The following is a 239,014-nucleotide window of genomic DNA, read 5'->3' as shown; positions in this document are numbered from 1 at the left end:
AGAGGAAGAAGCAGGCTCCCAGCAGAAGTGCCTGATGTGGGGCTCGATCCCAGAACGCTGGGATCACGCCCTGAGCCGAAAGCAGACGCTTAACGACTGCGCCACCCAGGCGCCCCTGAAATTTACCATCTTAACCACTTAGAGCCGTCCAGTTGAGTGGCGTTAATGAAATACATTCGTGCTGTTGTGCAACCAACGCCACCATCTATCTCCAGAACTTGTTCATCCTCCCAAACTGAAATTCTACCCATCAAACGCGAACTCCCCATTCTTCCCCCTCTCCCAACCCCAGGTAACCACCGGTTATTATATTCTTCTTTTCTTTTTTTTTTTTAGGTGGGGAGGGGCAGAGGGAGAAAAAGACAGAGAATCTCCAGCAGTCTCCACACCCAGCATGAAGCCTGGCACGGGGCTTGATCTCAAGACCCTGAGATCATGACCTGAGCCGAAATCAAGAGTTGGATGCTTACCCGACTGAGCTACCCAGGTGCCCCCGATTCTATGTTTTCTAATGTCAGGAGTTTAAAATCAACCTGGTAATTTTTTTTTTTTTTCTAGAATGAAGCTAAATGAAGGTTTACGTTTAAGGTTTTGTTTTCTTTTCATAGGGTGGGAATGTGGAGGGAGAGCCTACAGAAAGAGTTAGCAGAGAAATCAGAGTGGTGGCTTCCTCTGCAGGCCTGGAAAGGGCACAGAGGAGCCACGTGGGCAGCAGCAATTGTTCTCTATCTTGATCTGGTGGTAGTTACAAGGGTGTGGACGTATGTGAAATTCACTGAGCTATTCAACCACGAGTTATGCACTTTGCTGTGTGTTTATTCTACCCTGAATAGCATGGTTTTAAAAAGGGAGTAAGCCGTGAGTTCAAATGGCTACAAAGAACATCACAGGCAGGGGAGAGCTGCATCTTTGCCCTGGCCAGGTTGTTGGGTGAGTGTACACCTTGCTTGTACAAACAGGGCAGGATCTGTTCCATCCTGAAGTCAGGCAGGGTAATGGATCATTTGTTTATTCATTTGTGAGAGAAAAACCGTGCCTGCTTTGAGCCAGGCCCGGTAGAAGACCCTGGAGATGCAGAGAGGGTCCCTGACCCCCTGGAGCTGCATCAGCCATCACCGTCCCCCTCGCCCCCTACCATGTATACGGCCAGGCTCTGTGCCGCCCCACCCGAAACCTCCTGCCTGCTCAACCTCAGCCCCTGCCTCTCCGACTCCCTCAGCGGAAGTCATCTGAAAGACTCTGAGGGTGCATTGGGAAGCTCTGGCCAGATGCTCATTAGGAGGGAGTAATCCTCTTTGTCAGGCAAAACAACCTCCACTCCTTGTGCTCCTCTTCAAACCCTCCGATCAAAGCACCTTGGTTTAACGCTAACTGGGTGGTGTTGCAGTTTCTCTGTTTCTGTTTCTTTGACCGGGAACTTCTGGAAGACGGGGACTTGCTACAGTCATCGTTGTGTCGACTGTATTTATCGAGTGCAGCTATGTGCGTAGTGTAGTCTGACACGCAGCAGGGGCTCACGAGCTTGACTGTACGGGTAGGTGAGTTTACAAGTGGACAGACAGACGGGTAGAGGAGCAGCAAGACCACAGTGGCTACACGGCAGGCTGAGGTCACACAGCCGTGGCTGGACTGCGGGAGACGCCTGGACCCAGAAGGGCCCACCCTTCTTCTCTTGGCAGGCGACAGCCACCCCATAAAACTCTGTCTACCCCTTTCAAGAGGTGGGTTTGATTTACATCAGCCATCAGGCAGCAAAAATACAGGCCTTCAAACTTTTACTGCCTTTTTATGATTCCTGGTGACGCACAGAAATATCATCCAAAACATTAGCAATTACTTTGAAGGTGAGTGTTCCAGAGGTGTGGCGACGGGGTGTTTTCTAATTTGATAAGTCAGGGTGTTCCTGCCAGGCAGGCCCAGGAGCATCAGCAAGCCTGGAGCTGATTCAAAAGCAGAAATGATCTTTCCAGCCTCATTTTCATCTCCATCAGCACCCTATCAGACACCTTACGCCCGAGCCAGTTCCCATCCATGTATAATTTATACATTTGATTTCAATAGACTAATCTCTGCCTCATTCACAGGGGGTGGAGCAGGGAGAGCTCCCTCTTTTATTTTTCATGGTGAGCGATCATGTATATTTCCATGGATTTCTTTCTGCTTCCGCCTGGAGAATTATTTTTTTAAGACTAATTCCAAACTCACTCTCATATTTATTAAGTTTTTAGGAATAGGTGGAATGGTGGCCATGTATATGGTGATTTCGATTTCTGCCGGAGGTGGGCTCGTCGCAGGGGTATCAGAGAGGAGACCAGCCTGTCACCTCCTGATGCTTAGGAATGGCCATCTACTTTGGGGCTGGAACAGGGATGCCAGGAAAAGGCTGAAACCACGCCCACCTGGCACCCAGGAGCCCACTGACCTCTGACCCGAGTGTAGTTCCCCATCCCCTAAGCTCCCACGGCCCTCCTCAAGTAGCTTAAATAGGTCTCCTGGAGGAAGACCAGAGCATCCCCAGAGAAATACTAAACGCTATTTCCGAAGCCTCACAAATTCCCCCAATGCCAGATTCTGTAGTTCTTCCCTTTCTCTCCGTTTTTCTGCCCCATTGCCCCCTGTGAGAACTAAATCCAATTTTGGAGTCCCAGAGTTTCCAGAACGACCTTGGCAGTGACAGAACCCCTCTCCCCCACCTCATATCCCAAACCTCTTCTCAAGGGATTGTGCTTCTCTGTGCACTAGCAAATTCATACCTGGCAGGCCAGCCACAGCCTTCCTTCTGGAAATTCTTCCTGGGGGGCCAGTGTGGCAGATGGCATTTTCCAAGACGGCTGCAACAAGGTCTCCCAACCCATGTGTCCACCAATGATTCTCCCATCAAGAGATGAGGTCTAAGTTTCCTCCATGCAGATCTAGGCAGACTGGTGACAACAGCAGAAGTGATGGTTTTGCTTCCACTCCATTCTCTTGGAACTCTCACTCTTGGGACCCAGCTGCCATGCTGTGAGGAAGCACAGACCACACGGAGAGGTCTGTGCAGGTGGCTGGGGGACAGTCCCTGCTGAGATCTTAGCCGACGGCCAGCACCATGGCCAGTCATGTGGGCAAGGGCGCCTTTGAGGTGACTCCAGCTCCAGCTCCTGTCTGATTGCAACGGCCCAAGGGATCCTGAGCAAGAATGCATAGCCGAGGCCATGTAGTCTACTGCACCACAAGAGATGATAATAAAATGATTGTTGTTGTGTTAAGCCACCACTTACGGAGATGAATCATTTCAAAGCAATAGATAACTGAAACAGGCCTGGTGAACAGCGCAAGGAAAGACAAAGTGGGCCTCTGGCAGCTTTACCACCTCCCCAGCTAAAAAGATACCCCGCATTTGTACAAAATCACATGCCCCTGAGTGCTGGCAGCCTCTGATCCTCCCTTAGCAGACATCTAGAAAGGAGGACAAGGTAGGGAAGAAAGAGAAACAATATCCATTTCGTGCCTGCCATATATGAGGAAAGTGACTTCTTGCCCAATCTACAGATGGAGAAACGGATGTCCAGAGAAGTCAAGCGACTTCAGTGAGGTCACACGGCCAACAGGTGTGCTGTTTGTGAAGCGAGGTCTGCATAAGTAGCCTGTGGTCTAGAACACATGTGGAGGAAAGAGGTGCTCTTACATATCAGTAGAATGAATGAATGAATGAATGCACTCCACTTGCCTTCTCTCTGGGCTTTTTCTTTTCTGGGGGCTCAGAGGGCAAGCTGAACAGCTGATGAGACAACCCACCTGATTTGCTTTTCCTTGGAAGGGGAAGAGAAGAGAGAGAACGGCTGTGAGCTGAACCCAGGACCCCACTGTGGCTGGCTTTCCTGCCAGGCAAGAGTCACCATCCTGTCCTCCTTCTCTGGCCTGGGCCTTGGGGCTACCTCCTCCGGTCTCAGCTCTCTTGAAGGTTCAGCTCCCTGCCTGGGTTCTGGGTTGCTCCTTCAGGGCCATCTCAGCCCCATCCTGGCTGTGTAGGCAGTCTCCGGTGTCGATTCCTAAGGGCACACCAACGACGTGGTGATCTCGACCACAGAGAAGCAGGGCCAGCAGGCTTCTCTGCGCACCCTTGTCTCCTCTAAGCACAGCTGGAATCAGAAATAGATTTCTCCATCGCCACAGGCATTTGAGGAAGGCTGCAGGCCCTGCGGCTGCACTGCCTTTCCCTTGCTCATTTTTTTATTCACCCCAGATGATCATATTTTTTCCAGGAAAGAAGGAGAAGGCAAACACGCAGAGGAAGCTACACTGACCGAGCCCTACCTCGCCCAAGCACTGTAGAATGCACACGTATCATCACATTTGATTCTCATACTAATGCTATGAGGTACCTATCACTACCGCTATTTTACAGATGAAGAAAGTGAGGCTCAGAGAGGTTGAGTAAGTTTCCCAAAGTCACACAGTTACTGCGATCTGGATTTCAAGCCCTGCCAAGCCTATATCTAAAGCTCTTTTCCTCTTTCCCAGGACTGACAATCCTCTTGCCCCCGAAGCCGATGGGACCATTGCAGAACCAGGAGATAACCCCATCTCTGCCACCCAAATATGGAGCTGGGGCCATAAACACTGGCAAAGATCACAAGCACCAAACCCAGTAAAATGGATCTGAGCCGCCCCTGAGGTTCTCTGATTCTGTCTGTAAGACAGTCAAAACTCCAGGTATTCAATTCTGGCCTGAATTCATTCCTGAGCCAACCACCTCCCACAACCCTGCCTCCCAGAGCTCAGACCAAGCCACACGCCTCCCCCATGTAGCTGACCTACCCCACCACTGAATTCCATTTCCCCTGACTCCCGTGACAGCACACCGGTTCAGCATCTAGGCTCAGGAGCTGTACAGCCTGGGTTCAAATCCTGGTTCTTAATACTAATATGACCTCTAGCAAGTCACTCAACCCGTCCTTGGCTCCGTTTCCCCATTTGCAAGATGGGGCTAATGAGAAAACTCACCACCTGGGGTTGTGAGGACTGTGAGTTAGCATGTGAAAAGGTTTATAACATAGCAGTTGGCTACCGATGCTATTTCTGGTTTGATTGAAACACGGCCTGCATACACCCTCCACATCCAGAAAGAGCCCTTTCCAGGGCCTGCGGCGTGCCCTTCCAAAGACTGTCCGAAACAGCCCTGCCAGCCCCCTCACATCACCTATCACCCCTTCCGCAGAACCAGGAAGGGACCGGCCGGGAGGCCTCTCCACACAAAGGAGGATGCTCTTTGAAACCGGCCAGGTGTGGCCTTAATAGCTTACAAGCCAGCTGCACCCCTGTTTCCCTTCACGTGGTTCCGACTGCTTCACCACATCCAGACCTCACCTTGAACCCTCAGATCCTTTCCTCCATTGCCTGTGCCTGGCCTGGAGGCAGTGCCCTACACAGAGAGCAGCGGAGACAGCTGCTCGGTGTTCTGCCCTGTCCCCTCCATTAGGATATGAATCACTTCACGAGGGGAGACTCGACAGCCGGAGGGTGATTTGGTGACCTCACTGCTCAGTTCACTAGGTTCCAGGCATCCCAAAACGCCAGTGACCTTTTCTTTCCCTTTCATGCCTTGATGCCAGGCTTCAGTGGCAGAGCTCCCCAACCCACCCTCCCCCTCCCACTCTCCCCATCCAGGTGCAGAACCACTCCGGCACATCAAGGAATTCTAGACTCTAAATGGCACAGGTTGGAGTTTACTGCGTGTGTTTGTGGTTTTTCCCCTGGCCGGTAATAGCAAAGCCAAGTTCAAGCCAGCTCAGCCCAGGATGCAGAAGGAGAACCCTAATTCTGTATCAGGCCTCTTTCAACTCAGCCATCCTGATGTGCCAAGGTAACTCCATGCCTCCTCTCATTCATGCCGCCCCTGTCCACCTGCCTAGTGGGTAGAGCAGGGCACCTTCACTCCCTGGTCCCTTCTGTCAGCTGACATGTATTTTCTCCCATATCAGAACCTTTAAAAGAGAGATACTCAGGAGCTCCTGATTTGTAGCAGGTCACGTGCTAAGTGATCGACAGGTACTGTCTCATTTATTCACACAAATACCCTACCAGGTAGGTCACGTTATTAACCCCATTTTGTTGATGTGGACACGGCTGCTCAGCACGGTTAAGAAACTTGCCTGGATTTCACATCCAATGAACAAACGGCCGAGCCAGGACTTGGATGAAGTCTCTCCAACTCGAGAATGCACTTTGTTACTGCCGCACCAACCCTGCGATGTTGCCTTATCCTGCCTGCAGGGGTGTCTTCACACTACTTCTGCGCCCTATGTGATTCAGGGCAGGGGTTATTCACCACGAGCACCCACCGCTGCTACAGACAGGCACCTCTCAGCCACTTCTCCTGCACCGCTGCCTCAAGTCGCTTGTGTGATTCCCAGCAAAGCAGCTTAAGATTCTCAGTCTTCTTTTATTTAATATCAGGTCTGAGTTCCTAGACCTGTGATATAGTCATTGACTGGCATTGCAAGAAATACCAAAATTAAAAGTGAATGGGGAAAGGGGCACCTGGGGGGCTCAGTCGGTTAAGCGTCTGCCTTCAGCTCAGGTCATGATCTCAGGGTCCTGGGACCGAGCCCTGGGCCAGGCTCCCTGCTGGGGGGGGGTAGTCTGCTTGTCTTTCTGCCCCTCCCCCTGCTCGTGCTCTCTCTCTCTCTCTCTCACTCACTGTCTCTCTCAAGTAGGTAAATAAAATCTTTTTAAAAAAACGAATGGGAAAAAAATAATTTAAGATGCTGAAATTTAGGGGCCCTTGGGTGGCTCATTCGTTAAGCGTCTGCCTCCGGCTCAGGGCGTGATCCCGGCGTTCTGGGATCGAGCCCCATGTCGGGCTCCTCGCTTGGAGCCTGCTTCTTCCTCTCCCACTCCCCCTGCTTGTGTTCCCTCTCTCGCTGGCTGTCTCTATCTCTGTCAAATAAATAAATAAAATCTTTTAAAAAAAAAAAGATGCTGAAATCTTGTAATGGATACCTAGGTGGGTATTATAGAATCATCCCTATTATTGTTAACATTTTAAATTTTCATCATATTTTAAATAAAGAATTTAATAATTTAAAGAAAAAAAAGAAAAGAAAAGAAAAGAAAAGAAAAGAAAAGAAAAGAAAGAAAAGAGAAATGCCAAAGTTAAAAACCTAGAGTAGCCCCACCAATAGCTGGATTCAAAATCTACCATCCCGGGACCAGGATCTGAGCACCCCAGCACGGTCACCTAGACCCAGTGTGTGAAGAAAGCGTAAGCCGTGTTTCCCAAAGTCTGTCCTAGGGAACACTTACCCCAAGAGATGCTACACCAAAAAAGGTTTCCATAGTTAAACAGGTTTGAGAGACACTGTGTTTGCTAGTTCCTGTCCAAGAGTTTACTACGCTCCTTAGCAAATTGTAGGTTTGAGAAGTTTTTCGGTAAAGAGATCTGGCTCCCTTTATTTAATGCAGTGCCTCTACAATTTATGTAATCCCAGAGCCCCTTCATCCTTTTTAGGTGCCGTGGAATCAGTGTGCAGCGGAACAGACTTTGGGAAATGCAGTTCTGGCGTCTCCACCCTCGCCTGACTCAGACGGGTTCATCTGCAGATCGCCAGGCTGCCAGCTATAACCACCCACTGTGCAGTCAGTGCCGGCAAGGCCAGCAGCACGTGGTTGGGGCCCGTGGAGCAGAGCTCACACTCCCGTTCCCAGCAGGGCCCTCGGGCTGCCTCTCTGAGCCCTGGACTCTGGAGTCCGCAGCCAGCCCAGCCCACAGCTGACCTCCCTTGACTTGATCCCCCGACTCCTGATGCCCCAGCAGTGTGCGTGCCTGCTCCCTGCCAGAGAGGACACGGAGAGCAAGCCTGGGGGACAAGCCTGGCCGCAAGGGAGGGACCCCCAGAGGCTGCACTTGAGCAGAGCCGTGTGCTGGGGAATCGGCCTGTGTCTGAGCAGAGGCATCCGACAGCTTGCAGGACCAAGACACAAACAGCTCCCAAGCTCCAAACGCCTTCACAAACTTCCAGCGTGTGAAAGAACCCACCTGTCTCTCTAGCACCCCACCCACCAGGTGACACCCGCAGCAGCCGCCTCCGCCCCCAACAGCCAAAGTCATGAGAATGCTACCAGCCTTTGCCCGTAAGCTCATAAGGACGGGGCCAGCATCACGGGTACATTCTGTCCAGCTCAAAACCCAGGACATAGGTCGAGAAATAGTAACAACTGCCAAGAGTCCCAGGACGGGGTGGGCTGGGGATATGGGGTGTGTGAAATCAGGGTAGCCATCTACTTCCTCATGAAATTCGTTTCTCCAAGCCAAGCGTCTTTTTAAAGAACCAGGATTAATAATATTCACGACTAAGGACCCTGTGTGCCTACGGGTATCAAAAACAATGCTTTTGGGTCCACGTGAGTCTGTGTGAGTAGGGGAAGGAACTCAAGAACGCAGGAAGAAGCCAAAAGGGAAGGGTTCTGTTAGACAGCACTGCCTTTAAAAGGTCCATGTTTCCCATGATTGATAATTAACTTCGGCATCAATAAACGGCTCGCCTTTCCCGCCTCCACCGCCCCCTGCATGGGTCCCCCCACCATGAAATTTATAGCCCCTCTCTTGGATTACTCCAGTCTACAGCAAGCGTAGGACCAAAACAACAACTAGAGGGCAAAGCAATTAACCATTTCCCCAGGCTGAAGTTCTAGCCTCTTATTGCCTTGATAATTTACTCTGTAAAGTGGCAGGCACCTTGGCTCAGAGTCACTTTCCAAATCTATTTAAAAGTCCCTGAATTCTGCTGAGTCTGATTTCACTCTATGAACAGGACAAAAAACAATGAGGTCTTCAACACTTCATTGTTCGGTGCTAAATATCACCCGTGATACTTATTTAAAAGCCTGTAATTATAATACAACTTGGTTTTCCTGCAAAGCTTCCATTTCCTGGTATACCAGGAGACAGAATTAGTGGTTTTATTGTTTTAGTGCGTATCTGGAGCAGTGGACCAAAGATTATATCACTGCGTGTCATCCCTTCTCCACCACATCTTCCTATTTCCACAGAGATCCTGCAGCCCTCAGACCCAGCCTCACGGTTCTCGTGGAAAAGTTGTACAGGTTCTGAGCTTTCAGGGAAAATTCAAGAAATGGGAATGCCAAGATCAGAAGGAGCCAAAATTGTATCACAATCTGTCCAATTCTGAACCAATGATGTCTACTCTGACCTCTCCTCCACTCCCCCCCACAGCTGCATTTTCTCCTGCTTCCTATTCAGGGAATGGCTCCACCATCCACCCCTGGTTCAAGTCACCAACATGGCAATCCTCTGGGACTTACCCATTTCCCTCAGCACTATCCCCGTGCCAGATCCACCCAGTCTCCTAAGTCCTTTCAGGGCTATTCTTTCTTCTCCAGCCTACCACCACCGCCTTTGCTCAGACCATCTCTTCCCCTGGTTTAACAACAGGTTCCTACGCAGTCTCCCTGCCTCCAGGCTTGCTCCCTTCTCTCTATTCTCTGCACTAGAGCCTGGATGATCTAGATCAGAAACAAAATATATTATGTCACTCCTCTGCTTAAAACCCCCCAGAAACTCAGGGCGTCTGCGTGGCTCAGTAGGTTAAGTTTCTGCCTTCGGCTCAGGTCATGATCCCAGGGATCAAGCTGGCATTAAGCTCCTTGCTCAGCTGGGAGTCTGCTTCTCCCTCTTTCTCTCCCCAGCCCCACCTCTTGGGCTTGTGCCCTCTCTCTCGATCACACTCTCTCTCAAATAAATAAATAAAATCTTTAAAAAAAAAACAAACTCAGAAACTACTTGCGTTCACCAGGACAAAATTCAAACCCTGATCTTGGTACCTAAAACCCTTCACGTTTGTGTCCAGACCCCCTCTCCAGCTTCCCTTCTTGTACCCCTTCTCTTAACAAATATTAAACTATTGGGGTTCTCAGAACACACCATGCCTTTCCATGCCTCTAGCCTTTGCACGTACTGTTTCCACATTCTGGACCAAGTTCCCACCTTTCTCCTGGCTAAGTCCATTCCATTCTCTAAGACTCAACTCATGCATAACATCTTCTGGAAAACTTGCTAGAGAGGTAAAAAGCCCATCTTGCCTCCCTAGTCTTCCCAACGGTTCACATAAAATCACGCTGTTTTGTGTTGTTCTTATCCCTCTGGTGTGCGGCACAAAGTGAGGCAGATCTCTGAGCAACTCCTGACCCATGGCACTCGTCTTTCCTTTCCTCTTCCCTAATAGAGACCCGCTCTGTTCTGTACTCACTCCTCTAAGAAGCTCTAAGCCTGAGGAAAGCTGACTGCATCTGATTGGTCCAAGAGTAAATGCACTTCCTTTCACAAGAACTGACTCAAGAATGTCATGTGACCCAGTTCTGGCCAATGAGATATGATGTTTCTTGAAAGAAACAAGAGGTGCGAGATGTCCTTGCTTCTTCCTCCACGTTGGATATATATTTGGTGTCAGGGTCCCTTTGGCAGGGGGGTGAATTCTATGGACCCCTTCTTAGAATATTTTTAGGGGCACCTGGGTGGCTCAGTCATTGAGTGTCTGCCTTCGGCTCAGGCCGTGGTCCTGGCGCTCTGGGATCAAGCCCCACATCGAGCTCCTCCGCTGGGAGCCTGCTTCTTCCTCTCCCACTCCCCCCACTCGTGTTCCCTCTCTTGCTGGCTGTCTCTCTGTCAAATAAATAAATAAAATCTTAAAAAAAAAAAGAATGATATTTTTAAATACATCAAATAAACTACATGCAAATTATAATGTAACCCAACTACTGAAATATTAAAACCACATATTTATGATATAATAATTTATACTTTATTTACCCATTCAATATCAAGATCTAGTGGTGGGTCTAATAACTGCTATAATTTCAAAGTGGAACCAAGCATAAAGTATATTCACGATATATTTACAATTATAACGTTACTTAAAAATACATGTGATTTCTATTGGTGGCAAACTGACGTTGCCCTACTACTGTAGTTTGTTACCCACATTCGTACTCGAAGGAAATAAAAAATTTTAGTTAGATGTTGGTGATGTGATTCTTTTTCCCACTCAGGTTCATGGGTCCCTGAGTTTATCCATGGAGCTCAGAAAAGAACCCCTGCTTTGGACTCTGTACTCTCTGGTTGTGATGGCTGGATCCACTGCAGCCATTTTGCTAACAACCTAAGGATGAACCAGTATGGAGGCTAGCATAGCAAAAAGATGAAAAGAAAGGTCTTTGATGCTGATGCTGAGTCTCTAAACCGACCACCCCTGGAGCCCATGGACTTCAGTTATGAAAAATAATAAAATTATTGTTCAAGCCCATTTAAGCCAGGATTTCTGTTTGAGCTAATTTACAGGAAACAAAAAATGTTTAACTTTATATCAGAGTCATAGGACAGAACAAATGCAACATCTACATTGAGCTCCCAATCAAAGCAGGAAGCCCCTCTCCTGACTAAAAGCCATGTATTTAATTTTTTTATTTTAATTTCAGTATAGTTAACATAGATTAAAAGCAATTTAAACTACCCTGCTGTGTTCATCGTGCAGGACAATACCGATCCCCAGAGATCATGTCAGCACTGAGCCCTGGGCCACAGAGGCTAGAGAAGCACCTGTCCCACAGCACCATTTTGCAAAGCATATTGGATGGAGGTGAACCCTTGCATGGGAACCAACCAATGAGAACTCATTTCCTAACCACTGCATGTTGAGCACGCCTGAAAGTGCTAACAACGATTCTGAATTTAAAAGCTGACACACCAAAGACTATACTTTTGGGGATCATTTCTATAGTTCATTACTAGAGCAGTTTCTCTGAACGTGTAGAGTACCCAAAACCAGGAAGAGGAGACGCAGTGCCCCCTCCTGAGTGTGAAGCTGGCTCTGGGCGTGGCTTCTGCCTTTGTCATTGATGATTGTTCTTCTCCTCCCTCCTTCAGGGGAGTAGGACGGAAGGGACACCATCTGAGTGGTTTTCAGTTGGGGGAAAAAAAGGCTGACACTCCATCACCTACAGCAAGGGGTGAGAACCATGTGGGACACCCAAAAGAGCAGTGCAATTCAAACTATTAGTCCCTAGAGAAGACGGAACTTGAGCACATGTCAGAAACACCTTGAATACACATTAGAAACATGGGAGAGAGATTTCAGGGCTCTGATTCAATAGGTTGGCAATGGACCCCAAAATTTGCATTTCAAAAATGTTTGGGGTTATGCTGATGCTGGGGACCACACTTTGAGAAGCATTAGCCTAGAAGTTGTGCAGCGGCCCAGAATTATTTCCTCACCTGCATGGCTAATGATATCACTTAGGGAAAAGGAACTGGCCTTAAAAATCCATCAGGTATTAATATTCTGAGCCACTCATCTAGTTTTCTTTACCAAATGTGGTTTGAGCCAGAGTTGTGGTTTGATACCATCTTTGGCTGTGGAGTGCTGGATAAGTATAAGTATATATAAGTATATTATATAAATAATGAAATAAATTATGTTAAAAACAAAGGTAATAAATACTCAGAGCTCCTCATTTTCCAATTATTTTACTACATTTTATTATTACCTATGCTCTTGGGGTTATTTGTGTCTAGTCTGTATGGTAGAAATGCTACAAATAATATTGTGCTATCTTGCATCTCCTTCCAAATCCACATTCTGTGACTTCCAGGAGGCAGACTGAAATCAGCCATGGTGGGAGTATTTACATCACGGAAATTGTGGATTGCATGGACTTAAGAAAATGATGGAGAAATGTCAATGATGCAGATTTGATTTAAATGCATGTTGTATCTATAATTCTTATATTGTGACTGGCACAGAAAATTCAGGAAATATTCTCCCAGAGCTCAGAAACTACTACCTGATTCAGCGAAGAAGTCACTATGTCATTAGTGAACAAAAGAAGGTCCAATAGACATCTTTGTTGTTTCTCTTCTGACTCCTTAATAGAAATGAAAATATCAATCCATACTCACATTGGAATTATACTCACTTATTTAGTGATGTGAGCACCTTCTTTGCTGAATAGGATAGTAATCGAGCATTTATTCATAGTCTGATTGTGTCAAATCATGGTTGAATTGCAACCATAGTTTGGCTATGGACGCAGGAGTTCAACAAAAACCGAGCATCGTGAGAATCAATGGCATATTTGAAACTGACAATACTGCATTGTATATCTTGTTATTAGAAAATGGTGTGCTACATTCCTTTTCTATCTATAAAATTAATAAAATTTTATAATAAACATATATAAATTATGTAAAGTTGATAATAAACATATTTTTTCCTGGAGAGCTGGTTTTTTAACATTTACCAGCACCATCTTTTAATCATCTTTGAAACCTGAAAGGGGTGGGCCCTCGCTGATCATTAAGGTCATGATTCTGGTGCCCAGAGTAAGCAAAATGGGATGAGCAGCTCCCTTATAGAATCGTATCACCAGGCTTATTTCTTTTGAATGTGCTGCCTGTAACAATAGTATCTTTCATCTTTGTTGAAATTGTCCTTGCGTGGGGACCCCAGTGCTTTCATCCTTATACGCATAGCTTGGTGCACTTCCCGTCACAGGCAGATGCCCTAAAAGTAACAAAACTCACAGAACCAGGGCCACACCCAGCCTTCCAGTAGTTGTCTTTCCCTACAAGTTTACCATGACACAGGCAGACAGCTCCTTGGAGAGTCTTTCAGGGAGAACAGGACTGGGGAAGGGAGCTTCCTTCCTCCCAGGTCCGGGGCTGCATGGCAGCATGCTAAGGGGGGAGTCCAGAGGCGGGCAGTGCCACAGAAACAGGGCATTCTGGGCAGTGGGGACTATTGTGCAACATAAGGCCTTGAGCTCTGCCGGGAGCAGAGGGTCTTTCCAGAGCTGTGCAGATGATGTCAGACTGGATGGACTTGTTCCCCCACGCCCTCGAGGACTCTCAGATATGCTAGAGAAGGGAGGCCTAGTCCTACAGTTACTCAGGTGGGACGACCCAGCAGCAATCTTCCAGTGCCACGACTTAAGGGATCTCATTTGTACCTCATTTGTCAAGCTTCATTTTGCAGACAAGAAAGCCCGTCTCATGAGAGAGATGACTCAACCGAAGGAGTCACATTGTGAGTCAGAGTCCAGTGTTGTGGATGTGTCTGTTTCACCCAGTCTCTGCTCGAGGCAAGAATTCTCCTTTAAATAAGCAGGGGAAGCAGCAGCTCCTTGCATAGAAACACGCAGAGCCAGCTGGCATGTCTGTGAATCAGCGTTTGTGCTTCTCCCAGACCATTTACAGATTCTGGGAAGGAGAGTGCAGGGTAAGGGTGCTCCAGAAGCACGATGCCCACAGCTTTTACACAAAGGCCAAGCCCTCCCCATCTTGGCTCATCACCCCGTTTCGTTTGGGTTGGTCCGGCACCCCAATACAATGCAAGTTCCTATAAGCAGGGAACATGATGTACGTGAGCTTTGGGGTCAGAACTGGGTGCAAATATTGCTGTTGCCACTTATTAGCTGTGACACTGGACAAGGCATCAAATGGAGAAAAAGTAAAAAAACAAAAATTTACTGAAGGACTGTATAAATAGGATCTTTATAGTTTCAACTGGTGGAATCCCAACTTAAACAGGATTAAGCAAAAGAGGTAATTTACTGGCGATCCCACTAATCCTGGAACAGGTCTTGCTCGCTTCAGACGTGGCTGGACCCAGGGGAGTATCTTCTGGACCCACATTCACTCTCTCCGTCTCTGGAGTCCGCATTCTCTTGTGGGCTCCATTATCGAATAGGCTCTTTACTCAGAGGAGGAAAATGACTGCCCAACCTCCAGTTCACACATACCATACGGTCGGGCTTACGCCCAGCAGAAACAAGAATACATCTCTTCTCCATAACGCCCACAGGAATCCGCGGAGTCACTTGAATTGGGCCCATGGCACATGCTGTACCTCTGAGCCAATGACTGTGGGGAGGTAAACTCAGAGCACTGATTGGCCATGATTGGGTCACATGCTCCTTGCTGAGCCGATGACTGTGGGGAGGTAAACTCAGAGCACTGATTGGCCATGCTTGGGTCACATGCTCCTTGCTGAGCCAATGACTGTGGGGAGGTAAACTCAGAGCACTGATTGGCCATGCTTGGGTTACATGCTCTTCCCCAGGAGGGATGAAGCCCGGCCCAGAGCACAGGAACTACAAATGCAGTAGGGAGTAAGAGTGTTGAAAAAAGAAATAGAGGAATTCTCCCTGAAAGCAAGGGGAGTGGATTTGGGATGGTGGAAAAGATGTCGTCAAATGCTTGCTCTGCCTACCCTCTGCCAGGCCCTTGGTTCATTATTTTCATCAAACTCTCACAACAATGAATTTAACCTTTCAGCTCTACAGTTTCCTCTTTTGAAATGAGAATAATGATATCTAATAAGAGAATAGCTACCACTTATTTAGTACTTACTGTACCAGGCACTGGGCTAAGTGCTTTATATATTCCAACTCAATTATTTATGTCTTCAGATTGTTGTTAGATGTAAATTAAAATAGACGACATAAAAGGCATTGTACCTGGATATAAAAAATGCCTAAGTGTATTTTATTTGTATCACCCACTCACCTACTATGGTATCAAGCATCTAACTGGTACGTATTGCAAAAGTTGCATTAATGAAAGTGTGGCTTATTTCTGCATTTAATTATTTATATTCTACCTAGTTGTACAAAGGATGTGATATAACACACGGGACATACATTCAGCAATATAGTGCAATATATAGAGGAAAACAAAATCAGAACCAACAGACTATGTAAATCAGAATAGAATAACAAGATAAGTGGAAAAGTAAAATGCATTCATGGAGACCATGCAATTAGTTTTTTGGAACTTGGCTCTGAGTTTTGTGGTGAACAAAGAGAAAAGGGAAACCCCATTAATTGCAGTTCTGCAGTTCAAGAGTGTAGTGGTGGGGGGATGGAATATCATTGCTCAGGGAAAAGAATTTAATGCACTGCATTTTAAGACAAAGGAATTATGGTCGGGGTGGGGCAGGTACAGGGACAGTTACCCATAGATCTGTTCAGGGACAATGATGGCAACCCTAGCACAGAGCGTAATCCGCAAGGCAGTTTTTCACCTTCTGTGGGGCAAATGCCTGAGGGTACTTTTGATAACTGGATGAGATGCCACTTTTGGTCTCTGATAAGAACCTGGTCTCTTGAGGCACAGTGCTTCCCACAGCCTTGGAAGGACTTCCCTCTGACAAGAGTCCACATTTAGAGAGGAAGTAGAAGCCTTGTATCCAGGAAGAGGGTGAACCCCGAGGGCCTGAGCCTCCTCCTCCGGAAGAGGCTCCGGAAGAAGCCTCGGGAGGAGAAATCAAGGGGTTCTCACCTAGCATCTCTCTTAGGGCACCTCCTTTTGACTCCAAGGCTCTGGCCTGCAGCTGGGAGAGAGTTAATCGTGGTGACCCAAATCTGCAGTCCCATTTTCAGCATGCTGAAAATTACTTTTTAATCCTGGCTTTCGAGGCTTGCCTGGGGAGCCATCTGCTACACCCTCCCCCCCCTCGGGCCCATGGGATTACTCCCACCTGCCCCGCCTCACTTGCTTTTGTGGGGCCTGATTCTGCTCCTGCCCATCCAGATAATAATAATTTGGAGGATGACAGTTTCATTTGTGGGGTGGGAAGAGAGCCTAGATTTTAAAACAACAAAAATCAAGGTCTTCCAGCCCAGATTAAATAGAAAGCAATTTGCAAGGTCAGAATCCGTAAACAATGTGCAGGTCTAGGGTAATCAGACCTCCCAGCCTCAGTGATGCGGTGCCATCTGCTGCAGGCTTCTGGGGCTGGGCAACATGGAGCTTGGGGCTTTGCTGGGCTCCAATACCTGGGCACCAGTGGGTGACAAAAGTAGGTGATGCACCCACGACTCTGGGTTTGTTCCATCCAAGGAAACAGAAGAAATTCCTGAACTCCCATCGGGCAGGACCCAGAGATTACGGACCAATTTGTGTAGACCACCTACTGTGTGCCTCGGGCTACACCCATAAGGACTTCACCAAGCAGCAGAGGACAGAGATGAGTAGCAAAGAGGACCCGGGGGAAGGGTGATGTGTGCTATGAAAAGGGTCTCTGGGAGCGCTGAGAGAGCACCAACCCAAAATCTGGCTTGGGTGGGGTTTAAACTGAGCCTGAAAGAATAGGAGTTCACCAGATGGACGAGGTGAGACAGGACATTCCAGGGAAAGGGAATAGCATGGTCAGAGGGCTGAGAGGGGATGGTGCTTCTGAGGAGGGTGCCAGGAGAGAGTTCTCATCCGCATGGCAGATGGAAGCGTTGATTACTTGGGTACCACATCTGTGAAGGATAATCCAGCAATAATTTTTTGAAATTTCAGATACACATATCCTTTCCCACAGAAATTCCACATTTGCAAAGTGACATACTCAACAAGGTTATTCAATAGTGCAAGGTTTGGAATGACCTAAATGCCCACCAACAGGAGCCTAACAATACTTAAGTCATTTTTTCAGTGATATTTGTGTAATTATTTATAGATGAAATTATAGGATGCCTGGGATTGGCTTTAAAATAATCAGGGGTGGGGGTGGGGACCTGGGTGGCTCAGTCAGTTAAGCAGCTGACTCTTGGTTTCAGCTCAGGTCATGGTCTCAGTGTCCTGGGATCAAGCCCTGAGTCCACTCAGTGCTCAGCGGGGAGTCTGCTCAAGGATTCTCTCTCTCCCTCTGTCCCTTGCCCTGCTCATGCTCATGCTCACTCTCTCTCTAAAGTAAATAAATAAATCTTTTAAAAAATAATCGGGGGTAGGGCTGGGGTTGTCAATAAAATAAGACTGGCCATGTGTGGTAACTGTGAAACGGGGCTGAGGGCTATATGGGGGTTCACACTATTTTCTCTACTTTTGCACATGTGTGATTTTTTCTATAATAAAAAGGTTTTAGGGCAGCTGGGTGGCTCAGTGGGTTAAGCGTCTGCCTTCAGCTCAGGTCATGATCCCAGGGTCCTGGGATCGAGTTCTGCATCGGGCTTCCTGCTCAGCAAGAAGCCTGCTTCTCCCTTTCCCTTTGCCTGCCTCTTTGCCTGCTTGTGCCCTCTCTCTCTCTTTTTCTGTCAAATAAATAAATAAAATCTTTTAAAAAAAGTTTTTAGAAAGCAAGAAGCAGAGTAGTATATTTAATATAGCTGCCACTAAAGTAAAAAGAGCAGACCCTCACAAAAAATTATATATATATATACACACACACACAGATGTGTATTTATTGAATGAATGAATATCTCCTTGGGAACTATCAGACTATTTGGTAATAAAATCAGCTTAAAAATAATTACAGTATATTGGGGCACCTGGGTGGCACAGCGGTTAATCGTCTGCCTTCGGCTCAGGGCGTGATCCCGGCGTTATGGGATCGAGCCCCACAGCAGGCTCCTCTGCTATGAGCCTGCTTCTTCCTCTCCCACTCCCCCTGCTTGTGTTCCCTCTCTCGCTGGCTGTCTCTATCTCTGTCAAATAAATAAATAAAATCTTTAAAAAATAATAATAATTACAGTATAGTCTGAAAAATGTGAGGCTATGAAGAAGGAAATGAATAACCGTAAGCCGGGGGTGGGGGTAGTTGAGGAAGATTTCTCAAGAGGAGAAGACATCTGTGCTACAGCCCAAAAGATGCCCAGCAGCTTGCCAGATGAGGGGTGCGAGGACTCACACATTTTGAATTGAAGGAAAAGCAGGAGCAAAGGCAGGAAACTTGAAAGAATATAGCATGTTTAACTAAAAATACTACTTTTGTATAAAAATTGCCAAAATCAATACTGTACTCTTGCCTTATATATAGAAATTCAACAATAACTCTTCAATTAAAAACGATGCAGCAAAAAAAAAAAAAAAAAAGCAGAAACAATAGACTTGCCTCTTTGCTTTTATGTGTGTAACAAGTCTCTGGAAGAAACACACACAGCTGGTAAAATCAGTTGCTTCCAGGAAGGTCGACTCTGGCTGGAAGACCAGGCAGGAAGGAGACTTTTCAGTTTTCTTTTCCGCATCTTTTGAATTTTTTTTTAAACATAAGACTATTTTTAATTAATTAATTAATTAATTAATTAATTAATTTAAGTGAGCTCTACCCACAATGTAGGGCTTCAACTCATGACCCCAAGATCAAGAGTCACGTGCTCTACCAAATGAACCAGCCAGGCACCTTGCTTCTGTTGAGTTTTGAGTCAAGTGAATGCATTACCTATACTTTTAAGTTAAATTTTTTTTGAAAAATATAAGATTTGGAATCAGAATTACCTGTCTAGCTCGAGCAAGTTATTCAGCCTCTAACTCTATGAACCTGTCTTCCGTCGATGGGATGGGGACGATAACATTAGAATCTTCGTCATGGCAGTGTTGTGGGGTTAAAGGAAATAATATCCTAAATTAAATAATGCAACAAATGAAATTCCGCCCAGAGAGCACGTTCTGAACTTCAGCTGACATAAATGGCAAGGCTAGGACTCAACCCATGCCGATTTGATTCCACAGTCCATGTACTCTCCAAGCCAAAAGTTAATCACGTTCAGTCAAGTTCAAGAGGGTCCCAGGTTGAAGATGGGAATGGGATCAGTCTGAAGCTTGGATGCTACGGCCTCATGGATCTTTATTATCCATGATCGACTTTGCCAGGAAGACCGTGCAGGCATTCATCATCTGCACTCCGATCCTTTCAATGTCCTTGTGATCACTGAAGGTCAAATGGATGAAAGGTGTAGTCTTGTCTATACGACCAGGACCAAGTCTTACTCTCCGAGAGAAGTGGTTCTTCCCAGAGCCGCTCGCAGACCACGGGTTCCAATGGCAGAGAACCCTGGCCTGGACGTCACAAGGTTTGAGACCCAGGGTTGGGAGTTGGGGTTTGTCTTTATTGACAAAACATATAACCTAAATCATATACCTTAACCTCACTGGGCCTCAGTTTTCTCATCTGCAAAATGGGAATAGAAATGCCTGCCCTAGCTACCTCTCAGGGTTGATGTGAATAGTTAATGCAAAGATACGTGTGATATTACAACTTCTAGCTCAGACTTGAGACTATTAGGGCCTTTTCCAATCCACTTTACCCACGCATATTCTTTGGTCCACAGAGATATATTTTCTACATAAGTTAAAAATGTGATCAAAGGTAACTTGAAAATGCTGACCCTCCATGAGCAAGTCGAAGCTGTCACTTCGAATTTCCCTAAACTGTCCTCCTCTCCTCTGTCAAAGAGATTACAACACACACAGGTGGGTGGGAAGGATCCTCTGCCCCATAAATACATGTAGGCGATATCCAACTATTTCAAATGTCTGTCCTTGGTGAGAGCTCCAGCTGTCTTGATGTGGCTAAATGAAGTAGGGAAAAATCAGAAAAATGCAAATGAGATTCTTATTTTAGGCAAATCAATCTCAGCAATGCTCATATCTGATCAAGCTTATCTTTAGGACGATTATTAAGATAATGGATTAATGCAAAAGTTTATTTTTGCCCTGTCTGTTCTCAGCTCTTGAGATCCTTCAAATCACATCTTGACTCTGCCAGACCACCACCCCCCAACAAAAAAACTCCTTACAAGTCAGTTTGGCGACAGCATCCCCAGCATTAATGCTGGAGGGGACCCTGGCAATCACAGGGTCCAGCTCACCCCAAGGTCACTGGCATCTCACTGCTCCCACCTCTCCTCACATGACATGAGCCAGCTGCAGCCACTCTTGGACTATAGGGTTTCCCATGGGGAGCCCCGGAAAGAGGATGAGGAAGCCATTTGGGACTTTTTTTCATGAGGAGGCCTTTGAGGGGCAGTGCAGTGAGGAGGTTAAGGGCATGAGCTTGGAAATCAGGCAGTCCTGGGTGAATCCCAGCTCTCTCATCTACCTGCTGAGTGACCCTAGGATCCGTGAGCCCCAGTTTCCTTATCTGCAAAATGGGGATAATAATGACATCCATTTCATAGGGTTGCAGCATGATCAAAATGAGAATCACGTGTGTAAAGTGCTTTGTGAAGGGTCTGACATGGGGTAAAAATGAGAGCTCTGAGCACTTCGCATGTATCAGCACCGTCCCCGATCCTTTACTCTCATTTGTTTAACTCCAGCAACAGCCTTACAGCATAGGTGTTCTTCGACCCCTCTTAAAAAAAAAAAAAAAAAAAAAAAAGGAGGAAGCTGAAGACCCTGAGAGGTCGAGGTACACAGCAAAGTGGCCGAGCTAAGACTTGAACCCTTGGCTCTAGAGCCCAAGCTCTCGCTCCTCCCTTTCAGCTAACTGCCAGCTCGCTTTTTGAGCTGGCAAAGATGGAGAAGGGGTCTCCCTGCCTGGCACAGAAGCTGGGCTTGTCGTGAACCTTTCCAGAAGTCTGTATAATGAGAAAAAGAGGGCACCTGGTCAAGAAGGGAGAGGCAGGTAAAAGAGAAGGCAGAGAGGACACAGTGCTTTCACAAGGCAATATGAGAGAGAGGCAGTGGCATCCCATCAGCGGGAGGCCGGGTGTGGAAAGGCTATCACCCGGCCAAGCCCCCAACATCCCTGTTCTGAGCCTGTAGCTTTGGCTAAGGTTCTCTCTCCCCTGAGTGGTGGGAAGGGGGCTGGAGAAACATCCAAGGTCTTTGTGGAAATGAAAGTCAAGGCACATTCCCAACGCCTTTTTCATTTCAAGCATTAGATCACTTTGAACCAGAGCCACAGTGGGACTGGAAGGTGGGAGTCAGACCGGGGAAAATGGTATTTGGAAATATCCTCCCTCTGAGTCCAAAAATGTCTGGCTATGGAAAAGCCCAGATTCTTAGGAACAGCATAATGATTGAGACTAAGGACTCAGAACCCAGGCCTATTTCAGCTCCAACACGTACATAGATCCATGACCTTGGGAGATGATCTTAACCTGGGGTCTTGGCTTTCTCATCTGTAAAGTGGGGCTAACAATACCTTCCCATAGGGTTTTGAGGATTAAACAAGAGAATTTGTACGGAGCCTAGATAGGGTCTGGCACAGAGCAGGTGGTTAATAAGTAGTAACTAGTTTTTGTTATATGTGGTGGTTTTAAATTTCTGAAACACAACAATACTGAAATAAAACAAATGAACATGGGGTGGGGGGAAGAGATGTAAACCACGAAACAGACTCTTAACTATAGGGAACAAACTGAGGGTTGCTGGATGGGAGGTGGGCAGGGGTGGGGGGGATGGGGGAAATACATGATGGGGATTAATCACAAGGGCACTTGTGATGAGCTCCGGGTGTTGTATGTAAGGGATGAATCACTACATTCTTTTTTTTTTTTTTTAAGATTTTATTTATTTATCTGACAGAGGGAGAGAGACAGTGAGAGAGGCAACACAAGCAGGGGGAGTGGGAGAGGAGAAGCAGGCTTCCTGCTGAGCAGGGAGCCCGATGCGGGGCTCAATTCCAGGACCCTGGGATCACGACCTGAGCCGAAGGCAGACGCTTAACGGCTGAGCCACCCAGGTGCCCCTGAATCACTAAATTCTACACCTAAAACTAACATTACACGTGTATGTTAACTAGCTGGAATTTAAATAAAAATCTGGAGTACAGGAAATAAATAAAAACCAAAAATACATACTCAGTTGTCGGGGGTGTGTACGTACTAATAAACATGCATTTATACGTGGTTCCCCAGATATGTCACTGAAAAACCAGCACAGGCTTGAATCAAAATGGGGCATATTATACCTACTCCCCGGTTCCAGTGGGGTGTGCAACACAGCGATTATTACCCCATTTTAGAGGTCAGGAATCTAAGGGACTCAGCAGGACCTAAGAAGCTTGCTCAAGGATTCAAGGCTAATCCAATGTCCCTTCCTACCCTTTTCTTAGCCTCAGAATTTATGCCCACCCTCCCCTCCCACGCAAATTCTTTTTCAAACAAAAGGATTATGGATTCCCCCAAACACGGTCTGGTTATGGGGAGGAGACACGTAAGAAGAGGGGAGAGGAAAAGGAAAGCAGAGGATAACAGAAGAGGGTGAGGTGAAGGGACCGGCAGCAGTCTTTGTTACTGAGACCCAGTCCCCTCCTCAAGGCCAAGAGCAGTACCCCCCACCCTGCCTGCCCCGCCCCCAGCCTTGTGTCTCCCTGCCTTGTCCTCCCAAGGCTTACGGAGATGCCCCAAACGTCCTCCCTCCCCCAGCGGGGTCCCTGTGAGGGACTCTGAGCTCCTGGGACCCTGAAGTGCCTTCCAGGGCCTCTGTCCCACCCCGCTGCTGGCTCCATGCGTGCACCTGCCTCCGGGGTGTGAAGGGCCTGTGGCACGGCTGAGATTCCAAAAAGGAAGGAGCTGCCCTCTGACGCTGAAAAGAAAAGGTGAAGGTTCTGCAGAAAAGAGACCAGAGTGAGGATTATATGAAGTAGGGTGCGCAAAGGGCCCGGCGCAGAGCCTGGCACACAGTAGGACTTGCGGACAGAGGACGGTCCCCCCTGCCCCCTAGGGAGCTGTCGGAGGCCCCCCACCTGCCAAAGCTGCGTTTCATTTTGTCTCATACACTCAGGCTTCACTCCATTACACATGGAAATTTGGCTTCATTGATATGAAGGGGCTAATTACTACATGAAACATAATTACAAGACAGGAAATGGATTTATAGACACTGTCAATGGGAGGGAGAGCTGCCGCGGCAGCTTCTGCATTCCTACCGGGCTGAGAGCTGCCCAGAGCCCCGCTCCGCTTCTGGCCCTGAGTTCTCGCTCTAACAGAGAAATGTGCTTGTAGAGGGGTCGGCGGTACCACAGATTCCTGGAAATCAAATCCAGTCTTTCGTCTGCATTTGTTACACAGTTGGCGGTATGTTCCTGCAGGACCCCGTGAGCTAATAAACATCATACTTAGGAATGGAGTTAGTCTTAAAGGAATCACTTAAAGAGAAAAATGACAGGAAATGATAGACCTTAAAACTAGCAAAAAGGAGGAGGCCGTGTAGAAAACATAGGGCAGTAGTGGCTCCTTTTCTCTGGGCGACATGAGCCCCAAGAGAGAGCCGTCTGTGCAGTGGGTTGCCTGAGAAATATACTCTTTGCAAGTCCTTTATGGTTTAGTTTTTTGGGCTTTAAAATAATATATCTTAATTTATACACACATACGCATGCACATGCGAAATATAAACAGACGATAAACAGAAGTCAAAAGGTCCATCCTTGTTGATAATCAGATAGACAAATTAATCGCAGCTGACATTTATGGAGCACACTCTTTGCCAGGCACTGAGCTGTGCGTGTATTGATTGTCCGTCTTCACAACAGCCCCATATGGAGGATTCAATCACCCCTAATTTACACCTAAGAAACTCAGACTTATGGGAAAGCTCGGCCAAGGTGCCCAAGGTCATACAGGTAAGTGCCTGAGCAAGGGTTTGCATACAGTGTGTCTGAATCCAGAGCCTGGGTTCTCAAGAAAAATGAGAGAATCCCCCAAATTAGCAATGACATATTTTCAAGAGTCTCAAGAAATATCCTTCTCGGAGATCAAGCCTTTGACCCTTGATCACCTATCTATGGGAAAGAATCCTAAATATGAAACAGGTTTAATGCACAAAGATCTTCTTTGCAGAATTACTTACCTATAATAGGGAAGAAATTGGAAGTTAAATGATAAACAAGAGGGGAAAGGTTCAATAAATATGGCACATCCATAAACTGGAGTATTATTCAACCACTAAGTCTGATATTTACAAAGAGTTTATAACAACATAGGGAAATGTTTATGCTATATAGAATTTTAAAAAGTAAGATTCAAAACATATGCATTACAATCTCTACGAGAAAGAGACATGCAAAGGAAGACACACCAAATGTTAGTTGGGGGTTTTTAAAGCATAATCATGACCACAAGAAACAATTTTCTGTCTTTTGTGATAGCCTTTCATTGTTTGTATTCTTAACAGCCTTTCCCAGGCTCTACCCACAATTGTAAGGCCTTTATGGTGAGATCTTGCTTATCTTTCCTCACAGATGTCTGTTTAAAAGACCCACCATCATCATAATTTATTATTCCCATAACTGTAAGTTTTCACACAATGGGCTTTCCTTAAGCAGAAGACATCTGTGCCAAAGTTACCTCCGTTGTCCTGGCTAATGACATCAGGTACAGAGTAAGGGACTTTATTAAGACCAGAAAGGGGGATGCCTCAGGGGGCAGAGCTGCAGGTGCCTATGAGTCTCCCCCACAACCTGGATGGTCACTGATTCATTCATTCACGCAGTCAGCAAACCTTCGCTGGATGCCGACCCTGCGCTCCAGGCACCACACGAGGTTCTGGGAACATGGAAATAAAAAACATGTCAAAAAGTTTAAGTCATGTTTGTTCGAGGAGCATCTCTGCTCCATGCATAGGAAAAGAGAAGGAAGTCAAGGCCAAAATAAGTAACCGAGACTATAGCAAGTCATTGGCTGGAGACAGAACTGAAACCAAGTCATCCAATACTTTGCATGCACTCCTTTCTTGGTAGAAGGAGAAGGGGAGCTGGGGAATGTGAAGTCCTCTGGCTGATCTGGGATGGCAGCTTCTTTGTAATCAGTTCAATCAGAAGTTTCTGGAGCCTGCAGTGGGATGAGGAAGACAGTGGCGTGGGTGGCTTGTCTTCCTCAGGCCAGGCCTGGGCCTAGGTACTCACAGACTGGAACACCTTAGCCCCAGTCTTCCTAACACAGATGCCTGTGGCCTACCCAGGGTGGTCCAGAGGCTTGGTCTTTCCAGAAGCTCCATGCTTTTTCAATCTAGGAGGACACTGCATTCCCCCACTGTGCGGGGGTTTTCATGCTAAAGTAGAGCAAGAATCAGGCAGACTTGGGTTCTTCCCCCAGCTCCACCACTTGCTAGCTGCGTGACCTTGGGCAGGCTGTTTTGTCTGCAATCCAGGGTCTTCAGGATTGGGGTTGTGGCCGGAAGCCACAGCATCATTCGAGGAATGCTTAGCCTGCCTATTAGTTCAGGGCTTTTCCCCAGGCCTACTGAATTGGATTTCCAGAGAGGGCTCAGAATCTGTATGTTTAATGAGCTTCCCAAGTGGTCCTTATGATCTCATCGTAAGTGTTCAATAAATAGTAGCTTTATAGGGTTGTAATTCACTTATCAATATCTACCATCGGTTTAACAATGATGTCACTATTTCCTTCAAGAACAATGAGTGAGTACAGTGTTTTACATAATTAAAGGGCTATTCTGAGATTTTTCTTAAAAAGCAATCTTCCCCAAAGTTGAATTAAGGTCTCTAAATCCAGATACGGAAAATGATGATTTGTAACTTGCAAATGAGCACTTTTTGCTGCTCCTAACTACTAATGCTTCAAACACTTCAGAGCCTGATCATATATGGACGTTGTTATGTCAAGCACTCTGTAGGGCCTTGTATACAATATTTCATCTTCAGAATTACATTAAATTCACATATGCAACTTCAACACTTGTCTAATTTTCAAAATGTAGCAGACTCACAAACATGACCCTTGTGCACTTTGGGGAGTGGTCACATGTGTTCTTATCACTCAGTTTACTCATCCTTTTAAATCTTTACGCCCAGGCATGATCCATCATGTCTATCCTTTATTATTATGGATTTTCTGCCATCTTTTCTACAAATACTTTAGCATCCTTTCTGAAACACCACATCTCTTCTAATATTATCTGGTTTTCCAACTCATTAGACTGATACTTTTTTCTCCGTGTAAAATTGCTGACATCAATGAGGTGTGATTTCACTCTCCTGGGTTTTGTTCCTGTATGAATTCTCTGGAGAACCATGAGTCATGACTTCTAGATGAAAACCTCTGCCTATTTTTGCTCATTGATTTCTTAGAATAAGCTGTCTATATGAGCTTCTTAGGTCATGTGAGGGTTGAGCTATACCTGGAAACTTATCCCATGTTCAATAGACCACAGGGCTTTTTCATATGAATTATCTTTAAGTATCAATTCCCTTTTGAGGTAGTCTCTTGGTATCTCCAGTGACCTTTTACTCATGCCTTTGTTCTTCAGGGAGAAGCTCATCAAATTGCCCTCCACAACCCTGCTTTGGAAGACCTGCTGGTCCCTACCACTTGCCTAGACCCCAGCATAAGCACTCGAGACAGGACCTCCAGTTTGGTCTCCTTCCAGGAACGATAGTAATATCAACTATTCATGTGCATTCTGCTCAAAGTTTACCTACATTATCCCATTTAATCTTCAAAATAAAACTTCAAAGTGGATACCATTATAATATCTATATTAAATATTTAGTTCAGAGTGGTTAAATAACTTGTTCAAGGTCACACAGCTAGTAAGTAACAGAGCCTGGTCCTTTGAACGTTAATGGCAGTGCTTCCAATCTCTGTAGTGCTGCCTAAAATCCCTCTCATTTTTGATCCTGTCCCTTGTGACCTGCTGGGAGCCCCAGCCTTGCCAAGGGGAAGTCCACAGTCTTTAAAACTTGCAGCCCAGGCTTGGCCCTAAGGCCTTGCCCAGCCCAGCTGGACTTGTACCACAGAGAGGCTTTATTCTCCAGCCTCTGGGCTCCACAGCCAATCTTTGAGGGATGAGATCATGATGAAATTACTTCCTGCTGCTCCAGGCACTCTCTTGCAACTCCGGTGCCCTCAACACACTCCAGTCTCCCAGTTCTAATTATCACCAGGCTGAGTGGATCCTTGGAGAAGCCTCAAGGCAGAAGAGAACTCTATTAAAAGCCCAGGTGGCAAAGATGCTATATTATCTATCTTTATAACAAATTATCCCCAAAGTTTAGCAGTTTAAAACATTTGTTATCTCACAGTCCCCATTGGCTAGGAATCTGCATGTCTCTTAGCTGGGTGCCTCTGGTTCAAGTTCTCTTGTGAGGTTACTTACTCCCAAGCTGTTGGCCAGGGGTGTGGCCTCATCTGAAGGCTCAACTGGAACCAAAGGATTCAATTCCAAGCTCACTCACATGCTTGTTGGACTGAGGATGTTAATTCCTTGCCATGCTACATGGATCTCTCCATAGGACTATTTACACATGGCAGCTTGCGTCCTCCAACACAAGTAAGCTAAGAGAGAGAGCGGGAGAAGGTCCATCTAAGGTGCAAGCCACAGTCTTTTTATATCCTAATCTCAAAGTGCTCCATCACTGCTGCTGAATTTTATTTGCTAGAAGCATGTCACTAGTCACTCAAGGGGAGGGGATTACACAAAGGTATGGATACCAGGAGATGGGTATCACCGGGGGCCATCTTAGAGGTGTACTAGACAGCATTAGTGGAACTAATTCTTTACCACTATCAGCCCCCGCCCCCCAAACATACACACTAACTTTGTTCCTCTCTTCCTGAAGTTTATTTCCTTCTCCAGACAATAGCTTTTTGCATCCAGCCATGTGGTTATCCCAGGGTGCATTCAGGGATTCGGCTTGACTTTTGGAGTCCCCTACCAACAGGATAGTATAATAGTTGACACCTGTCAATGTTTAGTGCCTTCTAGATGCTGGGTCAAGCATCTCAAACTTGAAAGATGCAGAAACTGAGGCTTTGAGAGGTGAAGTAATTTGCTGAAGATCACATTGCTAGTAAAGGGCATTTAAAAATGATTTAAAAACAAAACCATCTGACTCCAGAATCTTGTTCTCTTTACTATGCTGGTCCATGCACATCCCTTATTTTTGTTTCTGCTGACTCTCACTTTACAGTGACTATGACTCCTACAATTTGGGACAGATGGAAGATACTTTAGGCAAAAGGAAGATATGTTTCATTTTAGGGATCTTCCGAACCTGCCTGTGAAAGCTAGGGGGGACACATTTGCGGGAACTAGATAAGTGAGTGCTTAGACTTGCAGGAAGTCCTACAGAAGTTTTAAGCATAGTAATAAAACTGAATATGGAAGAGAAGATTATCCGTTGGAATCCCTTGCTCCTTCACTCCATTCCTAGCCAGATGTTGTCAGGCTAACTTCTCTTCCAGGCTCCTGAACTGTACTCCCACAAGCTTAGTTCCACTTGAGATCCCAGGGTCAACACTAAACAAATTGCTAATTGATTGTTCCCTGTATCTCAGACACCATGCAAAGAGTTTTACTTACATTGGGTGGTTTAACTCCTACAAATATTTCTGCTGATGTGCGCACATCGTCTTGGAGTGGCTCAGCTGGAAATGACCATTGTAACAAGGGCAATGTGGCTCTAGGAGTGACCATAGTATAAGCTAGATGGTTTCATTCTGCTCCCTCGGAGAACACATATGCACTTGATCACAAGGCAAAAGAGGATGAATGGGTCAGGGAAAATCCATCTTGGATCTCATTCAGGCAGGCTCAGCCATACAGTGAGCTGGGACTACAGCCACATGCCTGGTGAGGAGCAGGCCGAAGTGTGAAAAGGCAGGGACCACCCGGGGAAGCTGAATCCCTGAATGCGCCCTGGCATAACCACATGGCAGGATGCAGAATGAGCAGTCCACACTCACCTGTGGTTTAGCTAGCACAGGCACCAAGGTTTCCCATTCTGTAGATTAGGTTGCAGCAGAAGGAATCCAAGTGAAATCAGGCTTCCTGGCTTCAGATAATTTGTCTTATTACAACAAAAGTCAGGTCAGAAGGACTTAGTATCCTTTCTCCCCATCCTGGAAAAAGAACTTCCAAGAATGAAGTAAGGTGTTAAGACCCCAACCAAATAAGCTGAAATTAGGGCAGTGCTTGAACTCCCACAGAGAACTAGAGTCCTCTGCAGGTCCCCCAGGCAGAAGCCCAGTCATCCAAATAGTACCAGCATGGCAGGGTTGAGGGTGGAAGGGTAGAAAAAGAAAAGGAAGGGAAGGCAATGGGAAGCTCATTTTGATGAGAATTCAGGAAGCTAAGGTTCCAAGCATGTCATATCCGGGTCTTCAGAAGTAAGACTAATTCCAGACCCCATTGGCCAATGGGCTGAGACTGCAGATGGAGGAAAACCCTTGACCTGAATGATAGGTTTAAAAGTTTGGAAGAATTGGAACTTCACATAGAAAGCACCAGTGACTCTAATTCAGAGGAGTGAGGGTTGAAGGGGGGCAGGGGTCAGGATCTCATGACTCTGTTGCAGGAAAAGCCATTCAAAAAGCCCTTGTCTCTGTACTTGCATCTCAAGATATCAAGATAAGAAACCATGATCTCAGTAACTAAGAAAGTAACCCAGAAAAAGAGAGAAAAAAGAATGGGGGTCTTGGCTTCCAGTTGTGACTTTGCCACTACTTGTTTTGCAACTCTGGTCAGGTCACTAATCTTCCCTTATCTTTGATTTTCCTGTAAGAAATGATCCCCTAGACTGCAGGCTCCAGGGGGACAAGGATCTTGTCTGATGTAATCGCTTTTGTACATATCAAAGACTTAGCAGAGTACTTGGCACACAGTCATAGCTTAATGAATATTTGCAAATTGATTAATTAATTACACTATGTCAAATGTTGTGAGAATCAAACATGATAGTCGAGTATTATAAGTCACAGAGACCTAATGCTACAGAATTGTAATGACATAAAGGTCTGAACGTCAAACAGAGATGGACTAAAGCATGCTAACAGGCAGAATACTACCATTCTCCCTTCCTTCTGTGTCTAAAGCAAGGATCTCACCTTCAAGATGAAATGGCCTTGAATTACCTCTTATTTACATGGTGACTTTCTTATCTTATGTGTTTCATACCAAATCTACTACAACTTAACTTTCCTTCATCTTGAGTATACTGTGGCCTTGCGAGAATCCAAGCTGTCCTATCTGATGTATAGCATGTAGGTAACTTGAGGGTCTTTGAAGCATAGTGGTAGTATTTAGAGTGGTAAAAACCTCTGGAATTGAAGGCACGGTTAGTGATGCTATCCATTATGAGGAATCTGAAAGAACACAAGGGCCAGAAAGGAAACCAACAGATCTTTTTCTCTTACTCTTCACTGTGGGATTGGGGTTTGTATGGGATACAGGAGACTGAAGAGGGAAGAAGTGGAAAAGATTGTGGCAAAATCTTCTCTATAGAATCTTTGTAAAGTCTCTTCATCAATGAACTTGAGATGTCATATCACTTATTCTTCTGTGGCCTCTTGGCTTCACGGAGTTAATAAATTTCCCAAATCTCTGCAAGCTGAATTACTTCCTTTGTATGACCTAAAAGTCCTTGTCTAAAGAGAAAATATTCCTTATACAAATATTGGAGATAAGGAACAGAAGGTTCATGGAAGCTGTGAAGCAGTGTGCCTGAATGCATGATCCATAGACTACCTACGCCAGATAACCTAAGATACTTCTGAAAACTTAGATGCTATGTCTTCACCCCAGCCCTACTGAATCAGACTTTCTGGGGAAGAAGGAGGAAGAATAGAAAAGCTATCCAGTATCCCCTTGGTAGGAAGGTGGGAAGAGGGTCAGGAAATACCTGTACGTGATGAAGTTCCAGCTAGGTAGGGTGTTATCCAAGGCAGACTAACTGGAGATGCAGGACCAGCCTTGAGACCACTAACGGTCAAAGTAGAGATGCTGCATTTCATCTTTAAATCGCAAAAAACAAACAAACAACAAAAACAGGAGCAGGGCTGAAAGCAAAAGACTCAGCTAAAGGATCAGGAACTTAAAAGATTCTTTCATTAATCAAGAACAGGAACAGGTTCGAGGCCTGGATAAACACTGATAACAGAAAGGGGCTTTTACATTTTTTTCCAGAAAGGGGCTTCTTATCTGCCATGTTGGTGTGGTTTGTGGGTGGGTCTGCCCAGCCTAAAGGTTTTTCTTCAATTGTTGCACACCCAGGAGAAACGCTGTCCGGGTCCACCATTTCCCCTGCTGTCACCTTCCATGACTCTAACTCAAATGTGCTGAGATTGACAGAGCTGCCGGAGGAGACAGCCCGGCTGTCTGGTATGTGTAGTTAAAAATAATCTTTAGAGTTTTCTAAGCTGGCTTCTGAATATCTATGGCTCTAATTGATGGGTGATCTTCATGCTGTTATATGAATTTGAAAACTATTGTTTCCAGAATGCATTGTTGCCCTGACTGCTGTCTGCCAAGCCTCCCCATATTGTCCCGGTCACGTGCTGGCCCCAGCCCCACATAATCTGTCACCTCCAGGGGCTACAACCTATGCTTTGATCCACTGGCTTCCAAGTCTTCTCTTGCTTACCAAAAGATACCTAAAAAACAGCTTGAACTTAGAAGAATAACGAAGGGGCTTTACCATGGCTTCTTGTTTTATTTATTTCTTCTCTGGGATTTCTCTGCTTCAGCCACCTCAGGGGGCAGGTACAACAAAATGACAGAAATGAAAACACTGAGCCACATTAAAATGCTTTACCAGCAACTGCCAAATCCTGAGCATTTGGAGAATAAGCTGATGGAAAGTACAGCTGTCCCTCTACTAGCAACAGGGTGTGTAGGCTCAGATTGATGGTTTTGGACTTAAGCCCAGGAGTTTAATGATAATGATAATGATGATGATAATAATTATTATAATAATAACTAACATTTATTGAGTGCTTTCTACGTGCCAGACACAGTACTACACATTGTGTGTACATATCTGTATCTGTATCTATCTGTATCAAAAAATCTCCTTTAATTCTTACTAGAGTCCTATGACATAGGTAATATTACCTCCATTTTACAGAGGAGGAAACTGAGACGCTGAAAGTTGCAATAGCTTGAAGAGAAACCCAACTCAAAATAGCTTAATCCAAGAAGGAGATTTATGGGCTCACATATAACTCAGAAGGATGGGGTAGAATGGAGTGGGGTTAGAGATAGCTTCAGGCATATCTGGATTCAGGGGCTCAAATGATGTTTCTGAGGGACTTTGTCACTTGCTCTTTGCCAATCTCTCTGCTCTGCTTCCCTGTCTATATTGACCTTATTCTTTGCTGCTACAGTTGGGCTTCCAGATGACCACAGGCAATCCCAGGCTTACCTACATCCAGAACCCATGAGGCTATGCTTGTGAGTAGACAAAGAACTGATGAACTTAGGAGGACTTGCCCCCTTTGATTTTTCTTCTCATCGCTGCCAGACCCACAAATCCAACCATGTCATTTCCTTCCTTAACACTCATCCTTGCCCCTCCATTGTCACCTACAGGATTAGATCATATCTCCTTAGCATAGCCCTAGGGCCCTCCGTGATCTGCTTCTTGTGTTTCACCTCCCATGACCCTCCCACAGACACCCTGTTTTCCTGGTAGGCCACAGAACTGACACCTCCTGGATGCTCTTTCACACCTTTATGCCTTTGTTCCTTCTGTTTCCTTGGTCTGCAGTACCCTATCCTCACATCTGAGTCCTCCTGGAAAAGACTTATTCATCCTTAAAGATTCAATAGCCTGGCTCCAAACAGTGGACTCTATGATTGGGCAGGGACTCCCACTCCTGGTTCAGGCTCCTCCCCTTAGCATCACCCACCAGGACTTCAGGCAGACCACAATAGATTCACCACCAAGAGAAGCCACTCCATGAATTCAGCCATGCCCAGGTTACTGACAATGACTGTCAGGGTGACTGGTAGGCCCAGCAATAGTGGGGGAGGAAGAGCAAGTGTTGGGGCCAGGATAATAATAACCATAAGGACCACAAAAACTATGGTTCCGAATTCCCATGGTAAAATCCCAAGTTCCCCCACCTTCTTTCTGTTTCTAAAAGCCTTCCTCTTCCTCTTTTCCTCCACCACCATCTTGCCCCAGCCCCAACCCCAGCCCCAGGCCCAGGAGAGTCCCTGAAGGCCTTACTGGCTATCTTCACTACAGAGATGTGAGGACTTGTGCAGAGGACGCTGGCTGAGACACAAAGGTCAGAGACTGAGTTCCAAGAGCCCGGGAACTGGGTCACCCAGCCCAGAGTCAGTTGTTCTTTTTCTTTCACGGAATTGGTCAGTATTTTCAGGACAGTGTAAGAATAATAATAATCCTTTGCACTTTCAAAGTGCTTTTACATCCGGGGGTGCCTGGGTGGCTCAGCCAGTTAAGCGTCTGCTCAGCTCAGCTCATGATCTCAGGGTCCCGGGATCAAACCCCACCTGGGGCTCCCTGCTCTGTAGGGAGCCTGCTTCTCCTTCTCCCTCTCCCCCTGCTTCCCCTGCTTGTGTACATTCTCTCTCTCTCTCAAATAAATAAATAAAATATTTTCTAAAAAGTGCTTTTACATCCATTATTCCAAGAGTATGTGGGGTATACCCATCTTATAGATGAAGAATCTGCATCTCAAGAGGGTAAGGGATTGCCCAAGGGCCACCCAGCTAATTGTAAAGGATCCAAGACCAGAAGTTGGTCTCCCCCTTTGGGATCTGGGCACCCCTGTTAGTCGCCATCACCAATGGTTTCCCAGCAAGGGTGATTCCCAGTCTTTCAGTGGAGGGCAGGGGAGCTCAGATTCAGAATACAGAGAGTTTCCCAAATGTCAACATTTTAGCTTTAACAAATTTATTTGAAAACACATTTCTTCAAAATGATTTATTCCTAAACAAACAGTTAAAGCAGGGTGGGGGGTGAGGCAGTTGTCAAAGAATGAATTGAACAGATGGGATAACAGACAGGTTAAGGGGAATAATTAGAGGTTTTTTTCTTGTTATTCAACAGCTTCTTTTTCAGGCCTGTCAATCACTGTTTATCACACTTGAACCAAAACAATGATTTTTTTTTCTTCTCTGAGGCCAGGAGGACCTACTGGGGAGATAGTCACTAACACTGAAGTAAGACCAGCATGATGTACAGGCTGGAGCTAGGGTGGCTGAAAAGTCTTTACGGTAGCATGGAAACCAAAATGCCCTTGCCAATGGGAATAGTCCCATACCAATAGCTAATGATACACCTGGCAAGAAGGGGTAGCAGACGTTTTCCAAGCTCTTATTATGGGCTGGCATTCTTTATTTTAACTTATCAACAACCCTGCCAGACACTCTTATCCACATTTCACAGATGAAGATGCTGAGGCTCCGAGTTGTTAAAAAGCACACATGAAAAATAAAATGCACAGGCTAAATGCAACAAAATTCAATGTTAAGCAGAACGGCATCATGGTTCCAGAAGAAATGTCCATTTTTGCAACCAAGATGAGTGTCAAGATCCCAGTGCAGTCTGTGGTTCAAGGAAGTTCCTGTCCTCCTGGGACCCTGGGGACTAAGGCAGAGCAATCAACCTGATTCTAGATAAGGCATGTAACAGAGGAAGAGAAATGACTTAACTCAGGGGGCAGAGGGTCGGAGAGGGGGCTGACTTCTGGCAGAATAGATACTTAACCTGGTTAGCGGCACAACCACATTCCAAACCACACCCGATGAAGTCTTGGGCCTTTGGATGGAGTTCAGACATAGACCCACCTTGGAAAGACTAAGCATGATAGGGAAAGAGAATGGAAAGTATCAAGGGAACACAGAGGTGAGAATCTGACCCAGGAGGAGCAGAGAAGACTTCCTAGAGGAAGGGAAAATTCAGTTGAGTGGTAGCCATGTAAATGAAAGCGGGAGAGAGGAAAAGAGAAGAAAATTCCCAACTTCCCAGTAGAAAGGCAACAAACAAAGACACACATGCCAGAAACTCAAGAAGTGGGGAGAAAACCAAGGTTGGATGTAATGTGAGTGTTAAACTCAAAGCGAGAAGTGGCCATTAATAAGGCAATAGCTGATAAGAGCTAACTTCTATTGAATGCTTACCCACATGCCAGATACTTCTAAGAGCTTTACATATATTATTCATTCATTCACTCCACAAATATTTATTGAGCACTATGGGGCTGGCTACATGATGTGTGAGGCTCAGTACGGTGTGAAATTGTGGAAGACCTTGTTCAAAAGCAAGAAAAAACTTTTTACTTTCTTCTGCTGTCTCTCTCTCCCCTAGTCACAGTACTTTTTTATTTGCCATTTAATGCTGCATTCCTGGAGAACAGAGATACTGGCAGGGCAAGTAGAAAGCATCACAGGTGCCCAGTGCCCTGCCCTGCGACTTGGACCATGGGCATACATACGCCTGACTCTGATCTTCCCTGTGCCCATACTGAAGTCTCCTCTAGGACCTAGCGTGGGAGTGGTTGCAGGGTAAGGGCAGAGGAGCAGGTAGGCAAGAACCCATCCCAAAGAGGTGGGGAGCAATAAGGCAGGATCACATGTGAACTGAGGCTCCAAACCCCGGGGTGTGCTCCACTGTTCCATCATACTTCTCTTTTAAACACAGATTCAAAGATAAAATTATTACGAATTTCAAGATGGTGACCACAGAATATTAACCTACAAAAATGGGGGTCCCCATTCTGAGAGTGAATCCTGTGCAAGTGCTACAGTTGTGTACCCGGGAAGCTGTTCCTGGGGTACTGCCATGTGTGAGGTTCTGTTCTTGAGTGTAGGAAAACAGTTGAATGAAGCAAAGAGATAACAATCCCACCGTCTGCCAGCTTACATTCAAGTGGGGGCAGCAAGCCAACAAAATAAATGAGGCACATAGGTGGGGATAAATAAAATGGAGGAAAGCGATGTAGGAAGAGGGCATAATCGTGCCAGGAAAAGTGCAGTTTTTTAAAGGGAAGTCAGGCACAGGCTCATTAAGAAGGTAACTTTTGAGCAAAAATTTGAAGGAAGTAAGAGAGTGAGGTAAGAGCTTACGAAGAAGACTTGCAAGCCAACAAAACAGCAAATACAAAGGGCTTAAAGCATGAGCGTTCTTGGCTTATTCAAGGAAGCCAGTGTGGTTAGAACTGGGCAGGTGAGGGGAAGCTAGTAGGAGATGAGATCAGAGAAGAAGTAAGGAGTGCAGACCATGCAGGTCCTTATAGACCATTGTAAGGAGTTGGCTTTGACTTTGAGTATGATGAGAACTTTTGGAGGGTTTTAAAGAGAGAAGTGATATGATCTAATGTATTCTAAAAGGATCGCTGTGGCTTATATGCGAAGAAGAGACGACCAAATTGAATTGAGTCTCAAATATTGAGTGGTTGCAACACAAGTGAAAGTGAATGATAAGGATTAGGAAGACAGCTTGAACCAGAGACTATTGCAATAATCCAGGCGAGAGATGATGGTGTCTTGGGCCAGAGGGATAGCACTGAAGGGCATGAGAAATGATGGCATCCTCAGTGTTAAATACTGTTGATGGATCATTATGAGGAATGAGAAATAACCTTTGAATTTATCAACAGAGTTCACTGGTGACCTCAACAATAGCAGATTCAAAGGTGTGTATAGCGGGGTGTGAAATCCTTATTAGAGTAGGTTTAGAAGGAAATGGGAGTGGACCAACTCATTATTTTGAAAATTAGTTTTAAAAAAGGGGGAAATCAAATATTTATCTTCCTTTTCCTCAGGATGACCAAATAGTTGATGAGAAGAAGTTTCTTCTTATAGAAATATTCAGCTAGCAAATAAGGACAAAATAATAGACTATTACTATTTTTCAGATTCTGATGAATAAATGGATCTTAACAATGCTCACCATTGGCATTATAAAAAGACATGTACTCCTGAATAAAAAGGAACCTGAATGTGATTAAGCCTCTAGATCTATCAATTTACAAAAACCATAGGAAGAGAGGAACCCATTTAGCAACACCACAGGAAAGCAATCAGGGAAATCCAGTCTATGGAAAACTCTACAGGAAAAATGGCTAGTTTCTTTAAAAAAATCATTTTAAAAATGAAAAAAAAAAGAGATGGAGGGAGAAACTTATACATTAAGAGAGATTTGAGGGTAAATCAACAAATTACAGTGAATGACCCTTATTTAGATCTTAACTCAAACAAACTGGGAGAAAAAATCTTGACATTTCAAATAATTGAACATTTGAATAGGGGTTGGATATTTGATTATATTAAGTAATTGCTGTTATTTTTTGGGATGTGATACAGTATTGGAGTTTTTGGTAAAGAGTTTCTATCTTTTAGAGGTACATAATGAAATATCTACAGATGAAATTATACGTCTAGGATTTGCTGCAAAGTAATCTACGAGAAGGGGTGGGAGATAAAACAACACTTATCATAAATTAATAATTATTCAAAATTGGGTGACGAACACATGGGAATATATTAAACCATTTTCTTTTCTGTGTATGTTTGAAATTTTGTACAAAAAATGTTTGTAAAAAATAGAAATGTAAAGGAAAGAAAGAAATTGGAGGCTGTGGGTATAGACACTTCTTTCGAGCAGTTTTGCTATAAAGGAGACTAGAGAAATAAGGCAATGACTGGTACTGTTTTATTGAACCCCCAATAACAACTTTTTGAAGTAAGTGCCATTATCATCATTCCCATTTTACAGAGACAGAAACTAAAGTATGGGAAAGTTAAGTAACTTGTGCAGGGACACATAGTAAATGGCAGAGCGGGGATTCAAACCCCAGCAGTCTGGCTCCAGAGCTGTCACTCTTAAACACTATGCTCGCTACACTAAATGTAGGGGAATAACATAGTCAGCTTTGCATTTTTTATTATTTTGAGAGATTAGTGGGGGGCAAAATTGGAGGCAAGGAGACCAGTTCAGAAGTTCCCACAATAGTCTAGGCAGGAGATGATAACGACCTGAACCAGGGCACTGGCAGTAGAAATGAGAGAAATGGAAGAATTGCAAAGATATATGGAGTAATGCCCACCAGTAGATTTTGGTAAGGTTAGGAGAACAAGTGTGAAGAAGGCGTATATATGGATCTCAGATTTGCGGCTTGGTTCAGTGAAACAGCTGAGACCGAAACGTTGAGGAAAAGTAGAGTGAGGTGAGGAGTTAGTTCATTTCAGACATATTAAATGCCCCAGTGCTCTCTATGCAGGGAAGGATATCAGAATTGAGATCACCTCCATTTATTGGCAGAGTTGTTCTTACTGATAAACATCTTGTTAGTAACTACAACTGATGGGTTTCTAGTTGAGAAAGAAGATGAGCATTATTTTCACCAAATGTATCTATCAGAAAGAAAAGAGGCAATGGAGTTAACATGCTGCCTTCAGATTCTGGCCTCAATCCCTGCCTCCTGAGTTTGATTTCTCAGGGCCACCCTCCTTTCCATGTAATAGGCATGGTTCCTCTTATGTCTTGACGTCAGCCCTAGGTAAATGTCAGCTGGAAAAGGATACAAGCTTGGAAGTGAAACAAATTTCATATGCAGAGGCTGTATTTCAAGGAGGGGGACACACCACTTATTAGCTGTGTGACACTGAGTAAATTTACTTAACCTTTCTGAGTCTGGTTTCCCCAGTTGAAAATGAGAGTAATGATAATTATGTCTTAAAGGTAAAATGAGTGATTGGAAGTAAAGAACCTACCAGAGGCAATTAGGTGCTCAACAAATATCAGTTCCATTCCCCTTCCCCTTTTGAGATTCTTGGGATGTGATAACCCCCAAGCCCTTTGTGGTCATTTGTGGGTCAATTTCTACATTTGGGCAGAGCAAAGGCATCAGGCTTCAACAGCCTTACCTGATCCAGTTGCATTCCATCCTGATCTAGAAATACCCCCACCCCTATCTGGGGTGCATAAATTCACTAAGTAAGGCTCTCCTAGGACTGCAAGATTGTCCCATACACTGCTTCTGCCTATAGCTTCGCAGTGGGTTCCCTGCTGGGGGTATCAGCACTAAAGGCGTGGACAGCTCCTTCCCCAGGATTTCCTTACTCTAATTTCGGAACCTGGCCTCTGCCCATGGTTCTGATCAGGGTTTCCCTGTCTTCTTGCCCTCTTGACAAAGCTTGCACTCAGACTCTAACTTGCACTCAAGTTAGAGTCCATAGGTTTGGCATTTAGTAATACCAGAAAGTACCTGGTTCCAAACAAACCAGATTAAACAACATCTTTTTAAAAATGATCAGATAGCGGCCCTGGGTGGCTTGGTCATTAAGCACCTGCCTTCAGCTTGGGTCATAATCCCAGGGCCCTGGGATCGAGCCCCCACATGGGAGCTCAGCAGGGAGCCTGCTTCTCCCTCTCCCGCTTCCCCCCCTTGTGTTCTCTCTCTCGCTGTCTCTCTCTGTCAAATACATAAAAAAATCTTTTTAAAAAATGATCAGATAGATAAACTTTCTAAATCCGTACCACTGTCCAGCTGTTCAGGAAATGTTGCATAGTTATCTATTGAAGCTGATTCTGACATAAAGCTTATGTTTTGCAAACAGTATAACTTTTAAAAGTTTTTTAATGAGCCCCTATTGGCTTGAAATTAATGTCTTTTAGAGTTGCATTTTCTGTGGCTTTGTTTTCCATGTTTTAAGAAAATAGTGTATAGCTGCCTTAGCTTTTCACAAATTATCAAGGGATTAAGGGCACATCTGGGGGGATTTGGTATTCTAGACTTACAGTGAGAGTATACAGTTTAAATAATTCTTTTCTCTCTTCTTCCCCAGAGACAAGCATGGATTACAAAAGGAAAAAAATAGTAACTGTTGCCATAGGGAATAGTTTTGTTTTGTTTAAGGGAACTAAACTGAATGATACATACATTAACAAAGCGAGTAGATACTTCAATGTTGACATATAAAGCTAAAATGTTAAATGCTGCATGTTGTCTTCAGGCCTCCTTATGTTGAAGTCTTTCATATCTTCACCTGAGTCCTGGGCTGATATCAGCACTCTGGTATTAGGGTGCCCGGAGGAAGAAGCCTGATAAAGACTTCTTAAGAGTACTCAGATGATTCCTTCTGGAAGGTGAGCCAGCATTTAGTGCATAACTACCGTGGACCCAAGTCTCAGTCAGATGCTGTATGCATGTTATCTCAGCAAGTCCTTAGAGCAGCTCTTGGAGATAAGTGGTAGTATCCCCATCTCACAGATGTGGATGGAACTTAAGGGTTGAGGATGGCTCATAACTTTCTCAAGACCACACTGTTTGCAAATGGCAGAGGCAAGATTCAAACAGTTCAGTCTTAACACCAGACTATACTACCTACCTGTGGCTTCAGAGACTCCAATAAGACAAAAGGCTCTGTTAGCATAATAGGGGCTGAGTAAGGGGCACAGAGCTGATGGTTCCAGGATGAATGTGGGAGGTCCAGGGGCATTTTTCACATCTGTGAGACAGTGCATTTCAAAAGTTTATCTTAGAAGCACAAGCTGGTGCTAGGATGGCTGTATCAGAGTCACTTCTTGGGCATGTTAGGAAGCCAAATACATAGACCCCATTTCCGAAGATTCTAATTCAGTAGGTGCAGAATAGAGCCCAGGAATCTGAGTTTTTAAAAATTTCTAGAGGATTGTGATGCACAGACAGATTCAGGAACCACTTCTCTTGGCAACCTTTAAAGCCTCAGGCTTTCCCCTTCTGCCTTTAGTTTTAAAACACTATTTAGGAGACTCAGAGACAAGGCACTACAAAGAGCTACAATTCCCATGGAAATGGTCACGCAGTATTAAAGACTGGTTAGGACAGTGGTTCTCAATCATAAGGCAATGTATCAAAACCAGGGACATGTTCTTAACCCCAACATACTCCATTTGAGAGCTACTGCATATCCAATGAGCCTAGAAATGAGCTTATTGGAAGGAAGATATAACCGTTTCCTTGGGGATTAATGTTAACCTCTTCTGCACTATTACAGAGCAGCCACTGCATTCTTCACCATCTGGTATGTCTTCCAGGAGGATTTCTAATTAATCTCTGGGGAATTTCCCATGTGTTTGCCCCATTACAACTTGGGGGGGTACACTTGGAGGTTCTCTTTAGGCTTTTCTACATAGGGGACTGATGCTTCCTCTTTTCATTTTTAAGTGTTCTGGGACACATTGGCTGCTGCCTGCACACTGAAGGAGGTCTGAATTCAAATAAGTATATTAGCACATCTATGTGCTATGTGAGTAGTGGGGACTAAGGTGAACAGTCTAAAGGGAGATGTTGCTTCTGAGTACCAGTCAACCCTTGCTATACAAAAATGCAAACTCAGTATTACCAGAGGTTCTGATTTTTTTAAAAACAAGGCCAGAAATAGGGATTTCTAAATGTTGGTTCAAACTAAAATTTAAAAATATCATGTGCACAAACAAAAGATTTCTGTAGACCACATCTGGCCAATTTACAAACCAAACTCAGCAGAAGACAACCACTTTTTGATTTTTGGTTAGCTTGAGAGCAGCCTGCCACGCATGGCCATGTCTGCCAAAGGAATCAATTCCATTTTGGAAGCTGCAATTCTAAAGCACTTAGTCACTGCCGTGTGGATTTGGCCACCTGTCAGGATGAAACTCTTAGTGTGGCCTTTGGTTTTAAGGAGAGAAATTCAGGGAGAAGGGCTGGGACGGAGTCACTTCTTATTATCACCAAACATGCTCTGGTAGATTGTGCTAAATCATCTTACTGACATGCTGATAGACTTAAAATCCCACTGTTAAAAACCACTCATATCTTACTGTTGTCCAGACCCAAAAAATCAAATGGCCAGCTCAAAGCTGTTAGAATTCCAGCAGGTATACTGGTTCCTTTTCCTCTTGCACATACTCCAAATCTCCCATGGAAAAGAATCACCTCCACTGACAAACACCACCCCTGGAACTGGAATAATTTGAAGCTGGCATTACACTCTGCTTATCTTGCCAACCCAAATGCCAAGTGAGTTGGGGTATTTGACCATTTGTAAAGAATACTTAACTTGCTTCTTTACCTTCTACCATCACAAAATGACTGTGAATTCATTCATTTTCCTTCACTTTCTAAAACCCTTTAGTCAATCTTTTCTGTCACAAAGAAGTAGTGGTGGTGGGGAATCAGTCATCAGAGGAAAAATATTCCTCTAGCCTTGCAACTCCCACTTCCACCAGTCCTCTTCTTTCCCACTCTCTGGTGGGTGAGAACTCTGGTGGATAAATGCTTTTCCTGAGAAAGAAAGCCTCAACTAGGTGGGTGGTTCTGAAACAAAAATAGTGGCAAAGACCTGGCTGATGGAGAAGTATCCAAGGAAGTTTTGTAGGATCTTCCTGTCTCTTCAAAAGCAGCTGGGCTCTGGAATCACAGCCTAAAGGTGTAGTTCCTTTGATAAAAGGGTCTGTGTGTCTCAAGTTCCCAGCCACAATCAGTGGCTCCCCTGAAATATATGAGAGTTCTCACAAAGATGGGGAAGAAAGAAAGAGACTTTTCAGAATCACCGCTGGAGGTTATCCAAAATACTCATTCTTGTCCTCTCAATCCACCCCAACCCTCTGGTCTACCAGAGTTGTCAATAGGTAGAATGTCAATCATGTAAAGTTCAGAAAATCTCCCTAAGTGATTTGATTCACTTCCCTTTCCACAGTATCCTCACTTCTAGACTTAATTGAAAACCATTAAACTGAGAATTACCCAGCCACTTGGGTTACTTTGACACTATTGTGGCTATACAGAGTCTATAAATGAGGTACCCATTAACGCATGCACACACACACACACACACACACACACACACACACACACATCTTGGACCCTCAATTAGATAATGGATGGGATTACACATATGCATAATCACCTGAAAGAGACAGGGGTAGCTCCTTTGCATAACTAAAGATATTAACAAGACTAAAGAATGTGTCAAAGTGAACAGGTGGGTAGTGCAGAGGTAAAAGAAAGTTGGGCAGTCAAGAGAACATAGACAAAAGAAAGTTGCTGAAGCAAGGGTTTGGTAGTGACCACCTCCAAGGGAGTCTCAAAAATCAGACTTGGAGCATCATGGACCATTGGCAAAACCACCTCTGCCATGAAAAGAATAGATCAGGCCACCCAAGGCTGGTATCAGTAGGCATCCATCAATCTATTACCCCTGGGGCGAATTCCTTGTGCCTTCAAGCAACTTTCTGACCTCCTCTCTTATAGGGAGAGAAAGTGCTGGTCTATATTTCTGGTCCCTGAGATAGTGGTCTTTCGTGGTAAATGGCTTTTGGTGGATCATGATTTGGCATCCCATGGAGCTTGAGCCTAAGGTCCTGCCTGACATGGCTCAAACTGCCTCTTCAACCTAATTTAAAACAACTAAAGGTGGCACAATATGATTTCCTTTTTAAAAGGAATATTCTCTTTAAAAAAAATGCAATTCGCATAACACAAAATGAACTATTTAAAGTGAACAACTGAGTGTCATGTAGTACATTTGTAATGTTGTCCAACCACCACTTCTATCTTCCAAAACATTTTTATCACCCCAAAAAGAAACCCCGTACCCATTAAGCAGCTGTTCCCTATTCTCCCTTCCCTCCACCCCTGGCAACCACAATCTTCATTCAGTTTCTGTGTTTTACCTATTCTGAATATTTTATATAAATAAAATCATGTGGGGCACCCAATTGGCTCAGTGGGTACAGGACGCCATGCTTAATCTTAGGGTTATGAGTTCAAGCCCCACAATGGGCATGCAGCCTACTTAAAATAAATACACAAATAAGTGAAATTGTGCAATATATGATCTCAATGTCTGGCTTCTTTCGTTTGGCAAAATGTTTTCAAGGTTTATTCACATTACAGCATATATCAGTACTTCATGCATTTTTAAGGCTGAATAATATTACATTACACATATGAGCCACAATTTGTTTATCCACTCGCTCACTGATGGACATGTGGGCTGTTTCCACCTTTTGGCTACCGTGAATACACCCTTATGTACATTTATGTATGTGTATTTATTTGAGTACAAGTGTTCAATTTGTTTGTGTATATACCTAGGAGTGGAATTTCTGGGTCAAATAATTCTACGTTTAACTTTTTGAGGAACTACCAAACTGCTTGCAACAGTGGCTGAACCATTTTACATTTCCATCAGCAATGTAAGAGGGTTCCAATTTCTCTACATCCTTGTAACACTTATTGTCAGCTTTTTTATTATAGTCATCCTAGCAGGTATGAAATGGTACCTATTGTGGTTTTGATTTGCGTTTCCCTAGTGACTGATGCTGTTGAGCATTTTCTTTTTTTTTTTTTTTAAGATTTTATTATTTATTTGACAGAGAGAGAGAGAGAGACAGCCACCGAGAGAGCAGACACAAGCGGGGGGAGTGGGAGAGGAAGAAGCAGGCTCCCAGAAGAGGAGCCTGATGCGGGGCTCGATCCCAGAATGCCGGGATCACGCCCTGAGCCAAAGGCAGACACTTAATGACTGCGCCACCCAGGTGCCCCTGTTGAGCATCTTCTCATGTGTTTGCTGGCCACTCATATGTCTTCTTTGGAGAAATGTCAACCTATTGCATAACTTAACAAATACCAAGAAAGATAATAAAAAGAAAGCCCTAGTACTTCTCAATAACAATAGCTAATATTTATTGAGTGCAAACTATGCACCTGGTACTGGATAAAAGGCTGTACATCACCTCATTTAATGCTCACAACCACATGTAACATCATAAGACCTGAAGCATTGTTTTTTCAGTGCTAGGGTCACATGCTTTGGAATGTAAGCTTGTGCATATAGCCAAAGGGAACCGCTGAGATGGGTACATTAATTTATTTAAGTGAATATATCTCAACGTCATTTTTTTTAAAAAAGGGTGCTGACTTGTGCCAGCATAAATAAAGCCTTGGGGAATCATGCAGTTGGGTAAATGAGTACCTACAAGTTAAAAAGTCCACCAGGCAGTAAAATGTACTGAGCTCTACCATACACATATTGGTGAGGGTGAAACACAAGGCAGAGGATACGGGCTTAGCTGGGGAGAGTTGGAACTAAAATGGGAATGCGGCATCGGCAAGCCCTGGAAATCTGCCCATTGGTAGCCTCTCTCTCCCACTATTAATCTCAGGGGTTCACACAAGGACCTGTACAACTGAGTATGATTTGTAAAGTCTTCTAAATAGCACCCTTCTAAAAAATTCCAAGAGCCAACCCACAGTGACCTGTCTTAAAGTAGAGGTCCCAAAGTGGGTGCTGTTCTGAGGTGAAGGGCCTTCCTAAGGAAGGCAAGAAGCTGTGTCAAAAGGACACCCTGAATTTGGGCTATGCTTGGTGACTTGCTCTCAAGAGTCTGGTGTGGAAGGAGGGTGCAGGGGGTAACTTTACAATGGGGAAACCTGGCAATCACTACCTCAGCCAGGTGACTGGTCAACATCAACAGTGATGCGCCCTTTATATGATATGATGAGAATGGCACTTTACCTCAATGGTATGTGTTTCCTACCCAAACCCCATAGCCCCAGTTTAACACTGAGAAAAATACCAGACAAACACAAACTGAAGGACATTCCACAAAATAACTTACCAGTACCCCTCAAAACATCCAAGGTCCTCGAGAACAAGAAACATCTTAGAAACTGTCTCAGACTAGAGGAGGCTAATGAGATATGACACCTGAACATTTTCTTTTAGAGGCAATTGATCTGTTTCATGTCTTCAGCGAGAGGTACTGTAATGTGGTGGTTAAGAGTAAGAGTTGTAGCATTAGCTGGGCCTGGGTCTGAATACCAGTGCCCTCTAAACTATAAGAACTTGGTCAACTTAAACTCTTTGAGCCTCAGTTTACTCATCTGAAAACAGAAATAAAAGAATAATATCAACCTCTTGGAATTGTCATGATGCTCAAATTAATAAAGGCTTGTGACATGCTTGGTATCAGGTCTGATATATAGTAAACAATAATATGAGTTATTGAATTCATCTTTATTTATTTCAGTAAATGGTATGATATAGGGATTTAACTTTTTTTCACCTCACATTTTTTATATTAAAAAAAGAATTTTAATGACTATATAAAGTTCCATTGAATAGATGTGCTATAACCTTCCTCACTACGCAATCCCCCACTCCTATTTTTTTTATTATGTTATGTTAGTCACCATACAGTACATCATTAGCTTTTGATGTAGCGTTCCATGATTCATTGTTTGCCTATAACACCCAGTGCTCCATGCAATACGTGCCCTCATTAATATTCATCACCGGCCTAACCCATCCCCCAACCTCGTTCCCTCTGAAACCCTCAGTTTGTTTCCTGGAGTCCATAGTCTCTCATGGTTTATCTCCCCCTCTGTTCCCCCCCCCCTTCATTTTTCCCTTCCTTCTCCTAATGTCCTCCATGCTATTCCTTATGTTCCACATGTAAGAGAAACCATATGATAATTGTCTTTCTCTGCTTGCCTTATTTCACTTAGCATAATCCCCTTCAGTTTCATCCATGTTGATGCAAATAGTGGGTATTCATCCTTTCTGATGGCTGAGTAATATTCCATTGTATATATATACCATATCTTCTTTATCCATTCATCTGTTGAAGGTCATCTCGGTTCCTCCCACAATTTGGCTATTGTGGACATTGCTGCTATGAATATTGGGGTGCATGTGCACCTTCTTTTCACTACATCTGTATCTTTGGGGTAAATACCTAGTAGTGCAATTGCTTCACCCCACATTTTTAATCTGTCCCAGCATCTTCTGAATGATCCACCACTTCCTAATTGATCAGAAAATGCCACCTTCACTAAATAGTACTTAAACATACTTTGATTTGTTAGGGGCTTTCTATTCTGTTTCCTTGATTTGCCTGTTTATTCTTGCACAATTAGCACACTACTTTGTAGCTTTGTATAGGTTTGTAACATGTTTGGCAAATACAGGTAGTACAAGTACTCACATGGTATCATTCTCCATAATTTTTTGTTCATTTTTATTCAAAATTTATTGAACAATTTCCATGTGGAGCACTTTCATAAACTTAGTGAAAGGAGTTCTGGAACTAGAGCAGAGTCCCTGCAATGAGTGTGTGTGCGTGTGTGTGTGTGTCTGTGTGTGTGTGTGGAGAGAGAGAGAGAGAAATTGATTTTCCATTAACTATTCAAAAACATTTCATGAGTGTTATTCTCATGCTAGGCACTGTGTTTGGTTTTAGAAATACAGGCTGAATAAGACATAGACTCAGCTCTCAAGGAGCCTTCAGTGGAGGGTCAGAGACAAGCACACCTATGATTCTGGGTACTGAATGGCTTTAGAGAGTGCTACGGGAGCACAGAAGCGTGTCATCTTAATGAAGAAGCAACAACTGATAGGACTTTTGAAGGATTAAACTGTGATGGTAAAGCAGAGAGAAAGTGAGGGTGGGGAGGGGGCACCGGGGGAGGGCCATCTAGTGAAGGGGAACAGAATGAGTGAATGTATGTCAGTTTGTGGAAAAGGACAACCGGCTCAACATGGCTGGAGGGGATAAAGAATGTGTGTGTGTGGGGGATGATGGACTGGAATGCACATGTACATACACATAAAATAACTCCGGGATATTTAAAGGGCAGCTTCACTGCCTAAGTTCTGGCTGATGTCCTTTCTTCTCCCTGAAGCTTTTCAACACGTTCCATTCTACCAAGATCTTGTCAATTCAGATCACTGAGGAAGAATTATGTGATATTTTGTGACATCTCTGTTCGTTTTTATTTAATTTCCACTCCTGTGCCTTGAAGGCAGCTTCTAAATATATTTACTTATCAGGCATTCTTCTAGAAATTGGGATATAGCAGTGAACAAAACAAAAACCCTGCCTTCATGGAGTTTATAATTTTAGTAGAGGGAGACAGGTAATAAATAAACAAGTAAATATGTAGTTTGTTCAATGACAATAAAGGATGCTTTAGAGGAAAATAAATCAGGACAAGGGGGATAAGCATGTCTATTGTGGTACTTACTACATTGTATTATAATTATCTGTGCCTACCTCTTCCCCACTAGATAGAGAATTTTTTTGAAAGATTTATTTATTTATTTATTTATTTACTTATTTAAGGGGTAGGAGGGGCAGAGGGAGAGGGAGAGAGAGTCTTAAGCAGACTCTGCACTGAGCATAGAGCCCTACAGGGGGCTCAATCTCATGACCCTGGGATCACAACCTGAGCCAAAACCAAGAGTTGGCCACTCAAACGACTGCACCACCCAGACTCCCCTAGATAGAGAATTTTTTGAGGGCATATATGTGATTTTATTAATCCCTGTAACTTACTGGTCCAGCACCGGGAATAGAGCGTGTGTTTAATTAAAATAGAGGAGCAGTGTACTAACCTACACTGGGTGACACTGCCTTGTTCAAATCCAGTCTCTGGCACGTATGATGACTTTGGGTAAGATACTTAGTTCTCTGTGTTTGAGTTTCTTTGCCTTAAAAATGGAGATAATGGTAGCAGCATCCTCATAGGGCTGTCAGGAGGATTAAGTAAAGTAATACATTAAAACACTTAAAATAGTTCTCCTGCATAGGTAGCCTGAATAAGTAATCGTTATTATTAAAGAACGGACTATGATCTGAATGTATTCTAACAGTATGGACTTCAGGGCAATTAAAATAATTTGCTGGTTGAAAAATCTGCTCATGCTAGGATAGATCTTCAGGTGAACCTTCTGAATTTACCCCGACATATCCTTGCAGTCCAAATATGATCTGAGAAGTTTGCCCAGAATATGGAGGTATGAGCAGCTGACTCAGACCCTGGCTGTCCTTTTGAGAACCTCAGACCCCACTTTGCATCCAGCATCTGGCCAGAGCTGAGCCTTTCTGCCTAGTTACTAGGTTTGGGAACATGGCATTAAAAATACGATTATCCAGATTTATTTGGTGATAACGTGTTCTGACAGTATTTAGCCTACAGGCCATGTACATTTCCATCATCTCTTCTCAGTAAAGAGATTGCCTGGAGCTATATCATGTGTCTAGAAATATTGCCTTCTCGATTGTCAACAAAGTAAAAGGGAGTCATTTCTTAAATTTGTCTGGGACGCTGTAGTTTGCAAAGCACTCTCCTATCCATTATCATTCAATCCACAGGCAAACACTCCAGAGAGACAAGGCAGGGTGATCATTTCCACTTAGCAGCTATGGAAACGGAGGCTTATAAGGTTAAGCCTCAGCCAAGTTGGCTGAGCTTCTTCTCACTCATGATTCAGTCTCTAATGCCCTACATCAGGCTTCCCACAAATCCTGGGTCCCTCCCAATATTCAACATGTGGATACGGGTCCTTTCTCTTGCTGTTTATCCATTTTTATATTTGTTTCAACTTGTCCTATATATCCCTCTGTCTAGAGCCACAATATTGACAATTAGTACTTTTTTTCAGGTCAGGTGAAGTTGACCTCAATCCACTAGGACATCCCAGGCCCTCTGGATCCAGTCCCTTGCACTTCTGTCACTGGGGCTGACACTCTCTAGTTGGAGGATGGAGGCTAGAATTCTGAAATGTCTCTAAGCAGGTCGATAGTTGCCCCAAGAAATAATGACAATAGACAATCTATTATCATAGCACAAATCTAAGCATACTGAGGTTATATATTCTCTAATTCTCATATCGGTAACATTTTTTTTATTGGTACTATGTGGTAGATTAAGATAATCTTGCTAACTTATTTTACCGAATAATGATAATGAATAACCATCATCATAAAATAACAATATAGGGACATTTTCACACCAAAAAGATAGGAGAGATAAAACTGCAGAATAAGGGACAATACATTTCGTTTCGTGAAGAACTCACAAATCATACTTATATTTCTTGTTCTACAGAGGTCTGTGTGAGACACTCCATCAGGCTCTTGCTCTGGGGCTGGCATTTGGAATCACAGCTCTGAGAGTTATAACATCATTTTTACACTTTTTGTCCTAGTATCCTTAACTCCTGCTGTGTTCAGAACTGGAGAACTCCAGGCCTAAGAAGATGTGTGTATGAACTAACAATAAAGTTTCTCTGTACATCTGAACTGGAGCCAAGACTTATGAATCATTCTTTCTGGATATACTATTAAAAGCATTGAACATGATATAATTAGGTATCATTTGGAGCAGTGCATTTGCTTTTGTACTGGTTGGGATAACATGTTAATCCCAGGAAGTCTTAGTCTGGGAATAATTATGGAATCTGCAGTCAGCAGAGGGAAGTGCCTGATTGGATGTCACATGCTATTGTGACCCACGGAGTTGTCATCCACTGATGAGATCTTGACCTTCTTATATGGCCAGTACCTATTTAAAAAAAAAAAGCCTATTGTGAGATTTGGGCAGACATTATAACTGTCATTATAAAGTCAAAAGCATATTATAAATAGAAAGCAAGGGATGGAAGGAGGGTAATAATGTTTTTTGAGTGTCTAGTATGTGTCCAATACATACAAACCAAATATCATTCACAATAAACTTGAAAATCTACTTAGATATCCTTATTTAATAAGTGAGGAAATTGAGGTGGAAGATAGAGAACTTGAATAAGGTCATATAACTGTAAACTCCAAAACTATACTTTCTCTATCATGATGCTAAAGAAAACAGAACCAAGACCTAGAGTCTCAATACCTTTTAGCATAGTAAAATGTAAACACAAATACTTGGAACTTAAAATACTTGCAGGTTAAAACTAGAGGATAATGTCTCAAACTTGGCAAAAATTATCTGTGAAAAACCAACCAATAACACAATCCTTAATGCTGAAAGACTGAATGGTAGAACACTATTTCCTAAGATTGGGAACAAGGCAAAGAAGTTTACTCTCATCATTTTTATTCAACAGTTCATTGGAGGTCCTAGCCAGTGCAATAAGGCAAGAAAAAGAAGTAAAAGGCTTAAATATTGGAAAACAAGAAATAAAACTTTTTATTTATAGGGGTACCTGGGTGGCTCAGTCATTAAGCGTCTGCCTTCGGCTCAGGGCATGATCCTGGCGTTATGGGATCGAGCCCCACATCAGGCTCCTCTGCTGGAAGCCTGCTTCTTTCCTCTCCCACTCCCCCTGCTTGTGCTCCCTCTCTCGCTGGCTGTCTCTCTCTCTGTCAAATAAATAAATAAAATCTGTCAAATAAAGAAATAAAATCTTTTTATTTATAGAGTAATAAGATTAGAGAATCCTCAAAATCTAGGGAAAAAGCTACTAGAACTAATAAATGAATTTAGCAAGGCCACAGAATACAGTGTCACTATAAAAAAATTCTATAGCAGGGGCGCCTGGGTGGCTCAGTCAGTTAAGCGTGTGACCTCAGCTTGGGTCATGATCCCGGGTTCTTGAGATCAAGCCCTGCATTGGGCTCCTTGCTCAACAGGGAGTCTGCTTGTCTCTCTACTCTTCTTTTGCCCCTCCCCCTGCTTGTGCTATCTCTGTCTCTCAAGTAAATAAATAAAATCTTTTAAAAATTAAAAATTTAAAAATCTATTGTATGTCTATATACCAGTAATGAAGCAGTGGAAAATGAAATGTAAAAACCAATACCATTTACAATAACATTAACAATCTTGAAATACTTCTGGATAAATTTGAGATAATACGTTCAAGACCTCTACATTGAAAACTATAAAATATCGCTCAGGGAAATCAAAGAAAACCTAAATAAATGGAGAAATATACGGTATTTATAAATTGGAAGGCTCAATGTTGTTAAGATGTCAAGTCTTCTCAGATTGATCTGTGGACTCAGTGAAGTACCAATTGCATATTTGTTGATGCCTTGTTTGTAAAAGCTAAAAAATGTAAGCAACTTAAATGGGAAATTATTTAATAAAGTAAGGCAAACCGTGTCAGCATTCTACACACATAACCTGGGACTTGCCATATCTCTGTATGCTGACAGACTTCCAACTGCTAACTCCTGCATGTACTGACTAAGGACTTTCTCTGGCCACCAGAGCTCTCTCTGCCCAGGTACAAGGCAAGCCATAAGTACTAGGGAGCTAAAGCTTCTCTGAAACAGCCCTTGACCAATGGTAGACGGGGAAATAACGTATAAATACTTCAGCTCTCTTTAGACAGAGAGATTATACATTCATGTTATATATTAGCTCCTGGAGTCCCCCAGTGCACTTGAACTCTGGTTACCTACAGTGATGATTTGCTTAATGAAACACCCTTTACTGGCTTCCTTTCTCTTCCTTGTCTCACTTCCCCATTTCCCTATTGATATTTTCTGGAATCACTTCCCACTTGAAGTACTTGCACTTGAATTCTTGTCTCAGGATCTCCTTTCGAATTCAGCATTTTGGGTTTTGGGGGTTTTTTTGTCTTGTTTTTAAGATTTATTTATTTATTTGAGAGAGAGAGCATAAGAGTGAGCATGAGTGGGAGGGGCAGAAGGAGAGGGAGAGGGAGAGCCTGACGTGGGGCTCCATCTCACGACCCTGAGATCTGGACCTGAGCAGAAACCAAGAGTCCATCGCTTAACCAGCTGCACCACCCAGATGCCCCAGAAATTCAGCATTTTGAAAGAACAAAAATCAATTCACAGATTATTATGGAAAGATCACCAAAAACATACTGTCAAGTGAAAAATGCATGTTATAAAAACTATAAGTGCAGTATAATCACATGTATTTTAAAACATACAAAACCCCCCATATATTCCTAAAAGTGTGTGTGTGAAAATACACATAAAACAGTCTAGTTTGGATGCACATTTAACTGATAATAGTGATTACCTTGGAGGAGAGTAGGACTGGATGAGAGAGCCAAGGGATATTTTCACTTAAATAGCAAACTTCGAAATTTTTAAAACAAAAAATGTATTTGTGAATTATTTGTGTTTTGTAAAAGTAATTTTAACATACTTTATAACCTAATGGATGAGTTTGGTTTACTTCAGCTGAAGAACCAATACCGGGAACCGGGGAAATGGAGAAAAATAAGAACACAGTCTCCGCCCTTAGGGAGCTCCCAGAGCTTCCGACAGGTAAACATCTGTAATGCTGTGTGATGAGTACCATGACAGAAATAAACAGAAGGGATTGCAGGAACCCAGAGGTGGGGCCCAGCCAGCCATGTATAGGAAGAAAACATGGAAATTTAGGTACACTTCAACCAAAATGACTAGGGTTCAATCAGCACAGATGAAGGCATAACAATTAAGAATTAAGCAAATTGGGGCACCCACATGGCTCAGATGGTTAAGCGTCTGCCTTTGGCTCAGGTCGTGATCTCCAGGTCCTAGGATCGAGCCCCAGGTCGGGCTCCTGGCTCAGTGGGGAGTCTGCTTCTCCCTCTCCCTCTGCCTCTCCCCACTGCCCATACTCTCTCTCTCTCTGTGTCTTAAATGAATAAATAAAATCTTTTTAAAAAAAGAATTAAACAAATCAAGTGCTTGCCACCTGGTCAAAATAAAGATGTGTTGTTGTTTTTTAAGATTTTATTTATTTATTTGACAGAGAGAGAGAGACAGCCAGGGAGAGGGAACACAGGCAGGGGGAGTGGGTGAGGGAGAAGCAGGCCCCCAGTGGAGGAGCCTGATGTGGGGCTCGATCCCAGGACTCCAGGATCACGCCCTGAGCTGAAGGCAGATGCTTAACGACTGAGCCACCCAGGTGCCCCAGAATAAAGATGGTTTTAACAGAAGGGTCATGACATTCCTGGAGGGGCATCCTGAAGCAGGAATTTATCCATGTTTCTAGGGACACCAGAAATTTCCAGTCAGTTACGTTGGCACAATGACCCTGGCTCTTCTGCTCTCTTACCAGCCTCCCCTCTGTGCCCATACTCCCAGCCACCCCATGCTCTGAGACCAGGCCCATAAGCGACCTTCCTTGGATGATCTAGTTTCCCACGGAGGCTTGCCTAGTGGAAGAAAATATACTCACTTGAGGAGGCAAGCGTTACAATCTAGATGCCGGTTGTATTTGTCACTGAAAGGCAATCAAGTAGCCTGTTTCTTGCTTCTGGCCCTTCATTATGAGCCCCTTAGCCCAGAAATCCCAAGTTTTGCTGCACATTAGAATCTACTGGGAAAATTTAAAAATCCTGATGTAATGAGCACTGGGTATTATATAAGACTGATGAATCACAGTCCCGTACCTCTGAAACCAATAATATATGTTAATTAATTGAATTAAAATAATTTTTTAAAAAAGAAAAGAAATTGGGGAAATAAAGATGTATCTGCTAGAAAAATTACAACCAAAAAAATTTTTGAATGGGATCTTAAAAAAAAAATCCTGATGCCCAGATCACACACCCTATACCAATTAAATGAGTTGGGTGCCAGGAAGTGTTCAGCTGCTATCTGCCTCAGAAGACCCTATTGTGTATATCTCTGCCCATCTCCTCCTTCAGTGAAGTCATACTGGGAGCTTAAAATCGACTGTGGTGAAAGTTTTCACACCACGGAAATGGGCTACAGATCAGAATTTCTTTTTTTTCTTTCTTTCTTTCTGGAGCCAATTGTTAAACATTTACCAGCACATCACTGAAGTCAGGCATCAGTAGTTTTTAAAGATCCCCAGGTGGTCCCAATGTGCAGCAGGGTTTGAGAAGCAGTCTTGGTCTTTGCCTACGCTGTGCTCAGTGTAGTCTCAGGGAACTTGGTTTCACTTGCTAACTCTAGGAATGGCTACTTAAGGCTCAGCCCTCTTTCTAACCTGGGGACTTCCAGAGAGGGCAGCCTTTAATCTGTTCTGGAGGCTGAGCTCTGTAATTTGATGTGTTCAGGGTGTATAGTTGGAAGTTTGGTGCTAGGCTCATTATTGCCTTTTAGTAAAAAAGTATGTTATTATGGAGTCCAAGCTGAAAAGGGATCCACAGTACATTTCCTGTATGACATTATGAAACATGCCTTGTTATATCATATGTCCAATGCATGTGAGTTGTGCTTTTTCATGTTGACTTAAGAAGTCAAAGTCATGCAAATGTTAAACATAACAATTTTATTATATATTTTAAAACCTTATTTAAAAACCAATTTTAAGATAAAATATTCGTTCCTTACTCATTTGGGAAGGGGGAAAGTGTTGGACATTGCTTGGCTCTCCTGGCCAAGGATGTGTGGGTCAGGGCTAAGGTTTGGTTCTGGGGTTTAGAGATGGGACAAATTTCCCAGCCAGGGGCTGAAAGACAAGAGAGGGGTAAGATGAAGCCGAGGTCCTCAGATATGTGCAAAGGGAACTCTTGTGGAGCTTAAGTTGTGTTGTTGAGTTGAATAGAGGCCTAGCTGCGGGGAAGGAAGTCCCAGGCCTTCAGAGGAGGGCCCGGACAACACATGAACTTGAATTTTGCTGGCCTTCCCCAGTCCCCAGCTTGTTACCATGCTCCATCTCATTCTTAGTTGCTATTGACTACTGACACTGTACTGTGCCGCAGACTGAGACTTCCGCTGTCCTGTCTGGCTTCCCTGGCTATGCCTCCCTGTCATTGATTGTGGACATGGTCTTTATCCCACAGTATCACCAAATGCACAAAGGTTCACAGCCTTGCTCACACTCTCTTTTATCAAACCTCTGGCTTTACTTTGGCACTGACAGCTTTATGCCCTGTCACAAGGCTGATAAAGGGCCACACGAAAATAGATGAGGGGGAAACGGGAGAAGCAATTTACAATTTATTAAGATTCAAGTATCACATCCCATCTCCCAACCCCAACTCCCCAAACTGAAGAGCGCTTGAAATGGAGACACCCAGAAAAAAATTGATCAGTCAACAATACATAGAGGTGGGAGGGAAGCTACCTGTATTGAGTGGCTACTCCGTGTCAGATACTGTGCTAGGTATTTTGTATATGAACACATGAAGGTATTTAATCTCCTCAATATCCCTTCAAAGTAGTTATTACCTTATACTTCAAAGTAGGTATTAGTACTACGAGCCCATTTCACAGATGAAGAAACTGAAGCTCAGAAGTGTTAGGTACCTGAAGTCACAGAGCTGAAAAGCTTTTCACAGCATCTCATGTTTCAAATAAATGTTGCAGACATTGCATGCCTAAGTTCTTCAGGGAAGGGAGACATGCAGAGGACCTAACGTAAGAGAAAGACTTCAAGAAAGATCTGAGGTTCCAGGAGCAGAGCATTGAAAAGTGAGTAGAACTTGGGTAGAAGAAGGAGTAGAATGATATTCCAGGTGTGTGGGAAGGAGTCAGAGCTTGGAGAAAGCACCACTCAGAAGGGTGCATGTGCTGGATGGCCAGAGGTGATCCCACCTTCTGCCCCTGGGGGGGTTGGATAATAATTGTTGAAAAGGTATCATGGACTCAGTGATGGAGGCCTTTGGCTACGAGACGCCTAAATGGAAGCATTTCTGCCTATTCTTCCCCATGCATCATAGCATCACTTCCTTGGCCGTTCCTTCCAGCTGTGCAGGGCAGTGGGAAGACTATATGCCCCAGGGAGCTGGACACTACCCTGCGTTCTGAGGTTCAGGTAAGTTACTTTGGCTTCCTGACTCTATTTCTTCATTTGCAAAGTAGAATTTAATGATGATTTATCACATGAGATAACACATGTTGAGCCCCCAGCTCTGCTGAATGTGAGTTGCTCCCATTGTAGTCCTTTCACATCACCCTCCACCTCTCGGCCTGGTGCAAGCTCTACAAAGTCTCCACAGACAACTCATGGGGGGAGCCAGTTCTTGGAAGAAAGGGAAGATCACCTCCCACTTCCTGCACATTCTATTCCTGCTTATGCATTCTGATGTCCTGCTTGCTTTTTTAGGCTCTAAGTGCTATCCTGCTGACTCACTTCCGACTTCTCGTTCCTCATGCTCAGCTCCTGAAAATGGAACAGAATGGAAAGGGCCGGATATTGTACTGTCTGGGGATGTGTTTAAGGGGAATTGGGTGTCTGTCAGGCCAGACCCACGTGGATGGAATGCTGGGGACATGAACCGAGCAGTGCCCAAAGTGTATTTCTCATCTGACACTTAGGACACTTTGCCTTGGATCGTAATACTAATAATAATCACCCATCTCAGTGTCACTGATGAGGAGCTAGGCAGGCCCCAGGCTATGTGCTTTCCATGGTTGTCAATTTGAATCATCACAACTGGAGAAGTCAAGGATCTTCTCTAGTTTATGAAAAAGGAAATTCAGACAAAGATAGGTTAAGGAATTGGCCCAAGATCACACAAGTAAGGGACAGAGCAGGGAGTCAAACCCATGATCTAGGTCCGCGCTGTCTAATATGAGAGCCACGAGCCACGTGAGGCTATTGAGCACTTGAAATGTGACTAGTGCGACTGAGGAAATGGAATTTTTAATTCAATTGAGTTGTGCTGCAAATGCAAAATATACACCAGATTTCAAAGACTTAGTATCAGAATATTTATACACATATATATATACATCTTTTTTTACATGGATTACATGCTTAACATGAAAATATTCTGGATATATTGGGTTAAGTAAAATATATTAAAAATAATCCTCCTTATTTCTTTTAACTTTTTAATGTGACTACTAGACGATTTAAAATTTCATATGCGGCCCTCATATTTCTATCAGAGAGCTGATCTAAACCATGAACATTAAATGGTTACAAGCCAGTGATTTCTTAATTTTTTTTTTAAGATTTATTTCTTTATTTTAGAGAGAGGGAGAGGGTTTGAGCTGGGGGGGGGCGCAGAGGGAGAGGGAGAAAAAGTCCTAAGCAGACTCTGTGCTGAGCGTGGAGTTGGACACAGGGCTTTGATCTCACAACTCTGAGATCATGACCTGAGCTGAAATCAACAGTTCGACCTCTAATTGACTGAGCCACCTGGATGCCCCAGATTTCTCAATATTTTTGATAAAATTTTTTGAGCATTAACCTCCAATTTATATATTTGTATTTATTTATAAGTTATACACATTACACTACTCTATATACTATGTATATTATAAAACACTGACAAAATAGACATTTTAAAAGATGAAATAGGGGCTCTTGGTTTTTGGCTCGGGTCGTGATCTCCAGTAACGAGATGAGCCCTGAGTAGGGCACTGGGCTCATCGAAGTTTGCTTCAGATTCTCTCCCTCTCTGCCCTTCCCCTCAAGCAGGCACATGTGCACGTTCTCTCTCTCTCTTTCAAACAAATAAATAAAAATCTTTTTAAAAAGGTGAAATAAGAAGTTGTACTAATTTCCTCCTGGTGCCTAAAGGCTCACTTTGTGTACTACCCGGGGTGTGCACACACCATTTTGGGAACTCCTGCACCAGACTTAGAGCTCCTGTATGGCAGAGACTTTGTTAGGTCATGTGTTGTCCCTCTCCCATTGTTGGCCTTAGCATCATGCCTAGGTATAGCTGGTGATCAAAAAATGTTTGTGGCAGGAATAAATAGTTCCTAACATGCAATCATTTTTTGGTGGATTGGATGTATTTCTTTATTTCACATGTATTGAATACTTTCTAGGTGCTGAAAAGTAAGCAAAGTTTAACACTCGACCTTCTTCTTCTAGGCCAATGCCTCTCAGACAGGAGTGTAAGAATCACCTGGAGGGCTTATGAGACAGATTCTTGCCCGTGAGATTCTGATTCATTAGATCTGGGGTAGAACCTGAGACTTTGCATTTCTAAGAGACTTCTAGGAAACTACACTTTGGAGGAGACTGATATACATTGGGAAATTGGAAAGGCTTCCTAAATATTATGTGAGGATGGGGATAGGGAAAGAAAATTAACCTATTTTGAACTTTTACTACTTGCCAAGACCTTTTAAATACATGACCTCATTTAATCTTCAATTCGACTTGATGAGGCACAGTTTATCTTCATTTTCAATTGAGGCAACTGAGACTGAGGAAGGTTAGTTAAATTGCCTAAGTCCCAGGGCTAGTAAATGGCAGAGCTTGGATTGGTATCCACCACTCCTGCACTCAATAACTCATGCAACTCCTTATTAAGTGTCTCCACCTTTTAGACACTGCTCCAGGAACTGGGCATACAGCATACAGTGAGACAGAAAAGCTTCCGGTCCTGGTCAAACTCAGTAAACAATTAAAATATAGAGTTTTCAGTGCTGTGAGGGAGGCAGTGCAGTGGAGATACATAACAGAGATACATCCTCTACAACAGAGTCAGGAAAAATTTTTCAGAAAAAAAAGGTAAAATTTATGTGAAAAGTAAAATTCATGTGAAGGATAAATTAGAGGAGTGGAAGGCAGGTGGGGAGTGTTTGGGGCCAAAGATATGCATGGAGGCTTGGAAGCCACCAACCATTTGTGGAACTGAAAGTTCAGAATGTCTGAAGTATAGAGGATGGAGGTGATAGATAAGGTCGTTGAGCAAGATGAGAACCAGATCAAATGGAGCTATTATTGACATTTTCCAAAGGTGGAGGCAGGGTCAGACCTGGTTTTTAAAAGATTGCTATACTCTCAATGGAGGGTGCTAGCCTGCAGACAGGGAGATGGCGTTAAAGATGGTAGTGACATAAATTAGGGTAATATTGTGGTAACTGGGGAGGAAGGGGGGGTGTTTAGAAGTGTTTAGGACTTGATATTTGATTATAAGGGAAGGAGTGGACATGCAAAGAGAAATCAAAGATGATCTCCAGAGTTCTGAGTGCAGTTTTCGCAAGGATAAGTTTCTGTGAGCTCATTATTTCATATTTTAAAAGCAAATTCAAGTAAGTGAGGTTACGTGATAGTGAAAGATGTTATTTTAGTAAGATTTCAATGACGAAAATTTAGAAAATACAAGAGAAAATTACGATCTTTGTAGTTAAGTTTATTACTTTTGTCGCTTCGGTTTGTATCGATAGCCTTATTATCCATTGAGAGTGGAGTGGTGAATGCTGGAGACATGACCTCTTTTTACCAAGATCAGGATTCGCCATGGAGGACCAGCCATAGGCTACGAACTATCAGTCTACTGAGTTTCTTCTGTGACTGTCTTGTTTTGTAACCTTGGACCTTGAGTTTCTTAAGTTCGATATCCCTTTTTTGCTCCCCCCATTTCTTCTTCACACTTGACGACTTAAGAAGGGATAGTACATGGCTCCTATCAACGGACCAGCTACGATTGGGACTCCGCCTTCTTAGTCTCAGTCCCGCCCACCTCTCCTTAGACCACACCCCTTTCACTTGGCCCCGCCCCCGAAGAGGTCGTCGTTGATACGACAGCGAATTCTTCACAATCCTGACCTATAGGAGACCTGAAGGGTGGGACCGAGATCAATCTTTTTTTCCATTTGTCAAATCAAGTGTCTATCTGGCCCCAGTCCCATCCCACTTCGTCTTCAAGCCAAGGATTGGTTGCTCTGTTCTTGGTCCCCGGCTCATGATTGGTTCTTTTATTCCACCCTCTCTTCCAGCTTTTGCGGGCGGGATTAGCACGCAGCTTCCTGCTCCTGCCAAAAAAATAAAAGAAGAAAAAGAAAAGAGGAGAGAGGCGAAAGAAAATGTCACGGAGATCTTTGGGTTTTAATTCGCTTTTAGTCTTGTCGGTCAGACCAAACTCTGCCTTTTGATTGGTCTCTCTATCTGCCCATCCCGGATCGGGGGCGGGATTTCCCCAGGAGACCCACACCTTGTTGCCACTGGCCGAACAGTGCGCCTGTCTGAAGCTACGGGCCCAGGATTGGAGGCAGACGCAGACAGGTGGGCGTGGATTGGCCAGGGCAGCCGGTCAGTGTGAGGCGGGGGCGGGGCCTCGGTGGCTGGTTGCGCGTGTCCGCCGCTGGCTCCGCTCTATCCGGCTTTGCTAGGGGAGGTGAGTCCGGCCGCGGCGGCACCGGCGGCTGAGGAGGCGGCGGCTGAGGAGAAAGCGGCCGGCAGCGACTGAGGAGAAAGCGGCCGCGGGGACGGGAAGCCGGGTGGGGGGGAGGGGGGGAGACGGAGCAGCCTTGAGCCCTGCGGGGGCCGTCGCGCGGGGGGACCCACCCGCTCTCCCCCCCAACCCTCCTCAGCAGAAGCAGCCGGCGGCGGGGGCAGGAGTCAGCCCGCTTCCGACTGCACCCCGCCCGCCTCCCGGGGCTCCTATTCTTTGGCCCCGGGACCCTAACCTCATCCCGGGGCGGTTCCCTCTGTCTGGGCGTCCGAGTGCTGCCTTCCTCTCTTTCATTCCTCCCTGCACCTCCTTACCTTCACTTTGCCCCGGTTCTCTTTCTCCTCTCCGTCCTGCCCTGTCGCCTCCTCTGCTCACTCTGTCCCTCCTGCCTCCTTCCCTGGCTCTTTGCTGTTCTGGAAAGTTTAGTACCCCCTCCAATCAGGTCAACCTGACTAGGAGTAGGGGGAGATGTAGGAAGGCCTGAGAGTTCGAGGGGGGGAAAGCTGGTTTCCCCGAAAATTTCCCCCCATCTTTTGAATTTGGGGTGGTTGGAATTTCTTTTTAATTGTATTTTTGAGGAGGTGGTAGGTGTTTAGAAAAGGATGTGGGAATGGAAGGGGTAGATGAGTCAACCCTCTTACAAGATTCCGAGGGTGGCGTGTTACCTGATCCTTTTCGTGTGTGGAGTTCAGGGGGTCGGGAGGTTTGGCCTTTATTCCCACATTCAAAGTTGGAACCTCCCCCCAATTAAGGATGGAGTTTTAGTACCCACTTGTGGCAGGAAACCTGGGGGGAAGGGGTCCCTTTTTCCTTTTCCTTTTCTTTTTCTTTCTCCTTTTCTTTTCTTTTTTTGGCAATCCACACCCTTCCACACACGCTCACCCCAAAACTAAACACCAAGATCCTCTAACTTGTTTGGATTGACTGATGAAGACATAAAGCCAATTACGCTCCATGGTTTTTTGAGGTGGAGTGAGTGGTTTTTCTTCATTTTTAAATGGCCAAATGACAGCTTGACCCAGTTTGCTTTCCAATCAAAGGGCATTTTTTTGAATGTCTCTTTGTGGCGCAAGAGCCAACGCAAAAATGATGGCGGCTTACAATGGCGGTACATCTGCAGCAGCAGCAGGTCACCACCACCACCATCACCACCACCTTCCACACCTCCCTCCTCCTCACCTTCACCACCACCACCACCCTCAACACCATCTTCATCCGGGGTCGGCTGCCGCTGTACACCCTGTTCAGCAGCATACCTCTTCGGCAGCTGCGGCAGCCGCAGCAGCGGCCGCAGCTGCAGCCATGTTAAACCCTGGGCAACAACAGCCATATTTCCCATCACCCGCACCGGGTCAGGCTCCTGGACCAGCTGCAGCAGCCCCAGCTCAGGTACAGGCTGCCGCAGCTGCTACAGTTAAGGCGCACCACCATCAACACTCGCATCATCCACAACAGCAGCTGGATATTGAGCCGGATAGACCTATTGGATATGGAGCCTTTGGTGTTGTCTGGTGAGTATCTAAAGAAGGACACAACTTCTCGTGGTTTCTTCTCACGGTCGTGATTGGTCCAGTCATCTGTCATGTTTTTCTCCATGTTGACCAAAGTGGAGCAGCTCAACTGGAGGAAGCCACCCTCACCCAGAGGCCCAATGTGCTGTTGGCTGCCTGGGTTTATGCTTTCGAGTCCTGGCAAATGATGGCAGAACACCCTCTGAGGAGTCACATACATGTTTGCTGCCTCCCACACTAATGGTTTGGAACCTAAGCAAGCCACTGAATGTAGGATCATTAGGTGGTTGTATGATATGTGTGTTCCTACAGACCTTGGTCATCTCTTAGGTTCGCTTGAGTTTGAATCAGTTGCCCAATTGCAGCAGATGTCACAAACGGCCCAAACTTGATTCCTTAGAATAGTCTTGTCATACTCTGCGTAACTACTTTGCCCTCCTTTTTGCCTTTTCATTCCTTAATTTGTGATCTTGATCCCCAGAAGGAAGATAGGGTTCATACTTGAACCAGTTTAGTCATTGCTTGAGTGGTTTATTTTAAACCATAAAGCTACAGTTGGGAAGTATGTAGCTTTAGCTTTTTGATAAGAATGCATTAAATATAGCATCACACATGAGTACCACAAATGAGGTCAGTAGACTGTTAGCTATGCCGTGGCCCACATTCGGTGTAATGTTTTAGTGTCATTTATTGCCTCTTAAGTTGCTGTTATCCCTTGGTTGGTTGCTGTAGTAGTATACTTTTTAAACATATGAAACTGTTCCACTTTTGCTAGTGCTAGGGTATTTTTAAAAGTCTAAGCGCTTCTTAAATGCCACATTTTGTCTATTTGCCCTTCTTAGTAAGATTAGTAGTTTATAATAAAATGAATTTATCATTGTAGGTCCTGTTGCTATCAAAACTAGAACTGAATTTTTTTCTCAAGGGTTAAGTAATTTGGTGTGGACAAATGAATTGATGTTTTCAGTGCATTCAAAAATAGATTCTTGTTAATGTCCGGAAAAGCCCCCATCACCACAGGAAAATGAACTCTTTGGAAGCAGCCTGGTAAATGTCTCCTTTTGTCATTGTTTTTCAGGCTATAATTGATACAAGTGTCATGTTTGCGTTACATCTGGCCGTCTTTATAGTTCAGATTTTATAATCTAGACTACAAAGTGATCTGGGGTTTTTTTTGGTGGTGGTTGTTGTTGTTGTTGTTGTTTTAACTAGTCGGGTCTAGTGTTTTCCCAGCTAGCTGTCCCAGGAGGTTGCTGCTGCAGTGCTCCCTCCAAGGTGTATGGGATTCCTGGTGGGAAAGAGTGTAGCCGGTAATGGTGCCTCTTCAGTCGCTCTGCTCAGGGACCTGTCTGTTCCTGCCTTCGTCTCTTCCATATCCTATCCCCGGGGATGCACTGTGAACTTCCATTCCTTGCCTAACCCTTGAGGATTTCAAAGCTGTGGGGCCTGGGGGATATGGACAGGAAAAAGGTTGTGCCTTGCTTTAAATTTTGTCATGTACCGGTTGAGAATTTGTTTGGATTTTCTTAGACTGGATGCTCTTTCATTTTAGTGCTTTACATACAACACCAAGAACTAGAGCTACTGAAGGGGAAGTGGATTGCAGCATTCTTGGCTATATTCTAAAACTGTTCTACATTTCTCTCGAATGATGATATGACTTGTAGAAGTTTTCACTTGAAGCCTGTGCTAAAGGAAAAGATTCTTTTTAAGGGGAGGAAGGTGAGGAACTGGAATGCTGAAACATCTCCCACAGCAAACATTCTGGTAGTGGCTATTCTGAAGTACTTATATACGAAAAACCAGATGGTTTTCATTTGAATCCGTTCTAGATTCTTTCATTGATTGACCCCTTCCATCACCGGCAGAGTTCATTCCTTGTACTTGAAGTGTACCTCCTTCTGTACACCATCTTCTATTGGACGCCAGTTGTTTTGTGTTTGCCTTGTCTCATTACGTTTGTAAGCCCCTTGAGGGTATGGACTGTATCTACCAGACTACATCTTTTTCTCCCCTGCACTTAGCACAGTGCTGTGGAATCTTTGCTGTTTGATTGCTTGATCTCCTGGTCAGGTTGTTCTTTCTTCTTTAACCAAGTTTTTCCGGTTAGCTGCATTGAGTGTTTTTAATCAGTTGTTACAGGTGAAGTACAATTCAGTATGAAAAAAAGGAAGAGTTCCAGGTGTGTGTTTTAGTATGCAAATGCTTTTCTATTTTTACATTTACATATTGATGACTTGCTGTCTAAATTGCTTATTATATTTGGAATTTAACTGCTGTATGACCTGAGTAAAATTTTTAAAACTAGGGATTTGAACACCAAACCAGAGTGAATTGCACTAGTATTCTGAAACCCAAGCTAAAGATATTAGTGAGGTTTTTTACATATTAACTAGCTGAAACAGAATTTTTCTTTTTAATTTAGGGAATACCTAACGAACCTGAAACTATTTTCTAAAATGATTATAATGGAACATAAAAATATTTTCCCAGTGATACATCATTCAGTTAAAACACCATATGACTACTTGAGCGTCATAAGATTCATTCAGATTCTTATATTTATTTAATGCATCTCGGAAGTATTTTTCTTTTGGCATTCTACACAAAAGGAAACTGTATTTGCTCTCTTGTCTTCTTCTGGACATGCACGCAAAATTACTGATGACTGAAAACATTGCACGTAATTTTGAGAGATGCTGTTTTTCCTTTTTGTAGACACAGAAAGATATTTGTAGAAAGATATTTGTAGAAGTGGTATAGCAAGATATTTGTATAAGTGGTCAGATTTATCACTGAACAATTTAGTCGATCAGCCTTGATTTATCTCTCTCCTGAATTTAGTGGAATAACTTATCAGTATTGGACAGTTATGTAAAAGTAGTGAATTACCTATTAGCTTGCTGGTAAAGATGGTGCTTTGACAGTTCAATTAAGGTTTCATTAACAACTGTCTGCTGTGTTTTATCTCAAAGTAAGGGTTCCAGTTTACCTGGTAATATGATCATGGGGTAGCCTGAGATACATTCATTCCAATGATAGAATATTGTTCATGGGTTATCAAAGCATCATATATAATTTGACCTTTCTTTATTGGATGTCAAGGCTTCAAATGCCCACGTGAACATTTTCATAATGCAAAACCAAAACACAAAACAAAACAAACAGAAACCTCAGTCATTTGTGAGGATAGTATAAATATCTATTTGTCCATAGTTCACATTTGCCAGAGGAAAGTGAGTATGCAGTGCTTAAAAATGTGACAACCTTGGAACAAAGAGTATTACAGCATAAGGCTTCAGGGACTCATGAAGTGCGTATTTTTGAGAGTTGGAGGAGGTTGACCACGTAAGAGAGGTCTGAGGACTGCTAAACTCAGACAGTTTTGACATTGACAACCTGAAATATTGATTGGATTAATCATTATGTGCCACCTTGATAATGAGTCTGGGAAAAGCTTCTACTTGGAATATTAGTGTTTTGGTTTTTAATTTATCTGATTAATTGAAAGATCAAAGATCCTGGGATTCATTTGGTCTGTTCTCTTTGTACTCCAAGTAAAGTTGGAGAACTCTGAATTTTATTATTCCAATACCTTTAGCCGGGTTACTTTTGTGTCAGTCTTTCAAAACCTAAGCATCACTGTAGTGATACTTAGTTATACTTAGTGTCATCTTAATAAATTGTTTAACCTCTCTATTCCTCATTATAAAATGAGGATAATAATAGCACCTCTCCTAGAATTGGTATGAAGATTAAATGAAGTAATCCTTGAAAACCAGTGATTACATTGTATAGCATACAGTAAGCATTCAGTAAATGTTAGCTGTTTTTATTGTAGTTATTGTTGGTAGAAAAAACCTGTTGTGTTAATGTATGCAGAAGTGGCTTCATGTATGGCCAGATTTATCAGGTGAAATCAACAGCAATGCAGACTATTTTTGGAGGCATGGCTTCAGATACCATGAAGTGCCCCCTTAGTTGTGCTACATGCTGTATATCTGCTATTAATTAACAATTAAAAACAAACACATTTAAATATGTAAAATACATGTTTGTATGGACTTGGCAGGTGTTCTAGTCAGTTCATCTGCGCTGTTTTACAAAGTATTATGGATTTACCTAGTGGGAAGGAAATTAATTTTTTCTTCTCAGAATGTAACGAATGAAGGCATTCTTATTGTCAAAGTTCAGCTTTAGTGGAAACTCATTTTACTTGTGTTTGGATGAAAGAGTGAATTGCTAAAGAAGATCCCGGTGAGGTGGGGGAAATATGTGTGATTTAATGAAAAATTATTCAGTGTAAATCCTTAATGCATGGCAGATATCATCTAGCTTACTCATCTTGTGAAAATTAGAGGCATCATTTTTTTTCTGATGTTTTCCTTGGTCCTTTTACTCCCCAAATAGTCAACTTTAATTTGGAAAAATGGGGAATGCTTTTGGGATATACTTGGGGAAAATCCTAGAGTTAGTTTATCAGAAAGAGTAGTATACTGAAGTATATTCTGTTAACTGTGTTTTACAGGTTAAGAATTTGTAGTATTGCGAAGTTTCTCTATCAGCCAGGATTAACTGCCACAGCTGGATTCTTGGGGGGGGGGGAGCTCTGCTTTGTGAAAAGAGCTTTGAAGAAGCAGAGCCTGCACCATAAAAAGGAAACGGTAGCTCTTCTAGACATAACAAAGCATCCGTGTGAAACTAGAAATGTGGAAACCTATATTGTTAATTACAAACGAACTTACTTTTAGAAACTGCAGGTTCATGGTCATAAAGTAGAGAAGTCAAAGAGAGATAATAAAACTAATACAATCTAATGATATTGAACTGGTTTCTCTTGGTGATACAAACTCTATAGCCTTTAACCTTGGAAGTCATTTTGTACTTAGGCTCCTGACAAGATTTTTCCAAATTATATTCAAACACCAAAAATAAAACAAAGCCACAATACAACAAAAGAATTTTAGTCACAAAACAACAAAGGAAACTAATTTTATTCTTGGGCAGAAATTTTATGCTATATTATTATTAGCTTAGAAAGAAAGAAGTTAAATGCTTTTTATTAAGAAAAAACATTTCAGAAAGAATTGCCTTTTCAAACAAGCTAAAACAACAATATCCCTCAAAACTACATTCAACTTTTTGTTTTTAGGATTTTATTTATTTATTTAGAGAGAGAGAATGAGAGAGAGAGGGAGCGAGAGAGCACAAGCAGGGGGAGCTGCAGAGGGAGAGGGAGAAGCAGGCTTCCCATTGAGCAGGGAGCCCGAACATGGGGCTCAATTCCAGAACCCTGGGATCATCACCTGGGCCGAAGGCAGGTGCTTTACCAACTGAGCCACTCAGGCGCCCCTACATTCAACTTTTTTAGCCATCACTTACTACCATCGGTGCATGTCCTGAAAAAAAGATGGGGGCAGATAAAGTTACCTTTCAAATGCTTGCTAGAAGAAGAATATTTGCAAAGTGTATTAACTGAATATATGTTTGAATCTAAGTTCTGGGGTTTCTGGGGCTTTACCATCAAAGCATGAGCAATTATAAAAATGTTGTTCCATGATATAAAAGGTCATCTCTAATAGAGTATTGGAATATTTTATTATCTTTACAACTTGGTGTATTAGAGTTCTCATTGACTTCTGTATTGTAGAATTGAGTGACTATTCTTGGTGGTTTTTATTAGATTCGCTGGTGTCCTAGCAGTTCAAGAATCAACTGTTTATGTAATGTATGTTTCTTTTTTATGTTAATCTGATTTCTTTGATGGGAATTGTCAAGGCCAAAGAAACTTTTCCATTTGTCATCCAACCAAACAGAAAGAAGTCATTGGGTAGAAGCTCTTTCATTATAAAGTTCTATTTGGGTTTTGTTTATGATTCCCTCTGCATTCATAATACTCCAGTGAATTATTTGTTGATTGGGTCATCTAATGCAGATCAGCAATGATTTCCTAACTAATACAGCTTGTCAGTTTGATCCAGTTGTTGCTTGGGGGTAACAGAGAGTGCCTGAGGCAACAGTTGTAATACTGTCAATAAGCATGTGACAAGTCATCAAAGACTTAGTTGGTAGTTCTAAGGTACCTAGCCAAGAGACATGAGAAAAAATTCTAGCACTCTGACATTATGAAAAGGAAACTAAGGAAACTATTGAGTTGCACTTTAACAGTTAATTACAATGGTGTGAGTAGAGGGAGTGTGTACAGTGATGTCTGTCATTGATTATGATTGGCAGTCTTTACCTACACCTAGCTTCATATGAATCTGTGTTTTGAATTAGTTTGGCTAATTGAATCATATCTACTATCAGACAGAAGGTTTTGACGTTGTTGGAACTCACAAGTCAGTGTATTTTTATTGTCAGCCTGCTACGGCCCAGCACTACTGTAGGCACTAATGAGGATATTTAGTTCTACAAATAATTTTTACAAACTCTTGTCAAGCTTCTGCTGTTGTCTGTTCTATGCTTGTACTGGCATAGAGAGATGTTTTAGTCATGATATTGCCCTAAAGGAGCTTATCGTTAAGTAAACAGTGTGCAAAATAATACATCCCTGCTTTTAGGAAGTCTTGATGGAGAATTGAAACTCAATTTGAAATAAAAACGTAAGGATAGGGGTGCCTGGGTGGCTCAGTTGGTTAAGTGTCTGCCTTTGGCTCAGGTCATGATCCCAGGGTCCTGGGATCTAGCCCACATCTGCTTCTCCCTCTCCCTCTGCCTGCCGCTTCCCCGCTTGTGCTCTCTCTCTGTCAAATAAATAAATAAAATCTTTAAAAAAAAACACAAGTTTATATTTTCACTTGTTCTTACAATACTTATTTATTGGTTATTGACTATTTCCTGGGCCCTGTGCTGAATGAGAGGGATTTAAAGAAGATTATGATCTAGTCAAGGAAAGAGACTTGTAAATGGATAATTATAATTCATTGCCATCAATGCAATAGTAGTCGATATATAGTAGTGGTATGATTCAATAGAGATATTCCCTGGATATTATGGGAACATAAAGGAGGGATTTCTGTGGAAGGTTTGAATGCTTTCTAGAAGAGGTAATACCTCAACTGAGTATTAAGAACGAGAGCTAATGCGGAAGATGGATGGATTCCTATGCAGGAGATTGTAGGGCCAGAGTTACTGAAATTAAAGTGCAGTGGAGAGGGTGGGAGGTGATAGGGTGGAGGCACAAACGAAAGCTGGACCCTGAAGTTGGAGTGTTCTGCTGAAGAGACCACTGGTACTGGGAGAGGGGCAGTCTTACACTTTTTATGAATAAAGCACATATATACATATACAAATATATAGCATATCTGTGGTATTAAAATTTCATGGGGAGTCTGGGGAGAAAATGTCTAAAAAGGCTCCTTGGAGGGGGTGATAATGAAAAAAGTTGAAACACTGGGAATGGCAATCTTTGAAAGTTTTTAAGAGAGTGACTTGTTCAGAGCTATGTATGTATATATTTAGACATGTAAATAGAAGAGTGGAGGTAGCTGAGGTCTGAGCCATAGGAAACGTTCTCAGTTGTAGGTGGAAATTATTGGAGGCAACTAAAGGCAGTCAGATAGGAAAATGTGTTCATAGTGATTGACAACGTATGCATGGCAGAAGATTGTTAGGAAGATGAGAGTGATCTGTGGTGCTGATAAAAAAGTCAAAAAAAAATGAGGGGGAGAAAAGGCCATTGAATCTAGCAGGTAGATCATTGATGGCATTTGAAAGAACAATTGTGTGTGTGATTTTTTTTTCTCTGATATGTAAATGTATATGTGTGTGTATATGTATTTGATTCTAAAGAATGTCTTAAGTATTAGCAGTACTGTTTTATTATTAATAAAATTCTCTCAAATCCCAAGTTTTTATTTCTAGTTTAATAAACCAATGAACTTGGTGTTTATCATGTTCATGGTGCCATTTCCTTGGGAAGAATTTTTTTTAATGACGGGGTAATAGAGTACTCAACTAAACTTGTTAGGAGACAGGTTTCTGGTCCTGCCTTGCTCCCAACAACCCTATGACCTTGATAAAGTTATTTAAGTTTTCTGGGTCTTGGTTTCTTCATTTATAAAATCCTGTGTTTCCTAAGTTTCTATTATAAAATTGCATTAATATTTATAAAGCATTGTAGCTTTATTTGTGGGCAAGTCAAGTCTGTTAGTGACCATACGACGTCTTTCTTCAGGACTACAGATGTTGAATAACTTCTAAAATTGTTTAAAGGAAGAATGAGATAAATGTAACCCTTTTCCAGTGTGGTGACTTTCATAGAGTTTTCAAATTTGGGATCAGATTTTAAATGTGCAGTTTGTCCAAAACATTTATTTTCTTCTATTGACTTATTGGTAAGGATTATACATATTTAGTTATTCATAACTATTCATAGCCTGCCTGTTTGCAAATGGGCAATCAGTTCCTTCCTAAATGTAAATGTGATACTGTTTTTCTGGTAATACTTTGCCTTTTAGCTTTTTATATTTATTTTCTTGCTTTCCTAAATATTTGGAGTGATTTTTAAAATTTTAAATAAAGCTTAGTATTAAATATTTTGTTTTTTTGTGTGTGTGTCTGGGTAATTAGGTAAGATGATTTGGGGGCCAGTGCTTACATTACCAAGTTGTGATTTACAATATTTTGTTATTGGGAATCTCTCTCTTTTTTAGGAATCTCTTTTAAATTCTGAATTTGGGTAGGGGAATTTACTAGTTTGCAGATTGACCTCCCACAAAATGAGCTGTCACAGCTTTAAGGCTGTAGCCATTTAAGGCATACAATGCCCAGAGATAGAGCGGGAGTGTGACTTCCTAAAGCTCTTCAACAATAGGAAGGGAGCATTTTCACAGAAGCCCTCAGCAAACCAGCAGCATTGTCCAGTAGATACATAATGCAAGCCATATACGTGATTTTAAATTTTCTAGTGGCCACATTAAAAGATGTGAAAAGAAACAGGTGAAATTCGTTTTAGTAATATATTTTTAACTCCATACAGCCAAAATATTGTCATTTCAGCATGTTATTACTATAAAAATTATTAATTAGATATTTTACATTCTTTTTTTTTTCATACAGAGTGTACTGACTACCTTATTGTCTAGCACAGTACCAGAGTCTCTTTGGCCTTTATTGGGTTGTATACTGATTCCTGAGCCAATGATGTCAGTAGAGATCGAATTACTCTTGGAGCAATCAGGTCCACCCTGGACCTGGAGATGGAGTCAGTTTTAAGTGGGAGGGATGAATTCCAGCAACAGATGCTGGGAAGGCAGTCATTAATTACCAAGAACACATTCATCTAACTTATATCAGACTCAAGAAGATCTTGATAGGGAGCATTTATAGAACAAAGTGGAATAATGTTCTTTGTAGAGAAGTCATCCTGTCTGCCCTGAATTATTTGGAGTTTTTTTTCCTTTTCTTTTCTGAAGCCCTGTTTGCCTAAGGTACCAGAAGGTAAACTTGGTACCTGATCCTTGCCATGTTTGCTTTCCTTCCCAGTTAGATCAGATATCCTCCATTGATTTCTTTCCTCTTTCAGTGTTGTGGTTTTGTTATCTAGATAAAGTTCTCAGTCTTGTTTTCAATTTCAGTAGCATAGGGCTCAATATTGTCAGGCAGCAAACTCCTTAAAGGGGAGTAGACAACACAGAAACTTTTTGTTTATCCATTCCTTGACCTAAAATTCTTGCTCTGAGCTACAGAGAAAAGGTGAAGAGAGACATTTGAACAAATAGATAAAATTAGTCATTTGACCCAGATTGCAGCTATTTTTTTTTTCTGTCTGCATGGATAAAAACCATTCTCCAATTTACATAAGCAGGTGATTTTTCTTACATGCTAATTTTCTTAATGTACCATGGCAGAGAGCTGCAGATTTGCAAATTGTGTAAGTAAATTGAAATAAACCAGGTGACTTTGTTTCACTTTATTATCTTACCAGTACAGAAGTACCCAAAGGGTGCAATTATCGGGTGATTATCTCATTGCACATCTAAGTTAACAGGCAGCCTGGTGCAAAAGTTTTTTTTTCCCCCTTTCTTCTCTACTTCTCTCTCATTTTAGTTTTTAAAAATAGGAAACTATTGATTTCTATATTTACCTTGACATGGCTAACATTTGGTAATACAGATGTGGGAAAATTTGAGCTTTATTCGAAGTAATCCAGAAGCCAAAAAAATTGGCAAGTAATGTAGGTACTGTGCAGAAAAAGGGACACATGTATACTTGGTTTGTGTTTGAATTGCCTGAGAGAATTAGGTGAGAACTTCAACCATGTTTAATTGGTTGGCTTTCTCTGTTTTCCTTTTCCCAGGTTCTGCATGTTGCAGGAATTGGGGTTATTATGAAGTTAACTGGTTGGGTATTAAAGCCAGTGTTCAAAACAAATATTATGTGTATCCTTTTAAAAATCAAAATAATTAGTTACAATACACTTTAAAATATCATTTCAATATGTTAGACATTTTAGAAAGGTACAACAGTTTAAGGGGCCCTTTTCCCAGAAGATTCATGAGGACAAAGAATGTCAAAGTGCCTTCCTTGTATTAGAACAATATTTCCAAAAATATTTCCGAATAAATTCCATTATTAATCTTAGCAATTAATGCTGTTTAATTCCTCAGATGTTACAGTATTATTTACCTAGCGATATGTATGGAGATTAAATTATACTCCTTATAGCTTTGAAGTAATGATTTTGAAATGAATTATAATTTTAAGCTAGCAAATTAAAAGTTTGGCCTGTCTTATCCCAGCACTTACATATTATTTCTTTTCAGTTTAAAGGAAAGTAGTTCAGAAGAACTTTGAGAACAAAAGCAGTTAAAGAATGACTGGAGAAGGACAAAATTTAAGTACAAAGGGATTAGTAGTTAAGAGCCAGTACTATGATTATAGACTGGATTTAAATCTTGACTCTGCCCGCTTGCTAGTTGTGGGCTAATTGTTTAACCTCTGTGTGCCTCATGGTTGTAGTGTATAAAATGGGGATAGTAATAGTATATCTATTTCAAAGGCATTATTGTATGGATTAAATGAGTCAATATATATGTAAAGTCATAGAACTGTGCCTGGCCCTGGGTATGTGTTGACTCTCATTATTACCAGTTTGAGTGAAAAATACAGTACCTCCTTAAAGTTTACTAATTTAGGGTAAATAACCCAACAGCTTTTGTCTGACTGTTGATAGGTATGTGATTATTGCAGAGATTTTTTTACCAGTTAGATCTAGTGGTATTTGAAAAGTCATTCAAATTGTAGAATGCCTTCCAAATGTAAAATTCTCTTTAGCACTTAAAAAGAGTGTTTTCCCTTTCACTTTAACTCCCTTCTCCCACCTCATTATCAAAGTAATATGTTTATTGTAGGAAACCTAAAAAATATAGAAAAGTTGTAAACTACAACTCAGAGATAGCCGCTGATAGCATTTGATGGTTTTTTCCCCCCAATTTTGCATCTGGAATGTGCGTGTGTTTGTAATGAGTTGGGATCATGATTGCATTGGGTATTTATGTACATTTTTGTATCCTGTTTGTTTCACTACATTACAAAGATTTTAGCTTTTTTTTTTTTTTTTTTTGGAGGGCTAATTTTTTCATTCTCACAAGCCTACAGCTCTATCTTGAAAGGAATTAGAGATTTGGAAGATACTTTAGAATGCATCTAGTGTAACTGCCTCATTTTCTAAATGGGAAAATTGAGACCCAGGGAAGCTAAGAGATTTGTTCAAGGTCACACAGCTGGTTAGAGTCTTAGCCAAAACCTTTGCTCTTTTGCTGCTTTACTAGTAATACCTGTTCAACTTAATGCCCATTGAAACTGGAGGAAGTGTTCTTAGAAAAGCAAAACAAATAAAAAACAAAAACTCTAAATGAAACCAGAACAGTGCATCTGGGAAAAAAAAAAAAAAGAATATTTACTCCATTGGTTGCTTTTTGTGTGCCAGTGACTCTAAGGTTTCTGGTAAAAGTTTAATGTCATGAGCCGCAAGGCTTTTGGTGGAAAACAACTTGATCTTTTCACATTGTATGTAATCGTGCTGTGTATCTGCTTTGAGAATATCGTGCCCCCTCTTTTATTTTTTGAAAAATTTTAAAGCACAGAAAATATGAAAGAAATGAACAGTGATATACCCATAAACCATTCTTCTAGATTAACATTTTGTGACTTTTGCTTTATCTAATTGGAGGCTATTTCTACAGAATTTGCTGAGATTGGGTTATGGTCACTGCATCAACTTGTTGTTCCATGTAGTAAGTTTTGTAAGTTCTCCAACTAGAGAGGGAGCTGGAAGTTTTCAAGCTTGTGACTTTTGGAATGCTATTTATTCTCCTAATACTTAAAAGAAAATTCAGTGTGAATCAGATGTGTAACTGAAACATATACCAGTCAAAACCAGGCTTCAGGCAGAGTAGAAATATTCCATTCTGCAAAGTTTTTTCTTTTTTGTGGTATTCATCTCAGGTTGGGAGTAAAGGGGCATTTTCAAAATAACCTAATTTCTGGTTTCGCAATTTTGTGACACAGGACGTGATTGAGGATATTACATTGTTGAAGCTAAATTTTAAGTTACTGTAATTGTTTTTTTTTTTTAAGTAAATTACCCTGTTAGTCACGTGAGCTGATGATGCTGTGATTTGTGTCACCCAATTCACTGCTCTGCATTTTTCAGTACCAAATAATTCCTTTGTTAAACTCATTTTCAGTAAATGAGCCATTGTTTCCCAAAGGGTAATGATTATTTCTATATATAGCACAAATCCCTAAGAAATAGATTTTAAAGTCTAAAATATTAGTTAGTGATTGGAAGTGGTTGAAATCATTGCTCTGTATATATCAAGGCACAACTGTGTCTGTGAAAGGGCAGCTGTTGTGTTTGCTGCCTAGGCTGCAATATGAGATATTATGCTTACTGGAAACCAACTGACAAGTCTTTGAAAGTGAAGTCTTTTGGTTTATGTGCAAAAAGGGTTGTTTTATTGAGTCTACCCAGCTATTACATTACGTAGTTTCATAACATAAACATCTAGAATGAGGTAGCTGGAGTTCAAATTTAAATGGCTTGTGACAGGTAAGGAAATATATAGGCAGCAGATACTGGTTTGCTTGATACAGTTGATGTCAATATCTACAAATAAATTGTTGACTTCTTAAAGTACCTAAGCAGTAAAGACATTAAAATTGGGACACTGATGTTTAACTGGTGTAGATGCTGAAGATCTAGTTATCAGCATGTACCAGCTTATCTCTATAGGTGGGCAAACTTTAAATAACTAGTTTTTATACCTTGATTTTTTTCCTTTTGAAGTAGATGCTTGTTTCTTCAACAAATCAAAATCAGTTTTTGTCCTTCTTTCCCTCTCAATGCAAATAAAAGCAAATGCTTGTAACCGCTTATGACACATTCTCTACCCACTGATACACTGAAAATAATGAGAGTTTTGAAGGCTGGGGCCATGTCTCATTTGTATCTCCAGAGCCAAATGCGGTCCTTGGTGGATACTTATTTGTTGTTACATTGGAAGTTGCTAATGCTAAATTTGATATGATGGTGACTGTCAAAGAAGAGTACTTTCACTGGCCCTTGCCATTATGTAGATCCCTACCTCCTCATGCACTGCAGGAATTTTTATGAGGGAACACTTAGAGAGTGGTATTCAGACTGCCCCATGTAGTGATTTTGTTTTTTGAGGTTTGGATTTTTTTTTTTTTTAAGAGTAAGTGCCCTAATCTAAAACTTATAAGCTCAGTAACCAGCTATCCCCCCAAATAGTCCTTGTTTTGCTACTGCTTTCTGTAATCTACTTTTTTTTTGCTTTTTTGGGGGGGGTACAGAGAGAGAGGGAGAGAGAGAGAGAATCTTTTTTTTTTTTTTTTAAGATTTTATTTATTTATTTGACGGAGAGAGAGACAGCCAGTGAAAGGGAACAAGCAAGGGGAGTGGGAGAGGAAGAAGCAGGCTCCCAGCAGAGGAGCCTGATGCGGGACTCGATCCCAGAACGCCAGGATCATGCCCTGAGCCAAAGGCAGACGCCTAACGACCGAGCCACCCAGGCGCCCCGAGAGAGAGAATCTTAAGCAGGCTCCACATCCAGCGTGAAAGCCCAATATGGGGTTCAATCTCACGATTGTGAGCTGACCTGAACCAAAATCAAGAATCGGATGTTTAACCAACTGAGCCACCCAGGTGCCCCTCTATAATCTACTTTTAAGTTAAGAATGCTGCTGAATTGTTTAGGAAAAATACATTCTCAATGCAAAACTGTGATCTCATGTTAGAAAAATGGAAACTATGTCTAAAGTCTGATCTCCTACATCAAAACATACCAAAACCATCCCTGATCCTAGCACAGAAAAAAAAACCAAACACAAATCCCATTCTAAGCTCCATATTCTGTTCTATAAACTTGTGAATAAATGACAGATTAGTATATGCTAGCCATCCTCTTTAAAATTAGTGAGAAAGAATGGCTTATTTCAGTGGTGTGCTGGTATATGTTTCACAGGGTCTCTGAAAAATAAAACAGCTCTGGTTTGTAGGGCCTGACAAGTTCCTGTGGTTTAAGTACTCTTGTAGTGGTCAATTTCAAGCTACCAATGTGAAGTCACCAAAGGCTTGAACTGGAAAAAGAAACATAGTAGTACACCATTATAAAGTATTTTACCCTACAGGTAAAGTAGATGTTAACCTTAGTAACATAAATCATATTTAAAAAAATTAGGAAATGATGATTTCTGAGAATTTATTACCTTTGTTTTAGTTATGATTTATTTCACTGTAAGTTTATATAATTTAATTTTTAATAATGCGTATGTTTCACAGTCAGCTTGCAAAATACCAGAAAATGTAATAATCTCTCAGGAGCCAGTATGAACCAGCTCTAACACACCACTGGTTTATTAAATCTTTGTTGGGAGGTTTAGCTAGTGTTGGGGAGAGATGAAGTTGGATTCATATTTATCATGTACAAAAAGTCCTAAGTGGCTTAAAGATTTATATGTAAAAAAAAAAAAAGCCAAAAATAAGAAAATATGGATAACTTTTTATCATCTTACAGGAAAGACTTATTACCTTCAAAGCAAGAAAAAAAAATCAGATTTGTTTGTGTAGATATTTAAGAAGTGTTTTGGTAAAACACACTATAAAAAAGCCTAAAAGAAAAAAACACAATAAGCTGGAGGGAAATATTGGCAACCTATATGAAAGACAGAAGTTAATATTTTGAATACTTAGCTCTTAAAATTAGTAAGAAGTGTGATTAACCTAACTAAAAATGGGCAAAAGCTAGAGAATGGGCTGTTTGTAGAAGAAATAAAATTTGTTTAAAAACATTTTAAAAAGATTCTTACTTTCATTCACAAAGAAATGCAGAAATAGGATATCACTTTTAACCTGCTAGATTGACTTTTTTTTACAGATTTTATTTATTTGAGAGAGAGCGCAAGCGAGCATGAATGGGGGGAGGGCAAAAGGAGAGGGACAAGCAGACTCCCTGCTGAGCCTGAAGCGGGGCTCGATCCCAGGACCCCAGAATCATGCCCTGAGCTAAAGTCAGAGGCTTAACCAACTGAGCCACCCAGGTGCCCCACTAGATTGACATTTTAAAAAAGGTGATAATTCCTTCAGTTATTACAGATGTAGTGAAAGAGACACTCAGAAACTTTTTATATTAGCGTAGATGGGTAGAGACTTTCTGGGAGAGCAGTTTCTCAAAATTGAACGTACACACCCTTTGACTGGAGATGTCATTGAGCTTATAGATGCAAAGACGTATGTACAAGGAAAGCAACCTAAATGTCTGTGAATAGTGGAGTGGTTATCTCTGAAAGATACTCACAATTTATTAAGTGAAAATCAGTGTCAAAGATTGTCCCCTTAAAAAAAAAATTACTCATATGTTCCAGGAAAGTATGGAAGGATATCTACCAATAGCAATTATTTTAGTGAGGTGAGAGTATAGCAAATTTTCACTTTGTAGTTTATAGTAACTTCCACTTTAAAGAAACACTAAGAGTTTCTTTACTATAAAGAATAACCCTAAGGAGGTACATGATAGTGTCTCTCTTTTTAGAGGAGGAAGCTACAGCTCAGAGAGGTCTAAGTGACTTGCCTAAGGCATCAGAGCTAATTAAGAAATACATAAAAGATTTATTAAGAATAATAAAGTATCCAGGGGTGCCTTGGTGGCTCAGTTGGTTTAAGTGTCTGCCTTCTGCTCAGGTCGTGATCCCAGGATCCTGGGATTGAGCCCCACATCAGGCTCCCTGCTCAGCAGGAAGCCTGCTTCTCCCTCTCTTCCCCGCTCATACTCACTCATCTTCCTTGCACTGTCTCTTGCTATCTTTGTGTCTCTCTCTCTCAAATCAATAAATAAATAATCTTAAAAAAAAAAAGAATAATAGAGTATCCACAACCCAGCCTAAGAAATAAAACATAAAACCAACACTGTGAGGCTGCCCTTAAACACCTCCCCATTCCATCTCTCTGGCTTACCTGCCCTGCCAAGAAGAAACTACTCTCCTGAATTTTTGTTTTTTATTACCCGCTTTTAAAAAATTGGCTTTCTTGATGATATAAATCACGTATCATATAGTTCACCCATTTAAAGTGCACGGTTTAATGGTTTTTAGTATATTCACAGAGTAGATTTTCTTTTTAGGACATTTTCATCACCACCAAAAGAAACATACCCATTAGCAAATCACTCTCTATTCCCCATGCCCCTGGCAACCATTAATGTTTCTGTTTCTGTAGATTTGTCTGTTTTGGACATTTTGTATGAATAGAATCATTCAATATGTGTGGTCTTTGTGACTGATTTCTTCTACTTAGCATAATGTTTTAAAAGTTCATCCCTCGTTATGCCTGAATAATATTCCATTGTATGGTTATACCACATTTTGTTTATCCAGTTGGATATTAGGATTGTTTCCACTTTTTGGCAATTTTGAATAATACTACTTGTGAACATATGTTTTCATTTCTCTAGGGGGTATATACCTGGGAGTGGGATTGTTGGGTCATCTAGCATCTGGTAACTATGTTTAACTTTTTGAGTAATCACTAAACTATGTTCCACAGTGGCTGAACCATTTTACATTCCCACCAAAAATGTAAGAGGGTTCCAATTTCTCCACATCCCTGTCAACACTTACTATCTGTCTTCTTGTTTATAGGCATCTTAGTGTGGAGTGGTCTCATTGTGGTTTTGATTTGTATTTCCCATTAATATGATGGAGAACATCTTTTCTTGTGCTTGTTGGCTAATTGTATGTTGTCTTTGGAGAAATATCTATTCAAGTCCTTTGACCATTTTTAAATTGGATTGTCTTTTTGTTGTTGAGTTATTAAGTTCTTTATGTATTCTAGATACATATCAGGTATATGATTTGCAAATATGTTCTCCCATTCTGTGGTTTGTCTTTTCACTTTCTTGGTCATTGGTGTCCTTTCTAGCATAAAAATTTTTAATTTTGATGAAGTCCAATTTATCTATTTTCTGTTGCCTGCCCTTGTGTCATATCTGAGAAGGTTTTACCTAATCTAGGATCATTAAGATTTACACCTATATTTTCTTCTAAGAGTTTTATAGTTTTAGCTCTTATATTTAGGTCTGTGATCCCTTTTAATTTTTTGTATAATGTGAGGTACAGGTACAACTTCATTCTTTTGCCTGTGGATATCCAGTTGTCCCATCGCTATTTGTTGGAAAGATTATTGTTATTTCCCAATGGAATGGCCTCGGTACCCATGTTGAAAATCATTTGGCCGTAAATGTAAGAGTTTATTTCTGGATTTTCAGTTTTATTCCATTGATTTATAAATTTCTCCTTAATGCCAGTGCCACACTGTTGATTACTATAACATTGTAGTAGTGAAATAGGGAAATGTGAGTCTTCCAACTTTGTTCTTTTTTAAGATTGTTTTGGTTATTCTGGGTCCCTTGAATTTTCATATGAATTTTAGGATTAGCTTATCGGTTTCTTAAAAAAAAAAAAAAGAAGAAAGAAAAAAGTCACATGGAATTTTGATAGGAAATTGCATTGAATCTGCAAATCAATTTAAGGAGTATTGTCATCTTAACAGTATTAAGTCTTCCAATCCATGAACATGGGATGTTTTCCCATTTATTTAGATCTTCAATTTCTTTCAACAGTTTTGTAGTTTTCAGAGTATGTTTTACACATCTTGTCAAATCTATTCCTGCATATTTTATTGTTTTTAACAATATTGTAATTGGAATTGTTTTCTTAATTTTGTTTTTGGATTGCTCATTGCTTGTGTGTATAGTTGATTTTTGTATTTTGATCTTGCCCCGCACCCTGATTGAGCTTGTTTTATTATCTTATTTTTGTTTTTATTTTACATAGACCTCATTTTTTAGAGCAGTTTTAGATTCACAGCAAAATTGTATAGAAAGTACAGAGAGTTCCCATAAACCCACTGATCCTGGGTATATGCAGTCTCCCTCACTATGAACATCCTGAACCAGAGTGATAACATTTATTTTAATCAATGAACCTACACTGACACATCATTGTCACCCAGAGTGCATAGTTTCCCTTAGGGTTTACTGTTGGTATTCTGCATTCTATGGGTTTTAACAAATGTATAATGACGTTGTATCCTACAGAATAATTTTGCTGCCTAAAAATCCTCTGTGCTCTACTTGTTCATTTATTCCCATCCCCTAGCCCCTGGCAACCACTCATCTTTTTACTGCCTCCATAATTTTCCCTTTTCATGTCATATAGTTGGAATCAAAGTGTGTGTAGCTTTTTCAGATTGGCTTCTTTTATTTGGTAATATGCATTTAAATTTCCTCCAGGTGTATTCATGGCTTTATAGCTCATTTCTTTTTAGCACTGAAAAATATTCCATTGTCTGGTTGTACCACAGTTTATCTGTTCACCTACTGAAGGGTGTCTTGGCTGCTTCCAAGTTTTGGCAGTTATGGTTAAAACTGCTGTAAACATTTATGTGCAGGTTTTTGTGTAAGCATAAGTTTTCAGCTCCTTTTAGTAAGTACCAAGGAGCATGATTGCTGGATTGTATGGTAAGAGTATGTTAAGTTTGGTAAGAAATTGCCAATCTGTTTTCCAAAGTGGCTGGACTGTTTTGAATACATTCTCACCAGCAATGAATGAGAGTTCCTGTTGCTCCATGTCCTTGTCAGGAGTTGATGTTGTTGGTGTTCTGGACTTGGCCATTCTAAGCAGTGTGTAGTGGTATCTTCTATTTGCGTTTACCTGATGACATAGAAGTGGAGCATCTTTTCATATGCTTATTTGCTATCTGTATATCTTCTTTGGTGAGGTGTCTGTTAAGGTCATTGGCCCATTTTTTAATTGGGTGTTTTTGTTTACATATTATTGAGTTTTAAGAGTTCTTTGTAGATTTTAGATAATAATCCTTTATTTGATGTCTTTTGCAAATATTTTTTCCTTGTCCGTGGCTTGTCTTCTCATTATCTTGATACTTTATTTTTAAAGAGTTTTATTGAGGTAAAATATGCATGCTATACAATTATCCCATTTAAAGTATATAGTTTATTGAGTTTTAGTAAATTTATACAGTTATGTAACTATCACCATTACTAGTTCTTAAACAGTTCTATCACCACCCCCCAAAATTCACTACACAATATATTGTTTAGTTTTGCTTATTTGGGGGCTTTACGCAAATGGTAAACAGATTCTAGAGTACTTGAAACTCCTTAGAGAAAAGTATAAATACAGAATGCAGTAACTTTAAACTTTGGGTTCTTTTTCCAATTAATGAACATGATAAAGAGTTGAGATGAGTCTGTTTTTTCTTCATCAACAGTTTAGTGAATCTTTGAGGGAATAGATGAATCAGGGTTTATACAGAATCTGTATACTTTAGATCATGGTTGTCCTATTTAATCAAGCTCCTGAAAGCAGAGGAAGTGCCAAACTAGGTTAATACAAAAATGGTTCTTGGAGGCATACCTTTAAATTTCTCTGTAGCTAACTTTTTATGGTGTACATGATATCTTCAAAGACATTTGCATAAGTCTTACCACCTTGTTAGCCTTAGCAAATAAAAATCATTCTTTTCATTAAAATAAACTTAGTTGGGTTTTTTACTTAAACTAATGATTCTGTTGTTTTTTGAATCTGAGTTTTGGGGAATTTGGTTTTAGGGATAACCCCTGAATTTCAGTACCGGGCAGCTGCTATTACTTAACAGCTGCATCCTCAGATAACTTGATTCTTTGCAGAATGCTGTGGGAACGTGGTTTATAAGAGATGGTGGGAGGAACAGTTAGTTTTACAGACTTCCCCAGTGATTCAAGTTATTGAGAGTTAAAGGTTGAAGTACTAGTTTTTCCAGTTTCAATGTTTAACCATACTGTAATTCCATGAGGTATTTGTGAAAGGAGTTCATAATCTTACTGTTAGAAGAAAATTGAAAAAAAGACATTTAAAAAGAATGACTTTGCATGATCCGAGATGATTTTTCTGTTGCCTTAGTTATGATTCAACAGTGCTAGTGATAAAAGTAGCAGCAACTAATTTGTGTTGTATTTCGGTATCACTTGAGTTCCTAATTTGAATTTGAAAGTAATATAAGTTACCACATGGTTTGTGGGGTCTCTGTACTTAATGGGAGTGTCTAGTGAGGTCCGTTCTTCCTCAGAACTAGGAAGTGGTTTATTTCCATAAAAGTTTTATTTTGTGGTTTTAGAGGTAGAAGACACACAAAGATCATTCCATCTAATATACTCAAATGATGCTCCAGTAATTGATGATTCCTTCTTTCAGTTTTACTATACAGGGGGGATATACTGGATTTCTCAGATTATTATAAAGTTAATTTTTTAGAAAATAATGTCATGTAATTTAGTGGGCATGATTTGAAAGGTGATGCCTGTTGAAACTGCATAAATTAGAATAGGTATTGAAACTACAGAGAGAGAGAAAACAATTATAGACAGGACAGGTTTTGACATTTTTTTCTTAGGATCCCTGTAGTGGTGACTCTGTAGTCCTCATTTAGTGACTTTAATTCTGAGTGTTATTGTCCTTTTGACTTTCTGCTCAAAAGAGTTCTGTATCTAATGCTAACTCTATGCCCATTTTCTTTCATTTAGTTCTCTTTCACTGAATGTTAATACCATTATTAAGCTTTCTATAACACTTAAAAAATGAGGGTGAATGAGGATTCTCAAAGTGAATTTCTGGATTTAAAAAAAAAATCCTTATTTATGGATCAAAAATACTTAAAATCAAAGCCTGGACTTGTACAATATATTAGGTAAGCATTCTTAAATTTATTAAAATGTACTGTGGTGTCTTTGGATAATGATGAAAAGTTTAATACTAAAGCCATGTGTGGTATAATTCTCACAGTAAACTATGGAATAAATGCTTTCAGCCAAAATTATTTAATTATGACAGATTGACAACTCTTTTATCATTAAGACAATAACCAAGTCACCCCTTACCTTTTTTTGTTTGTTATGTTCTCAGTTGGGTAACCCAACTGGAATAATTTACCCCAAATAAACATCATGGCTGAGTAATAGTAGTGTCTGAAGATAGCATACTTCAGTTATAAAGCTTGCTATATAGCCTCCAAAAGGAAAAAAAAATTGAAGATGATTTTTGTATGTATACCATTTTTTCCTCAGTCTACTCATTTTCTTATTTAATTTCTCAGGGTTTGGGTTGTAAAAACAAATCATTTTATTGTATCTTTCTTATTAAACTTCGTTCTTTTTAAAAGTATTTGCTAAAATGCTCTTCTGAAAGGGGAGATAATTTTACAGTATGAAAGTCCTTTTATGTTTTGTCTGTATTTGTCTATATAAAGTTCCTAATTCCTTTCTCCAAAGATGTTTGTAGAGTCAACTTGTGGAAGATTTATCCCTTCACTCTCATAAAAGTTCAATTAGTAATATGGAACATCTTATTCCCCACCCTTTCTTCTGGAGCTTTTATGACAAATAGGGGGTTCACTGAAAGGAATCATGATATGATGAGAAACCCTGAGAGGTGCATTTGGAGACTAATAAATAATTAAAAACTGAATGAAATGAGAAAGGAGTGATTATTTACCTGTTGAGAAAATGCAAGCCTTGAGAAAAGTTAAGGCAAAATCATGTTTTATGGAAAACCCTACCAAAGTAATGGGTCTAATCTTTAACCTTTTAAATAGCTGTGATTTCAGTTAAGTAGTTGTGTGAATGTATAGATTTAAGATATCAAAAATAATTTTTTAAATGTCAAAAGTAAAATTTTCTGAACCCAAATATAAGACTAACATTTTTATTGCTAACTTGGACAATAACATAGAAAGCTTATCAAATTTCCCAATCAATAGGAGCTAGGAAAGACAGCTAACATAGTAGATGACAAGTATTCAGGGAGAGCACTCTAAAAATGAGAGGCAGAAATTGACAAGTGGAAATTTAGGAGGGTTAAACGTAAAGGTCTGAATTTGGAGTTATCTTTAAATTAGCAAACATTTATTGAAGACCTGTGTACTAGACTTTGAGCACTGAGGGTGTACAGGGAACAAAATTTATATGATGTTAAGTAGGGAAGGCAAACATTTAAAAATCTCCTGAGATAATTTAATAATAATTTAATGTGAATTCACATTCTGCTACTTATTGGCCATGTGACTTTAGGCAAGTTGCTTTAGCTCTTTGTGTCTCAGTTCCATCTTCTGTAAAATAGGGATTATAATGGCACTTATCTCGGGTTCTTTTGAGAATTAAATGAGATAATATATGTAAAATTCTTAATATAGTGCTTACCCATAGTAAACAATAAATATTAGCTGTTTTTATGGTTATCTCTTAACACTTATCATCTTTTTTTATGGAGGAAAATAGAGTGGTTATGGTACCCGTTCTAATTGGTGAGGCCCAGAAAGCTTCCCTGACAAAAACCCTACCTTGAAGAAACTTGTACTTGAACCTTTGTAAACAAATTTTAGTTAAGATGCACATACAGGTGAGCACAGGGGAAGGCATAGGTGGGATATCCAGGCCCTCAGTTTGTACAATTCCTAGAGGACACTTCTTACAGCATTATATTGTGAATGGTAGTCCCTGTAGTTATGCAGTGTATTTTTTTATAGTAGGCCAAATTAGGGGAGGGGTATCTGACTTAAATTTTGATGGCAAAGGTCAAGGGATGACCAACAGAGGGAATTTCATGTACAGGGTAATGGGGACATGTGAGACCATGGTACGTTGGGGACCTGGAATTACTTCATTATGACTAAAATTAAAGATGAGCTGGGATGGTTGAGAGTGATTGCTAAGAGATGAGCTTTTAAGAAGGACCTTGTTTGCTATTTTAATGTTTTCAGATTTTATCTGAATCTAGAAAGCTTTTGGATAAGTTAAGCAGAGGATTAAGTGATCAGATTTATTTTTATAATGTACACAAGCAGTACCAGGCAGTACTGAGGGGGGATGGTTTGCAGTAGGAACAGGTCTAGAAGTGAGGAGAAGGCAACCATGGTAGTCTAGGTCAGTGCTACTTCTAGTGTGGACCACAAACTTTATAACAGGCTGGCAGTCGTGAAAGTACTTTTCTCCTTACTTGCTTGAGGCTCATCCCTAGACGTTTAGAAACTTGATGGCAGCTTGACATAGTTCAAGGTTGATAACCTTGGCTGAAGTTTGAGTGTTCTTTAGCAAGTCTTAAACTCATCTCAAGACAGCTCTTCTCTCCACTGCCCACAACAGCTATTTCAAACCTCTGTCACTCTCCTCAAGTTCCTACTCCACCTCTTCCTCACTTTCCACAGATGACTTCATCCTCTATTTCACAGAGAAAATAAAGCTAAAGGAGCAGGAACTGGATAACTTCCTGTTCCACCCACAGACAAATATGCATGTCAGCGTTATTCAGCTTTCCTCCACTTTTCAGATTATCTCTAGATCCTATTCTCTCCCATGTTTTTCCAGGGCCTTTTTCCCTTTTATTGTCTTAGGTTTTCAACCTCTGCCTCTCTATAGTACCTATATCTATATAGTACCTTTACCTATACCTAGAAACTTGCTCAAGGCTCACCCCTAAATTCAGTCTTTACCAAGCTTTAGATCACCAACCTAACGTCTCTCTTTCCCTCCATAGCCACACTCCTTGAAAGCTTAGTTTTCAGTTATTGTCTCCACTTCTCATTTTCTCCCGGTCTGCTGTATGTTCCTTTCTTGCACATACTGTACAGCTCAAACTGCTCTGACAAACTAGCAGGTAGGTACCAAATCCAGTGAGCACATTTCAGCCCTATGATTTATTTTCCTAATGGCTGATGATATTGAGTATCTATCTTGTTTGCCATCTCTTTATTCTTTTTGTAAAGTACCCGTTCAGGTCTTTGCACATGTTTAAATTGGGTTGTTTGTTTTCTTAATTTTGGGTTTTGAGCAGTCTTTATATATTCTGGAATATGTCCTCTTTTAGGTCTGTGATTTGCAAATATTTTTCTCTCATTCTGTAGTTCTTTTTAAAAAAAATACTCTCTCAACAATGTCTTTCATAACACAAACATTTAAATTTTGGTGAAGTAGAGTTGATCAGTTTTTTTCTTTTAATGGATCCTGCTTTTGGTGTCCTATTTACAAACTCTTTGCCTGACAGGTCGTAAGGATTTCTCCTGTGCTTTCTTCTAAAAGTTGTATAGTTTTATGGTTTATGTTGAGATCTACAATCCATGCTTGAGTTAATTTTTGTATAAGTTGTAATGTTTAGGCCGAGCTTCTTTTTTTTAACGTATGAATATTTAGTTTTTCCAACACCATTTGTTGAAAAGCAGATCCTATCCTTTTTCCATTGATTTGATTTTGTATCTTTTTCAAAAATCAACTGGCTCTATTTGTATATATCTCATTTTTTCTTTAACCAATAGATTATTTAGAAGTGTGTTTTTCATTTTAAAAATTGATACTTATTTTTAGTTTACTACCTTGTAACATTATTTTGTTATGATTTGAATATGTCTGCATTATACCATTTTCTTTGAATTTGTTGAGATTTACCTATGACTTAGTATGTGATCACTTTTATAAAAATTCTTTGTGTTTGAAACATCTTTATTCTGCAGTTATTTAGTGTAATGTTATGTGTATGTTCACTAAAGTTTGCTAATTGTGTTTAAATGTTATATGCTTTATATAATTAAATATTTATGTAATTAAACATTTTTATATGCATAATCTTTCAGTTGATAAGTACTGATAAATATATTGTTAAATCTGACTCTGGTGAATTTTATTATTTCTCCTTTTCGATCTCTCACTTTGCTTTTGTATGTTTTGAAACTTTTATTATGTACGAGTTTAGATTTATATCCTTCTGTTGAGCCTGTATTCACTGTTATCTTTAAAAATTCCTTTCCCACAAAGTTTTTCTTTTAATAATGTAGCTGTCACTTTTTCTTTCTTTTGTTTTTTTTGAAGATTTGTATTTATTTATCAGAGAGAGAGCACAAGCAGGGGGAGCGGCAGGCAGAGAAAGAAGCAGGCTCCCTGCTGAGCAAGGAGCCCAATGAGGGACTCAATCCCAGGACCCTGGGTAATCATGACCTGAGCTGAAGGCAGATGCCTAACTGACTGAGCCACTCAGACGTCCCTTTTTCTTTATTTTTAATTAATTTTTACTGTAATTGTAATTTACATGCAACAGAATATACTTATGTATATAGTTTGAGTTTTGACAAGAAGCAAGCATCACCCCAGTGAAGATACAGATCATTTTGGTACCCCAGGAAGTTCACTATCATGTACTCTCCTCCTGCCCTAGTCAACAATTTTTTTTGTTGCTATCATCTATGATTAATTTTACTTGTTTTTAGATTTTATATATATGGAATTATACTGTCTTTTTTGTGCCAGTCTTCTTTCATTCTGCATGTTTTTATAATTCATCCCTGTTGCTAGCCTGACTTCAAAGTTATGAAAGTATTCACCTTTGCTTTTTTTCCCCCAGAAATTATATACTTTTAGTTTTTATGTTCCATCTCAAATTAATTTTTGTGTACAGAATAACAAAAGTTTGAAGGTTTTTTGTTATTTGTTTTTTAGTACTGATAACCTGGTCTTAACAGTACTTTTTGTTGAAAAGACTTTCCTTTTCTTATTGAATTGCCTTGCTCTGCAATGGAAAATCACTTGATTGTGTAAATATAAGCTAGTCTGTACTTTTATTCTGTTTCATTGGTCTTTTTGTCTATTCTTATGTTAATGCCATGCTGTCTCGATCATTGTAGCTTTAGAGCAGGATTTCTCAACCTCAGCACTATTGACATGTATTTGTCACGTTGTTGTGAAGGTTCTTTTATGTATTATGTGATGTTTAGCAGCATCCCAGGCCTTTGCCCGCTAGGTGCTGATAGCATCCCTCTAGTTCTGACAACCAAAAATGTCTCCAGACAATGCTAGATATTCCCTAGGGGACAGAATCACCCTCAGTTGAGAACCACTTCTTTAAAGTAACTCTTGAAGTCAGATAGTGAAAGTCCTCCAACCTTCATGATCTCATTCAGGATTATTTAGCTATTCTAGAACCTTTGTATTTCCGTATCATTATAGAATTAACTCGTCAATTACTGTTTAAAAATCTGTTGGGGTTTTGATTAGGATGATGTTAAATATATAGATCAAACAGAAGGTAACTGACATCTTAACAAAACTGAGGCTTCTAATCCATGAATATGGTATGTCTCCACTTTGTCTTTAATTTCTCTTGGCAGTGTTTTGGAGTTTTCATTATAGATGTCTTGTGCACATTTTATTAAATTTGCTTCTAAGTGTTTAATATTTTCCAATGCTTTTAGAAATGGTATTTTTATTTTAAGTTTCACTGTTTAATCTTATTGACTAGCTGTAGGCCCTCTTGCCCTGTCCACAACCTTGTATTCAGTTAAGGTACCACACCACTTGAAGGGAGGGGATCTCTTTCACTAGTACTATTGCTCTATCCTACTGAAGGCCTTATGGGAAAAAAATTGACAGAAAAGGTGCAGATGTTGGGTCTGCAGATCTCAGGTTTCTAGTCAATTGAACCAGTCCATTTTCAGCAAATAAAAGTTTGCTAAAAAGTTTGTTTTCTCCTTAGCCTTAGTGGTCAGTTTGCTTCTCTCACTGTGTCTCAGGATGAAAGAGGCTTTGGATGTTTTCTGTCTTAGCAAGGGCTTCTCCCTTTCTGGAATTCAGTTTATTTACATTTCTTTGAATTCTTAACTTTCATGTATACAACCAACCAGGAAACTATGATACTGCTTTTTCCTTTGTTAGGAAGGAGTATCTTGTAAATTTCTGTGCCCTAATTGGAAATGGTTACCTGTTTTCTTTATTCAGTGTTTTGGTATGTCTTTTAACTTCTTTTTTATTATCGTTTTACTTTCAACATTTCTGTGTCCTTGTATTTTATATGTCTCTGGTAAGCAACATATATTTAAATTTTTTAATCTAGACAATCTTTTTTAAGTGAAGCATTTATCCATTTACATTGAGCATGAGTACTGATCTTTTTAAATTTATTTCTACCATCTTATATTTTCCATATATCCTGCTTTTCTTATTTTTGTATTTCTTCTCTTTACTTGCTTTTGAATGGCTTGAGATTTCATACCCCCTTTCTTTAGTAAGTTTCATCTCTTATTTCTGTTTTTTCAGTTGTAGGAATTTTCTTTATTTTTTTTTAAAGATTTTATTTATTTGGGAGAGAGCAAGTGAGAGAGCACGAGTGGGGGGAGGGGGGAGGCAGAGTGAGTGGCAGACTCTCAGCTGAGCCGGGAGCCCAATACACAGGGTGATCCCAGGACCCTGAGATCCTGACCTGAGCTGAAAGCAGATGCTTAACCGACTGAGCCACCCAGGCACCCCTGTCGTAGAAATTTTAAAGTGCATATTTGAAGTCCATAGGCAGTAATATTGTCTGTTTTCAGATCTGGTCATTTTTTTAAAGATTTTATTTTTAAATAATCTCTATACCCAACATGGGACTCAAACTTATAACCCCAAGATCAAGAGTCGCATTCTATACCGACTGAGCCAGCCAGGTGGGTCAGTTTTTTAAAAGTAAGTTCTATGTCCAACGTGGGGCTTGAACTCACAACCCCAAGATCAAGAGTTGCATGCTCTACCAACTGAACCAGCCAGGTGCCCCCAAATCTGGTCAATTTTAATAGTCTCCTATTCCTATATCATACTTTCTTCCTTATTTCTTCATATTAAAAATACTTATTTCACATTATCTGAGCGTTCTATTATCTGCAGTCTTTGTTGGTCTAATTCTATAGTTTGCTATTCATTGGCTCAAATTCATAGATGCTTTTGTGATTTTTAAAATTGTGAGTTTATAGCCTTTGGAACTTTTTTGTAATTTTTTGAGGCTAAGAATCAGATCTTTTTTCAGAAATAATTTGAGTGTCTAGAGGAATCACCTACTTTTAAGTAAATTTTTGACCTTAGTTTTTTAGGCCACACAACTAGTTTGAATTGTAGCACCACAGGGGTGCAGACTTGTGGTTAAGAATTCTCAGTGAAGATGTGTTTCTATTTAACTGTTCTACCATGAAACAAAGCCAATAAAAACCCTATTCCCATTATCTCCCACTACAGAATGAGGGTTTTTTTGGGTTTTGTTTGTTTCTATTTTACCCTCTGAGGATGCAGCTTTTTGGGGAGTCTTGGCATTAGACAGGTGTTAATCCATTCTGTCTCCATGGTAGGGCTCAGGGTAGCCTTTTCTTTTCTTTTCTCTCTCTCTCTCTCTTTTTAAAGATTTCTTTTTATTTATTAGAGAGAGAGAGTGTGTGTGTGTGAGCCCTTGCATGCACGTCCACACACACGAGGTGGGGAGGGGCAGGGGGAGAAGGAGGGAGAGTTTGTTTTATTTTTAGATTTTATTTGAGAGAGAGCGAGAATGAACAGAGAGGAGGGCCGAAAGAGGGAGAAGCAGGCTCCCCACTGAGCAACGAGCCCTATGCGGGGCTCAATCCCAGGACCCAGGGATCATGACCTGAGTGGAAGGCAGATGCTTAACCGACTGACCCACCCAGGCATCCCGGGGCACTGTTTTTTAAAAATGAAAAAAAAAAGGTAAGTTTTCTACATGACCTTGATTACTTTGAGAGGTGGGAGGTGGGCATGTATTGCGTTGCTTTCTGTTGTGTGAATTTAATTCTCTTTTTCTATAGAAAGTTACATGGTCATTTTGTGGCTATTATATACTTGTCCTGTAATAAGAAAAGCAAGTGGGTGTCCATTGGAGAAACTGATTTTATAAACATATCCCTTCTGTTTAGCATTCTTTTGCATATTTGAAGATATATAGATGAGGAAAAGAATTAAATGGTAGTATGAAAAAGAGATGGGAGGAACACATAGGAGAGAACAGAGACAGGTAGGGGAGAAGACCAACTAGATCGGAAGTTGAGATGACTTAACAGTAGAGGAGGCACAGGTAAGAGAAGGCAGAAGGAGGTGCCAGTACCGGAGGTTGGGGGATGGACAGCAAGCTGGCTCATGTTGCTCAGAGAAATGTGTTTCACATGTAAATGTTTTTTCTGATACCCACTTTTTGTTTTAACATCTCCACAATCAAGATGTTTCTTACCATCAGTCATAACCCACAGATTAATAAACAGCATGTTTGTTTTTCTTTTTGGTGGTACATAAAACAATGGCATATTTACCATTAGTGGCATCTTACAGTTAATGAAATAGGGTATAACTTTACATTGCTCATAAGGAGGAATATTGGCGGTATTAACCTGTTTACATTATATGATCTGGCAGACAAAACAGGTTTTTTTAAACATTCAGAAACAGATTCTCAGCATTGAACTGATTCAGACAGCTGACTCTTGGCGTTATTTCAGTAGAAAGCTCTGTCTAAGGTGTTTTATGTGAAATGAGCAACTACTTTTGTAAAATGTCCACCACTAAACAGGCTGCATTTGCAACTGCCAGAAATTCTGAATCACATGTAAGTAGTCACTAGACAGAAATGAAAGTGACCTTTCCCCATCCTTGTTAGTTGGGGGGCTGTTTCCCTGCAGCACCTAATTATTCTTTATTAGGCAAGAAAAACTTGTAACTTCTCATTGGCATTGCTTAGATAACATCTTTGCACAATTTGTGCCTCAAGTTCATCTCTGTATTTTATTGTTGAATCTCTTTGGAATTTTGACATTAACTGTTGAGCCCATGGACTTACTCGTCTTGTTTGACAGAATTGGGCATTTGAGTGAAAATAACTCAAAAACTGTTCTTAAGTTTTCCTCTTTTGTTTTGGCTGCTATAAATCTCATAGCCAACTGTGCAGCCTTCGTGGTTAAGGAATGTAGAATAACTTAAGTTTTGCATACAGACCACCTTCAGCCCCCCTCATCCTCACTTCAGAACTTTTCTACCCATTTTTTCCCCTTGCCAGACTTAATTCCTCTTTTTTTAAAATCCTATACTGTATGTTTCTTTCTTAGCTACCTCTCAGTTGTTTTGGAATGGGTAGGATATAAATAAAGGCTAAAAACACCAACAATAAAATCCATCTTTTAAAGTCTTTTTTCCATGTAGTGAAAACAGCAAATTGAAGCAGGTAAAGCAAAAAGTCCATTTTTGTTTTCCTTTCCTCATACATGTATTAAGTGAAGTGAGTTGTTTTGGGGAAAGGAGAATTTTGTTTTGCTGAATCATTTGTGATTGTTCTTCTAGTGTTTGGGGGCTAAAAAGGATTGTGAACTTTTTCAAGTTATTTCTAAGTTAGAGACTGGATTTTTAAAGCAAGGATAATGATAATTAAAGATTTGAATGGCTTTTAGAGTTACTTACTATTGATTAGCTGAAATAAGTGTGAGAGAGTTACATTCTTTTCTAACAGGAAAGGTGCTCTTCTCCTGGCATTTTGCCTGAGAATGGAAAAGGTACAAAAGTACCCTTATTTCTGTACATCTGTGGGTATGTGTTTTAAGTTGAATTAATTATGTGAATAAAATACAGAGAACCTGTAGTTTATAAAACAGTGGAAGGAAAGAGATGGGGATGGACAGGGTTAACTGTCATTGGTGTCTGCATTTTATTCAAACATTGGTCCTCTCTTTAACCAAATTGAGTCCAAAGTGGGAATTGGACTCCTTTCACCATTGGCATATTTTCCTCTTTCTCCCTATGTCTTCTGCCTCTGAAGTAACAGTGTAGCATGAAAGACTGTAAATTACAGTCAAAGATATACATAAAATTATACTAATCTAATATTTGGTGTCGTGCCAACTCTTTCTTTTTTTTTTTAATGCTTGCTTTTCTTGGTGCTATCTGTTGTTGTTAGTACCTATGTCCCCTTTCCTCCCTTCTCCTGTTCTTATTCTTTTTCTTGCTTTGCACTTCTCTTTCTTTTACTAGATATCAGCCTCCTTTCCTTTTCTTCCCCCGTTTGCCAGCCCTTCGGGATAAAAGTCATTCTGGAGAACTGTCTTGGAATACTGAAATTATAACTATTTCTAAGCCTATTAGGCATCTGGCACTGTAAATTAATCTGAAACATTAATCTAGAGATTAAAATCAGGCATCTTGATCAGTTTGATGCAGAGAATACTATTATATTAAACCTTGCATTAATATGGAGGGAATTAATAAAAAAATGTTTGGAAACTTAAGCTGCTTCTTGTCAGTGATGTGTTACTCATTCGTACTGGAGATGATAAATGAATTCTAGATATTCATGTTTTATAACATTAACCTTATATTACTATCATAGTCTCTTTCCTGTAAGCTTTGAAAGAAGATTAATTCTTTTTAACAAATATAAATTCACAGAAAATTCCAGTCTTTCTCAAGCATTTTATAGTTTAGATTGTGGAATAGAATTCTTACAAGGTGTTCATTCTACCTTAAAGTGTATGTTGTTACTTAAACCACTGAAAAGAATAAGCAAATAAAATGGCTTTGAATGAAGCTTATTAATGCCTCTGTTCAGTCAGCTTAAATTATGAAAGAGTACTGCTTCAGTCTGCTTCTGTATGTTATTTTTTTTTCTCCTAAAAGGTGTATGTGTGCTTATTTTTGGTAAAGGTAGCTGAATGGGAGTTTAGATCATTGCCTGTCTAAAAGAAGAAAATTAAAATTTATTTATTAGAAGGTTCTTGAAATAATATACCTTTTTTCAAGCACTGAAATAAAAATGTCTGTAAAACCTTCTTTGATTATATTATAAAATATATCGTTATTTTTTTAAAAGTTAACGGACTTTATTTTTTAGAGCAGTTTTAGATTCACAGCAAAATTAAGTTGAAAGTACAGAGTTCCCAGGTATCTCTCTCACCTTCCCCTTCAGTCTGCTGACCATCAGTATCTCGTACCATTGTGGAACATGTGTAACAATTGACGAAACAACATTGGCACGTTATCATCATCCAAAGTCCACAGTTTACTTTAAGTTCATTCTTTGCGTTGTGTATTCTGTGGGTTTTGGCAAATGTCTAATGACATGTCCAATCTTCAGGTATCATACAGAATAGTTTCAGTGTCCCCCAAATCTTTATCCCTCCTTCTCCCCAAACTGACAGTCACTCATCTTTTTACTGTCTCCATAGTTTTGCCTTTTCCCAAATGTCATATAGTTGGACTCATGTAATATTCAGCCTTTTCATATTGGCCTTTTTCACTTAGTAATATGCATTTAAGGTTCCTCCTTGTCTTTTTTCTGATTGATAGCTCATTTCTTTTTAGTGCCGGGTAATATTCCTTTGTTGGGACTTAGCACAGTTTATCTGTTCACCTGTTGAAGGACATACTGATTGCTTCCAAGTTTGGGTAATTATGCATAAAGTTTTTGTAAACATTCATGTGCAGGTTTTTGTGTGGTCGTAAGTTTTCAGCTTATTTGGGTAAATGCCAAGGAGTGTGACTATTGGATTTTACGATCATGTTACTATTTGTTAAAAAAGAAATTCTGTAGAACAAATAAAAAACCCACAAAATCTTCCTCTTGCTCGCAAAATTAAACCTGGTCCAGGAAATTGTTGAAGACTTTTTGGGGGGTCATTTCAGTTGTGGTGCTAGTAAATTTTATTCACGGCTGTTATTTCTTTACTCCGGTATTACTGCAGTGTTCTCATGGTTGGTCTCCTTATAGCCAGTTGCACCCACTTTCCATTTTATTTTGTCCTCATTTGCAGGCTTAGTGGAAGATTACATGAGATGGTGCGTGTAATGTGCCTAGTACAGGGCCAGATTCAGAGTAGTCATAGAATATTTGGTATAGCACACTTTCTACCCCATTTCCTCAATTTTTTTTTTTTAAAGATTTTATTTATTTATTTGACAGAGATAGAGACAGCCAACGAGAGAGGGAACACAAGCAGGGGGAGTGGGAGAGGAAGAAGCAGGCTCATAGCAGAAGAGCCTGATGTGGGGCTCGATCCCATAACACCGGGATCACGCCCTGAGCCGAAGGCAGATGCTTAACCGCTGTGCCACCCAGGCGCCCCCCCATTTCCTCAATTTGTTAATAAAGTTCATCCATAGCCCTAGCATCCCATTAAAGGACCCCTAAAAACCAACCTCAGCCTCTCTTCTTAGATTTATTGTACTATAATGGATTCTTTCCTTTTTATTTTTTTTGTTTTTGTTGTTTAATTATAAAAAACATGACAAAAAATTAACCCTTTTAGCCATTTTTAAGTGTACAGTGCAATAGTGTTAACTGTATGAACATTGTTGTAACAGATCTCTAGAACTTTTTGTTTTGCAAAACTGAAACTCTATATCCACTGAACAACAGCTTCCCGTCCCCCACCCTCCCAACCCTAGTATCCATTTTCTACTGTGTTTCTATGAGTTTGACTACTTTAGGTAGCTTATGTGAGTGGAATTATACAGTATTTGTTTTTGTGACTGGCTTGTTTCCCTTAGCATAATGCCCTCAAGGTTCATTCATGTAGTGGCATATGACAGGATCTCCTTCTTTTTTAAGACTTTTTAACACACACACACACACACACACACACACACAATATGTATACATATTTTCTTTTAGCTATTCTTTTGATGGCTGGATGCTTCCACCTCTTGGTTTTTGTGAATAATGCTTCAATGAACATGGATGTGCAAATAGCTCTTTGAGATCTGTTTTCAGTTCTTTTGGATGTACACCAAGCAGTGGGATTGCTGGATCATATGGTAATTCTATTTTTAATTTTTTGAGGTACCTCCATACTGTTTTGTTTTTGTTTTTATTTATTTATTTATTTGAGAGAGAGAGAGAGAGCACAAGCAAGGGGGAGGGGCAGAGGGAGAAGGAGAAGCAGACTCATCGCTGAGCAGAGAGTCTGATGCAGAACGTGATCCCAGGACCCTGGGATCATGACCTGGGCCGAAGTCAGCTGCTTAACCGACTGAGCCACTCAAGCACCCAAGGTACCTCCATACTGTTTTGCATAGCAGCTGCATCATTTTACATTCCCAACAGTAATGCACAAGGGTTCCAGTTTCTCCACATCCTCACCAGTACTTGTTTTATTGTTGTTGGGTTTTTTTTTTTATAGTGGTCATCCTATTGGTATAAGGTAATATCTCATTGTGGTGTTGATCTGCATTTCCTGAATGATGAGTGGTGTGTTGTAGGAATTTAAAAAAAAATATTTGTGATATTAATCTCTTCCAGATAAATGGTTTGCAGATATTTTCTCCCCATTCTGTAGGTTGACTTTTCACTCTACTGATTGTTTTCTTTGCTGTACAGTTTCAAGTTTGATATTGTTCTGTTTGTCCCTTTTTACTTTTTTTTTTTTTTAAAGATTTTATTTATTTATTTGACAGAGATAGAGACAGCCAGCGAGAGAGGGAACACTAGCAGAGGAAGTGGGAGAGAAAGAAGCAGGCTCATAACGGAGGTGCCTGATGTGGGGCTCGATCCCATAACGCCGGGATCACGCCCTGAGCCGAAGGCAGACGCTCAACCGCTGTGCCACCCAGGCGCCCCTGTCCCTTTTTACTTTTATCACCTGTGCTTTTGGTGTCATCTGAGAAATCACTGCCAAATTCAGTATCTTGAAGCTTTTCCCCTGCGTTTTCTTCTAGGAGTTTCATAGTTCCAGGTCTTACTTACATTTAGGTTTCTAATACATTTTGAGTTAATTTTCATAGATGGTATAAGTAAGGGTCCAACTTCATTTTTTGCACATGGATATCCAGTTTTCCCAATATTACAAATTATACTATGACCTGCAGCTCAGCAGCTTCAGATCTGTGAACCCCTGATATTGTATGCAGTACCGTGTGTGTGTGTGTGTGTGTGTGTGTGTGTGTGTGTGTGACTTTTTAAGAAAATCCATTAACTTTCATCAGATTCTAGAAGTGATCCACTCCACACCCAAGGCTAGGATGATGACAGTCTAAAAGAGGTAATTATCTAAGTGTAAATTTGTCATTGAGCCTGGCTGGGGAAAACCATGGTTATCATTGGAACATAGCACACTTACAAATGCAGGGTATGTTCATGCTACTAATGAAGTAGGAGAGCCTTAGTGAGAAGCGGAATGGGACCAGTATCAAGTGTAGCATCTGCAGGCACTTTATTTCTTTAATTAGTTTGTAGTAGCATGGACCTGGTTGGCAGATTAGCATAGTATATATTCTTGTCAAATATTCTGAAAATTTGTTGAACACAGAACACCAAACATTCAAATACAAACCACAAAGGACTGGAAGGAAAGTCGCTTCCATTGTGGGGCAAGATTGAATAAAGCTTACCTTTGAGCTTTATCCTGAGGCCTCTTTTTTTAACCCTTCACATAGACCAATGATGTATATACTGGGGGAGCAAAGGTATGGGGTTTTACGTTAATATGAAAGTTATCTGTTATCAGGTTTGCATTTGAGCAAATTCACGCTTCAGGAGCATGTGTTAGGAATGCATTACTACCCTCCATCCCTCCCCCTACCACATCACTGAAAACTTGTCAACTACAAAAGGGAAAGTTTCCCTCTGCCCCCAAATTCATGCTTTTTTTTTCTAAGTAACTCTTTATATAGAAATGTATCTGTAATACATTAGTACTGGCTTTTTCTGACAGGCTCAGCCAATGAAAATAGTTTTCTGTGTAATTCTGTATTTTAGAAACATTATTGGCTATTAAAAAGAAAAAGAGTGCTAGCATAGCATATAAAATGCATTTGAGATACCTGAATTATAAGAATATATTCTGACAAAATGCCTCTTTTTTTTTTTTTTAAGATTTTATTTATTTATTTGACAGAGATAGAGACAGCCAGCGAGAGAGGGAACACAAGCAGGGGGAGTGGGAGAGGAAGAAGCAGGCTCATAGCGGAGGAGCCTGATGTGGGGCTTTGATCCTATGATGCCAGGATCACGCCCTGAGCCGAAGGCAGATGCTTAACAGCTGTGCCACCCAGGTGCCCCGACAAAATGCCTCTTTACAAGTCCCAGATACCTAGTTATGCGTTTTGGTTAATATATTCATCTGTCTAACTTTTATCAGTTCCTTTTGTCTGAAACCAGGGTGCCTCCCTGTCCTTGTGAATTGGAGTCTGGGAAAAAGGGAAGAGGGGTTAAAAGGGAAGCACAATCCTGTTTCCTGTAGCTCTTCTTATTGCAGGATCAGTTTGGATTGTGAGATGAAATTGAAGAACAGAATTTAATGTTGACCTCTAAAGTTGATGGTCCAAAAGGGTTTATTTATCTTGACTAAAGCCTGTCAATTGTCAATTGAGTAGAGTGCTTTTGGCTGTAAAAGCTTTAAAATGTAAACATTGAGGAAATAGCATGTTTGTAATGACTAAGTAACATAACATATGTAGGTGCACATCTTAGAATTTTCTCATTTATCCTAAAAGTTACACCTAAGCAGTCATTTATAAGGGAAATTTTAACCATTAGAATGGATTATACTGCATAGTTTAATGCCAAAGTTCCTTTTGTAGCTCTTCTTAAGAAGTATTTTGGTTATCATAAAAACTGTGTGCAAAGGACGATTTGAAATAGTAGACACATGGTTTAGAAATAAGCAGAGGAAAAGAACATCCTTATGTTGTGTATTACATCTACCTTTCCCACTATTATTTCAGTACCATCCCTTGAGCTATTTGACAGGCAGAAAATTGTGTTAAGTCTTCATCAGTTTCCAGAATTATTTGCACCAATGAAGAGGCTTGATTTCTAGAATCGAATTTTATTCGTTTAATTACTAGATTGAAAAGTTCTTGATGTCAGAATGGGTGTGTCTGTTCCCTTTGTGTATGTTGATCGTGCCTAACAGCACCGTATAGGTGATTTATAACTCTTCATTGAATTAATAAATTAACATACCATCCTTCTTTGGATAACACCCCTAAAAGTGAATTTGTGTTTGCAGATTTTAATTACTTTAAGCAAATATTTTTTTGGAATAGAAAATAATATGATTTTTATGATATTAATAGGAAGTTAACTTTATATCACATTCAGAAAGGAAAAGGTTGCAGTTCTAGATTATTACATAAATTTGAAACACAGAGTTTAAACCTTTGTAGTGAATGTTAACCAGGGATATGTACCAGATGTCCACTTCTTTTTTTTTTCCTTTAAGATTTTATTTATTTATTTATTTGACAGAGGCAGCAAGAGAGGGAACACAAGCAGGGGGAGTGGGAGAGGGAGAAGCAGGCTTCCTGCTGAGCAGGGAGCCCCATGCAGAGCTCAATCCCAGAACATTCGGATCATGACCTGAGCCGAAGGCAGATGCTTAACAACTGAGCCACCCAGGCGCCCCCAGATGTCCACTTCTGATGTCCACTTCCCAGCCCAAACCTGCTAAATCCTAATCTCTGGAAGAAGAGACATCGATTTTTTAAAAGCTCTATCAGAAACTTGAATGTATTGTTATTGTTTGAAGGTTCCTTTTTTGATGGCTTTGTAACAAATATTGCTTTGTGTGACATGGATTTTCATATTTTTGGAGTTTCAATACAAGTCATGAGCACAATAATTGCTTTAATTCCTACTGGTCATTTAATAGATATTATTATATCTTTCTTTTAGAGGTGAGACTTCGTTTCTCACATTACCATGAAAATTCTTTATGTGACCTGTAAGTAATATACAGATACGAAGAGAATATAGAGAAGTAGCAGCAGAGAAGAGGTTTAAGATATGTTGAGTGGTTCCCAGATTTTTCCCTCAGTTGATAGCTTATTGCACAGTGCCTAGCACAAAACAATGTGGAAGAAATGAACTGTGTTATGACACAGTAGGTTAGGACAGTGTAGAAGATCCATTAAGCCAGTATTTGAGAAGACTGAGGCCCATTAGGGTTACATGTAGTGGGGTTTAGCCCTGGACACAGAGGCAGCAACCTGGCCTGTATCTAAGTTCTGCATTTAGTCATTGTGTGACTATGAGCACCTTCTAATACCTCAGAGTATTGTTTTCTCTTCTGTAAAATAAAGGTAAAAGAACCTACCTTACATGGTATCATAATGATTGAATGAGATACACCATATTTTAAAAAGTTTAACAAATGATAGGTATCAGTAAATATTGCAGCATGCCTTCACTAGTGTATAAGGATGCTTGAATTAGAAAATATTGTTTTGTTAAATGTCTAACCCAGTGCCTGAAAGCTGCTGAGTGATAGAGCTAGTAATAGACAGAACCCAGCCACCTAACTGTCTGTCCCAAAAAGGGGCAGTGATAGAGTTTAAAGTCTTCTAGGCTTCTGAATTGTCCGGGCTGTGACTTGTCAATAGGACTAAAAGATCTGTGTCATTGCACTTTGTAATTTTTTTTTTTGCAGTGTTGTGCATGCTAGATAAATCAAATTTCAGTGCATTAAAGTTCAGTGTATGGTGTGCCTGGCTGGCTCAGTTGGTGGAACATGTGACTCTTGATCTCAGGGTTCTAAGTTCGAACCCCACATTGGGTGTAGAGTTTACTTAAAAATAAAATCCTTTAAAAAATGTTCAATATATGATTAATGAGAAAAAGTGTAGCTGGGAAAGTTGTTTTATTTCAACTGCTCAACATTTTTAATTTATTTGATTAAGTGAGAAGGATCATATTTGTTTTATGCTTTTTCTTTCCATTGACACTGTTCTGTTAGTTAATTTTCTGATATTCATGCAGTAAATAAGTTGACTTCAACTTGCAAAAAGGAAGTTTGTGATACTTTCCTCTTCCCCCCAAAAAGCCATCTTTCACAGCATCTTTCGTAGGTAGGTAGGTAGGTAGGTAGGTAGGTAGGTAGGTAGATAGATAGATAGATAGATAGATAGATAGATTGATTGATTTAAACTTAAGATACAGGGAAATATTTATTTCCATTTGTTAGGTTTATTCTGGAAAAATAGCTAAAGTTTATTTTTTATCATGTTTGGGACTCATATACTCATTTAGAATATGTTTTTAAAGCACATAAAATTCAGGGTACTAGAATGTTGTGTTGCCTTAGAAAATTACTGCTTTCTTGTAGAATGGATATATTAATTGGTTTATTGAGCTAGTTTACTTGCCATCCATAGCAAGTATCTCTTCTGATACTCTGAAAATACTGAAATTGCCATTTTTCTTCACAAACCTGTAATAGTTTTTAAAAGTTACTATAGTCTTTTTTAAGTTAATATGTGGTTTTTTAAAAGAATAAGTAAGGGGCGCCTGGTGGCCAAGTCGGTTGGGCATCTGCCTTTGGCTTGGGTCATGATCACGGGCCCTGCTCAGCGGGAAGCCTGCTTCTCCCTCTCCCTCTGTCCCTCCCCTCTGCTCGTGCACGAGCTCTCTCTCTTTCTCTCTCTCTGTCTCTCAAATAAATAAAATCTTTAAAAAAAAAAGAGTAAGACATTTACATGTCTCAACACTCAAAATATACAGAAGTTTACACAGTTTTCTTTCATCTGTCTCCCCAGTCACCCAGTCACCTCTCTTAGAGGCAAAGAAAAGCATGTTACTAGTTTCCTTTTAAGGATCCTTCCTGCAAATCACACGATAATTCCATCTATATTTCATTGGACAAAACTGGATCACCTGGCCACACTGGCTGCCGAAGAGACTTTTAGCTGAATGCCTTGCTCCCTTGAAAAAAGGTGCAGTTCTGTTTCTTAGGATAAAGGAGAACATGGTATTGGATGGCCTCCAGGAGTCTTTGCCTAAGATTGTTCTGATTTACCTTCACCAACAATGTATAAAAATACAAGTTTACACTGTTGTTCTGTTACTTTTTACCAGCCATGCATAATTGAATTCCTATAAGCTAAAGAACCTAAGTTTTTTGCCTTAACTGTAGAATGGAACCAATATAAAGTGTGACTCTGATGATGTTCGAAAGACCCTAGGTACACTTTCATCTCATTTAAAAATGGGAGTTAAGTCAATATTGAGTGTAACTGCAAGCAAAATACTTAGAAGGATTATGGGTGAGTCTTTTGCTCATAGGCAAAGTAAGTGAGTTTTCACAGAGACAGAAAAGCTAATTTTACATTTATATATGTGAAAGTTACTGTCTCATTTCTAGCATGCCTAGAGTTTATAACTTCAAAAATTATCTAGGTTGATTTTTTAAACTTTGTGTAGGCTGCCTATATGTACCAAATGAGAGATAGTTTGGGAAATATGGGTCAGAGATGAATTAGAGCTACCTAAGTATTAACAAGCGGTGTTTTATACTGAATCTTCAGTGTCAAAGGTACCACAGAAATGCTAATCATTTACCGTTATTGTTATATATAGGAATGTAAATCAGGAAAGAAAACCATTCATGGTCCCATTTATGGGAATATTTCAGCTAATGGAAGTAGTAGTTGGGGCTATGGCAGGGAAACAAATCAGGCAAGGGCATGTAGACTTGAGAATAGCTATTGCCTAGTTTGGCAGCGGCAAAGAATATATGTAGTAGAGAAGAGAGGCAAAACTAGAAACAGGGATTGGGCTTTGAGTGTTAGGATAAGACACTTGTATTTTATTCAGTTTTGTTTTGTTTATTCAGAGTTTTTGAAGAAGAAAATGACCTCATTTGCATTAGATGAATATATTAGGTAGGTGGTTAGACTGGATGATCTCTAAGATGCCTTTTATTTTTTTATTTTTATTTTTTTTCGAAGATGCCTTTTAGTACCGTGAATCTATAACCTGTGATGGGGCTGGCCTATAGACATATCACCCCTGTGGCGTCAGTTGGAGAGATTTAGTCATCAGTCATGAGGTTTGTAGCTTAATTCAGTGGCTGAGGTCACCAAGGAGGAAAGGGTAGAGTACCCTGAGAATGCCCACATCAAGGGAGTGGTTCCTTCTCGTTCGTTCTCACTTTTTTCCCCTTAGAATTTAATTTTAAGGAATCTAGGTGGCTTTGTCTTAGAGTTTACTGAGATTTGCTAGTTGTGTCCGTGTGGTTTAGCATGCTATTCTGTTCTATTTTGTCTTCTGTTCATTAGTAGTTGGGACCTAGAGGCTTGATCCCATTCATGTTTGTTTGTTTCTTTTTTCTTTTTTTCACAGATGGGCATGACTGCTTCACTGGGTAGTGGTGTATAGTTAATGAAGAGGTACATGATATTGGGTTGTCTCACCTTTGTGATATTTGTAGATATTGATGATTCATGCCTACATCCATTGATTTGCTAAGGTTTGCAAAATGGTGATATTCTATTATTCCCTCTTCATTTATTAGCTGAACTACTTCTATAAAGTGAAACTTTGTTTTCTCTTTGATTGTCTGTTGATTGATATAGTTTGTATAGGAAAGGAAGGGTAAATTCATGATTTTGTTCCCTTTGTCTGTTTTAAAAATGATGAATTGGCTTACTAGCATCCTCCAGCAGTGACCAATTAATATTATTAATTTATAGATTTAAAAATATTTGATATCTTCATTTCATTGCAGTTACTGTCTTTACTGATGTACAAATTGTACTATCTTAGCACTGAGTCCTTTCAACATAAACCTAGTAATCTAGAAATGACAAAATGTTCTATACTTATCCCGTACATTTCTCCAGAGGTCATAATATCTAAGGCTCATTCTTTCAATGGACAGATCTTTTTAAAATAAAATGATATCAGGGGTTCATACTGATATTTCAAATTGAAATTACTGAACCTCTGATTTTAGACTTGTATCTCCTTTCTCGCATTGAGAATCCTGTTTTCAGTGACAGCAGAATTGACAGAAGTAAAACATCACAGAAATACACATTTATTTCATTCCATGTACATACACAGAATTCAGCATACTAACGCCGACAGTGTGATTAATGCAAACAGGTGAAGGTTTTTCTTTTCAGCTTTATTGAGATATAATTGACAAAATTGTAAAATATTTAAAATGTACAATGTGATGATTTGATTTATGTACACATTGTGAAAGGATTCCCACGGTTGAGTTAATTAACACATCCATCACCTCATACACCATTTTTCCCCCTTTTTTGGTAAAAACACGTAAGTTCTCTCAGCAAATTTCAGTTATACAATACATTATCTTCAACTGTAGTCACCATTATACATTATACCATCAAACATTTCATTCTCAGAATTATTCATCTTACAACAGAAAGTTTGTACCCTTTTAGAAAACAGATTAAGATTACTTAAACAGCTTTTTTTAAAAATTGAAGTATAGTTATCACACAGAGTTACATTAGTTTCAGGTATACAGCATAATAATTTGATAACTCTGTACATTATGCTATGTTTAACACAAGGATAGCTACCATCTGTCACCTTACAGTCCACTATTACAATACCATTGACTGTATTCCCTGTGCTGTACTTTTTATTCCTGTGACTTCTTCATTCCATAACTGGAAGCTACTCCCCTTCACCCATTTTGTCCAAACCTCCACCCTTCTCCCCTCTGGCAACCATCAATTTGTTCTCATTTCTATGGGTCTGTTTCTGCTCTTGTTTGTTTATTCATTTGTTTTTAAGATTCCACATATAATGCCACATGTGGTATTTCTTTCTCTGATTTATTTCATTTAGCATAGTACCCTCTGGGTCCATCCGTGTTGTTGCAAATGGTAAGCACACTCTCTCTTGCTCTTGCTCTTTCTCTCTCTCATGGCTGACAATGTTCCATCGTGTATATATGCCACATCTTTATCCATTCATCTGTTGACGGACACTTGGGTTGCTTCCATACCTTGGCTCTTGTAAATAATGCTATAATAAACATAAGGGTGCACTTATCTTTTCAGGTTAGTGTTTTCGTTTTCTTTGGGTGGAAACCTGGTAGTGGAATTACTGGATCATATGGTATTTCTGTTTTTCATTTTTTTAGGAATCTCCGTACTGTTTTCCACTCCACAGTGGCTGCACCAATTTACATTCCCACCAATATTGCCCAAGGTTTCGTTTTTCTCCACTTCCTTGCCAATACTTGTTATTTCTTGTCTTTTTTATTCTAGCCGTTCTGACAGGTCTGAACAGCTTTATTAAAGTATAATTGATATACAGTGAACTGCACATATTTAAATTGTACAATATGATAAGACTGATATATGTATACTTTCATGAAACTATTACCCCAATCAAGATTCTGAACATATTCATCACCACAGAAAGATTTGTCTCTTAGTAATCTTTTCCTTCTGTGGCTCGTTACCTCTCCCACCATCTCTAGGCTTTTGGTCACTGTAGAGTGGTTTGTATTTTCTAGAATTTAATGTAAATGGAATCATATAGGATGTACTCCTTTCATCTCACTTATTTCACTTGGCATATTTATTTTGAGATACATCCATGTTGTTGTACAAATCAATAATTAATTAGTTTGTATTGCTTGATAGTAGTCTACCATAGGGTAGGGATTTACCATAGTTTTGGGTTATTTCTGTTCGGGGGCTGTTAAGAGGTAAAGCTGCTATGAACATCCATGTCTAACTCTTTGTATGGATGTATGTTTTCCTTTCACCTAGGAGTGAATAGCTGGGTAATATGGTAAGTGTATGTATAACTTTTTAAGTTAAACTGTTTTCCAAAATGTTTTTACCATTTTACATTTCCAACACTCTATGAGTTCTAGTTCCTCTACGCTCTTGCTGATCGTTAGTAGGGTAGTCTTTTAAATTTTAGATATTTTAATAGGTATGTGGTGGTATCTTACTGTAGTTTTAAGAGGTTTTTATTCTCTTAACAGTGTCTTTTGAAGAGAAGTTCTTAATTTTGATGACTTACAGTGTGTCAACTTTTTTACATGGATTATGAGTATTTTTTATTACTCCATTTTATCTTTTTGTTGTCTTTTAGCTGTAAATCTATGCTTTGTTATTTTAGAAGTTGCTTTAGAGGGGCGCCTGGGTGGCACAGCGGTTAAGCATCTGCCTTCGGCTCAGGGCGTGATCCTGGCGTTATGGGATCGACCCACATCAGGCTCTTCCGCTATGAGCCTGCTTCTTCCTCTCCCACTCCCCCTGCTTGTGTTCCCTCTCTCGCTAGCTGTCTCTATCTCTGTCGAATAAATAAATAAAATCTTTAAAAAAAAAAAAAAAAGAAGTTGCTTTAGAGTTTATAGCGTACATCTTTAACTTACCTTCCGTTGAGGTTCTGCTACTTTATGGGTAGCGTCAGAACCTTACATAGTCTACTTCCATTTCTCCCCTTCTAATCTTGGTACTTTGTTTTACATATGTTTTAAATCCCGCACTACATTGTTATTTTGTTTTAAATAGCTGATTATCTTTCATGGAGATTTAAGTAATAAGAAGACTTTACCGGTGTTACTGTGCTGTGCTCTTCATTCCTTTGTGTAGATCCAAGTTTTTATCTGGTATCACTGTCGTCCTGCTTATGGACTTCTTTACCACTTACAGTACAAGTCTGCTGGTGATGAATACCTTCAGTTTTTGCATATCTGAAAAAGCCTATTTCATGTTCAGTTTTGAAAATTATTTTTATTGGATATGGGATTCTAGGGTGACAGTTTTTTTTTTCATTTAAATACTTATAAAGATGTTACTCTGTTGTCTTCTAGATTGCATTGTTTTCAGTGAGAAGTATGCTATAATCCTTACCTTTGTTCTTCTGATTATAATGTCTTTAATCTTAACTTCTAATATGCCATTATATACCAGACAGTGATGTTAACTACAGTCATCATATTGTGCATCCCCAGTACTTATTTAAAACTGAAAGTTCGTACTTTTTTTACCACCTTCATTCAGTTTTCCCACCTTCCATCCTATTTTAAGCATTTTGATTATGATGTGTCTTGGTATACTTGTCTTCATGTTTCTTCTGCTTGGGGTTCAGTGAATTTCTTGGATATTTGGGTTTATTGGTTTTTCATATGGTGGAATATTATGCTACACATAAAACGAGTGCATGAGATCTAGATGGTAACACGGATAAATTTTAAAAACAAGGTCAACTGTGGGGAAAAGCAAGTTATAGGTAAAAGTTTAGGCCAGTGTGATTCCTTTTATGTAAATTTTTTTTTTTTTTAAAGATTTTATTTATTTATTCGACAGAGATAGAGACAGTCAGCGAGAGAGGGAACACAAGCAGGGGGAGTGGGAGAGGAAGAAGCAGGCTGCCAACGGAGGAGCCTGATGTGGGGCTCGATCCCATAACGCCGGGATCACGCCCTGAGCCGAAGGCAGACGCTTAACCACTGTGCCACCCAGGCGCCCCCCTTTTATGTAAATTTTTAAAACAATAATTATATATGTTTTTATGGATATAGTCTTATGTATCAAACACTAGAGTCAAGATAATGGTTAACTCTGGGGAGGTAAGGATTAAGGGACAGGCAATCTTCTGATGTGTCTATACCATTTAATGTCTTAACAGAAGGTCTCTGCAGCAGAAATGGCAAACGTTTTATCTGGGCAATGAGTACATCAGTGTCTAATTTCTGTGTTTACATATGTGTCTGAAATATATTCTCACTGGTTTGAACAAAGGTCTGTATAGTTCTTATAGCTTCTATGGCTTCATTTTATTAAATATATAATAACTGGTCCCACATAAATCTTGTCCACATGGTTAGTTACAGTTCAGTAATCTGCTAAATAAGTTACTCCCATAGATGTAAGACCTGTTTTTTAATAGTCTCCTTTAAAAAGTAGACCAAAATATAGTACTCTGTAAAATGAGACTATTCGTTCTGTGGGACCATTCCTTTTCCTGTAGGAAACCCTTGTTGATTTTACTTTGAGGTATCCCAGAAGACACACTGCAAGTTTTATGGCATTTAATCCAAGTAAAACAGTTCATATTGGGTAATGTCCCCTTCTCAGTTTCATTTTCAGTAATGTGGTTGTTATATATCTTCCAAAATAAAAAGCCTTTGTCATGCTGGCATCGGATTTCTTTTCTCTTTTGACAACTAGCCTGTCTTCTATGTCCTGAATGTCATTTTATCATTTTTTGAAATGTTGGCAGGTAGGCACTCCTTGTTGCACAAGAAAGACCTAGAAATCATTATAACTAACAATATACAAGATTTTCTTAAATGTGCTGCCAAAGAGCAAAACCCCTTTGGATTGGTGACATGTAGCACCTGCACAGCAGCTTTTTCTTCTCATTTCAAAAGTAAAATGTCTCTCTGTCAGGACCAACTTTTCTGTGGTGTCATGCTTCTGGTCTTAATACATTAAGATTGCTGTATTGCTCATAGCTTGGGAAAACACAAAAAAAAAGGGAAGAGAATGGATAGGCTTGTCAGCATTTTTGTCCTCAAAAAAGACTTCATATCGTTGAAATGCAACATTTAACATGTTAGCAGTTTCAGAAAACTTGTGGATATACATGTTTCTTTACAACAAATAACAGATCTAGAACATTTTTTATCACTCCATTTTATCAGTATGTGGTAATTCTTCCATTTGTGTGATACTTATTCTTTTTGGAGGAAGCCATAGTTTGCAAGGGATTTTTTGTTCCCATTAACTACATAAATATTTTTGGAACATTATTTTAGGATTTCTCTTAACCTTTATTAAGGTTACTACATCTTAGAGCTCAGTGAACAGTCGTTTGTAAAACTTGTTTTCTAACCAGGTTTACATTAGTAAAGCCCTCCCTTTCAGCAAGCACCTACAGTGTAACAAGTGGCATGGAGATAAAGGTGAAAGGAAACAGACTGTCCTATCCTTGCATAGAAACAGCTCAGAAACTAAATGGTTTTTGTTATATTTGTAATTTTTGTTGTATTTTTAAAGTTTTCCCTAACCAGATTTCTGAGAAATGCTCTCTTCCAACTAATGAATAATAACTGGCTGGGAAGGGAGTTGGGGGAGGAAGGGACGTATATTAATGAAACAAAGGACTTTGGTTTCTTTGAAATATTCTTGTGACCAGATGCTGGAAAAATATACAATGGGTTTCTTAAATATAGTTCTGGCTCTGAAATACATACATACTTAATGAAACCAAAATTGAGCACTCCTAAAGTAGGCTGATCTATATATAATAGAATAGCATTTCTAAAAGTAGAACTTTTGTGGGCGGTCCCCATTAACTCTCCCTCCATGTCCTCACTGCATATTCCCCTTAACTTACTCCATAGGCATGCCAAAAGGAGCGATTTATAATAAAAAGGAGAATTCTGTGAAATGTAATTGTGGTCAAAGGGGTCCTTAGAAGGTATAAAGGGACAAGCTTTGTAATTGCTGCTTCATAGAACTTCGGAGTTCAGAGAGAGCAGCCTGGTATAGAAAAAAGAACACATACTATAGAGTCCAGCAGCCTTTAATCCAGCCCCAGTTCTGCCATTTATTCTCTGTGACCCAAGGCAAATTTGTTAACTTCTCTGTGTATCAGTTTTCCTTTTTGAAAAATGAAGGTAACAATCTTCCCCATGAAAATTGCACATCAAAGGCTCTCACTATTCATTTATTTCATTTGTTCAGCTAATTTATTGATGTACTAGACTCTTTAATGGTTCCTGCTAGTGTTAATAATTGATGAACATTGTGTCAGGCTTTATTCAGCTGTTAGACTGTCTAAGTCAGGATATGGTCTGCATTAGAACACATTAGAATTTCAGCCCCACATCTCTAAAAAGAGAATGACAAGAAAGATTGCAAAAAATGGCTATTGCTCAGTAACCAGGGTAGCAGAAGGGAGCTGTAATCTTTTACTAGAATATGATAGATTTGCAAGTTTTGGCAGTAGCAGTTATATTCTCATCAGATGATACTTAATAACTTTTTTTTTTTTAAAGATTTTATTTATTTATTCGACAGAGATAGAGACAGCCAGCGAGAGAGGGAACACAAGCAGGGGGAGTGGGAGAGGAAGAAGCAGGCTCACAGCAGAGGAGCCTGATGCGGGGCTTGATCCCATAATGCCAGGATCACACCCTGAGCCGAAGGCAGACGCTTAACCGCTGTGCCACCCAGGCGCCCCGATACTTAATAACTTCTGAACAAGCAAAATGATGTATTTTTGTTTATGTGTGGTGAAATTAAACTCTGAAAAGGCTATATAATTTTTCACAGCTTCCTTAGGATTTGCTATATGGGGAATGGTTAGATTCTTTCTTCAGATTTCTGGGCAAAAACACCACCAAAACAAAACCAGAAGTAGTTTCAAATCCAAGTAGCTTGAAAGCTGATGTTAGATTGTTTCTGTCCTAAGAACCTTAAAAGCAGGAACACATTTCAATAAGCCTGCCTTACTTTTTTGCACCTTTGAAATGACTATCATGGATATATTTCTTTTTTTTTTTTTTTTAAGATTTTATTTATTTATTTGACAGAGATAGAGACAGCCAGCGAGAGAGGGAACACAAGCAGGGGGAGTGGGAGAGGAAGAAGCAGGCTCATAGCGGAGGAGCCTGACGTGGGGCTCGATCCCATAACGCCGGGATCACGCCCTGAGCCGAAGGCAGACGCTTAACCACTGTGCCACCCAGGCGTCCCCATGGATATATTTCTAAATAGTGCATTATTAACCTAGCTATGACCACTTGTCCTTTGCTGACCAAGTTCAAAGGCTTGCATACCAGGGAAGGGAAGTCGTTTTGGGAGAAGTGAGGGGAGTTCTTGATAAAGGAGCTGATTTGTGTCCATGGTAGCATATAATGTAAGGTCAGTAATAAAAGATTAAATGTCGGAAAAGGATTATTTTATTTAATTTTTTAAAGATTTTATTTATTTATTAGAGAGAGAGTCATGAGCAAGAGAGCAGAAGCAGAAGGAGCAGCAGAGGGAGAGGGAGAAGCAGGCTCCCTGCTGAGCAGGAAGTCCAGTGTGGGACGCAATCCCAGGACCCTGGGATCATGACCTGAGCCGAAGGCAGCCAGTTAACCTATTGAGCCACCCAGGTGCCCCTGAAAAGGATGATTTTAAACAGTGCCATCTCTTAGGGGTGTGCTTGAGGAGCAAATCAAGGACTTTTTTTCAATTTATTTATTTGAGAGAAAGAGTGAGCAAGAGGGAGAGCACACGATTGGGGCAGAGGGAGAAGCAGATTCCCCTGCTAAGCAGGGAGACTGATGCAGGGCTGGAATCCAGCACCCTGGGATCATGACCTGGGCCAAAGGCAGACGCTCAACCATCTGAGCCATCCAGGCACCTTGCGGAGCAAATTATAATGTTTATGATATGGGAAGGGTGGGAGATACAAAAGGTAATATTTTTACACAGATGAAAATGAGCATCTAGTAAAGGTTGGTATATGAGCTGGGTCTCTTGTATTATAAAAGTTGAACTCAAACTAGCAAAAAAAGAGTTATTGGCTCACATAACTGGACTTCAAGATAAAAGTAGAACCAGCCTTATGTATGTGTGAAATGTAAGACTTGAATATTATCTCGTATTCTTTTGTCTCCTTTCTCTTTCTCTGAAAATTGTGTTTATTTTCTTGAATTATTTTTTCCACTACCGAGGCAGGCTCAGTCCACATTCTTACAGCTCTTCTTCTTGTTTTTTTTAGAGAGAGAGCGAGACCAAGTGTGCACGAACTGGGCGGGGCAGGGGGGACGGGAGTGGGGCAGAGAGCAAGAGAGAGAATCTTAAGCAGGTTCCACACTCAGTGCAAAGCTAGGCATGGGGTTCAATCTCACAACCCTGAGATCATCGAAACCAAGAGTCAGAGGTTTAACCAACTGAGCCACGCAGGCATCCCAGTCTTCTAGCTTTTTAACCAAAGAGGAAAGGAGATCTTTCCCACCTTCAATTTTAAAATTTCCACAGAAGTCTTTTTGGATGGTAGAGGATGGATCTGTTTATCAGAATAAGATGAGAACGAACTTTGGGAAGGCATACATAACCATTAGCCATCTCAGATGGAAATTGTTGCTACATCTGCTAGGAAATGATTGTCTTCAAGGGAGAAAAGACTGTGTGTTGTATGTAGTGGGATTAAATGCTAACACCACACTGTTAACACCACTGTTGCTGCCTACCTTTCCTATTCCTCCTGTTTGATCTCCCTCTCTCCCCTAGGCAGTGCAGTACCCCCATCAAACTGGGAGGGTTGTCAACTTGGACAGTGGCCTGGACCATAGGGAAGAGTTTGCTGACCATTCTACCTAGCAGTGTATCTCATTCGTGCCATTCCTAAGTCGCATTAGTAGCTTCTACATGTGATAGAATTATTCTACTTTTTCCCCCCAGACTATAACTCACACAGTTGTGGAAGAAATTAAGAGTTCTTGGAAAAGATCCATCTCTCTATCCAAGTGTCACTTCTAGAATTGGAATCCTACTGCTAAGGATTGTAGTATAACTGTGTACTTTAATCTTCAGAGGCTTTATTGTAAAGCAAAGTGGCAGTAAAATTCACCTTTTTTAAAGATTTATTTATTTATTTGAGGGAGGAGGGGCAGAAGGAGAGGGGGCGAGAGGCAGAGAAGTAGACTCCCTGCTGAGCACAGAGCCTGACCCTGAGATCATGACCTGAGCCGAAACCAAGAGTTGGAGGCTTAACCGATTGAGCCACCCAGGCACCCCTAAAATTCATTTTATTGATCAGGATGTAAAGTATCATGTGATTCCAAATTTTCTATGATTAAGATAAATATAGTTGAAGTGATTCTTTCATTAGGCACTCTCCCCATTGTATCAGTCCTTGAAGTTACATTCAAAAATTACATCAGTAGTGTAGCTAGATGGCATATTCTAGGATTTTCTAAAATAGAAAAGTCATCTTTCCCCCAAGTATGTTCCTGTCCTTTTTTCTTGGTTGCGTGTTCTAACTGTTGCACTTGTCTTAAAATCAGAAAACCAGAATGGAGAATGTAACTTTTCCAAAATTTCCCATTTGTTTCTCCATCCAAGTCTCTCTCATGAATGAAGAATAATTGCACATTTACAATGATGCCTTACTTATTAAATAGTGATATTCAAGACATTGTCAGCACTAACATTCTTTTATGGGTCAAGAATATACTTCTTTTGAAAAAGCTGGAAAAGAATGATAGCTATTTAACTGATTACAGAAGAATCTAGTTTAAACAGCATTCTGGACTCATACTGACTCAATAGCAGCTGGTTTTTGAAGAAGATGACAGAATGCACAAGTCCTTGATTCTACTGTGTATAATATTACACATGAGACAAAAGTACAACATAGTTTACTTTTAGTGTAATTTGCATAATTAACCTTGAAAATGCAGGCTGACCAAAACTTTGCAGAACTGTTACTATTGTGACTCAGTTGGTATTGACTTGAGTTTTTGAAAATGTAATGTTCTTAGGTATTTTAAATCCTCCTACAATATAGCCTTAGATCTCCAGATCGAAGGGGATATAATCAAAGGAGTATTGAAAGAGGAGAAAATGTCTATCAATCATTGCATTTGGACTGGTCATCTGAACTTTAATATTGGAATCCTGACACGTGGGCTTCAAAAGAGAAACTTTCAATTGACTATTGATATAAATTAGTAAAAAGCCTATGTAGATCTTGAAGACACTTCTCTAGTTCCCCATTCCTACTTCTATTTCCAAACAGCAGAGAGAAAAGGAAGAAGAATATTGAAACATTTTCATTTTCGTCAGTAAAGAAATGAGACCCTAATAAAAGTGTACTTTTATAAATCACTGAGGGAAACAGGGTCAGGGAAACTGTTTAAGAAATCTCTTACTATTGGCAGATAAAGAATCTTTTCCTTTTCTGCTAGAAATAAGAGATGCATTCTTCTCCCAGCAGTTGCCTTGCAGAATACATAAGTGAGACACTGTGGAGTCTAAACAGCAGTAGGATGGAGCCTTTCCCTTGTTTCGTGCTTTGTTTGGTCTGGCTGCGTCTATATGTTGCAGCATCACATCTCATCACCACCATCTCCAGCCAGACTTGATGGTAGTTTATTTTCTCATCTAATGCAATTTTGTTTGGCCAATTGCTTGTATTTCAGTTTGGTTTGGGTTATAATTTAACTTAAAAACGAGGCACCAAGGTACAAGGACCATACTACAAGTTATTTTCATTGTGTAACTTCTGAAAACAACTGCACAGAAGAATGTTCGGATACCAAAATACTTACTTGATTATGAAAAATTGGCTATTCTCCTAAGAAGATTTAATAAATGAGTTACATTTCGTGTGTGTATGTATTTAACTTTTTTTTTTTTTTTAAGATTTTATGTATTTATTTGAGAGAGAAAGAGCCTGAGCAGGGGACAGAGTCCGAGGGAGAAGCAGACTCCCCTCTGAGCAGGGAGCCCAACTCGGGGCTTGAACTCAGGACCCTGAGATCATGCCCTGAGCTGAAGGCAGACGGTTAACCAACTGAGCCACCCAGGTGCCCCTATATTTAACTTGTTTTCTTTGATTTGGCATTAAACAAAACTCAGATCTTCTTTCTTTATAGTCAAGTTTACAAGCATTTTACGTAGGTTATTTACTCTCTGAATTCAGATATACTTAATTGTAGGGTAAATTTGTTAGACTTGGTACTGTTTGTTATTAGGTGGAGAAGCAAGTTGTATTTCATTTTTATAAATGAATTATCCTTACTTGATTTGAATATATGAATATAGTTGGATTGGGAAACATTATTATTTTAAAGTAGGCATGATGAATTATTAGTCTTGAATAACTAGTAGTATTCTTTCCTGTTTGAAATTACCTGTAGTTGTGGGACTACTAGACATCTTTTTACCTGGTGCTGATGTGGTTATAATGACAGATGCTCATATATTTTAACTATCTTTAAGTAAGATAGTTGACTTCAAATTTTAGCAACTAGGAAACCATTGAGGATATATCACTTTTCAGTTGTGATTCCTGCCTTTGTTAGTCTCCTTGACAGACTGAATTTCCATTTTATGTTATAGTGAATGTTCCCTAGGTTTGAATAGTCCTTTTTGTAAAAGTGAATATTTATAAGGTATACTGGACTCGTTGACAAAGGTTTATTTCTTGGCACTTTGCATTTGCCAATTCTGTAATTTTTGAAAGTGTTGACAGATTTTTAGTAGATTACTCTTCCTTAGAACTAGAAATGACCTAATCCCACACCCAGCTATTTTCCTTTTATAGATAAGGAACCGGGGCCCAAATAATACCTAGAAAGTATATACTAGAACCTTCTGTTACTCCTTTATCACAGAGCAGACTGTCAGTAAATTATTAAAATAACTGATTAAATATGTGGGTCAGAGCTCTTTTGAAATGAAGTGGCTGCTCAGCTCATGTCAGATATTTTGTGATAATACTGAGTATTTTGTGGTAATACTGAGTCTAAAGGTTATTTTTTTTATTAGTCATCATAAGAATTAAACAGAAAATATAGCCTCATATGCCAAAGTGGTATAAAACAGGACAGGAGTGATTAATTCTTTTTCTTCTAATGGTAGAAATCTAACTATAGTTATTAGTTATTGTTTGTATCATAACTCATACAAGTGAAAGGTACCAGCATAGAATGCATTGAAGGGGGGATGCCTGGGTGGCTCAGTCGGTTAAGCATCTGCTTTGAGCTCAGGTCATGATCTCATAGTGCCCCACATCAGGCTCCTTGCTCAGCAGAGAACCTGCTCCTCCCTCTCCCTCTACCTGCTGCTGCCCCTGCTCACTCTCTCTCTCTCTCTCTCTGTCAGATAAATAAATAAAATCTTAAAAAAAAAAAAAAAGGAATGCATTAAAGGGGGAAAATACCAAATAAAATCTTTAAAAAAAAAAAAATGGGGCGCCTGGGTGGCATAGCGGTTAAGCGTCTGCCTTCGGCTCAGGGCGTGATCCTGGCGTTATGGGATCGAGCCCCACATCAGGCTCCTCTGTTATGAGCCTGCTTCTTCCTCTCCCACTCCCCCTGCTTGTGTTCCCTCTCTCACTGGCTGTCTCTATCTCTGTCGAATAAATAAATAAAATCTTTAAAAAAAAAAAAATAAAGGGGGAAAATACCAACATTGAGTACCTCTTCATACATCAGTAAGGACACATTTGCAACTAATGAATCACTAAATTCTACTCCTGAAACTAATAATACACTATATGTTAACTAAATTGAATTTAAATTAAAAAATTTTAAAAAGACACATGTATATTGTTCACATCATTTTAATTGGATGGACATTTCATTATTTAATCAATCACCTGTTGTTAGACATATAGGGCTTTTTTCCTAATTACTTTTCACCATTATGAAAGGCTTTCCAATACCATTTTTGTATGTAGTCTTACTTAGTCTGATTATTTCTGTAGTGAAAATAATTGCTGGGTCAAAAAGTTGACTCATCTTTCAAGAGTTTAGGTATACAATGCCAGATTACTCTATAGAAGTGTACTAATTAGCACCTTTTATCGGTAGTGTAATTTTTGCTAAGTCTATGGAGAAAAAAAACAGTATAGCACATGGTTTCAGTGTTAATGTCATTCCTTTTATTGGTGAAGTAGAACACCATTGCCTTTGTTGTTGTTTTTAATTAAAGTTGTATTGGGGTGCCTGGCTGGTACAGTTGGTAAGCATCTGCCTTCTGCTCAGGTCATGATCTCAGGGTCTTGGGACTGAGCCCCACATTGGGCTCCCTGCTTAGTGGGGAGTCTGCTTCTGCTCTGCCCCTCTCCTCTGCTCGTGCTGTCTCAAATAAATGGGTAAAATCTTTAAAAAATAAAGTTATATTTACATACAGTAAGATTTATTCATTTTAATTACACAGTTTGATGAATTTTGGTAATTATATACAATTGTGCAGCCACCACTAGAGTCAAGACATAGAATGGGTCTTAACGCTAAGAAGTTTCTTCCCATGCCTTTATAGTCAGCCGCCATCTGTAACCCCAGGCAACCATTGATCTGCTTTCTGTCACTGTAGTTTTGTCTTTTCTAGAGTTTCAAACAAATGGAGTCATGTAGTACATGGTCTTTTGTTGTTTGGCTTCTTTTAGCATAATGTTTTGAGATTCATACACATTGTTTTGTTTAATATTATTTCATTTGTTTGTAATATTGTGTTGTGTTCTATAATATGGATGTACTAAAGTGTATTCAACTTGATGGGCATTTGGATTGCACAGTTTTAGCTATTATATGAATCATGCTGCTATGAACTTCTGTGTACAAGTCTATACATGGATATATATTTTTTCATTGCTTTTGGATAAACACCTAGAAGCGGAATTGCTGGGTCACATGTGAAGTATATACTTAAGTTTATAAGATACTGCCATACTGTTTTCCAAAGTGTTTGTACACTTTACATTCCCACCAGCAATATATGAGAGTTCACGTTGCTCCACATCCTCACTACCGCTGATTGTCAGTCTTTTTTTTTTCCCTCTAGAGCTTACATTTTATCCAAATAGAGAAATACTCATAATTACAATATAGTGTGATTAGGGCCAAAAATGTCACTCTTTTTAAATGTTAGCCATTCTAGTGGGTGTGTAGTGGAATGTCACTGTGGTTTTAATTTGCATTTCTTTGAATATCTTTTCATGGGCTTATTCTCCATTGGCTTATCTTTTTTAAAGTGTGGATATCTGGGGCGCCTGGGTGGCTCAGTCGTTAAGCGTCTGCCTTCGGCTCAGGGCATGATCCCGGAGTCCTGGGATCGAGCCCTGCATCAGGCTCCCTGCTCCACTGGGAGCCTGCTTCTTCCTCTCTCACTCCCCCTGCTTGTGTTCCCTCTCTCGCTGGCTGTCTCCTCTCTGTCAAATAAATAAATAAAATCTTAAAAATAAATAAATAAAGTGTGCATATCTTTTGCCCATCTTTAATTGGATTATTAGTCTTCTTACTATTCAGTTGAAGGAGAGATATAAATTCTGGATACAAGTCTTTTGTTGTCTTAAAAAATATTTTCTCCCATTTGGTGGCTTGCCTTTTCAGTTTCTTTGGAAGAGCAAAAGTTTTTAATCTTGATGGAGTCCATTTCATCTTTTTTTTTTCTTCTATAGCTTGTGCTTCTTTGTATCCTAAGAAATCTTTGTCTAAGCCAAAATCACAAAAAAAATTCTATTTTTCTTTCCTGGAAGTTAATAGCTTAGCTGTTATATTTAGGTCTGTGATCAACTTTGAATTAATTGTCTATAGTGTGAATATGCATCATGGTTTGTTGTTCTCCATGTGGTTATCTCATTGTTCCAACGCCACTGGTTGAAAAAACTTTCACTCTATTACTTTGGCCCCTTTGTTCAAAATCAGTTGACATGTAAGTTTGGGTCTATTTTTGGACTCAACTCTCTTGTTTTATGTCTGTCTGTCTATCATTATGCCAATACCACACCATCTTGATTTCTGTAACTTTGTAGTAAGTCCTGAAATCAGGTCGTATAAGTCATTCAGCTTTGTTCTTCAAAACTGTTTTGCATTTTCTAGATCTTCTGTCTTTCCATATGAATTTTAAAATCAGTTATTTGGTTGGAATTGCACTGATTCTAAAGATAAATGTTTTTTAAAGATTTTTTTTTTTTTTAATGACAGAAAGAGAGTACACAAGTAGGGGAAGGAGCAGCGGGAGAGGGACAAGCAGACTCCACACTGAGTGTGAAGCCTGACACAGGGCCGGATCTCAGGACCCTGAGATCATGACCTGAGCCAAAACCAAGATTCAGTTGCTTAACATCTGAGCCATTTAGGTGCCCTCTAAAGATAAATTTTGGAAGGCTTGCTATTTGAACAGTATTAAGTCTTTGAAGCCAATGAACATGAAACCATGGACATGGCATTTCTCTTTATTTAGGTTGTCTCTAATTTCTCTTCGCAATGTTTTATAGTCTGAGTGTATAGATCTTGCACATCTTTCATTAAATTTATTCTTAAGTGTATTATTTTTTCATTCTATTTTATTGTAAATTGGGTTTTTAAAATTTTTATCTTCTGATTGTTTATGGCTAGTATATAGAGATACAGTCGAATTTTGTATATTAACCTTATATCCTAGAACTTTGCTACATTAGTTTATTAATTCTAGTAGTTTTGTTGAAGGTTCCTTAGAGTTTGCTACATGCATGATCATGTCATCCTTCAATGAGGACAGTTTTTCTTAAATTTTCAACCATATCCCTTTTATTTATTTTTCCCCTTATTGTGTTAGCTAGGTACTCCAATAATACTGTTAAATAGAAGTGGTGAGACTAGACATCCTCGTCTTGTTCTTCCTGATCTTAGAAAACACAGAGACTTTCATCATTGAGTATGATTTTAGCTGTCAGTTTTCATTTGGTTGAGGAAGTTATCTGCTTTTAATCATGAAAGGAGTATTGAATTTTGTCAAATGCTTTTTCTGCATTTATTCAAATGATCGTGTTCATTTTCTCTTTTATTCCAGTATGGTAAATTGCATTGATTTTTCAGAAGTTAAACCAACCTTGCATTCCCAGGTTAAGCCCCATTTGACTGTGATGAATTTTCCTCTGTATATACCATTGGATTCAATTTGCTCACATTTTATTAAGGATTTTTGCAATTTAGGTTATGCTCTTAAGGGACATTGGTCTATAATTCTCTTTTCTTATGATGTCTATGTCTGCTTTGATATTAGGACAATACTGACCTTATAAAACGAATTAAGTATTGTTCCCTTCTTTATTTTCCGAAAGAGTTTATAGAATTGATTTTGTTATTTTCTTAAATATTTGATAGAATATACCAGGGAAGCCCTCTGTGTCTTCAGTTTTCCTTAACGGAAGTTTTTAAATTATGAATGCAATTTCTTTAATTGATACAGGGTTGTTTGGGTTATCTCTTTCTTTTTGGGTCACTTTTGGTCATTTCTGTCTTTCAAGGAATTTGATCATTTCATCTAGGTTGCTAAATTTATAAGCATAAAAGTTTTTATAATATTCACTTACACTTTTTTTTTTAAAGATTTTATTTATTTATTTGTCAGTGAGAGAGAGGTCAAGCCAGGGGAACAGCAGGTAGTGGGAGAAGTGAGCTCACTGCTGATGAGGAAGGAGCCCTATGTGGGACTTGATCCCAGGACCCTGAGATCATGACCTGAGCTGAAGGCAGACACTTAACTGACTGAGCCACCCAGGTGTCCCTCCCTTACATTTTTAATGGCTACAGGATCTGTAGTGATATGCCCTTATTCATTCTTGATACTGACAAGTTGTGGCCTCTTTTACTCTTTTTTTCTCCCTTGATCAGTTTGCTAGAGGACTAGTAATTTTATCAGTCTTTTTAAAGAACCACCTTTTGTTCTTTAATTAATTTTTGCTCTAAATTCTTTCCTTTCTGTTTATTTTAGATTTAATTTGCTCTTCTTTTTCTAGCTTTTTAAAAAGATTTATTTATTTATTTTAGAGAGAGAGTATATGTGTGCGCACACACATGAGTTGGGGGTGGGGCAGGGGGAGAGAATCTCAAGCAGTCTTCTCGCTGAGCAAGGAGCCCACCGTGGGACTTGATTTCACTACCCATGAGATCATGACCTGAGCCAGAATCACAAGTCAGATGCTTAACTGACTGAGCCACCCAGGTGTCCCTCCTTTGCTAACTTCTTAAGGTGAAAATTCAGGTTATTGAGTTTGGATCTCTTTTTCTAATACAGTAATTCAAAGCTACTAATTTACCTATAAATTCTCTTTTAATTACCTACCAAGTTTTGCTCCGTGGTATTTTCATTATTCTTCAGAATATTTTCAAATTTCTCTTGTGATTTCCTCTTTGACCCATTGATCATTTTGAAGTATATTAATTTCTGATTATTTGTGTTTTTCTCTTGATCTTAGTGTTACAGATTTCTAATTTAATTCCATTGTGGCCAAAGAATATTTTTTATATGATTCTAATCTAATAAGTTTTATTTATTGATTGATTTGTCAGAGAGGGGAGAGAGCACACATGCAGCAGGCTTCCTGCTGAGCAAGGAGCCCAATGCAGCATTCGATCCCAGGACCCTGGGATTGTGACCTGAGCCGAAGGCAGACACTTAACCGACTGAGGCCCCCAGGTGTCCCTCTTTTTGAATTTATTGAGATTTGTTTTACAGCTCAGAATATGGTCTGTCCTGGTAAATGTAGCCTGTGTTGTTGAAAAGAATATCTATTCTGCTCTTGTTAGGTGTGATGTTCTATAAATACCAATTAAGGAAAGGCCAGATACGTCTTATTTTTTTTTTAACTGGGGAGAGAGAGAGAAAGTGTGTGTGTACATGTGCTTGAATGAGGGCAAGCGAGTGGAGGGGCAAAAGGGGAGGGAGAGAGAATCTCAAGCACACTGCACTGAGCTCGAAACCTGGTGTGGGGCTGGATCTCACAACCCTGACATCATCACCTGAGCTGAAACCAAGAGTCAGATGCTCAACCAACTGAGCCACCCAGGCATCCCCAGATATGTCTTATTTGATGTTTTGTCTAGCTCTTCTGCTAATTAATAAAAGAGGTTAAAAATCACAACTGTCTTGATGGTTAAACTGTGTCTCTTATAGACAGCATATAGTTGGGTATTTTTTATTATCCATTTTGGCGGTCTGCCTTGCAATTGGATTTTTAGTTCATTAATGTTGAACATAATTAGTGCTATGGTAAGGTTTGGGTTTACCATTTTATTATTTGTTTTCTGTCATCTCTTGTTTTTTTTGTTTTTATGCACTTTTTTGCCTGCCCCCTCACTTTGGGATCATTTGAACTATATTTTTAGAATTCTGTTTCAATTTTCCTCTTGCCTTTTTGGCCATACTTATTTGCATTATGTTTTTAGTAGTTGCACCAGGGATAGCAGTATACGTCCTTATCTTTTCACAGCTCACCTACAATTAGTAATGTACTACTGCTCACAAAATATCAAAATTTTACAACATTATAGTTTCTAAAACATCTCCTCATTTATGGCGTATGAGCCCCACAGAGTCATTTTATCAGATTTTCTCAAAAATTTTGTTAGTGTTAATTGTAATTTTGTTAAATTCACAGATGAATCAGTAATTTACATGCTAATAATATTTTCCCACTTAATTATGGCTGTGTAATGCCACTTGAGAATTTAGGGCCAAAAACAACATGCTTTGTGAATCTGCAGTCTGATAAGGACTCAGTGGGGATAGTTAGTTGCTGCTTCATTTGGTGTCAGCCCTGACAGCTCTCAGGCTGAAGGTTGGAATCACCTGAAAGCTTCCTTCCTCAACGTAAATGGTGGCTAGGCTACAACGGCTAGGGCTCCTCAGGTATCCATGTAGTCACTTCGGCATGGTGACTACAGGAGAGCCAAACCTCTTTCTTACATGGTAGCTCAGCTCCAAGGGTCAAAAGAGAATTTTGTTTGATTGGCTTATGTTTGGGAGAATTTCAGCATTTAAATAACATTATTTGTCAAAAGCTGCCCTCAAATTAAAGGGAAGAAGGTAGGGCCCATCTCATGAGGAGAATGGTGACGTTTTGAAGACCTCACTGGTAGTGTGGAATTGGTGGCCATTTTTGGAAGATAAAGTCTGTCACCCACTTCTCTTTCGGGAATGTGGTTAATTCTATTTCAATATGTATTTTTCAGTAAAATGTGACATTTTTATATATCTATATTCATCTATTACCTATCTGTCCTTCATCCCTTATCAGATTCATTCCTGTATATTTTGGATCATTGAGGATCTCTTTTCATATTACTATTTTTTTCATTTTTAGTATGATTTTGACATTGAAAAAGGCTGTCTTTGCAAAGCAAAGTAGAATATTTCTAATGTGATATAAATTTATTCTACCTTCGTGTGCTATACTAACTCTTTAGAGGCCTTTTATCTATATGTTTAAGAATTGCCATTTGGGGGGCGCCTGGGTGGCACAGCGGTTAAACGTCTGCCTTCGGCCCAGGGCGTGATCCCGGCGTTATGGGATCGAGCCCCACATCAGGCTCTTCTGCTATGAGCCTGCTTCTTCCTCTCCCACTCCCCCTGCTTCTGTTCCCTCTCTCGCTGGCTGTCTCTATCTCTGTCGAATAAATAAATAAAAAATCTTTAAAAAAAAAATTGCCATTTGGAAAGGAAATAGCACTTTTGGCTTCTGGTCCAGCATCAGGGAGCTTAGAAGTTGCCATGCCATCCTAAGCAATGATGAAGTGGAGGAAATTTTATTTTGTAATATGTGATTCCTACTCTTGTTTCTTGCAACTTTATATATAGTGTTAAAAATGTGTGAGAAGGCAGCGGTTGAGCATCTGCCTTCGGCTCAGGGCGTGATCCCAGCGTTATGGGATCCAGCCCCGCGTCAGGCTTCTCCGCTGGAAGCCTGCTTCTTCCTCTCCCACTCCCCCTGCTTGTATTCTCTCTTTCTGGCTGTGTCTCTCTCTGTCAAATAAATAAATAAAATCTTTAAAAAAAAATGTGTGTGAGAAGAACGACAAGGGTGAATTCTGTAGGTAGCTCTCTGGAAGGAAAGAAGGTTTAATAAACCAGCCACCTTTGAGATTATGCATCACATGCCTTTTTAGTGTGAGTTAAAATCTTTGGGCACTCAACTTTCTAAGATTATGTTTTACCCCTTTTTCTGAAGTATAGAACTTTACTGATGTTAAAATTTTTTTTTCAAAAGTTGTGTGTATTCAGCCATATATTAAAAATGACATGGGTGGCTCAGTCAGTTAAGCATCCGACTCTTGATGTCTGCTCAGGTAATGATCTCAGGGTTGTGAGACTGTGCCCAGCGTTGGGCTCCGTGCTTAAGATTCCCTCTCGGGGCGCCTGGGTGGCTTAGTTGGTTAAGCAGCTGCCTTCTGCTCAGGTCATGATCTGAGGGTCCTGGGATTGAGTCCCGAGTCAGGCTCCCTGCTCAGTGGAGAGCCTGCTTCTCCTGCTCCCTCTGTCCACCCCTGCCCAGGTTCATGCGCATGCACTCTCTCTATCTCAAATAAATAAAATCTTAAAAAAAAAAATTCCCTCTCTCTCTCCCTCTGCCCCTCCACCCAAATAGTTCAGCAAGAGCTGCTTCCGATAGCCACTGTATATTTAAAGTCCTAAAGATTTAATTAAGGGAATTTTTAATGTGTATTTACAGCTGAGATAATAATGGATTTGGAAATATGCTTAGATTTTAAATTTTATCTGTTTCACACAGTGGTAGCAAATTAATATGTCAGTGATAAACTTTTGAAACCAAAAGTTTTGGGGTGCCCGGGTGGCTCAGTCATTAAGCATCTGCCTTCGGCTCAGGGCGTGATCCCGGAGTTCTGGGATTGAGCCTCACGTCAGGCTCTTCCACTGGGAGCCTGCTTCTTCCTCTCCCACACCCCCTGCTTGTGTTCCCTCTCTCGCTGGCTGTCTCTCTCTCTGTGTCAAATAAATAAAATCTTTTTTAAAAAAAAGAAAAACCAAAAGTTTTGAAAGCAGGCAAAAAACGAATATATTCTTAAACTTAGCAGGTTTGTAGGTTACAGTTCCAAGGGAAATAATTTTAATATTGATAAGCTCTTAGAAGAATTTTCTGACCACTTTACCTGCTAGTTTTTTGATTCTTATGTTTATCATATTGTATATTCCCATCCTATTTCTCTCTTTAGGTTGTAGTTGCTATTTTTTTTTTAAATTTTATCTATTTATTCGACAGAGATAGAGACAGCCAGCCAGAGAGGGAACACAAGCAGGGGGAGTGGGAGAGGAAGAAGCAGGCTCATAGCGGAGGAGCCTGATGTGGGGCTTGATCCCATAACACCAGGATCACGCTCTGAGCGGAAGGCAGACGCTTAACCGCTGTGCCACCCAGGCGCCTCTGTAGTTGCTATTTAAATTAGTGGAACACTTCAGAATTCCTTTTCAACTTGAGATTCCCTGTTGACCCTGTCTGGTGATAAATATGTTTCTTGTCTGGTGTTCCCTTCGTTACATTGTTCACCAAAACTACTATATTCTCCAAGAACAGACAGGGATTTTGAATTAGGGTCTTGGAATAAAAGTATGTAAAGCTGCTTTTTTAGCCTCTTTCTCACTCAGACCATGGCAGCTTCTTACTTTTCTGGTTTGTTTCTCCTGGGAATTTGTGTGACCTGATAACAAATTACTATATATAAACAATCATTTTTACTTTACCATAGTGAACTTTTCCAATCAATGGAAGATGGGCTAGGTTTTAGTTACCTTTATTAGATGTTGTAAGTGATAGTTTTCAGATAGACTTTTTTGGCAAACAAACTTGACATTTCTCATCCTTCATGACTTTGATGGTTAGTTTCATCTTTCCTGAAGTGAAGTGAAACTAACAACAAGCAGAGCAAGGCTTTCAAGGAGAGAGTCAGGATCCATGTGGAAATAATTTGCATTTATTTGGTAGGAGGTTGTAGTAATAGTCTTGAAATCTTTTTACATGGAACCCTGTACCTGCAGGTTCAGAAAAGCCTCTTTTAACCTGGGATGGTATTTTGGATTTAAGTGGCAAAAGAAAAGCTGAGAACAACCTGATACTGTCCTAGTTCTAAATCCATTTAATGGTTTTCTTGTGGTCACCTTCTCTGAACTCCCACTACTGAAACTATTGCACCATTGAATCCCACTTTAGTTCTGCTTGATTTAATAGCCTTGCATTTTTCTGGTGGTTTTATTAGGTGTTCCTCTCCTCAGGAGAATGCCAGGCAGCAGACCATTTTCTGTATTCAGCCACATTTTGCATGATTGTCTCTGGTTGCTACCTTTGAATCTTCACCTTGGTTCAAGGTTTTCTGTCTTAGCTGAAGGGAAAGGAAACAAGCACCTCTTTTCACCCAATGCAGCCTTTCAAATTCATATCCCAAAGGAGGATTTATCCTCCCTACCATGTAATATACACCTGAAATTCTAGCTGTAGTAACAGGTGGCTTCTCTAACACGGCTAATTAGCTGTAGCTGAAGCAAATGCATCCTTCCTTACCTGAGATTTTATAGTTTGCAATTATATAAATCTCTATATTATATTAACCTATAAATATATTTTAAACTGGTGATATAAAATTCTTAAATATATATTTGATCCAAAGGCTGGTTTGCTTCAGGTCTAAACCTGGAATGGTGTTTTCATCTTCCCTCCAGCTAGCTGTCTTTTCAAGTGGGAGAAAATATGGATTATCCTTCAAAAGGTTGCAGGTGTCATTTGCTGATGAAAAATGGATTTGGGAAAAAGTGAGATCTCAGTCATCGGATACATTCCTGCCAGGTGTTTGAGCAGCCAGATCCTCTCCTTATCCCTTAAGTGAGGCATGAAGAAGATCTGGCAATTTACCCATAGATGGACCATAGAAGAAAGCCGTTGTTTTCTCTTACTAGCAATATTTAAGCCCACCCCTACTTCCCCAGGTGGGTCTGAGGTAGACATTGTTAGCTAATTATGATCACTTTGCTCATTTAGAGCTATTTTGCTCCCTGCATCATGCCAGCAGGCTTCAATGCACAGAGGCAAGGTTGTGTAGAGCCCTGTGTTAGAACACCAACATATGAAAGTTTATTGTTTGTAATGTTTGATGTTCCTGTTGTGGGTGATTTACTTCATTTCCTTTATTGTTCTTTTTATAATTATTAAAAATCATAGCTAGAATAAATTACATTTGCCATTGCATTTTTTCCAAATATGTTTTCCAGAATTTATCCTACATCAAAAGTGTTCATATTGTGGTTGAAGAACCTAGCATGAACTACATAGAATAATGATTTGTGCACCTCACCGTACCTACTTTATTGAAAACATACCTCAAACAAGATTAACTTCTTAGTTTTTTTTACTTTTTAGAATGTTTTGGCATATTAAGAAATTACCCTCAACTAAAATAGTATGCTTTATTTATATGGACAAAATACTGTTTTCCTGTACTTTATCACTGTAAAATGATTTCCAATTCATATATAATGAATATATATAAAGTTTCCCAAAATTTCATTTGTAAAATTGGAATATGTCTTACACACTGCTGCTTATATGCCAGCAGATGTGTTCCAGATTACATAAGAGGAAAACATGAGACACAAAACCTAATACATGCAAGAGCTATATACCAAGAACACTTGAGTAGGTGACAATATCTCACTATCAGAATTTCAATTCAAATGAACCAGAAATTAATTGCTCTCTAATGAATTTTTTAAAGAATGAAATGGAAATAGTAGGTATATATGCTTTATTTAAATTTGAATACACACCATTTCTTCATAAATACTTTCAGCATAAATTTTACATACAGCATCCTTAGGTTATGGTGCAATAAGATTATAAATGAGTAGCAAAACATAGTATATTTTCAAATAGATGAAAAAGGGAAATATATACTACAAAAAGCTTACTATTTGAAAGACATTTTTAAAAAACCATCATCAATTATTCAACTCTTAAGGCTGGCAAAGCTAAATTTAAGAGTTCTATTCAACTCTACATGCCTCTTTCAATGAGAAAAAAAATATATGATGGACTAGTTAATCTCAAAAAGATCTAAGAAAACAGTAATAATGTAGACAAAATTAAGATGAGAACTTTTCCAAAAATATATAATGTATTTGTTTCAGGGGTGAGGTCTGTGATTTATTAGTCTTATATAATACCCAGTGCTCCTTACAACACATACTCTCCCCAGTGTCCATCACCCAGTTACCCCATCACCCAGTTACCCCACCCTTCTAACTATCCCCCTCCAAGATGAGAACTTTTGAAATGGTTAATTTTTTGTAAAAACTTAAAAACTAGACAATAAAAATTTAGAACAGTACACTAGATATTTTGAATAAGTCAGTTGCAGTAGGAAACACAAGAAAATTTGCTGGAATCACTGGTGAATATTTTTCAGCAGATAATAACTGTATCATATAAATAGCCGCTAAATACCAAAGGATACTGTTCTCTATTTTGTGAGGCAGGTAGATATGGTACCTGATATGAAAGTCAATCTTGTTGATGAACACAGATGAAAAAATTCTAAATAAAGTAATGAAATAGAATGCATATTAAAAGGTGTTCAAGATTTAAAAAAAAATATTCACCACGACCAAGCGAGATTTAGTATAGAAATTTAAGATTGCTTCTGTGAAAGGAAAACTATTAACATAATCCATTTCATTATTAGGAAGAACAGTAAAATCAATTAAACCAACATTCATTGACCTAGGGTAGAGAAAGTATTATTCTAGGCACTGGGAAGTTTCAAAGGTACATAGAGTCCTTGCTCCCAAGGATTTATAATCTGGTAAATTTAAAAAGAAAATTAATGAAAATCATGATGTTTTTTAAAATATTTTAAATAAATATTCTGATTTTTAAATATTCTAAAAATATTTTATAAAAATCAACACTATTTCTGACAACTCTGAAAAGTATAAAGGAAATAGATTTTCCCTATATAAAAAGGTTTTCCTGTATATTTGTAACTAAAAGTCAACATTAACCAAAATGTTATCTGTTATGTCCGTTATTGAATGTTTGTTATCTATCCAAAATGTCTGTTACTGAATGTCAGCCAGTGTATAAAGGTAAAACAAAACAAGGTATAGATATATGCAAGAAGGAAATTAAGTTATAACAATGTAAATGATAGTTATATACCTAGAAAATCTCAAGAATTCAACGGCATAACAATTGAATCTAGGAAAGTTGCAAATTTTAAATTGAAAGTGTGTTTGTATTTTAACAATAGATTATAAAACAATAAATGTACACTTTTTTACAGTGGTACACATTAAATACTTTAGCTTAATGTTATGTGTATTTGAAAAATAAAGCTTTAATGGCAAGCAGAAAAGAAGTTTGAATAAATAGGGGTTGTACCCTAGCTAAAGGGAAGGCTAAATATATTAAAGTCCCATGTTTACTATATTAGTGTATTTAATATTTAACCAAGTAAGATACCGACATATCTTAAAGGCTTGCCACTAGCATCACCTGGGAGCTTGCAATAAATGCAGAATCTCAATTCCCCCACCCCAGGCATAGTGAATCAATCTACATTTTAAGATTTTTAAGAATTCCAGATGATTCTTACGTACATTAAAGTTATAAATGCACTGTTTAAAGCAATAGTTCTTGAATCTTGTTAAAAGAGTCAGCTGGGAGCTCTTTAAAATACAAATTTTTAGGCCCTGCCACGAGTTTAATGAAATAGAGTTGCTTTGGTTTTTTTATTTCTTTTTCTAAAGCCCACCAGTTGGTTATGATATGCTAAATTTGATGGTAGCTGCTTTAAAGAATTTGATAAAATGGCAATAAAGTGTATATGAAAAGGTTGTAAGACATTGGTTGAAAAATAAGCAAACTATAGAACAAAGTAGCAGTTCCAAAAATTGACTCATGGTTTATATTGTTATAAACCAGTACTTCATTGTATACATTATAGGAATTTCCAAATGAATTAGAGTTTAACCAAACACTGATATTAAAAAAGAGAAAAAAATAACATTTTTCTGTATTTCTTTGAATAAGTGATTAATATGTGATTTATGTAGATAAATGGAAAAACTGTAAATATCAAGGGAAGAAACTATACAAATAAAATCAGAATAGGGCCTAGAATATTGTAAACTGTTTATACTCTGAGGTGACAATTTTTGTTCTAAAAGCCTCGGGAGGCATAATTTACATACCATAAAATTCACCCATTATGAAGATAATACTCCCCCGTTATCCACAGGGGGTATGGTATGTTCCAGGACCCTAGTAGATGTCTGAAACTGCAATTTCAAGTTGTACCAAATCTTTTATTTTCATATATAAACTATATATGTTTATATATATATATACACACACACACATATATACATACACACATATTATTTATATATAAAAGTATATATATTTACAAATATTTTTATATATATCTTATATATTATGTATCTATATATTTTATTATATATAGATTAGACTGTAATAGACATAGATATATAGATATATAAATATATATTAAAGATAATATATATTTATAAATATATAAAGATTTATTTATATATTAATAATATATAAACATTTATATATTTAAAGATTTATGTGTTGTAGAGAGAGAGCAAATACACCTGGGGAGGGGCAGAGGGAGAAGGAGAGGGAGAGAGACTCCTCAAGCAGACTCCCTGCTGAGCACAGAGCCCAACAGGGGGCTCTATCCCAGGACCCCAAGATCATGACCTGAGCGGAAATCAAGAGTCAGCTGCCCAACTGACTGAGCCACCCAGGTGCCCCCCCAAACCTTATATATATTATGTTTTTCCCTATACATGCATACTTATGATAAGGTTTATTTTTAAATTTTTTTAGCTTTTTTTTAAGTTTTTATTTAAATTTCAGTTAATATGCAGTGTAATACTAGTTTCAAGTGATAGGATTTAATTTATAAATTACCTATAGCGTGAGATTAACAACAACAATAATAATAATGGAACAATTACAATAATATATTGTAATAAAACTTAAATGAATGTGGCCTCTCCCTTTCTCTCAAAATATTGTACTATATTCATCCTATAATGGTGATAAAATGATGATGATGACAAAATGACGAGGTGAGGTGAGGTGAATGGCATAGGCATTGTGACATAGCATTAGGCTACTGTATTGACTTTGACATTGTGTCAGAAGGAGGGTCATCTGCTTCCAGACAGCAGTTGACCACAGGTAAGTGAAACTGTGGATAAAGGGGAATACTATATGTAATTAAGTGATTTTTAGTAATTTTCACTGTCATGCATTTATCACCACACCCCAATTTTAGGACATTTCATCACCCCCAAGAGAGATTTAACACTTGACAGTCAATCCCCCATTCCATTCCAAAACTTAAAACAGCCACTGAAATGTTTTCTATCTCTATATAAATTTGTCTTTTCCAAAAATTTTTTTATAAATGGTATCATGTACTATGTGGTCTTTTGTGTCTAGCATCTTTCCCTTAGCATAATGTTTTTGAAGTTTGTCCATGTGTTAGTAAGTGGTAGTTTTTTTTTATTCTGTTGTATAGGTGGACCACAGTTTGTTTATCCATTCACTGGTTGGTGGATATGACCCCAGTTTTTGGCTATAATACTGCTATGAATATTGACATTTAAGTCTTTGTGTGAACAAATGTCTTCTTTTTCTTTTTGCCTTTTTTTTTTTTTAAGATTTTATTTATTTGCAAGAGAGAGAGAGAGCACAAGCAGGAGGAGTTGGGAGAGGAAGAAGCTGGCTCCCTATTGAGCAGGAAGCCTGACATAGGGCTCGATCCCAGGACCCTGGGATCATGACCTGAGCCAAAGGCAGACACTTAACCAACTGAGCCACCCAGGCACCCCGTGAACAAATGTTTTCATTTCCTTTGTGTAAATACATAAGGATGGAGTTGCCTGGTCATATGGTACATTTATTTTAACTTTTTAAGAAACAGCCAGACGGTTTTCCAAACTGGCTATTCCATTTTACATTCCCATCAGTGATATATGAGGATCTCAGTTTTAACTGAGACTGCATTGGATCCCTAGGTCACTGTGGGGAAAATTGCCATCTTAACATTGAATTTTCCAATTCATGACTGTGAAATGTTGGATATATTTAAATCATCTCTAATTTATCTCAGCATTATTTTAAAGTTTGCAGTGTTTACATCTTACACTGCCATTAAATTTAGTCTCTCTGTATTCTATTCTGTTTGATTCTGTTGTGAATTCTTAATTACATCCTCAGATTGTTCATTACTGGTATATAGAAAAACAGTGAGTTTTTATGTAATGATCTTATATCCTGCAATCCTGATAAACCTGTTTATTAGTTCCAGTAGTGTGGTTGTGTGTTCGTTAGGATTTTCTAGATAGAGGATCATGTTATCTACAGGTAAAACCAGTTTATTTTTCCCTCTTCAGTTTAGGTGCCTTTACTTTTTTTCTCTTTGGCATTTTTTCCGCTGACAAGATCTCTAGTGAAATTTTAATAGACATGGCCAGAGTAGACATTTTTACCTTGTCTCTGATCTTAGGGGGAAGTAGTCAATCTTTTATTGTGAAATAAGATCTTTATTAGCTCTATGTTTTTCATAGATGCTCTTTTATAGATACTTTCATAGATGCTTCTTGAAGAAGTTCCCTTCTATTTCTAGTTTGTTGAATGTTTTTATCATGGGTTTGATTTTATGTTGTTGGATTTGATTTCCTGCTCTTTTGTTTATGGATTTTCCATCTGTATTCATGAAGGATATTGAATTGTAATTTTCATCTCTTGTAATGTCATTGTCTGACTTTGGCTGCAGAATGAGTTGGGAAGTTGTCTCTTTTCAGTTTCTGGAAGAATTTGTGAAACACTGGTACTGTTCTTTAAATGTTTGATATAACTGATTAATGATGCCATCTGGACCTGGGGTATTCATTGAGAGAATATATCCAATTGCTGATTCAATTTCTTGTTCTAGGTTTATTCTGATTTTCTATTCTTCTTGAGTTTTTTTTCCCAGTAATTTATATCTCTCTCAGACTTTTTCTATTTCACATAAGTTTCCTGATTTGTTAACACAAAGTTGTTTTTCACATTCCCTTATGATCCTTTTAATTTGTGTAGGCTCAATAATGATGTCCCCTTTTATATTCCTGATTTTGTCAGTTTGTGTCTTTGTTCTTGATCAGTTTTGCTAAAGGTTTATCAATTTTTTTATCTTCTCAAAGAACCATCTTTTTAATTCATTGATTTTCTTGATTTGATGACAAAATGTTGTTTCCATTCTGATTTTATTACTCCCTTTTGCTTGCTTTGGGTTTAATTTGCTCTTTTTCTAGTATTCTTTAGGTAGAAGCTTATATATTACTGTCTGGAGTCCTTCATTTCCTGTGTAGCTGTTGAAAGGTATATTTTTTCCCTCTAAGCACTGCATCCAATAAGTTTTTATGTAATGTGTTTTTAATTCTCTTTCAGTTTGAAATATTTTGTAATATCCCTTGTGATTTCTATTTTGACCCATGGAATTATTTAGAAATGTTTTGTTTAATGTCCTAATATTTGAGGATTTCCAAATTTTATTTCTATTATTTGTAATTCTGTTGTGGGCTAACAAAACATACTTTGACTTACTTCAGTTCTTTCTGTTTATTGAGACTTGTTTTATGACCTAACATTTGGACTTTTCTAGAGAAGTTTCTAGGTATGCTTGGAGCAAAATATGTATTCTATTCTCATTAGGTACAGTGTTCTATAAATGTCACTCAGGTCAAATTAGTTGATGTTATTTAAATCCTTTCTATCCTTGCTTAATTTGTGTGTAGTTGTTCTAGTTTTGAGAGTAGAGTATTAAAACCTCCAAATATAATTGTTGAATTGTCTATTTCTTTTCTGTCAAGTTTTGCTTTGTGAATTTCGAGGCTCTATTTTTAAGTATGTGTACGTTGATAATTGTATCTTCTGATATATTGACTCTTTTACCATTAGGAAATGTCCCTTATTGTCTACAGTAATGTTTCTTATCTTAAAATCTTTCCTGCCTTTATATTAATATACCTTCTCCAACTCTCTTACTGCCACCATTTGTATGGCATATCTTTTCTATTCTTTATCTTCTAACCTATATCTATTTTTTAATATAAAGTATGTCTTTTGTAGATAGCATGTAGTTGAATCTTGCTTTTTTAAAATTAAGTCAGACAATCTCTGCCTTTCCATTGAAATGTTTAGTCCATTCACATTTAGTGTAATTATTGATATAATCAAATTTACATTTGCCATTTTGCTATTGGCTTTCTGTATGTTCTACATTTCCTTTGTTTCTACATTCTTTATTTCTTTTGTTTGTCTTTCAAAATTATATTTCATCTTTTACGTTAAACTTTTTTAGTTAACCATTTTAATTCATCTCTTTATTTTTTTAACCCCTCTTTTAGTTTTTAGTTATTTTCTCCTTGATTGTTCTAAGGATTGTAGTATGCATCTTAACTTCTGAACAGTCTATTTAGGATTAATACTAAATTTTCATAAAATTCAGTCATTTTACTCTAATATAGCTCAATTTCCCTCCCCCTTCATATTATTAATGTTATATATATTACATGACATTTAATATGTACATACATTTATAAAATGTAATGTATTAAAATACTTATAAATATATATTATATATGTTATAAACCCAACAATATATTCTTATAGCCTATAAGAGACTTGTTTCAGACCTAAAGAGACGTGCAGACTGGAAGTAAATGAATGGAGAGTCATTTATCGTGCAAATAGAAGTGAAAAGAAAGCCAGAGTAGCAATACTTATATCAGACAAAATAGACTTTTTTTTTTTAAGATTTTATTTATTCATTTGACAGAGAGAGAGCATGAGCAGGGGGAGCGACAGGCAGAGGGAGAGGGAGAAGCAGGGAGCCTGATGTGGGGCTCGATCCCAAGACCCTGGGATCCTGACTAGAGCTGAAAGCAGATGCTAGCCACGCAGGCGCCCCAGACAAAATAGACTTTAAAGATTTTATTTATTTATTTATTTATTTGAGAGTAGGAGCTGGGAGAAGAGAGAAGCGGGCTCCCCATGGAGCAGGGAGCCCAATAAGGGCTCGATCCCAGAAACTGGGGGTCATGACCTGAGCCGAAGGCAAATGCCTGAGCCACCCAGGCACCCCCAAAATAGACGTTAAAACAAAGGCTGTAACAAGGGACAAAGAAGGACATTATGTAATCATAAATGGTACAATTCAACAAGAATATCTAATAACTATAAGTATTTATGCACCTAACATGGGAGCACCCAGATACATAAAGCAATTAATAACAAACAAGAAATAACTGAAGTAATCCAATAGTAGTAGGACACTTTAACACCCATTTACATCAATGGATAGATCATCCAAACAGAAAATCAGCAAGGAGACAGTGGCTCTGTACGACACATTGGACCAGACAGATCTAACATATATTCAGAACATTCATCCTAAATTAACAGAATACGCATTCTTTTCAAGCAAACATAGAACATACTCTGAAATAGATTATATATTAAGCCACAAAATAAGTTTCAACAAATTCAAAAGGACTGAAGTCATACCATGCATCTTTTCTGACCACACTATGAAACTAGAAATCAACCACAAGAAAAAAACCCCGGGAAAGCAGGAAAATACATGCTACTAAACAATGAGTGGGTCAACCAAGAAATCAAAGACAAAATATAAAAATACATGGAGGGGCGCCTGGGTGGCGCAGTCGTTAAGCATCTGCCTTCGGCTCAGGGTGTGATCCCGGCATTGTGGGATCGAGCCCCACATCAGGCTCCTCCACTGTGAGCCTGCTTCTTCCTCTCCCACTCCCCCTGCTTGTGTTCCCTCTCTTGCTGGCTGTCTCTACCTTTGTCAAATAAATAAATAAAATTTTTTTAAAAATTAAAAAAAATACATGGAGATAAATGAAAATGAAAACAAAATAGTCCAAAAATCCTTGGGGTGCAGCCAAAGCTGTTCTAAGAGGAAAGTTTATAGAAATACAAGCCTATTCCTCAAGGAGCAAGAAAAATCCCAAATAAACAACCAAATCTTACATCTAAGGGAACTAGAAAAAGAACAATGGGCAAAACCTAAAACCAGTAGAAGGAAGGAAATAATAAAGATTAGAGCAGAGATAAGCAAAATACAAACCAAAAAAAAAAAAAAAAAANNAAAAAAAAAAAAAAAAAAAAAAAAAAAAAAAACCCCAGTGGAATAGATCAATGAAACCAGGAGCTGGTTTTTTGAAACGATCAACAAAATCAATAAACCTTTAGCCAGACTCATCCAAAGTTTGGGGGGGGAGTAAAAAAAAATCAAAAATGAAACGGGAAAAATAACAGCTGACACCACGAAATACAAAAGATTGTAAGAGACTATTATGTAAAATTACATGCCAACGAACTGGACAACCTAGAAGAAATGGGTAAATTCCTAGAAACATATAATCTCCCGAAACTGAATTAGAAAGAAATATAGAAAATTTGAACAGACTGATTACCAGCAATGAAATATAGAAAATTTGAACAGACTGATTACCAGCAATGAAAAACTCTCAGCAAGCTGAAGTCCAGGGCCACACAGCTTCATAGGTGAATTCTACCAAACGTGTAAAGAGGACTTAATACCTATTCTTCTTAAACTATTCCAAAAAATCAAGAGGAAGGAAAACTCCTAATTCATTCTATGAAGCCAACATTACCCTGATACCAAAACCAGATGAAGATATTACCCCCCCCCAAAAAAAAAAAAGTACTACAGGCCAATATCTCTGATGAACATAGTGGCAACAATCTTTAAAATATTGGCAAACTAAATCCAATAAATGGAAAAAAAAACATTCACCACAATCAAGTGTGATTTATTCCTGGGATTCAAGGGTGGTTCAATATTTGCAATCAATGTGACACATCACATCAATAAAAACCATATGATCATTTTAATAGATGGAGAAAAAACATTTGACAAAAGTACAATATCCATTCATGATTTAAAAAAAAAAAAACCCTCAACAAAGTAAGAGGGAATATACCTCAACAAAATAAAAGCTATATATAAAAAACCCACACCAACATCATGATAAGATCTATTTCCTCTAAGGTCAGGAGCAAGATGGGGCTGTCCACTCTCACCACTATTATTTAACATAGTACTGGAGGTCCTAGCCACAGCAGTCAGACAAGAGGAAGGAATAAAAGGCATCCAAATTGATGAGGAAGAAGTAAAACTTACACTGTTTGCAGACAACATGATACTTTATAGAAAACCCTAAAGACCCTACTAGACCCCAAAAAACTAGAACTGACAAATGAATACAGTATGGTTGCAGGATACAAAATCATTTTATAGAAATCCATGACATTTTTATATACCAATAACAAAACAATAGAAATTAAGAAAGCAATCCCATTTATAATTTTACTAAAGATAATACCTTGGAATAAACTTAACCAAGGAGGTGAAAAGACCTGTACTCTGAAAACTATAAAACACTGATGAAAGATATTGAAGACAACACAAACAAGTAGAAGGATATTCCATACTCATGATTGGAAGAACAAATATTGCCAAAATGTCCATACTACCTAGAGCAATTTACAGATTTAATGTAATCCCTATCAAAATACCAACAATATTTTTCACAGAACTACAACAGATAATCCTAACATTTGTATGGAACCACAGAAAACCCCAAATAGCCAAAACAATCTTGAAAAAGGAAAATCTGGAGGAATCACAATTCCAGACTTCAAGTTATACTACAACGCTGTAGTAATCAAAACGATATGGTACTGGCACAAAAGTAGACACATAGATCAGTGGAATAGAATAGAAAGCCCAAAAATAAACTCATGTTTATATGGTCAATTAATCTTTGACTAAGGAGGAAAAAGTATGCAATGTGAAAAAGATAGCCTTTCAAACAAATGGTGTTGTAAGAACTGGATCACTGGCCTATACCATACACAAAGATAAATTCAAAGTGGATTAAGGACCTAAATATGATACCTGAAACTATAAAAATCCTGGAAGAGAGTACAGACAGTAATTTCTCTGACATTGGATGTATCAACTTTTTTCTAAATATGTCTCCCAAGGCAAGGGAAACAAAAGCAAAGATAAACTGTTAGGACTATATTAAAATAAAAAGCTTCTGCACAGCAAAGGAAATAATCAACAGAACTAAAAGACAACCTACTGAATGGGAGAAGATATTTGCAAATGACATACTGGTAAAGGGTTAGTATCCAACATATATAAAGAACTTACATAATTCAACATTCAAAAAACAAATAATCCAATTAAAAATGAGCCAAAGACGTAAACAGACATTTCTCCAAAGAAGACATACAGATGGGGTGCCTGGGTACCTTCATCAGTTAAACGTCTGACTCTTGGTTTCAGCTCAGGTCATGATCCCAGGGTCCTGGGATCGAGCCCGACATTGGGCCCCATGCTCTATGTGGAGTCTGCTTGTCCCTCTCCCTCCCCGTCTGCTGTTCCCTGCTCATGCACTCTCTCTGTCTCTCTCTCTCAGATGGATAAATAAAATGAAGAAAGGGATAAAGAAAGGGGGGATAATCAGAAGGGGGAAAGAAGCATGAGAGACTATGGACTCTGAGAAACAAACTGAGGGCTTCAGAGGGGAGGGGGGTGGGGATGGGATAGGCTGGTGATGGGTAGTAAGGAGGGCACGTATTGCTTGGTGCACTGGGTGTTTATACGCAACTAATGAATCATGGAACTTTACATCGAAAACCAGGGATGTACTGTATGGTGACTAACATAATATAATAAAAAAACATTTAAAAAATGTTTAAAAAAAAATAAAGACATACAGATGGCCAGCAGACACATGAAAAGATGCTCAACATCACCCATCATCAGGGAAATACAAATCAAAACTACAATGAGTTATCTGCTCACATCTGTCAGAATGGCAAAAATCAAAAGCACAATAAACACGTGTTGATGAGGATGTGGAGAAAAAGGAACCCTCTTGCACTGTTGGTGGGAGTGCAAACTGGTGCAGCCACTGTGGAACACAGTATGGAGGTTCTTCAAAAAGTTAAAAATGGAGCTACCCTATGATCTAGTAATTGCACTGCTGAGTATTTACCCAAAAATAAATAAATAAATAAAAGCACTAATTCAAAGGGATATATGCACCCATATGTTTATTGCAGTGTTATTTACAATAGCCAAATTATGAAAGCAGCCTAAGTGTCCATTAATAGATGAATGGATAAAGAAAGTGTAATGTGTATATTTTTTATGACAAATTCTTTTTTATGGCTGAAATAATATCCCATATATGTAAATATATATAATAGAGTAATATTTTTCAGCCATAAAAAAGAATTAAATTTTGCCATTTGCAACAACATGGGTAGATCTAGGGAGTATCATGCTAAGTGAATTAAGTCAGTTGGAGAAAGACAAATACCATATGATTTCACTCATGTAGAATTTAAGAAACAAAACAAACAAGCCAAGGGGCTGGGGGTGGGGGGAGAGAAATAAACCAAGAAGCCGACTCTTGACTATAGAGAACAAACTGATAGTTACCAGAGGGGAGGTGGGTGAGGTAGGTGATGGGGATTAAAGAATACTCTTATTATACTGAGCACTGAATAGTGTATAGAATTTTTGAATCACTGTATTGTATACCTGAAACTAATATAACACTGTGTGTTAACTATATTGGAATTAAAGTAAAAAATATAATAAAAATATGTATTCCTCTATTTACCCAAATATTTGCCATTTCTAGTTTTTCATTTCTTCTTGTGGATTTGAGTTACCATCTGGGGTTATTCCCTGTAAGGCAAATCTGCTGACAACAAATTCTGTCCACCATTACTTATTTTGGAATGTTTTCATTTTGCCTTTATTTTTGAAGGATAGGGTCTTTTTTTGTTGGATATAGAATTTTTTGCCTGCCCACCACCACCACTGCAAATACGGCATTCCACTGCCTTTGGACCTCCATTGCATCTGATGGGAAGTCAGTCAGCCATTGTATTGTTTTTCCTCATTATTTTCAAGAGTTTCTTTCACTTGAATTATCTTTGACTCTGACATCTCTAGGTGCAGAACTCTTGTGTTTATCCTCTACGGGATTTTTGAGCTTTTGGGATCTGTACATTTTCATCAGATTTGGGAAATCTTAAACCATTACTTATTCAAATATTTTTTTTCTCCCCCTTTCTCTCACCTTTTCTTCTGGTACTCCCATTAGATGTATATTGGTACACTCCATGTTATTCCATAGGTTTCTGAAGCTCTGTTCATTTTTCTTCAAACTTTCCTCTTTGTTCTTGAGATTGTATAATTTCTTTTGATCGATCTTTTAAGTTTACTGATTCTTATGCTATTTCAGATCCACTGTAGGGCCAGTCTACTGAATTTTTCCTTTCTAATACTGTACTTTTCAACTCTAGAATTTGATCTTTTTTTAGTTTGTTTCTATATTGTGATATCCTATTTGTTGTCATTGTCACCATTTTTTAAAATTCTTTAAACATGATTTCCTTTAATTCTTTGAACATATTTATAATAGCTGCTTTTGAAGTGTTACTGAATACAACATCTGGGCTTACTCAGAAGAAGCTGCTTCTTCCCCTGAGTCTGAGTCACATTTTACTGTTTGTTTACATATCTTGTAATTTTTTTTGTTAAAAGCTGGACATATTTAATAATATATTGTAATAACTCTGGATCTGATTCCTCCCCAGCCTCCCTCCCACCTAAGGGTTGTCATTGTTGACATACTGCTGTTATTGTGTATATTTGCTTATATTTAAGGAATTTGACTGGACTTAGTCTGCACAGTCTTTCTCCCCTTTAGGGTACATCCACTCATATCTGCTCAGGTTTTTAAAAAATCATTATTTTAATTTTTAGTCTGGTCTTCTTGGTGCACCCCTTTGTGTCTGTGGAGCTTAGTGGTCAGCTAGTGATTGGTTAAAGGTTGTGCTCAAACATCTTGAGCCAGTAAGGCTTCTATCCTTTGTGATTATGTTAGGGAGCTCATCTAGTTTTCAGCTATGCCCCAGCTTTTATTTTCTGCTGAGCCTCTCAGTTCTTCCCTTCCCACGTGGGAAGCCTCTCAGTCAGACATGGGTATGTGCAGAGCTGAGTACATAAGCAGCCTCCAGTTAGCCAGGCATGGGTGGAGAGTTTACCAAGCCCACTATGGCTCTCATTTCCAGAAATCTCCTTGTTAAATTTCTGGATTTGTGTCCCAACTGGGATAGCAACCTCAGACTTGTAGAGCTTTCTTTTTTCTTCTCCAGTTGAGTTTAATGCTTTTATGGTCAGTGCTCTGAGTGTAGGGTTTTCATCCTCCACTTCAGGTCACATCAGCAACCTCAGGCAGTGAAGTTGCTGGTTTTCATGACCAACTACTGCATGGACTGTGCTTGGGTGGGGGTAAGGAGCAGCCAAGCAATAACACCACTGACTTTCATTATTCTTAGCCACAGTTCCATAACTTTTCATAAATAAACACATGAATTTGTTGTTTGACTTTGGTTGTTTTCTGGAGTCCTGAAATGGTTGGTTTTGACATTTTTGTCCAGTTTTATAGTTGTTTTGATGGGAAAGGATTTGCTGACCTCTTCAGTTTGCCACAGCTGGAAGTCCTGCCTCCTGCTTTGTATTTGTAGTATTTTTGGTTTTGGTTATTTTTAAAAGGCTAACTAATTAAAAACCTGAAGCACATCTATATATTGTAGCTGCTTCAGCAGTTTGCTTTACAATGGAAGAAGTTAGGAGATTGTGATTAGATTAGGGGTGGGACTGTAGTTCTGCTATAATTCTGCTGACAGCACTCTCCTGTGGAATGTTTCTTAATAGCATATTCTTGTGTAATGATGAAGAAAATGTTTATTTTTTTAAGTAGGCAAATTCCTTTGGAATTCTACCAAAACATAAGAACCATTGGGGCGCCTGGGTGGCACAGTGGTTGGGCGTCTGCCTTCGGCTCAGGGCGTGATCCCGGCGTTATGGGATAGCCCCACATCAGGCTCTTCCGCTATAAGCCTGCTTCTTCCTCTCCCACTCCCCCTGCTTGTGTTCCCTCTCTCGCTGGTTGTCTCTATCTCTGTCGAATAAATGAATAAAAATTTTAAAAAAAAAAAAAAAAAAAAGAACCATAGTATGTATACTCCTTGCTACAAAATAAATCAGTGGCACAAGGAAATGTATGACAGAATTCATTGGGCTGCTATAGATGTGTTTTTTTTTTGTTTTTTTTTTTTTTATTTGACACAGAGTGAGACAGTGAGAGAGGGAACACAAGCAGGGGGAGTGGGAAGGGAGAAGCAGACTTCCCGCTGAGCAAGGAGCCCGATGTAGGGCTCCATCCCAGGACCCTGGGATCATGACCCTAGCCAAAGGCAGACGCCTAACGACTGAGCCACCCAGGCGCCCCTATAGATGGGTATTTTTACAAAAAATAATAAAAAGAATTGCCCTCTTTAAAAATTACTCATCATACAAATTTCAACCTGAAGTGCCTTTTTATGCTGAAAATTTTAACTGAGAAATTTGTCTTTACCTTTTTAGTTCTATAATAATAGAAATACAGAAATGTACACAAAATAAAATATACACCTCTATAGCCACCGTTCATATAGGAAGTAAGACATCACCGGTACACAGAAGTCCCTTCTGGTCTCCCCCATCATTATCGCCTCCTCAAGATAACCACTATCCTGATTTTATGGTAACTATTTCCTTTCTGAATACTTTCTATCTCTTGAGTATACATCCCTAAATATTCAACTTTTCTTATATTTTTAATATTATGGAAATGAAATCTTACATTAGTTGTGACTGGTTTCTTTTGCTCAAAATCAGGTGTATGAGATTCATCTATGTTGTTGCTCATAGCAGTAGTTCATTTTAATCATTTTTCCATTATATGAATAGGCAACAATTTGCTAATCAGTTCTGTTCATGAATATTTGGATTGTTTCCAGTTTTAAGGGTACTAAAAATACTACTGTGAAAACACTCATATGTTTAGTGATAGGTGTGCACATTGCTTTGGGGTATATACCTTCAAGTCAAATTGCTGGGTCACGTTGTATTTGTATCTTCATTTTAGTATGTGAAGCCAATCTTTTTCCATAGCGATTGTACCAGTTTACATCGCTACTAGCAATCTATAAGAATTGCCATTGTACCACATCTTCACTAAAAATTTGGTATTGTCCACCTTTTATTATTAGCCGTTCTGGTGGTTGTATAGTACTTTCTCATTATGGTTTTAATTTTCATTTTGCAAATGACTAATAAGGTTAAGGTCCTTTTCATATGTTTTTGGCTGTTTGGATTATCCTTTTTTGTAAAATGCCTATTCTAGCCCTTTTTAAAAATTGATATGTATGAATTCTGCGTGTATCTGGATAGGCACTTTACTCCTTATGTGTGGTACAAATGTCTTCTGCATGACTTGCATTTTTATTCTTAACAATGTACAGATAATGAAAATAAGTTCTTGATTTTAAAGTAGTCAAATATATGAATTTTTCTTTTGCATTATGTTTTGTGCTTTTTGTGTCCTATTGAAGAAATCTTTCCCTGCCCCAGTATCTTGAAGATATTCTACTACATGTTATCTTCTAAAAGCTGTACAATTTTGGTTTTCACATTTATATCTACAATCCTCCTGGAATTTGTGTAGGGAGTGAAGTAGGGGTGAAGATTCATTCTGTTTTTCCATGTGGATATCTAGTTGTTCTGCACCATGCATTGAAAAGAATGTTTTATCTGTCAAGGTCCAGTGAGGAGAAAGAAACCATACCGTTATTGAAACAGAGCTTTTAAAGTTGGGGGGGGATGCTAATTAGCTGTAAAGTTGTTTGTAAAGTTTAAAGTTGTAGGTAATTAAAAAGACAAGAAGAGAACTAAGGCATCATGGAAGGCATCATAGAAGTAATAGCTACCTCTAGCTATGGCTAGAGGAATATCATGGAAGACGCTGGAATTATTAAGACTTAGAACCCCATGCAGGAGAAATTCAGATATCTAAGGAGAGGATACAAGCTCACTAGCGCTGGTATCTAAGGTGGAGGATGCAATGAGGCTGGTTCTGCAAATGGGAAAACTATAAACTGGGCTCAGCTGCAGTTACAGGAAGGCATCGCCAGTGCTGGGAGTGGAGAAGTGTTGCTATGGCGACACAGAAACAAGAGACAGGCAGGAAGCCTACAGGAAGGGGCAAGTCCCCTTTTCCTCCTCCAGCCTTGTAGTCTACTCTAAACCCCCCCTATTGGCAGAGCCTAACATGGAGCTAGTTGGCAAAACCAAAATGTGGTTTGCAGAGTTATAGCCCTGATATTATAGAGTTGTGTTTAGACGGATGGGTTTAAAGCTGAGAGACAGTAGCTTATGGCACAGCCTTTCTATCTATGAAGACACTTTTATGACAAGCCAAGTATCTGTATATGTGAGAATCTGTTTTGGGGTCATATTTCTATTTCTTTGGTCTTGTTCCAAAATTACGTTATCTAAACTATTGTAGCTTTATGTTAAGTTTTCTTATGTGGTAGAGCAATTTTTCCTCCTTCAGGAGTGTTTTAGCAGTCCACAGCATATTTGCATTTCCATAAAGACTTTAGAACTGATTTTGTAGTTCCACAAAAAGAAAACCTTTTGGGGTTTTGGTTGGAATTTCACTGAATCTATAAATCAGTTTGGGGAGAATTGAAATTTTTATAATACTGAGTTTTCTAGTCCATGAATATGGTATGTCTCTCCATTTATTTATGTCTTTAATTTCTTTTGATAATGTCTTTTAGTCTTTTTATGTAGAAGTGTTCCAAAGCTATTGTTAGCTTTAATCCCAGATACCAGATTTTTTTATATTATAAATAGTATCTTTAATTTTTTTCATTTCAATGTTTTTATTTTGGAAATTTTTCAAACATATGTTTTCTTTATTTTTGAATAGTTTGACCTCATTATACCAATCACCATATTCAATAATTATCAACATTTGCTTTGTTTCAACAATCCTTCTTGATGAAGTATTTTAAGGCAAATCTTAAATCTCATGTCATTTCACCTATATATACTTAAGTATACATTCCTAGGAAATATGGACATTGATTTATAACCATAATTCCAAGCCATATTCAGATTTTCCTTTTTATTTCAAAAATTACACTTTGCTGGTATGTTGGTTGGTATGTTCGGTTTGCTTTTAGCTAACAGCATATTAGGACTTAAATTTTATGTTAAGTAATTCTTTAAATATTAGCTTAGCCACTAAAATATTAAATAATAAGCATTTAAACACAAATTTTTTCCAATATGTGAATTTTGCATTTCTTAATTCATTACAATTTTTCAACATCGTCAAAACCATGCTGTTATAAACCTGTGTAAACAAAACCATTCTTTCATTTGGTGTCTTCTGTACTTATAAACCTAACATGCAACAAAAATTGCCATTCTTTAATTTTTTTAAAAAAATCTTTATATTTCTCAGTATTTCTGTTACTGAACACATGTCTTTCAGGAAGTCATCAGTGGGATTAAAAGCAAGCAGATTTTTGTGTGACATAGTTTTTGTTTTGGTTATCCTTTATAACCTCTTTTTATCATAAATTGTTAAAATGTAAGAAGGTGCAGTTGTGAATTTTTTCCTTTGTATCTTTGTACAGAAACCTGTCTTTCATTGAAGGTGGTTCTCCTTCCCATACAATATTCATGGGTCTGTTTCTAGGAGAGGACTGTGGCTAGTGGGCCATGAAAACTTCCTAGAGTTGGCAGGCTAGGCTGTGTCATGTTCACCCTCCAACCTGAGAAAATCCCTATTGAAAAGACAGTGTGGCAGCTTCCCTGCAGGCAAGTCATACTCCTCACAAAGATATTTGACAGTGACTGAGGAGTAATAGTCTCTGTGTCTTTCTCAGCATCTGCAGCAAGGATGAAACTAATTATTAATTCATGGTCTAAAGAACAAAAATTGTTCTTGGGTCAACAATAATTAGTATAAAAGGATTTTGCACCTATATTTCATCTTAACCAATGATAATTGGTGGGGAATTGGGGTCTTAAAAGTTAGCTCTTATTCATTGGTAACAAGTATTTGAAAATAAATAACAGCCTGATTTTGGATGATTTGCCTGTGTCTTGTTTCTCCTACCTTATCAGCACCCCTGGGGATCTCACTACAGATCACAGTGGCCCAGTGATGTCTCACCTGCCGGGATCGTTGCTATTTATACTTGTTTAAACACAGAGTTAGAGGATGTTTAAGTTTATATTTAACTCTTTCAAGTAAATGTAGATGTTTTGCTTTTTCTGATCAATAGTGGAATTGGAGGATATGAGAAAGAACCATTTCACTGCTTTGGTTTAGCTGTTATATAAGGTCTTTTTTCCTTGTAATATCAGATTAACAAATTTGAGGATCAGTTTAGTAGAAGTATCTTGAAAAAGGGAAAAGGGTCTCTGACTCAGCAAATACCAAATTTGGATAAACATAAAAGAAAAACCAAACATCAGAAAATCCCAACTGATGGAACAAATTACCTATGAGAATCTTTTTTTCATGTGTCCTTGGGTGGAGGCAGGGAAGGCTTAGGAAGTTTATTCCTCTAAACAGTGTGCAACTCTATAAATTATGTCAAAGTACACAAACTTTAGGCTGTTACAATTTTGGTTAGACCAAAAAGAGGGATGTCTGGGTGGCTTGGCCGTTAAGCGTCTGCCTTCGGCTCAGGTCATGATCCCAGGGTCCTGCGATTGAGCCCCGCATCGGCTGTCGAGCAGGGAGCCTCCTTCTCCCTCTCAGACTCCCCTTGCTTGTGTTCCCTCTCTCGCTGTTTCTCTGTGTCAAATAAATAAATAAAGTCTTTTAAAAAAAAAAAGAACAAAAAGATGTAAAAATAAATTCCTTATTCCTTAACCTATAGTGTCCTTGAACGTATAACAGGGACTAAGGTACAAGTGAGATACATTTTTTTTAGATTTATTTGTTGTCAGAAATTTTACCTCATAGTTTGCGATTGTTTTCTCAAGCTGACTTAATCTAAATACAAGTAAAAATAACTTTTAAGGAAATGAATTTCAAAATGAATGCGAAGGCAATAATCTAAATATTTAGAATCTAGTTAGGAGGTTCTGTTACTGAGATACGTACTGTATTGGTACAGTTGACATAGTAATTGTAGTGTGTATAGCAAAAAATAGAAGATTGCTGATTACAAGTTTATGTGAATAGAATTAGAAGAACCTGATTTTCTCAATCCGAGTGAAACATTCTCATTATAAATTATTTATTTGTTTTGAATAGTTAAAAACCTGTATTGGAAACATGGACTTTAAAACTGCTAACCCGTGTGGGGAAAAGATTGTTCACATAAAATGAATGTGGAGCATATAATTTCTTGGGAGATTCTTGCTTAGTAGTTATACTAATTTAAAGCTGTTGTAATATTAGGTTCTAGTGCCTGGGAATGTATCCCCAGTAAGCTTCACTCTTGTTTCTTTCCAGCCCTTCTACTTGTCCATAATTTAAGCAGATTTGTGGCAGTGGTCAGAGTTTCCTGGGATTAAGAAAGCTCTGCAACAAAACAACCACACCAGATCTAAAAAGCTTCCTATTTTGGTTTTGTACTCTTTTGGCTCGCTTTATTTCTCTGAAGAATGGCTTGTGGATTCTTCTGCTGTTTAAAAAACAGTTGAACTGGTACTCTCAATGTAGAGAAAAATTATTGTACTCCCGGCAGATGTAAGAAAGGATTCTTTTTTCACAGCCCTTAAAACTGTATTTTTAATATACTGTTTACAGAGTCAAACATTGATTTAAAACTTGAGAAGTAAATATCTGTTTTAGTGTAACTTGATTGCCCAGGAAAATGAGGTGAAATGACAGATGCACTGTTTTATGTAGGGCTTCCAGCATTTAGTAGAGAAAGTAACTGACCAGTAAGTAGATTGTAGATCAAGGGATGGCTCCTTTTTTTTTTTCTAAAATGAGGCAAGTTGCCCTAAATGTTGTTCATTATTTCTACAGCTGGAGCTTCATTAACAAGTACAGTTGGAATAACCAGGGTATTGCAGCCGCCTAGGAACTAAGCATGGCAAGCCTTTCAGTAACAAAGAAAATAAAAGAATTCCTGTGTAACAGGCTTCCACACTTATCTGTGTTCTGTGGTACTGTTTGAGCTGAACTAAAGCATCTGCTACCTCAAGTTAAGAGAGAACAAACTCAACATGGCGTGAAATTACTGCACAGCCCTTCACATTCATTAGAGTTATATTGTTACCAGCCATAGGCATGACTGGCCTTTGCATGAATAATAAATAAAATACTGCTTTGTGAATTTTACCTTAAAACATTGCAAGGCACAGTACTAACCTTGGGCCAGGAGGGAGCTTATCTTAGAGCAGCTCTCCTCACCAAAGTAGAGTCAAGACCAATAAGAAGTCAGAAGTTGGGAAGAAGTATTGCTGTATGCGACCCAGGAAAGGGCCTTGTGTTAAATCAGTTTACTCATTTTTTTAAAACGAATATTTATTGTGCTGACTAGCTATTTGGCGACGTTAAAATTATTAAGCTACCATTCGGCAGCCATCATAGTAATAGTTGACTCAGTCAAAAATCATCAGTGGATGCTAAAGGTCATGGGTCGAAGTCTGATGAGGAATAGGACAGTTACACAATTACCAACGGAAAAAAAATAGTAATTTTGCAATGTGGCAACCTGACAGACACATCATCCAAATGATGAAAGTAAATCACCAGAAATGGGGAAAATTGACGTCATGTGCCTCCTAATATGTTCACTGAGAAGACATCATTCCTGAGTTATTCCTGTTAAACATGCCTAACCTGAGTCTAATCGTGAGAAAATACCACATGAACCCAAATTGAGGATCAGTCTACAAATAAGTGGCCTGTACTCTTCAAAAATGGGAATGTCATAAAGACAAAGGAATGCTAAGTAACTATTCTACATTAAGGAAGTCTCAAGAGACAGTGACAGCTAAATACAATGTGTGGTCCAAAATTTCCCTTCCTTGCTATTTCATTGACATTTTTGTCTCCTAGTCTAGTTATAGAAGTAGTGTACTAAACAGAAAAAAAATATTTTTAACAATCTGAATATAATACTCTATCTAGTTTCCTCTCTATTTTATGTTTATGTGGATTTTTAGGCAGTGTTGTAGATTTGGTTTGGGGCTTTTTTGTTTTTTTTTTTTTAATATGGGACACTTCATGAATTTGCGTGTCATCCTTGCACAGGGGCAATGCTAATCTCTGTTATGTTCCAGTTTTAGTATGTATGCTGCTGAAGCGAGCACTGCGTAGGTTTTTTTAAGCAATAATTGCGAATGTTAGGTCTCTTAGTTGAATTACAGTTCAAGCTATTGAAAACCTAAAAATTATAATTCTTAATTGTTTTATCAAATTTTCAGTCAATGGAAGAAGAATCCTCATGCTATTTAAATAGAATGCACCATTTAAGAGTTTCATAAGCACTTAAGAGAAGAAGTAGTGATCACTAAGATGAATTTATAAAGAAGTCATGGTATTCATAAAGAAGTTTGGTATAGTTTTTAGACAGGTTGGTAGGTAACAGGAATGCTTTGTTTTCAGAAAGGCAATTTGATGAGTGATTTCTTGTGGACAAAATGAAGAAATAAACTGAGTGATTATAGTTAAGTAAGTAATTATTTCAATAATAATGGGATGCCAGGCTCATAAATGTTTTCTAGTGTTGTATCCGTTGCAGAGATCTATTCTGTCCTGTTCTAAATTTTAATAACTTGGATAACGCCATTGGTGACCTATGGAACAGACTTTTAAATGACACAAATCTGGGAGGGATAGCCAAAGCACTGGATGACTGAAACTGGAGCTGAAAGATAATGGTAGCCAGGAATGATAGGCAGGAATCAGCAAAATAAGTTTGACAGGAATACATTCTACAAGGACAACCACCATCATATATGATGGGTGGAAGGAAAAAAAGCTTTAAGATAATTCATGGAAAATTACTTGCGAAATGGTCAGTTGGCCTTACTTAACAAATTTATTGCTTCAGTTCCTTTAACTATTTGATTTAATGTGTATTGTTTGGGTCCAGTCAGAAAAATGGAAATCATACTAGTATGTCAAACATAGGGAAACGTAATACAAGGAATTGGTTATACAGGTGTTGGAAGACTAAAAGATAAAAAAGGGGGGACACTGAGCTATTAAAGAAAAACTACAGGAGGCACAGCTCCCACACCAAGAGTCTTATAAGAACCAAAAGGGAAGAGGTCTTCATACTCTAGGAGCTACGGCCCTAAGCTGGCACTCGGACTTCTGAGGAGGGGACACTGTTCAGCTACTGGTGGGATTGAAATCCATATTACTAAAGGATGTTCATTTATTTAAGAAGCCAAAATAATTACATTGTGTTCTCTGTGTTGAACTACACATAATGACATCTGAATGAACATCTCTTCCATCTTGAATTTGGTCCTGAAAATGAAGCATACAACTAATTTGACTTCAGTTGTATTAATCTGTACTCCACCCTCATCTTTAAAATGGCTTTACTGCTAATAGCCCTCCTACCTGAGATGCATTGCTAAGTGACCTCTCAGAGAAAGTGTTTATAGAAATTTAGAGAAGGATTTTTTTAAAAAGCATGGCAAGTTGGATGAGCTAAACATTCTCTTTGATTTTAAGTGTGTACTTGTTTTAAATCTTCTTTCTCACTGATACCTTAAACATTGTTTAAGTGGATTGAGTAGTCTAAAATAAAGATGATGGTCATGCTCTGAAACATTGAAGAACAAGGTTTGGAATTGATTTCTCTCTCTCTCTCTCTCTCTCTCTTTTTTTTCCCTTCTCCCCCATATATTGCTTCTTTAGGTCAGTAACAGATCCAAGAGATGGAAAGAGAGTAGCACTCAAAAAGATGCCCAACGTCTTCCAGAATCTGGTCTCTTGCAAAAGGGTCTTCCGGGAATTGAAGATGTTGTGTTTTTTTAAACATGATAATGTAAGTGAAATTGGTGTTTGGGATAGACTATTTCCTACGCACGCTTAATTGTGTTAGTAGAGAGCAAAAGAGAGTTAAAAAGGGAATGTGCAAGTTATTAAGAAGTTTGGGAACCTGAGACAAATTAGACCATTTTTGTGAACAATGAGCAATGAGTTTAAGTGAATTCTAAGATGTATTGTTCAACAGATAAATATTAATTGATGTAAAGCAAATTGTTAATAGTTAGCTGAGGAACAATACTAATATTTAATATAAAAAGAGTGTAATATGTAATATGAGTGATTTAAGTGGAAATAATTGGTCCCTGATTTTAAATGCTTTATTCTTAACCTTTAATATTTTAAATCAGAGATTAATGTAAAGATGTAGGGAAACAGTTTCTACTCTTAAAAACCAGTATAGCTGTTTAAGTAGCATAGGTTAGCATGGCTGTGTTTAGAGATGTCAAGACTCATGGGTGAATAGAATCATTGTGGTTTGAGAAATAGCTTCTCCTCAATCCTGAAGTAAACGTTTGATACATGTAAAATTTACCTGGGGATGTTAGCACTGGACTCTTGAGTTAACCGATTTCATGTGAAAAGAAAAACTGCCTCACATTCTCAACCTATGTTATTTTAATTGCTAAAATAAAAACTTTATCAGAAATATAATAATTCCTTCTGAGTCTGACTGCTTGTTTGCACAGGAACTTTTAGAACTTTGGCCAAAGTGTAGGTCTCACTTTAAGAGAGAAATTTGTAGAAGTTTGAGGTGTTTGGTAAAACTAGGAATATCAAATACATATGTTTATTTGAAATTCCTTGCTTTGGCATATTTCATTTTATAGATTACTTCTCTTGACATCCATTTTCCTTAAACTTTTTTTAAAAAGTTATTGTTATCTTTCAGTCAATTGGAACTGCCTAAAAATGCGTTTGTTTCAGTGACTTTGAAAATACCACTCAAGTTGCTATTTTATGACTGGTCCCTCAAATTTTGTAAGTGATATAGAAAGATGTCTAGTTCTTGCTTAGTTATTTATTTCTTGAATTTGAGTACCATCCCAACATCAAAGGGAACAAACCTTATTTACATTGTTAGAGACTCAAGTAAAGGTATCCATGGTGAAAAAAATTTTTGAAGGAGACATTAGAAATTTGCTTACTAAGGATTTCAGTGGTTTATTATATTCAGACGTATCTTGGCTTCTTTTATAAAGAAAGGATAGTGTAATAGGCTACTATCTATATGTATTGGTATCTTTGCTCATGACTCATTCCTATAGAGTAACTAATTAAGTGACAAAATTGGTGTCCGTGAGTAGTGTAAGAAAAGAAATAAATGAAATTCTGAAAAATCATACCTATCAAAACATAGCAACCAGTTGGAGCTCCTGAGCTCTGTCATAAGTGAGTGCTTGTGACTTCTGTGGGAATATTCAAAAGTGAGACAGATGGTTAGAGATGAAGATGGTATGGCACCACTATTTTATATATCATGAATTTATGCTGTGCTCTGAGATCTCCAAAAGCATCTCAGTGCCACATATGTGGTACGTGTGGAATGCTAGTCTAAGAAGCATCTGGTATTTAATGCAGTTAAGGCAACAAATGTCTGTTATGTCCTGTATAGAGGCAGTGCTAGGTCATGTGGAGGATACAAAAAAGGTTTATAATGTCCTTTTTTGAGGGATCAGGTATTTAACACTTATTACTATGTGTCAGGACATATGCTAGAGGCTTTCCATACATTAATTCATTTAATCCTTAAAAATCTTGTCAGATAGGGTTTGTTATCCTTACTTTTCAGAGGAGGAAATCAAAGCTTAGAATTAAGTAACTTGCCCAAGATCACGGTGGCACAAGATTGGAGTCTGTCTTGCTTCAGAGCCCATGTTCGTTAATTCAATAAACATTTATTCTGCCCATCCTATATTCCTGAACTATGTTAGCTTCTAGGGCTTTCTACCCTTAAGGGGCTTAGTAATGTGATGAGTACTGTGATTACAGTGCTCTGGGAGGACTGCCTGCATGGTTAAGTATTAATGCAAGACAGTCTGTGTTTTGTGCATGGAAAATGCTGGACAGCCAAACCTAGAAGTATATTATAATCACCAAGGTGATCCTTAAAAAGGCAGATTCATGGGTCTCATCCCAGACCCACTAAATTGGAATCTCTGGGGTTGAGGCCCAGGGATATGTAATTTTTAAAGCTCAGGTGAATGCTGCCACACAAGTACCATAATATTAAGGAAAAGAGAAATTGTTGTGGACTTAGAAGCTCAGATGCTTCAAACATGGAGGAGGTAAACCTTAAGATGAGCCTTTTGAAATTAAGATTTGATTGAAAGAAGAAGAAAAGAATGTCATAATGAAAATGGCCTTTAGAAAGATTACCCTGGCCACTGTAGGAAGGTTGGATTTTAATTTGCATGGTTTTTAATGTGTCAGGGTATAGCTACAAAGCCCTGGGAGACTTTGGATTTTCTTTTGAACAGAACCTTCAAAGTCACTGTATCAGGGGCATCTGGCTGGTTCAGTCAGTAGAGCATGCGACTCTTGATCTCAGGGTCGTGAGTTCAAGCCCCACGTTGGGCATAGAGTTTACTTTGAAAAAAAAAAAGGTCACTGTATCAAATTCATTGATTTTACCTGATCTGACTGATTGAGATATACACACACACTTTTTTTTTCTTAAGGATAGATTCACCTTGATGTCGTAACTTAGGGAAACAGTAATGGGTTTAACTTTCTGAAAGTTTTTGTTGACCAGGCTTATCACTAGAGTCTAGTCAGAATCTGAGCTATTATAAAACCTGGCAAAAATATTCTGTACTTTACCCACCTGTGCACTTGTGCATGCGTTTATGCACACACGTGATTGCCACATTATCAGCATGGAGAAGGCATGATTGAGTTTTGGGGTTTTTTTTTTTTTTTCAGTTTTGTGCTCCTTTGAGAATCTGATAAAAGCTATGAATCCTCTCTTGGAAAAATGCACATACACACAATATTTATGTCATGTTAGGCTTTCACAGGTCCTCTAAAGCCCATTTGGAGCCCCCTTAAGGGTCCACTGATTACTGCAAAGATCCCCTGTGATACAAATCTGGGGCTTTTTCTTGTCCTTAGGCAATAGCATTAAGTATGCAGTAGGCAGTCAGTCTATTTGAAGAATGAGTAAGTAAGTGAAAGTGACAGAAAAAAGAAATCTCCAAGTATGGCATGATAACCTCAGTGATCTCTCTCTCTCTCGGAGTTACTTTTTCCCCGTCTTTTAATTCTGGAATACTCTAGAGGGATAGAGAAGACAAAGAGGAGGTAGTAGAGGCAAAGAAGAATGATTCATTTTCCTTTGTGTAGTCTGGCCTAACTCGGGGCGTTGGGGTCATAAGTAGGATCAAGAGTCATACCGATATGGGACCGATAGGATGCTTCTCTGAATGCAGACATGCTGTTTAGCTGCAGACATTATTAATGCTAATGTTCCTGCTGCTAAGGAGTGTGAAAAGGCAAAGGATGCTGTAGACTGGCTTACTTTTCAGTGGATTTGGTTTTGTTTGCTCTGTGCCTAACATTTGTGGTACTGGGCAGATTCTTGATGTGTTTAAAATAACACATTCTTGTGTTCATGAATTGGAAAAGTCAGTTTGGTTAATATGCATGTTCTGTCCAAGTTGGGCTCTATATTCAATGTAATCCCAATCAAAAACCCAGCAGGGTTTTATATATATGTGTGTGAGGAAATTGACAAATACTCTAAAGTTTATGGAGATGGAAAAGACTGAAAATACTCAAGACAGTCTTGAAGAAGTTGAACAAAGTCTGTTTCACAACAGATACATAAATTAATTCAAAATAGATTGTAGACTTAAATGTGAAAGGTAAAGTAATAAAGCTTCTGTAATAAGACATAGGAAAATATCTTCATGACTTTGAGATAAGTGAAGATTTCTTAATGAGACAGTAAAGCATTAACCATTTTATTTATTTGTTTTTTGAGGGGAGAGCACAGTCAGAGAGGGGGAATCTTAAGCAGGCTCCACACTCAGCATGAAGGCTGACGCAGGGCTTGATCTCACAACCCTGAGATCATGACCTGAGCCAAAATCAAGTTTAACTGACTGAGCCACCCTGACGCTCCAGCATTAACCATTTAAAAAAAAAAAAATTGCTAAACTGGACAGCATTAACCTCAAGAATTAATGCTCATCAAAAGTTAAGAGAATGAAAGGACAGGCCTCAGATATATATTCAACAAAAAACTTGTTTCCAGAATATATTATGTGATAGACAATTTTAAATATTATGCGATAGACAATTATAAATATTTAGCATTTGAGGAAGACCATTAGAAGTAAATATTTTACTTGACATTTTTCAAACTGTAAATTCTGTATCTAAACATCATATATCTTATAAAGAGCTTCTACAAATCAAGAACTTTTGCCCACGAGTTAAAGACTTAGGAATTTGACAAAAGAGGATAACCAAATTGCTAATAACATATGACAGGGTGCTCAAAGCCATTAGTCATCAGAGAAAGGTAAATTAAAAGCATAATGAGATAATGATATACCCACCAGAATGGCTAAAATCGAAAAGACTGACAATACTTACTGTTGACGAGAATGCAAATCAACTAAAGTTCTTAACATTGCTGATAAGAGTGTAATTTTGTAAAACCACTTAGGAAAACTGGCAATTTCTGCTAAAGCTAAATACACACCTACCCAGTGATCCAGCAGTTATACTCCTTGGTATACTCAAGACAAATCACATATCCACAAAAGACACGTACGTACAAGAGTGTTCGTGGCTGCTTTATTCGTAATTCCAAGAAATTGGAAACAACCCAGATGTCTGCCAGCAGTACATTCACATAGTGGTATACTACACACTAATAAAAAGGACGAACCACTGATCCACACATCAACAGGGATGAATCTCTTAGGCATAACAGTAAAGGAAAAAAGTCATACACAGAAGACTTCATTCTTTATGATTCAGTTTGTGTAAAGTTCAAGGACAGGCAAATTGAGAATAGTGGTGACCTCTGAGCAGGGATGGGTTTTGACCCGAAAGGGACAAGCGGACCTTCTAGGGTGTTGAAATGCTTAACTTCTTGATCTAGATGTTAACCATAGAGTAAAAATTCATCATATTATATACTTTGTGTAAAAATTAATCAAATTATACACTTGGCATACTTTATTTTACAACTCTATTAAAAACAATTATACAGTCTACCTTTAAGAACTTAAAATCAGTGGGGGAGTAAGATTGGGGAAGGGGTAGCTCCTTTGCTAAACATGAGATTTAATTGGATTTTATGAACAGTTAAATTTCTAGTTTTTATATTTAGTATTAAGATTATTTACAACAGTTGTTTTATTGGTAAAGGGCTAAGAAAAAGAAGCCAGTTTTGTATCGTGTAACCAATTTATAGTGAATCTTAACATCACAGAGGTTAAAATTCTAAGGAACAGCCACCATAATGGGCTTTTGTCCAGTTCTTAAAAGATTTGAGAAATGTGCTGAGACACTGTTTGGTAATGACCATTATTTACCAGAAGTATTTTAGTTCATTTTTTTAATTAGACAGGTCTGCCTCCTTTTTCTGTATTTGAGATCCCTTGAAGAGTTGGTGGCATTTTGGGATACTTTGACTCCTTACAAGTCAAAGTCTTTACAAGAGTCCTCCTATTTACATCATAAGGCTAATCTCACACACTCTATTCCCACAAATAATGGGCTTTTAGAGGGACTCAGGCTATTTAAATTGGGAGTCAGGCATGAAGTCTGGAGTTTGAAACTGGTACTATTCCTTATTATTTATTTACATCATTTCTGAGATTCCTGGATCATTTCTACTGATCTAAGCACTGTTTTTGCCCTCCTGGAAACACTGTGGAATGCCGTCCTCTGATAAACATTTTGAGATAAAATAACGGTAATATAAAACAACAAGCATTTAAAAAATTCCAAGCAGAGTTTAAAATATTATACCTTTGAAGCTAACAATCACAGCTAAATGCTTTAGTGCAAACGTCTGACCCTGTTTTATATGGCTTTTCTACAAAAAGCCTCATCAAATCTGGAATAAGAAAGCCTCATTCTTCTCCATCAAGGTTTAAAATGTATGGTTGTCACTTTCTCTAGATAACCTCTAATTATAGCAGATAGATTTGAAGTGTAAAATGGCTTTGTCTAATGGACGCTGTCACTCATTGCATTCTGGTTTCCCCCAAGACAGGATGTATGTTGTTCAGATACAGAGTGGAGAGTCCGAAAGATGTCAAGTAAAACACTAATTTCTGTCTTCCTCAGACATCAAATATTCATGTTAAAAATTGTTCTCTCGCATAATGAGAAATGAATTTGCGTGAATTTGTGACACTAGCTAATTATAGGTATTTAAATTTATAGAAATGAAATAATTTATAGAAATGAAATAATTTATCTTTTATATGATAAATATTTTTTTAAGAAACTAAATCTGTTATCTTTCATTTATACCAAGATTCTAAGTATAAACATTTTAATTCAGAAAGGAAAGATCAAGATTCTTTATAAAGCATCTCTAAACTATTTTCAAACTTTTATGTGCAACTGATTTTAAAGTGAGTAAAGACTTTTTCATTACAGGAGGTTTTAGTTTAATTTAGAATTTTGAAGTGACAGATGTTTGGCTGAAAAAAAATGAGCAAAGGTTCTTCCACCTGTAAATTGCAAGGGGAAAAGAAAAAGAGGAGAAATCTGTAGGTTAAAACTTAAAATACAGGGGCGCCTGGGTGGCACGGCGGTTAAGCGTCTGCCTTTGGCTCAGGGCGTGATCCCGGCGTTACGGGATCGAGTCCCACATCAGGCTCCTCTGCTGTGAGCCTGCTTCTTCCTCTCCCACTCCCCCTGCTTGTGTTTCCTCTCTCGCTGGCTGTCTCTATCTCTGTCGAATAAATAAATAAAATCTTTAAAAAAAAAAAAAAAACTTAAAATACAAATCAACCATAGTATGGAGATCTTATTTAGGTCCTGATTTAGACTAAAAAACTTTAAAAAAGAAAAGAAAATTGGAAATTTCAGAACTGGATATTTGATGATATTAAAAAACATAAAATTTTTAGACTTGGTTATTATATTTTTTTAAAAGTTTTTCTCTTTGGGGAGCCTGGGTGGATCAGTGGGTCAAGTGTCTGACTCTTGATCTCAGGGTTGTGAGTTCAAGCCCCACATTATAAATAAATAAATAAATAAATAAATAAATAAATAAAGTTTTCATCTTTTAGCGATACTTACTAATGTATGGCTGAAATAAGTCTGGTATTTGCTTCAGCATTATATACGGAGAGTGGGGATACGTATAGATGCAATAAGAGTGGCCATATGTAGATTACTAAGACTGGGTATTAATTACATGAGCATTCTTGATACTCTTCTATCCACTTTTGTATGTTTGAAATTTTCCATAATAAAAATTTTTTTTCTTAAATAAACTTAGCTAAAGATCGAAAATTTGAACTTGTACCACACAGTTTATTTCCTGTTAAGTAACTTCTTTCATATTCTTTGACCCTCAGATTTCTCATTAGTTAGATAGGTTCAGATTCTTGAGTGTGATATCATAGATGGGACTTAAAAGAATAGCTGGACAGCTGGTAGGGGAAGTAGGCCTATTTGTTATGTTTCAAAGGCAGAAGTGACTTTGTTAGTATGCTACTTTTATAAAGGACTTGAATTTCAGATGCCTTAAAGTCTTCTTTCCACCCTGGTGACTTCTTTTTTTGTACTTGGAATAAAATCCAAAATGCTTAACAAAATTTAAAGAGATTTTATGTGATATATCCCCTGCCTTCCTCTTCTATTTTATCCCAGTCTGTTTTCCTCCCACCCTCTATGTTCCATAAGCACTGGCATTTCTGTTTCTAGAATTTGCCAGGTTCCTTCTTGCTTCAGTGCCTTTACAGCACTTACTTATTGCCTGACCAACCCTATTCAGCCTTCAACTCTTAGTGTTACTTCAGGGAAACTTTTTGTCCCCATTCCTCTTGACTTTTTCCCTTCAAATAATATACGTCATAATTATATAGGTGTGTAACAGCTTGTTTGTTTAATGCCTTCCTCTCTACTAGTCATGAGAGCAGGATGGTACCACTTTTTTTTTATCAGTATAACTAGAGAGCCTACTACAGTGCCTGCCGGGTAGAATGTAGTTGATAAACACTTTTTAAACAGGAGTAGAGGAATGAATGGTAGGTGTGTCTCCTCATGCTCTTAGAGCAACACTGATTAAAAATAGGGTGTTTCGGGGCGCCTGGGTGGCACAGCGGTTAAGCGTCTGCCTTCGGCTCAGGGCGTGATCCCGGCGTTATGGGATCAAGCCCCACATCAGGCTCCTCCACTATGAGCCTGCTTCTTCCTCTCCCACTCCCCCTGCTTGTGTTCCCTCTCTCGCTGGCTGTCTCTATCTCTGTCGAATAAATAAATAAAATCTTTTAAAAAATAAATAAATAAGTAAGTAAGTAAGTAAATAAATAAATAAATAAAAATAGGGTGTTTCAACACACTTTGCATGCAGCTGTCTGGTAGCATGTAGGAGAACCCAATTGCCCCTCTCATTTTAGTTTAGATAGGATTGTCTTTACATAGTAATTTTACAAACCCATCTTGCTGTTTAGGACTGTTTCTTGACTGATAAATTTAGTTAATCTCGGTGAGCAATTGTAACTAAGCCTTAAGTCATTAAAGAGTTAATTGTATTTACTTGCATTTATGTCATATTTTGCTTCCTTTTTAGTTCTAAATTTGACTTTTTTTTTTTTTTTCCTTTTCTCAGGTACTCTCTGCCCTTGACATACTCCAACCTCCACACATTGACTATTTTGAAGAAATGTATCCTAACCAGGGAATGTGAAAGAAGGGGACAATATTTTATTAATTTATTCTTCTAGCACCTTTTGGGGTTCATGCTTTAAGGTGTATAAAATCTCGTCCTTGCAGAGGTGGTTGAGTACCTGGAACCAGGTAATTTTGAAATCCCGAGTATCTGACAGAGAGCAATATTATCAATAAGTCCAGAATTATGATACCATAAAACAGGACTTTGGAGCCCATATTTTATTTAATCTCCACACAGCCTTATGAGATAGGTTATTACCATCCCAATTTTGCAGATGAAACCAGTGAGGCAGCTGTGTTGTATGAAACTTAAGAAGGTACTCTTGGTGCGTACAACAACTGCCTATCAGTTAAGAGGCTACTACTGTCCCTTTTTTCTACCACTTGGGGTAAGGTGAAAATTAAAGAGATAATGTAAGTCAAATCCCAAGTTCTTTGGAATAATGTTGATGGTGATGGTGCTGGTAATAGTCATTACTTATATAAGTTTTTATCAGATGTCAGGCACAGTTCTAACTTATTTACACATATGAGTTTATTTAACCCCTATAACAACCATCTGGGAAATATAGTGTGACTGTTCCCATTTTACAGAAGAGTAAATTGAGGCACAAACGATAATAAAAACTTGACCAAGATCACAGAGCTAGTAAGTATTGAGACTGAGGTTCATTTCCAGACGGTCTGACTCTGTGGTCTTTATTTCAACTCCTACATGATTCTCTCAGGATAGAAGCTTTAACATTATATTGCTACTGTTAATATGTAAAAACAGTGTGTTAGGTATCATGGATAATAATAAACGGTAAAATAATGCCTAGTATTAGCTCCTGGGACTGTGCATGAAAGTAAAAAATTGAGACATAGGTTAGCTCTAGGCAAAGCATCACCATTGGCCATTTCTGCATTTAACTGGGTAAAACTTTAAGATAGGGAGTCCTAAATCATCGAATTCAATGAGTTCATGACAGTATAGTTTATTCACTCTAGGCTTTTTATTAACACTAGGCCTATGACTTGGAATGGAAACCAATATGAAAGCAAGATAGTTTTTCAGACTTAGCAGTGAGATAAAAATCTCATTCTTACACAGGTGGTAGGTAATTCTATACTAGACAATTATCTTTGATAATTTCTTTAGTAACTGGGAACAATTAAGAGCTTCCCTGAGGGAAGGAGAATGGCTAAGCTGACTAGGGAATTGGGAAACGTTATAAGGTGATAGAATTGTCACTGATCAACACTGCTGGGATGTTGTGATCTGATAAACCTAAAGCTCTTGAATGCTGTAATCCTCAGTGATATCTTAACCCACGAATCTTTTATGGAACTAATAAAGGCTTAACTCAGTGGACTTGGGGTGCTCCAACCCTGCACTTTCCAGAGAAAGGACTGGGTCTTGACCAACTTCTGGCTGACAAGAGAGTCTTTGTTACCTGTAATCTTGGGCCTGGTCAGATGGTTCTTGACATATGCTTTTTTAAAAAGCACAGAATTACCCTAAGGATAGAAGAATTGAGAAAGTTCTTTTCTCCTCAACTATAGATCAAAAATAACAACTGAGGAGAAAGCATTGATGATTCCATTTCATAGACTTTGTGAAAATTACCCAGGTTCTCATTGAAGAAGGGAACTCGTGGAAGTGGGGACATGCTTGTATCATTCATCAGAAGTAACTTCCTACACCTGGCTAGAAGTCACCTTTATCCTTTTAGTTGACCGGAAACAAACATACATATTAGAAGGCATTCCTATGAATGTGTAATGCTGTTTCTACCTGTTTGTAAATGACGTTGCTGACAACAAACCTTGAAATAGAAGAAATCTTTATTAAATAAGAATTTTATTGTATTATAGGTTGTGCCAGGGGTCCCCAAGATTACTCTCAGGTTCCATGATTTGCTGAAAGAACTCACAGGATCCAGGAAAGGTGTTCTACCATGGCTACAGTCTATTACAGCAAAATGATACAGATTAAATCAGCAAAGAAAAACGGTGCATAAGGCAGAGTCTAGGAGAAACCTGGTACAAAGTTCCGCTTGGCCTCCCGTAGAATTGCACAGATCTTGCTTAATTTTCCCAGCAACAATGTATGACAACACAGATGAATGTTGTCAACCAGGGAGGCTCACTTGAGCCCTAGTGTCCAGGGTTTTTATTGGATGTCAGTCAGGTAAGCATAGAGCACCCACAGGGGTGACCTTAGATACTCAGTTTCCAGCTCTCCTCTTTTCCCACCCAGGGGTTAAACTAATACAGCTGGCCCAAGGCCCCAGGCAAACAAAAACAGGTGTCACCATAAATCATACTGTTAGCATAAACTGTCTGATGTGACAAAGACCCAGGTATACTAAGACTCTGTCCTGAGGCAGGACATTGCAAGTGTTCAAAGGTTATTTCCCAGGCCTTGATCCTGAGCCAGTCCTAAAGACTTTTGGAATGTGTAAGGTTTGGGTAGCCTAGAGCTCCTGAGTTAACCCTTTATTGCATCTAGGCCATCTGTGAGGAAAGAATGTTTTCAAATAAGATAATTAATTGGTGAATATGGGTATATTTAATAACTGCAAGATATGTTTAGACTCTCTTCACTGAATACTTAGCTAATTTATAATATTTTCTGTCTTATAGTTCAAGCATGAATTGTTTATATCAGGCATTAATTTTGTATACTTGGGTTTGTCATTCCTTTAAAAACTTTGTGTGCTTCTATAAGCTAGGACTTCTCAATCACTTATTGTTAGTGACCATAATTGGAATCTGGGAGAGCCTTGATTGATTATTATTTCAAATACTTGCAGAGCAGAGGGAAAGTTAGCATAGTTATGGTTTAAAACCGTGAGTGGCATAGATAGTATAGTACCTGTGGTGGCTGATTTCAGCCCATTTCATTAGTTAGCATAATGTTTCTGTGCAATTCCTCTCCCCAAAATTGATCATGAATGTTTAATTAAAAGTCTTTGCCATAAAATATTTATGGAACCATCTGGTACACCATTTACTTGAATCCTTTCCTTTTTTATTTAAGTTTTTCACCTTCGGGTTAAAAAATTGACACCTGTTGTAATTAGTTTGCTACAGAAGAGTCTTTCAAACCTAAACCTCATTATTCTTGTTTTCTCTTGTATAATTTTTAACTATATATAGAATCATGGACAGTAAAAAGGTGTTTTCCACTAGTGGTGCTGTTTGGAAAACACTGAATCCTTCAAACATAAAAAAGAATTGTTCCTATAGCTGCCCCAGGATTATGAAGACTTTTTGTAGGAAGTCATGATTTAGCTTGGAGAACAGGATACTAGAAATTTGTGTTTTAGGATAGCTATTAAATGGAAAAATAAGAAATGCCTTAATTACATATAAGCTCTGCCTTTGGTGATTCTTTTAATATCCTAAATAGGAAGTTTTCTGTGGCCTGTACTTTTTAATACAAATAAATTTGTTGTAGCCAAAGCAAAAAAAAATTTCCATTTCCTGCTATAAAATAAGAAAATTTACTACCAAAACACAAAAATATTAAAAATTAATAATATTTCAAGTTAGTACTTGATTTCAATTTAATGTATTATTCATCTGTGTTAGCAGCTCCCTCTGTAGTATCTCAAAAACATGGCATACATGTTACACATGGTTTTAGACAGTGGCTTTTTTTTTTTTTAAATTGGAGGATTGTTGTGTCTTTGCAGATTTTAGAGTGGATAATATTTTGAGTTTTAAATGTATGATCATGGAATTGTGCTTTGAAGAAACTTTTGAGGTCTGTTTGAGGCTCTGTCATTTTAGGAAGTTCTAAGTATGTTGCTATTGGATCTAATGGATGTTCTAATATTTAGTTAGTTGATAAAGGAATCAGTTCACAGAGTCAAAAATATATATTTATCATATTATTTAGTTAAGGAAAGAAAGAATCTTAAGTAACCTTCCATTATACATACAGTACCACATCATTGCACTTTTTTCTAAGATTGAAAAATTGTGCTGTTATATTGCATATGTAACTGTTAGTACAGAAACATTTTAAGATCCCTTTACACTGATTTAATAGGTAATATCATTTTAGAAAATCTGAGGTCTATGAACGTTTTGATGTAATCAGATGTACAAAGGAGTATAAGCATATAGTATTGTGCAGTTAATCATACATTTTTCCCTGAGATAAAATGATGGTATCGGTGCCCACCATCGGTGGCTTAAGTTTTCAAAGACCATGAATCTTTAGGTAGCTCCTTAAGCAACTTTTAAAAAGACAATATCTAGATTATAACTGTTTACAAATCTACCTACAGGGTGCAACAGATTTAGTAGGAGTCCAGTATGAAAGGAGCAATAAATTCTACCCTGTTCTCTGTATCTTGTAGCTTTTCTCTTTTCATATTTTTAACATCTAATGTATCAAACTGGAAAATATATTCCTTAATAATTAAGAAAAATTATTTTTTAACTGAACTTTTAGCTGTTAAAGGATTACGTTATTCATTTTGCACTTTGAGTTTCTGCTTGGAAAACTATATGAAAATACTTTGGCACGTAGTTACTTTGAGCCTACTGAGATTTAACCCTAGAGAAACCAGTTGTAATTATTCGATTGAAAATCATTATTTATCATGCTTTAGTCAGGATTCTGAATTCTGTACATAAACGTGCCTTTTCCCAGAAAGTACTGGATGGCTGCTGGATTGGAAAAAAAAATTTGGCCTGCCTTGGGAAAAGTTTACTTTTAATTTGAAACATAATGAAACATGATCTTAGTGTTTTATGGGGAAGAATGTGGGTAGTACGGATTTTCTGTACTAGAAGCAATTACAGCCTAAAACCAGTGGAAGTGAGAAGTTTAATGGATGACCATGTGTCCCGGTTTGTCAGGACTCCTGGATTTTACCTAATGTCCTGTATAATTATTAATAAGTTCCTCCTTTTACTTTTAGAAGTGTCCCTATTTGGATAATAGGTTTGGCTTGTGCAGGCATTGTTTAAACGGGAATCTTTTGTCATAAAGGCAGCAAGGGAACTTCCATCCCCATTTTGACCAGTTTGAGTCCTTGGTGAGCAGTAATGTAGTTTTGGGCTCCTCAGATGCAGTCGTTTAACTGATAGTATTTGTATAGTATATTTTATAGCAACATTTTGTAATTTAAAGAATATACAATACGGGATTCCTTGGTGCTATGAAACAGCTCTATACAGATGCCTATGTGGCTCAGTTAAACGTCTGCCTTTAGCTCAAGTCATGATCCCAGGGTTCTGGGATCGAGTTCCGCTCAGTGGGGAGCCTGCTTCTCCCTCTTCCTGCCTCTCTCTCTCTCTCTCTCCCTCTCTCCCTCCCCCGCCCCCCAACAAATGAATAAATGAAATCTTATAAAAAAAGAAAAGAAAAGAAAGAAAGAAAGAAACAGCTCTGTAACCCTCAGAGAATCTTAGGAGTCCGTGAATTGCTAAGAACAAACAAAATGAAATATGTATATACATATGTAAGTGCACTCTTACTCTCTATCAGACAGTGCCAGCAAGGACCATAAATCTACATCCTAGGAGCTTTGAAGATTCCCTTATTGTTAGAATTTCCTCTTCATTTATTCTGTAAACATAAGCATCAACTATGTGCCTAGACCGGGAAATTCTTTCTCTTTTGCTCACTGTTGTATTCCCAGCTCTTAGAACAGTGCCTAGCATAGTAGGTGCTACGTAAATGTTTGCTAAATGAATGTATAAGATAGTCTCTGCCCTCCGGGTTTGTAATCTAGTGGGAGATACAGTCCTATAAATAATAATTACAGGTTGGGAATCATAGCAATATAAAAGAATTAGCATATTGTGAAAGCATTGGGGGTCTGATTTTCACTCATTCCTATTTTATAGTCCAAGCTGGATTACTTGAAAAGCATTTGATGATTTGAAACAAAAACAGAAACTATTGCTTACCCACTGTCTACCAATTCTGGCTCCTTACCCCTGAAGCCTAAGGCAGAAACATAGAGAAAGGCAAGACAATGGAAAAGTTAGCAGAACAATCGAGCTGAATTCCTGACTTTAATTGCCACTTAGTACCTAGTCTGCCTTATTTATTCATTCAGCCAAACATTTAGCACTACTTTGTACATAACATTATACTAATCTCTGTGGAAGATACAAAGACAAATTGTTCATTTGTTTTTTGTTTAATGTATCAGGCACTGTTCTGAATACCTCTTATCTCCATTTTACAGATGAAAAAACTATATCTCAGGGAGGTAAGTAACTCATCCAAGTTCATTTGGAAATGACAGAGCTGGGATTTGAACCCATGTTGACTGGTCCAGTGGACCAGGAGTGCTCTTAACTCCCTGCTGCCTCTTCGTGCTTTTCTTTAAAAATTAAAAAAAAAAAAAAAAATACAGTCTGTGGAGTGAGATAAGATGTAAAGAAGTAACCATCATATATGTATGGTAGGAAGTGCCAAAAGAATATGGGCAGGTGGTGTGGAACTTTAAAAGGAGAGATTGCTTCAGGCAGAAAAAAAAACAGTAAGACTTCGTGAAGAAAATGACATTTCTTCTGAGTGTTGAAAGATGAGGAGGATTTGGACAGGTAGCCTTGAAGAGGATGGATATTCCAGATGGAGAGACTAAGTATCAGGAGCATCTTTTAGGGAATGGCAGATCATCCAGTTGGCTAGAGTTCAGCATGCATGGATAATGAGAAATTAAGCTACTTGGGGCAAATCATGGAAGGCCTTGAATGTTAAACTAAGAAAATTCATCTTTATTCAGTAGGCATGTGAAGGCACAATGAAAGATTTTTGTGATGAGGAATGACAGAATCAGAAGTGTCCTTTATAAACTTAACAAAGAGTTTCTGTTTGGGCTGATGAGAAAGTTCTAGAATTAGTGGTGATAGTTGCACATTGTGAATGTACATAATGCCACTGAATCGTACATGTAAAAATGGTTAAAATGGTAAATTCTATGTTATGTGTAGAGGCCACTTTGAGACAACAGGCTTGAGCAATGGAAATTTGATCAAGGTCAAAGGGCCCACAGCGACCACCTGGCTGAATACAGACAGGCCCGTCAGGCAACCCACCTCAAAATATCCGCTGGCCCTAACTGACCAGTGGGCTACTTACAACCAGGCACAATTACCAAAAAAGGGAAAATTCCATGTGTCCCCATATCTCCTCACCTTCCCACTTTAAATAGAGCCCCCACTCACTGCCTCTTTGCAGACAGTCTCTTGTTTGCTGTCTTGCCCTGCCACTACCTTGCAGTGTATTCAATAAACGTCTATCTCCCTTGTTCTGCCTTGGGTGAATCTTTTCATTGCCCGCGCCACCGGCTTCCAACCGATCATTGTCCCACATTTGGGGGCCCGCATCTGACGGAGAGGGACACCACATTATGTATATTTTACCACAATTAAAAAAGAAAAACCCTTAAAAAGGACCCAGCTGTTAGGGCTTAGAGGCAGCTTCTGTTTTGCAGGTGAAGAAAGTTGAGCAGAAGGATTCTTGGCAATTGATTGGGACCTCTTTAGCCATGTACTCAACAGCCTGGGCTTTGATGTTGATGGCTGGCTGGGTATTCACAGAGGCAGGACAAGGAAATGAATAAATTGGGGAGGGGGCTCCCTAGACCATCACAGAATGGCTGACCACATTGATAGAGAAGCAGTTAACATCAGAAGAGGACTTGGTGTACTCTGAGAAAGGAGAGGCGAGATCCAAAGATAAATGTTGGGGTGATAGCAAGCAACAAGTTTAGCAGGAGTAGTAGTCGTGGTTAGAGTACGGAGATTGTGTTCAAAGAAAGGAATTTGTGGTTAGAACAAGTTGTAGTCATTTCGAGATAGAAAGTAGAGCCATGCTTTAAGGTAGATCAAATAGAATAATAACAAAAGTCCTGGAGCTCAGACAGCCGAGAAATTGAGGGATAGAGAAGCCTGTACCCTGGTTGCACATTAAAATCACCTAAGGAGCTTTTTAAAGAAATACAAATGCTCAAACCCTACATTCTGATTTCATTGGTTTGAGTTTGGTCCTAGGTAGCAATAAGTATTTTTGAAAAGTTCTCCCCAGTGATCTGTATGTGCCATCAGGGTTGGGATCCACTAGGCTAAAGCTGCCGGGATAATTATCAGCATAAATGTTGAAGTTACCAGTGACCACCTAAGGGACTTCAAATAGCAAAAGTTGAACCAGCTGTTTGTGTCATCTAGTTAAGATCTGGATTGTTGTAAAGGCTGCTAGAAAAGACAAGGGTAAGAGACTATGGAATTAGTTTCTGCTGTGTGTGTGTGTGTGTTGTTGTTGTTGTTGTTTTCTTTCTTTTTTTTTTTTCTTTAAAGGAGAGGTCTTTGAGCATTAGCAGTGGGACCAACCATAGCCTGGAAAAAGGAGGGGAGATGGAAGCAGCTTACTCCGTCTCCACTCGTTAGCTCTTTACATGGAGACTGCCCCTCAGAATCCTGTCGATGCTCTTTGTGTATTCATCATAAATGCTTCTTAATGACCAAATTAACTGTAATTGACCTATCTTTAAAAGCTTGAAGATGTAATTCATCTTCTGTTTAAGCTTTAAGAAAGTTAGAATATATTCTGTTTTAGGCAGGAAGTTCCAAAAGTTCCAACTTTATTTTCATTCTGACACAACAGTGGAAAAGATTTAAAATGAAGTATCAGAAGTTTAAGGCTATGTGTGTCTTTGACTTGGAGCCTTGAACTAATCACCCAGAATCTCTGCTTCACTCATTCTTTGACTTTTTTAAACATGATTAAAAGAGATCATTGCTGGGGCGCCTGGGTGGCACAGCGGTTAAGCGTCTGCCTTCGGCTCAGGGCGTGATCCCGGCGTTATGGGTTCGAGCCACATCAGGCTCCTCTGCTATGAGCCTGCTTCTTCCTCTCCCACTCCCCCTGCTTGTGTTCCCTCTCTCGCTAGCTGTCTCTCTGTCAAATAAATAAATAAAATATTTTAAAAAAAAAGATAATTGCTTTATGTCCAATTCTATTCATTTAGCTGATTTTCCAGAGTGAGCGTGAGCTAGGAATCAAGAATGTGCTATTCCCTCAGGTAATTTCAGCTTTCATAGGCTTCCCTAGCGAGAGAATTTCACCAAACTGAGTATGATGCTGTTGAGAGAGGTAGTTTTATATAATATAACCCCCTCACAAGAGCCAGCTGTTTCCTATGGGGATCAGTCAAGAAAACGGCACTCTGCTTCAACGCCAGAGAACACAATGCTGTTGAATTTAATGCGAATTTGACGTATTTGTCTCCAACATGGTATCTTCCCAGATGACTTTTTGTGATACTCAGTGTTCATTTTATGCCTAACTTTAGAACTTTATCCTCAGGACAGAGGTACTAGCAGGTAGTATGAAGTATAATGTCCATCGTTGTTATCCTTAAGGGGTTCATGGTTCAATTGGGGATGATGGATGATTTTCAAATAATTATAATACTAGAGTAATCAGTTTAACAGTAGAGATAGTAACTAAATTTTCTTAAGCAGAAAAAACTGCTCTGCCTTTCTCTCCTTCTCAAAAAAGAGTTTGGAAGACTAATCTAGTACTTAAAGTTTTCATAGAATAAAATATTTTTCCAGTCCTTCCTTGCAGAAGCCATACAAGATCAGTGATCTATTAGGATAAATTATATTTTCAGTATTTCCAGTTGTATTTTCATTTTCCCACAAAGTTTTAGGCAGTATCTGATTTCGTGTTTGTGGGTCCATGTAACTTTCTGCACAGCTATGCTAATTAAGTGATGTGGAACCGTGCTAATAGGTGGCACATCTAAGAGTATATTAGATCATTTATTACATAAATGTTAGAAAGTGGGCACTCTGAACAAATGAAAAAGGCAGATCTTATATCTCTTTCTTACATCTTTTTAAATATATAATTGACATATAGCAAACCTTCTATCTTGACAGAGACAGACCCCTTTAAATGGACCACTATTTTATTTCATCTCTTCTTACTGCCATAAAAAGTACTCAGACTTTTCTGATATACCTCTCCTAGATTCTTTCTTATAGATTTTCATTCTCTGTATATTTTGAATCCTCCCTGCCCTTCATAACTGGTTCCTTTTAATAACTTTGTCTTTTAAAATCCTTAACCAAAAATGAACTTCAGTGGTGATGGGTGGCACTGTGTAGGTAAGGGAGCATCCATAGCTTGTCATACTGAGAGGCTTGTCTTCCCTTCAGAATACTGTTTGTGGTTGTTTATACCACTGATAGCAGTCTGCTCTCGGTTTTTAATGACATCATTCTTGCAGCTTTACAATAGATCAGACTGGAGTAAATTGCTATCAGATTCTGTTGGGCAGAAGGATATGTGAAACTAGATTGGACACAGAAGTAAGTTTTTTAGACCCGTTAAGAAAGATTGGTGGGTCTAATTTGAAGACTCATTGTCCTTAGAGAAAGTATTAAGATTTGTTGTAATGGCAGTAAGAAGCATTTTATATGACTGATACGTGCATTTATCCTCTGAATGGATTAAGAGGTTATTGAAGAATTTGCCCTTTCTCTTCATGAATTAAAAAAACTGGAGAAGTAAAATATTTCTAATCTAGGTGAAGGCTCTTCTTTCAAGTATCTTTTTTAATATTCAGAAAAAATAGTGACTGTTCCAGTCATTTCTTTTGACGTCTGTTTCTTGGCTCTTAGTCTCTCTTTTTTTGTGTATGTGCATTTGCTTTGGAGGGTTATGATGGTGGGAAATTAGTAATCACCAAGCTCTACCATCTCCGTTTGACACACATAGAACTTGCCTCTGCCTTCTTCTGGATACTTTGGAAAGAAGAGAGCTGAGGTGGAAAGAGAGCTGAGGTTTGAAGTAACCTCTTTTTCTCTAGGATGTTCTCTCTGTTTTATTGCATGGTGTTTATAGCCTTAGTGACAAGGACTCAGCCAACAGAACTTTCTGGACTAACAGAAAGTCTTTCTACATTGTACATTCACGTAGAATGAAGTATGTAGTACATATCTTTCCAGTGATTTTCCCTTTTTTTATGGTGATAGAATTGATTTTTAAAATTATTTTTAAATTGCAAATTAAAGGTAGTTTTAATTTTTAAATTTTTGACATTCTATATACAACAGATTACCTTAAAAATAAAAAAATTTGCCATTGCCTGGGAAAGAGATTGTTGTATTCAAACAGTTTAACAACGTGACCTTTTATTCCATTGATTTCTATAGAGAAGCACAGGCATGCTTCAGAAAAGGTCAGTGATTCTAATTGAAGCACACAGTGAATTTTTTTTTTTTCTGGTTCCAAAGGCGCCCATGCTTTTTGTTGCAAAGAAGATGATGAGATTTAGGCCTGGCCATTTGTTACAAGAGAAAGCAATTCTCTCTGTGATGCATTGCTGTTTTTCTTCCACATGAAAAGCATTGTTTGAAATCAAGAATATCCATAAACCAGATTTTCATTATCCGTGCTATTTAATGCCCTCATTTTTATTTCAGAGTCAGTTACATATCTGAGATGTAGGTTGAAATTTCCCTCCTCTATAGACCTGATTTTGGGGGGGGGGGAAATGTGAGTCTATTAAAAGTCTCACATATTTATGGTTGTGAGATTTTCTTCTTTCAAATAGGAATGGCAAGATTTCAGGATTAATGCTTAATGTGGGTTTAAGCATGTTTTCACTGTCATTCTTGGACTTTTCATATAAGAATTCATGGCCGGAGGAGCTAGACATGACAATCTGCATATTAAAATTTATTAAACCACAAATTCAGTGTGTCCTTTTGAAAAAAATCACCTGACTCATATTTGTTCCAGCATGTATCACACAAAGATGAAGACTCTTAAAAAAGGGCGGGGGGGGGGGGCAGAATTGTAGAACCTTTGACCAATATGACACCTTCTTGATAAATATTTAATACTCCAAGATTTCTTTTTGGTCTGGCTTAGTGTTGGTTTTTGTCCAATATGCAATGGAAGAAAGAATGATCCAATTTTCATTATCTGAAGTCAGTAAAGACTGTTTAGGGATTAAAATTGTGTTTTCAAAGCTCTCTGTTCGTATTCATTCTGTAGGAAATAATTTGATACAACAAATTCTCCATTTTCTTCTTCCACTCCAGCTAAACCAGTTAAATACCCTTATTTTGCTGAGAGCTTTTAACATGTCATTAACAATTTTTCATACAAAATCAGTTGCTCATTGCACATAAAACATTAAATGTTTTCTTAGACTTCATCTCACTTGAGCAGGCAGGTCAGACCACTGTAGTTGAAGGTGAGAGTTTTTGAACCTGATAGTTAATCTTTTACATAAAACCATATCACAGATTTTCACATTTATATGCAACTTGAGCTGTCCAGGATGATTAGCTCTCTATTATTAAAGTGTTTGTTTAGCAGTGCTTTTTTACGACATATTTGCACAACACCTTACCATTAGTAAACATTTATTCCTAAGCTTATAAATTCCCTCAGTATGTATTGACAGTAAAAGCTGTGTAATGAATCGGTTTTATTCTTTCTCTTTTGTCTGAGAGGTGGGAATGATCTAAGTCAGAGACTGTTTGGCAGGTCTGAATATGGGAATATGGAATATTGACCTTCACCCCATATTCTTGTTATATTTGGAAACTGACTAGTGAGTTCTCCATTTCTTCCCCTTACAAAGCTTTGATGGCTCCCTCAATACTGGATACTAGAGCCTAAATTGATATTCTTGATATTAGAGCACTCTAAAACCAGTCCCCTTCTCCATCCTTCTGCCTGACATACTCATCATCCCTTAGTTCTGCTGCCCGACAGTACCAGTCTTGAGTTTAATGACTTACTATCTCATCGTGAAATAGGAACAGGGGTCCTCATCCTCTATTTCAAAATCCTTATGATTAGTTCAGGGCCTACCTAGTCAGCATTCTTCTAGCTTGACATAATAGAAAATCTATTGTAGTGGCAAAGAGCATGGAGTCTGGAGCCAGACTGCCTGGATTTGAATTCCAGCTTTGTCTCTTACTACCCGTGTGACTCTGTGCTCTTACTACCTGTAACCTCTCTGTGCCTCAATTTCCTGGTTAAGGAAATGAGAATAATAATGGCACCTACCTCCTGAAGTTATTTGGAGGATTAAATTGGTATAGATTGACAGACTGAGTTAGAACAGTGTCTGGCACTTAATAAGTGCTATAAAAGTAGTAGGGGTAGGCCTTATAGAGGAGATAGAACTTAGTGAAGCTGAAAGACATTAGGAATTCCTACGAATTTTCTGATGCAAACAAAATGTGTCCAGGCGACTACCAACTACCCACAGACGGCATTAGCAAGTATTTGTCACAAATGGATGCTCATAATGGCCTGTCATTAACAAACATAGCCTGTTTTTAGGAAGAATTTTTATTTTTTAAATAAGCTGTGAACTGTTAATGAGGAGTGGATTGTTAATCTCAGTACCTCATGTTTACTTACCTGGCCTCCTCTTCCCAGAAAAATGTATTCCACGTACAACTCACTGGCACCTCCAAGACTTCCATCCAGACTGAATCCACATTAATGCATTTCTTAGTGCCTTCTGCGGTAACTGTCCCAAACCTTTCCTATCAATTAGAAAGATAGGACATAATTTCCTCCTTCAGCCCACTGTCCTAAGAACCATTCCCTTTCGTATGCCCCATGGTTACATCTCCTAGTAGTGTCCCTTCCTTCCTGCATACGGATTACCCAGGCTTTAGTGTATTCACAAATCCTAAGGTGGTTTTAAAGAACTGTTTAAAGTTCCAACTGACAGTTGGAATTTTTTTCCCTCAGCTTTGAAGAGAATCGATAGAGCAACGTATTCACACCAGCTCTTTGAAACACCTGTGTTCCAGGTGAAGCAAAAAATAATAATAATAAAGCTTGAATCTAGTCTTTTCACCTCTCCATTAAAAAATAAATATGCCTCTAAAACTTCCCAGCTGTGGAAATGAAATGCTGTCAGGCCTCCCAACTATTATTGGATAACAACAAACCCACACCAAATTTGAGCTGTTGAAAAGCCTTATAACCCATTATCATTCTCCTGAACTGCTTAACCTTCTGGTTAACCTTCTGATTATTAGCCTCTTGACATATTCAATTCAGGTGTGAAATTTTAGGAAGACTCATAGGACCATTTATTTGAACTTTTTTGTGTATCCCGCTGTTCTGACTTTATTTCTATTTTTTAAGGTTGGTAGATAGTAGAAGGCATGTGTTACATGGAGACCCAGAGGTTTCAGAAGCCACTAAATATATCAAACCTGCCTTAATTGGAGGATGTGGGGAAGCAGTGGGGCTTTTAGCCACTTCATAGACCAGCTGAGTCTCCTGCTACCAACTCAGTTTATTTGAGAGCAGTATTTCAGGGAACTTCTCAGAGCACACTAGCACAAATCTGTATGTTAGCTAGATACAATTTATTTATGTACTACTTAGTATATCAGTTTGCTTTCTGCATACTATATGAACGTCATTATTAAATATTAAGAGCACCGATTTGTGCAGTTGGTAATGGGTTTAATAATTATATGTTTAATTGATAGTCTTTTCCTCTTACTGATACATCACTTAAAGGTGGCAGGAGAACCAGATGATAGAAAATCAGATTAGGTTGAAGTGGCTTTTTTCCAAAGGAAGTATGTTATTCCTGAGCTGAGCCGTTTTGTTTTGCATGTGTTTGTTTCCATTGTTTTGGATATGTGGAATACTAATCAGTTACTAATTCCTACCACCCTGAGCTCAAGACAGGGAAACCCATTAGGTTACTAGAAGCCCTTTACCAGAACCGGGTCCCTGTGTGGGGGTTCTCAAAAGTCTCACAGAGATTAGCACTTTAATAATTGCTCCCTTGAGTTTCCAATCTGTCCAGACCAACCCTAGGTCTCTCTCCAAAATAATATGCCCTGTAGAAAACTTTTCTTGGTCTAAAAATGGTTTTATGTCCTCAGATGAAGGAATGTGACTATCATTGACATACTGTTTGGTGCCAAAAAAACCCACAAGACCCCATTTAATAAGTGAATAAAATTTTCTTCTTTAGCAATGATAGCCTTTAGAGGTTGCCTTAATCTTTCCTTTTACAATCAGTAACTTAAAGGATCTTTTTAAACTGGTTGCCTATTTTGTGTTTTTTTGTACTTGCATTCTTTTGGCTTTTTCTTCAGAGAGGGGAAAATGTTGGGAAAAATAAGAACACAGTCATACATTTTGGCAAAGGCATGGACTTTGATATTGGGCATTGCTGAGTTCATATCCTTATTTCCCCTCCTCCCGTTAGCTTTTTGACCTTCAAAAAGTTACTTGTTACTCTTCCTTGAGCCTCAGTTTTCTCTGTGATAAATGAAGACATTTTTCTTTGAAGGACGTTGCAAGGAATAAGTGAATTAGTGTATGTAGTACATTTGGCACAGTGCCTGGCTAATTGACATTTAATAAATTCAGTACCCTTCCCTCCTCCCATCACAATGGTGATGATAGTGGCCACCAAGTAATCCTTGTTCCCTATGTGCCAGGCATTTATATGTGATTCACACACGACATCTAACCCTGGCAATAACCCTGTGCGGTAGATATCATTGTGCCTATTTTATAAATGCAGAAACAAACTCAGAGAAGTTATTTAGCTTGCCCAATGTAATCAAGCTAGTAAGTAGCAGTTGGGATTTTAACCTGGCCTTTCATTCCAAAGCCTTCATTCCACACTGCCTCCCACTGCCTAAATTCATTTAACTCCTCATATTTAAAACCAGCTTCTTGGTCTTCTCTTCTGAAGTGGAATTATTTTCTTTGCCATTTTTCCTGAAGTTTACTTTATCTTTTGAAAGACAGAGCACAAGTGAAGAACAAAGGCCAGGATCTCATATATACTCTGCTGCGTACTAGCTATAACTTTTGGTTGGTTCCTTTACCTCTCTAAACATCTTGACTTGTTTGTCTAACCGAACCAGTATCGTACTTATTTCTTAGAGTAATTAGCAGTACATAAGGCTAAATAAATTTACAGCTGGATGCTTAATCTGTAGAAAAGTCTCCGTAAATATCAGCACTTTTTTTTCCAGTAAATATTTTTCTTTTCTAGTCAAGCTTCTGTGGCCACGTACAGTATGATAAAATCTTTTTGCTTCCTTGTTTTCTCTGCTTGATTTTTACATATCAGTCTCAGTCTTTTCTAACCTCTTGAATGTTGCCTTGCCTTCATCTGTCTTTTTCCCCTGTTTTGTCGTTGAGTTAGCATGCTCTCTACACCCACTTGGTGCCCAGTCAGTATTTATGGATGCTAATGGTGATGGCTACACAAAGCTGCTGCTGGCACCAGCCCTGCAGCCGCTGAGACTGCTTTGAATAATCATGACTTCCTAAAAACAGAAAAGGAGTCACTCATCTCACTTATAATTGAAGGTCAGAATCTGGTGTCAGCATTTGTTTCTGTGGGGATCGTGTAGCTTTTTCTGCAGAATTACCTTTGACAGAGTAGTCAGGTTTTCTGGCATGAGGCTGATTATCATGCATTCTTACGTTACTTCCTAAAATAGATGCAGCATCGTAGAGGTGAGTTAAGCAAATATTGATCATAGTACAGATTTGTTTTCATTGAAGCAAGGGGTCAGGGGAGGCTTACCATTGAGGGTATGGTGGGCTGCCAGGCTCTAGAGAGTTTCCTAGTCTTCTTGTCCATAATCATTTTTGCATCAAAGAAAATTGTGCAAAACCAGTTTTAATCTTAAATACTTCTCTTTTCTCTGCCTTTCTGGTATCGCTGATATATCCCCACCTCATTTCTTTGTTCCTTAGTCAATTCCTTGTTTTTGCTTTTTTCTCGCTTCAGTCTCTGTCCTTCATGAACACATTTTCATCCTCAGCAACTTTTGTGGAAGTCTAGCAGGGCATCCTGCATACGATATTTGGGCACTGTGCACTAAAAATTCTGCTAATGACACTGATGTGCATTATTCTAAAGAATGTCATGATGTTAAGGTCAAATTTATAACTCACTAATGGTGATATGCTTCCATAATTTCAATATTCAGGTTTTTTCAATGAAAAAGGGAAAGAAATGAAAAAAAATTTTTTTAATAAAAAAGGAAAAGCTTTGTGCAAAGACAAGGAAGATTGTGACTAAAAGCAAAACAATAAAAAATCTGTCTATGGCAGACTTCATTTAGTAGAAAGTACGGATTATTTCTTACCATATCTCATGATTCCCAAACTTATATTCTCAATTTAGACATCCCACCAAAGGCCTGTCCTGTATTTCCACCAATCTCTAGTGAAGACTTTTTTTTTTCTTCCCATTTTTTTGTCAAGGGCTGCCAGCCCAACCCTCTGCCCCACCACACACAATATGTTAGCTGGGAGTCCCTACTATTTTTATATTCATATATTTATGAATAATAGGCTAATATATACACACATTTGCTAATTTTTTAAGTTCTCATCTATTTAAAGAAAATAGGGGACATGAAGCAATTCAAGAAGGTATTTCAAGTAAGCATATATGATTCATAGGTATGAGGAAATGTTTGTTTAATATCAATTTTAGCTTTATAATTTGACTAAAGAAAGGTAAAAGGAGTAGGATTTGAAGGAAGTGGAATACTCAGGATGTAGAAAAAGAGGCAAAGAATGTGAGGTAGAAAAACTCATCTCTAATTTTTTAACTTTTGTCTTATTTTTCTGTTGTTGGCAGAAGAAATATCATTATTTAACCTGTCAGCCTGACGTTCCTCGCCCCCAGTCTAGATCTCTTACATGGGAGTAGTCCCAGGTTATGAGGATTAAATGAGAGGACCTATGTTAAAAATGGCATATAATAGGCTCAAAAACACTTTTCAGCAAACTGAGATAATCCCTCAGCAAATTGTGGGGTTATTTCTTATTCGAGGCTATGGCCTACTAGTCACAAAACTAAGACTAATTCAGGTGCTAGAAGAAATGAATAAGAGTACTTGTGTGGATTTGGGCAATTACTTCAGACATCTTCGGATTCAGTTCCTTCCAAAAGGAAAGACAAACTCAAAAAGAGAACAATTAGTTCTTTATAATAGCCTGTGACTTGTGTTGTGAGGATTCTTTGAGATAATTCAAAGGGCTTAGAATGTGCCTGGTGCATAGTAAGAACTCCGTTAAGTGTTAATTGCTTTTATTTTTATTATTTCTCATGTGTTTAAAAAAATTTTTTTAGGTGAACCATTTTAAGGAAACCAAATGTATGTAAGTGTTTTTACAGATAGAGGTAAATTGCCAATTAGAATGTGCATCTAATTTAGAAATCCAGTAGGAGCTGAAGAAATCTTGATGGTTTTCTGACTTTTTTTTTTTTTTTAAGGTTTTATTTTTAAGCAATCTCTACATCCAGTGCGGGGCTCGAACTTACAGCCCCAAGATCAAGAGCCACATGCTCTACTGACTGAGCCAGCCAGACACCCTGGTTTTCTTACATCTTTAAAGGTCTGAGTCTCTGTAGTTATTAGAATTTAGCAGTCCTAATAATTTAGAGATTTATCTCTTTAGAAGAATATCTCTTGGTTGGGCTACTTTGTTTCTCTTATTTCTTTTGGCTACGTGATGGCAAGTCTGGCATATTCAATTGCAAAGCAGTGCCTAAGGGGCTTTATGAGATTAACAGCCATGATATTTTTGTGATCTTTGAGTGAATCTATTGCAATTGCTTGTTTCTTCTCCATCTCCCTTGTTAGACTATAAAGTCAGCAAAGGTAGTGACATTCTTGCACACCATTGCATTTTCAGTGCCTAGAACAGTGTCTGGCACATGCTCCTATTCAGAATATTTGTTGAATAGAGAGTGACTTTGCATTTGAAAACACGTGGCAAGGGAGGGATTCTAAAAGATGCATCATGTATTGTTGTATTGAATTTCTGATTTTTGTTTGAAAACCGGTTGTGCAACAATGCAAGTAATGGCATTCTCATGAATTTCATTTTCTCTCTTAATAGTAAACAAAGTGAAGGAAAATTTCATGGAAAAGGTCAGACTGCAGAATCATTACAACCTAGGTTTGAATCCAAGCTCTGTGCCAACAGCTTAAGCTCTCCCAGCCTTGGTGTACTCATCTCTTAAATAGGGATAGTTTCAAATTAGGTATTATTAGAATTAAATGAGGTGACATATAAAATGGCACATAGAAGCTTCAACAAAAAGTTAGGTTCCTTTCTCCTTTTCTTCTCATAGCACATAATTAAAAGTAATTTGGGGGTGCATGGCTGACTCAGCAGAGAATGCAACTCTTGATCTCGGGGTTGTACATTCAAGCTCCATGTTGGGTGTAGAGATTACTTAAAAACAAAATCTTTAAAAAAAAGTAATTCAGCTTTTCTTTATTTCAAAATAATCTGCATACTATGATGATATTTGGGTAAGAAATGGGAATAGTAGTAGGCAGGCTCCTATGGGAAACAGGTTGGTGGGGTAGAGAGTGCACTGGACCAGAAATTGGGAAATCAAAGGTAGTTCTAGCTTTTTTCAGACTGGGACTGTGACCTGGGGTAAATCACATAACCTCCCTGGCCTTAGTTTGTTTCTATTAAGTGATATCCCCCAGTGACTAATAATATTTGAGAAAGCAGCAAAAGGACTGTTTTCTACCCCATTAAAAATAAGTTTCTAGGAGTACCTGGGTGGCTCAGTTGGTTACGCGTCTGCCTTCAGCTCAGGTCATGATCCCAGGGTCCTGGGATTGAGCCCCACATCTGGCTCCCTGCTCGGCCTGGGAACCTGCTTCTCCCTCTCCCTCTGCCTGCTGCTCCCCCTGCTGTGCTCTCTCTCTCTCTCTCTATCTCTGTCAAATAAATAAATAAATAGAATCTTTAAAAAAAATGATAACAGTAAGTTTCTAAAATGTCAACATTAGCAACAATAACAAGATCAGCAACAAAAAGGTCTTTAAAACAACACAGAAACACTGTTGTTTGTCTTGGGCACTTGAGGCATCAGAGGTGCCCCCCCCCACCGAATTTATAATTGTTAATTTGCATCATTCGTTTTTCTGAAGCAAATCAGTGCATTTGGAAATCCATATTTCGTGGAGCTACTTAGCAGCAATTTATTTTATAACAGAGCTGTTCAGATCACTCTGAGGTTGGCATACCGTGCAGTGTTTTTTATGATCATATTTTTAATGACAGGTTTTAATAGGGGGAAATGGTTAATCTGTTAATACTGTCCTGAAAACCCTAACTTTAATCCTATATTTTCTCTTTACCCAAAGGTAACTTAAACAGCCAGAGCAAAGTCATTGACCCAGTGGGTACACCAGCTGTTGGAGAGGCTGTCCCATTTAGAAGGACCTAGAGAGGGAGAGCATACCCTGTTCTCCCTCTTGTTCAGAGACCCTCATTAAATTACTCAGAAACAATAATCAGATAGCTGCTGTTCAAGTTAATGGCACCTCTGAGTCCCTGTCAAGAGAGCTTTATTTAATGCGCAACAGACCTGGAGTGATGCAGGTGCTTTTTCGGGCCCTCATTTAATTTAAGCTGCTTTAGTTGGCATGGCAACTAGTTGAGACATCTGGGAGACATTATGCTGGGGATTGAGACTTCAGAGGATTTCTGCTGGAGCAAAGCAGAAACCTTATCATAAAGTGGTGTGTGTTGCTTCTAAATTTCTGAGGCTATATTGTTAAATCTTCAAATTCAGGAATTGTATTGTACAGAGAAATCAAGTTTTTAAAGGTTGGCCTGTTTGTTGGCTTGTTTTCTGTGAAGAAAAAACTCCTTTATTTGTGGAGTGAAAAATGTATTTCCCCTGAAGAATTTACTTTGCTAAACTAAAACTTGATAAAACTTATTCTCTGCAGAGTCATCATTTTAATCATTTACAAAAATAATACATTTAAAATCTTTCAGTCTTTTGTGTTTAAAATATTTTAGAGGTGAGACGCTGGGGTGGCTCTGTCGACTAAGCATCTGCCTTCGGCTCAGGTCATGATCCCAGGGTCCTGCGATCAAGTCCCATATCGGGCTCTTTGCTCAGTGTGGAGTCTGCTTCTCCCTTTGCCCCTCCCCCTGCTCGTGCTCTCCCTCTTGTCTCTCTCTCTGACAAATAAAATCTTTTAAAAAATAATAATAATAAATAATAAAATATTTTAGAGGAGAGGAACCCCTTGTGCACAGAGGTAATAAACAAAATGGTAAAGGTGGACAGGGGCTCTGTGTGGTTTTGCCCTAGACTTTCTGGTTAATTTAAGAGTTTATCAACCTACCCCCATTCAATTTTTTTTTCATTTTTAATACGTTTTTTATTTTAATTCCAATGTAGGTAACATACCGTGCTATATTAGTTTCAGATGTACAATGTAGCGATTCAACAATTCTCTACATCATTCAGTGCTCTGTATCATTCTCTTTTAAGTCAGCTTATCATCATCTTAAGCAGAGGTATGAAAGTAGCACTCTCCTTTCTTTTTTTTTTTTTTTTTAAAGATTTTATTTATTCGACAGAGATAGAGACAGCCAGCGAGAGAGGGAACACCAAGCAGGGGGAGCGGGAGAGGAAGAAGCAGGCTCATAGCAGAGGAGCCTGATGTGGGGCTCGATCCCATAACGCCGGGATCTCTCCCTGTGCCGAAGGCAGACGCTTAACCGCTGTGCCACCCAGGCGCCCCAGCACTCTCCTTTCTTAAGTATTACAACAGGCAATTGAATAAAAGGTTTTTCACGTTCACAGATCCTGAGGACAGTGACGTGGTAATCTAGTCATTCATGTTTAGCAGGGAGAATACCCAATGGTTTATATTTTATGAGAAATTACACACATATGTATGTGGTCTTAGTAGAGAAGAATTGACTTTACCATTTGAAATCATGCTTTATATTCCTTTTCAATGCCTTTTTATTTTGATACCTGACATACTTTTCTCTGTGTTAGGATTGAACCATATGAGATTATTATTTTTGCTCATTAGTAATGTCAGTTCAAATCCATTAGATTTAGGGTGAACAACACCCTTATCTGGAAGTATGTGTTTTGTAATGCTAAATTAAATGTAAGAATCTTTTTCTGAAATGAATAATTATTTATAAAATATCTGGTTATAGAACCTTACCCATTCCAGCCGGACGATGTTTTCCTCTTCCCCTTTCTTTGAAAATGTAGTCTCTGTTAGAAGAAAGCATATGACATTATTTCATACTTTTCTCTGTTTTTGGCTTCTGTGTCGTTTATTCCTTTTATAAGTCAAAGCAAGATTTTTCAAGTGCCAGCAATATGAATTCAACCCGATAACTTGAAAATTAAGATGTTTTCTCTCTGCTACTTGCATGCATACCAGCTGTCACTACTAACAGTAAAGATTCTGGCATCACAACTTGGCTGCCCGTTTTGTAGATATGAAAAGCAGAATAGAATATAACCTGCTCTTCACTTCCATGCAAGAAATTTTCAATCCTTGCAGGAACAAAAAGTTATCAGACACAGCAGACATGACTGACATCCCATACAGATAAGCGTGTCATACTGTATTTAGGAATTTTTTTTCCTGAGTAAAATCTCAAGTTAACAAGACTTAATACAGTGATGGCAGTTGTAACGTTTTTCTGTTGTTGTTGCTGTTGTTTATGTATAATGTTTCTGGTTTTGGTCCCTTGAGGTTTTGGAAACAACTCAAGAATATTGGGACTTCTGATTAAGGCTTAATGGTACAAGTAGAAGTTTATTCCTGTCTCTATGATTAGATTTCCTAGTGGGGAAAATTTTTTTAAGTATATAAATGAGGGAAATAGTAAGATTCAGATCTTCTTTTTCTATCCTGCAGAAGACTAAAGCTTTATTCCCTGGAGCCAGCATGAGCTGAGCTATGGTGTCTTTGGCCCCTTCCCCACTCATGCAGCACCCTGGCGGCCTGGCCTGTGCCTTCTAAGACAGAAGTTTGGAAGACTTTTCTCCAGAGAAGTGGATTAACCCAAGAGGAAGGATCTGTACATAATTGAGGATCCTTCATGAAACAGAACTATAAAGCTCTAAGCCATCCCACAGAGCTACATTACAGTCACTCAGTAATAGCCTAAATGTCCAGTGATAGGGTTGCTTAAGTCATGACATAGTCCGTAAAATGGAATAGTCTTTAAGCACTTAAAATTATATAAAATAACTATATACCATGGAAAGTGTTAACAAATTATTTTAAATGAAAAAAAAAGTATATGTGATATGTTCTACTTTGACACCATAATTCCTCTTAAAGGAATGTATTAGGAAATAATCAGATACACATAAAGATATGGGTATATGGAGATATATGATGTTAATCTCAGGTTTATTTACATTAAAAAAAAATAGAAATAACTTGGAGTTTCAACAATGATAGATTGGTTAAATGAATTCTATTTGTACATTAGAACACTAAATGGTCATAAAAATTCTGCTTTGTTAGAATATTTAATAACAGGAGAAAATGCTTATATTTTATTAAGTTAAGAAAACAGGCAGCAACACCATGTATATGTTACAATCCCAATTTCAAATACACACAGACACATATATATATATGCATGAACAACATTTTCACAAAGATGTTATAGGTTCATTCAAAGTGGTAGGATTCTGGGTAGTTTTTCTATTCCTTGACTTTTTTGTATTTCCCTAGTTTTCTACAGTGGAAGTTTTTTTAAAAACTTTTTTGGAAATTTTCAAAAATACAGAAAAGTAAAAACAGTAGTGTAATGACTATCATTTACTCAATACCCAGATTCAACAATTATTCATCATTTTTCCAATCTCATTTCCTCTCTCCGTTTTTATTGAGGGCTAGAAAAGGAAGGCTGGAGTTATTTTAAAGTAGACCTCAAACATCAAATTATTTCACCTATAAATACTTAAATATGCCTTCTTTTCTAACTGTTAAGGACTTTAAAAACCTAACCATTATGTCATTATCACACCTAATAAAATTAGCTAATTTTTTACTATTCCCTGATTTCCTTAAAGATCTCTTTTTTTAATCAGGTTTGTTCGAATCAGGTTCTAAACAAAGTCCATATATTGCATTTGGTTATTACATTTCTTGAGACTCTCTTATCCCAAACATTCCTACCTTCCTTACCCCTCACATACGCACCCCCCTTTTTTTGTAGTTTATTTGTTGGAGAATTGTCCTGAAGAATGATCCACATTGGTTTAGCTGATTGCTTCTTCACGGTGTCTCTTGTTCTTTTATTCCCCATATTTCTAGTAAACTGGTAATTGGAGTTTGAGGTGAGGATTGATTATATTGAGGTTAATTTTTTTTTGAGAGAGAGGCTGCAGGGGGCAGAGGGAGAGAGAGTCTTAAGCAGGTTCCACGCCCAGCGCAGAGCCCTGCACAGGGCTCAACATGGGACTCAATCTCACAACCCTGAGATCATGACCCAAGCTGAAATCAAGAGTCAGACGCCTAACCGACTGAGTGACCCAGGCACCCCCAATATTGATTTTTTTTGAAAGACATGGATACTTTTTGGGCCGTGGTGTGGATCTCACAGAGACATAATATCTTATCACACATTAAGTGTTGCAGCGCTGAGTGGTGGATTGAGGTGACACTGATCAGTCTCATCCCTTTCAAATGGTTTTAGCAGCCATTAGTAATTGGTGCCTGCATCCATGATATCATAGAGGTTGAAAAATGGCAATTTTTTTTACTCACGTAGCATTGCTTCTGCATTGATTAGCTGAAAGTCTTCTATAAGAAACACAGTGAACATTTAGTATATTTTATTACAATTTTTAAAATTATAACTCAAAAAAAGAAAGGAAGTCCAATTGTACTACTGTGTAACTTTAGACAGGTTACTTGCCTTCTGTTAGCCCAATTTCCTCATCTATAATTGGGAATACCACCACCTCCCTTATAAGATTGCCATGAAAATTAGATGAGATGATATATTTAAAATACTTAGTAGAGTGCTGGTATACCTAGTGGGTATTCAATATATAGTTCATTCACCCAACAGATGTTTATAGGAGACTTAACGGTACGTGGGCATTTGTTTCTGAAAATTTGGGATAGACTTGTCAACAAAGCAGACAAAACCCTTGCCCTCACGGGGCAGGGTTGGGGAGACAGATAAACAATAAACATAATAAGTAAATTATGTAGGATATGTACTAAAAGAAAAAAGAAAAAGTAGAACTGGACAAGTGGGTAGCTATTATATAAGGCATGCAAGATGCAGTATTAGAATGGTCAAGGTAGGCCTCATTCAAAAGATATAATTTGAACAAAAACATGAAGGAGGTGAAAGAGTTAGCCTTGGTGTCTGGGGAAGCCCGTTCCAGGTACAGGGAGCAGCTAGAGCAAAGGCCTAAGGTCAGAGTGTGTCTAGCATGTTTAGAGAATAGCAAAAAAGCAAAAATGGTGGGAGAGAAGGTCAGAGGAGTAAAGAGGACGGATCATTTATGGCCATGTTAAGGACATTTTAAGAACTTTGTCTTTGCCTCTAAATGAAATGGGAAACTTGCAGAGGAGTGACATAATCTGGCTTTCATTCAAAAAAAAAAATGTCCTGTGAAATGCAGCCCAAAAAATAAAATTAATTGATGAATGGGAAGAGTCATGGGTCAATATATACTAAAGCAAATACAGCAAAATGTTAAGTGCAGAATCTAGGGGGTGGGTGTATATATATGGGCATTCACTGTTTAATTCTTTCAAGTTTTCTATGTGTTTAAACAACTTTTGTAAGAAAAAAATTTAAGCTATTAAGAAAAAAATCTAGGGGCGCCTGGGTGGCACAGGGGTTAAGCGTCTGCCTTCAGCTCAGGGCGTGATCCCAGCATTGTGGGATCGAGCCCCACATCAGGCTCCTCTGCTATGAGCCTGCTTTCCTCTCCCCACTCCCCCTGCTTGTGTTCCCTCTCTTGCTGGCTGTCTCTATGTCTGTCAAATAAATAAATAAAATCTTTAAAAAAAAAAAAAAAGAAAGAAAAAAATCTAAATCTAACCCAGGTAATAATATCTTAATGTAACAGATACGCGTTGTTTGATAGAATAATTCTAACATGTCACCAAAAACTCTCCTTAGGATATTCTACATGTGAAATCTCATTTCCTCACTAACCTTCATTATGGGGTAGAATGTAATTCTTTGGAAAAAATCTGATCAATAAAACCTAAAATAAAAGTAACCTAAGACTATAAAGACATTAAAAATTGCAGTTTCTATATAGTAAGTAACTGTCAATATATAGACAAAATAGAAATATAAGAAAGAAATCTAAAGGTCTTGGACCAAGGGAGGTAACAGTAGACATGATAAGAAGTAGTCTAATTCTGTGGCTAAATTTTGAAAGAATCTTTGAAAGAACCAACAGGATTCTCTGATGGATTGGAGGTAGAGTAAGAGAGAAATCTAGGATGACTCCAAGGTTTGTGGCTTGTGGTGTGAGTAGCTTTCTGGAAAAATAGGTTTGCTATAACAAAGCCTACAACTAGAATAAGTGATGTGGTGGAGGGGGGGATGGAGAATACACATTTGGACAGTTTTGGACAGTTTGAGATGTCAATTAGACATCCAGAGGAGATGATGAGTAGACAGTTTGATAAACAAGGCTGGACTTAATGAAACTAGATTAACTAGAGATATAAAGTTGGGAGTCATCTGCATGTGTGTTGTTTCAAGTCTAGGGATTGGATCCAATTACCCAAGAAAGTTGAGTGTGAAAAGGTAAGAGGACCAAACCCTGGGGCATTTCAACCTTAAGTGGTTGGAGAAGGGAAACAACAAAGGAGGATGAGAAGGAACAACCAGTGAGAGAAAAGAAAAGCCAATAATTGGGTGTTCTAGAAGCCATTTGAAGAAAATGTCGCAAGGAGGGCGTTTTGACTGTGTGTCAGGTGTTACCAGTTACTAATTCTCCTCCCTACTCTCAAGTTGTTTCTACTTGGTTTTGCTAAAATGTTAAATTAGAAGGGTTTTTCAATCATTCTCCCCAGATAATGACCACTTACTACAAGAGTCTTTAAAGCTCATAAAAGTAAAATCCAAAGCCTAACAGCACTTCTTAAAAATTTAAGTTTTGAAAGCAGACTCCTCCTCATCTTTATTTTTATATGCCTAGCATTTACCCCTACAGCGAGCATGTAAATGCTAAAACAGGGGTCCTGGGACCGTCTTAGTTCATTTATAGTTCATGCTAAGCACCAGACTACAGCTGCCCCTTAAGATGGTCTGTGCTCTAGGACTAGCCCTGGGACAACACTGATAAAAGAGGTGTTTTACAGGCTGTCAGGTGGGTTGCCCTTTCAAAAGATTCCATAATATCGCTCTGGAAGAAGAAAGTTAGGATCTGAAGAACTAAGTAAGAAAGCAGAATAACTCTGCAGCCCAGTAAGAGCTCTGCTTTGTTGTCGTTGTTTTGCCTTTCCCGGCTTTCAGTTGTGCGGGGCTAGGGAGGCTGTAGTGTTTTAACTCAGAACATGAAACCGACTTTCACAAGGTGTCAAAAGAATTTGAAACCTGGTAGGAATCTCCTGAAGTGAAGGGTACTCTCCCCTTTTCTTAAGGAAGGTTAAATTTAAATCATAAAATTCACCCAAACTTGAACTGAGTCCTTAACTGTGCGCAGGGTAAGTAATCAATTTGCCCTATTTTAGGTATAGCAAAAGAGTTACCTTCACAAGAGTTCTGAATTCCACATTTACATTGATCATCTGCCATGTGTTGTTTGAACAAAACCCTGAGGGTATAAAAGTACAAAGCATAGGAGGCTTAAAACTTAAAGGAGCCATAAATGTTAAAAAAAAAAAAAAGTTAAATAATAAAAGAATTAAGATTGTAGATAGAATTGGATTTGAACTAATCATTTTACACATTTCTAGGAGTACTATTCTTTGTAAAGTAACTTATGCCACAGCTGATGAGTAGGTTGTCATCCTTTCCACTGGTGCCATGGTGGCTTAGGGTGAGACCCCCGACCCTCTCTCGTTTGGATTCAAAGGAGGCTCCAGTAACATGTCTGAATAGATCCTGAAACTATTTGGTCTTCACATTCTTCCTGGCCTGGTTGTCATTTAACATGTTTAACCTTGGGCACCTGGAGGTGAATGCAGATGCATTCACTTCAGGTCGTGATCTCAGGGTCCTGGGATGGAGCCCCGCATTGGGCTCCCTGCTCAGCTGGGAGCCTGCTTCTCCCTCTCCCTCTGCTGCTCCTTGCTTGTGCTCTCTTGCTCTTGCTCTCTCAAATAAATAAATAAAATCTTAAATTAAATGACTGGGTAGCTCAGTCATTAAGCGTCTGCCTTCGGGTCAGGTCATGATCCCAGAGTCCTGGGATCGAGCCCATGTCGGCAGGAAGCCTGCTTCTCCCTCTCCCACTCCCCCTGCTTGTATTCCCTCTCTCGCTACCTCTCTGTCAAATAAATAAATAAAATCTTTTTTAAAAAATCTTAAATTAGGGGCGCCTGGGTGGCACAGCGGTTAAGCGTCTGCCTTCGGCTCAGGGCGTGATCCCGGCGTTATGGGATCGAGCCCCACATCAGGCTCCTCTGCTATGAGCCTGCTTCTTCCCCTCCCACTCCCCCTGCTTGTGTTCCCTCTCTCGCTGGCTGTCTCTGTCTCTGTCGAATAAATAAATAAAATCTTTAAAAAAAAAAAAATCTTAAATTAAAAAAATGTTTATCCTTTTTGAGAAGATATTTGCCAATGACATATCCCATAAAGGGTTAATATCATATATATATTATATATATATACACACGTATATATATTTATATATAGTTATATAGAATTTATGCAACTGAACATCAAAAAAAATTCAATTAAAAATGGTCAGAAGATGTAAACAGACATTTCTCCAAAGATGTACAGATGTTCAACAGATACATGAAAAGATTCTCAACATATCTTGTCATCAGGGAAATGCAAATCAAAACTACAATGAGATGTCACCTCACACCTAACAGAATGGCTAAAATCAACAACACAAGAAACAACAGGTGTTGGCATGAATGTGGAGAGAAAGGAACCCTGGTGCACTGTTGGTGGGAATGCAGACCGGTGTAGCCACTGTGGAAAGTAGTATGGAGTTTACTCAAAAAAATAAATAAATAAAACTGCCTTAGGATCCAGTAATCTCACTACTGGGTATTTACCCCCAAAATACAAAAACACTAATTCAAAGGGATATATACACCCCTATGTTTATTGAAGCATTATTTACAATTGCCAAATTAAGGAAGCAGCCCAAGTGGCCATCGATAGATGAATGGATAAAGAATATGTATTATATAGGGGCGCCTGGGTGGCACAGCGGTTAAGCGTCTGCCTTCGGCTCAGGGCGTGATCCCGGCGTTATGGGATCGAGCCCCACGTCAGGCTCCTCTGCTATGAGCCTGCTTCTTCCTCTCCCACTCCCCCTGCTTGTGTTCCCTCTCTTGCTGGCTGTCTCTATCTCTGTCGAATAAATAATAAAATCTTTAAAAAAAAAAGAATATGTATTATATAGATACACAATGGAATATAAAAAGGAATGAAATCTTGCCATTTGCAACAACCATGGGTAGATCTATCTAGAGGGTATAATGCTAAGCGAAATAAGTCAGTTGGAGAAAGACAAATGCCATATGATTTCACTCATACGTGGAATTTAAGAAACAATACAAATGAACAAAGGGAAAAAAACAGACTCTTGACTATAGAAAACAGTGACCAGAGAGAAAGTGCTTGGGGGACGGGTGAAATAAGGGAAGGTGATTAAGAGAGCATTTATCGTGATGAGCACTGAATACTGTATGGAATTGTTGAATCACTATATTGAACACCTGAAACTAACAGAACACTGTAAGTTAACTACATTGGAATTAAAAACTTAATTCAAAAATGTTCATCTTATTTTTCTTTTATAATGCTAATTATAGAGACAGTTTATTTCTGCTAACTTCTAAATGGTAAATTCTTTAATGTTGGCAATTTTTTAATCTTGCGAGGTCTGGAATTTTTACCTCTGTCATGCTGTCTAGAAGCTTTCTTTCCCTAAGCTTTTTCCAGCTTTAGGAATGGAAGTTATTCTTTAGACCTAGTGCCTGCTTTGAGGGGATTGGGGGCTGAATTCTCGGAATTCTCCTTAACTTAAAACCTCAAGATACGTTGTCACAGAATTGATGCAGAGTGACCTACATAAAATTATCGTCTCTCCTCAACCACTCAGCTCAGATCATGTCAAAGTTTTTCTTTATCAGATTTTGCGAGGTAAGCTTTTCTTTGTGAAGAAAAAGGTAGTGTCACTGTATAAGTGAAATGTTTTGCTTTTCATTTGAACTTTAATCTGACCTTCCAAAGCTTTTTTCTTCCCTAAAGACTTTTTTTCTTTTGACCAATTATTATATTTAATAATCTTTACACTGATGTTAAATAAGAGGCTTTTAAGGGTCGGCAAATGGTTCTTATTTTCATTGATGGAAGAGAAAGCCCTAATTCATTACTCAGTTAAGTAGGTTAATCTAGGGAGGTAAATAAGCAGGATGGTTTGTGGAACCTTGTGGTCTGTCACGGTTTCCTCTAAACAGTCTTTAGTAGGAATATGTGCCTGGCATCAGGTGACTCAGTTGAAAAGTAACTGTGTTCCCTATGGATGACATTTATTCTTCAAGTGTGTTCAGAGTGTTGGCTGGTATACCTGAGTCCCAACTCTAGAAAAACAAAATGACCCTTAAAGCCGAAGCATCCAGGAGGCTGAGAAACAGCCAGCTAAACGATTCTCCAGACCCGCTCATTAAAGAGCACCGACTTGATAGAGAGGAAGTTTGAGCTGACATTGCTGGGGCTTCTGGCCATCAGATGTGTCCTCTGGAATTTTGCTGTTACAAATGGAGAATTGTTTAAAGCTGAAACAGCTTTCTTACCTAGTAAAATACTCTTCTCCCTCCGCTCCCACATCAGGTTTCATAGATTCAGGTATTCTTTATGGAGATTAAAAAGCATCTGACAACAGAATGAAAACACACATAAAGTATTAAAACTAGGATGTTCACCTTCCATAGATTTGTTGATACTCTGTGGCAGGGAACAGAATGGAAGATATTGGATCTTTTTTTTACACTTGTAAAAAAATAAATGATTTGCTGTGTTTTATTCAAAAGACTCAGCCTTGAAGCTGTGACCTTTTTCTAACAGTGCTAAAACTCAGTCTTTTAAGATGTCAAAAATATTTTAAAGTAATTAACTACCCCTCTTGAATCTCAGTGGTAGGGAATACTACTGACAAACCTGAATTTTGTCTTATCAGTGAAAATCTGCCCTGGGAAGGGCTTCCTGGTGGGTAATTCGGATTTGCTGGAGCAGGCTCAGAATCACAGGTTGACAGTATGAATAGCCGAGCTCCAGTAGCCACCCACACGTAGGAGCAATTCAAGGATATTGGTATGGTCAACTTTAATTCCAGCACCTGAAAAGCTTATCTATATTTAAACCGAACTCATCTTTTGAATCATAGGCATTATCTGTAAATTGTGCAAACCATTGATGACACTTTAGTTTACAAAAGTACAGTTTTTTGAGGTAGGACTAAGTCAAAGCTTTTAATAATGTTTATTAGGCCATTATTTGAAGAACAGCCTTAAATCCTGTATTCTCTGTTACTGTGGTTTTCCCCAAATCATTGGTTAAGTGAAAAGAATGAAATATCTGCAATTAAATCTGTTTGTTATTTCAGGTTTGAAATATCTCCATTCAGCTGGCATTTTACATCGAGACATTAAGCCAGGGAATCTCCTTGTGAACAGCAACTGTGTTCTAAAGGTAGCTTTTCAGTTTCTTTAAATATCTGAGAAAAATTCAGAATGCCAAGGCAGGTTTAAGAACGTGTGTTTTTGTGAAAGAGTTAACTTTATTTTCATCACTTTACCAAAAATTAAAGAACCAAGTTTTCTCTAGCAATATCACTAGTCATGGCCATAGTAACTGATTTGTCATCTTGACTCATGGTTTCTTCATGATAGTTTGCATATGTTTTGGAAACACTGAAATTGGAATTACAATGTGACCGGAAAGAAGATAGAGAAGGTGATTTCTTTTTAGATTGTTCCATTGCTAAAGGAAGTATACATCAAAAGAAATATTTCAAGACTAGTAAGTTACTTATATGAGAATGTAGTATGGCTTTTAAGACTTGTGTTTTTGTACAGCTAACATTTCTGTGCCTTGTGTGACTGAGGTAGCAAAGCAGGTTAGTGGAAACACTTGAAAATACTAGGGGCCCTTGGGTGGCTCAGTTGGTTAAGCACCTGCCTTACGGCTCGGGTCGTGATCCAGGAGTCCTAGGATCGAGCCCCATGTCAGGCTCCCTGCTCAGCAGAGAGTCTGCTTCTCCCTCTGCCCCTCACCCTGTTTGCACTCTCTCTCGCTTCCAAAGAAATAATAAAATCTTCAGTTTAAAAAAAAAAGGTAAAAATACTAAGCCAGAAAAGGGTCAAATGTATTTGACAATATATAGTAGCCAATCCTGCTGCTCCCTCTGAAGAGGAGTTGATTACAGGATTTAATTATAGTTAGTAGCCCCAAAATCTCAAGCCATCAATTTTAATTTCACTTTCCCCCAGTATCTCCACCCCACCCCCGTTGTTTCTTGTTAGAGTAGCTCACAAATCGCAAAATCCACATGTGTGCATTTCCCTGCCTCTAACAGGGATGTATTAGTGGAACTCCTAGAGAGAGGCCCACCATATTTTCCCCATCATAGAAATTAGAGATAAGGGCCTTCCTAGAGCTGTGTAATCTCTGTGTGAGCAAATTTAAACTCTGTTTATTTTATGAGTGGCTACAGTATTACATGGTGCTTCAGTCTGCAGTAAATATTCTTAACATTCCAACTGATATATTTGAAAAAGAAAACTGGTTTTTTGTTTGGTTTTTGTTCTAATAAATAAAGTTTATATATATTTAAGTTTAAATAAATAAGGATTTATTTATTTGAGAGAAAGAGAGCACACAGTGGGGAGGGGCAGAGGGAAAGGGAGAGAGAGTTCCAGGCAGACTCCATGCTAGGCACAGAGCACAATGCAGGGCTTGATCTCAGGACCTTGAGATCAAGACCTAAACTGAAACCAAGAGTCAGATGCTTAACCAACTGTGCCACCCAGGCACCCCAAGAAAACTGGTTTTTAGATGTTGCCTGCTTTAAGTTTTCAAGCTGTCACTGTTACTTAGCTTGATGGCAGTTAAACTAAATATTAAAAGCAAGTATATAAATGAATATCATTTTGTATTTTAAATGCTTTCTTTAAACTCTGTGCCAGTTTTCTTTAAAAGCTGGTATGTTATACTGTGAAAAAAAATCTCCATTATAGCCTTGAAGAACTGTTCCTGATTTAACTCTAGAAAGATTTTTTTTTTAACTGTCTTTCAGGGGCACTTGGTTGGCTCAGTCGGTTAAGTGTCTGCCCTTAGCTCAGGTTCTGATCTCAGGGTCCTGGGGTCCAGCCCAGTATCGGGCTTCCTGCTCAGCAGGGAGTCTGCTTCTCCCTCTCCCCCGCCCCCGCTCATGCTCTCTGTCACTGTCTCTCTTGCTTTCTCTCAAATAAATAAAATCTTTAAAAAAAAAACAACTTTCATATTTGTGTTGTAGTTCAGTCTCTTTCCACAGAGAAATTAATTGTTCTCAGTGTCCACGAAGGTAAATATTCCTTCTATAGGTCATTGAGTTCATTTCCCTGCTACCTTTCCACTTTTTAAAGAGAGCGGCAACCTATCCCCATAACCCTAATTTTAATTTTTTTTTTAATTAAAACCGTAGGAATTCTATGTTCTGTTCAGCCAAATCAGTTTTATGACAGTTTAAGCCAGTTTCTTCTTATTTTGGTTTCTGGTTGGAGAACTTCACAAGGCATTTTGTTTAGAACCTGTCATGCTTGGTGCCATTACCAGCTTGAAGTCCATTTTTCAAATCATCTGTTATGGTATTATAACTTCTAGCTACATGAACAAGTAACTAGAGGAAAATGTCATTTATGAATAAACAACACAAAAGATCAGGATAAATTGAAATTGTGCCCCACTCCTTTGACTTGTCTTAGCAGCCTACTTTTAAGACCCAGAATGGAGAGCCAAGCTACGGACACTAATTCTCTCTTCTCAAATGTACAAATTCATCAAAAATAATTATGATAAAACATTTCTCTTAAATTAGTATCCTTTCATATTCTGAATATACTTTGTTTCCTATTAAGCACAAAATGGATAATTTTGTTGGAAATCTCATTATCTTTCTTGTTATCTGATCACGTAAGCTTCTTACTTCAGGTTTAGCTTGTCTTCAGATAAACTGCCAAAAATGACTCCAAACAGACTGATGTTTTTAACAAAGGACTTGCTTTATAACAGAAAACATTTTCTGTCCGGTGGGTGGTTGGTTTTTCGTTGTTGTTTTTTTTTACTGTAAATACAAGAAAGATATAGGAAAATGGATTTAAGTTCTTTGGTCTGGTTTTGTTTTAAAAGATATCCTAAAACATCATGGCCAAGGAAGAGAGTTTTAAAATTTTATGTGTTATTTGAACACTAGCCTTTGGGAGAATTTGATAAACAATTTATAGGGTTTTTTGGTGGTGGTTTTTTTTTTCCTTTTTGGTATGTTTTTCAAACATTTTTTTTAAGCTGCCAGACCCTTTTTTAAAATAAAATCTTATGCTGCGACCTCAACTTAGAAAAAGTTAGAAAAGTGTTAGTTCATCATGTATAATATTGCCTCATGAAGTTAATCAGTGAGAATGCTGGAGCTTGGAAGGCCGTTATTCTCTTATCTTAACCTCAGTGCTCCCACTTTTTGTTTTGGTGGCCCAGTATTAAGAAAATCTTATTTTCTTAATATGAGAAATTCCTGAAAAGAAGCAGAAGTCGCTGGTGGTGGCACTGCTGCTGTCTACTAACAGCTCACTTTGCAACCTCAGCATGCTTTTCAGTTAAACAGAAATAACAAGAAAAGATTTATTCCTAGGTCTGCATATAAATTGACCAGTCTTTCTCATTTACTATTGTGTTACCAGGTTCTAACATACTGTCCAAACCATAAGAGGCATTCAGTTAAATATTTACAGCATGAAGAAATGAGTGAAACTAATAGCACTGGTATCCTACAGTGTGCTACATTTTGACGTACATATTTGAGTGCGAATAGTATTTTAAGTACTATTTAAAGAGGTACATGGGAAGTTTAGGACTCAGTTTGAAACCCGTAGATCTAAAGAAATTTTACGGCGTATGTTTCATAAAGACAGTGAACATAGCTCAGGAGGTCTTCAAGATAGGCCCCCTTTTTTTTCCCAATAATTCCTCGATAAGCCTTGAAAATACATGGTTTGGTTTCTACATTTAAACCTGGAAATACGCATTGAGCTGTCTTTTTGGTTTAATTATCAGTTGAAAAGATGAGTGAGAAAAAGATATATTTTTTTTAAGATCTTATTTATTTATTTGACAGAGAGAGAGCACAGCAGGGGGAGTGGCAGGCAGAGGGAGAGGAGAAGCCGGCTCCCTGCAGAGCAGGGAGCTGGATGTAGGACTTCATCCAGAACCCCAGGATCATGACCTGAGCCGAAGGCAGTCGCTTAACCAACTGAGCCACCCAGGCGCCCGAGAAGAATATTTTTAAGACACATCATTTTTTGTAGAAATAAGGAAGCTTGAGACTTCTTTTTCCCTCTTATGCAAATAAGATCAAATTCTATATTGACACAAATATACTGTACATGTATCATTGAAAACTTTCCCAAAGTTCAGAGATTTATCAAGATTTTGAATTTTTGCTTATTTTGTTTTACTTTACCATTTGTAAATATGTTGTCTCTTTAACAATATTTTGATAAATCTTTTCTATTTAGATTTGTGATTTTGGATTGGCCAGAGTGGAGGAATTAGATGAATCCCGTCATATGACTCAGGAAGTTGTTACTCAGTATTATCGGGCTCCGGAAATCCTGATGGGCAGTCGTCATTACAGCAATGCTATTGACATCTGGTCTGTCGGATGTATCTTTGCAGAACTACTAGGACGAAGAATACTGTTTCAGGCACAAAGTCCCATTCAGCAGGTATGATTGTACTTTAGGCTTTAGTAGCTTTCAATTCTATTACAGATTTAAAGGAAAAACCATCTCGCACACATCTTGGGCTTATTCGTTGTACTGTCTAAATTGCTTTTAGCAAATTGAGGTTCACTTAAAATTCAGGAAGTTAGGAAGTTGAAGATTACAGAGAGATGCATTTTGTAACTTACGAACCTATTTAGAGGGAGTGTTGACTTTATTACATGCACTGGTGCGTAGCAGCAGCCTCTGCTGTAACCATTTGCACAGGTGTAATCTTCCATTGTTAGAGGCCTCTGTTCTTTCTGACTGCATGGGTCAGACTCGAAAATGTATTTGATGACTTAATGTACTTACACTTTGTGCTTAGAATATAAATTTGGAGTGTTGATTTCCTTAAATCTGAACATTTAAGAACATTTCTAACCTTTATTTTTGGGCTAACATATTTAAATATGGCAGAGAACATTAGAAGCTTATTAAAACGTAGCTTTAGGAGACCATTTGTGATACTTTATCTGCCCTAAGAGCTAATTCATTACCCTACATATTTTCTTGGGATAATTCCTAAGTATTTTTTTATCCATAAATCTTAACAATAGTGTTTGCATGAGAATAATGTTAAAATGATGCGCTCAGCCTGCAGAATCAAATTGGTGGGTTCAAATCCTAGCTCTGCCACTTACTAGCAAATTAAACCATTCTCAGGATTGTTGTGCAGATTAAAGGAGTAATAAAGCTGAAAATGAGGCCTGGCACATAGTAAGCACTCAGCAAATGTTAGCCACCGTGATAGTAGTGATATGCCGGGATGCTAGGGATGCAGTGGTAAATAACACAGTTAGTTCCTGCCTTTGTACAACTTTCACATGAGACAGAAAATAAATAAGTACACAAATAAATATAAAGCTAAGTTACGATAAATTCTGTGAAGAAAAATTGAACCAGGTTTAGGGATAGGGAATGATGATAGAGCAGAGCAATGCTAAACGATTCTCTGAGAGGATGACATTCAAGGAGTGACTCAAGTGAAATGAGGGAGCAAGAAGCTGGGTGTGTTCCAGGAAAAGGACAACCAACATAATTAAGCCTCTGAGGCAGGAGCAAGTGTGGCCTGTTGGAGGGATGGCATGATCAAGGGGGAGATCGTAGGAGACAAGGTCACAGAGAGAGAGAGGGAGAGAGACTGACAATGGTGACTGGGTAAGGACTTTGGCTTTTATTCTGTCCAAAGTGTAATGGAAAGCTATATGAAGGTTTTGAGCAAGGGAGTATTAAGATTTGATTGATCACATTTTAAAAGATCAGTCTGACTACTGTGTATCTTTAAATAATTCATGCACTTGATCCAAAATGGAATAATTTCTTTTATACTCTTCTACAAAGAATTAACTGATACATTGGAAACTGTGCTATGATCAGCATTTGAAATTATTTATCTGCTATACATTCAAAGTCTATTTTTATCAAGTTTACATCTTAAAAATTGATGCTCGTGATAAAAAATTATCATACATAATTTTAATGTTGGGTCCTATTGACAGTACCCACTTTGTTATTCAGTTTCTTTAGAAAGTAGATTTTAATGGACCTACCTGTAAGATCCATCATGTCTGGACATAAGAAACTGCCATACAGAAAAGCTTAAATAAAAGTTAAGGGGTTGTTCGGGACACCTGGGTGGCTCAGTTGGTTGACCATCCTACTTGGTTTCAGCTCAGGTTATGATCTCCGGGTTGTGGGATCAGCCCCACATTGGTCTTCACACAGTCCACAGGGAGTCTGCTTAAGATTCTCCTTCTCCCTCTGCCCTTCCCACCCTGTGTGTGTGTGCGCGTGCATGCATGCTCTCTCTCTTTCTCTCTCTCGAACAAATAAATCTTTAAAAAAAAAAAAAGGTGGGGGTTTCAAATCCTGTATATTGAACAAGGATCTTGGATTGCTGCTGGAAAGAACGTGTGTGGGTGTGTGTGTGTAGGGGGGGTGTATGTGAAGCAACTGTCATAGGTAGGATTCGGATACCTTATTTTCTAGAGAAATGCATAGGTCTTGAGTTTGCCAGTCTGACGTAGCCACTGACAGAGAGCTTGCATCTATCTATCATCAGTGTATTTTAGCATGAGAAATCAAGATCTAAAATGGGAAAAGAGTCTAACTTCTAAATGAAAGTAGCTATTTTCTGTAGCATTTTCTCTGTATCTTTGAGAAACAAAAACCCTAGCAGACTTCATAAAAATGTTTCTCACCCATGGATCTTACCCATTTTAGACAACTTTCTGAATGTTTCCATTGGTTTTCATGAGCCAGTAGTTTTCTTCTGCCTTTACAGTAGTTGTTAGAGGTCCAAAAGTATCACCAACACACTTTTCCCAAAAAGCTTTGTATAGAGATCCTCTATGGAATACAAGCTGCTTGATCATCTCCGTTATCCTGGAGGGCAGTGATTCTTATCTAAACTTGATAGTTGTTGCTGTTGTTTTTAAGATTTTTATTTGTTTATTTGACGGAGAGAGCATGAGCAAGGAGGAGGAGCAAAGAGAGAGAGAGAAGCAGCTCCCCGCTGAACAGGGAGCCCGATGTGGGACTCGATCCCAGGACCCTGGGATCATGACCTGAGCCAAGGGCAGACACTTAGCCGACTGAGCCAACCAGGCACCCTAAACTTCATAGTTTTGATAAGTGCAGAAAATAGTGCTTTATATCTGGCAGTCCCAGTACGAGGAAAAGAAGTATTCTGTAGGTAAGAATTTTCCAACCTGGAGGAATCTGAATGACATGTTATTGCTAATTAGGTTATGAAGTTAGAACAGTTTTTGCACTAGAGAAAATTGTGAAGTTGGGTTCCTACCTATCAAGACTTGTGAGAAGACCATTTTCGGTCGTGCTCAGCTGACTACACGTGGTCTTATGCAGTGTCATAGTTTTCTAAGAACTACCGTTTTCTGCCAGTGTAAGAGATTTCTAGCATAACTAGAATGTAAATGATGTGTACAGGCCCAAACATCAATAGCTTAGCTTTCATTTCAGATGTGAATGTTCTGAATATTTACCGAGTCACAGCTGCCTGATTTATGGATTAGCTCCTAGATGAGCCTGAATCCATTTGAAGCATCAAAATCCATTCATTAACTGTTTGAAGAGAAGAGTCATTAGCCACAAGCAAAAGAGCAGTTCACCTCTGCAAGGATCATAGATACTGTCTTATCAAGACCCAGGGCGGTACATACAGACTCCTAAGTTACTCTAACCTTAGAATGCCCTGCTTGCCAAAACATATTTTATTCCTATCATATGGGTTCCTAATAAAAACATTTTTCTGGCTTATTTAGTAGTCTAGAAAGTGAAAGTAGGGGCTTCTATCAGTTAATCTGGAACTTACCTTAAGGGCTTGCTTTTCCCCCCACATTTGGTCCTCCTCTCTAAGGGCAGTAATTTAAGAGTAATGGAAAGTTGTCTCCATGAGCTCTTACTAACTGTCTGTATTTCATGTTTCCTTGCAGCTGGATTTGATCACGGATCTTTTGGGCACACCATCGCTGGAAGCAATGAGGACGGCTTGTGAAGGCGCTAAGGCGCACATACTCAGGGGCCCTCATAAACAGGTAAATGAGGGGGTGAGGCCTGTAGTTGGTAACCACCTGGACAGGACTTCTCTTCCAACAGAATAATGACTTGAGACTTTTTAAACAAAAAACGTGACTTACAGGTTTTATTTAGTTTTTATTGTCACAGTCATAAATAAGAAAATGTTAAATATTTGTCAAACCAAATAAAATATCATCATTCCCAATGCTGTGGGAGAAAGTAAATACTTCTATAGCACTGTTGCTAAGAAATGACTCCTGGCTTTTTGTCTCCTGGTCTTTGATGGGTCTGGGAGAAGTTACTGGGGTGGAGCTTTCACTTCAGCGCCATGTATATCAAGAGGTCTTTTCTAAATACTGAGCTAAAATACCTGGTTTCTCTTATTCCAGCCAGGAATATGAGGCTGTTTCTGTTGCTGTCTTACCACTCACACAGATCAGGTTTGAATGCTTGTAGAAAAGAAGTATGAAGAGAGATTGCCAGATTTCCACTGATCAATATTGCTTGTAACCAGACAAGTCACTGCTAGAAAGACAAGAATGATGGCTCTTCTCTCCACCTGTTGGTTTAGCAGCATTTTTTAGGAGCACTTTTCCTAATCTGCTTTGGACAGAACAGCTTGCTGATGTGAAGAACGAGCAAGGGAAATAGTTTTTCTAAGAACAACAAACTGACACAGAAAGAAGGCCTGAACAGGAACACTCGGCAACTAATTTTCATGGGCTCTGCCTTGGTTTCTTTTAAATTAAGCATTTAGATGATCTGATTGATCGTTACATCTGATTGATCAAATGACAGACCAAGTTAGATACTCCTCTCAAATTACCAGCCAGACGTTTAAGCAAGGCCTTTTGCCTTGCCCATGCAGTTTCTCTCTGTAATGCTAGTGTGACTCCAGAGCTCCCATTTTCACAGGCATAGGAGGCAATGGGTAAAATGTGTTCTCTTCTAAAACCAGCCTGAACTAGAAAAATAGAGATGTAGACACTGGTATTTTAAATAACCCCCTGCCTGTTATATCTTTCTGTTGCATTTAGTTTATAAACTATGAAATAATTTGAGCCTTAACTCTCTTAGAAGAGCATACAGTAAGTCTTAATGGAAGGAACTATTATGTTCTATTTATTGGCCATTATCAGCAATATTAAAGTAATTTATCAATACTTCATAGTAAATGTGTCCTTGGAACTAGCAAAATAATTTTCCTCTTTTACTAACCTTAGGTCAGTAAATCTTCCCTGGCTAAAGGTAATGAAATGTGATTAAGATCACATACCCTAGTGCCACCCTTCCATCTCTAGAGGAATTTTAACTATTGCTAATGGTTGCCAGCTAATTAATCTTTTGTGTCAGAGCTGCTGAACTGCAGCTGAGAGAGCAAGGCTTCCTAAGGAGTTTCCCGCCTGCCTTCTAGAACAGCTCAAAAATGTAACATACTGCACCAAAGGTAACTATGCTCTCCTTTGAGCATTCCTGGCAAGTGAGTCCTTTTCTTACTAGGAATTTTTAAAAATCTGTTAGCTGTAAAAACCTAGAACTTTCAATTAAATAAAAAATAGTTAAGTATCATATTATTGTCTAAAACAAAGGAGGGAAGAAAGGAAAATTTAAAGTCCTATGTTTATTTAACTAGTTAAATAGGTTAAGATGTTAAGCAGAATTTTTTCCTACACATTTTTACATGAGTCGGCGTCTTAACAGTAATGCCTCTTAGAATTTATTTTGTTTGTCATTAAGTTTAGTGATGGTCTTAAGAGAGCACCACGGTAAAAGTAAGTGGTAGCCCTGGCTAGTCTTGCTATTGGAATATTTTGGTTTTGAAGAGAAGACTGGTGGGGTGGAAACAAATTAGGCGACCATTTTCCCTCAAAGACTAGATACACTTTGCACAAAAATTTAAAGTCTTTTTTTTTTAAGATTTTATTTATTAATTTGAGAGAAAGAGAGCACAAGCAGAGAGGAAGGGCAGAGGGAGAGGCAGACTGAGCAGGGAGCCAGGATCTCGATCCAGGGGCTCGATCCCAGGATTGTGACCTGAGCCGAAGGCAGACACTTAACCAACTGAGCCACCTAGGTGCCCCAAAACTTTAAAATCTTATCTTTAGATGCTTTAACCAGTTAGAAATGGTCTCCTGAGTCAGGTGTTCATGGTCTTTGAACAGTAGCCCAGGTAGATTGGTATAGAGCAAGTTATGCTTACCATATGTAATTGAATATAAATGAACTTAGCATATTACTTAGTTCCAGTTTTCCCCCAGTATGGAAATTCAGGTTTTCGCCTACATTTGCTCGTTGGTCTTTATATCACTGCTGCTGTCAAGAGAAGTTAGCAGACCCTTGAAGCTCTTTATTTGCACCATCAGTCGGATTCTACTTTTCCCCTTCCCACTCTCTACTCCTTCCCTTACCCCATGATGCATATCCTTTATGCCTCTTGTTGCACTGTTAGCAGCTGCTTGAAGGTATCTCCATTCATGTTATACTTATTTAGAGCTGAGATCAGAAGACACATACATACCCATACACAGTGTATTGGTATGTAGCCACTTGGGTGGTTTTTTTTAACTTTAAAGATTAATTTGGTCCTAAAACCAGTATATACACTATAGCTTGTGTAGTTCTGTATATCATGACTATTCTGCAAAGGGCATAGTTCTTAGCTCAGCGCCCCACACCAGACATATGCTCTGTTTATATTTCTTTGGTCTGTAGTGTTGAAGAGTGCAGGCTGTGGTGGCAGTCTCAGGCTTACCACAGTCCACAACATGCTGACGGTGTCCCAGGAGTTGTATGCTACAGTTTTCAGACAGACTGAATGTGAATCCTGCCTCAGCTGGCAACTCGCTTTGTGATCTTAGGTAAATTACTTAACCTCTTTGTGCCTCAGTTCACTCCTCTATAAAATGGGAATAAAAATGGTTCCTAACTCATTAAGTTGTTATGACGATAAAGAGATAGTACATGCAAGGAAAGCGTAGAATAATGTCTGGCATTCTAAACATTTAATAAATATTAATAAATATTACCGATTAAAGTTACCACCCTAAAATGGTAGCTATAGCTTGTGATGATTTTTTTATACATATAACATTATGATCAAGTGGAGTTTGTCCCAGGGATGCAAAGATGGTTCACCTACAGAAAATCTATTAATATATTTTGACATCTTAAGTGAGAAAAATCATGATTATCTCAATTGATGCAGAAAAGGCATTAGATAAGGTTCAGTCCTTTTTATGCTTACCATGATAAAAGTTCTTCACAAAAACCTATAGATAAATTTATTGAGAAGTATATGAACAAGGCAGAATGAGCTGTATTTACACATTACTAATTACATGAGATAAAAATGCATGCACACAGAAAAAGCCTCTAACTTTTAGAAAGGACTCAGAATTCTCAATGAAGCTACTTAGGCTGTTGGAGGTCTTCACAGGGTAAGCTATACCTTACTGTACTTCTTCTAAATTACTTGATATAGGGGCACCTGGGTGGCTCAGTTGTTAAGCATCTCCCTTCAGCTCAGGTCATGATCCCAGGGTCCTGGGATCCGGCCCCACATCAGGCTCCCTGCTCAGCAGGAAGCCCGCTTCTCCCTCTCCCACTCCCCCTGCATGTGTTCCCTCTCTCACTGTTTCTCTGTCAAATAAATAAGTAAAATCTTAAAAAATAAATAAATTACTTGATACAGAGTTAGATGAACCATATTTAAACTCATGAGGAATACTTCTCAAATTTCAATACAAGTTTTTGAGTTTAGACTATAAAAAGAAAAACTAAGCTTTTTTCAAGTAGTTCCCACTTAAGTAGCTACTCAGTTAGATGGAAATAACCATTCTTTAGTATAATAATCATTTTTAACAATAATCAGAAGTTTGCTATATACTAGTCATTGTCCCAAACCACTTCTTATATATTAGTTCATGAAATCCTCACAGCACTATAATGTACCATTTGTTCCTTTTTACACACAGGAGATGAAGGATTACAGAGGTCAAATAATAAGCTTGAGGTCATAAACCAGATCTCAAAGTAGTTTTCTCTACTTCTAAAACTTACGTTCTTAGCCAGTATACACTGCCTGACCATACACCTTCACAGCAGATTTTTTTATTAATTTCATTTGTACATATGCAAGTAATATGTGAATACATGTAAAATAAAAATTTTAGGGGCGCCTGGGTGGCACAGCGGTTAAGCGTCTGCCTTCAGCTCTCGGCGTGATCCTGGCGTTGTGGGATCGAGCCCCACATCAGGCTCCTCTGCTGTGAGCCTGCTTCTTCCTCTCCCATTCCCCCTGCCTGTGTTCCCTCTCTCGCTGGCTGTCTCTATCTCTGTCAAATAAATAAATAAAATCTTTAAAAAAAAAAAAATTTTACATTTACTCATCCCTAGCTACCCCACACCCTCTCCCGGTCACCTCTGGATTAATTTGAGAATATCTTCCCGACATGTTTTTGTATGCATTTATTTATATATTTGTACAAACAAATACGTACTATCGTTTGTTGGGACTTCTTAAAAAATATAACCATACGTAAACAAAAGGAGAATCTAATTGGCTATTTTCTTAGAGTCACAGATTACTGTCTCAAATTAATTTTCTTGTGTGATTGATTAATATACTCCCATGTGTATCAATCAGGACTCTTCAGTGAAACTCAATTAAAATTGGCTTAAGCGAAAAAGGGAACTTACTGGCTCATCGAACTTTTTTTTTTTTTTAAGATTTTATTTATTTATTTGACAGAGACAGCCAGCGAGAGAGGGAACACAGGCAGGTGGAGTGGGAGAGGAAGAAGCAGGCTCCTAGTGGAGGAGCCTAATGTGGGGCTCGATCCCAGAACGCTGGGATCATGCCCTGAGCCGAAGGCAGATGCTTAACGACTGCGCTACCCAGATGCCCCTCATCGAACTTTTTATATGAAGTTGTTGGGCTACAACTGTCTCAGGCCTTGCTGGATTCAAGTAGTCACGTAATGTTCTGAGCCAGGAATCTGACTATTCTGTTTTGCTTTCCTGTGTATTGGCTTCATTTTCAGACAGGCTTTCTTTTCACCTGCATGTTTGTAAAAATGGAACCAGTGGTCCAGGCCTACATTCTACAAGCATATCAGTCCTTCAGGAAAGAGCTTTCCCAAATAGATCTAGAAGAAAATATTTGGAAGGTCTCTGATTCAGTTATGGTTATGTTTGGTTATGAGTAATAGAAAATCTTGCTTACAGTGGTTTAAAGAGATAGGGGTTCATTTTTTTCTCATATCAAGAAGTCCAGAGGTAAGCAGCCTGGAGCTGGTATAGCAGCTCAATTACATCATGAAGGACCTAGTTTTTTCCTTTCTTTCTGCTCTGCCATCTGTAGAATATTGACTTCATACCCTCTTGCTTATCTCTTCCTGGCTACAAAATGGCTGTAGCTTGAAATTGTATCCACATTCAAAGCAAGAAAATGGAGGAAAGAGGGAGCACTAGTAGTATCTGTCCCTTTTATCAGGAAAGGATATTTTCCCAGAAGGCTGCCTAGTAAATTTCTGCTTATATGTCATTGTCTAGAACTGTGTAATATGTAACCTCCCAGATGTTAGACAAGCTAAAAAAAATTGTTTTCTATCTTCTATAGTAAAGGTAGGTAAAGGAGAAGAGGGTTGGGGGGCGGTACGTGTTGTATTAGCCAGTCCATTGGCTGTCCCCTGTTTTAGAACATGTGTCTTTCCCAGAGCCAGTCAAGGTGGTGTTCAGGGGAATATTTTGTTCGATTGGCCAGGCCTGGGTCAGGTGCCCATCCTTGGAGTTGAGACATGGAAATCAAGCTCAGCCACTTGATTTATGAGTGAAGAGGGAGTGGTTCCCCAAAGGTCAAGGAATTCTGGGCGGACAAAAACACTGTTTGGTATTCTTTATTTATTGTTTCTTTTCTACAACTCAAAGCCTTAGATGAATGCAATCTTAGCTGCCATGGCCCAAGTATCTTTTAAAGTAGATACTTGCTGGGGCACCTGGGTGGTTCAGTTGGTTAAGCCACCAACTCTTGTTTTCAGCTCAGGATGTGGGCTCAAGCCCCACGCCAGGCTCTGCGCTCAGTACAGAGTCTGCTTGAGATTCTCTCTCCCTCCCCCTCCCCTGCTCGCTCACTCTCTCTAAAATAAATAAATAGGGGCGCCTGGGTGGCACAGCGGTTAAGCGTCTGCCTTCGGCTCAGGGCGTGATCCCGGCGTTATGGGATCGAGCCCCACATCGGGCTCCTCTGCTGTGAGCCTGCTTCTTCCTCTCCCACTCCCCCTGCTTGTGTTCCCTCTCTCGCTGGCTGTCTCTATGTCTGTCAAATAAATAAATACAATCTTTTAAAAATAATAATAATAAAATAAAATAAATAAATAAAATCTTTCAAAAAAGAGGGCAAAAAGTAGATACTTGTTGAGGCGCTGACCTGTTGGTAGGATTGAAAAGTCTATTATCAGCCCTTAGTCCTTCGGTTCATCTCTTATAAGGTTTAGATTTTCCTTTTTCCTCGGATTGTTCCAACTAATTGTGACAGAAATACATGTAATATTTTCACTAAAGTGAAAATAGTTCTATCTCCTGACAGGAACCGTATCTTACATTTAATAGATTATGTTGGAGAGTTCATTCAGTTCAAACTAATTATTTTTCAGGTCGGGATTTCTTTTATATAACCGCAGACTGCTCACTGTAGAGTGCACTGCACATTGTGCATACTTAACCTTGCTGACTGATGAGCACAGCTCTTTTGCCGCTAGCGGAAAACTTACAGGACAGGACTCACACAGCCAAGCCAGCCTAGCCAACTCTATTGTGGTGACCAGGACTCTGCACTTGGCTTATGATGACTGTGACATTATCATTTAGGGCCCCTTACCCAGGTGCAGAAGCTCATCCTTGCTTGGTTTCACTGACAGTTAATCATAGTCATTAATGGAGTACTCTTTATAACCCTTCCTGTCCTCGTGATTCAGCACTGGCACCCATTCACTCCTGCATCGCTAAGTGGCTTATAAACTTGTAGAACAAACAGGAAATGGACTGGTGTGTCTTAAAGGGGAAAAAGTAATGAGTGTGAATGTTGAGGGAATTGATAAAAACTTTTTCCCAAATGAACTATTTAGGGCATATTTCTAAGCATTCTGTTTTTTCTTTTATTCAAATTGATTCTGTTGCATTTGATGAGAAATACAAACCTCTTGTCTAGTTCTGATACCTTGTGCCCAACTGGTTTCAACCATAATGGCTGGTGAATAGGGGGGAAAAATGGGATTAGACATTTGGCGTCTCTAGTATTGCATCTTACTTGTGGAGCCAGTGCTAGGAACTAAATTATTAGTGGTTATCTTTCTGGAGAGGTGTTGGCACAACTGAACTGACTTCTTTTTCTCTGTGCCCCTTCTTAACATGCATGTAAACACAGAAAAGGAGAAAACATAAGATGACTGTTCCAGGCTGTGGTGAAACTTAGCCTTATTTTTAGTGTGTTTGTTAGGTGTAATTCTATAAAGAAAGATAAGTTGGGAGAGGGTGTAAAATTTCAGGTTGCCTTAACATCCACTCACTTGATTTTCACAAGCTCCTCATGTATCCAGTTGTCCTCATGTCTTAACAAATTTTGCCTTCTAATTTGTCCTCTATTCTCCATCCTCTAGAACTGTTTGTTCATATGTTTTCCATGCCCATCCAAGACTTGATATTCATCTTTGTTGCCCCAACACCTAGCCCAGGCCCTGGCATTTGGTGGTTGATAGACGATTAGCAACGCTTTGGGTTGGTAGGTTGGTCTGTGCCAGTACGGTCTAATAGATGAGAAAACTGAGGTTCTAGTGACTTACCTGACTCTAGTGATGGCAAAGTTAGAATTGGAACCCACCTGTTCTAGTACTCATCCCAGCGTTCCTGTCCTTAAGCTATAATACATCTCCACCACAAAAATCGGATTAAAGCTGGATTCACTTAGAAAGTGGAAAGGTGGGGCTCCTGGCTGGCTTAGTAGGTGGAGCGTGCGACTCTTGACTTTGGGTTTGTGGGTTCGAGCCCGATGTTGGGTGTAGAGATTACTAAAAAATAAAATCTTAAAAATTATTTTTTTAAAAAGTGGAAAGGAAAGAATTGCTTATGGTGAGATATTTTGGTCAGTAAGAATTGCCTGGAATTTGGCTGCCAACCTGCATAAGCCATTGAAAAAGACCAGCTATTTGCAGTCAAACCAGGAATCAGAATCTTACTTCATTTTACACAGTAAAGAAATTCTTAGGGAAAATATGTAAATTAAGTTATAAATTAAAACCTCTTCTCCACACTCTCCACGTACTGCTCCTTATCTTGACTAATACAGATAATTTCAGGGCTACCATAGACTTATATATTTTTAACGAGAAATACTTCTCTATCTGCAAACAAATATTTGAGTGCCAATTATAAATGAGTTTTGTGCACATAATGCTTTTTATCTGTGATAATCCTATTGGGTTTCATACAATTTTAGAGCTAAAGTGAACTTAAAAGATCATTTAGTCCAACCACCTCCTTCTGTGCTTAAGGATACTGGGATTCCGACATGTTGATTTATCTAATCAGTTAGTGAATTAGAGCCCTCATCTCATCTTATCTCTGTTAGTCCTTGATCCTGCAGAAAACTTCTGTGAAGTGAATAATTTTCTCCTGATGATTCTGAGACACCTTGCTGCTATTCTTATTGGGTTTTACTATGTGGCTTTGTTGGAAGTAGGAAGACATGTAAGACAGAGTTCACATGCTTCGTTTGCACAGTTTCCATGCTTGATTTTGCGTGTGCCTATGGTTTTAAATATTTTGCCTCCAACTTCTAGGCATGTTTGGTCTTCCCTTCTTGCCTGAGCATTTACTGCATAAGGCTAACAAGAGCACCATATTTACAGTAATCCTTTCATTTTTTGTAGGCTCCTTTGTGAGCTAACCTACACTAGGTAATCCTGCAATATAAAACATTCTACTGGAAGTCAGTGACAGTTGCTGCTTCTGAAGATCGGTTAATGAGGGGAATACCCATTCCCTTTGAGGTTAGACATATGTGCACACATCTTTTGAGCTGGATACTTGTAATAAATTGGCTGTATTCCATATCTATGTACACAGAGACTCACATATTTTAATTCTTTATTTTTTACAGCCATCTCTTCCTGTACTTTATACCCTGTCTAGCCAGGCTACACATGAAGCTGTTCATCTCCTTTGCAGGATGTTGGTCTTTGATCCAGTAAGTAGTGTTTATTTTTATATTGTTTTAATGAATTAAAAATACATGTGTTCTAAGAAGAACATCCTGGCTTTAAACAGATGAGCAATGTAAAGAGTGACTTTTTCAAAGATAACTTCATTCCCCAGTTTCATGGGTATCATCATGCTCACTCATTGCACAGAAGTTTGATCATTAACACATAAACATCTAGGCGAAGAGAGATAGGGAACTGTACCATCCTTATTTATCTCACGATTTGAAAAAAAAGTTTGACACCAAGGTAAATCAGGAGAAAAGAATTTTAACATTCTTGGAAAAAAATCTGCCTGTTCTATTGCATAAAGAACTGTTTACTTGTTTGGTGATTGAGATGGTAGCTTTATCAAATGCCATTTCTAGACTCGACTCTTCTGGAACAAAGTTCAGGTCTTCATTTATCTATTCATCCAGAGTATTTATTATTCATCTCTGTGCTGGTAACTATTGCCAAAGAAGACTCAAAAATGAAAACATTTAGAAAAAAACATCTTACTTGCTGAGAGTATAAGGAAGTCCTCAAGTACAAAACAGCAGGTATTTAAAGGGGGAGAAGCTAGAAAGGTACCATTTATGAAGTTTACACTGGTATGTTCATAATGAGAAAACAGCTACATCTCAGGGGACAGAGTGAATTTTTTGTTCATTTGGTGTTTGTTTATTTTTTGGTTTCCTTTTGTTTACTTCAGCATGTGAGGTGCCTCATGGTATAGGAAGCAAAACAGAGGGGTGCTTCTTGTTTCCACACCCCCTCCTTGTGGTCAAGCTCCTACCATTAAGGACAGTTTCAACCACATAAGTTGCTCAATGAGCTAGTGATTTAGTGTCATTAGTTTGATTTTTTGTTTTATTTGGCAAGTTTATTTACATAGCTAAACTATGTATACAACAGGAGACGTTTTTACGTAAAGTCTTACGTAAAGATTTTACATAAAGACCTCTTATGTATTTTTTATATATTTTTTGTGACCAACAAAACTAGAACCACATGAACTTCAGGCTTCAGAGGTCATTTCTGTCTGCCTCTAGAGGATATTATAAAGGCCCCGAGGTTAAATTTTACTTTTATGTGTCAGAAATATGTTACTCTCTTTATTCTGTTAAGATTAGGAACCAAGAACTATGTGATTCACCTGTACCAACTTTTTTTTTTTTTTTAAGATTTTATTTATTTATTTGACAGAGACAGAGACAGCCAGCGAGAGAGGGAACAAGCAGGGGGAGTGGGAGAGGAAGAAGTAGGCTCATAGCAGAAGAGCCTGATGTGGGGCTCGATCCCATAACGCCGGGATCACGCCCTGAGCCGAAGGCAGACGCTTAACCGCTGTGCCACCCAGGCGCCCCTTACCTGTACCAACTTTTACTTGGAATACTTAGAGCTGTATGATGTCCTGTTTCTCTGAGATCCCATGATTATTAATGATCCTGACCTGCCGGAAGTTCATAATCTTTACAACTCTAAGGCTGGAATTTCCTAAGCCATAGAGTGGATACCAAGCATGTTTTCCTGGGAAGCCTTTTAGACATCACTTCTACACATGAAATGTCTTTTTTCCTTAAGAATGGGGTTGTCACACCTAAAATGAAACTTCTGGTGTGCTCATGGTTATACATTAGATTTATCTATAAGAAGGAGGTAAAATTTATCTGGTTTAAAAAAAAAAAGGTAGATTCTTATTGGACCTATGCAAATAACTACATGGTCATTTAAAAAATAGAATTCCATTAAGGCACCCCATGTAATATTTACCCTTTTTTATCATTGTCTTATAGAACAAGGTCAACTGATATATACTGTTATTTATTTACAGAATAATTTTTAAATTGGCCTGATGCTTTATTAGTTTATGACTGATATTAAGGATTCTTTTCTTTCCAGTTCTGAAGGTTCAGTTAGAAGTAGATACCATTTTTAAAGAGTGTTGTATTCTGATTTTAACCTGTTAAGTTGAGGGCTAGCGATACGTTAAGAAGAAAGAAATGAGGTTTTTAAAAAATATCCATTAAAAATAGAACATTAACCATAATTAAATGAGTTTATTTAGTCCAGTTAGTCTGAGATAATTATTTAATTACTTTATTGAGCTTGGGTTAAGCAGTCTACTGCCACGTGTCTGCTCCTGGACTGACACATTCCTGGAAATCCTGACTCAGTTCCTTGGTTTAGTCTAGCTGATGGCTGTCTGTGGTGGTAATATCAGCTATACCCATAAGTTTATATCCTGGATTCAGTAGTCAGGAGTACCTGGTGTAACAGTCCTTTACTGAGGTTCTTCCGATGTTTCTCATGGAAAATTTAATTCCTTAGCCTGTACTAGAAGGGCTCTGGTTCTTTTATTATAATAATAGCAATAGTATTGGAAAGGATGAGATGTAATAAATAATCAGTTTATAAAGACATAATTAACTATTAACTCAAATAGTGAAGACATTAAACCTCCAGAGACTTTAATTTTTCTAAATGCAATAGTTACAAGCAATATTTTTAAAGCACAACAAAAATTATTAGGAAGTTAGACAAAATTATTCACTTTTTTTCTCTTACCAAACATATATCTATTATCTTGCATACACATCTTCCTATCATCACATATTCCTTTATACTCTTGACAAAATACATATTACTTTAACCCAAAGATATTTGCATATCTTTTTTAACTGTTTATTGATGGCTCCTCTATAATGTATTAATGAAGAGCCTTCCTATATTAAAATTATGTTGTCCAGGTATCCAAAAACTGTTCATTAACTCAATTTAATTTATTACCAAGGTCTTCATGTTAACTAAGAATCAGATTAAAATTTAAGTTGATAAATTAAGTCCTTATGAATTGTAGCATTCTAAAAACTAATTTCTTTTTGGAAACACATTACCTATTATCATTCATGTAATGTAGTTGAACACATAATTTTGCAATTCTGTAATCTCACACAAAGGGATATTAGTTTATTTGACCAGCAAAATCAGTAGAAAAAAATTAAATTCAAAATGATTCGGCTTTTTGTGAGAAAACAAACTCAAAACTTATAGAATATTGTGGTGGCATCATTTGTACATGGCAGTAAAATCAGAAAGAAAACAGAGATATTTTAAAATTTTTATAACTATTAACTCAGCCTGATTTGTCCAGAGCCACCTTGCATAGTAATATCACATGACCTCTTTATCTTATACAATTATATACCAGATATTAAAACTTTAAGAGAAATATTTTGCTTTTTACTGTGTAACCTACTAACCAAGAGTATTATTTTAATTCACAGTTAAAGCTTTATTTAATCTTTGAATTACAACTTTATTTTTTTTAAGATTTTATTTTTTTATTTATTTGAGAGAGACAGAAAGAGAGCGGGGGGAGGAGCAGAAGAAAAAGAACAAACAAACTCCACACTGAGCACAGAGCCTGACACAGGGCTCGATCCTAGGACCCCGAGATCATGACCCGAGCCGAAATCAAAAGTCAGACCCTTAACCTACTGAGCCACCCAGGCGCCCCTATGAGTTACAACTTTAGCAAGAAAAAATTTCTAAATAGCCAACATATTTAATACATAAGGCAGAATAATGTTTTTAAAATCTTTTCATTTCTTTGCATATGTCTTTAATGTGTTGATAGTCATTCTAAAAGCCAGTTGGAATAGGAGTTTGCCCCATTTGCTTTTTAAGAGATCTCATAACATGATATATTAATTCCCCTCAGAAGTATACAAAGTACGTCAATGTGTTTGCTTAGAAATAGATTTTATTTGTAAAATGGAAGGCTTTATCAACTCTTCAAAACTAAAAGAGCCAACTCTGATAAAGCAACAAAATCTAGGGTAGAAACAAGTGTTGACATCTATTATAAATGTTGATTAGTTAAACAAGGTATGTACAATATGTAATTAAGAATATACATGACATGGGGTGCCTGGGTGGCTCAGTCAGTTGAGTATCTGACTCTTGGTTTCGGCTCAGGTCATGATCTCGGGGTCCCGGGATCGAGCCCCGAGTTGGGCTCCCTGCTCAAACAGGGAGTGTTCTTCTCCCTCTCTCTCTCCCCCTCCCCCAACTTGCAGGCGCCTATGTGTGCATGCTCTCTCTCACAAATAAATGAATCTTAAAATATATATATAGGACATAGTTAATCACCACTAGGTCCTTCTAAAGAACATTATTGAAAATCTGAGTAATTTTGTGATCTCTTTCTCAATTTAGTAAGGCAGTTTTTCTTTCCAGTGTTCATACCCTTTACAAAATGACAGTCTCCTTTCTTTAGCCTTGTTTCACAAGTTCTAAAGAGGCATTAATTTGTTTAGAAAAATGAAAGTTGATCATTGATTGTATGCTAAGGATTTGATTTACTTTTTGTTCAAAGGCTTCTCTTGGGTAAGACACTTTAGAGGACCCCATGTTGGTGCACACAGAACGTACAAACACAGAGCATGCTATCAGTAGTTGGGATAACACCAAAATCTTTTCAACCCTGCATTCTGAAATTTTAGGAAATATCAGAATCCACAGACAAAAAAAACCAGCAAGAAAACCAGATTCCAGCTGCTGCTGGCAGCTGAGAGGGACCCAATTTCTGACATCTGCCACCTGACAGAAATGACTTAATGGTCAGATGATAAACTGAACCAGATTCAACCACTGCTGCCACCAGTGTGTTCATGATTGGCCATGCTCAGTCAGAATCAGAAATGAACTTGTCCAAGAACCAGCTGTAGTATCCAAAAGCTAAGGAGCTCAGTCCCTCACGTGAGACTGGCCAGAGGCACTGAGGACTCCAAGGGGCCTGGTCCCAGGCAAAATGTACTCTCAACCAGCTTGTTTCCTTTGGTTCTGACAATAGACCTTTATCCCAGTGGAACCTCCAGGAATAGCTGGACCCATTTAGAGAAAAAAGCAGCAGCTTACTTGCTAAGAGCACCAGCGAGTCAGGCTTCAGAAGGTTGGATCACCAGATGCACCATATGACAGGTAGTGAGAGAAACAAAACCAAGGTTGTCAAGTTTACATCCGTTTGTTCATGTGGATAAACAGCAGCTTTCTTTTGTGATTATCATATCCTGAAAAGTCATGACATGCCTTTTAACATCAGCATAGCAAAGAATTCGAGATAAAAGCATTTTTAGGGAAACCAGGTTTATGGGGAATATTTAACATTTTGTTATTTGGGGGACTAGAACCAGTCAGGATGATCCAGTTATTTTTGGTTTGAGTACCAAATGGTTTTCTTTGTTTTTAATTGTGTTGTGTGAAGTGCTTGGTTATACCGGAAGCAGGGCAGAGTGTCCATTTTTGTTCTACTCTGTACTGAGTCCATCCTTCAATACTTTAAAATATACGTCCACTAAGCTAAAAAGAGGAGCAGAGTTTTTTTAATGGAGAAATGAGTTTATGATTTATGTAAACCTGAAACTACTACATTTAGTATTCTGCTCTGAAGTGCCAGAAAACCACCGGCCACTGATATTCAGATGGTGCTGGCTGTCAGAACATGGCATTCAGACCTTGTCTGCTGCCTAACCCCAGCAGTTCCCCATAGGCTTTTGCCCTAAGTTCAGCTGGCATTCTAAGAGAATAAAAGTTTCAAGCAACTTTGTAAAATTGCCACTGTGATCACATCTCTACCAAATGCTGAAACATATTTAGAAAATATAACTGTTACTTAAAATGGAAACTTATCCCCTCCAAAGCATTGCATATTTAAATGTCATGGTATTTGCCATTTTTTGACCATGCGTATATCTGTTTCAAGGTAGGAGCTCTTCGGGATCTTAGCAGAGTCACTTTTAAGAGCTTTCTGGTGGTGTCTGGTGGTTGGTTGTCCTACGTTGTTATATACTCCCTCTGCTGCTGCCTCACCTGCCTCTACATTCAGACATCCCCTCTTTATACAAGATATACTATAAATTAAGGATAAGCTGTGAAAGCAGTTACTGTGTCTTAATGAAAGATCCTGTGTAGACAGTCATGTTTATCTGTAGTGTTGATGTGCTGGTCTCTAAATTTGATTTCAGTCCAAAAGAATATCCGCTAAGGATGCCTTAGCCCACCCCTACCTAGATGAAGGGCGACTACGATATCACACGTGTATGTGTAAATGTTGCTTTTCCACCTCTACTGGAAGAGTTTATACCAGTGACTTTGAGCCCATCACCAATCCCAAATTTGATGACACTTTTGAGAAGAACCTCAGTTCTGTTCGACAGGTTAAAGGTGAGTGCCTTTTTTGGTCCTCGGCCAGGCAGAATGAATAATAACATTTTCCATTATGTGACTGTGAAAAGCTGAATCTGGATGGTGACCAGAGTTCCTCCATATGTTTATTTTACAACCTTGTGTATAATAGCTCTTTGTCCAGGGCATATATGCCAAGAAAGCTATGTGTGTTATAAAAACACTGATTTACTATTGCATCCAGTGGAAGGTCAGGCAGAGCTTTTCAAGCTGACTTATTTAGTGAGTGTGACTCAAAGTAGGTAATAAGTATTCACTCACTGTGATTTCATTGAATGAAACATATTGACTTTTTTATATCACATGCAAATTTTAGAAAGGAGAAACACCCACTGAGGGAATCATTCCTTGAATGATCACAAGAGAGGGGAATTTCTGATCGTCTAGTCATAAAATTCCCTGACACGATCTCCTATTGGGGTGGGGATGGAGGTTAATGACATCCAAAATTCTGAGTGATTTTAGACATTCTAGGATGTTTGAGAAGAGCATAGTCCCCGAGGTAAACAGCCTAAAACTATGTACCCAAACAACAACTGCAGGGTTTTTTTAAGTGATTTTCAAAAGAGCGATAATTACCAGCAACGTAGAAGATTCACTCATAATGCCAACTCTATGGAATCACTCTCAGATTTATAGACCATTTTACTCCTCCCATGGATGGAGTTTTGAACCCACATAACGCCACTTGGTCAGGGGGATGGGGAGGTTGCCTGCGTTGAGCAGCCACTGTCACTTTGGTTTCAGGAAAGTTCCCCTGGATCCCGCCTGATACATGATATGTGTGTCTGATCTAACTAAACCAGTAGGAAATGCTGTTCAGGTGCTGGCCAGTGAGCTGAGAATCCACTGCTCCCAGGCCTGCAGATTGGCATGGATTATATGATGTTTGTTTTCTCCACAGAAATTATTCACCAGTTCATTTTGGAACAGCAGAAAGGAAACAGAGTGCCTCTCTGCATCAACCCGCAGTCTGCTGCTTTTAAGAGCTTTATTAGGTAACTATATGTATGTAATTCTTACTTCCTTGTTGTTAAAAGGATGCCGTTGTGATTTGGTTATTCAGCATATTTCTGTTTTTATTTAGATTAGGTAATATAGATAAAAAGGAGGTTACTTTTACAGTTTTGGCTTAGTCAAAAGCAAATTAAAAATGTAAGCATTCGTTTTTATGCTCACGCCACTTCATGGTGGTTGATTTGGGGGTGGTGCTTTGGCAGTCGTTCTCAGATGACCGCTGTACTGCCTGATCCCGCACATGCATAGGGTCCTCCCGCAGCAGCAGCAGCGTGGCGGCCACTGCCCTTGAGTTAGACATGGTTATCTTGGTTCCCAGTACCACCCCCACCACCTGAATAATACCTGCAAGCAAGATGATTTTATAGGTATAGTGCTGGTGTATTCCTATCTAGAGTTTTGTTTAAAGAGCTTCATAGCTGCTTTGGAACCCAACAAGCCTCATTGTCTTTGTCTCTCTCTCTCTGTCCTTTCCTTCCCAGTGTCTTTTTCCCTAATCCTTGGCATCAGTTAAGCTCCAGCCAGGAGAAAGAAACCACACCTAGTAATATGAGCAGGGAAAATTTAATAGTGAGAAGCATTAACTACGAAAAGATGGTTAACTTCTGGAAGGTGCATAAGAGGATTCTGGAGGGTCCCAAAGTGGCAAATGCAGAAAGCAGGTACTCTCTCTAGACTAAGGAAGAGTGAACAAGGAAGAAATTGAGAATTTGGAGGCGGCCCCTCCACCCAAGGCTAATAAAATTTGGATTTCTTTGTAGAGGCTATGACTGCCACAAGAACACGCTCAGCTTAAGGGTGGTGAAGAAGCTTTGCAAAAGGTATGGGCAGAACTGATCCATCAGAGAGGCCTGCTGGGTTGCAGAGAAACTTGCCAGAAAGTTTGGGTAGAACAAAACAGGGCCTTCCATATCAAAAAAACCACACCAGAACAAGGAAGGGAAGCTGCTTCCTGATGCCATGCCCTTGCAGTGTCCTTCCAGCACAAGCTGGTGGCAAAGGATGACTGCAAGAAGGGTCTGGCTCCACTATTACAAAGCAGGACAGAGAAGGCTGGATTTAGATCTGAGAGGCCACACTCTTTCTCCTTTCTTTCCTACCTGCCTTTCTGCCTCTCCCTTTTCCCTCTTCTCCTTGTTTGTCTTTTAATTGGCCGTGACATGGTGTTGAAGTTGATTAAATTTATTAAATCAAAGCCAAGAATTTTTGTTTAGAATTTTTTAAATCAGGGTGATTTTTATTTCTTCCATGTATTTTTCTGTGGAAAGAAGGAATTAGGTTGCATTTTTACTTTTCTGTGGTTTAAAATTATTTTCTTATTTTCCCCTAAGAGTCAGGGACCCACTCAGTCGTGTTTTAATACCTTTCAGGTGCAAGTTATTCATTATCCCAGGCCCCAGGGAAGCAAAGTGGTTACACACACACCCTCAAGTTTATAATCTAGGTAGCAAAATTAGACAGATATGTGAAATAACTGAGGAAACTGATCTGTGGATAACAAATGCTAAACGATTATCTATTACTGCTGAATTCATATTTGATAAAAGTGCTTATAAGGCTCATTCACATAGGTTCCCTCTTAAAGTCACTGTATTTTGAGAGGCTACTTTTAAATGGATAATTCTGCATCCCTTAAGGTTATTTTCCTGGTTGATTATAAGCATTATTATTTATAATACCTACCACTTACTTTATGTTACCAAGTAGGCACTGTGGAAGGCACTTTACTTACATTATCTTGTGTATTCATCACAATGTCCTATGAGGTGGATGGCAGGCATCATCCCTTTCCAAAAGACGAAAGACGAGGGGATTTGCTCGGCGTCCCACAGCGAGTAAATGACTTGTCACCTTCCAGCCCATCGCTGTCGCCTCACTTGTAGATACAGATTCTTGAATGAACAATTTGAAACAAATGCATCTTTAGAGAAGTTAACCAAATAAAAATCCAAAAATGGACTTTATCATATTTTTAAAGGAAGAGAGGAAAACACTCAGCATTGACTCACCCTCTTGCCCTTTGTGGTGTCACAGCTGGTTTCACATGTCTCCATTTTTTTCCAGTTCCACTGTTGCCCAGCCGTCTGAGATGCCCCCATCTCCTCTGGTGTGGGAGTGACGGTGGAAGATAATGTACTACTGAAGATGTAATGTAGCTTTCCACTGGAGTCTGGGATTTGCAATTCTGGAGGTTAATCATGCTTGTACTGTAATTTTACTAATGAAGTTTTAAATTAACAACCACTACTTGTATGATATGAATAATATTTAGAAATGTTACTAGACTTTTAATCTTGTAAAGTGGTTGTGCTTTTAGAAGAAAAATATTTTACCCAGAGTTGCACATGTTTTATGAATTTAGTGCAGCTGTTATGGCTCACCTCAGAACAAAAGAGAATTGAACCAAATTTGGGATTTTGGGGTTTTGTGTTTTTGTTTTGTTTTTCTTTTTTTAAAATGAAGTGAGATTGTTCACACACACACACACAAAGGACAGTCGTACATTTTGATATTTGAGCCATTCCTGAAAATTTGGGGTTTTCTAAAACGAAAGAATCTAGAAACCTTGCCTGCGACCAATCATGGAGCCACATGAGCTGATCGTGGCTGCACCTGGGGGGTTGGGGGGTGGGGCATGCCACCTAATGATCAAGCCCTATAATTAGCTTCTCATTAGAGCCGTGACGGTGATGTGTGCTGTCTAAAATCCAATGTTGTGGGTAGAGAGAATGAGTTTGTGACTAGGAGAGACTAAACTTCTGTTTTCCTTACCCAGTATAAATATATATATATATATTTAATCTATTTTTATTAGAAGTTTTTCTGCTCTTTCTTACATAAAAGAAACCCCCAAGCATGCATCTTTCATGTGTGTAAATAATTCATTTCTGGGCTAATTTCAAAAGAATCCCAACATTGCTGTATAGAGAGAGAACTAGCTTGCACATTTTAGGTCTGTGAAATTTTGTGAGACTTTTCCTGCACTGGACAGTAAAAAAATAAATAAATAAAGACAAAAACAAATTTTTAAAAATTTTAAAGCCACAAAAAAGGCACATAGGGAATTATGTCAAATGTGTTTGTGTCCTTAGGCAAAGCTGTGGGAGTCTTGAAATGTCACAGTAGTAAATAACTTATTACTTTTTGACAAATTCTTTTTTCTGTTGGAACACTGAATTCTTCTGTGCATATGTATATATGAATACAAATTGAAGGCCTCTACCTCCTGGAGTTATACAACTTGGCTTGTTTACCTCCACATGCTGATGATGACTATTTTTTTTTTTTAAGTTCAATGTGGAGACTTGAAACTTGAATGTCCCTTCCAACTTTTATATTAAAAATAAAAAGACAAGAAAATTGAAGATCGTTTTTCACCTGTACAAGGAATACTAATGGATCGTCTTAAAATTGGTCTAGGAAAAAACCTTGGTGTGTGTTATGGACAATTAACTGTTAAAGTTATTGTAAGTTATCTGTATTTAGCAGAGTATTTTCATCTTGAGTGATCTGAGCTGAATTTGAAGACTATTAATAAGTTATGTTTGGAAGTTTTAACTTCAATGAAGTAATTATTTGCTGTGAAAGAAACAAACATTGAATTACTAAACAAAGATGGTGCAATATCTTTGTTTTTTTTTTATGAGGCTCCTGAGAATCAACCCAACTGAAGCATTTCAATTCACTTGAATGAGAAACGTGTTTAGTATCAAAAGAGCCCAAGAAGACACTGGTGTGAAAGGTACAATCTCAGAGGTTGGTCAATTACCGTGGCACACTTACTGGTCACTTTGTACAATGTAGATTTGAAGTACAGTGGTGAAAACATTAAATGTGACATTTGAAAAAGATGTGTCATCTGTTTTCTTTCAATTCTTTTCCTTTGTTTTCTCTTCAGTACAGCTTTTATTCCTGATTTTGCAGTTTTAAGACATTTCCTACTTACATTTTTATTTTGACATTTGAGGAAATTAGTTGTGGTTTTTAAAATTCTTCCCAGAAACTTTACATTGCCAAAAATATATCCCAAACTTAGTTAAATAATATTAAAGATATTGTGAGTCAAATATATATAATTTGAAAGTCTTTCCAGACCTCAGAGTCTAATCCAGTGGTTTTCAAGCTTTTTTTTTTTTTTGCTTTTTTTTTTGAACAAAGAATCCTATTTTCATGTAGGATTAAATTTCAATACGCTGGAGTCCAAAACATTAAATAAATAAACTGGATGAAGCAGACTGCTGAGGACTTGACTTCACCCTTCTCTTCTTTTCTGCCTCCTGCCCCTGGCAGCCCAAAGGTAATTCCAGCAAAGGAAGAAGTCCCAGTGGGGCGCCTGGGTGGCTCAGTCAGTTGAGCTTCTGCCTTCAGCTCAGGTCGTGATTCCAGGGTCCTGGGATCAAGTCCTGCATCTCATTGGGCTCCCTGCTTAGTAGGGAGCCTACTTCTCCTTCTCTCTCTGCTGCTCCCCCTGCTTGTGTTCTTTTGTCCTCTCTGTCAAATAAATAAATAAAATATTTTTTAAAAGGCGGGGGGGGCGGCGGGGGGAGAAATCCCAGCTGGATGGTGCTATAATTACGACCTGACACCAGACTGCCTAACTTCAGAATACCTTCCCTGTGGCGGTTAAGGCAACATGACTCTTGAGTTTGTAGATGGCATATATTTCCCCCTATCTTTCCTTAATTTAGCAAAATGAATGGGTTTTTTTTCCTGACATGGAGAGAATTGACTGTTATAACTCATATAAATTAATACACATACACATAATAGTTTGTTCATCCAATAAACTTTTGAATACCTACTGAGTGCAAGAATTACTTATCAGGACACCTGTTAATATCAATAGTGCTTGAATAAGAAAACTAGTTTTCATCACTTACAAGAGAACGTTGTGAATTGCACATATAACAGTTTGAAACAAATTCTTCACGGATAAATATTAGAGAAAATATATTGACCTATTCCCACTGGAATCTGCTCAACTAACCAAGGGATGTGTGCCTTTTTTTTTTAATTTAAAATTGTTGATAATTGCAAAAATATGGAACTTCTACAGCCAGTGGAATCAGTATGGACAGATAAGTTAGGGCTCTAATCGGCTGCAATTTGTTTGCAGTTTAGTTTTAAGAACCCAGAAGGTGGAGGTAATTTCTTGTAATAGTTCATAAGGTTTGGGATTTTTGTTTTGTTTTTCTTCTATGGTATATCATTTAAAATACTACTCTTGGGGCGCCTGGGTGGCACAGCGGTTAAGCGTCTGCCTTCGGCTCAGGGCGTGATCCCGGCATTATGGGATCGAGCCCCACATCAGGCTCCTCTGCTATGAGCCTGCTTCTTCCCCTCCCACTCCCCCTGCTTGTGTTCCCTCTCTCGCTGGCTGTCTCTATCTCTGTCAAATAAATAAATAAAATCTTTAAAAAATAAAATACTACTCTTGTATTAAAATAAAAATATACTAAAGAATAGAATACGATATTTGCATGAATTTTGAAATAAAGGCCGCTGGGGGAGCTGTTTCCTACTATAAGGAACGTCTGAACAGCATGGGTAGTAATGAGCACTTTGAGTCTCCTCTCCTTCCTTAAATGGTCTTTCCTTGGCTTCCGTAACACCGCTCTGTTTTTCTCCCTTCCTGGGGGCCACAGTCTCCTTACAGGTCCTTCCTCTGCTTACTCCTCACAATGTTGTGTTCCCTGGGCTAGGGATCGATCCTGAAATCTGGCTTCTCTTCATGCTCTAAAGCCACAGGTTCTTGACTTGGCTTCTTGGTAGAGTCACCTGGAGAACTGTCAGAAATTCCAGTGCCTAGACTGCCCCTCATACCAGGTAAATCAGAATCTGTCTGGAGACAGGTCAGGCATCAGTTTTGTGTTGTCATTTTTTTGTTTTTTAAGTTGATTCCAATGTACAGCTAAGATTGCCATCCACTGTTTGCTGCCCTCACCTTGTGACCTCATCTGCTGTCAGTGAGCATAAGAGAATGAACCCAAATCTCTTACCTATATACCCAGATTTTTCTGCTAGGTGCCTATTAGAAATTTCCACTTTGTTATCTTATAGGCATCTCAGACATGTCAAAAACTGAAAATAATATTTGCTACACAACTTTATTATTAAATCCTTCTCACTTTTCCTTACTGATTCTTCCCCCGCCCTTTCCTAGACTAGGGTCATCCTTAGCATATCATGAGGAATTGTGGAAGAGAAAAGAATTGTATGTTTGGGGGTGAGAGGGACAACTGGGAGCTGGCCCCAGCTACAGCACCCTCTCTTCACATTAGGTTAGGACCTGTGCCAGGGTGATACTCTTGGCACCATGGCGCCAAGTTTCCCCCTTTTTGGCAGGAGAGGTGGAAAAGAATGGCTCAGGTTACAGTGTTCCATCTGCTCCCTTCCCCTCAATCCTGGGCCGGGGCTTCACCGTCTACCCCGTTACTTAAGCCACAAATCAGAGTCTTCCTCACTCCCATCTTCACTCCAGAATTCATGCACATTTTGCATTCTATTCTTTAATATTCTTTTATCTTAATGTTCTAAGTTATGTGCCATAAAAGAAAAATAAAACTTTCCCCATTGATGAGTTAGATGCTATTGAATCTTGTTTTCCATTTTGGAAATCAGGGCTGAATTGAAGAGACTGCTACTACTTACTGAACTTAACATCCAGTTTCTCCTCTCTCAAGATTAAAATATTTTGAGACTCAAACCCATAAGTGGTGACATTTTTCCTACACTTTTTTTACATATGTGTCAGGTGTACAGCTCTATAATTCAACATCTGTATACACTACAAAGTGATCACCAGCAAAAGTGAAGTTACCGTCCAGCAACATACAGTTGCCCCGCTTCACCCGTTTCGCCCACCCCCAACCTCCTTCTGTAACCAGAACAGAACATAGTCTGTTCTCTGTACCTATGAGTTTTTGTTTTGTTTTGTTTTTCGTTAGACTCCACATGAGTGAAATTATATGGCATTTGTCCATCTGACTGATTTTGCTTAACGTGATACATTCAAGGTCCATCCGTCTCACAAATTGCAAGAGTCCATTCTTTTTTATGGCTGAGTAGTATTCCATTGTGCAAATATACCACATCATCTTTATCCATCTATCTACAGATGCTTAGGTTGTTTCTATATCTTGGCTATTTAAAAAATGCTGCAATGAAAATAGAAGGGCATATATCTTTCAAATTAGTGTTTTCATATTTGTCAGATAAATACCCAGAAGTGGAATAGCTGGGTCATGTGGTAGTTCTTAATTTTTTGAGGACCCTCCATAGTGTTTTCAATAGTAGTTGCACCAATTTACAATCCCACCAGTAATGTACAAGGGTTTCCTTTTCTCCACATCCATTCCAACACTTATTTCTGTTGGTTCGTTTTTTCGTATAATAGCCATTCTAATAGATGTGAGGTGATACCTCACTGTGGTTTTGATTTGCATTTCCCTAAATAATTAGTGATGTTGAACATCTTTTCATGTGCCTGTTGGCCACCTGTTTGTGTTCTTTGGAGAAATGTTTATTCAGATCCTCTGCCATTTTTAAATTGTGGTGTTTGTTTTTCTGTTGAGTTGTATGAGTTCCTTGTATATTTCAGCTGTTAACCCCTTATCACATAACTGGTTTGTAAATATCTTCTGTTCAGTAGGTTGCCTTTTTGTTTTGATGATGGTTTCTGTTGCTGTGCAGAAGCTTTTTAGTTTGTTTTTGCTTTAGTTTCCCTTGACTTTGGTGTCTGATTGACAAAGATGCTGCTAAAACCAATGCCAAGGAGTTTACCACCTGTGTTTTCTTCTCAGAATTTTATGGTTTCAGGTCTTATATTCAAGTCTTTAATCCATTTTGAGTTAATTTTTGTGTGTGGTGTAAGACAGTCCAGTTTTCCCAGCACCATTTATTGAAGAGACTATCCTTTTGCCATTGTACATTCTTAGCTCCTTTATCATAGATTAATTGTCCATGTATGTGTGGGTTTATTTCTGGGCTCTCGATTATGTTCCCTTGATCTCTGTATCTGTTTCTGTACCAATACCATACTGTTTTGATTACTATAGCTTTGTAGTATAGTTTTAAGTCAGGAGCCCTGATACCTCCAACTTTATTGTTCTTTCTCAAGATTGCCTTGGCTGTTTGTGGTTCCATACATATTTTAGAATTATTTTAGTTCTGTAAAGTAGGCCATTGGTTTAATAGGTATTGCATTGAATCTGTAGATTGCTTTGGGTAATATGGACATTTTAACAAAATTAATTCTTCCAGTCCACGAACACAGAATATCTTTCCATCTGTTTGTTTTCTCTTCAGTTTCTTTCATCAGCATCTTATAGTTTTCATTATGCAAGTCTTTCACTTCCTTGGTTTAATTTATTCCTAGGTAATTTATTCTTGTTGACGCAATTGTAGATGGTATTGTCATTCTTTTTTTTTTTTTTAAGATTTTATTTTTTTAAGTAATCTCTACACCTAGTGCACGGCTCAAACTTACAACCCCAAGATCAAGAGTCACATGCTTTTCCGACTAAGCCAGCCAGGTGCCTGGTATTGTTTTTTTAATTTCTCTTTCTGACGTCTTGTTATTGGTATATAAAAATGCCACAGATAGGGGTGCCTGGGTGGCTCAGTCAGTTAAGCATCTGCCTTCAGCTCAGGTCATGATCCCAGGGTCCTGGAATCGAGCCCCGTATCAGGCTCCCTACTCAGTGGGGAGCCTGCTTCTCCCTCTCCCGCTCCCCCTGCTTGTGCTCTCTCTCTCTGTCAAATTAACAAAATATTTTTTTAAAAAATTGCCACAGCTCTCTGTATATTGATTTTGTATCCTACAACTAAATAATTCAGTTATTAGTTCTAATTGTATTTTTGGTAGATTCTTCAGGGGTGTGTGTGTGTGTGTATTCATGTCATCTGTAGATAGTGGCAGTTTTACTTTTTCCTTTCCAATTTGGATACCTTTATTTCTTTTTCTTACCTAATTGTCATGGCTAGGACTTCCGATACTATGTTGAATAAAAGTGGCATCCTTGTCTTATTCCTGATCGTAGAGGAAAAGGTTTCGGTTTTCACCATTGAGTATGATGTTAGCTATAGGATTCTCATATATGACACTTTCTTATGAGGTACATTCCCTTTATACCCACTTTATTGAGAGTTTTTATTATAAATGGATGCTGAATTTTGTCATATGCTTTTTCTGCATCTCTTGAGATCATATGATTTTTCTTTTGTTAATGTGGGGTAGCACATTGATTGATTCGCAGGTGTTGAACCATCCTTGCATCCCACCTGATCATGCTATATGATCCTTTTAATGTATTTTTGGACTTGGATTGCTAATGTTTTGTTGAGGATTTTTGCATATATGTTCATCAAGGATGTTGATAATTTTCTTTTTTTGTGGTGTCCTTGTCTGGTTTTGGCATAAGGGTAATGCTGGCCTTGTAAAATGTGTTTAGAAGCTTTCCCTCCTCTTCAGTTTTTTCAAAAAGTTTGAGAAAGATCAGTATTAAATCTTTGAGTGTGTGGCAGAATTCTGCAGTGAAGCTGCCTGGTCCTGGACTTTTGTTTGTTGGGAGATTTTTCATTACTGCTCCATCCTCCTTACTACTAATCCATCTATTCATGTTTTCTATTTGTTCATGATACAATCTTGGCAGATTGTATGCTTCCAGGACTTTCTTAAATTAACATATAATGTAGTATTGGTTTCAGAGGTAGAGGTCTGTGATTCATCAGTCTTACATAATACCCAGTGCTCATTACATCACATGCCCTCCTTAATGTCCATCACGCAGTTACACCATCCCTCCACCTCCCTCCCCTCCAGCAACCCTCTAGGAATTTTTTTTTAAGATTTTATTTATTTGTCAGAGAGAGCGAGAGTCAAGCAGGGGGAGTGGCAGGCAGAGGGCGACGAAGGCTCCCCACTGAGTAGGGAGCCCAATGCAGGGCTCAATCCCAGGATCCTGGGGTCATGACCTGAGCTGAAGGCAGATGCTTAACCAAGCAGCCCAGCCATCCCTAGGAATTTCTCCTTTTTTTCCTAGGAATTTCTCCTTTTTTTTTTTTTTTTTAGGTTGTCCGATTTGTTGGTGTATAATTGTTTTCCCTACATTTTTAAGTCACTTTATCAATAAATGAACAATGTCCAAAATCTTGGAAAGAAGTGGTAAATTGCTGTTGGTAGAACTTTTAACAAGTAGACCTTGCTAAGAGGTCAGCATCTGTGTTAGGTAGCCGACTTCAGAGGTCTGCGATCCAGTGGTCAGTTTCCTCCTGTGTCCGGGAAATACTCATCAAAGATCTCGAAAGAAAGATGGGTTTATTTTAACTTTTATTTTGATGACAACACTGATCTTCAGAGCTCATCATCCTCACAGCCAACTTATCTTCATCCAGTCCTCAATTGCAGCAACCACATTATGGTTTTTAAGAATGAACAACTGCTTTAGAGTCTTGAGAATGCTTCTCAAAGGAGAAGAAAAATCTTGTACAGATAATATTGTCTTTTTAAAACAGTATTGGTTGTGTGTGTGTGTGTGTGTGTGTGTGTGTGTGAGTGTGTTAGTATTACATTCACATGGTACAACCTACAAAAGGACAGTGGAAAGGGAATCATTCTCCCTCAAGTCAAACCACCGTTTCCAGTTTCTGTGGATCATTCCAGCGATACTCTGCATAATCAAGCTTCTGTATTTTTATAGGAATGATAGCATAATCTGCACACTGTCTTGCATCTTGCCTTCTTCCATGGGATATATGTGGAGACTGTTCCACATGAACACACAGAGAGCTGATGCTTTTAATTTGAGCCGCTTTTTTATGATGAAGGTAAACAATGAATAACTTGAATTAATTACACCTTATCCATGTTTTTATCCTTTGTCATGACATTGTTCTCCATGAGGACAAATAATTCAGGGTAGAACCAACTAGCCCAGTTTCCCCAGGTAAGCCATTGCTCATGTATGTAGTAGTACATATTCTTTAAATCACTTTTTATTTTGTTACAGATTTTCTTAAAAGACAAGTATTCAAGTCACTTTTTTTTTTAAAGATTTTATTTATTTATTCGACAGAGATAGAGACAGCCAGTGAGAGAGGGAACACAAGCAGAGGGAGTGGGAGAGGAAGAAGCAGGCTGCCAGCAGAGGAGCCCAAAGTGGGGCTCGATCCCTTAGCGCCGGGATCACGCCCTGAGCCGAAGGCAGACGCTTAACCACTGTGCCACCCAGGCGCCCCAGCAAGTCACTTTTTTTTTAAAAACTATTTCCTATCTCACTAAACTATTTCCTAAACACACTGAGAAAAATCAAGAGCCATTTAGTTGTATAAACTCTCACTTGACAAGTTCAGCTGTGGCCCTATCTACTCATTTCTTACTTTTTTTCATTCCATTGTGTTTGCCAAAGCTCCTGTCGTTCAAGAGTTTTTCAGTTCTTTTACCAACAACGGCCTTAAAAATGTCTCTTCACATGTATCGTCATGCATATGCAAATAAAGGCCAATAGAGTGACCACATTTTTTTTTAAGATTTTATTTATTTATTTGACAGAGGGAGACAATCAGGGAACACAAGCAGGGAGACGGAGAGGGAGAAGCAGGCTCCCCACTGAGCAGGGAGCCTGATGCGGGACTCAATTCCAGGACCCTGAGATCATGGCCTGAGCCGAAGGCAGACACCCAGGAACTGAGCCACCCAGGCGCCCTGAGTGACCACATCTTTAATAACCATGTTCTCAGCTAACTATCAAGAATCAGGTGAAACTGAGTTTTGCAACCAGTTGTGTTCATGTCTTTTTATGTACGGCAGAACTATTTTTATTTCCAGCAATACAAATGATTTGATATTCTAAAAAACAAACTATTAAACACTTAGGAATTCTTAATGAAATATAACAATAAGTAGCCAAGCTACAGAAAGAGGGAAATTGTTAAGGACCAAAACCAAAGAGCAATGGAACCACTGCTTCCCTAAGACCATTTGCCAACTGCTGAAACATATAGCACCTAACACTAAAGCTAATATTTATGATTATAATATGCCAGGCCCTGCTCTAAGTACTCTACAAATATTAATTGTACAACAACCCCATAATGTGGTACTATTATTAGCCCCATCTTTCAGAGGAAGAAACAGACTCAAAGAAACACATTAGAATCTTGGCTAGTAAGACTACACGGGAGACAGGAGATATAACCTTGAGTAAGACATGGAATTAAAATTTAGATTCCCACATATAGCTGAAATATTCAAAGAGCTATTCCTTCAGTGAAAGGAAGAAAACAAAGTCCCACCTGCCACAAGGAAATGTGTGTGTTACGACCTTAGTTCTTGGTGGGAAAGTAGTCTTCCACAAGAATACTAAACCACAGGTTTACAAATACACATCATTTAGAGTTCAGATTTATGCTACCGTGGAAGCCTCGGAAACACAAATCAGAATATTAAAGTGGCTCTCAGTTAATAGTGCCCTGGGGTGCCTGGCAAAAGCAAGCATAGGTGCTTTTTTGGGGATGCATCCTCAGCTGAAGTCTCAAAAGAATTCCAGTAGATAAAACCCACCCAAATTTGAGCTCACAACCCCAAGTAACAAAACAAGGAAGTAAGCCGCTGTACATGAGAGACCATTAAAAACTAAGTACTAAAGATATCGGAAGTACTGGATGCAGAATACAAAATGATTATGCTTTAAAATATTTAGAGAAATGAAGATATAATGTAGTACTTAAAAAGGGGGGGGGCACCTGGGCGGCACAGCGGTTAAGCGTCTGCCTTCGGCTCAGGGCGTGATCCCGGTGTTATGGGATCGAGCCCCACATCAGGCTCCTCCGCTATGAGCCTGCTTCTTCCTCTCCCACTCCCCCTGCTTATGTTCCCTCTCTCGCTGGCTGTCTCTATCTCTGTCAAATAAATAAAATCTTTTAAAAAATTAAAAAAATTTTAAAAAGGGGGCACAGTCAGTTAAGCATCTGACTTTTGATCTTGGCTCAGATCATGATCTCTGGGTTGTGAGATTGAGCCCCACATCGGGCTCTGCGCTGGGTGTGGAGCCTGCTTAAGATCCTGTCCCTCTCCCTTCCTGCTCTCTCCCTCTCTTAAGAAAAAAAAAAATACAAACAAGCAAAAAATAAAAGTCACTGAACCATGACCAGGCAAATTTGAAAAATAATAAATGTATACAAATGAAAAAAAGTCACTGAAAGTAAAAACAGAATGGATAAGTTAAACAGTTCGATTGAACACTGCCGAAGACAATGAACAAAAACTTGTGAAAGATTACAAAGAACACATCACCTAGCGTACAGCAGAAACACACAGATATGCACGGGAAATAATAAAAGACATTAAGAATATTGGGGATAGAGTGAAAAAGATTGAATCTGTATAAAATGGGAGTTTCAAAGAAGAGAGGCAAAACTAAATAATAGCTGAAGAGGTTCTTGATTTTGTCATAGTAGGGAGTCATCGGATTTAGGAAGCACACAAATCATAAGCAGGATAGATAACATGTTCTGGTGGGACTGCAGGATGACAAAGCAGTCTTAAATGTGACAAAGAAAAATTGCCTAAAAGGGATAACATTGGAAACTTGACTTCTCAACAGCAACAACTAAAGCTAGAAGACAACAATATGATATAGTCAAAGTTTTGAGAAGAAATGTGGGGTTTTTTTTTAAGATTTTATTTATTTATTTGACAGAGACAGCCAGCGAGAGAGGGAACACAAGCAGGGGGAGTGGGAGAGGAAGAAGCAGGCTCCCAGCGGAGGAGCCTGATGCGGGGCTCAATCCCAGAACACTGGGATCACGCCCTGAGCCGAAGGCAGACGCTTAGCGACTGCGCCACCCAGGTGCCCCGAGAAGAAATGTTAACCTAAAATTATAAACTGTCATTTAGTGCAGAACAGTTTTCAGAACACAAATTCAGTTTACTGTGAAGAGATCACCAAAGGCTGTACTTCAAGAAGAAGAAAAAGAATAACTAAGCAGATCTCCAAGAATGGTGAGGAAAGAAATTGGTAAACATGTGGGGGAAACTAAGCAAATGCAGATCGCATAGAGCAATAATAATAACGTCTAGTTGGGAGGGGGATAAAATCACATAGGGAATCTCTAAACTGGAATACACACACCTATGGAGATAAATGAAAACCCTGGGAGGTGCAAAGGCACATCTTTTTTTTTTTTTTTTTAGATTTTATTTATTTGTCAGAGAGCACAAGCACGGGGAATGGCAGGCAGAGGGAGAAGCAGGCTCCCCACTGACCAGGGACCCTGATGCAGGGCTCGATCCCAGGACCCTGGGATCATGACCTGAGCTGCAGGCAGACGCTTAACCCACTGAGCCACCCAGGCATCCTGAGACACATCTGTTTTTAAAAGAGTCACTTTCAATATGTTCCTGCCATCATTCTCCAGGATGTTCTCCACCTCCCCCTTCACAATCACCATTCTCCTGCTTCACAAAAGAAAGACATACTTCTTACACCATAATCATTACTGCGGTACAATGGCCCTTTGTGTAAAAAGCCTGGCTGCTAAGTAAAAGGGACAATATGAAACAGTGTTTGTTTATAAAGCCCTCACTGCTGTCAAATAATACATCAATCCTGAGAGATAACCTCTTGAAAGTAAAGCAAAGAGAGCATTAGTAAGAAATATTGAGACTGCCAGAATTTTACTTCACTCAGGCAACAAATTAATACCACAGCTCCGTCTTAAAATTCAGAAGTAAGAGCGTTTTTTTATGGAAACGCGTATAAAATGAAGCCAGACTTTTGCTAACAAATTAAATCTATTTTGACTGCGTGGCTTGCCAATAAGGACTTTCCGATCGGTTCATATGGTAGTCATTTGTTCCATAATTAGAATTAGCTGGAACCTGCAGCTACCAAGTTCTGACAAAAATAGGCAAAAGATTTAAAAATTATCAAAAAATACTGTCTAAATGTTGGCAAGAGTGTGAGAAGTTGGAATCCTTGTGCATGGCTGATGGGATTGTAAAATGGTGTAGCTGCTATGGAAAAGTGCGGTGGTTCCTAAAATTAGAATTATTTTTTGATCCAGCAATCCCATTTCTGGGTATATACATAAAAGAATTGAAAGCAGGGACTTAAATAGATATTTGAACATCAATGTTCATAGCACTAATTCACAAAAGCCAAAAGGGGGAAACAGCCCAAATGTCCGTCCATGGATGAATGGATAAACAAAATGTGATGCATATATATATATATACCATGGATTATTCAGGCTTTAAAGGGAAGGAAATGCTGATACATGATTCATGGATGAGCCTTGAACACATGATGCTACATGAGGTAAGCCAGACACAAAAGAAAAAATATTGTAGGGTTCTACTTATATGAGGTACCTAGAATAGTCAAATTCATAGAAGGTAGTATAGTGGCTACCAGGGGAGGGAGGACGGAGGGAGTGGGGGGTAATGTTAATGTTTCATAGGTATGGAAACTCATTTTGAGATGATGGAAAAGTTCTGGAGACGGATAATGGTGCTGGCTGCACAACGTGAAAGTACTTAACGCCCCTGAACTGTACAGCGGTGCTGCCCCAGAAACAGAAAGATGCTTAATCACTAGATGATTTGTCTCTTTTCTAAGTGATAAAATCATTTTAAGGATATAAAATAAATTAATTGTAAATTTAAGCGTTCACTTCTGGACTCTCAATTCTATTCTACAGATCTATATATCTATCTTTATAGCAATTACTACAGTGTCTTGATTTTTGTAGCTTTACAGTAAGTCTTGAAATCAAGAAGTGTGAGTCCTCCAAATTTGTTCTTTTTCAAGACTATTTTGGCTCTTCTGAGTCCCTTGCATTTCCCTATGAATTTTAGAATCAGTTTGTTAATTTCTGCAGAGGCCAGATGAGATTCTGATAAGGATTGCACTGAATCTGTAGTTCAGTTTGGGAAATTTGCCATGTTAACCATATTAAATCTTCCAATCCATGAACATGGGATGTCTATCCATTTGTTTAGATGGTTTTGTAATTTTCCGTGTACAAGTCTTGTACTTCCTTTGTTAAATTTATTTCCAAGTAATTATTTTTGATGAATTTTCTTAATTTCATTTTCAGATTGTTCATTACTAATATGTAAAGATACAACTGATTTTTGTATATTGATACTTATCCCAGAAACTGGCTGAACTCATTGATAAATTCTAATAATTTTTTTATGTATTCCCCTTAGGATTTTATAATAAAGTTTAACATTCTGTGGAAAAACACTGTAATCCAAAATTTTTATATAAAGCTTTTCTGTTCTTTTTTTCCTGAGGGTTAAACAGAATAATGAAAAGTTTCCAGTTATGTTTTTTTTTTTAAATGATGATGCCATTTAATCAGGAATTGTTTTTTTTTAAATAGGTTCCACACCCAGTGTGGCCCAGTGCAGGGCTTGAATTCACAACCCTGAAATCAAGACCTGAGCTGAGATCAAGAGTCAGACATCTAACACTGAGCCACCCACGTACCCCAAGAAAATATTTTTTTGTTTTATTTTTTGGTTTGGGTTTTTTTTTTTAAGATTTTATTTATTTATTTGAGAGAGAGACAGAGAGAGAGCATGAGCAGGGTGAGGGGCAGAGGAGAAGCAGACTCCCTGCTGAGCAGAGAGCCAAATGCGAGGCTGTATCCCGGGGACACTGGGATCATGACCTGAGCTGAAGGCAGATGCTTAACTGAGCCACCCAGACACCCCTGTTTTTTGTTTTTTTTTTTCATTTGGGGGGCCAGTCAGGCATCACTATCTCTGTCCTGCCAAGAACTTTTTATTTTCAAAGACGTCAAACCTATTAAAAAGTAGAAAGAAACAGTACAGTTGACCCTTGAACAGCATAGGTTTGAGCTGTGTAGGTCTTCTTATATGTAGATTACAGTACAATATTACTAAGGTATTTTCTCTTAGGATTTTCTTAATGCTTTATTTTCTCTAGCTTACTTTGTTGTAAGAATATAGTATATAATACATATATAAAATATGTGTTAATCGACTGTTTTCAGTGAGGCTTTCAGTCAATAGCAGTTTATTAGGTAAGTTTTGGGGAGTCCAAAGTTATACAGATTTTCAACTGCCTGGGGGGGAGCCAGCACCCCTAACTCCAGATTGTTCGAGGGTCAACTGTATGATGAAAACCCAAATACCCTTCACCTAGATTCACCAGTTTTAAATATTTGCCACATTTGCTTTATTGACCTATACACAAATATATGTATGTGTATATTTATGTATACAAATATATGTACTTCTTTAATTTTTTGCTGAAACACTATGAAACTTAGCCCCTAATGTATCTCCAAAAAACAAGGACGTTATCCTAAATAGCTGTAGTTCTATCAGACCTAAGAAATTTAACAATTGGTATTTTACCTAATATTCAGGACATACTCAATTTCTCTAATTCCCCTGAAAATTTTATTTACAGCTGGGATCCCGCCACCACCACCACCAATTCAGGATCTAGCCCAGGATCATGTCTTGCATTTGGTTGTCATGTCTTTTTGGCATCGTCAGACAGGAGAGGCCTGCTGCCTTATCTTTCACGGCATTTGGCATTTATGACAGTGCGAGGCTCACTGTCATGCAGAATGCCCTACAAAGATTTGGATTTTTCTGATTGTTTGCTCGCGATTCGATTCAGGTTAAACAATTCTGGAAAGACTATGACAGAGGTGATGCAGTGTACTTCCTAGTCCATCGAATCAGGAGGCACAAACATCCCATTTCGGGCGACACTCAGTTTGATGACCATTTGATCAGGTTGAGGTTGGCAGATCTCTCCACTGTAAAAGTACCCTTCCCCTTTGTAATTAGTAAGTAATCTGTGGAAAGGTACCTTGAGACCACATCTTATTCTTCAACCAGCTCATGCAGTGCCATCTACTGATGATCTCTGCCCTAGTTATTTATTATGTTAGTGTTTGGGAAATAGTGTTTTCCTAATTTCCTCATTACTTCTACACTTGGTGTTTTCTTTTAGACCCCAAACAGATTCAGCCGTACAGCGAAGGACTCATCAAAACTTCTCTGAGTATATGAACATGCCTTTCATGAAGGTTCTGAAACTGCCCCTAAAGGAAACTGGCAGACACTGTTCATGGACCACTGAAATCTCTCCTTCCCTGGAACAAGACTAGACTACCTTCCCAAACCCCTGGTGGTAACATGTGGACGCGTCTAAATTCTCTCCTATGGAATGTCATTGGAAGGGATGTGTGCCACTTCCAGACCTAAGCCTTAGTATGATGGATATACTCCCTCCATGCTTTCCTTCTACTTATTAACTACAACCTATGGCCACCTGGCCTTGACCATGAAGATGACAACGCCTTAGCAGGAATCCATAAAGTACAACCACCACAGGTCAAATCAGGTCCAGTGCCTGTGTTTGCAAATAAAGTTTTATTGGAACATGGCCACATTTGCTCATATACGTATTTTCTATAATTGCTTTCACATAACAAATGGCATGGCCCACAAAGCCTTAATTATTGTCTGGCCATTTACAGTAAAAGTTTGCCAACCCCTGCTCTAGCATATATAGTAGGCACTTGATAAATGAGAAATGTTAACTCTCCCATTAAATGGGCCCCTTTACTTCCATCACCAAATGTATTTGAAACACATCTATCTTGGGGAAAAAAAAGGCCGGAACTTAATACCTCCAAGCTCTTTCCTTTTTTAACTGCTGCTGGAAACACGACTAGTTATACAAATTCCAGGATCTTGCTTCCAGCCGTCTCCCACACATCAGTCCACCCTGCGCATTCGGGCCAGATGACTCTTCCTGTCGGCCCAATCTGCCTTGCTCAAGATCTCTCACTGTCCATCACACCAACATCAAACCAAACGGGCTCCTAGCTTTCCAGACCCAGTAATCTGACGCTTCCTCCCCAGGTCAAATGTAGCTCCACTCCTACCTGACAACCAGAGCACGGACGAGGGTGAGGTGAGGGAGACATTCCCCAAGGCACAAAACTTAGGTGGGTACCAAAAACTCAGTAATCAGGATAGATAATATCTTAACGCAAGATTTTTTTAAAAAACCAAAATTAATGCAAAAAGTTCCATGAACAACAAAATATCCAAATTTTATTTTATTTAAAAGATTTTATTTATTTGACAGGGATAGAGACAGCCAGCGAGAGGGAACACAAGCAGGGGGAATGGGAGAGGAAGCAGGCTCGTAGCAGAAGAGCCTGATGTGGGGCTCGATCCCATAACGCCGGGATCACGCCCTGAGCCAAAGGCAGACGCTTAACCGCTGTGCCACCCAGGCGCCCCTAAATATCCAAATTTTAAACAAAGTCTCAGATAATTAACCTCCACCTGCCCTGCCCCTCCATCTAAGTTCACGGGGTCTTGGACGCGAAAAGGAGGTCATCACCCAAAACAGCTCGCCAGCTGCCTTCTGCCTCCGTGAAACACAGATCCCAAGAGAGATCACTCTGAATCTCCCCCCACCCCCGAGCCCCCTTGCTCCACCTCCGGCACTGACAGGATCTTAGCTCTCGTTACTGAACAGATAATGTTTTGGCTTTGAGGTATGAAGCCATCTGCTGATCCCACAGCCACAGTGGCTTTCTAGGTCTTCGCATTTTCCGTTAGCAGGTGGCAGTCTCCACGCAGCGGCGGAGCCTTTCATACATACTTCACTCAACTATGACTCCAGCTTTGTGTTAGTAAAATGAAGATATGGAAGGCACAGTCTTTACTGTCCAGGAACCCACAGTCTAGCAGGAAAGGTGTGCGGAGACGTAGTCAGATCGGTGTTGCTCAGAGTGAGAGGAACAGAGGGGTCACAGAGAATGACGGAAACGGCAGCACTGCCACCAAACAGAGGCCGCAGGGAAAGAGGCCTTTGGGCCTTCAGATATGCAGGGATGGGGAGGAGGCGCTGCGAGAAGTATGGGTGCATTTCAAGGAGAGAAAAAAGTGAACCGAAGGCAGAGGAAAGAACTCCACAGTTGCTGCCAAACAGGAAAGCGGCAGGTCCCTCCTCCGAGCAGCTCTCAGCTGGGGTTCCACTTCCAGCACTGCTGGGCTAATGCGGTTTGTCTCATCACAAGACAAATAATTTTCAAAAGGTGCTAAACATCGCCTCATCTCACTCAGAAAGACAGGGAAACTGCTCAGAGCCCCCCCCCCTTTAAAGTCGCCCTTGCTTTGGGTGGGGGACTCTGCGGATTGATCCCTCCTCCCCAGGGCCATTTGCCTTCTACCACTTATCTGGCCTCAAGTGAAGAGCTGCAGTTCCCCACTAAAGGAATTTCAAACATAAGGCAGCAGCTGCACAGAGATTTTTGTGGGTAGAAAAGCCTTGCAGGGAAAGTGCTTGGCCTTGGAAGTCTTTATCTACTGATAGTGAACTTGGCCGGGTGCAAGGTTTGCCGAGGAACCGTCACATCAGCAGCTGTACACTTACACATTCCCTGGGCACATCCCTGCTTCGGGGCCCCACACGCCCTCCCCCGCCCCGCAGCAAGCAGCTCTAATGAGCACGCCCGCTGCCTGGCCCTGAAAGCCACTGTTGGGGGGCTGGCCAGAGCACCCTGCTGCCAGGCCCCTCCCCGACAGGCCACTGGCCGCCTGAGCTCTGTGTTCTGACCATGTTCAGCCACCAGTGCCCCATCCCTAGCACACCACACCTGAAAGAAGCTTCACCTCCCTCCCCTGCTATGCTCTCCTTCCATCGGACTCTGTCCTGCTGTCCTCCCTAGTGAGCCGCCCCCTCCTCTCCAGAGCCCAAAGCCCTCCACAGCCTCAGCCTTCACCTGCTGCAGGAACTGACACCTGGCTCCCTGCCCTCCCAGGTCTCGGCTTCCGCACGGCCCTCTTCAGTGGAGGCTGTCCATCTGTTCACACACCGCAGCCTCAGGGTCAGGAGGTGGGGTCACCGGCCTCCCTGCTCCCCAAGGCCACAAGCACACCACTTCCCCTCCACTCTCGGAGGTCTAAGCCATGCCTCAGCCCATGCCCACCTTCTCCTGGTGACTCCCTACTCTGTCTTGGCAACAGGCTCACAGCCTTCTCTCCACCCAACTGCCACCGCCATCCTAGGTGGTCTTCACCATCCATCCATCCCACGCCCTGGCTCTCTGTCCCTTGACCCCATCTTTAAACACCTTCCCCCTCCTCTCCATTTCAGCCACACCTTCCCCTGAACAGAATCTCTTCTGACACCAGGAATTCCGACATTGTGCCCCTTGTCCTAACCTCCCCGCCTTCCAGCCCATTCATCCAGTGACTCCCACCACACCAACACTGCCTCCTAGGCCTCACATCCATTCCCCTTCCCACGTTCTCCCAAGCTGCCAGCCCCTCTGGGCCATGCAGCCTCCTCCCCATCCAGCTTGAAGCACAAGCTCCATGTCTTCAATCACTCTCTCGTCCAGCGCCTCAGAATCACCACCGTCTTTCTGAACCCCAACCCTGGATAAGTCAACAGACTTTTTTGCTGAGTAGACCCCACCGTGGAGAAAAGCACACAGCCTGGGAGATTGGGCCTCCAGATCAATGGCCACCCGCCTCAGCTGGGCCCTTTACACTGCCACCAATTTCTCTACCCCAGTTCCAAGGGGCCTGCCCTGGGGGAGCACAGAGCTCCTCTTAGTCCCTCCATTCTCTCCAGCTCCTTAAGGGCCTTGAGCCACATTTCCTGTTCTCTTCCTCCTACAACCTCTCCCCCTGACCCAGGGACTTCAAACAGCATCTAAACAAGTCAAAGTGTTCTAGTCTCTCTCCTCTGAGAAATGAATAGCCAAGCCCTCTCTGGGGCACATCTCCCTCAAGCTACTGCCTCATCTCTCTCCTCTCCTGCTAACCAGAGGTCTACACTCCCTGCCCTGCTGTCGTCTGGCCCCTGCCTCCACCACAGCACAAGTGCTCTCACAGGGCCACCACGGGGGCCATTCAGTGTTGCTCAGACACAACTGACCACCCCCCACACACACACACCCGTGTTTCTGTGACATCACACTCGTGTTATGCACCTGTGTCTCAGCCCCCTCCTCCCACCATCCCTTAGGCTAGAGCTCCTCTAAGACCCCTTACGGGCCCTCTGCTCTCAACACTTGAGCTGCCATCAAACGCTGACGCCACACAAATCTACATCTCCAGACAGGTTGATCCCAACCTCCTCCTAGACTTCTCCACTCAGATGCCGCAGACTGCTCATTGTCAACACAGCCAAAAAGAGATTACTTTCTCTTCAACTCACTTCTCCTGTGTTCCTCTCCTTAGTGAATGGCTGGGCGCAGCAGAGAGTTAAAGATCAATATTTGTAGAATGAATAAATCCTCCCTCATTCTTCACAGCCAATCACCAAGCCTGTCCATCCTCCTACTATATTCCTGTGCTTCCTACCTAATCGAGGCTGGCTGCCTCCTCAGCAACCTTCGGAATCTCCAGGACCCCTCAATTCCGGCGGGACAGGGACCTTGCCGGTGTGCCCACGGCCCGTGAATGCCGAGCCACCGCGCGGATCACAACGCGCTGTGCGGCCGGCCCTGGTCTGCGGCACCCCCGCTGCACTGGGAGCTTACCCCCACCAGCGCCCGTGGCCCGGCACTCAGGAGCCGCTCAGTCAGCGTTATAGGTCT

General features: G+C 39.2%; 1 protein-coding gene, 1 long non-coding RNA gene and 2 other non-coding genes across 4 annotated transcripts; 2 read left to right on the top strand and 2 right to left on the bottom strand.

The window, feature by feature from the left end:
- The first annotated feature begins 11,746 nt into the window (after window positions 1-11,746).
- Window positions 11,747-11,957, top strand: LOC117795862. The gene has a single exon (XR_004620011.1). It is a non-coding gene; the product is annotated as a small nucleolar RNA U3 (small nucleolar RNA).
- A 49,146-nt stretch (window positions 11,958-61,103) lies between these two features.
- On the top strand, window positions 61,104-220,239 carry NLK (nemo like kinase). The gene is made up of 11 exons (XM_002912336.4): window positions 61,104-62,766; window positions 151,311-151,440; window positions 160,258-160,313; window positions 190,367-190,473; window positions 191,936-192,021; window positions 196,098-196,307; window positions 199,802-199,903; window positions 209,041-209,127; window positions 215,152-215,350; window positions 216,276-216,369; window positions 218,453-220,239. Exons 1-11 carry the CDS (start codon window positions 62,309-62,311, stop codon window positions 218,505-218,507), a joined length of 1,584 nt encoding a protein of 527 aa, XP_002912382.1. The 5' UTR covers window positions 61,104-62,308; the 3' UTR covers window positions 218,508-220,239.
- Window positions 149,643-149,746, bottom strand: LOC117795887. The gene has a single exon (XR_004620034.1). It is a non-coding gene; the product is annotated as a U6 spliceosomal RNA (small nuclear RNA).
- Window positions 213,977-218,440, bottom strand: LOC117795425. The gene is made up of 3 exons (XR_004619436.1): window positions 218,398-218,440; window positions 218,121-218,280; window positions 213,977-214,197 (listed from the first exon to the last, which is right to left on the bottom strand). It is a non-coding gene; the product is annotated as an uncharacterized LOC117795425 (long non-coding RNA).
- Window positions 220,240-239,014: the final 18,775 nt, after the last annotated feature.

Source organism: Ailuropoda melanoleuca, chromosome 13, assembly GCF_002007445.2.
Source record: "Ailuropoda melanoleuca isolate Jingjing chromosome 13, ASM200744v2, whole genome shotgun sequence".
In the NCBI taxonomy this organism is placed as follows: Eukaryota; Metazoa; Chordata; class Mammalia; order Carnivora; family Ursidae; genus Ailuropoda; species Ailuropoda melanoleuca.
This window is presented reverse-complemented; position numbering and strand designations above follow the sequence as displayed.

Excerpts from the sequence above, each read along its gene's own strand:
- NLK (XM_002912336.4), top strand. The coding sequence starts at position 62,309 with ATGTCTCTTTGTGGCGCAAGAGCCAACGCAAAAATGATGGCGGCTTAC. Across the intron at positions 62,767-151,310 it reads GGAGCCTTTGGTGTTGTCTG|GTCAGTAACAGATCCAAGAG; the intron begins GTGAGTATCTAA and ends TTGCTTCTTTAG. Across the intron at positions 190,474-191,935 it reads TCTTTATCAGATTTTGCGAG|GTTTGAAATATCTCCATTCA; the intron begins GTAAGCTTTTCT and ends TTGTTATTTCAG.